Here is a 273,015-nt window from a genome sequence, read left to right as displayed (position 1 = left end):
ATTTACCAGTTTGTATTGGGATGAAACTGCTATATTTTTCCTCATACTGATATTATTTCATAACTGTTCACATGAAGTGCACTATGAGGTTGGTAGAACTTCCAAAATATTCTGAAGCCATGAGAGGTAAAAACTTATCAAAACCCCATCAAAGGTCATGGCCTTAGATATTTTCCTACTGTGAGTGAGAAAGAAAGAAAACTGTGACTCATAAACTGGATACAATGTCATCTACCTGACTTTTGGGAACTGGTAAATCCCATGTTTCTTAGAAGAATTGTCTAGCCCCTATTTCACAATAAAAACTTAAATTCACTAGGAATATATAAAAATTCTAGATTATATATACTTATCAAAATACATAAAAGAAAAATTATAAGAATTGAGAATTTAACAATTATCCTAGTTGAAGATTTTAACATATATCTTTCAATAAACTAGAAATGAAATAGTTACAGATATAAGAAATGTTTAACACAATTAACAAGCTTATGTTAATAAACATATGTAGAACACTGCAGAATATATATCCTCTTAAGCATGTATGAAACATTTACGGCCGGGCGCGGTGGCTCATGTCTGTAATCCCAGCACTTTGGGAGGCTGAGGCGGGTGGATCGCAAGGTCAGGAGATCGAGACCATCCTGGCTAATACGGTGAAACCCCGTCTCTATTAAAAATACAAAAAAAAAAAAAATTAGCCAGGTGTGGTGGCAGGCGCCTGTAGTCCCAGCTACTTGGGAGGCTGAGGCAGGAGAGTGGCGTGAACCTGGGAGGCAGAGCTTGCAGTGAGCCAAGATCACGCCACTGCACTCCAGCCTGGGCGACAGAGCAAGACTGTCTCAAAAAAAAAAAGAAAAGAAAAGAAACATTTACAAATATTGGTCATTGCTGAGACATAAATAAAATCTCAAAAAAATTCAAATGATTGGCATCATAAAAGAAGAAATTTTTATGACCTAATTTTAATTAGGATAAAATAAACATTTTTCTCTAAATAAAACCAAATTACCCATTTGTTTTGAAATCAGGTATGCTAATTCTAAATAATACAAGCGCTAACAAAAATTTCATGAATAAAAGTAAAACACATTTAGAACTGTGCAATAATGAAAACACTGCATATAAAACCTTATGAGTAGTAGCTATAGCAATGTGTAGTGAAAAACTGGTAGCCTTAAATCTTTATTTTATAGAAGAATGGCTGAACATTGAGTTAGGCCTTCAATTTTACAAATGAGGGATAAGCATAATGTATACAAAATACATATGAGGAAAGAAATAATATTGACAATTCAGAAATTAATAAAATTGAAAACAAATGTACAATAGTAGTAAAGGAATAGGGTCAAAAGTTTATAAACTTCACAAGAGAAAATTCCAGACCAAGACGGTTTTTACAGGCAATCTAACAAATACTGAAGATACAAATTACTCTAAGCTTATACAAACTATTCAAATGTATAGGGGGAAAACAAAACCAGGAGTACTTCCAACTCATTTCGTAAGAATATTATTAACTTGATTTCAAAACCTGACATGGATTGTATGAAAAAGTGAAATTAAAGAGTGATCTCTGTCATAAATATAGATGCAAAATTTCTTAACAAAATAATTGCAAATCAGTTGGGCAATGTATACAAAAGATAATATAGCATGATTAGGTTGGATGTTTCATAGCAATCCAAGTTGATTTGATCATAGGAAATAATGTAATTTGCTGCATTAAAAGACAACAATTTTGTGATGTATCTCAATAGCAACAAAAAATATATAGTAAATTTGAATATTCATACTTAAAAGAAGTAATTCTTAGAAATTTAGGAATCAGAAGAAACTTAATTAAACTAAGATCATCTCTTCCAAAAATCTACTGTAAGTATCTTATAAAACAATGAAAGCATTCCTATTAAAAAAATAAATAAAACAAGATGCCTGCCATCACAATTTCTATAAACATTGTACTGAAAGTTAGTAAAGCAAGAAAAATAAATAAAAAGACATAAAGATTAGAAAGAAAGCAGAAAAAAGCCATCATTCTGCCCAGATGATATGATTTTCTGTGTAAAAACTCAAACAAACCTATATAAGTTATGAGAGTCAGAGAATTTAGAGATTTCTAAGTACCAAAATGACAATCAAATATGAATTGTATTTTTAATGCATCAGCAGCAAACATAGAAACTTCAATTTTTTGTAGTTACACTTATAATTGCAAAAGATATGACATACCTAGGAAAAACTATTTAGTAATATTTCTTAAGCACCTTAATAGTGCACATCCATAGCACTATTCCACTATAGAAATCCATCAGCATATAAAAATGCAAAGATCCCTGCCTCTTTTAGCTAACATTTTAGTTAGAGGAGACAGAAATAATGATAAATATAATTAATTAATAGTAGGATATTTTGTAGGATAGTAATTTATACTGTAACGTAATAGCATAGTATTTTTTCTTAGCATGCTAAGAAAAAAAGTACTGAGCAGAGTAAGAGGAATCAAGAGTGTCAGGACGTAAGAGGCAGTTTGCAATTTTTAATAGGGTATTTGGGATACACATCATTGAGAAGGTGACATTTGAACAAAGACGGAAGGAGATGAAGTTCTTAGCCATGCCAATATTTCTGAGAGAAAAGCATTATGAGCAGAGGAAACAGCCAGTGTTAAGGCCTAAGACAGAAGCGTGTCTGGCATATTAAAAGTACAGCAAGGGGATCAATGTGGCTGAAGCAGAATGAGCAAAGCAGAGAGTAATAGGGGATGAGGGCAGAGGGGTAATGGAAAACTAAATCATGAAGAGCCCCTTTGGGTGTTACTCTGAGTAAAATAGGGAGACATTGCAGGAATTTGAGCAGAGATAAGATATCATTTTGCTAAGTAATAACCAACAAAAGAAGTGCTAGACTTCTATGGAAACTTTATTGAGATGTTAAGGTAAACTAAATAAATGCAGAGATACACCATAGCCTTGAATTAGAAGATTTAATATTACAAAAATGTCAGCTCTTCTGCAATCTATAGATTTAAGGCAAATTATAAACAAATTTTCAACATATTGTGTGTGTGTGTGCATGTGTGTGTGTGCGTGTGTGTGTGTGTGTATGTGTCGACTACATAACAAACTAAATTTAGAATATACATGGAAGATCAGGAGCCAGTTGGGAGACAGTTCTCCATGAGTTGTTGGTGCTTCTATACATCTTGTGAGTAGAAGCACTGACTGCCCTTTGTTCTTAACTAATTTTTGCAAAGATTTTTTGTATGGCAAATAGCTTTGGAAGATAGAGATAGTGTCTTCCTTTAGAAGAAAGAGCAAGCATGCTATTATAAAAGATTCGAGTTCCCAAAGCTCAGGGTTTCTCTCAGTAATGCAATCCACTGTGTGTGCAAGCATCAATCTTGGTCTACATCATCACTTCTATGAGACTTATAGGCAACGAGCACTGACACAAACATGCTCATGCTCATACTGCTTGCTGTGACACGAGTAATAAAGTCCTTTGTCTCTGATCCAGAAGTCTCATGTCTTCTGTTATCATCCATGAAACGATAGCTTTCAAGTAGGATAAAATTTCAGACCCTTCCTGAAAAGGCCAAAAATAGCCAAGTTACTGGTGCAGAACAATGAAGTGAGTGACTTGACCTATCATAATTATGATAGAGACATGATAATTAAGATGGTGTGATATGAGTATTAGGATACTCAAATTCATCAATGGAACAAAATGGAAAGCCTAGAAATAAATTCACACATCTATAGATGGCTGGAATAGGACACAGGTTGCACTCTAGGTTCAGTGGGTGAAACATGGGCTTTTTAATCAATGGTATTAAAACAATTAGGTAGCCAAATGAAATAAAAACAAACTAAAAAATGAAATAGACCTCTACCTCATACCTTATTAAAAAATTAATCCCAAGTATATTAAATCTCTAAATATAAAAGGCGAAAAAGTAGAAGGTAATATAAAATAATAACTACATGACTATTGAGAAAAGAAAGGATTTGCTAAACTTCACATAAAAAATCTTAGCCATAAAACAAAATATTAATAAATTTCTCTACATTAGAAATAAGAATGTCTGTTTACCCAAACACAACAAAAATCATGTGGAAAGACATAAACTAGTAGAGATATTTGCAACACATAAACTGGGTAAGAGATTTGTACAAAAGCGATGTTAAGAATTCTAACACATCAATGAGAAAAAGATGAGTAGAAAAACGGACATTAATAGGTTTCTAACATTAGAGGAGCCCTGAATGGTGAATCTGGATATGAAGAGATCTTAACTTCATTAGTAATAAGAAAAATGCAAATTTAAGCCATAGTGGGAAGATCATTGTATACCCATCCAAGTGGCAAATGAAAAAGTCTAATATCGGGTGTTGAAGAGAATGTTCAGTAACCAGAAAATGGCCAGAACAACTGTGAATTTATACAACTGCTTTGTAAAACAATTCGGCATTGTCTAATAAAGTTGAAGCTGTAAATATCCTGATCCAATAATTGCACTCTTCGGTATATATCCTAGAGAAACTCTTGCACATGGGCATCCAGAAACATGTACAAAAAAGTTCATAGCAACAGAGTTTGAAACAGCAAAAAACTGGAAATAATCCAAATATTTGCCAACAGTAGAACAGACAAATATATTTATTTAGTAGGAATACTAAACATCAAAAAAAAGAAAACTATATTAATCACAGCCACACACAACAACATGAATGACTCTCTGGAAAATAATTTGGGGCCCAAAAAGCAAATTGCACAAGAAAACATATAGCATTTATATAAAGTACAAAAACATGCAAAATAGACAATATGTATATTTTAGAAATGCATGCATTTGTGATAAGACTATGATGAAAAACAAGGGAATAATAACACAAAATTGGGTATAGATATTAACCCCTGAGATGGGGAGAAGTGTTCATGATGAGTACATGGAAGACTTCCAAGGTGGTAGTAATGGTCTCTCTCAAACTAGATGGAGGGGAGGGGTGTTCATGGGTGTGTATTGTAACATTATTCTTTACATCTTACATATATTTTAAAGTAGTCTTTGTACTTACTCAATACTTAATCACAATTTTAAAAAGTTGAAAGCACAAGTAAGATCATGTTATGAAGACAATAAGAGAGTAGACCTGTGCAGATGGAAAGAAACTGCTCTTTCATTCCAACATGAGGCAGAGGCCTCTCATTGCTGGCTCAACTCAATGTTTGTTGGTTCCAAACATTCAGCCTTTGACCCATATTCCCAGAAGAGTGGTGTAAGTGAAAATGAGTTCATTCAGCACCAGGATACAAGAGGACTGCAGAGAGAGCTCACTGTTCCTGGGCTATGCCAGGGCCAAGCCCTGCTCTCTGCAAGATTCTAAATCACCACTGAGAAGCCTGCTGTGCACAGCTTTCCATTTGCAGTTTTGTTTGGCCTTGGGGATGACCTGAGTAACTAACGCCAGGCCACGGTTCACCTTCCGCACTTGGCCTATTGGGACTGGGAGATGCAGCACGTACACAGAGCTGGCTGGCTTGCAGGGTCATCAGAAGTTTTCCTGACTTCATGACCCCAAGAGACACCAGAGAGGAGCAGATAATATCCTATTAGAGGCCTCTCAGAGAGCGAGGTTAACAAAAAATATTTTAGATAAGCCCTTGCCCATTATTACAGTATCTTTCTGGTCTCTGCGCATTTGTAGATACTGTAATAATGGGCAAGGCAAGGGCTTATCTAAGAGTTTATCTGACATAACTAGATCATTTAAGACAAACCTCCAGCAATTGGATCCTTCCAGAACATTCACGAATACATTTTAACCTATAAGTCAATTTTTCTAAGGAACTTTTATATTGATATACACATATATTCATTAACTGAGTTTTAATTTCCCAAATATTTGAAAGTTTAGAAATAATCAATCAAGAATATCAGCACAATCAAATTAAGGCACAAGAGGCCAGCCACAGTGGCTTCCGCCTGTAATCCCAGCACTTTGGGAGGCCAAAGCAGGTGGACCACTTGAGGTCGGGAGTTCAATACCAGGCTGACCAACGTGGCGAAACACTGTCTTTACTAAAAATACAAAAATTAGCTGGGTGTGGTGGTGGGCACCTGTAATCCCAGCTACTGGGGAGGCTGAGGCAGGAGAATCGCTTCAACCTGGGAAGCACAGGTTGCAGTGAGTAGAGATCGCACCACTGCACTCCAGCTTGGGAGATAGAGCAAGATTCCGTCTCAAAAAAAAAAAAAAAAAAGGTAAGGCATAAGAGAAAATATGCCAGACCTTACATTTAAATAATATCTACCCACATATTCAAACTAGGCTGAATTTGTAGCCAGCTGGTCAGAGGGGAGGGTGGCCTGGTGACTCTTGGACATGCGACTGGTTTCCAAAGTAAAGGTACTCTTGTGGAGATAATAATGCCTAGGAATTTGATCATGTATTTCTTTTTTACAGTATGTACTGTATATTATTTCTTTTTTCCTTTCTGTCTCTCCCTCCCTCCATTTCTCTCTTTTTCTTTCTTTCATTTTTTTCTCTTTCTCACTTTTTTTTTGGCCTAATTGAATTGGTTAAACCATTAAGTACAAAGAATATACAAAAGTGATAGCAGATATCCTCAACTTATATTTCTATTTTTTTCATCGCCATACAGAATTCCAACAGTTTGTCATAGATACATTGAAAGATTTATCTAATTTATCTAATATTTGTTAGATTACCTTAACTTGGGAAAATAAGAAAGAAATTAATGAGAAACTTTTAAATGTTTATATTTGAATGGATTATTTTAAATGAACTAGGAGGATAGAACTTCGCTCAGATTTTTTTAATGTCCTATGATTTGAACATTATTAAAAGGTCAGTTTCATAACGCAAGACAAAACATTTAGCTTAATCAGAAAATGGACTTCAGCTCCTAATAAATTATTTCTAGATAACTGGAGTATCCTGCCTTACCGTTGGGGTGCAAATAATAGCTCCCTGGCAATACGCTCAAAACTCATTTGCCAAGATTTGCCAGATTCTAGACTTTCTGTCTCCCTAGGGCTTTGCCTACCATGTCTGTATATTTGGGAGTATATTTGTGTCTGAAGGGCCTTCCTGGTCACTCTCAGTTCTACATGAAGCCAGAACCATACATGTCTCACTGAGCCTGGAAGACTCCTCAATGGCTGCCAGAATAAGCTGAATTGCAGCTGCTGCCGTCCCCTAAACAGAAGGTCTGGTTCTGATGCTGAAATCTGGATACTTGAAAGAGAGGTCTTTGCTTGCTCTTATGGCCCACAATTGAATCAGAACAAAGCTTCCCCTCCTGAAACTTGTGATTGTCAGACACGAGGTTGAGGTTGAACACTGCATTGCCAAGGTTTGGCTCCTGGTGCAGATTCCCGCCTAAGCTGCAATAGTTCAGCCAGATGACTTCTGCAACCAGGTGTGTGTCATCTTAACACTGGGCTCTGCTCCAAACCAAATACGTTGATCCAGGGTTTGCTTATCAATTCTCTCGTTTTTCTGTTTTATAATTCATCAGTGTATGTTTTCTTTAATATTACTTACTAATTTTTAAATTCTTACTCTCCTTAAGCTTATCATTCCTTTTATATTAAGCAATAAAACCATTTACCACCATTAATTTCTTCTGTGTATAACTGACTTCATTCCTTAATTTTCGACATGTATTCTTAACATCATTATTATTTATTTTAAAAGCCAATAGCTACATGTTTTATTACTTCAACTACAAAAAATACTGTAGGACCGTATTTTGAATTGTTTTGTCATTTGTTCTTTTATTGTTAATTTATAGCTTTATCTGTGGCATGTGAATCTCCAATTGGAATTTATAGAGCTTTTCTCAAGTCTAGATCAATTTTTGAAAACATTCCAGGGATATTTAAAAAGAAGATGTGTCAGCTCCAAGATTCAAAGTAGAATGTAAAATTAGAGAAGGTGGAGTTTAATTCTCTAGCTTTGAGCATAGGTTGGACTCAGTGACATGCTTCTAGCCAACAGAACATAGAAAGGAAAAAATAGTGAATTTCCAGTGGAGAAATCTGGCTGACACCACCTTAACCAAGTGATCAAGGTGAACATCATCAATATTAAACAGGTTGATATCTTGTGTCCTCTCATATGATGTGACCTTCACCTTGCTCATATTCTTCCTCCAAATCCATAACCCCAGTATAATCATGAGAAAACTTCAGACACATCCAGACCAAGGGACATTTTACAAAAGATCTGATAGAAATCTTCAAAGATGTCAAGGTTATTGTATTTGTTTCTCGGGGCTGCCATGCCAAATTACTACAAACTCAGTGGCTTAAAATAACAGAAATTTATTTTCTCCTAGTTCTGAAAGCCAGAAATTTGAAGTTGAGGTGTCAGCAGGGCTACAGGAGGAGAGTCCCTCCTTGCTTCTTCAGCTTCTGGTGGCGTCTGGTGTTCCTTGGTTTATGGCAGCACCCCTCCAATCTCTGCCTCCGTCTTCACACAGACTTCTCCCCTGCATGTCTCTCTGTCTCAAATCCTCTTCTCCTTTCTCTTATAAGTCATTAGATTTAAGGCGTACTCTAAATCCAAGATGATCTCATCCTGCAATCTTTAACTTAGTTATGTCCACAAAGACCCTATTTCCTAATAAGTTCTTCCAGGGGTATCAGAGGTTAGGGTTTGGACACATCTTACTGGAGAACCCAATTCAACTTGCTAAAGTCATGAAAGACAAGGAGACTGAGAAACTGTCATAAATTGGGGAAAACTAGGGAGCCCTGATGACTGAATGCAATCTGGGATCCTGTCTTGGATCCTAGAGCAGAAAGAAGGCATTAATGAAAAAACTGGTTTAAAAAATCCAAAGAAAATCAGTAGGTGAGTTAACAATATTATGACAATGGTAGTTTCATAATATTGCTTAACAATGTCTTAACATTAATTTCACAGTGTTGATCATTGTGTCATGGTTATTTAAAATGTTCAGATTGGGGGCCGGGCGCGGTGGCTCACGCCTGTAATCCTAGCACTTTGGGAGGCTGAGACAGGCAGATCACGAGGTCAGGAGATGGAGACCATCCTGGCTAACACGGTGAAACCCTGTCTCTACTAAAAATACAAAAAATTAGCCAGGTGTGGTGGCATGTGGCTGTGGTCCCAGCTGCTCAGGAAGCTGAGGCAGGAGAATCACTTGAACCCAGGAGGCAGAGGTTGCAGTGAGCTGAGATGGTGCCACTGCACTCCAGCCTAGGCAACAGAGTGAGACTCCATCTCAAAAAAAAAAAAAAAAAAAAAAAAAAAAAATATATATATATATATATATATATATATATGTTCAGATGTTCATCCATATTAGAGGAAGCTGGGAGCAGGGTACATAAAATCTCTGTCTTTATCACTTCTCTATAAATCTGAAATTGTTTCAAACTCACAAGTTTTTAAAGTGACTAGACTGAACTACTTTATTCAAAGATAAAGATTGAGATTTTGTTTAAAAGTCTAGATATTAGAAAAGACAAAACTAAAGAAACACTGATATGTGAAAAAAGAAATTGGAATGTATAGATACATTTTAAATAAATAATAAAATCAAGGGTGGTAATATTGTCAAAAAGAAGAATTTGTGGCAAAATTAGTGAATAAAATAATAGGAGGTCCTTTGGGATAACAAAACATTCAATCTACATTGAAGTCAACTTTAGAAACAAAATTACATAGATTGAAGATATATAACACCAAAAAAAATCTATTGGAAATGCTAAAAGAAACTAGCAAAGCTACAAAATGGGAAGAGATTTCTATCAGTTTCTGACAGTTCAAATTCACAAAAATAAAATATTAAAAACTTCAATATTTAGATGTTTGCACCAGGAAGTGGAAGCTCCATGAAATGCAGACTCATATAAGTATCTGCTGGCAACAGCTTAAGTGTCACAAGCTGTGTTGCACTGATGACATGATTTTTCCGAAACAGCAAACAATTCTTGATAGTGTTCTAAACAAAGGAAATATAGCCTTCCCTAAATTTACACGCATTCCTGAAAATTTTGGTGCCTACTAAAAAGTTACAAAGTCAATTTCTTTATGTTTGAAGCAAGTTCATATCTCATCTCAGAAAATTACAATCAGATGGAACACAGGACAAGTTTTCATGGCATGCAGCTGTAAACACAATCGAACAAAGTTAGCAGAACATCCCTTCAAACAACTTGGGTATGTAGTGTGTCCCCCACCTTCATTAATTTCGACAACTAAAATCCCCCTGAAATCTTCTGAATTTTTTACTTTGCTTGATACATATTATATGTGAGTAATATGCAGAAAGCCCCAAAACAGAGGCCCTTAGCATAGCAGGCATGTCCCAACTGAGCACAACTTTGGTTACTGCCTACACTTAACTTGGTCTTCTAATAGGATTCCCTAGTTAGGGGACCATTAAAGCAACTGACACCCCTGTTGTCTTCCCTACATCAGCATGCTTCTCTTGCTTGGAACAAATGTCAAAGCCCATCACACCCTGCATGCCTATTACTCTTGAAAATCCTGATGTCATGGGCAGAGTCAGACCTTGCCCAGGGGCAACTGCCTTCAATTCTGTCCTCTCCTTTTCTGAACACAGCAGTATTTGTGTCAGGGTAGAGGTCTCGCCAGAGGCACCCTCAATGTTGGAAACATTCCCACCGTGCCAAATGTTTTCTTTGACACGTTGTTGTTGGTGCTGCTGACGTTAGGCTTGGGCAATGGCCCCTTTCTTGCCTGCAATGACAATTCTCATCATAACCCTGTTGCTGAAATGACTTGCAGGTTACCGGAGTGAAATGGAAGCTGGGACTGTTGCTTCAATCACCTGCTCTCCTGCTGGCATGGACCACAAATCATTTGCAGATTAGAGGTTTGACTGCATCTAGACGCTCCTTGTTCTGCTTTCACATCCAGCCCCGTTGGGGCTTAGCTTTAAGTCCCATTAATGTACTGTGCAGGTACTGTTTTTTTTTTTTAATCATGAGCTCATTGGTACTTCCCTCAGACTGGTCCTACATTGTATTATAGTAACAAAAACTTTTTAGATTTTGGCTTTTCAATAGCATCCTTCATCTATTCTACTGCTAGGACAAATTTTTACTCTATTTTTGTATTATTTGTTCAATTCAACGGGAATATGGAAGAGAAGGGAGTTAATATACAGGCTTAAAATGTTGCCTTGGCCAGGGGCTAGAAAGGGAGATGAGTCAATGGCAGACACCACCCATGGCCTTGTCATGAGGCTTTGAGGGTCTGGCTGGTGGCCAGTGGGACTGGTACGTGTGATAGGCCTGTGGTGACCCTGAAGCTGAGGAACGGGAGGGGCAATTGTTGAGCTGCTGATGTCTCTGTCTTTGGTCTGGCTTGGCTGCAGTGAACAATGGCCATGTTTAGCAGTGACCTGGACAGACTGCGGCCAGATTCTAACAGAGGCAGGCCCCACATGCATTATTTTATTAAAAAGACAAAAAAAGATTAAAAATCAACTATCTAGGTCTTAGATATGAATTAATAATTTATTTTCCAGAAATATGCAGATTTGCTCATCTACCACCTGTTGGATGAAGGTGTGCATTTCTCCACCGTGGGGGTGTCATCTGCCTCTCATGGCATGAGGTGGTGCGGGCAGATGCCATGATGCCATGCAGAGACTGAGCTTTAGCCAGCCAAAGGGACTCACTCAGAACCACCCAGGCCAAACCAGGACCAGGTCTCAGGTTTGGCTCTCTCTCTGACTCCAGTATTTTCCTCTCAGACATTTATTCAAATATCATTCAGTGGGAAAGCAAACATAGCTTATGGAAAAAAAAAGCTTTAATTTATATCAACAACAAAAGCTAAGTCTTAGATGAATGCTAAATCCTTATTTCTCATTGTCAAGAGTATCAAGCGCCAGAGTTTTGGGGCGCACGCATACACACACACACACACACACACACACACACACACACACACACACAAGCTAATCTCAGTGAGACCGACGCCCTCCCAGGCCTTTTGAGTTCTTTAGCTAATTGCACAAGGCGGTCAAATCAACAATGCTCTCTTTCATGCTTGAGCAACGGAGATGGGTCTTCCCTACTCAGCTTTTCATCTCTTCAGTGGAAATTATTCAATAAACAGTGAAACACAGTGCAGCAACCTCCTTCCCAACCCACACACCCCCCAAGATCAAAATTGTCAGCAATCTCTAAGAACTTCCTAGGGGCTTGGCCACACCTGCCTATGATACCCGTGTGGCAGACAGTGTAGGGCAGTGGATTAGCCAGAGCTGGATTCAAAAACTGGTTCCTAGCTAAGTTAATTAACTTCCTAGGGCCTCAGGGGGGAAATGGAGTTAATAATGCCTACTGTTGTCAACTATTACGACCAACAACAAAATCTTAGTAGCATTCAATAACAAGCATTTTGCATCCATCTATGGGCAGCTAGCTGGAAACTAGCTGACTGAGGCTGGACTTGGCTGAGCATCTCTCCTTCAAGCTCTAAGTCCATCTGGCTCCAATGTGCGCCATGCCTCTCATTCTGGCTACAGGTGGAAGGGCAGCACCTCCAGGGAGAAGCCCTTCTCATGGAGCATGGTCTGCCACATAAATCCCTCTTTGCATCACATTTACTTTTATCCCTTGGGCCAAAATAAGTTTTACGATCAAGCCAAAAGTCAAGGTGCAGGTAAATAACCCCTTTGTGTACTTCTCATGTGAAAGGCACTCAACAGTTAGATGGCAAAAGAGGGTGGTGAAGAATTGGAGCTGAAAATTCAATCTGCCCCACTACTGCATAGGGTTGTGGAAAAGATAAAATGCAATGATGTGTGATACATATACATATTAAGCATTTAATAATCATTTGTGTCATTTCATTACATGCACTCCAGACCCATTGCTATAGTGCCCTGGCTGAAGTCTATTCAGGCTGTGGGAGGCAGTCAAATATGGCTTCCATCAATTTCTTCCTTTACTCTATTGGCATGCTTTTCCATGAATCAAAAAGTAGAGTATAATTCTCTTCTTTCAAATCTAAGTTAAACTTTGTGACTTCCCTTGACCAAGATAGAGAAGCAGAAGTGACAGTCTGAGATTCCTAAGGTTAACACATAAGAAGACTTGTCACTTCTGCCTGAGTCATTGGAATGCTCACTTTAGGACTGCTCCCTCTGAAGCCCAGTGGCCAAGCTGGAAGAAGCCCAAGCCACATGGGGAGGCCACAAGTACGTGCCAAAATTTACAACTCCAGCTGAGCTTCCAGCCAACAGCCAGCATCCGCTGTTAGCTATACCAGTGGGCCACTTGAACGTCCAGCCCAGTTGATCCTTCAGATGACCAGAGTCCAGCTGATATCTTGCTGCAGTCACATGGGAGACCCCAAATGAGAGCTTCCCAGCTGAGCCCCAGTCAGCCCTCAGAACCATGGGAAATAATAATTCATTGTTTTAAGTCATCATGTTTTAGGATGGTTTATTTTGCAGCAGTAGGGAGGCAGAAGGCTGGCCAATGCTAATATTTCCACTGGTCACTGAAGCCATGCAGAACCCTGGTGGCTAAAGAATCTTCTCATCCCCAAACTCACCAGAGTTCCCTCTTCGTGTTGGTCCTGTCTCCCCTTTCCAGGGCTGTCAGAGCCCTTTAAAAAGGCTTTTAGCATTAGCTTAGCTCCCTCTCCAACCCCTTTCACTTCAAAGTGGGGAAGGTGTCCATGGTGTGGGAGGTAAACGAATTAGTTTGGCAGCAACTCACTGAGACTGGACACATGCAAGTTCAAGCCTTTCGAGGGGCTGAAAGGGGATGGCTGTTCAGAGTTCTGATGCATGTATGTTTCCCTAACGCTCTTCATTCATGGGACTCAGAATGACTCAGACTTCAGATGAATTGAATTGACTCTTAGACTTTTGACTAGTAGATGATCTTTGCATTTGACCCTAAATGTACTTGATGCCATATTCAAGAGGCATCTGAGAATCTGATTCCCCAGAATTCTGCACTGACTTCTCCTATTTCACAAGCTCTGGGGAAGACAAGCCCATGGGCAGGCCCATGAAGCTCTACAGAGTGCCTGAGAGCCACTGAAAAGGCCCTGGTGGATCTCATGGGGCTCAGCTGCCCATAAGAACTCCACCCATCAGAGCATAGATGTCCACAGCAGCCCAACAACGTTCTTGGAAACCAAATGCAATTACAACACTTTCATTCAAGTGATTTCTTCCTGCTGACTTGCTTTATACATCTGCTCTGCAAAAGTAATTTTACAGTAAATAAAGCAGCAACCCCTTGTTGGAATTCAAGGACCTTCAGCCCTATGTAAGTCAAAGGAAGAATCCCCATCATCCGCTTATCTAAACATGAGAGTTACACAGTCATTTAAAGGATTCAAAGGAACTAGACAAATTGCAAGTTGGTGACACAAAAATCAACATCCTGCAGTAGAATAAAGAAATAACAAAGCCAAGCACCGTGTTATGAATGGGATTCAGAAAATCTAGTTCCTAGAAATTCCAGTCATGGAAAAAATTGCAGAAAAAAAAAGGATTATCAGGTTTAAACCTAAACTTTCAAAACTTGTTCAGCTCCTCACCTTCCCACTTACAGACGTTATCAGCAAGCTTTCCTTTGTCTCAATGGGTGACATGGGCGAAGGAGCATCCCAGCTCTATCCCTTACAGGCACATGTATTTTTAACAAAGATATTTGGCAACTGTCAGATTTTCATTCACAGAATGAGGAGCATAATATCAAAATCATAGTTGTGAGTCTTAATGGAACTATGGCATTCATGTAAGCCTTTAACAGAACTCTTGTCTTACAATAATTCATTTCTTTGGTCAATGCTAACCCCTAAATCCAACTCTCTCTAGCTCTCTCTGTCTTTCTTTCTCTCTCTCTCTCTCTCATTGCCAGCCTCTACATTTCCTTATTCTCTTTTCAGACAAGGATATCTACTTAACTCCCAACTTAAAAAAAAATCACACAAACAAGCAAACACAAAAGCTCCTTCAACCTTGTATTTCTTTCCTACCTCCAACTCTACCCCAACTATTGCCCATTTTATAGCTTCACAGTTAACTTTTTACACTCACTGTATCTACTGCCTCCCCTTCAATTTACTGTTTGTTTTTAACACTATGTGATTTGTAACATTTACTTTTGAGCTCTTATCCATATGAACATTTTTCATAGTTGCCAACATAAGCTGCATATATCGTACATTTATTTTTTGTAAGAATGCACAATGATATCACTTTCTCATGTTTTACAGGCTTCATGTGCTTTATTTGTGATGGCTACATAGATTTTATTACTGATCCAAAACTTATTAAATCGTTCTCATAATGTTGGGCATGATTTTACATTTTAATTATAACTGTTAAGTGGTGTATGTGTGTGTGTGATGTGGTGTTTATAAAACAAAGAACACACAGAGTAATTTATAAACATTGAAGGCAATGTATTATATATAATTTTTACTGTGTATGTATGCATGATTTATGTGTATATATATGATTTTTAGTGTTGCTTTCAATGTTTATAAGTTACTGTGTGCAGTGTTTTTTTTTCAACTCTTTCAGTTTTGTCAACATTATTTTATAAATATCTTCATGTATTGATATCTAGTTCATGTGACTGTCACTTTTAATGGCCTAGCATTTCATTGTGCTAATAGCTCATTAGGATGAAGCAATGTTAGCAGGATTCCTTAGCAGAACCATTAGAAAAATCTGAAGCATCTCATTTTTTTAAATACTGTAAATTTTTGACTAAGTACAGCAGCTCATGCCTGTAATCCCAGCACTTTGGGAGGCCAAGGAGAATCACTTGAGGCCAGGAGTTACAGACCAGCCTGGCCAACATGGTAAAACTCCATCTCTAGTAAAAATACACACACACACAAATAGCCAAGCATGGTGGCCAGCTACTCAGGAGACTGAGGCAGGAGAATTGCTTCAACCAAGGAGGCAGAGGTTGCAGTGAACCGAGATTGTGCCACTGCGCTCCAGCCTGGGTGACAGAGACTCCATTTCAAAAAAAAAAAAATTTTTTTTTAATGAAATAAAATGCTGTACATTTTTACTCCAAATAATAAATACACATAGTTTAAAAGTCAGATTGTCCAGGCCGGGTGCGGTGGCTCACGCCTGTAATCCCAGCACTTTGGGAGGCCGAGGCGGGCGGATCACGAGGTCAAGAGATCGAGACCATGCTGGCCAACATAGTGAAACCCCGTCTCTACTAAAAATACAAAAAAATAGCCGGGCATGGTGGCGGGCGCCTGTAGTCCCAGCTACTCAGGAGGCTGAGGCAGGAGAATGGCATGAACCCAGGAGGCGGCGCTTGCAGTGAGCCAAGATCACACCACTGCACTCCAGCCTGGGCAACAGAGCGAGACTCTGTCTCAAAAAAAAAAAAAAAAAAAAAAAAAGTCAAATTGTCTTTAAGTCACAAAACAAAATGCTCTCATTTTCTATCTCACCATTCTCCCTGTTCCTAGACCTTTTCAACTATTTTAACTAAATATTGTCATTTCTACATTGCCATGTTTCTCAATGATATGCATACACTGATATATTTTGATTCATCAATTTCAGACATTATCTATTGACTTTCTATTTTAGAAGTGATACTCAGCTCTCCAATGTCAATCACATCAAGGTAACTATTATTAATAATTTCTCTTTTCCCTGTTGGCAGTATCCTTTTAGGAACCTTCTTTCTGCTTCTCTCTGGACTGGCTCTTCTCCAGGCCACCTGCACAGCCATCCTCCTAGGGTGGCCCTTTGCTGTCATCCTAAGCATTCCCTTTGCCTTTCTCCTGAGTTGGTGTATTAGGCAGGGTTCTCCAGAGAAATAGAACCAATAGGATATGTGTGTTTGGAAAGAGAGAGAGAGACAGAGAGAGAGAGAGAGAGAGAGAGAGAGAGAGGAAGGTGGGGAAGGGAAAGAGGAAGAAAGAGATTTATTTTAAGGAATTGATTCATGTAATTGTGGGGACTGGCAAGTCAAAAATCTGTAGAGCAGGCTAGAGACCAAGGGAAGAGTTGAATTCTTACAGTCTTGAGTCCCAAGGTGCATTGGAGGCAGAATTCCTTCTTCTTCACGGACCTCAATCTTTTCTCTCAAGGCCTTAAACTGATTAGATGAAACCCACCACAAAGGACAGGTAATCTGCTTTACTCAAAGTCTACTGATTTAAATATTAACACCATCTAAAAAACACCTTCACAGCAAAGTCAAAACTGGTATTTGACCAAACAACTGGCCACCACAGCTTAGCCAAGCTGACACATAAAGTTAACTATCACAGATGGGTTCCCTGTTTTCTTGGTATCAAGTCTTCCTTTCTGGCTTTCCTCTTTCATTTTGGTGCATCTTGTCTAGCACCATCTTGAGAACATATGCATGGCAGGTAAATTTCTTGAGATCTCACATATTGGAACATGTCTTATTCTATCCCAGCATTTCACTGATAGTTTGACTATGCGTGGACATACAACCCAATTCTGGGTTGTAAATAATTTTCCTCTATTACCTGCTGGCTTCAAATGTTGCTGTTGAGGAACCCAAGGTCATTTTAATTCCTGATTCTCCTTACATGACCTGATTTTTCCCTCTAGAATCTTACAAAGCCTTCTGTCTGTCCCAAATATTCTGAAATGTAATAATGAGCTTGGAGTAGATCTATTTTTAGCTTTATTCAGGGAACTCAGAACATTTTTTCAAACTAGACACTCATGTCCTTCATTCTAAGAAATTTTCTTCATGATTTTTTTTTCTTTTTTAAATCAACTTTTATTTTAAACTCCAGGGTACATACGCAGGATTTCCAGATTTGTTACATAGGTAAATATATGCCAGGGTGGTTTGCTGCACAGATCAACCCATCACCCAGGTATTAAGCCCAGCATTTATTAGCTTTTCTTCCTGATGCTCTCCCTCCCCCCAAGCCCCTGATAGGCCCCAGAGTGTGTTGTTCCCCACCTCCCCATGTGTCCATGTGTTCTCATTGTTCAGCTCCCACTTATAAGTAAGAACATGCAGTGTTTGGTTTTCTGTTCCCATGCTAGTTTGCTGAGGACAACAGCTTCTAGCTCCATCTATGTCCCTGCAAACGGCATGATCTCAATCCTTTTTATGGCTGCATAGTATTCCGTGGTATATATGTACCACATTTTCTTTATCTAGTCTATCATTGATGGGTTTTGGGGTTGGTTCCATGTCTTTGCTATTGAAAATAGTGCTGCAGTGAATGTACGCATGCATGTATCTTTATAATAGAATGATTTATATTCCTTGGGTATATACCCAGTAATGGGATTGCTGGGTCAAATGGTATTTCTGCTTCTAGATCTTTGAGGAATCACCACACTACTTTCCACAATGGTTGAAATAATTTACATTCCCACTAACAATGTAAAAGCGTTCCTTTGTCTCTGCAACCTTGCCAGCATCTGTTGTTTCTTGACTTTTTAACAATTGCCATTCTGACTGGCATAAGACAGTATCTCATTGTGGTTTTGATTTGCATTTCTCTAATAATCAGTGATGAGCTTTTTTTCATATTTGTTGGCTGCATGACTGTCTTCTTTTGAGAAGTGTCTGTTCATGTTCTTTGCCAACTTTTTGATTGGGTTGTTTTTTTCTTGTAAATTTGTTTAAGTTCCTTGCAGGCTCTGGATATTAGACCTTTGTCAGATTGATAGATTGCAAAAATTTTCTCTTATTCTGTAGGTTGTCTGTACATGCTAATGACAGTTTCTTTTGCTACACAGAAGCTCTTTAGTTTAATTAGATCCCGTTTGTCAATTTTTGCTTTTATTGAAATTGCTTTTGTTGTTTTCGTCATGAAATCTTTGCCCATGCCCATGTCCTGAATGGTATTGCCTAGATTTTTTCCTATGGTTTTTATAGTTTTGGGTATTACGTTTAAGTCTTTAATCCATCTTGAGTCAATTTTTGTATAAGGTTTAAGGAAGTGGTCCAGTTTCAATTTTCTGTATATGGCTAGCCAGTTCTCCCAGCACCATTTATTAAATATGAAATTTGTTGTCCATTATTTGTTGTTGTCAGGTTTGTCAAAGATCACATGGTTGTGGGTGTGCAGTCTTATTTCTGAGTTCTCTATTCTGTTCCATTGGTCTATGTATCTGTTTTTATGCAGTACCATGGTATTCTGGTTATGGTAGCTTTGCTGTATAGTTTGAAGTCAGGTAGCGTGATACCTCCAGGTTTATTCTTTTTGCTTAGGATTATCTTGGCTATACGGGCTATTTTTTGGTTCCATATGAATTTTAAAATAGTTTTTTCTAATTCTGTGAAGAATGTCAATGGTAGTTTAATGGGAATAGCATTGAATCTATAAATTACTTTGTGCAGTATGGCCATATTTACAATATTGACTCTTTCTATCCATGAGCATGGAATGTCTTTCCATTTGTATGCTCCCTGATTTCCTTGAGCAGTGGTTTGTAGCCCTCCTTGAAGAGGTCCTTCACTTTCCTTGTTAGCTGTATTCCTAGGTATTTTATTCTCTTTGTAGCATTTGTGAATGGAAGTTCATTCATGATTTGGCTCTCTGCATGCCTATTATTGGTGTATAGAAATGCTAGCAAATTTTGCACATTGATTTTGTATCCTGAGACTTTGCTGAAGTTGCTTATCAGCTTAAGAAGCTTTTGGGCTGAGACAATGGGGTTTTCTAGATATAGGATCATGTCATTGGCAAACAAAGATAATCTGACTTCCTCTCTTCCTATGCGAATACCCCTTATTTCTTTCTCTTGCCTGATTGCCCTGGCCAAAAACTTCCAACTTTTATTTTAGGTCCAGAGGGTACATGTGCAGGTTTGTTACATGGGTAAATTGCATGTCTTGGGGGTTTGGTGTGCAGATTATTTTGTCACCAGATAATGAGCATAGTACCCAATAGGTTGTTTTTTGATCCTCACCCTCTTCCCCCGATCCACCCTTCAGTAGGCTCCAATGTCTACTATTTCCTTCTTTGTGTCCATGTGTACTTAATATTTAGTTCCCGCTTATAAGTGAGAACATGCAATATTTGGTTTTCTGTTTCTGCATTAATTCACTTAGGATAATGGCCTCTAGCTCCATTCATATTGCTGCAAAGGACATGATCTCATTCTCTTTTATGGCTGTGTAGTATTCCATGGTGTATATGTGTGCCACATTTTTTCCCTTTATTTTCCTTGTTCTCCCATTCTATGATTCTATTATTCAGATGTTGGACCTTCTGCACTTGTGCATTATTTTATTCACATTTTTTCTTCTCTTTTTCATTGCATTGTCTTTTTTGCTCTACTTCCTACAAAGAAGCCTTCAAGCTTATTTTTCTAATATTCTGTTGTGTTTTTTTCAATTATACTATTGTGTCATAATTTCTCAAAGTTCTTTTTTTATCTGAGTGTTCCTTTTTCTAGCACTTTTTTAATTTTATGGATGTAATATCTTCTCTCAAAGCTCTGAAAATAGCAATTTGGGAAAGAAGCTCTTCTTTCAACATGGTCTCTGTTACCTCTAAGTGCTTTTCTCTGTGTGTATGTGTGTGTTTGTCTCAATCTTTTATAACACAGTCTATATCAGTCCATTCTCACACTACTATAAAGACATACCTGAGACTGGGTAATTTATAAAGAAAAGAGGTTTAATCAGCTCACAGTTCTGTGGGCATACAGGCTTCTGCTTCTGGGGAGGCCTCAGGAAACTTACAATCATGGTGGAAAGCAAAAGGGAAGCAGACACATCTTACATGGTGGGAGCGGGAGGAAGAGAGAGAAAAGGGAGGTGCTACACACTTTTAAATAAACAGATCTCATGAGAACTCACTCACTATCACAAGAACAGCAAGGGTGAAGTAACACAATCATCTCCCATCAGGGCCCTCCTCCTACACTAGGGATTAAAATTGGACGTGAGATTTGGGTGGGGACACAGAGCCAAACCATTACACATCCTTTCTGTGAATGTGTGGTCATTATGGTTCATCTGTTCAAGTCTAAGTGTGGGAACTGATTAGAAGCTCAAAGTTTGTGAGTGGAGCTTGTCTTCTTTAGGCTTCTTTGCAGAGTGACTGGGCAGAGTCAGTCATTGAAAAAGCCCTGATGTTAGTATCTTTAGAGTTTTTTTCTTGGGATGACAAATTCCCAATAGAAAACATTTCATTCTCCTGCCGGTGCCACTGCACTCCAGCATGGGCAATAGAGTGAGACTCCATCTTAAAAATAAAATAAAATAAAATAAAATAAAATAAAATAAAATAAAATAAAATAAAATAAAATAAAATAAAATAAATTCCTGCCCGGAAGGTAATGGTCTGGCTGCCAGCACTCATGGAGATCAGTGAGGGAATAGAGCTGAAGGTCTGAGCCTTCAGCATTCAGTACATTCAGTACTCCTCTACTCCCACAACTCCCCTATTTTCAGTAGAGAACTGATGCCCTCAGCTATGCCTAGCATCCCCCAGTCCAAACCCTCTGTTTTATTTTCATCAGAGAACGACATTCCAATCTTCTGCTGAGGTTGAGGAAGACTGACTACCCAGAGAGCATCTGGGGATCTAGCTGCTTTTTAAAGAGCCTTCAATTACTTTCTTTATTTTAGCCCCATGCTGTATCCCTCAGTACCAGTGATTCTGCAGTACAGATAAGGAGGGTTCATCACTTTTCCCATTGTCAGGTTAGATGCAACTTTCCAGCTGTTAGATTTGTATTGACATTGTTCCCTCTTCCTTTTTCCCATCCTTGTGGGACTCGTTATTGTTGTTGTTGTTGATGACGATGATGATGTTTACTTCCCATACTTTGGTTTTAGTGAGATTCTGAGAGAGAGCAAACTTAGATGGGTGTGTTCCATCCACCATCTTCACCTTGATACTTCACACACTTTTCTGCTCACTGAAATATAAATTATTCTCCCAAATTTCCACAAAGCTTCTTGCATGAAGATAACTAAAGAACTCCTAACTGCCAAATCTAATGAACAGCTTTAAGTTCTTATCTTCTTGACCTCCCTACCCCAATTGATATTCATGACTATTCTCTTCTAGAAATGCCTGTTTCCCTTCTTGTTTCCTCTTTCTATGTCAAGCTCTGTAAAGATGTTGGTGCTCCCCTGGGCTCCATCGTTGCCCTCATTTCTTATTACTTTCTTCACTTAGCCCAAGGTGGGATTTAAGCACACTCATAGCTTCAACTCATACATTCATGACTTCAAAAGCTCTTTAGCCTAGGCACAGTTCCTGTGTATAAAATTCATATAAGTATCTTCAGGATTATAATTTTGCAATTAAATTTGAAGCAGCAGTATCAGTGAAGAGTGAAGGAGAATACACTGAAAATTTTGTAGAAAAGATATAAAGAGTACCAAAACAGAGACATAGATCAATGGAACAGAACAGAGCCCTCAGAAATAACGCCGCATATCTACAACTATCTGATCTTTGACAAACCTGAGAAAAACAAGCAATGGGGAAAGGATTCCCTATTTAATAAATGGTGCTGGGAAAACTGGCTAGCCATATGTAGAAAGCTGGAACTGGATCCCTTCCTTACACCTTATACAAAAATCAATTCAAGATGGATTAAAGACTTAAACATTAGACCTAAAACCATAAAAACCCTAGAAGAAAACCTAGGCATTACCATTCAGGACATAGGCATGGGCAAGGACTTCATGTCTAAAACACCAAAAGCAATGTCAACAAAAGCCAAAATTGACAAATGGGATCTCATTAAACTAAAGAGCTTCTGCACAGCAAAAGAAACTACCATCAAAGTGAACAGGCAACCTACAGAATGGGAGAAAATTTTCGCAACCTACTCATCTGACAAAGGGCTAATATCCAGAATCTACAGTGAACTCAAATAAATTTACAAGAAACAAACAAACAACCCCATCAAAAAGTGGCCAAAGGACATGAACAGACACTTCTGAAAAGAAGACATTTATGCAGCCAAAAAACAAATGAAAAAATGCTCACCATCACTGGCCATCAGAGAAATGCAAATCAAAACCACAATGAGATACCATTTCACACCAGTTAGAATGGCAATCATTAAAAAGTCAGGAAACAACAGGTGCTGGAGAGGATGTGGAGAAATAGGAACACTTTTACACTGTTGGTGGGACTGTAAACTAGTTCAACCATTGTGCAAGTCAGTGTGGCGATTCCTCGGGGATCTAGAACTAGAAATACCATTTGACCCAGCCATCCCATTACTGGGTATATACCCAAAGGACTATAAATCATGCTGTTATAAAGACACATGCACACGTATGTTTATTGCGGCATTATTCACAATAGCAAAGTCTTGGAACCCACCCAAATGTCCAACAATGATAGACTGGATTAAGAAAATGTGGCACATATACACCATGGAATACTAAGCAGCCATAAAAAATGATGAGTTCATGTCCTTTGTAGGGACATGGATGAAATCGGAAATCATCATTCTCAGTAAACTATCGCAAGAACAAAAAACCAAACACCGCATATTCTCACTCATAGGTGGGAATTGAACGATGAGAACACATGGACATAGGAAGGGGAACATCACACTCTGGGGACTGTTGTGGGGTGGGGGGAGGGGGGAAGGATAGCAGTGGGAGATATACCTAATGCTAGATGACGAGTTAGTGGGTGCAGCACACCAGCATGGCACATGTATACATATGTAACTAACCTGCACATTGTGCACATGTACCCTAAAACTTAAAGTATAATAATAATAATAATAAAAGATATAAAGAAACATCTCAGAGAGGGATAAAGTAATTCAACTGAAGATGCATAGTAGGATTGCAGTTTATAAATCTGAATTCTAGCTGCAATGAAGACTAGAGGGTGTAGTTGTTTTAACTGTTTCTTAGGAGGACATGATTTATGGGTAACTATCAAAATGTAGAAAAAATATTCCAAATATGTCTACTACATATGCATAGCATATTGCTATGTATAGGATTTGGATTTTTTTCCCTTGTTTTTCTCTTTTCCACAGTTCCTGAATTGACTATATGATTAAACACTGTGCTCTAAGCTGACACCATTACCTACCAAGGTTGTAATAATCTCCTGCCATACTTCTGTTTTATAATTTTCTGTTCAGACAGCAAATTAAAAAGCCTTCTGGTCTACCACCTGAGGTTTTTGCCTCTGCCTCTGAGCAAATTCGATTTTTAGAGGACAGTATTCTAGGGCTGGACCTTTACTTCCTCCTTATTGGTCCTTGGATTTGTAATAATCTCATTGAGTTTTTTCCTCTATTTCAAGCCAAGATAGTAATTCCCCTATGCTATAAAGTCCCTTGGTCTTCTTTATCTGTTAATTAATTGACCCCACTATTTCTTTGGGTTAAGCTCACAATTTAAGTACCTACATTTATGACTACAATTAAGATTGCATAGCAGGTGAGTCTTCAACACTTGATGAAAAATATAATGAAGAGGAAAACAAGACCTGTGGTAGCAACACCATTCATGCCTTTAGCTCTCCCTATTTTGAGAAGAGTCTGCCCTAGCTTCATGAATCAACCCCTATCTCAGGGACACAGAGACTCTCTTATAAGAATGGTATATGATCTCCCCACTGTTACTTTGGCCACAGAAAGAACAAATGCTTTTACATATGAGGTTCCAGGATAAGCCTACTTCTTAGACCCCCATCTTGGACATATTCATTTCAGCCTGAAAACCTGTGCCAGAAATCTAACCCAGGTCTGAGTGCTCCCAAGCACTTCCCTAAGGTGTCACTGCTCAGAGGCAAACCCATCAGGTAAATGCACACCTTGTCACTAGCTACAATTCTGCCCCAAGCCCTTCTGTGCCCTGGTAAGCCATGATGGATTATGAATAAGAGTAAGCACCCTAGAGATCCCTTTCACTCAGACTGGAAGTGGCTTAATTAGCCCAGATCTTGGCCTCATTGCCACAGGCTGCTCCCTGATCACTTTTGAATATTCTTAGTGAAAGAATGTCTCATTACTAGTAGGAAGAGACATTTGTCATGTTTTAATTCATTCATCTTCTGGCACGAGTTGCCCTCACGAGTTGTGATCCAACAGTGCCTCACTAAGGAGTCCACTGTATCAGAACTACTTGGGATTGGCACAGTGCAGTGATTGGAACATGCTCAGCTTCCTCTAAAAGACAGTCTAAACCACGTTATTGTACCAACACCTGTTTTATGTGTTTTGTCTCCTGACTAAACTCTGTTAAGGTCCAGGTTATATTTATTCTTTTATCTTCAAACACAAGGCCTGCCATATAATAATAGATATCCAAAAACTATTTTCAAATGAATGAATGAGTTAATGAGAATGAATAATAATGGCTCTTTCCTATGAATCCCTAGGTCTCAACACCCAATATCAGAAAGAAGCATCATGGGTTATTACAATGTACTCAAGACATTCCACTAAAGCTTAGCTATCCAGCATTTTTGGCTAGCAGAAACAGCAGGGCTGCCAATAGATAATTGATATCCCCAAAGCATGTTTTCTATTTGTTTTCTGCATGCATCCTAGGAAACCAACAACTCCCAGTAGTTCCTGGGTGAGCTAGAATATTTATCTTTGCATATTTCAAAGTTGATAATGTGAATGTCCACAGCAGAGAAATAGCTTTGGTTCACTGGTGAGCCACTCTGAATGTGGCTCTTCTAAAATTTTTTCTCATATCAAGAAGAAATTCATGAGCAATTTCCCAGAACCCTCCAATAACAATAAAAGCCAGCATTGACTGCATGCTTCCTGAGGGCCACACATAACATATTATCTCATGGAAACTGCATAACAACTCAATGAGGTACATAATATTATTATCCCCATCTTGCAGAAAGGAAGTTGTGGTATGGACAGGTCAAGTACCTTGCACAGTCATCCAGTTAAAACTGGTGGACTTGTGCTTTGCCCCAAATAGCCTGACTTGAGGTTACAGCATTAGTCAGTGTGTTGTCCTGCCTAGGCCTCAAACAGTATATGGGAATTATCATTCATTCTACCTATTTCAAAAGATCGCATCAGGAGGAAGAGGGTCTGAAGCAAGAAGGAAACAAAATGGGTCACTTTAAGACTATTTAAAAGTATATGTGTTCCTCAAACCCCACATTCATTATTGATATTCTTCAGATGAAGGTACCTTGATAAAGCTCCACTGGTTATTTCAGAGTGAGCAAATCTCTTTGTCCCCACCTTCACAGTACCCATTCCCCACATCAACCACAACACACACATACTCACGCATTTTGAGAACCACTAGTCCCTCTGGCTTGGGACTTGGATGGTGGCCATTAGCAAAATGATCAAAGGAGTGTTAGGCTTGATGGGTTGGGTAGATTTTTCCTGGCATCTTCAGTTGTAAATTGATCTGGTGTCTCCAAGTAAGACCCTAGTCTTAAATATGTTTAATTATGTCAGAATTGAGCAGAATTGGACAGGATTGGGCTGAATTGGTCTTGTGGCTAGATTTGTGTTGGCCTTCACTTGCTTAATACAGGTTTCCATTGGGCATTTGAACTCTCTGGGCTTGTCAGGACCCTGGACTGTACTGGTCCATTTCCACTGTCATCTGAGTTCTGAGTTGGATTGGCCTGGTCTCTGGTCTAAATGAAACGAACTTTTTGTTCAGCAAGTCTTTGGGTCCTTTTGAGCATCTGAAACGGACGTTTTAGGTTGTTATAAACTATGGATTACTCTTGACTGGATCCTTGGTAAGAATGTGCTCTTCAGAGGCTTGGCTGTGACTTAAGATGCACAGGGATGTTGTGTGGCCCTAGCTGAGCTGGGATGCAAACCAGATTAAACAGGATCTGCCTCTGGGCTGACAATGATATAGGAAATAGGCTGATTTTTTGCAGGGCTCTGAATTGGTCAGAGTTTGATTGGGCCTGTGTTGAATGGGTTTCATCACTGCATTGGAGTAGGTGTTAGCAGGGCTTTGGGATGGGTTTTGGAGTGTCCTTAAATGAATCAAGGGACTTATTGAACTGAATTTATTTTTAAGGTTGACTTGGTTGGGCTTTGGATAGGGTATCAATGGGATGCTGAGTTCAAAGAGGTTTTGACTGTTTCCAGGCTGAAGTTGTGGCTGGCTTGACCTATAAGATACCATCAGGACATCTTGCTCTAGCCTATGGTTCTGCCCCTGGGCTTAATTTTATTACTGTATCTTTGCTTTCCCTATCACCAAAAGTCAATACTCAGCTGATTCAGATTCTTAAGACACTTTGTTTTTCCAGATGATTAATTGCTTCTGGGAACACTCATTTCACTTTTTGCCTATGGTGGTCCCAGAGACTAGAGGATCCTCCAAGATCCTGGAAAACACTGGACCTACCTGACTGACATAAAACTTTATGGAGAGTATCAGATTTTTCCACATTGTGGCAAATATTTCTTCTCTAGGGAAAAAAAATGTTTTACTCAAATTTTTTTGGGGTAGTCTGGGTTACCTGGAACCTTTTCTAAAATGTTAAGAATGCAGACAAATGGCACTTAGTGCCCAGTGAGTTCTTGATAGATTATTAGGACAGTAAACTTTGTGTTTGACAACCGGGGAAAAGGGCTGGCTCACATGTGTTTGAAAGTAGAGGGCAAGTAAGAGACAGCAAGTTACTAAGAGGCTGATATTGTAGATAGGCAGGGCATATTTAATAATTACTGTCTCAAGGAAGGAAGCCTAGTAACTTCAGGTAGAACAGTGATCAGAGTGCAGGACTAAAGCCTTGAGACAATCAGTCTAGTCAGACAAACTCTCCAATCTTTTGGAAGGCAGGGACCTTGAAATTCCTGGTACCTTTGAATATCTTGGGATTCTTCCTTGCGGCAAATAAAACATTTGAACAATTACAAGTTACCCCTTATCCCCTTATCTTCTTGAAAGAGAGTTTTCTGCTTCCTGGTAACCCAGCACAGTCTAACATTGTTCGCATTACTTTACTGGAATGCTCCTTTGTGACACAGTGACACTTGTGCCAAATCACTGGAGTTTTCTTAGGGCTTATCCTCCTGACTTCCACAGCATATGGCTCTGTTGACTACTTCTTCCTGCAAGAAACTCTTCCCTGCCTAGGCTTCCAGGTTACCCTTCAAATGCTCCCACGTGCATGGTTAATTTTCTCCTGTACTTCTCCAACTCCAGAAATATCCATCCACAGGCTGAACATCACCATGTATATCGTTCTTCCACTGCCTTGAATTAAAGAAGCAGAAGAGTCCCTTCCAAACCTCATGTATCTATCTTTATAGGCCTTGAAAAGGCTGATCAACCTCTTCCAGAACACTGGAGGCCTTGGAAGGCATTAGGAACCAGGACACTCCCAATCAAGTCAGAACACTGAGAATTACCTCAAGAGGATGGTAACATTTGTGTAGGAAGATCTTGACATTTATATGTCTCTGAGTTGTAAAATCATTCTGGAAAATGCTAGCAGGAACCCACCAAGACTCTCCCCAAGCCGCCTTCTAGCCTGCAGTGACTGACCCACCTCTCCCATTTCTCTACAAGCACTAATTATGAGGCCACTACAGCCTAACAAACAAAGGCAAAAGTTGTTGCCAATTTTTGACACCTGACAACATCCCCCGCTGAGCGAACATGCTGGGATCACAGAAGAGGCTTCATTTACCACTGTTATAGACTATGGACATCTTTGTCGTATTTAAACTCTCCCTGCAAATAACCATATCTCTGCAGCTCAACTTCAAGCTCACTTCTCAAGAATGTTTGGAGAACACCTCCCTACAGTGAGTGAGGCTGGCACAAAGCCCTCTAGGTAGAAGAGGCAGCCTGGAATGTATTTCCTCAGGCTGGAGGGAGAGCAGGGTAGAGGCATTTTTAAGATCTAGAGATGGACTTCTTTCTAGAATCCTGGAAGAGAGGCAAAGGCACTGGGACACTCAAATATCTGAATTCCTCTCACTGCCTGTCTGCCCTGGAAAATACCATCTTTGTCCAGAGGTGCCTCTTGCTCTTTCTCCCCTTCCCCATAACCTTGTTTCCCATGGAATACCCTCTCTCCTCCCACCCCTGGAAGAACTATGCCCTCATCTATCTTGGATAATAGTGTCTGTAACTTTGAAGAGCTCTATCAGGACACCCTCTGCTTCCTTCCGGGGTAATTTCCTAAACTATTTTGCCTGTAAAGCTCTCAACACATTCCTCTGTCACCTAAACTCTTAACAACTTGAGACGGCCCTGGGGGCATGACGGTGAGAGAAGATATTCTTAATGCTTCCCTGATTCCTCTCACCCCTCCACCCGCTTTCCACATTCAAGCCCTTTCCTATTCCTTGCCAATCCCATAAACACTCTCTCCATCACATTGTCATATCCCTTTTCTTCTCTTACCAGCTCCCACCAGTGTTTCTGCTTTCCCTTACCCATCTGATTTCTATAGATTTCCTCACTGTCTTTCAAGTCATTGAGCTGCAGTGGGGTCAGCATGGGTTTTCAATCCTTTGAGGAGAAAGAAGACATGGAAGAGGAAGACTTGGATGGTTAGGGTATTTTAATCTCCCTCCAATTATTTTTTTCCTGAGAGCAATAATTCCCAAAGTATGGGTTTAATACATGTTATCTATGAAACAACAGTTTCATGGTCAAGTAAGTCTGGGAAACACAGTTCAGCAATTTTTTTCCTACAGAAATTCTCAAGGCTTTAATATGATACCAGGCATATATTAGTTATCTTTTATTATATTTAAAATTGCCCCCAAACTTAGAGACTTAAAACACTAATAAAAATTCGCTTATTTCTGTGGATCAGGAATCAGGGAATGGCTTAGCTGGGTAGTTCTTGTTTGGGGTCTCTCATGAGGTTGCAGTCAAGATGTCAGACAGGGCTGCAGTCAGCTGAAGGCTTCACAGGAGCTCAGGAACCTATGTCCAAGATGGGTCACTCACAACGTTGGCAAAGTGGTGTTGGCTGCCAGCAGGGGTCTCAGTTCCTTACCACACGGACCTCTCCCTGGGGCTGCTTGTGTGTTCTCACGACATGGCAGTGGGCTCTCCTACAGTGAGTGATCCAAGAGAGAAGGGAAAAACCACAACATCTCTCATGGCCTATCCTCAGAAGCCACACACCATCTTCTTAATTACTCACAGGTCAGTCTCACCCAAGGTGGAAGGGGTGTGAATTCCAGGAGGTGAGAAACACTGGGTTCATTTTGGAGGCAGGTCAGTGCTACGCATGACAAATCTTCAAAGCTGATTTGACAACATGATTACTGGTTAGTGGAGCATTCCAAGACACTAGGATTCCATGGTACACATGTTGGGGGAAACCACCATGGACTGCCACATTGGGGTATAAGGGTCTGGGAGGCACACAAGTGGAGGGGACTATGTGTGTCTGGAGGAAGAATCCTGGGAAAACAGTACATGCGTACGCACTGAGGGCTCCCAGAGTGGAAGACAATAGGAAGCTAGAACTGGGGTACCACTCGGAACTGGGGCTCAGAGGCTGATTCTCCAATTTAGAGAGGCTAGCACAGAACTTCCCTGCCAATTCCAAACTGCTTGGAGCGTCTCTACTCTTGTAAGCTGTTTACTTCCTCCATCCTAAATCAAAGATAGAGAGAAAATGTCAAAGTTCACAGGCTGAAAAGAAGAACTATTATCATAGAATCTCTAAAAGATGGAGATGGTGGCCATCTAGAAGGCTCAGCTGTTCCATGCCGGGAGCAGCCCTAAGTACCACACTCTGTGGGGCTGTTTGTGATGGTTTCAGACCGGACCCCAACAGTCTCTTTTATGGTCCAGACTAAGACCATGTAAGGTCACTCTGATGACTCAGACCACAAAGGTCCCGTTTTTCCCCTACTTCATCTGCACAATGGCTTGTTTGCAAAGGTCCTAGCCTGGGGAGCCGGAGTCACCGTGCTTGGAGGAAACAAGTTCTCATCCAATGTTTAGTGACCTTATCAAAAGATGCAGGATAGGGAAGGAAAAGAAGGGATAGAAGGACTACAGAGAATGGAGAGGCGGTCACGGAAAAAGAAAGGGAAAGTGCGTGGGAAGAAGGAAGGAGTAAGAAAACACGCACAGCTCACATGAGAATGGTAAGGACAAGGAAATTTATACGCGAAGCCTGGAAGCGCCCCCGCCCCCGACGCACTCCCGCGGGTCCCATGCGTGCTTTCGCCGCCTTTGTCCACAAGGTGGCAGCCTTTGAACTTTCTTCCCCGTAAGAACGCGAAAGGGGGGCAGAGAGGAAGGAGAGAAGGCAAAGCACTCCCCCCACCAAGAACAATTTGAAAACCCACCCCATCATATTTAAAATCTGGGACAAAGAACCGTCGGGACGGAACTCCTTCCATTGCAAAAGCTCGGCGCGGCCTCGGGAGCTGCCCGGCGGCCCCGGACCGAGGGAGCCCTCCCCTTTAAAAGAAGCGGAGGACACGATTGGGATCCTTGAAACCCGAAACCCAGAAACAGCATCGGAGCGGAAACCAGAGGGAAAACCTTGAACTCCTCCAGACAATTGCTTCCGGGGAGTTGCGAGGGAGCGAGGGGGAATAAAGGACCCGCGAGGAGGGGCCCGCGGATGGCGCGTCCCTGAGGGTCGTGGCGAGTTCGCGGAGCGTGGGAAGGAGCGGACCCTGCTCTCCCCGGGCTGCGGGCCATGGCCACGGCGGAGCGGAGAGCCCTCGGCATCGGCTTCCAGTGGCTCTCTTTGGCCACTCTGGTGCTCATCTGCGCCGGGCAAGGGGGACGCAGGGAGGATGGGGGTCCAGCCTGCTACGGCGGATTTGACCTGTACTTCATTTTGGACAAGTAAGTGCCGCGAGTTGTCCCCCCCACCCCAGGCTAAGCGGGCGAAAACGCTTTCGCCCCGGGCCGGGCTCGTTGGCAGGGTCGCCTGGGGACAGGAGCGCATCTCCAGGGGCACAGAGGGACCGCGCGGCAGGCGGCGGCGGAGTGCTGCGCCTTTGTTGGGGCGCGCTCCTCCCAGCCTCGGCTCCAGAGCCCGCAGCCGAGGCGACGCCGCTTGCTCGGAAGGGGACAGACTTCTTTTCTGTCTTGCTTTCTGTGTCCCAGGAGCATACAAGGGGCTTGGAGGATGCTATTGTCTTGCTGAGTTTCTGTGACTCCCTCCCGTGTTGGTGGTGGGAAAGGCTTGCTTACCAAAGGCAGAACTTGCAGGCACAGGTACTCCTAAAGTTAGAGGCTTGGGCATTTTAAAGCCAATCGTCGCATTTTGTTTTTGTTTTCGTTTTTTTGTTTTGTTTTGAAACGCTGTCCCACGGAAGGCGTTATCTTTGCTCCTAATCGTGTAATGCATACTTCTCACCGGGCACTGAGTGAGAATGAAAGGCAGGGTTTCTTAACCTTAGCACTTCTGAGATTGAAACCTGGTAATTCTTTGTGGTGGGGGCTGTCCTGCGCGTTGTAGGATGTTTAGCAGCATCCTTGGCCTCTGCCCACTGGATGCCAGTAACATCCCCCGCCCCCCACTCCTTCCTTATTAGTGGTGACAACTAAAAATGCCTCCAGACATTGCCCAATGTCCCTCCCCTTCGACTTGAGTACCCCAGATGTAGGTGAATTCAAGCTCTTGGCCATTTGACTGGTGGGCTACCAGGGAGGTGCAGGAGCCCTGGTTTCCTTGCAAAAAGTGGTTAGGCTTTAGGATTTGCTCAAGGGAGAGCTGAATTCTGACCAATGAAGCACTTCCCAAATCCGCATAAGTTTGCCAAGCCACAGTCACCCAAGGAAGCTTCATGCTGTCTGCTGAAAACCAGCTTCAACGATAAAAAGCCCCTCACAGAAGATCCGTGCTCATTAAAACTGAGTGAGCTCTCCAGTGCCAGGAGAGGCGCTTTGCTGTTACAGTGGTGGGGAGAGGATTTCACAGACTGGAAAGTATTTAGGAGTTGGAAAAAGAGTCCTGCAAAATAAGCTGGCTAGCTAGACACCAAATGTGCTTTGCAGTTGCCCCTGGAGTTTGATTTTTCCGTAAAGGCTGTTTTGAACTCCAGATTCTTTGGATGAAAAGTGAGATTTCTTTTCTGCAGATTTATGAGAAGGTGGATACTGAAAATATGCTCCAGTGCTAAGGAATGGAATTTCTTTTGTTACTTCTAGTGGCTGGAAGCATCAGCTCACAGACTCAGAGACAGTGCATGAAAACAGTCGGAGGTGCTCCTCCTCCGTGCTTTTTTAAAAAGCCAATTCAGAATGATATTCAGGAAAATCTAAAAAAAAAAAGGGGGGGGACAGAATCACCATGTCTCTGAATGGATGACTGTAGAGATACTATAGAGATATGGATACTGTAGAGATAACCAGTTTTCCCCAAATTAATTTAGAAATTGAATTCGACTTTTCAGTCAAAGTTCTGAAAGAGTTTGTTTTGATGATAAGAATTTAACAAAATGATTCTAGGCTTATCTTAGCAAAAAAAAAAAAAACAGGTAAAAAGAGCTGAAACATTTTTGGAAAAGAATAATGAAGCCATATTCTCTCTCCAAATATTAAAATGTATTATAATGTAAATTAATAAAAACAGGATGGTAAAGGCCAAAGAATAGGTGGATAGAGTAGAAAATCTAAAAAGACAAGTACATGTAGATCCAAACACATGTAAACGCTTAGTGGAATTTCCAATCAGTATATAATGATTCATTAATTTAAAAAAAAAATGGTTCCTGGACAAGTGATTGATAACATGGAGAATGAAAAAGGTTAGATTTATACTTTACAAACCATACACATAAATAAATTTCAGAAAGGTTGAAAATCTAAATATTTACAATGAAATGATCAAAGAACTAGAAGATAATTTAGATGAATATTACTGTAATCTTAGGTTTAGAGCTTTTAAAACATGACAAGGAAGAAACCATAAAGGAAAATAGAGATTTGAATATATTAAAATTTTACACTTCTATAAATGAAAAATAAGCCATGAAAAAACATAAGAAGTTACAATAACTATTGCCACATAAATCACTCTCTTAAGATTGATTTTCATATATAAAAAGCAGTAAAAGCAAAATCCCATAGGAAATCACCTAAGTGCATAATTCACAAGAGAAAAAAATATGAGTCAATAAATGAACCAAAAAGGTCGTTATTAATCAAAGAAATGAAAAAATCAAACAATGTAATTTTTATTAGGTTGGCAAAAACTTTTTAAAAAATTACAATATTCAGTATTGGCCAATTTGTGGGAGGTAGGCACTGTCATTTCTTACTAGGGAAAATGTAAATTGGTGCAGTCTTTCTAGACTTGCGCTGTCCAGTAGAACTTTCTAGGTCGGTAGAAAAGTTCTATATCTGTGCAGTTCAATACAGTAGCTACTAGCCATATGTGACTCGAGCACTTGAAATGTAGTTAGTGCGATTGAGGAAGTGAATTTTTAATTTTATATAAGTTTAACTAATTTGAACTTTAATAGCCACATGTGGCTACCATACTGGATAGGGCAGACAAGAAGATAATTTTGCGACACGTATCAAATGCTTTTAAAAAATGAGGGGTGTTCCTTTCCATCGAGCAATTTCATGTCCTAAAGAAAAAAAATCCAAATAGTCACAAAGAAGTACCTACATGTATGTTTATGGAGGTGCTGTTTATAATAAAAAGCTGAGGATTTCATGTGTCTAACAGCAGCGGATTTACTAAGGTATGATATATGCATAGTATTGAACCTGCATTGCATGTTATACAAGCTTGTAAGCTATTTTAGGAGAAATACATAATTCTTAATATACTATACACTTTTAGATGAAAATGCAATTACCAAACGTCATCTGCGTTATGATTCCACCTGTTTAAAAAGTTAAACACACACATGTGTATGTCTCTATTTACCAATATGGTACTACTATTTGTCTCTAGCAGGTAGAATTTTAAATTTTGTTTACATGTTTTTCTTAATTTTTCTGTACTGAACATACATTACTTTTATATTCAACAAAAATAAGTTATTTTGAATTTGTTTTAAAAATCATGTCAAGTGGGTCTCTAACCAGTGTGCTCACTTCCAAGCCCCTTGCTGTTGTAAAGGATGCTGCTGCTTTTATATTTAATCCTGGAGTAAATGTCTGAGTGCATCATAGGATTCTCTGAAGCACAATGGGGACCCAAAAATGCTCCAGGAAAAGAAATGGTGGGGAGACCTTTACAGACATTCAAGTGGATGCCTCTGACTTCCTTTAGCTGTTCTGTTGCTGGAAGAGAAGGATATTTTTGTGCTGAATGAAAAACTTGCTAGAACTTGGTGTGGTAGTGCACACTCCACCAGCTTACCACCTCGATCCAGGCTAATTTATGAGATTGATGAGTCCAGAGCTAGGGGATGGGCCAAAAGGCAGTGGTGGCAAACAGACCCCTGGGTGGTCGCTAAAGACATGATCTTCTGTCCTAGAGAGAACCTCCTCACACAGTGCTGTCCAGCACCCAACCACAGCCAGAGTGGAAAGTGAAAAAATGCTGACTCATTTTTTCCTTGGGCTTCTTAGATCCTTTGGCTGGCAAGTCACTGTCTACAGTCTGAAACCGAGGGATCATAGGGGACTGAATCCACCATTCTTCTCCCAATCCCTGCAACTCCCTTTTCCCCTGCAACTGGTTCTCTTTTCCATGACATTAAATCTCAGCTCATTTCAGCTTTAAGCAAGCTGCATCTCTGGCCTGGAGGGAACCCAGATTATACATTTAATGGAACGTCATATTTTCTCAACCAGGAGCAAAGACTTCATAATGATAACCTAGAAAATACCACAGTAACACAATAGGGCATTATTAGTGGCTTTGGCGACTGGGCTGGTGGACTGGGCTGCACAAGGCTTTATACTGATGGAATTTCATGTTCACTTAAACATGCTTTTCTGGTTATAGTCAGGAAAAATAGATTGCTGGGAATTCAGTCGGGGATTTGAAAAGTTAGATTTGGAAGGCTCTGTTCAACAAAAAGCAAAGAAACAGCTAGCCTCTTTTAAGTCTTCCAGGGGATCTTCCAAGATGAATGCACCCATTTGACCAACCCACAGACGTAACTACCTTCCCTCTCTCACAGCACCCCCCCACCCTCTCTTATTACGTATATGTTTATGTATTACATATTGGCCTATTTTACATGGAGCTATTAGTCACTTGAATGGAGAAAGTGGATTCTGCGTCGTGAATCTCAAGTGGCTGGCTATGTTATGTGTGCCCTGAAGACTTCAAAAATAGAATGTGGGAAAGAGAGCAGGAGGAGTGGAGATGGTGGGCTGGAGGGCAGGAGTAAATGCTGAGCAGCTTTATTTATAGGACTTTCCAAAGCCACAGCCTGTCATTCATTTTCTGCACCTAATAAATCCTTATATGTCTAAAGGCCCCCCACAGGCTCACCATGTGCTCCTTCCCCGTAAGACCTCCGACTCCCCCTGCCATTTCCCTTCTATTCGGCACCAATTTTCTTTTTCTTCCACTGTACAAAGGGATTCCATGTTACCACTCCCCCAGAGTTCCAACTACAGCACCCACACCTGGATGATGCCCTGCTGGTGCCGATTTGCAGGACCACTGTTATGTGTTGTACTCCAGGGACAGGATCATCAGACAGATTTTTGTAGCATTAGGCTGGAAATTTCACCATCAGGTATAGTACTGGCTTTTTTCTGGGAAAATATCTTCTGAGTTCCCAACTACTATCTCACAAAAGAAATACTGGATTGGGAACTTGTGTGAGTCTTGCAGACTCATGCTCTCTCACAAGGGTCCCAAAGACAACCTTGTTTGGTAGGTAGGGCGAAGCATGACTGTCCCTAATTTGAAGATAAGAAAACCTTTGTTCAGTCCACTGGGTTAAGTGACTTGCCCAAGGACCTAGGATTAGATCACGACAGAGCTAGGACAGTGTCTGCCCTTGACTCCCAGACCAGCTCTTTCCACTCATCTTCCCTGTAGAGTTGGGCCATAATGAGAAGCACATGGCAATACAACTAGAGGAACTGGGTAGATTCCAGGAATTCAAAATCCCCGCATCAGAGTTTCAGTAAATCATGGTGCATAAGGCGATTAAAGTTACTTCATTGAGGAGCTACTGCTCTGCTGTTAAATCAGCTGTAGTTGATGGAAAGTATCAGGAACTCCAACCCCCTGCAACCCAGAGAAATGCTCCAGAGATCTAGGGGGTTCATTGATGAGTCAGACTTTAAGGTGTGTTCAGGACATTTTATTATGATAAATTCGTAATTTGTTCAGACTGAATCTGATAGAAAAGGGAAACTGAAGTCTGTAAATGTGCTAAAACACACAGATGTAGCTTATTTTCAGAAATACATTGGAAGATGGCTTAGTGTCTGCAAAATTGGCTCTGAATAAGGAAAGCAAAGAGTTCAATAGAAGGCACCTTGAAGGTGCTACAATCAGATATTTTTTATATTTTTGGATTTTAATTCATATAAGTCTTGTATATTTACTGTTAATTTCATTCCTAAGTATTTGATCATTTTGGTTATTGTAATGGGAAATTTTCTTCCATTTTAACTTGTTTGCTCTTAGACATATAAAGAGTACAAGTATCTGTGTTGATTTTGTTGTGAATTATTTTACTGTTTCAAATAATTTCCTAGTTGATTCTCTTGGGTTTTCTGGATATATAATTATATAACCTGCAAATAACAATTTTATCTCCTCTTTTCTCATTTCATACTCTAATTTCTTTTTTTCAACTTTTAAGTTCAGGGGTACATACAAACCTGCACATCCTGCATATGTACCCCTGAACTTAAAATAAAAGATGTTAAAAAAAAAAGAAATTACATAAGAATGTGTCATGGAGTTTTGTTGTACAGATTATTTCATCACCGAGGTATTAAGCCTAGTACCCATTAGTTATTTTTCCTGATCCTCTCCCTCCTGTCACCTTCCACCCTCCGACAGGCCCCAGTGTCTGTTGTTCCCCTCTATGTGTCCATGTGTTCTCATTGTTTAGCACCCACTTACAAGTGAGAACATGCGGTATTTGGTTTTCTGTTTGTGCGTTAGTTTTCTAAGGATAACGGCCTCCAGCTCCACCCATGTTCCTGCAAAGGATATCATCTCCTTTTTTATAGCTACATAAAATGCCATGATGTATATATACCACATTTACTTTGTCTAATTTATCATTGATGTGCATTTAGGTTGATTTCATGTCTTTGCTACTGTGAATAGTGCTGCAGTGAACATATGCATGCATGTGTCTTTATAATAGAACAATTTATATTCCTTTGGGTATATTCTCAGTAATGGGATTGGTGGGTCGAATGGTATTTCTGTCTTTAGGTCTTTGAGGAATCGCCACACTATCTTTTACAATAATAATTTTAAAGGGCATCAGAAAAATAGTTATCAGGGGCCAGGAATTTCTTTTATTATTATTATTTTTGTATTGAGGTGGACTTAATGCTTGGTTTTAAATGCTCCTCCAATTAAGTTCCACATTTGGAGAAGCCCTTTGAAGCCAGGCAAGAGTTGGTAGAACTGCCTGCAAATTGGATGGTTTGGCATATGGGTCAAAAATAAAAATAAATAAGGCAAAACTGTTTTGTTTTGTTTTGTTTTGTGTTTCTGTCTGGGTCAGCCAAGTAACTACCTCTACTTTATTTAGCTGTGGAGACCTGGTTAAACTCAGTGTCAAGGAGTGTTGGAGGAAGGCACCTGTCCCAAGATAACCTGTAATTATGTCCAAATGCTAAAGGATTCCTAGTGGTCCAGAAACAAATTCTGGGATCAATTAGGGAGACTTGGCTGTCACATAAATGCAAATGGGATTTGCTCTATGCTAATTTAGAATGTGTGTCTATGTTTGGTATGCGGCCAAGAGACCGGATCTCGCCTCTCCCACTGATTACTCTGCAATAAAAGACAAAGAGAATATTTGAACATTTGTTGACATGTTTTTCAGACACGTCAGGTTCATACTGAAAAAGTAATTAGATTTCTCCAATATGACTCAGCAGATTCTTCCATTCATTTGGCATAGATGACATACTCAGTTTTGATCACAAGTGTGTACTCCAATACAGGCGTGGATGAAACAATGCCTATTGCAAGCAATGTCCTACTATGGGAGGTAAAAGGAATGCAAAATAAACAGGAAGAAGTCCCAGGCTGTCAGGTTTTTATGGAGAAAAGTGTTAGAAGGACTCTAGGCAGCCAAAGCAAAAGGCTTCAATGAGGATTTGGGAAAGGGGCCAAGTAAAGTCAATTTTAGATCAGTAAGAAATAAGAAGTAACATTTACTGAACCCTTGCTACCTGCCAGACACTATAGTAAACACTTTGCCTGTATGACCCTGTTTAGTGTTTACAACCCCCATAAGGTCTGTACAGTCATCATTACCATTTCACACATGAGGAGACCGAGGTTTAGAGAGGTTACCCAAGGTCACTCTGAATGGTGAAACTAAGCCTCAAACCCAAGCCCCTCTGACTCATAATCTATGCACAAAGTTAAAAAGAATCTAAATATGCAAAAGAACATTGAATCAATCAAGGTAGGTCAGGTTATGCTGTGATAACAAATAACCCCCGAATCTCAGTTACACAAAACAACAAAAGTTTTATTCTCTGCATATACTACATGTCTGATAGGAGTCAGCGGGGCTCTTCTTATGGTGATGGTTCTGGGAGCCAGGCTGGTGGAGACCCTTCCTGATACCTCCTGCCACCATCAAGGCTGCGAGGGAAGAGAATGCTAGATGATGTCTCGCTGGCCATGAAATGCTCCAGCCAGAAGTGACGTGCGTCCTTCTACTCACAGCCTGTTGGTCAGAACTGGTCAGATAGCCTCACTTTATGGAAAAAGACTTGAAGAATAATCCTCCATGTGCCTCGATGGAAGGGAAAGCCAGATATGGGTGGACAATAAAAGCTTCTACTGAAAACATATAATTATAGCTTGCTTTGGCTTGAATAAGCAAGAAAGAAGTAGCCATTGAGAGAGAATAAAGAGATAAGACTTCTGGAGAAAGGTCAGTTTTGAGCCAAGTCTTGGATATACAGCATTCATCAACCTAGAATTACTGTCAGACGTGATGTTTCAAATATGCCCAAGAGGCAATGATAGCTCCTTCTCTTTTCCTCCCGTCCCCATTCTCTGCATACTTTAGATGAAATATTCAGTGAGGTGGGCCGGGGATTAAATTAGATTAAATGGAAAGTAGAAATGGAGATTAGACATGCTCTCCTGCCACCTAAGTATTACATGAATATATTTGAAAGATAAAACTCTCTTTTTCCATAGTTTATGGAATATGAGGGAATTTGAAAGGCTGGGGAAAGACAGCAGCCCATGGAACACAGACCACTGCAGCAGCAGAGCTCAGAGGATGCCTGTACACTGCAGGGGCTGATTCTGAGTTTGAATCAAGAGTATCTGGGCTCCTACTAGTGCTTCTCAATGAGGGTGCTGTTAGCATTTTTGATGGGACGGTGTTTCATTGTGATGGACTGTGGGATGCTTTAGCATTCCTCATCCTTGCTTTCTAAATACCATTAGCCTTTCTGGTCATTGTGATGACCAATAAGTAACAGCCTCTATACTTATTTCTAAGGTTGGTACCACCTTGGTTGAGAACTCCTGACTAAAAGAAGGCAGGGCAGAGCAGGGTATGCCATTGATGTTGATTCCTAGCATCCAAGAACCACATCTGGGCATTTGTCTGAAGGAAGAAATTGGGAGGCTTCCATGATAAAAGCTCCAGTGGAAATTGTAGACCTTGGGAATGAATATGCTAAACTGAGGTTCTCAACCAAGGGCCAGATCACAACTTCAGAGGCCTGAGGCAGACGTGTATTTTGGAAAAGCTTCCCAGGTGATTCTGATTCAGGTCCCTCCCTCAGTGAGTCATAAGACTGAACAGGAAGACAAGAAAAGCTGCCCCATAATGATGGCTCATGCTTATGGCCTTATGATGAGGATATAGCTGAGGCAGCACACACCTTGGAGCTGGGCTACAGGCAGAGCTCTTATTTTAGATGGTGGCAGAAGAAACCACACACCATATGAAGGCAGAAGAGCAAAGGTCACTGAGAGGCCATGTTTTGCCCTTCAGTGTTGCCAGGTCCTGCTGTGTGTACATATACATTTAAGCCATGATGTTTACTAGCCAGGACACTCCTTTGCTTCCTTTCTCATAAGTCTCCCTACATGAAATGTGCCTCATGGGAATGCTTAACACAGGGCTTAAGAAGGCCACCTTTGGAATCAGGCATCTGCAGCTTCAAATATCAGCTCAACGCTTCAGCAAGCATCGTGACCTTGGGCAAATTATTTAGCCTCTCCGAACTTCAGTATTGTTAATAAAATAGGCATTAAAATGTCTGCCTCACAAAAGTGTTGTAAAGATTAAAACCTTTAATTCACCATTTGGCACATGAGTGCTGAGACGATAGATGGTGATGGTGATGGTTATGGTGGTGGAGGTGGACGTGATGATAAAGATGATGGTGATGGTAGTGGTGATGGTGACAGTGATAGTGGTGATTATGGCAATGTTGATAGTTGTGATGAAGATGATGATGGTGATAAGGATAATGGTGATGGTGGTGGTGGTGATAGTGATAGTGATGATGATAATGGTAGTAGTGATGATAGTGATGGTGGTGGTAGTGATGATGGTGATGGTGATATGGTGATGGTGGTGGAGGTGGAGATGATGATGATGATGATGATGATGATGATGATAGCAGTGGTCATGGTGGTGGTGGTGTTAGTGCAGAAACAGAATATGGTCCTCTAACAAAAGATACCTCCATAGATTCCAAGCAGTACTGCCTGGCTAGGATAAGGAATATATCAATTCAATATTTATCAAGCTGTGCTAGAGTTCTGGAATCAAAAAATGCCTAAAACAAGTGCCAAGTCTCAAGGAGCTCATAGTTTTGTAGAAGACATGGAGAAACAGTGAAATAATTTAATTTTGGTTGAGATGAGAGGGACTTAGGAGGCTTCATAGAGGAGGTGACTTTGGATCTGGAACTTGGAAGTTGATCAGGATTTTGTCAGGTGACAAAGTAAAGAAAAAGGCAACATTTGGGAAAGCAAACGAACACATACTCTTTGTAATATGAGTGTGACAGGGAAATAATCTGGAAAGAGTTTGGATTTTATTCCATCAGGAATAGGTTATGAGATTAAAGGTTTCTAAGGACAAAAGTGTCAAGCTTATGTATGTGTTTTAGAAATACATATCTATCATCTATGTTTGCAGTGAGGATGAAGGAAAAAAATAATAAATGAGACTGGGGGCTCTTTTGTATTAAGGATCAGCAGGATTGGATGAGCCACTGGCTGAGAGTGAATGGGAGAGGAAAGGGTTGCAACAGTAAGGAGCAGGCATCAGAAGGAAAGAGAAGTTGGTGTGGACATGCTGAGTCTGAACATGTAGGGCATGTGCATGGATATGTTGAGTAGGCAGTTAGCTTGATACCCTGGAGCTGAAAATAAAAACTTGAGTGTTGTAAGCCCAAGGGTAATAGTTGAAAATGCAGGTAGGGATAATAAATAATATCAAGATAATATCAGGATTTTTAAATGCCCAGAAGAGGTAGAGTTTGAAGAGGAAGATGGCCAAAGTCCAACCCAAAGGAATTGCTAACAGGAATTGTCTGGGCAAGAGAAGAAATTACACTAAACAGAGCTGAGAAGAAGCAGAACAGTCAGAGAACCAGCAAAGAATTGTATTAGTGAGGCAAGGAGGGACAGAATTTCAATGGGGGGAAGGGGTGATCATTCAGATGTTTTCTCCTGAAATCATCTCCTCCTCAATTTATGGTCTTGGTGAATGGTGGCACTGTAAGTCCAGCTACTTAAGCCAGAGATATGAGAGTAATCTCTTGTTCACACTCAAGTCTGATGATATCCACTGCCATATCTCTCCCAGGTTGACCTTGTTCTCTACCTTGTCATTGTCTTAGCTCAGGCATTCACCATTTTCACCCAGTTATTGGTCTCTTTGCTTCATTTCTTTACCCCTCTCCCCACCTTGTATTCTTGACAATCAATTCTAAAATTGATCTTTTTAGAACACAAATCTAATGTCGTTACTATCTTCCCTCTCACCTCTTACCCCTTAGACATTTCCGAAGCTCTTTCAGGATAAAGTGTAAACTCTTCAGCAAAGTATGCAAGACCCTTATTGCTCAGGTCACTATGCATTTCCAAAACTTCATATCTTACCATATCCCACATCTTTTTAATTTTCAAAAAACTGTACTGCATAGTTCCCCAAACTAACCCATGCCCTCTCTTGCCTTTGGCTCTAATGCCCTTCACCACCACACCCATCTTTACCTAGGTGATGCCTGTCCATTTATCCTTTGAGACGATTACTAGTACATGGTCCCCTTCTATTACTAGTTGCGGGCTCCCTGTGGTAAGAAAAAAAATAATAATAAGAACAACCACTTTTCTATGTTATTTCTTCATTCAAAGTTCCTTCCTTATTCAGAATCTCCTAAACCCATAACAACTCATATTGCATGACAAGCAGTGGAGTGGTCCCTTTTCAAGAGATGGAGAGGAGAAACCCTTAGTGTTTGTCCTATGAGGTTTCATCCAGTGACCTGACCTGTTTTTCCCCTGATGCTTAATGATATGCAGCCCTAATTAATAAATACCTGTAGAGACCTCCTGGAAGATGGCTTTCCCAACATCTTGATTGCAAAAGGATTATGATCAGAATCATAGTCAGCCTACCATCACTCTGGACGTTAAAAATAATGCAGATTCCAGGTTTGCAGAAATTATATAGCAAATAAGAATTCTATAGCAAATAAGAGAAAAGTGAAGACTCCTAACTGTAACTTTAGACCAGTCACAATAATAAACAATATAAGGTAAAATGAAACTTCAGATGCTATTAGACAACACTAAGCATAAATAAACGTTAAAGTTCATTGTTAACAGAGTGACCAAACATCCTAATTTGCCCAGGACAGGCCTGGTCTATGCTTGTTGTCCCAGCATAATTATGAATGTCTTCTTCTTTTACTCTCAAAAGTTTCTCAGTTTGGATTTTAAATTATATGGTCATCCTGATTATTAACTATTGTAAAAGGCAATATCAAAAGGAAAGGGGATTGAAGGTCAAACAGGTAAAGCAACTTGCACACTTTGTTCCATTAAAATGGGCAGCCATTTCAGCACTCCTGCTTCCATTTAAGTGCTCTAATTTTAAGTCTTTTCTGGAATCCTCACTCCCAAATTCCCGTAACAATTCGCGGAAGTTCTTTAATACCTCTCACTATCTTAGCACCTAACACTCTGAACTGTAATTGTACATTTCCTGACCCTTCCATGGGGAGGCAGTGTTGCCTAATGGTTAAGAGCACAGGGTTAAACCCAGAAAGACTTTATGAGCATAGCGTTTGGACAAGCATGGACTTCAACATGGACTCTAAGTCTAGACCACTTGGGTTCAAATCTCAGCCCTACCACATACTAGCTGTATGTCCTTGAGTAAGCTACTTAACCTCTCTATGAATTCAGTCTCCTCATCTGGAAAAAGGGAGATAATAATAGTATGTGTCACATAAGGTTGTGCTCAGAACAGCGTTGGCCACACTGGAAATGCTAGCTGTTATTATTAAGTGGCAATGAATGTAAAGTGCCCAGCACAATGCCTGCTGCTTAGTCAGTACTCAGTAAATGTCAAGTGTCATAATTATTCATCTTTATATAGACTACAAAGGACCAACCAGGCACTCAAATATCAGTTTGCTGATCAATATGTGGCATACTATAAGTAGGTCCAGCAAGATGAGAACTGAAAACAAGCCATATACTTTAGCAGAAATAAGGGCATTGGTGACTTTTGGAAGTGCTGTTTTGGGGCATCATAAGAGCAGAAACTAAAAATTAATGAGCTGAGGGGCTTAATGGGAGATGAGAAAGCAAGTTTATGACTTCAGAAAAAGATCTGGAGCATCTGGAGCATAAACAGTTAGCTTCTCCCTCATTCCTTTCCCCTCTATCATCTAAAACTGTCCCATCTCCCAAAAGAAAAAGCCTGAAGAAAGTGTCTAGGAGACGCTGCATCAGGTCCAGAGACTAAGGGCGTTGACACTGACATGCAACACATGCGTTAGAAATTCACTAGAAATAAAGCAGACGGACTGAGTATGAAAGAGGTCAAGCCAGGGTCTACTTTCAACTCTGTTGCCAAATTGTAAAAAAATATGGAGAGAAAGATCAGTGAGGAGCCCCTAGAATAATCCCAGATCTGGAAGTGAGTTTGCAGTCGAGTGGGGACCTGAGAGAGATGAGAACCATCCCCTTGGAGCCCTGTTGCTGTTGGGCATCAGCATCATGCAGTGGCAGCTGCTCTGTGGGGGTCAAAGGGGAAACCAAGCCACAAGAGATGCCTATGAAAACCAGGCACCTCCATGACTGTGATCCTGTCCAGCGCTGCTGAGTCCTCCCGCTAGATCGCGCGCCTCCAGGGAAACGGCAGAGTTTTGTGTTTAATTATGTGGATGTACTGGGGATCAAGATGAGGCCAGGTATAGCACAATGTGAACCTGAAGTAGAGGCCAGGCCAAAGCATCCCCTACATATGGCAAGCTGGAATGATGTAACTGTGTCCAAAACAAGCAAACAAACCTTGCAAAGGTGAAGTTCCTTTGTGGAAATGACTGGGGTTGATTCCATTCCCCACTCTCCCCTAACTGATGGAACAACAACATGATCTTACTTTAGCCATCAAGACTAACTCCTTTTCACCAGATTAATTCCTTAGAGAAGTTTATAAGTGTGAGATGATGCAAGTGTGTGTGTGTGTGTGTGTGTGTGTGTATGTGTGTGTGTGTGTGTGTGTAAGCTATTTTGGAAGCAAATGCCAAGCCAAGTTATACCTTTCCACATTCAAGGATGAAAATAGGGCCTACAAAAGTTTAGCACCTTAAGATAAGTGATTAAACAAAATTCCTGAGGTGGAAGAATAATATATTTATGGAAAGCATTTTCAGTAGCAAAAAAAAAAAAAAAAAAAAAAGGTCAATTGTGGCACCATATGACTTCAATTAAGTTAAATAAAACAGTAAATTTGTGAAACAGGAGAAAAAATATGAAGTGAGAAGATAAGGGACTTAGAACAGTTAAGGAAATATAAAATAATATGGAAAAATTTAAAGTCACCAAAGAAGCAGTAGAGAGCAGAACAGACAATGCAGAAAATGAAATAAATGTTGCAGGCATGTTTAAGGAATTCTCATAATTTGAGGAGGAAAACACAGCTAGAGGAAAGTGATGAATGATAAAATGATAAATAATGAATGAAAAAAATAGCTATTCAAAGGACCAAATAACTTTGCATTGCTAAAGTATAGTCTAGAAGAAACTTTCAATGCTTTAATAGAAGAAAACTCTTCTGACTTAAGAAAAATTTGAAAATGCAGATTAAGTAGGCTCACCAAGTGATAATCTCAATTATTCATTAAAAAACACTAATACTTAAACATTTCCTGGTGACAATCTTTAAAAGACAAAAGAAGAACTTTATAAGTGGGAAGAAAACACATGGTACCTGCGAAGGCTCTGAACATTAAACGGTGAATTTTGATTGACACAATTAATCTTTTATGATGGATAAAATTTTTGATGAAGAAATTCTGATGGATTTATGAACTAAAATGTTATACCTAGCCAAGATATCACTTACACATGAAAAAAAATAAAAAAGCATTTTCAGATACATATGGATTCTTTCTGAAAGGGGAATGGGATAATTTTCTTCAGGAAATTATCTGAAATGTGAATCAAAGTTTAAACATATAAAATACAATAGTTATTACACAAAAGAAGTGGAAATGACCATTGAATCAATTTTAGCAAATATATGTCTAAATAGTATTTTCAATAAATTTTGACATAATATTGCATCAACAGACAAAACCAGTCTGTCATGAGAAAGGAACAAGCTGAAAATAAGAAGCTTTGGGGGAAAAAATACACTGTTTCTGAATATTCAAATCCATTAGAAATAATGACCACCTCATTGAATATTACAAAAAAGTAGATTCAGTTCATCAGAGGACAGTTTTGAGAAAATTCCTCAGAACTTAAGCTGAAAGGATGCAGAGATTAAAATTATGAGAAAAGAGGCCAGGTGCGATGGCTCTCACCTGTAATCCCAGCACTTTGGAAGGCCAAGATGGGCAGATTACTTCAGGTCAGGAGTTCGAGACCAGCCTGGGCAACATGTTGAGACCCCCCCCCCCTCCATCTCTACTAAAAATACAAAAATAATTAGCCAGGCATGGTGGCGCGTGCCTGCTGTCCCAGCTACTCAGGAGGCCGAGGCACGAGAATTGCTTGAACCCAGGAGGCAGAGATTGCAGTGAGCCAAGTTCACACCACTACACTTCGGCCAGGGCAACAGAGCAAGACCCTGTCTCAAATAAAATAAAATAATGAGTAAAGAGAAAAGTAGGTCAAAGACTAGATCCAGGATATCTAATATCTAATATACATATATATTAGATATATATAGATATAGATATATACACAATAACAATTCTGGGGACAGAGAACACTTATAAGAGATACAATAAAAAATAATAATAAAGGAAGATAATTTTCCTGAGCTGCAGAAAGATTGGAGTCTTTAGATTTGGAAGATTTAGGTAAAATACTCAGCCTAATTAGTTTTTTTAAATGGTCTACAACTTGTACAATCTTCGATAATTTCTTAAAATATAAGAATAGAAAAGTCTACATTCTTCCAACAAAGAAAAAAAAATAGGCTCAACAAAAAGGAAAGTGAGATTCAGACTGGCGTTAGTTTTTTTACTCTACACATTAAATGTTCCAAAAAAGCTCAATAATTATAAGGTTTTGAGTGAAATGTGATTTTAAAATTCCTTAGTCAGGCTTTAAAATGATACACATTTTAAAATTGTATTACTTACTGAAAAAATTACCTAAAAATATTGACATCGGAATGGAAAATATATATGAAAAAATATATAAGAAAAAGACATGGCATAAAAGAAACAGAAGGAATGGCTCTAGAAAAGTTAAGAAGTCAATAATAAGGCCATCAGTGAGACTTTGTAGCAAAATATAAAACTGAAAGAATGGATTGTCAATAGAGAAAATGAAAAATGTAAAATTTTTATGCGAGGTAGCAAAAATCACTCATATTACATTTACATATGCAAGAAGATGCGGTTTATTCTTAGCTCCCAAACTCCTCTTTTCTTCCAAGTCCACCTTCTGGGTAGCAAGAGGGAGGGAAATCCATAAATTTTGAATCCAAGTTGTGATAATAGTCCATTGTGGTGATTTTTTAAAATCCCTTTAGGTAAAATGCTCAGTCTTTCAAATGTTGCCTTTCCCTCACCAATAGAATCTGGGTATTTGAAGGAGATGGATTTGTCTCTGTGAAGGAGTCCTTCGATTCTGGACCAGTTGGTTTCATGGAAAGTTCTGTCACATCTTCAAGGAACAGAAAATTTCAGTACTAGTGTTAAACGCATACAGACAGCAGGAAAAAATAGTTTCTCAATTCACTTTATGAAGCTAGCATATATCTAATAACCATATCTACCAAAGATAATACCTTCATACACAAAACTTCCCACCAACTTCTGAATAAAAACTTTAAATTTTAAATTAAATACATACTGTTAAAAAACTAACAGTATAGTAAAGGAATAATATCCTAAGACCAAGTAAAATTTATCCTAGGAATGCAACAGGGCTTCAATATTTGAGAAATGTGTAAGATAACTCCAATTTTTTTGACTGCTGAAGATAAAAACTGTATCTCAGCAGAATCTGAAAGACATCTCTGAATACTTAAGCATTCAAGGATATATTCAAAATATATTTTGAACCCTATACCCTACAGAGAATAAACTTTCCTTTCAAATGCCCATGAAATATTTATTAGGTCACAAAGAATGCCTCCATATATCTCCCAAGGCACAATTTTTCCAGTCTGCATTATCGGCAATAAATAACAGGAAATGAATAGCAAAGTACACCAAAACTTCAGCTATCAGGAAAAAAAATACAGATTTGTATATTATCTTGTCATGAGAAAGACATGACAGTGAATACAGAAATTTAGAAAAAAACAAGTCTGAAAGAAAGTGATTGTCTGGGACATAAGCTGGCAAACTATGGCCTGCAGCCTGTTTTTGTAAATAAAATTTTATTGTAGTACGGCCACATTCATTTTGTTCATGTACTATCAATAGCTGCTTTTGTGCTACAAAAAGCAGAGTTGAGTAGTTGCCATGGAGACCACATGGCCCCCAGAACCTGAAATATTTACTGTCTGGCCCTTCACAGAAAAAGCTTGCCCACCCCTGGACTAAGAAAATATTTGCAACCGAATATAAAATGGGCCAAAAATATTGAGACCAGGGTCAGCTTCATGGGCATGGGACCTGTGCAGTCAGTCACCCAGGGCCTCTCATTTCAAAGGGCCTGGCCCTTGGTTTAAGGGCCATCTTGCCATCTTGAATTTTGTTAAGTTTTGAACAAGAGACACTGCATTTTCATTTTACCCTAGGTTCTGCAAATTATGTAGCTTATCTTAATTGATACAAAGAAAAATGAACCATAAATGTGAAAAAATTATGGCTTATAGTTAAATACATCCAAATTAAAACAATAGTGAAATCAGTTTGTCCTTCCTCTGCCCACCCTCACTGCACAGTCTAATTACGTTGATGTGGGTACAGTCTATAGGGTAATTGGCTCCTAGAGAGCCAAACATGAACCCCTCATTCTTAGCATCTGTCCCTCCCTCTCTCTTTTCTTTTCATAATCCTCAGATAGCAAAGGGCTTTCTGTCCCTCTGCTGTACTGCCTACCCTAAGGCATGGATTTCTTCACCAAATGACACAAAAGGAAATTATGTCCTCCTTATATTGTGATCTTAATCCTCCAAGTTTTGTTCTTTAACTGCTAAAGGAATTTAGAAAATCTCTCTTTGACAAAGTCTTGCTTCCAAACCAGTTGTCTTGCTGCAAAAATCATATTTTGAATTTAAAATGTTAACTTTTTCCCCTTTTCTGCATCACTGCTGGAAAAACAGAATCCCCCACTGCTCCAGGGTGGCTCCTGCCAGATGGATGTCTCCGACTGACCAGGGTCACTTTCTGTGCAGTTGCTAAAGAGAAAAGCACAGTACAAAGTTCAAAATATTACCCCCATTATGTATGTAAAGATATTGTTAAAAAATATTCATCAGAATTCTTTTATAATAGTGAAAAAGTAGAAGCAACTCAATGTACAAAAAGGAATTATAGCTATTATAAAGTTATAATTATACAAGTTATAAAGTGGAGAAAATGGAGATGTTACAAGTGATGTTGGGAAGGATTAGTGAATGAAATAAAAATTTGTTCATAACCATAATGACATTAAGTGAAAAAAGCAGAGACCATAACCTGTAAATACACAAAGTGAAGATGCTTGGGAAAAAGTCTGAAAGTAAAATCATTGCAGTGAAGGCAGTGGTTCTATCTGAGCTGTGGGATGATGGGTGATTTTTATTTTCTTCCTTTTGTTTGTCTTTCCCTCCTCTCTACCCACCCCCCCAAAATTTCCAACAATGGACCTGCTGCTTTTGTGATACAATATTTGTAAACCCTCTCCCTTGGTGCCCTCATTCTGAGTCACTTCCTCCTAAGTGACATCATCCACAGCCACTCTCACCCTACGATGTTGACCCATCCCCCTTTGATCTTTCTGGGGGATGCAAAGTGGCTACTGTGGCTTCATCTCTGTGAATCTGGCGAGTGTGAGAAACGGAGCCGCAGCTGTGCATTTCAATTATGGGAAATACCTTTTGGGTTACTAACCCATTGTCTGTATTCTTAACAACAGTGCTTTTGTGTTGAATCTGCACCAAAAGTACCAATAGTTGATATCAGAAAATGTTTTTAGGTTTCTCCTGGTGTACATGTGTTGTGTGTGTGTGTGTGTGTGCACATGTGCCTGTCGAAAAAGGCAGAGTGGAGTTGAAAGGAGTGCATATTTTGCTGTAATACCTTTTTGATCATGATCCACAAGAAAAATACATTTTATATCTTGACACAGTACATATACAATACTTATGTGTAATTGAACAAAAGTTAACACATAACATTCTTTTTGTTACTGTATGCAGTATATTCTGGTATTTCTATTCTATTCTATTTTTTTAATGTTAGCAATGTCCCATGACATTGCTTTCCCAAATCACTAATAAATTCCATTCTGCAGCTTAAAAATCATTGTTTCCATAGGCATCAGTTAGATATACTAACAGGATATTTCATCACAAGTCAGTCGAGTGGGGCTGGGCACCCTGTCCTGGGGTCTCAGTGACACAGACAGGAGCAGGGCGGGTGGCCCCAACTCAAAGTACAGTGCTCAGTGACTAGGTTTGGGTCTGTATTGGTGTCTAAAGAAGTTGGAGTGGAGGCAAAAGTCAAGGTCAAGCTTTTTGAGCAAGAGGGAGGCATGGCTGTGACTTGAAACAGTACTAGGAGGACAAAGCCTGAAGGCCTGGGCCAGGTTTAAGACTCCAGGCAGTCAGAGGACAGGGCAAGGCTAGGAGGAAGCAGAGAAGGCATTGCCCTCAGATTATTGTTCAGTTACTTCCAAGGGTCTAATATGCAAAGAGTAGAAGCAAAATAAGAACTCCAAATCTCATTCTGACTTGTCTTCTAAAGGGCACTCTTTTCCTTGGAAGCAGCTGGGGAGGGAGCACAACAGCAAATGAATGCAGGGTCTTTGACAGCAGAACCAAGTGTGAGTCCCACTTACATGCGCCTGAAGCTGCTGAACATGTCTGTATCCTTCCAGGATTGGGACCCAAGTGGGTTGCTGAGGACATCAGTGACTTCAACTGGGTGGGGCTAAGGACAAGTAGAAATTGGCAGTTTTATAATTTCCATCCTTAGAGCTGCTCTGCTCTTCCAGGATTAAAAGACTCCTTGGTGATGGTTCCAACTGCAAACTTTCTTTTTCCCTTTTATTCTATTCTAATCTGTGTGCAAAAGAAGGGAGGATAATTTAAATTCAATTTGGCCAACTTGATTCTTTCTGACTCTGGTTGTATGTGTGGCTAATGGAAAGAGCCTGTGTTTTCTAAGGAGCTTAACCACAGGGAGGTTTGGAAACTCACATAAACAGAAAAGAATGCACTTCAGAAAACAAGTCAGAATGAGATTCGGAGTTCTTATTTTGCTTCTACTCTTTGCATATTAGACCCTTGGAAGTAATTAAACGATAATCAGAGGGCAGTGTCAGGTTCCATGCAGAATCCTGCACTGGGAACACACAGTGAGTGCAACGTCACAAAAATTTCTTGACTTCTTATCATGTTCCAAACACGAGAGAGAGCATAGAAAAACAAAAATAAGAAAGACACTCTGGAACTGCTTTCAGCAACAACCTTCTGGGTCTAGTAGTGAAGACTGGTGGCTTTCCCTCCCCATGGTCTAGTGAGTCCTTCTCCAAGGCCAAGTCAGATGATAGTGTGGGAGGGCATTGACTCTGGTTTTGAGTACCCAATACCCAAGAGTATTGAAAGAATCTTCAAGCACAGAACTCTGTAAGACTGTCTTCAAGCAGAATTCCTGGGAGGCTACTTGAATTCCAAATTCTGCTGAGATTTGTGCAGTGAAACACAGGCACAAAATCCCAAGAAGAGGTCTGGACCCTCTGTGCCATCCTGAGACCAAGTTGACCTATAATAGCCTTCAGGGGCTAGAACTGCATTTGAGTTAGGATTTAATGGAGTTGAAATTAGGGACCTTTTACATCCACTGATTTCTAGAACGTGGCACTGCAACTCTCTGTGACTACAGCTTGCCCAGCAGTTACGTGTTAAAGGCAGTTCTGGAAAAAAAATCTACAACAGAGTCCAATGAAACACTTTCTAGTACTATTTATATTTGGGCTTAGAAGGTTTTAATTTCCAACTGCAGCTTTGGTGATAATGACTGGATGGGCCATACTATCTGAAGATGGTATCAGGACTCCATAGCCAGAGTTTAAGGTCATTGACTTATAAAGAGACTGACATGATTAATGGCATATTCTATACATTGTAGGGTGGAAAGAAACTGGAATTGGATCCACTTTCTGCCATTTCCCCCAGCCAACACCTACCTGGTTGTGACCAGGAGTCCACTTAGGTCTTCAGGATTGAGAGGAAGCCCAGGGTCTGAACTACCCTGAGTCAGTTATTCTGGCAATAGCTACTAGGGCAGTTTCCACACCAGAAGATCAGTTACAAGGCCAAGTGCAGGTGAGACATACGTGTTTCAACAGAAAGTCTAAACTTAGTCATAGACCCAGCAAATTCATCCCTATGGAAGAAGGCAGCGGGGGGCGGGGTGGGGGTCTGGTTGAGGTCCCAGTGGTCATGGATAGGAAGTCAGCTGGGATTGGTGGGTGGTGGTGAGGCAGGGGAGAGGACTGTGGCATCAGACAGGTAAGCCTCCTGCCACTGGGGCTTTGGGTTAAAGAAGTATAAGCAGTACCCCCAACAAGTCTGCTGCCATGCTGAAACCATAAGCAGCGGACATAGGGCTCTTTGTTTCTCCAAGAGGTGGTTTGATCTTGCGCTAGGACAATGCCTGCATGTGTGGGTTAAGAAGTTTCAGAAATAAAGAGTAGAAGGAGTCCAAGGTGCAGATCGAGATAACCCTTTACTCTCTTTTTCCTTTAGTAGCTGAGGCCCCTTGGAATCCCAGGGTAACCCAGAGAAGACAAACCCAGTTTGGTTCCTAGAATCTTAGAAGTTTGTGGTTTTACCTTTGATGATTGAGGAGGCAGGCTATGTACATCTCCAGCATGGCTCAAAGGGTGTATATTTTGGTTAAGGCTTAAATAATTGTGTAAAGAATGATCACTTACATACATGAAGTGACAAACCCCAGCAGCGACAGGGCAGCTGTTAGCAGAGGAGCAAGCCTGTCATTGCCTTTTTGCCTCCAGTTTTGTCTTAAAGCTCTCATTTTATTTTCTTCTTCAGAAAATTCAGCTCTTGCCCATTAGCAAGAGTTTTGATGGATGTAGACTTTTGTCAACACCCAAGGATATATTTTGGATCTTTCCCTATATCTGGCATCAACAAATCAGGTGAACATCAAAACGGTATAAACTTTACATCAGTCAGATAGAAGTATAGTGAAAATGACATGTTTTAAGAAAGTTGGAAGTATGAATTATCATTGGGTGACACTTTTCAATAAGTAAAGGAATGCAAATTAATTTGTGGCTGTGAAATAGGGCCACTCCTTGAGAATGAGGAAATATTAACACAAAAAGGATTTACTTCAAACTCTTGCTCCTTAAACAGGGAGTCAATAATAGTTTCCCAATTCTAATTCGAGTTCCTATTTCACCAACACATTGTTTCTCCTCCTAGTATAATTTCCTGATTTTATTCTTTTATTTCTATGGGTACATAGTGGATGTATATATTTACAGGGTACATGAGATGTTTTGATACAGGCATGCAATGTGAAATAAGCACATCATGTAAAATTGGGTATTCATCCCCTCAAGCATTTATCCTTTGTGTAACAAACAATCCAATTATACTTTTTAAGTTACACTTAAATGTACAATTAAATTTTTATTATTATTGACTATAGCCACCCTCTTGTGCTATCAAATACTAGGTCTTATTCATTCTTTCTAATTTTTTTTTGTACCCATTAACCATCTTCCCAGTATAAATTCCTCCCGGCAGAAATTCTCTACCGATGAGGAAATTGGACATGGGATAAAGGAGGTTTGGAGATTCCTCCCTAATCATTAGATATCTCACCCTACCCCCTCAGTAACCAGAATTTCAAAGATTAATTTTTCTGGTTGTATGGACCAAAACACAGCATTGCATTTCAGAAGTGGCCACTAATGGCCAGTCTTTAAGGAAATCTCTTGATTCTAGTGGAAAAGGGTTGTAGAATTCTGGATTGGCAATGGCTTATAGGCAGTCATGTGGAATATCTTCTGAAGCACCTGGACAGCATTGGGCCATCTCTGCCAGATCACCACCCAGGACCCCCAGGGCCAGAGCATCCACCCTATGGCTGGAGGATGGCACCCTGGACCAGTCTATGTGACCTGAAGTATACAAGTGAACCCTGTCCAGGGGGATGGCCAGGTCTTTATGAAAGAAGATTTCTAAAGCTTTAAGCCCAGGGCTAGGATATGCAGTTCTGGTGAGCTCGTGGGAGACTCCAGATGCCATTCAGTTCAGAGATCTACTGATGATCATGTGGGCCCAGTCACCAAGCAGCTATGCCCTAGAATCAGTGGCCCATCTGGGAAGGCTTCTTACTTCACATAAGTCACGGGAATTGGCGAGAGCCATCTGAGTCCCAAACCCAGGCTGTTTATCCAAGCCAAGGCAGAATAGTTGAGGTTCAGTTGGCAAAAGATCAGGAAGCTTCCATGAGCAATGGAGGCTTTTCCTCTTCATGCTCTTCTTTCTTTCATTCAAAAAACAGGTAATGCTCGGGAGGGAAATTTCTTTAAGACCGATTGCCACCCAGTATCAGGGGATGCTGATAGAGAGGTGGACACGGTGGCCCTGAGAGCATAAGGCAGGGCCTTATGCATAAGGTAGTGATCCTGTCTGTGTTGGTTAAAAGCAACATGGAGAGACCAACCTGAGTTTGCTTGTTTTTTTGTTTTTTGAGATGGAGTTTCCCTCTTGTTGCCTAGGCTGGAGTGCAATGGTGCAATCTCAGCTCACTGCAACCTCAGCCTCCCGGGTTCAAGTGATTGTCCTGCCTCAGCCTCCTGAGTAGCTGGGATTACAGGCATGTGCCACCATGCCCGGCTAATTTTTGTATTTTTAGTAGAGACGGGGTTTCGCCATGTTAGCCAGGCTGGTCTCGAACTCCTGACCTCAGGCGATCCACCTGCCTTGGCCTCCCAAAGTGCTGGGATTACAGGCGTGAACCACTGCGTCCACTGACCTGAGTCTTGAATGAAGAGTTGCTTGCCACTGCGGACAATGAGTATCCCAAGCAGATGCAGTATGTATAAAGGCTGAGTGAGCAGAATAGACAAAGGGGTGCTTTTGACAGGAGGGGACCCTGGCACGCTCCTTCCAGATCCCTTCCCCATCTCCCCAGCTCCTCACCTCCCCTCTACAGGCTGCATGGTGCTGCACCATGAAACCACTTGCTCTTCCCCAACTTCCATGTTTTACACCAAGGATGATCTTTCTCCCCTTGTCTTCCTCACAAGTTTCTACCTGTCCTTCAAGAATGGGATTAAAAACCACCCCCCTTCACAGCCTGCACCAGCACAGAGAGCCATTCCCCTTTTCTTTTTTCCAAATGCACAGTCCTCAACTGCAGCACTTTTCATGACAGGTTACATATTAATTCTTCTGTCTTCCTCTCTCATCTCTGAGTTCTTGAGGGGAAAGCACCATTTCTTAGCCATCTCTGCACCTTAGGCAGCTAGAGTAGTGCTGGGTGATGTTATTTTTAATAGTTAATGAGAAATATTAAATCCCCAGTATAATCTTCCTGCCTCTGGTTATGCCAAATATCATCTCAAATTAGCCAAAGTGGGGTTCAAGATGAGCACACAAAAACATAATTATAATGAATATCTCCTGTATGAGGAGAAGAATCCAGGATTGAATCATTGCTTTTGACCCTTTTTACAGTGCCTATTATAAGATTCTAGACAATCTGTGTTGTTCAAAAAAGAACAAAGGATAATATAATGAACACCCATGCGTTCTCCACATAAAATGAGCAAATGTTAACTTATTTTCCCATTTTTTTAAAGAAATAAGAATGTGTATGTGAATATATTCATAGAAATTGTGTACTGGTGGATTTATAATTTTTTTCTCTAACAGTGGAACAATGACTATCTCTGTAAAAGATGCCTATGTACATTCTCCAGAATTGAAGTTCTAGATTAATTTGAGGAAAGTGAGACATCCTTATGACACAGAGTATCTAATGGTATGACCAGAGCATATTATACGACTTTTTCAGGTCAGACAGATATATCATTTCTGGATATGGGACAAAGAAAAATAAATTGTCCTCCTGGAAATGGAATACACCCGATCAGAATGAGAATTCTTGTGACTATCATTCCATTAAAAGGAAAGCAAAAAGTCCTCTTAAATCTCTGTAAAATAGTTTGAAACAAAGGAAAAACAGCAACAAATAGCTCTCTGGATGTTAAAATTGTAAACGAGTGCATAATAAATAAAAATCATCAGAAATCAGTGGAAAATGTTTGCAATACAAAATGTCAGAGTAGAAAGAGCAAACTCTAACCTCAACAGTTATTAGAATGGCAAGCAGAAATGCAGAGCTTGCCTGAAATTGATCCTTAGGTGAAAGGGAGGAGGCATCACAGCTACTAAAAACAGTGGGTTTGAATAGAAAAAACTAATCGGAGCCATTGCAACAAACTGAATATGAGCACTATGGAAAATATAAGCTGACTGAAGCAGTAGGAAATGGTACCAGTGAAACAGAAGTCAAACTTGGGAAATAAAGAAGCCCCTTTCCAAATCTAAAATCCCATGATTCCGTATGTCCTAGGGAAACAGTTTCCTTCTTTTGTCACTAAGAGGATTCCTTTTTCGTATAACAAAAAGCTGTGTCGTTTTTCTTCTTTTGTTTATTAATACGACTAAATTAGATTTCCTTAAATGTTCAGCTATCACTACCTTCCTGAAATAAACTTCACCAATTAATTAATTATTATTCTTTTGGATTCCTGCTGTGTTCATTTCATTAATATGATTTAGAGATTTTGCATCTATATTTACAAATGAAGTTGGACTCTTTGGGGAGGGGATGTGTTTATCGTGTGTGCTAATTTCATTTAAATGGATTAGAATAGTTTTTCTTCCCTAATCAGAGAAATAATTTAATAGCACAAAAATAGCTGTTCTCGAAGATGCAAAACTCACTTGTGAATCTCTTTGGGCCCAGCGTTTGTTGTTGCTGCTGTTGTTTTTCAGGGTTTGGGTGTGTGGATTTGGGGTGGGGGCAGTGCGAGATTGGGGGAGTTCTTTTACAACATCTTAAAGAACCCTAACAGAAAGTTGAAACAGCCTTTCAAATAATTTCCAAAGTTACAGAAGTTTCAAGTAATGAGTCCGGTTATTGGAGAGGTCAAATGTAAAATGACAGAATGTGAAGATAAATAATACAAGGTAAAGACAAATAAACACCTGAGTCACGCAACACCTGCTTTTGTTTTCCTAGATCAGGAAGTGTGCTGCACCACTGGAATGAAATCTATTACTTTGTGGAACAGTTGGCTCACAAATTCATCAGGTGAGAAACACTATGCATTTTGTTCACTTGTAGTTCTCTGTCATGAGTCAAACTAGTCCACGTTTGCTATTCTATTAATTACTACATACTTTGGGGATGTTTTTTGACTAAGTTGGGCTCTCAGATCTCGGACCAGAGACTGTTTGCTTTGTTTTCATCTTTGCCACATTTTAGAGTAACATTTGGCTTTATGTTTTTGGGAGGAGCCAAATCTGGTTACGAGACCAAAAATATTTAGCATTCTCCCTTCTCTGTTGAATAGCCTATTCTTATTACCTTTAACATTTTTCTTGCACACTGCATCATGCAGCAGCAATTGGCACATTTTAGCTGGACTCACGTGTAGGGTGTACAGTGTGTAGGATGAACAATTCATCCCAGTTTGCCCAGATCTTTCCCAGTTTTAGCACTGAAAGTCTCACATCCTAAGGGGAACCCTCCTTAGTCCTGAGCAAAATGTGACAATTGGTCACTCTCTAGCTGTGTGTACTATCAGGTAGAATCCTCTGAGCATTTTCAACACCACTTTCCCAGGCAAGGCAATGCAGTTTTGAACATAGTCACTGCAAATATCATGGGAGTCTTGGACTTAGTAGTAAGGAAATGAGGTCACTTCACCCCGCTGTGTACAGCCTCCAAGGGATAACACAACAGTAATAGCTTTCATAGAGTGCTTGAAGCAAGCTGTCAAAGTCTTTGGTAAAATTGGTCTGATCATCGTAAATTCTAACACAGCTCCACCTCATGCTGATGGCCTCCATAGAGTCTTCCAGTTGATAGGAGTGACCATAAAGTTCTTCTTTGAGTAAGGTTCTCTGTCTCAGAATACAGGTTATCCTCTAAGCCCTGGGTAGTGACAGACATGTTACCCTCAAATTTGGTTATTGACCTCAGCACATACCTACCTGCCTAATTGGAGGGAAAGGGTTAGGAGGTAGCTTGTCTGTTATGCCAAAAATTGGAAGCTGCAGCAGGAAGCATCTAAACCCAGATGATTAGGAAAAACAGATGCTGAGAGGACAGAAGGGAGAAAAAGTACAGGAAAAGGAGAGAAACAAATACATGGGTGGTGTTAGAAAATGTTTGAAAGGATCATAGAAACTAGGAATTAAAAGGAATGAGATTTCCCAGCCTATCCTAGGAGGCATTGTGTAACTCTCTACTTGAATAGCTCTGGTGAAAACTCACTGCCTTTGAGGCAAAAGTCCAATAGTTGGACAATTCCAGTTTTCATAAGTCTTTTTGTCATTAAGCCAAGACGTCCTTTCTTCACTCGCAGCCATTGGTCCTTTGGAGTGATATAAAACAAGTCTGCCTCCACACCCTTCACAGTAACTGCTCTGTGTCTCATTGGCTCTTCTGGGCTTCTGTTCTCTCTGAAGTGGAGGAGTCTAGTGGGATAGGCTTTGAAGTCAGGCAGATGTGAGTTTGGATCTAAGTTCCGTTGTGCAACCGTAGCAATTCACCAACCTTGGCTGAACCCTAGTTTATATATGAGGCTTATAAGAGAAAACATGTGCAAGCCCACCAGTCCAGCACCTGGCTTAGAGTGGGCACACAACATCTTTCTCAGTTCCCTCAGCAATCCCAGACTCTTCACTATCTTAGAACCTTAGAAAATTGTGGGCAGGGGCAAGGGAGGGGATTAAGAGAACCCTTAATCCAATTCCCTTGCTTTATAGATGAAGAAACCGAGGACCAGGGAGGTTGACATGGCTTAATCCAGACAAGGCACCCTTCTCTGGTTGTCTCCGCTAACCCTACTTGGCCATGGAGCCCCTCAAAGTGTGGAGCCAAGATCTTACCATCACCCAAACTCCACCAGGCAGAGGCTGGGCTGTCGTCTGTTGACAGTCACAGCCCAAGTGCCCATAACAGTGCCAGACACATAGTACATGCTCAGTCAGTATTTTTAAATAAGTGAATGAATGGGCAATTTTCATTTATTTATTCATTTTAATAAAAAGTCTAAGGCAGCTGGGACTACAGGGGGGAAATTCATTCAATAACAGTGGCTGATGCCAGTACAAGTACATCATTTCTAATCTCAGTGGGATTTTTGACATTTTGAGTCCTTTTATTTATCTTTATTCTGACCTTCTATCATTTTTCTAATAATGATTCTTATGCTTTGCTGTTTTCCTCAAGCCTTCAACCTACACCTCACACCCATTGCTGTCAGCAAATAACCTCACCTCCTACTTCACCAAGAATCCAGAGAGTAGTAGACACGAGTTCAAGTTCCAATCTACTCCTAAAAGATGCATATATGTCCTTCCCACTAGTCTCTGAGATCCAAGTATCCCTCCCATGTAAGGCCAACCTCTCCATTTTAGTCTGACTTTATCCCATTGTCTCCAGTTTCCTCCAGGTCTTTGTTTCTGTCTTGTATTTTTCTCTACCTTTCCCCTGGCTCCTTCCCCACAGTCTACAAACACAAACTAATCTCTCCTGCCCCTTGTCCCAAAAAAAGCAATGACAGTGAAACTCTTCATCTTGTCTTCCTATAGATGGGACCCTATTTCTCTACTAGTTTCTCACTCATTTGTCTTTAAAGACTGGCCATCTCCATATCCTTACTTCTCATTCATTCCTTAACCCACTGCTATCTGGCCCTCCTCCCCACCCTTCACCTGCTTGCCTGCCAAGGTCTCACCCAGGGATGACCCAGAGGAAAAATCCAGGAGCACTCTGCAGCCTTTAGTCCACTGGATGCAGAGGTTTCATTGGATCCAGACTTATCCTTCCTTGAAACTCTTTCCTCCACTGGCTCTCATTCTGCTTCCGTCTCACTGGCCTCAGCCAGCCCTTCCCACACTAGTGTTGGTTTTGTATTTGGCTCACTTCCCTCCTCACTGCTGACACTCTCTCTGAACAACTTTGCCCACATCAGTACACTGAGGACTTCCAAATTATGCCTCTAGCCTAGACTTATATGCCAGTTGCCTCTTGGAGACCTTTATTTTCCACATTTCAAATTTATTATTTCCAGAGCTGAACTTGACAGAAGGGGAGCAGTATATAATGTGGCAGTTAGGAGCCCAAGTTCTAGAATTAAAACACTTGACTTCAAGCCCCAGGTCTGCCACTCCCCCACTGTGTAACCTCAAGGAAATTGTTTCATCTTTCAGGGCCTCAATTTCCTTTTGTGGAAAATAGGAACTGTTAGTTTGATATGAACTATCAGGATTGGTACTATAGGTACCAGTCTCATACAGTTGTTCAAGTATAATGAGATCATACGTGCAAATCACTATGATCTCACACATGGTAAGAACTCAGTAAGGTTGGCCATTATTATATTATTATAATCATTATGATTGTTGTTATTATCATTTAGGACATGGTGTCCTGCTGCCCCAGTGCCGGGGAAGTAGTCCCAGGCAGCACGGGGTCATGGACAGAAAACTGAGATCTGTTTTAGGGACCAATATTCAATTCACCAGGTATTGCCTGAGCTCCTATCAAATATTAAACACCATGCCAAGGGCTTCCAAAGATGCATCAGGCACATGGTAATAAATGCAGACTTTATCCTGGAGACAGTAGGAGTCATTGGAAATTTTATAGCAGATAAGTGACAGGTTCTAATTTTTGTTTTAGGAAAATAATTCTGGGAGCAGTGTGAAGAGTGAATTGGAGCAAAGAATCTTCCTAGGCAAGACAGCAGCTAGGAAATTGTAGTGGTCAGACGATTGAGGCCAGGATCCTAAGCTAAGATACGGGAAGTGAGGCAGGTTTGAGAAACACTTGGGGAACTGGAACTGCAAGGTTCAGAGCCCGATCAGGTGTGGGAGGTTATTGCATTGTGAAGAAATAGATTGATGCTATGACGGAAGAACAAGTTGAACACACAGAACGGCATTGCATTGCTGAATCCACTGCAGTCTGATGGTCCATCTTGCAGACTGAGAAACAAGTTCGTCCTCAGGTGAGAGTGCTTCTGTCTCCAGAGTGTGACTCTTACATTGAGAATGCTCCTGAGCACTGCCATATAAAAACCATGCCAATTTATTCATTAATAATGAGAAGTATGACTACCAAATGGAATAGATATTCTTATGACCAGTCAGCACATTCTCTCCTTATAGGATAATCTCCTTGGGAAGCCAAGGAGAAATTAAAAGTTGATGGTGATCCTACTTTCAGATCAAAGGGAGTTTGTTATATAATGTTAATAGCTGATGGCATCAAGCTGCAACTCATCATTAGAGAATACACCAGGCTACCGTGGAAACATTATCAAATTTTACCTATCGGGATCCCCTTTTATAGACACCATACAGATTGGTCCCCTTGTTGGGACACACTTCAAACAGAACACAGGGCAACAATGAAGTTTATCATTCTTACTCGTAATCCACACTCACTAAGCAATGATATCAGGTCAGAAGCAGCCTCAGGAAGATCCAGTGTGTCTTCTCTTTGACCCACACTTCAAGTCCACTGCTGGCTAATCAACACCCGCAGCACCAGCCTAGGAGGCCCCCTGTGGGTTACGGGTCTTCAGCTATGGCAGCCGTGATAGAAAGGGAAGGACAGGGAGGGAGCCTGAAGGGAGTGGCATGCGCAGTCTTATTGTCTGTCCTAATAGAGCTTCTTTTCCTTTCCAGCCCACAGTTGAGAATGTCCTTTATTGTTTTCTCCACCCGAGGAACAACCTTAATGAAACTGACAGAAGACAGGTAAGGATACTTCTTATCTCTGTTGTTAAAAAGTCCATCACTTCCTGAGTAGCCCTGAGATTTGTGCTCTGGTGCCAGCCTTGACCTGTTGATCACTTTAATCTAATAGTTCCTTCTTTTACCCTAAGTTTTTAACCTTACGTATGGGCACGTGGGTCCTGCTGCTAGTTTACTCTTCAGTTACTTTTGATAGAATTTCCTGATATTGGTGAAATTTTATAAATGATGAAATTACATTAAGATAAATCTCACATTTGATTGTTGATTCCATCTGCTAACTTGGAGCGAAATGTTGGCAAACCATATTATTGGGGGTCTATATTTTCTTTTACTTAAATTAGACTTATTTTGGATTAAGGTTTCAGATACAAGTGCACTGTGAGACAGGTAAGAGCTTGAAATATTTACTGTTCATAATTACCCAGGAAGGGAGTAGAAAGGGAGGGCTTATGGTACCACAAAATAAAAGGAAATTTAAATAGTGTAAAAGAATGTTGTTGACACAAAGAAGTTAAACTAGGTAGATCTAGCTTAACAAAAGTATTTTAGGTTTTGCCACATTTTACTTGCAGATGAAAACTAGCAATAACAGAGTCATGTCATTTATTCATAGTTAGGATGGTATACTAGAGAGTGGAGAGGATAGTCTTCCCCCATTTATGAAATTGTACACTTTTTAAATAGTGAGATGGCCCACATGAGAGAAGCACCATGGGGAACACATGTGGGATTATTGGGAGACTCATATATGGATGTGTTGGAAAAAGAAAAGGAGGAAGGGCCAGTACAGGGGGGGCAGGGAGACTTTATTCTCTAACGTTCTTATAGAAATGAATATAGGACTAACAGGACAGAGTAAAATTTTCTAGCTGAAGTCAGCAAACTTGAGCTAGTCCCTATTTTTTTTCCCATGACTTTGTTAGGATTTGTAACAGAAAGAGTGCTCTGTACCATGTAGGAGTTTTCAAATCCTGTTACTCCTTCAACCTGATCTACTATATGCATGCATTTCATTAAAAAAAACAGGAGTTTCTGATCCCTTATTAACAGAAGGAGAAACTGAGGCCATGTCACCTTCCCAAGAATAGCAAACAGAACCCAGACCAGACCCAGGCTCCACATTCTTTTCAGTTTACCTTGCTGCCTTCTGTTCAACAGAGAATCATAAAATCCAAGACACTTGTGTGACTTGCCTTCAATACTGGCCAAGGATTTTAAGAAGCTCTGAGACGGTGTCTCTAGCCATCTCAAGACTCCTCATCTTGCTCAGTCTTTAGATGATGCCATCCCTTATGCAGAGATGTTTTTTGTTCCGCGATGGGGAGCTAAACACCCCTCTCACCTGTTCTTCACATCCTCCAACCCGAGGCTTCCTAGTGCAGCTTCATGCTGTCCATGCCCCATGCATAAGAGTTTGGCCAAGAGACCAGGTTCACACATCACTTGCAGGTGCTTTGTGTGCTAATGCTCACAGCTTCTGGGAAGTTGACAGGGTCAGAGGGGTCAGGGATTTATAAACACTATCAGAATGCCAAGTCTTCCAGACCCATTGTGGTTTGTTATGCTTGTTGGAATTAGTCATCCTCTGAATCTACTGGGAATCTAATTTTTGTGTACCTTAACGTCACTACTGCTAGTTTCCTGTTCTGAAGAGAAAACAGAGGGTAGAGTCCCTGGTTTGCTGGAAGCAGCATTTTGTATGGGTCAAATGTGCATCAAACAACAGCCAAAAATGCCTTGGTGAAGGCTGTGTGGATTTCGTGTGGTGACTGCTTGGCCTAGGTCAGCTGGGAAAGCACAGCATGGTTTATGGACACACCCCCAACCTCATCAGCCTATGGAAGAAATGTGGGCAAGATCTCTCTGAAACTCTTTCTCAGGAGACTGGCTAAAAGAATCAGGCTTTCAGATCTTCCAAGCTAGTACTGCTTCTGAAATATATGACTTGCAGTGTTTTAGTTGGGCACAGGAATTTGTATTTTTCTATCTCACTTGATTGTCACAATATCGCTATAAAACAGTAAAGGGTCCATTAAGATACCTGTATAATACTTGAGAGACCTTATAAAATTAAGAAAAACTTGTTCAAAAGCAAGACATGAATTGGCAAAAACTTTCATTTCAGCAAAAGTTTTGGGTAAATCAAAAGAAATGATATCAAAGATATACGGCTGATCCTTGAACAACATTTTGAACTGAATGGGTCCAATTATACACAGGTATTTTTCAACCAAATGCAGATCAAAAATACAGTATTCACAGGATGCAAAATCCACATATATGGAGGGCTGACTTCTAGTATATGCAGGTTCTGCAGGGCTGTCTGCAGGACTTGAGTGCATGGATTTGGTATACTCAGGGATCATGAACCAATCCTCTGCCTATACTGAGGAATGACTGTATTCGCATTCAGTTCTTGGGATCAAATACACGTAGGGTAAAGCTATGAGAAGATGAAAAAATAGAATGGAAAATAAATATAATGTGTTAAGATATAGTAAAGAAACTCCAATTAGAATAATAATGCCTACGATTTGTGTCTTTTATCTGCAAGCATTTTATATATCCTTTTTTATTTATCCTCATATAACCATTGTTACTCTATTTTCTAATGGGAAGGAACTATGCGGTCATTTGAATCATTGTTATATATGGAATGTGTCGTTTTTCTCTGTTTTCACAGTTTCTTCTTTTTTAGTTCTTAGCAGTTTGATTATTTGTGTGGGCATGGTTTTCTTTCAGGGTACCCTATTTTGACTTTGCAGAGCTTCTTGAATCTATAAACTTGTCTGTCACCATATTTGGGGAGTTTGCAGCTACTTGAGTTGGGGGGTAAATTCTGGACCTCATGGTAGTGTGGGTCATTTCTCTAGGTTTAAATTTTCCTCCCCAGTCCACCAGTTCTGTTTACCTTCCAGTCTACTTGGTTGCTTTTTCTGTTGTAATCAGCAGGTGATATAGGCAGTAGCAAGTATACTCTATCTTGGCTGCTGTTACTTCAATTTTACAGATAAGGACACTGAGGTTCAAAAAGTTTAGGTAACCCGCCGAGGTCAGATAGCTAGTAATCTGCCAAATTAGTATTCTGATTCTGGATTCTAAATTTGGTCCAACTCCTGTACTTTGTACTGTATCATGTTGCTCTTCCAAGATTTCCTGGCTTCATCAGTTTAAATAGTTGATAGATTGTAACAAAGTTTGCAGGTCACTTCCTTAGTATAATAGAGTATACAATGTCAATTTAAGTACTGTTAGAATAAAATGATGTTAACTACTGCATATGAGTCCCTGGATACTCCAAGGAGAGTCTTGTTCTTACATTAATTGAAATACTTCAAATGTGTCATCATTTAGAAATAAGACCATGTGAAGGAAGTTCAACTATTCATTTAAAAAAAAATAGATGCTCAATTTAATCAAATGCAATTTTGCCTTTTGTTAAGATGGTGATATTTTTCTTTTACCTACTAGTACAGTGAATGTCATAAAAAACATTTTTAAATATTGGATCATTCTAGTATTTCTGTATACATTTGGTTATGATGTATTGTTTTAATGTATATCTGAATTCTGTATTTTTAATATTATTCAGAAATTTAGCACCCCTATTTATAATTGTAATTGGGCTGCCATTGTCCTTTTTATTACTACCTTTCTTTATAGTACTTTTGATTCTTTTTTATTTAAATTAGTACTCCTTCTAGAATTTATTATGATGTAAGGTACAAGGTCAACATCCAGTGTTTCTTTCCCCGATTGATTAGCCAGTTCTTCCCACACCACTGTGTAATAATCTTTTACCAACAACTTGAACAGTTAAACTCTTTGGTAGGCTTGGGTTCATTACTGGATTTTCTATTCTGTTCTGTTTTTCTGTCTGTTTCTATACTTGGATCACATTGTTTTAATTAGTTTTAACATCTGGAGGACCAATCTATCCTCATTTCTAATCTTGGGTGAAAATCTCCTTGGTCTTTACTGGATTTTTCCAACCACATACAATTTAAATAATTTTTTATGTTCCCAGATATCCCTGGGATTTTCACTCGAACTGTGTGAAAAATACAGATTAACTCAGCAGCAATGGCGCTGCATTTTTTCTATACTTATTTTCTTATTTAGGGATATACCATGTCTCGTTTACGTCCCTCAGTACGGTTTTGTTTTTTCTTCAAATTAGTCTAATTGTCAACATTTTTTTCCCAGGCATTTTAAGTTGCCTCCATTGTGAAAGAAATGCTTTGCTGTTGTATTCTCCAAACTGTCATTCTTCACTCTCGACTGGTGAACCTATAGTTTGTGATCCATGGGCTTCTATTGAACTCCATAAAATGATTTACAAAAATGTGCATGTCAGTGGGTTTTCTGTAGAAAAGACCATGCATGCAGCCCCCATCCCCATCCCCTGCCAAAAAAAGAGCTTCAGAAATATTAGTTTTGGGGAAAACAATAGGTTTCTAACAGGTTTTTTGTTGATTTCTTTTACTTTTATTATTTTTATTTTTTTAAGAGGGAGTCTTGCTCTGTCACCCAGGTTGGAGTGCAGTGGTGCGAATTCAGCTCACTGCAACCTCCATCTCCCAAGTTCAAGCGATTCTCCTGCCTCAGCCTCCCTAGTAGCTGGGATTACAGGTGCACACCACCATGCCAGGCTAATTTTTGCATTTTAGTAGAGACGGGGTTTCACCATGTTGGTCAGGCTGGTCTCTAACTCCTGACCTCAAATAATCCACCCACCTCGGCCTTCCAAAGTGCTGGGATTACAGGTGTGAGCCACCACATCTGCCTTCTTATCCCACCACTTTAATGAAACATTTTATTAGTTCTAATAGTTTTCCAGTTAATTTTTAAGTAGTTTTCCAATAAGGTGATTGTAGTATCTGTGATTAATTCTGTCTTCTTTTCTAATATTTATAGCTAGTATATCTTCCTGTGTATCTTCTTACATTCTAAAATTTTCAGACTTTAATTCCCAATTGGGTTTTACAATTATGCATTTTATTGGATGCTAACTTCATACATTTTATCTACTTTGTTAAGGAAGGATTCTTCAAATGCGAGATTATTAAAACTTTTTATCTGAAATAGTTGTTATATTAAATACCCTTTTGCCATATCAAAATAGTTATATCTTTCTTCTATTGCCTTTGACCTGTCTGTAAAAATTTTAAATCAAAAGCTCTCCTAATGGGCCTGGCACAATGGCTCACACCTGTAATCTCAGCACTTTGGGAAGCTGAGGTGAGAGGATCGCTTGAGCCCAGGAGTTCAAGGCCAGCCTGAGCAACATAGGGAGACCCCATCTCTACAAAAAATAAAATTAAAAATTAGCCAAGCATGTTGTCACACCCCTGTGGTCCCAGCTACTCAGGAGAATGAGGTGACAGGATCGATTGAGGCATGGGAGGTAAAGGCTGCAGTGAGCCGTAATCATGCCAATACACTCCAGCCTGGGCAACAGAGTGTGCTGTATCAAAAATAAATAAATAAATAAATAAAAGATTTTCTAATGAAAAACTAACCTTACATTCCTACAATAAACTTTATCATGGTTTGCTATGTTTTTATTGTGTTTCTGGATTTGATTTAAGCTGAAAGATATTACTTATCAATATTTAATATTGAGAGTATTCTGGGGCTTTATTTCATACAATCTCTGTCAGTTTGGGAGTAAACGGATTACATGAGCTTGGAAAAATGAGTAGGCAATCTTGCTGTAAGCTGCAGAATTGCTTAATTAATATAGAGAGCAAACGTTTGTTCGAAGTTTGATATAACTCAGAGGAAAACCATCAAAGCCTAAATTATTATTGAAGAAGCTCTTTGACAGTTACCTCAGCTTTTTGTGTTATTGCTTTTATCGTGTTTTCTAACTTGAGAAACAGTAGAAATTACCAATATGTTGACATTTTAAATTTATCACGTATCTTTTTAATTTTCAAAAGCTCTTCTGTATCTTTGGTTATATCCCTTTCCTCCAATTGTATAAAGCTATTTTCTTTTCTCTTATTTGCCCCATTCAGATTACCTAATGGTTTGTTTCTTAAATGTATTCATCAGTTCTGTTTTATATATTGTTAGATTTTATGATTCGTTATTTTATTACTATTATTAGTTCCTTCCTTCTGCTTCTTATATTGCAAGTTTTTCTGGTTTCTCGAAATAAAAGATAATTGCCCGGTGTGGTGACTCACACCTATAATCCCAGGGCTTTGGGAGGCTGAGGCAGGCTGATCACTTGAGGCCAGGATTTTGAGACCAGCCTGGCCAACATGGTGAAACCCCATCTCCAGTAAAAATATAAAAGTTAGCTGGGCATGTTGGTGTGCACCTGTAATCCCACCTACTTGGGAGTCGAGAATTTCTTGAACCTGGGAGGCGGAGGTTGCAGTGAGCCGAGATCGCACCACTGCACTCCAGCCTGGGCAACAGAGCAAGACTCTGTCTCAAAAAAAAAAAGAAGATTATTCACTATACTTTCTTTCTTTCTAAATAATAAAAGCTTTAACAGTATAAATTGTACTTTAAATCTGATATGGTTGTTGAATTTTATACATTTTGACATGTCCTGTTCTTATTATTGTTAATTTTTTAATAGTTATATTTACTATTTTTGATTTAAGATGATTTAGGAAAAGTGTTTCATAATTTTCACATTTTTGTTTACCCTTTCCTCAATTTCTAGAGTCATTGAAGTTTTTAAAAATTCAATTTATATAATTTCTATTTTTTAGTTTATTAATTTTTGTTGGTGGACTACTACATGATCAAATTTTATTTAGTATCCATGGATGTTAGAAAATATGTATACTTTGATGATTAAAATTTTGTTATAAGAAACATTAATTCAATTTTTAAATATTTTATATTTTTGTTTACTTGATCTATGAAGATAGACATTTTGCATTTTCCACCATGACTGTTTTATTTGAATTTCCAACACATTGCTTTTTAATTTACATCATCTTACTTGGCTTATGTGTATTTTCATTATGGAGTGTGCATCTAATCAATATAAAATAATCTTTTTGTCACCTTTAGTGCTTTTGGCTTTATATCCTTTGTCCAAGATTAGTATTATTAAACTTGAATTTTGTTTGCACTTCCTGATATATCTTTTTCATTCATTTATTTTTTACTTTCGTTGATATTTTGTGTAATTTTTCAATGATTTGAAAAGAATAATTTCATTTGCATCCTAGTAACAGTTGCAAATTAATTTTGCTTGCCTCGATAGTGACAAGAATTGAATAAATATCTACTGATTCTTCTTGCTGAATTTCTTTTTAAGAAATATTTGCATTGTATTTTAGAAACATATCAACAATAATTATCTAAACTTACTGTAAGATTTACAGATTTCATTGAATATATATGAATACACGCACACATTCACACACATACTTCCTTTCCAGTACTTAAGTTTTAATTATATATTTTTAATTCCTCAGTTTGCTAAGTCTTTTTTTTAGGTAAGATTTTCCTGAAGAATATGTGACTATTAAGACTTATAAGTCACCATTTATATGAGAATTTTTTTGTATTCACCTCCAGGTAAATATTTCCATTGAATATAAAGCTCTTCTATCTTAACTATCTTTCCCCTTACATTTCTAAAGACATAGTCAACTTGCATTATTAGAAAGGAGAGATGCCAATTTAATATATCTCTCCTATGTGGGTAGCCTGTTTTCTCTTCCTGGCTGCTTATAGAACTTTTCTCTTTATCATACATATTTTTTTAAATATCAACAGAATATTTCCAGGTGTAGTCCTTTCATTAATTTTGTAAAGTACTTTGTGTAGTACTTGAGCCATTCTATCTGAAGACTTAATAAACTTTTTCAGCTTAAAACATTTCTCTTCTATGCCTTTTGTGATTAACATTTCTTCTGTCCATTCGATTCTTGAATCTATCCAATATCTCTTTATATTCTAAGTATAATTTTTTAATCTTTCTATTATTTTTTTGACATCTGAGAGAATGTTTCATTCAGATCCTGTAAATACCAGTCTAAGTTGTTTATTTTGTTTTTGCTTCTGTTTTCACAGTCACCCAGCTTACTTTTCACTGCTTCCACTGCATTTTTCAGTTGACAATATCTTTCATCCCTATGAATACTTTCCTGTTCCTAAATTTTTCCACATGTGTATGACCTTGCTGTTGAAGGTATGTCTTCAACATAAATATACATTAGAATGTCTTCAACATAAATATAAATTAGAATTGGTTATATGTGCTCCCTTGTTTTTTATATGACTTTATTTCAAAGGGGGATATTTTCTCAAATTCCTAAAATTGGTCCTCTTCTTCCCAACTGCTGAGACTTTTTCTGAGTATAGTGACTTAAAAATGGAACCACATGGGCTTTTCAGTACTGGGATTTGGGAAAAGTTCTGCAGCAGATCATGCAAGATCCTTGTTGAAAATGTTAAGAGCTCAGGCTAAGGAAAATGAGAACATGTGTATGTAGCATAATTTTATCTTAGGCAGAGTAGAGACCCAGCAGTCTTTCCAAGGCAAAGAGGAAGATGAAGCTAAAGGAAGATGGTCAGGTGTAGATGCTGGATTATTGTGTTAAGAACTAGTTTCCTTGACTTCCCCGCCATCCCTCATGCTTTTCTTCTTGTGCTCTAGGATCCCGGGGTGGTGGGTCCTTCCCTTACTCTGACCTCAGCAGCTCCACATCATGCAGAAATTCGAAGTTTCTGGCATCCTTGCCTATTTTTCAGCAGTGAAGAAACATTTTCTCTATTATATCAGTTAGCTATTTCTACAGTAATTTGGAAAAAGAAGCAAAAGTTAAAATATGCAGACCAAGATCATTATCTTTGACTGGAAATTTCACCTTTCTTCCAAACTTTGCAAGATTGAAAAACAAAGCATAACAGAACAACTATGAGTCAAAGAATTATTATATCTTATCCAACCCACTGACCTCATTTTACTGCTGAGGAAAATGATTCCCAGAGAGACAGAATTCTTTGCTCAAATTCATTCATATACTCACTGGCAACACCATCTTTTTAACTCACAAAATTAAAAAGTTTTAACTCAGTGATTTTTCTATTACATTACAAAGCTACCCAGTACATACTGCCTCTGCATGTATTATTTTGTTTCTTATCTATGTAATAGTCAAATGGAAGCCACCAATATGTGTATGTACATATTTATGCGTATGTACATATATATGCATATGTGTTTATATCTAAATATAATCTTTTATTAAGGGCTTATTATATACCTGTAGCCTAGTATACTTTCCTCATCTATAATCAGAGGAAATAGTAGTATCCCCCTAATTTGGTAGTTTTGAGAATTACATTTATTATATGTATTATCAAAGATGGGGATATCGAGGTGGAGAAAGCTCATGGCCACTGTAATGTGAAAGTGTAGGAACCTGAATTTGAACTCAAGAAGCGCTATCCCAGTGTTCATATTCTTAATTACTATACTGTAGGATTTCCCATGATTTTACTATTATGTACAGTTTTAAATTTAAAACAAATCTAAGCATACACAATTCACCACCCAAACCCTCTGACATCTTTAAGAAAACAGTTCCCCGAGGCAGCCTATGCGCGCTATACATTTCATCTTCATGGGCTTTTGGAAACCGGAACTTGGAAATACTCCTCACAAAGAGGTAAAGAGGTAGCATCAGCATTTCACAGATGGGGGTACGAGGTTAAGTATCTTGCTTATTGCTTAAGGAGGTAGAATGGAAGCCAAGAACACTTGGCTGCAACTGCTGAGTGAAAACCAAGAGACCACACGTCTCTCTCCTTCTCAGTCATCCTTTGGTTTGGTTGAAAGTGTGGTTTTGCTATTAGTGTCACAGGGGAAAATGACATACTCTGAAGACATCACTTGATTCCTGGAGCAGAATGATTACAGGCTGCCATTACCAAGAGACATAGTTCTAAAGGCCTTTTCTAAATTTAAAAGCAACAAGGAGAGAGAGTCTTAAGATATTTAGTGCTTGAAAGAACTTGGATTCATTTCATTTTGAGGTACTGTTCTTTTAGTTGTGTGAGGGCTTGATGGTGAAATTAAGACAAATGGTGAGGGAGTGGGGCATTTGTTTATTCTCTTGTCCTGTTGATTGGGAGATATTATGTGGTCTGAGTCCATAGGCAAGTGTCTTACCTCTCTGTGCCTCAGTTTTTTTTATCTATAAAGTGAATGCAATGATGACCCCACTTCACAGAACTGTTGGAAGGGTTAACAATGCAGGCACATAGTAAGTGCTCAATTAACATTAGTTGTTGTTACTACTGTGGTTGTTGTTAGGGGTTTTTATAAACAGCTAAGGAATGGCCCCAAATCCTCCTGGACAAATCCCACCTCAAATCATCACAGTAGGCCCAACAGTGATTCAAAGGGTGAGTCCCCAGCTCCCCTTGGCCCACATCCTTCTTGAAGTTTTAACATTTGGCCAGTCTATCCCTATATAGAGGGATGCAGGTAGAAAATATTGCCTCAACATGAGGCCAGATGAAAATTATTGTTTCTTTTGTGTAATAGTTGTAGGGAGACTTCTTCCAGATAAGGGCACACAGGGAATATCTCTACAGAAGGTTTGTTTAAGGGGTCTCCATGTTGGTCACAATGATGGTAAAAAGAAATCACCATGGAGCAATTTAGCAGGTCTGGGAACAGATTGATTTGTGAGAGTAGTGTAGTCCACTCAATCCCTTCCTCTGGAGTACCCTTGTTAGTAGAAGGAAGTAAAAGTGTACCCCCTGAGGCCTCACGGTATAGTATGAAGTGCCTTGTTAAAAGCAAGAACTTCTTTAAAGTTCTTTTATCTTAAAAATGTGCATGCATGTGTATTCTATCCATAATATAATTCCATAATTCCATTATATGTGATGTTACATAAAAATTCTGTTGAGTTCTTTCTCAAATTTTGGAGTACAATTTATGCTCCAGAAAAAAAAAATTATGTGTCTCCTGTGTCTTTGTATATAGTACACTGTTACATACCAAGTTTGGGCACCACAGATGTAACAGAGAAAACACAGACTTTGGACCAGGACCCATTATGGTTTCCAATTTGGGCTCCGCCACCATGTGCATGTAATTGCACTTCTCTGAGTCTGTTTTCTCATATGTGAAATGAAGATAGTAATGCCCACCATATGGAGTTGTTATGAGACTTTCATGAATTAACGTATGGAAAGCACCTAACAGAGACCCTAGCACATCACAGATACCACCCTTCACCTGCTACTACTCATGTGGCAAATACAAATTAAGAATAAAAACTGACAAAGCAGTGCCCAGAAACATTTCTGTTGTCTGGATGGAGACAGCAAGGTAAACTTTAGAAGTCGTCAACAGAACCAAAGAACAGTAGCGTTCTCATATCCAAAGCTAGCTAGCCAAAACCAACATATTTTTTATTGCCCAACAAAAGCAATCCCAGTACTGGTCCACATCCACATTTCTACCTCTGAAGCCACATGGCTGTCACCTGACTCAGCTCCTTTACCACCAATGTGGGTGACCTGTTGAGTCTTGTATTTAATGCTGATTCTGATAGCCTCTGAATGCCTCCTCATGAACTCCAGGTTCAGTCTTTGCTACTCACTTCAGTTTTTTAAGTGATTAAATATTTGAGGTATAACAAAAGTATAGAAAAAAAAAGGTTAATGAACACTCATTACCCACCAACCACGCTTGTGGAATAAGAGGTTACAGGCAGCATCTCCTATGTAGACTTACCATTTCTCTTTCCTCACCAGAGATAATTATTATCATGAATTAGGGATTTATCATTTCAATGGATATTGCATACTTTTATATGTGCATAAGCTATAATATATATTCATATTAAACTTTTTTTAAATTTTTATTTATTTTTGAGAGGGTTTTGCTCTGTTGCCCAGGCTGGAGTGCAGTGTGCGATCTTGGCTCACTACAACTTCCGCCTCCTGGGTTCAAGCAATTCTCATGCCTCAGCCTCCTGAGTAGCTGGGACTACAGGCAAGCAACACCATGCCCAGCTAAATTTTTTTATTTTATTTTAGTAGAGACGGGGTTTCACCATGTTGGCCAGGCTGGTCTCAAACTCCTGACCTCAAGTGATCTGGCCACCTAGGCCTCCCAAAGTGCTGGGATTATAGGCATGAGCCACCACAGCCAGCCTAAACTTTATTTTTTAAATGGTCATATTGTGTGTATTTTTCTTGAACTTGCTTTTTATACTTAATGTCATGTTTTTGAGATTTTTTGTGTGTAGATACATATAGCTGGTTGGCTCATTTTAACTACTGCATACTTTTCTATTTTGTCATATTTTATTGTAATAACATACCACCTGTACTTACCTGCTGTCTTATTCATAGACAATTTGTTTCTAACTTTTTGCTATTATAAACAAAGAGGAGATGAACGTACTTATACTTGCCTCCTGTTGAGGGTAGGGTGGGCAAAAGCAAGAATTTCTTTATGCACTTTGCTTTATTGCACTTTGCAGATACTGTGTTTTTTACAAATTGAAGGTTCATGGCAACCATGATTTGAGCAAGTCTGTTGGCACGATTTTTCCAAAAGCATATGCTCATTATATGTCTGTATGTCACATTTTGGTCATTCTCTCAATATTTCAACCTTCATTATTATTATTATATCTGTTATGGTGATCTGTGATCAGTCATCTTTGATGTTACTATATTGTCCTTGTTTTGGGGTGCCACAAACCACACACATGTAAGACAGCAAACTTAATTGACAAATGTGTGTATTCTTACTGCTCCATCAACCAGCTCTTCCTCCATCTGTTTCCCTCTCCCTCTACTTGGTCTTCCCTATTCCCTGAGACACAACAATATTGAAATTAGGTCAGTTAACAACACATCAATGGCCTCCAAGTGCTCTAGTGAAAGGAGTAGTTGCAAGTTCCTCACTTTAAATTCAAAGCTAGAAATGATTAAGCTTAGTGAGGAATGCAGGTTAAAAGCCAAGACAGGACAAGAGCAAGGCCTCTGGTGCCTGTTAGCTAAGTTGTGAATGCAAAGGAAACGTTTTTAAAGGAAATAAAAACTGCTACTCCAGTGAACACACAAATGATTAAAAAGCAAAACAGCCTTATTGCCGATTTTAGTGGTTTGGATGGAAGATCAAAACAGCCACAACATTCCCTAAGCCAAAGCCTAATGCAGAGTAAAGCTCTAACTCTATTTCTAGAAGGCTGAGAGAGGGGAGGAAGCTGCAGAAAAAAAGTTTGGAGTTAGCAGATGTGGGCTCATGAGGTTTAAGGAAAGACGCCATCTCCATGACATAAAAGGCAAAGTAGCAAGTGCTGATTGAGAAGCTGCAGCAAGTTACCCAGAAGATTTATTTAAGATCGTTGGTGAAGGTGGCTACACTAAACAACAGATTTTGAGTGGAGATGAAACAGCCTTCTATTGGAAGAAGATGCCATCTAGGACTTTGATAGATAGAAAGAAGTCAAAGCCTGGCTTCAAATCTTCAAAGGACAGGCTAGCTCTCTTATAAGGAGTGAAGGTAACTGGTGACTCTAAGTTGAAGCTAATGATCATTTACCATTCTGAAAATCCTAGGGCCCTTAAGAATGATGCTAAATCTACTCTGTCTGTCCTATCTAAAGGAAACAACAAAGCCCGGATGACAGCACATCTGTTTACTGCATGGTTTACTGAATATTTTAAGCCCACTCTTGAGACCTACTTCTTGAAAAAAAAATCATTCTTTTCAAAATATTACTACTCATTAGCAATGCACCTGGTCACCTAAGAGATCTGATAAAGATGTACAAGGAGATTAATGTTGTTTTCATGCCTGCTAACACAACATCCATTCTGTAGCCCATGGATCAAGGAGTAATTTAGATTTTCAAGTCTTATTATTTAAGAAATGCATATCTATAGCTGCCATACGTAGTGATTCCTCTGATGGATCTTGGCAAAGTAGATTGAAAACCTTTGGGAAAGGATTCACCATTGTAGATGCCAATAAGAACATTTGTGATTCATGCAGGAGTGGCCAAAATATCAACATTAACAGCAACTTAATGTTAGAATCAACTTAAAGTTAGAATCAAGAAGTTGATTCTAACTTTCACAACTGACTTTGAGGGGTTCAAGACTTTAGTGGAGGAAGTAACCACAGATGTGGTGGAAACAGCAACAGAACCAGAATTTGAAGTGGAGCCTGAAGATGTGGCTGAATTGTTGCAATCTCATGATAAAACTTGAACTCATGAGGACTTGATTCTTAAGGATGAGCAAAGAAAGTGGTTTCTTGAGATGGAACCTACTGCTGGTGAAGATGCTATGAACATTGTTGAAATTACAAGGAACTTAGAATATTCCATAAACTTAGTTGATAGAGCAGCAACAAGGTTTGAGAGGATTCGCTCCAATTTTGAAAGAAGTTCTATGGTGGGTAAAATGCTATCAAAGAGCATCACATACTACAGAGAAATCTTGTGTGAAAGGAAGAGTGAATTGATGGGTCAAACTTCATTGTTGTCTTATTTTTAAAAATTGCCACAGCCACCCCACCTTCAGCAACCATCACTCTGATCAGTCAGCAGCCGTCAGTATCGAGACAGAACCCTCCACCAGCAAAAGATTATGATTCACTGAAGGCTCAGATGATCATTAGCAATCTTTAGCAATCAAGTATTTTTCATCGAAGTGTGTACTTTTTTTTTTTTTTTTTTTTTTTGAGACCGAGTTTTGCTCTTGTTGCCCAGGCTGGAGTGCAATGGCACGATCTTGGCTCACTGCAACCTCCGTCTCCCTGTTTCAAGTGATTCTCCTGTCTCAGCGTCCTGAGTAGCTGGGATTACAGGCACCTGCCACTATGCCCGGCTAATTTGAAGTATGTACTTTTTAAAGACATACTACTATTACATGCTTAATAGACTACAATATAGTATAGCATAACTTTTATATGCACTGGGAGGCCAAAAATGTTGTGAGAGTCACTTTACTTCAATGTTTCAATATTCACTTTATTTTGGTGGTCTGGGACAGAACCCACAATATATCCAAAGTATGCCTGTGGATAACCAGGAGTTAAATTGCTAAGTCTTAAGGTATGTGAAGGTCTAACAGCATTTATTTCAAAAGCCAGATGGTGCCATAGAAAACCACATGGTGAAATTACTGCACAAATGTGTGACCAATGAAAATAGAGTTGTATAAAGAAGAGTTTGGACAAATTCATCTTGTCCTGTGATTAAACCATCCCTCTTGTCTTTTATGCCAGCTTATGCTGCAACCTTTAAAAATTCTTTGATGGGCTCCTCTTTGTCAGCTTCACTTCTGGCTCTGCACTGGATCCTGTGTTACATCATGGACTATTCCTGTCTGCCAAGTGTGGCCTCTCCAGTTCCCAGAAGATACCCAGGTTCTATTTCTGCTTGCTCTTTTGTTCCCAGTTCAAATCAGATGCAATATTCTAAGCTGGAAGAAATCTGGTAGGTCTTAGCATTCCACACCTTTGTTTTACTTTGAGAAAGCTAAAGTTCAGGGAGGTTAGCTGACATACCTAGCACATGGTAGAATCAGATTTCCATCCCGAGTCTGTCTTCCTCCAAAGCTCATGCTTCTTTGATGGAGTTTGGCTCTGAAGTCATGAAAGAATGAGGTGACCTTGTAAAACAGTGCTGATGTGAGGATGGGTGATCTTACTGAGTTCTGGAGCTGGAACTCCAATCTTTAGAGTTCTAGATGAGATGGAACAACTTACATAGAAATGTGAGAAAGAACAGGTGGTAAGGTAGAAGGAGAGAGTATGGTGTAATGGAAATCATGCCATAAAACACAAATCTACTCTCAAATCTTTCAGAGAAGAGAGCATTGCTTAAATGAAGGACATCAACTGTGTCTTATGCTGAAAGAGGTTGAGGAACATGAAGCCAGAGAGGTGACCATTGGATTGGTAACGTAGCGGGCCTTGCTAGAAGCAGTTTCAGCAGAGGCAGAGTTGTGGAGACAAAAGTCAGAGCAGAGTGGGTTAAAAAATGAGGACTTCCGACTTTAAAATGAGATTTTTAAATTAAAATAAATAAAAATATTTTAATAAGTTAAAATGTTTTCCCCTTTCTTTCAAAAAACCAACCCCAAACCAGGAAAACTTGAAACAAAAGCACAAAGACCATCTTTGAGGAAACTGAGAAATATTTAAACCATAAAAACACCACATATAAGAATAGAAGGGAAGAAAGAGTGGCAAATGATATGGCACTGTGGAGAAAAGTCAAATATAATCCTGTGGAAGGAAATACTGAAGATGAACAAACTATGTAGCCTTGTAGAATCCTAGAAAGCTCAAAACCTGGATATTGCAAAAGGCAAGGAAGGGTTAGAGAGTGAAAACTGGAATATTGATTGTTTAAAAGCTCTTCAACCTTCAGAACCATCCCTCCTTCCCACTAGAGTTTGAAAATTACCCCTTCTTTACCTCCACCAGAGAGGAGAAGCATATTTTCTGACAAAATTGCACAAGAATGGTTTCATAGTCAGGGACACCAGGCACAGAGAAATTATAGAGACATCTGCAAAACAAATGTTGCTACTTCCAGCCTTCTTCCTTGTCCAATTTCAGACTTAAAATCTAAGAAAAGAGTTTGAAAACTACTTCTCTGTAGAAATAAATGTCTTAGAGGGAAAAATACATACACATAAAATGATATTTGAGAGTCTTCAACAACAACAAAAAAACTGCTAAAAAAAAAAAAAGCTGGTCATTCATCAATTGGCATGCCCACCATGCATGCAGAGCTTCCAGCAAGGCTTTTAGTCTCATTCATTTGATATGGACAGACAGCCAAAGACCACTAAACATTTGAAGAAGGACTCCACCAGAAAAGACAAGGAGTGAGGAGACAAGTTTCAAGAAGCTGTGTCATATAGAGAGATGTGAATAAATAGGTCAGTAGCTAGAGGGAGATGTGGGATCAAAGAGGACTTTAAAAAAATTTTTTAAGATAAGAGATACTAGAGTGTATTTGTATGCTGGTAATCAGCATCTAGTATTTTTCTTTCTGATTTGAGACAAATGTGTAGTCACAAACATTTAGAAAAGAACTGTAAAGTATGTCTGCTTCTGTTTATGATATTCAGAGATGTGAAAAGCCTTCATTTCCATGGTCAACCAGAAAAGCCCAGACAAAATAAAATTCATATGTTTCCATGAGGCTAGTAGAGATTCAGGAAGCACTGATTAACTGAATTAGAGAGAAACAAACCCTTTATATAATAGCTAAGCAGAGAATCTTCTGCAGAAGCTTCCATACTTAAAGGTGGATGCGTGGTCTAGGTTTGGGTAATTGGAGGAGTGGGTCTGCCATAGACAGACACTCTGCAGGGATAAGGAAAAGTCAGCTGAGTCTTACATAAACATGTGTGCCAGAAGGAGGCTTTAGAATCTGAAATGAAAAAGAAATGTCTCAGCCTAAGTTATCCCCCCTCACCCACATTTCTGCATTTTTCAAAGAAAGCAGCAGTGGAGGAATTGCCTGCAGAGTAGAGATAAATCACATAATTAGGTGGATTCTCATTGTGCTTGGATTCTGGAGTCCTACCAGAGTGAAATACAAAGGTCAAGCAAAAATATCTGAAGCTGCACCTAGCCATCTACCAATTCAAATACTGAGAAGATCACAAAGGCAGGGCAGGGCAAAAGTCCAGGAGTTGGCCTAATAACAGGGAACATGAATCTAACAAAAGGTGCAGCCCAGCCCAAGCTCACCCTGACTCAAGGAGGAATCTAATGATCAGCCCCTCACCCTAGCTCACAAAGAATAAAAGCCTTATGCTCTGCAGTGAGTAAACAACACAAATCAATATTATACCGAAGTCTCCACTGCTTTTTTTATACTCAGTGACTGAAATGTAAACTGTTATGAAAAATGGGAAGAAGCAGAGGAATATTACTCACAATAAAGAAAAACATAGTTAATAGAAACAAACCACAGATGACTCAGTTATTTGAATTAATGGACAGGGACTTTTAAGCAACTATTATAAATAGGTTAAATAATTTACAGGAAAAGGTGAATATAATGGGGGGGAAGATATGGGTGATCAGAAATTAAAAAAAGAAAACTCAAAGAAAGAACCAAGTGAAAACTGTGGAACTGAAAGATACATTATTTGAAATAAAAAAATTATCAGATAGGTTTAAAACCAGATTGAACACCACAGAAAAGGGATTAATAAGTTTAAAAACAAGTGAATAGAAATTATCCAAACTGAAAGACAGAAAGGGAAAAGTTTGAGGGCTAGAGGGAGAAAATGAACCAGTCCTGTGACTTATGGGAGAATATCAAGTGATGTATACTACTTGATAACATGTATTTGTGTAATTGGAATACCAAACGTGATCCACACACAGATCCAAGAAGCTCAAAGAACCTCAAGCAGGACAAATGCAAAGAAAGCATCACCTAAGTGCATCATAGTCAAATTTCTGAAAAATCTAAAAAGCGGCCAGAGGGAAGGCAGGAAAGATATATTAAAGAGAAGCAACATTAAAAAAAAACTTACTTTTTATTAGGAAAAAAAAATGCAATCCAGAGAATGAAGGTCCAATATCTTTAAAGAGATAAAAGAAAAAAATCAACTTAGAATTCTATATCCAGTTAAAATATTTAAGGCAGAATTAGACATTTTCAGAAGGGGGAAAATGCCTAAGAGAATCATCAGCAGCAAATCTGCACTATGAAAAAAAAATGCTAAAGGAATTCTTTAGGGTGAAGGAAAATGATACCAGGTATAAACTAGATCCACAAAAACAAATTAAAAATAAAGAAGAAGAAGGAAGAGTACCAGAAATGATAAATATTTAGGTAAATATAAAAGGTTATTTTTTATCTTTTCATAATTTTGTAAAAAGACAATTGACTAAGAAATAACACTATTTTGGGATTTGTTACAAACAGAGAAATAAAATGTATGACAATAATAACACAAAGGATAAGAGGGAACTATATGGAAATATAATATTAAAAGGTTTTTCTATTATGTGAGAAGTAGCATAATATTGACTTATAGTAGCTTGTGATGAAATAAGGATGCATATTATAATTCGTAGAGCAACTGCTCTAAAAAAGACAAGACATACAGCTTTATGTTTTTAAAAGCTAATAGATGATACTAGATGAAATACCAAAAAGTACATGATCAATGCAAAAGAATATAGGAAAGGAGAAAGAAACAAAGAACAGAAGTGACCATTAGAAAGCAAATAGCAAGATAGCAAGATGGTAGACTCAAACCCAACCACTCAAAGACTTACATTAAATATAAAATGAACTAATGATTCCAGATAAAAGGCAGAGAATGTCACACTGGCTAAAGAAGCAAGATCCAGCATATCATTGATTTATTACTGCATAAAATATACCCCAAATATTATAGCTTGACACAATAATTTCTTATGCTGATTTCACCTGGACTTATTTATGCAGCTTATATATAGGATTCAGCTGGGGATTAGGCTCAGCTGGGAAATACAATGCTTCTGGAACAGCTGAAGATCTCTCTCTCAATATGGTCCTTCCTTCTCAAGTAGTTGAAAAGACCAGGTTTTCCCTCACAGTGGCTGCAACAGTCCAACAAAACAAACTCCAATATTCTTGTGCTAATGGAGCCTTAGTTTTTGTCATATTTACAGATGTCCTGTGGGCTAAAGCAAGTTACGTGGCCACATGCACAGCCAGTATGGGAGGGGACCATACAGGGACCATACAGTGGGAGGAGTGATCTTTGGGGACATTAGTATAACAGTCCACCACATACAATTATATATGGTTTACAAGAGACACTTTAAATATAAATATGGTGATAGATTAAAAGTGAAAGAATGGAAAAAGATATACTGTGCAAGCATCAATCATAAAAAGTTAGAACGGATATTAGACAAAGCTGACTTCAACATAAAAAGTATTTACTAGAGATAAAAAGTTATTGAAGAAAGTCTGTGTGTCAAAGACAATCCATGGGTTAAAGAAAAATCACAAGGGAAATTAGAAAATGTATCCAACAAAGAACGAAAACCCAGCATATCAACATTTGTGGGATGCAGCTAAAGTCACGTGCCTAGGGTAAATGTATAGCTTTAAGTGTTTTTCTTAGAAAAGAAGAAAAGTTTAAATGATTTAAAAGCAATGAAAAAGTAAAAAGAACTTATTAAGCTCAAAATAAGTAGGGAAAGGAAAATAATAACAAGTGAATCAATAAAATTGAAAATAGACATATAATAGAAGAAGACAAATAATACAGAAAATCACAAAGCTCAAAGTTGAGTATTTTAAAAGAATAAATTGATAAACCACTGGTAAGAGTGGTTTTTCTGGGCTGGGAGCAGTGGCTCACGCCTGTAATCCCAGCACTTTGGGAGGCCGAGGCGGGCGGATCACGAGGTCAGGAGATCGAGACCATCCTGGCTAACATGGTGAAAGCCCATCTCTACTAAAAATACAAAAAATTAGCCAGGTGTGGTGGCACGCACCTGTAGTCCCAGCTACTCAGGAGGCTGAGGCAGGAGAACTACGTGAACCTGGGAGGCAGAGGTTGCAGTGAGCTGAGATTGTGCCACTGCACTCCAGCCTGGGTGACAGAGCAAGACTCCATCTCAAAAAAAAAAAAAAAAAAAAAAGTGATTTTTCTAAAAGGAGAGAAAATATGACTTACAGATAATATCAGGAAAGGGAATATTACTATAGATCCTACAAATGTTAAAATATAATAAAGGAATATTATAAACAATTTTATAGAAATATATTCAACAATTATAAGGGAAATGAACAAATATCTGGGCGTGTTACTGTGTATAAATTGTATTTCACTAAAAAGTACACAAGAGGAGCTTTGGTTCAGCATGCATCTTGATATTATATTAATCATTTTGGCCTATGCTTAGGTAAAAGTCCCAAAGAGACTATGTTTTATATACATTGTAAACAAATTATTACAATTGGTTGTAGAACTTCATAACTCCTAAAATAACAGCAAAATGTCTTTAATTAATCTGTGTTCTTCTGTTCACTACACTGTTTTCTTATAGTCAACAATTGGAGCCATAAGGCCATCTGGGAATGTTCCAGGAGTGGCATTAGTGGTAATAAATAGTGATAGGTGTTTACTGTATAAGTTGAGAACCAAAGGCAACAACTGCAAAGCATTTGAGAAGAGTCCAATTCCACAGAAGGAAAATGATACCAGGTGTAAACTAGATCCACAAAAACAAATTCAGAATAAAGAAGAAGAAGGAAGAGTACCAGAGATGATAAAGCTCTTTTACAAGAAGACTAGGAAGTTGACAATGCAGAGCTGATATTGGGTTATTTTTGGATGGTGATGGAGGCTGTTTTTATAGAACCAAAATATGATAGCCATTGCAGAATCCTAAGGGAGATTTTGCAGTGGAAACCTCAGTAGAATACTTGGGATAAAGGCTTGTTGAAGCACTTCTTGACATTCTATGTGTGTCCATCTTTTTTTTTTTTTCTTTCTTTTATTTATTTTTTTAGAGACGGAGTTTTGCTCTTGTTGCCCAAGCTGGGGTGCAATGGCATGATCTTGGCTCACTCAACCTCTGCCTCCTGGGTTTAAGCGATTCTCCTGCCTCATCCTCCCTAGTAGATGGGATTACAGGCATACACCACCATGCCCAGCTATTTTTTTTAATTTAATTTTTTTCTTACGTGTTCATCTTTTAATGTTTTCATCAGCAATGTTATCAAACTGTCATAACACAACCAGAATCCCAGAAAGTAATCATGAAGAGTAGAGCAATTCCTAGAACAACAGAAAGCCCAGAAGACATTGTGACTGATTCTCCCCACCTTCTACCCCTACAAACCAGCAGAGTGCTGGGTGCATGGTGTATGCTCAACAAATAGCAGTGGCCATTAATGAATGATGGGTGAATGCACCCAAACTGGAATCATTCATTTGACAATCACCTGCTTGAGGCCAATCATTAAGTGTAGTGGGAGTTGCAAAAGGAACACAAAACAAGTGGCCTAAAACCCTTAGCTTCTAAGTAGGAACACTGGCAGACATGTGAAACCACCAAGGAAAACAGGGGCTCTGTAATAGCAGCCTCTCTTCATAGGATTCCCTGCCTCTTTCATTTCCCAGGAAGACAACATTTCACTTGAAATAACCAAGTCCTCAGAGAGGTTCTTATCATCCCCTAAAAGATCTTTCTCCCAATCTCCTTCAGTTTCCAAGAGAAAATAAGAATAGACCCTTATTAATAGTGCTGTTGTCCCAGAACTAAAACACACCCACAATTCCTATGAAACCATCCATTTTGTTTGCTTAGATGTTGTGGGTCCTTCAAGAAGGGCAGAGAGTAGGGAGATGGGGCCATGTGTTATTTGATCTTTTGAGCAGCAAGGGTGGTATAATGGGGAGGTTGTGATCACCACTCGCAACTAGTGAGTTCATATCTTGCCAGATACAAAGCATCAAGGATAAGGACATTTTCCAAAACAGCCTTTGATTGTTCTGGTACAAAAAAAAAAAAAAGTCAAGAAATAACTTGTAAAGAAAGGGCTTAGAGAAAATACCCCAGTTCCCAGACTTTATTTGGCAGGGAAAAAATACAGTGAAGCCAAGCAAATATTTCCACACCCCCAAGATGCCTTTTTTTTTTTTTTGCTCTCTTTTTAAATCTCAAGTCTTAACACAATATTCCACTTTTAATGTTACCCAAATGTCCCAGACTTCACTAGTCTGTGACCAAAGAATTAGATCATATTTACTTTTAATGCTCAAGCTTCTCCCACCTGTCAGAAATTATCCCTCTGCCCCATAGTGCCCCCCAGCTATTATGAGGGGTTCCATGGTGCCACCTCTGTGTGCTCACAAACAGACCCCAATTTTCCTATCCCAGCCTCCCCGTCATGTCCCCTTGCCACTAGCTCTGCTGCTCGGACCCTCATGAAACTGGCAACTCACAGGGCAGAGCTGCCCCCTGCCTGGGGATTGCTGGTGCCATGCACTGCCCCCAGCATGGCCTTGGTGGGGAACACTGCCCTCATCTTTATCCTCCAGGATATATGCCCTTTCTCATTACCAAACAACAGAGTTTGAAATTAAAGTATGCCTTTTGATGGGATTTATTGGAATATTAGAGGTAATATAAGAAATACAACCTAGAGAATGATTTTTAACCACCACATGGGCCCAGACTTGTCAATGACCAGATCTGGCTAATGTCCAGATCAGGTCCTGCTTGGCCTCCTTCCATATGGCCAAGGGAAGCTCATCCCTGCCCCAAAATGGTTTCTTCCCAGAATGAGTAACAGTGGAGACATCCATTCCCTCCACTCACCCCTTCAGTAAGTATTTGTTGAAAGTCTATTATGTTCCAGGCACTGTAGTAGGCACAGAAGATATAATGGGGACCAAAACAGCCATGGCCCAGTCCTCAAGGAATTTAAAGTCTAGAACTGAAACAAACAAAACCTAAACAAATAATTGCATAATGAAATGTTATTAGTTATAAAATATCTTAAGTGCTATAAAGCAAAATTGTGGGGTACCAGGAAAAAGTCTAATAGAGGAAGACAATTCAGATTAGGAAGGTCAAGTAAGACTACTCTGAGTAAGTGGCATTTAACTTGGGACTGAAGGCTGGATAAGAATTAGCCCCATGAAGAGCTGGTCAAATAGTGTTCCCAGGCGGCAGTGATTGCCGACGTGAAGTGCCTATTGGAGAAAGGGGCTTGGGAAGACCAGTATGGCTGAAGGCAAGAGAGTGGGGGCAGAATGATGTGAGATGAGGCTGGACAGGGAGGCAAGAGCCATCTACATAGGCACTGGAAGGTCATGAAAAGGATTTGGGATGTAATCCCAGAGTGTAATGGGTTGGTGTTGAAGGGCTTTGAGCCAGAGTGAATGCCATGATTTCATCTGTACTTTAAGGACATTCTTGCAGCCTTATGGAGAAAGAATGGAAAAGGGGGCAAGAGGCCATTCAAAAGATAGCAGGTGACTACCCCAGTGGCTAAGCAAGAGATGATGGTGGCTGGGACAGTGGTGTTGGCTGAAGAGATAGAGAAGTAGTCCATTTCAAGATATGTTTGAAGTAGAACTAACAGAATGTGATGATGGTGAGAGGAAGGAAAGTCAAGTTAGTGGATCAAGGAGGGCTTCCAGTTTCTGACTTGGGCGGCTGGGCATGTGATCTGATACACGGGTATTGAAAAGAGAATAGTCAGTTTCCAAAGTCTGAGTTACTTGGTATTAAATATTCCACCTATGAAGCACCAGCAGCCCAGGGACAGGTACAGGCAAACCCCTTTTCAGTTTGTCTTTTAAAATCTCCAGCAGTCTGGCAAGCCACCCTCACCCACGGTCTCCCAATCATATCAGTTTTAACAAAAGATTACTATTTTCTTTAGAATTCCCCCTCCAAGCAATGCCAGGATAAATATGAGAGAAAAAGAGAGTATTTATCATACTGATTAAGAACAGGGCCTCTGGGATTAAATCCCACCTCTGTCTTAGGTAAGAGTGGCCTTGGGTAAGTCCTGTAACCTCTCTGTGACTCAGTTTTCTTATCTGTGAAATGGCGGTAACAATAGTACTACTGCAAAGAGCTGTCATAAGGCTTAAGTGGATCGATTGTATTTCATGTATTTAGACAGAGCCTGGCACCATAAGTTATCAGAGCCATAGGTTCCCAGACAGTGTTAGGAACTGCCATTGCCTTTCACTGATGCAAGGTTCCCACTTCTCTAGCATTATTCCATGCTAGAGGCTGCTTTGCAGAGGAGAACGCCTTTTTTGAGTCAGGTAGATTTGACTTCAAGTCTCCACTCTCCTACTTAACCTCTCTGAGCCCAAGTTTTCTTACCTGTAATGTAAGAACAGTAATACTCACTTTCAGTGGTTATTATGAGGATGAAATCAGAAATCTTTGGTCACTACCTTGTATATAGCGGATGCTCAATAAATGTTAGATTTTTTGCTATTCAAAAGAGTTTCTCTTCCCAATTTAAATAGAGCATCTCCACCCTGTACCACTAAAAAGACCCCAGCAGGAGGAAGGCAAAATTTCAAACCCTTCATAGGGTTACAGTTTATGAATAAGGTATGTGAGTCAGAAATTTTACTTTACTGCCCTTTTTGGCACAATATGGAGCTATTTAAAAGACAGAAACATGAATGTAGACTTCTTACGTCCCAGAGAGAATGGTCCACAAAGATTCCATTTGGCCCCCAAGTCATTTATATTTCCCACTGCCATTTGGACTCTTCCTGCCCACACTGTCACCTTGAACAATCAGAGTAAGAAAACACAGGCACCGGCCCACAGAAAACACTCTTGGCTGTCCTGGAAAGCGGAGATTCCTTGGGTTTTTATTTTCCGTTTCCTTTGGCACACCCGTGCGGTGGCAGTTTGCTGTGGATGCCACCCTCTTCCACCTGCGTCCTTGTGGTGGCCTTTCCCTGGGTTCTTGGTTCTCACCTCTTATCTGGCTCACATGAGCCATTTGTATTGTTGCCTAAGTTGCTGTGTGTCCCATCAGGAGCAGCATTTAGAGACTCATTTCCAATGTAGAAGGAAAACATTGTCTATGTTAAGGGAAAGGAAAGTGTTTACAAGCAGATGGAGATTCCTGCAGAAGAGTCTTTCCCCTTAATCCTTGAAATCTCACTCATCCTGTGCTATGGTTGACCCTGAATGGATAATATAAAGGCCTTCCCTTTGATAGGCTTTTAGGGAATTACTGGGACTAGACAGCAGTATCCACAGAGGTAAGAAGAAGACTAGTACATATGACTACAACAGCAAAGTAAAAAATACTCAAATAAGACTAACAGAGTGTCTTTGGATTTCAGAGAACAAATCCGTCAAGGCCTAGAAGAACTCCAGAAAGTTCTGCCAGGAGGAGACACTTACATGCATGAAGGATTTGAAAGGGTAATTTTAAAACAGTTTGAAATCCAAATATAAAGCGTGATATTGAAATATCAACATGGGGTGACTGATGAGATAAGGCACTTATATTAAGAAGGCTGTGTAGCACCCAATAGCAAGAGAGTATATTTTCTTCCCATAAGCTTGTACACTGATAACTCTAGCCAAAAGAACTAAAGAAATGGATTCCCTTCCTCCTTCCCTGACCCTGATGAATGGTTTGTTAGCTAATGGTTGGCTGGCAGTCACAAATTCACGCCACACACAAGTCCTGCCACTCCAAAAATGTCCTTTGTTGGATGTCAGCTTCAGTGATTGAGGCAGAATTTCAGGGACTTCAGCTTTAAGGGAAACAAGACCATAAGGAATAAGACATCAATCCATGTTGACAACTACAGTCATCTGTCACTTAACAAGTACTAGGCCATAAGGAATAAGACATCAATCCATGTTGACAACTACAGTCATCTATCACTTAACAACAAGGATTTCAACGAAATGCCTTTTTAGCCAATTTTGTCATTGTGACATCATAGTGTGTACTTACACAAACCTAGGTGGTATAGCCTATTACACACCTAGGCTATATGGTATAGCCTATTGCTCCTAGGCTACAAACCTATACAGCATGTTACTGTACTATACATTGTAGGCAATTGTAACACTAATGATATTTGTTTCTAAACATAGAAATGGTAATGCATTGAACTACAGTGTTACCACAGCTACCATGTCACCAGGTGATTGGAATTTTTCAGCTCCATTATAACCTTAGGGGACCACTGTCATATTTGTAGTCTGTCCTTGACCAAAACATTGCTATGCAGCACATAACTGTATACTACTTAAATGAGAGGTAACTTTACATGGATATCAGCCACTGATAATTGAGCAAAGCCTGGGTGAATTACATAAGGAATCAAGACTGAATTGGCTGCATATTCAACAACAGAGCCCATTATCCACTATGGTTTTTGGAGTGACAAACAGTGGTTATAAGTCTAAGGGCTCTTTCATATGTTTTTCAGGCCAGTGAGCAGATTTATTATGAAAACAGACAAGGTAAGACTATAGTATGAACTACCATTATGAATTATTTAACTTTTTCCGTGTTTGTTGCTGAAAAAGTGCTTCAGTCATTTCATGTTTCAAAAGACATGTATGATATTATCTGTAATTCTTAGACACACATTTCATCACAAACAAGGAATGCATAGAAAGGTGGCATGTATTGGGTCAAATTCCACTGTCCTGTTGATGCCAAGAAAAGTTATATAAAAGTAATTAAGATCCCATTTTGGCCACAGTCTAATTCCCATGAAGAGTTTTGCATGTTGAATTCATTAAATTAGTAAATACTTGCATAGGTTAGTAAAGTCTTGGATTTTTATGTAAAATTTAATTTTCTTGTTCTTCTCTGAGCTCCAAGCCTCTTCATTACTGTGACTGAACATAACATTAAGATCAAAATACCAGTTTGATTTAAACTTTCCTATATTTAAATGAAAAAACTGCATAAAATATACTCAGTAGAGTGCCTAGCACATAGAAATTTTTTATTATTTTAGCTATTATTACTACAGTGTCTTTTGTGAGTAGCATTTCTGTATCTCAGTCAAATCTCTTAAAAAAGAGATTCAATATTACAGTAGAGATTTTCCTCCCAGGCCTATAGAGGTGTCCATTTCTTGTTTCATCCTAAACTGCAACAAACAGAACAGACTCAATATCAACACCAAATCTTGCTAATGTAAATCAACCATGAATGTTGATATGAGAAGCCTAAAAATCACTGAAATAATTCTAGTAGGTTTTGCCAACTGCTATAATTCTTCCAGTCAACTTGTAAATCATGATGACTATTACTTTCACCAAACTATCTTCAAGGGGTGGTGTATGTGGTCCATTACAGCAGGTGACAAGGACGTCTGAACAGTCCAGGTGGGAGTTTGCTCACAGCTTGGGCAACAGTTACGTGTCTGCTAATAGAAAATAATCACACTTGATTCACCGGTGCTACTCCCAAATGTTGGTTTAGTGACCATTTCATCAGGTTTGGCCATTTTTCGAGATGAGGCTGAAAAATGAGAAAGCAAAACCTATTCCCCCTAAAGTCTGTCCCCATGGGGGGTCCTTCTTCATGCTGGAGTTGCTTCCAGGCCCAAAAGAAAAGTTGGTGATTCTCACAATATTGACTTTGGGTGGTTGAACTCGTAAGAGGTTGAATCCTGGGACTGAGAGGGTGTTTCCTTGGGTGGAGCAGGTGGACTGAGCCAGTCTGTATTGTGTTAAACAGGGTACAGGACAGCCAGCGTCATCATTGCTTTGACTGATGGAGAACTCCATGAAGATCTCTTTTTCTATTCAGAGAGGGAGGTAAGCGACGGCCTGGCTGTGTCTAAACATATACGTGGAACGGGGCTTCTCCTTTCTAAAATGGGCCACACTCTCTCTATTCATGTGATAGGTGTTCTTTGCAAATCCCCTGAATGAAATAGAGTTTCATAAGTAGAAATAATAATAATAATTCGTGTTCTACAAGTGAATTTTCATGTCTTACACATGGTAAATGTTTTCCCCTTTCAAAATTTTTACATATTACTTGGTTTTGAAGGATTAAAAATTCTACCCTGCCTTTATTGATGGCATTATATTGCTCTAACAGTTTTTAAATACTGTATATCACTTGTAAACAAATAAACATTGATATAATTTTTCCTTATATTTTCTACTAAAACAGGAGGAAGGGAAAGAATTACTTGAAATATGTAAGAGCCAATCTTGTCAGAATGTATCAATCATTGAGATTTTCACTCTAAGAACCAAAGTTAAACAGCAGTTGGTAGCAAAGTTAAATTGTTATCTCTCTTTCAATAGTTCCTTTTTTTCCTTTTCTTTGTGTTCTCAAAAATTATTCCTCAAGGCAAGTGGAAAAATTCTCTCAATGAAGATTTTACCTTGTATAAATAGACTTAGAAAAAGAAGTTTGCTGATGAATTGAAAACTAATGTTTATGCTTACGAAATTCTTTTCTTTCAAGTTTCACATTTGAGCTATATATGCATAATTAGTATAAAAGGAAACAAGTTAACCATAGAAATGTACTGAAACCATAGCCTTATTAGTGACAAAGGGTCATTCAGGCCCAGGGTAGAAAGAAACAACATCCTAGAGATGCAAGCTGTAGAAGAGGAGTTAATGGTAGCATCACACTTTCCTCAAGCTCTTAACAACTATTTACTTTAAATTCAGCTCTTTCCACAAACACAAAATATATATTCATTCATTTATTCATTCAGTGTTAACTGAGAGCTTGGCATATACTTGACCATTTGCTAGAAACTGGAGGCACAGAGGTGAGTGAAACACAGCTGCTGCCCTCATGAGTCTTACCATGAAATAATGGTCAGCCTTTTGAAGCCTACACTGGTAGAGGACTTAGAGAAATTATGTAGGTAAACTCTCCTCCCACTAGTACAAAAAGTAACTCTAATGAAGAAATACACAGGGTAATATGACAGACACTCCCTGAGCATTTGGAAAATAATACATCTCTGTATTTGAAAATAGAAACTCACTGTGTGATGGGAATGCAAGATGGCTTGATTGGGTGCCAAATAACAGTCAAATAAAGTAAAAACCCTAATAAGGAAAGAATTGAAACTAAAATAAATGATGGGGTGTCAGAGGCTTAAGATAGGGATTAGTGGGAAGGAATTTTAGGTATGGCACATACAAACTTGGGAAAATATTCAGAGTGCCAGTAGAAGGAGACCTTCTGAAAAAGAAAGATAAAGCTCAAGATACAAAGAAATTGAACTTTTCCCTTCTTGACAATTCTATATAAAGTACAACTGGAGGAGAAGAATCACAGAGTTGTTGCAAATAAAGCTGGGGCTACACTGAGTCTAAAAGTTTATTTTATCCTAAAAGCAGCAGGGAAATTTCTAACATGAAGGAAAAAAAGACATATGTTTTTGTCCTTTCTAGAATTCAGTGTTAAACAGAAATGGATTTGAGTACTAAGAAAGGGAAAAAATAACACAATCAAAATCAATATGCATATATTGAGCACTCACTCTATGTTTGCTATCAGTTATTAAGCACCCACTGTAAGTGCCAAGGATTTCCAATTTTTTTTTCCATTCTGAAACACAGGAGAATCTGGAAATCAGATTATCAGAAACTTTAATAAATCAAATATTGAAATCAAGCCAAAATCTGGGTATTATTCATTATGTTGCCATCCCAATGCTTGATTGTAGAGATCATGGATTTACCTATTCAAATATGGACCACAATTTCCATACCATTAAACCACTTTATTCTGTAGGAATGAAAAGGGCTTTATTCACAAAACGTGCTGACGTTTATGAGTATCTACATGGTTCTAGCCTTGTGTGAGGAGCTCTGTAAATGTTCTCATTTAATCCCCAAAACACGATACAGAGTAAAGCCAGAGGTCAAACTCAACTATATCAAGTTCCAAAGGCCCCATTCTTTTGTGATATCACGCCCCCATTAAAAAGAAACGTATGTCAGTAAAAATCCATCAAAGGAATAGAAAAGGTAATCATTTCCCCAGAATATTTAACTTAGCCTGCAGTTTTCCCTTCCTCCCCTCATCTTTCAAAGCCCTTCATCAAGACTCTACTTCAGTGTGTCTTTTCAAGTCCACCATGTGTTATGTTAGAATGTGATGTCCACTGAAGTCTGAGCTTCCTAGGGACAGGGATTGCCTTCTCCAGTATGGCACCAGGCACGTGGTAGGTGCTCATTAAATACCTCATCATTGAAGTTAGTCAGGTAGCTCCAAGAGGAGTTCATTTGTCACTGCTTCTCTTTCTAATGTCCTTTCTTCCCTTTTCCCAGGCTAATAGGTCTCGAGATCTTGGTGCAATTGTTTACTGTGTTGGTGTGAAAGATTTCAATGAGACACAGGTATGGTCATGGATTTCCTCAGGTTTGGAGCATACTGAGCTTGTGAATGATGAAGAACATGTTCAGTCAGTACAGAGGGCAGATCAACAGAATAAATGCCCCTGAAATAGGTTATTTTTCTAGAAATGCTAAACAGGAAGGAATTACTGGTTGTGTAAGGAATATGAAGTCATTTGCTGATGCTCTTGAGGTCTTCAACACAGACAATCAAGGCAGCATCTTTCTTGGCAAACATTAAATTGCCAGGATGTCAAAAGATATCTGAATTAACTTGGAAAATGGGTTCTTTCTGTTTGTTTGTGTTTTGAGACAGAGTCTCACTCTGTCACCCAGGCTGGGGTACAGTGAGCTGTCTCAGCCCACTGCAGCCTCTGCCTCCCAGGCTTAAGTGATCCTCCCGCCTCAGCCTCCTGATTAGCTCGGTATACAGGTGCACATCCTGAGTAGCTGGGACTACAGACGCACACCACCACACTTGGCTATTTTTTTTTTTTAATTTTTTGTAAAGATAAAGCCTCACTGTATTGCCCAGGCTGGTCTCTAACTCCTGGGCTCAAGTGATCCTCCCAACGTGGCCTCCTAAAGTGTTGAGATTATAGGCATGAGCCACCACACCCAGGCCAAATTTAATTTGACAAGTATGATTTTCTTATTCAAATAACAAATGTTCCTTTTCACTCATGAAAAACGCAATGCATTTTCAACACAAAAATATGGAAATAATTGGACAAGTGGGCAAAAAAGTGTGTATAGGTGCATATACTAAGCAAGTTGTAAAAGCTTACTGGCAATCTAAATACATGTTCCTCAATGTAGTTCGTTTCTTTTTGTTTTAATGGCATAGGAAAATGCTCATGATATATCATTAAGTGAATAAAACAAAATTACAAAGCAGTGAGAATAGTATGTGCTCACTTCTAAAATAGACATTTGCATGTTCACATAGAAAAAGTATGAACAGTATCTATCAAATGGCTAATAAAGATAGATAGATGATAGATGAACAGAGAGAAGGATTATGAGTAACGTTTGTTTTCTTTTTGTTTTAACTCTCCTGGATTTTCCTAAGTTTTTACAATGAGTAAGTATTACTTTTGCAATCAGTAAAAACAATAAAACATTTTTTTTTAGAAGCCATACACAACAACTGACACTGACTCTGTGGCAATCACAGAACCACACAGAGATCTGGGGGCAGACAAGCCCTACATCGGCTTCTTCTGGCCCTCAGTTTCCTGCTACATAAAGCAGGAGCAGCCAAACCAACTGCAAGGGCCCTTTCCTTAATGGGCAGTTTGGGTGAAAGGTGAAGGTGGCCTCACCCAACACCAAAGCTTGAATTTAAATTTGCTCTGAAAGGGAACTTGAATCTGCTTGATTCAGATAAAGTTGCCAACAGGAATTTGGGTGAATGGGAGAAAAATGAGCCCATGGCCTGTGCCCAAATTTATAAACATATCAACCCAGGCCAAGCGTTCATCAAGCTGGGCACTCTTACCTCTGCTCCCAAGGAGAAAAGTATTAAAACAAATGTAAAAGCTGGAGCCAACCCTTGGCCTGCTCCAGAGAGGCCACTGGTGAGCTTGTTATTACTGATGGCTTTTCAGGGCAGCCCCTGAGCCCAGTGAAGGCCTCATATTCCCCTGGGTTCTGAATATAACTAGAGCCCCTTAGCCCCAACAGCTTTCCTAAATTTTCCACATCCAAGCCTAACAGTCTCCCCATGGGTTTGTGTATTTGCTGTGTTCTCAGCTGGCCCGGATTGCGGACAGTAAGGATCATGTGTTTCCTGTGAATGACGGCTTTCAGGCTCTGCAAGGCATCATCCACTCAGTAAGTAGAGCTCTTCCTCTGAGACTGGACATTCAGGCACCTTCCGTCTCTGATCTGCTATTAATACCCCAATTCCATCTCTCCAAGCCTGGTGTTTTTCTGCTTAAGAGAACATCATTTCTTCCTATATCTTTGTGTCTGCCACGTCCCATCTCTCCCTTCTGCCTTTTACACGTCTTTTCTCAATTGTACCCTGCAGTGGAAAATTAACAATTGAAAGGGGTGCTGCTCTGGCAGTGAGCCAAGCTTCAGGAGGCCCTTTCCGTTCTCCTAACTGGGCAGACTGTGGCTGGTGGTTTACACTTGACCACCTCAGCTTTCCCACTGTGACTGAATGCAAGCTGCCTTCAGAGCACTTGTAGGCTTGAACTTATATCACTTGGCCATTGGATGCACTTTAGACCAGGCTGTCCATTGAAGTCATCTGCAGAGATTTAAAAAGCACTGCTGCCTAGGCATCTGGTCTGGGGTGCAGCCTGGACCTCAAGAGTTTCTTTAAATCTCCCCAGGTGATTTTAATGTTGAGACCCACTGCTTTCGACCTATAATCCCCAAATACATGGGCTCCAGCGTTGTCCAGGGTTTGCACAGTCACCAGTCCTCCTTCACACATAGGTGATTTTCTTCACATCTTTTCCTGAATGGTAAACAGGACACTGGCTTCCAGGACCTCTATTCTCCACCTCCCACACACAGGCAAGGCCCTTGGTCCAGATAGAATATTGGATGCTGCTGTCTTAAAGCCTCAGCCAGCAGGTCAGTATGTGTGCTGCACCTGCAATGATGTTCAGATGCTCTGCAGCCTCCACCGTTAGGTTTTGTGATCAGGCAGGCATCTGTGATCTTCATTGGAAGCTTACCAGGCTACAGACTTGGGGTCCAGGATGCAAACTCAGAGCTCAGGGGATCACTTTCCTCTTAAGACGTCAAGGGGGTCTTGATCCAGGGGTTACCGGCCAAGGGCTCAGCATCTGCCAGCCCTCCCAGACCAACCCAGGAAAATTCCAGCTTGGCTGTGCCTCCATGCTGCTCTCCCTTCAGGGTTTGCTAGGAGCTCCAGCAGAGTGGAATGCAGAGTGGGAAGTAAGAAGCTCAGAGCCCGGCAACCCAGAGTTTCACTGGCCCATGTACTTAACACTTAGAGATCCTTGGACATTTCTTGTTTGGCAACAGAGACTGATGATGACTTATATCATAGGCTTGTTTGAGGATTACAAGGATTACTGGTGAAAATTCCTAATATTTTTCCAGACATACAATAGGCACTCAAGGCATATGAATTATTGCCTCTTCCACTTCCCTTCCCTATCATATGAGGGATATTAATGTCAGCTTCCCTTGATCCCCTAAATATGCATAAAAATCACTTGAGAATTACGTTTGCCATACCTATTCCCAAGAGATTCTATTGCATTGAGTTTCAGATGGATCCAAGGGATCCATATATTTCAAATCTGCTTTTTTTTTTTTTTTTAAAGTGCCACAGGTATGCTTTTAGAACATTGACATATCTGACCTTAAGAATACAGAATTGCAAAAATTCATCCCACCTCAGGTTGGGAATTTCTATCTTAATTATGTTCCAATGACAGTTGTTTTATTCAAGAAGTGCTTGTTTGCAAAGAATATATGCCTCCTCAAGCTACCTTAACCAGAAAGTGGAAATTATTGATAGCATAGAGAATTATCAGACCCAGTTGTCAGTCCACAGGTGAAGGACTCCTACTCTAAATTATTTCTGGGGTCACTGTGGCATACTTGACAGTGTAAGCAATAAGAACTACAATAACCATGTAAAACAACAACCCAAGGGATGCAAAACATGATTAATAGCAGGACTGGGGGCCGATCATGGATCCTTAAGAAGCTCAGAGGTGGATTATTCTGGGCAGGAGTCCTCATGAGAAGGCAGGGCAGACCTGAATCATTGAAAGACCAGGGAAAGGTGATGGGTACCACCAAAGGAGAGATATTATGACCTCAACCTAGAGGCTGGAAGACAGAAAAGCATACTCAGGGGTCAATAATAATAATAATACCTATCTATCTAGTGGGACAGTTTGGGTAAAGGAGTCAGGAGTAATGGAAAATAAGCCTAGACATTGGGTTGACACCAGATTAACATGAGCCTTGAAGGGGTTTTGCCTCTAACCTATAGGCAGTGGGTGTAGTTACTGAAACAAGTTAAGAAAATAATCTGATGGCAGTGCTTGCATACATAGGAGGGAGACTGGGGATACCCAGAGACTGTAGGCCAATTAGGAGGCAATAGTCCTGCCTTAAGATGGCTAGATTCTGAAAAGGGACAACTCTTATCTGTTCAGACGTTCTTATGAGCCGTGTGCCTAACTCTAAGTGTTGTTTCCCACATAGATGACTGGACTCTTTTTGTATGCATAAATCAGTGTTGTCCTTGAATACATCAGCCTTAGCAACTCACCCAAGCTCAACATGAGCCCAGATGTTTGTAAAACTTCCTCCATCCCCAAATGGAAAGAACTGCAAAGATCTTTAAGAGATTTTAGCAAAACCATCATTCAAAATAGAAAGAAAACTAATTTGAGACTTTAGTCTCCAAACTTTTAGCTGAATGATAACATTCCTGTGAGCTTTTATCTGTGAGTTATGCTAGTGGTTTTGATCCTTCCAGTACTCGAAACCCATGTTTATGGCAGTTGTTCATTCGTTTGCTTGGACAGAGAAACAGGGACAAGTAGAGCGAGCTCATCTTTCTCAAATCAGACAGAAATAATTATGGCCCAAAAGTTGGCTAACTATTTTTAAGAAGTAGATTCATTTCCCCTTTTGGATACTGAAAAGAAAACTCTCAATTTCCCCCCTCCCCATCTGAAGCCTCTATCCCAGCTTGTTCCCATGAATGTTGTTTTGTGGCTGGTTGTTTTCTCATAATAAAATAGGACTGGGCTTAATTATCCAAAATAAGATGCAGAGCAGCTTCTGATAAGCTCAAATTCTTCACAAAGTTTTCTGCCCATAATGCCCATATTTTTAAACCTTAAATTAATATGCAGGAGCTAGTATTTATTCATACATAAAATACTTATTGAAAATCTTTTATGGCAGGCTCTGACCATTCAGTAATAACTAAAGCAGGTAGAGGCTCTGTCCTGGTAGAGCTTACAATCCAGTGGGAGAGACACATTAAAAACAAGTAAATAAATAATCATGTGGAATTAAAATTGTGATAACAGGAATAAAAGAAATAACATGGCCATGAGATCAAGAATAAAAGGGTTGACAAAGAACCCAGGTTCCTTTGAAGAGATGAACTGAAGGACATAATGGAGCCATCCATTGGAAAGGCATGGATAGAATGTTCTTGGCAGAGCACGGCCCAGGACAGTGCATAGGAGAATGAAAAACCAATGCTTAAAGTGAAGAATGGCAGAAGATGAAATGAAGAAGCAGGCAGAAGCTAAATCCAAGGACAACAGGAAACTATAGCTAGATACAGAGTCTGACAATAGAGCAATCAGGCTTGAAATCAAGACTCAGGAAATCTAGACATCATGGCACTCAGAATCAACAGCATTTCGGCCTTTGAAGAAGAAAACCCACTATGACTTGAACATGTTCTATTAGCTCCTCTGCCAGGCACTTGACCACCACTCTCTGAAGAAGGATTTATTATCCCCATTTTATAGATGAGGAAACTGAGGTGCAAGAAGGTTGGAGAAACTGCCCTCAGGTCTGCCCTCTTATAATGGTGGAGTGGGGAATTTGAACTCAGCTCTGGTTCCAAAGATTCTGCTCTTTCCATGACATTTGGCTATGAATGTCTGAGGAAATGGAAAATCACCACTGGATTACCAGAAGCCAGTTGCCCAGGGCTTGGATTCATCAAATCCCCAGATGCTCTGCTTCCTCAATCTGATGCTCATGTTTTGATCTTTCCACTGTTCTTCAATCCTCTCTCCTTCAAGAGGAAGTACTTATGTGTCAGATTTTTTCAAAACGTTCCCACTTGTTTTCCATTTTAGTTTCTTAACTGAGAGGGATAGGAAAAGGGCAGAAGGAAATTAACAGCTGTAGAGAACTTACTTTGGAACCAGACATTATCCCTTTTTCCCATATAATATTATCTCATTTAAAAATCATAACAATGCTGCAAAATAAATATTCCTATTCCAATGTTACAGATGAAGAAACTGAAGCTCAGATAACCTGCCCAAGACCACACAGCCCTAAAGGGGAAAGCAGGGTTAGAACCTGCTTTTTCCTTGACTCTAGAGCCCATGATTTTTCCTACCTCTATTTTCTTAGGAAGCTAAAAATAATCAAAACCACCATTCAGTGAGTTCTTACTATGTGCCAGGTACTGTGCAAATCATTTCACATAATCATCTCCTTGAATCCTCACAGGTGCCATTTGATGTAGAAATCATTACCCCTTTTATTGAAGTAGATACTAAAAGTTCAGAGAGATTCACCAACTTGTCCAAGGCCACACAGCACAGTGAGTAGTGATCCCGAATAGACTCAAGTCTTTCTAATGCCCACGATGTGAATGCCCACTGTGTTCTACTAAACAATGCAGGCAGGCCAGGAAGTAGCTCCATTTCAGAGAGGAAGACACTGAGGACTGAAAACGTGAACTGGCTTGACAGAGGCAAGACCAGAATCCATGTGGCCTGATCTGAATACACCGTGGATGGGCAGGGGAGCACTTTGCCTCTTACTACCGGGTGGAGACCACCTCCAGAAATCATTACTGCCCAACAGATGAAGTACCATTGTCCTGAGAAGCTGGAGAATTGACACAGGCTGAAAGGAACATCTCCCCTTCCACACTTGCACAGGACTCTACCTCTGAGCACCATGACAGTTTTCCCACTCGCTTCTGCAGAATATGGTGATAAAATTACAAGAAGAAGTCTGGATGGTTGGAAGATTGTAGCCCTTGAAGCCAGTAACACTGTAAAGGAAGAAACTATTCCTGTGCCTTCTCATATTGTGGCTTCTTCAGGGAATTTCCACTGACCACAACTGGTGAATTTAGCACCAGCCCTCGAGCAATAATATGAAGCAAAGGTCCAGCAAGGCTCCTGGGTCTTTGCTTGCCTTTTCAAAAGTGTTTCAGGCAGTGAAACAGGAACCTGCATAAAAGCTGGGTTCAGATAACACCGAAATGGGTCAGCAGCTTTGAATCCCAACACTTGGCCTGGTTACCGCGATGCCAGCTCCTCCTCCCAGCTATCCCCACTTGGTGTGCAATTGAGGGTGGTGCCTGAAACCAAGGACACGGTCGGAAAAGGAGAGCCCATAGTTGCTGGCACCAAGCCATCTCCATCTAGGAGAATTTCCCTAGAATAAATATTTAAGCCAACATCAGGCTTCCTATTAAGGAGAGTGAGTCAGCACATAGAGCTTTCTGCATGTTTGATCAACAATAAACAACAAGCATTGAGCAAACACAACTATGTTTGCAAGCATTTCTCGCAAGCTGTGGCATGACCATCCTTGTTATCAGGGAAACTGTGAGATCAACGGAACCGAGGAATCAATCTATTCCATGGTATATATATAAATTTATTTTATTTATGAAAACCAGATCCTGTGCTGATTTGTCCCTTCCACTCATGGGAAGCAATGTAACCCCCTAATCTGGCCCAGGCCCTAACAAAGCTGTGATAAAAGGTGAAATCTGTCTTCCAGGCTTGCCTCCCAGCTACTCTTCCAAGACCCCAACAGGAACTGCAAAGGGTTTTCCTGTGATCAGAATTCATGTCACATTCCCAAAGTCCTGGAAAGTGTCTGCCTTATTGAACTAATCCCTTTTCCAGGGCTAGCAGATGGGGAGGCACATTTCAGCAGCAGCAGCTCTTCTCATAAATCAGGCTTGTTGGTCACTGGAGGCAACCTCCTTCCCTTCCTTCGCCCCATCTGAATCCTGTCCAAAGGCACCCTTCAGTCTTCCCATCTCTACAAAGCCTGCCCTGCTCTCTCCTCCTCCATGAGCTCTCCCTGCCTTGGACTCCAGTGGCACCAATTTTTTGAAGCTCTTGCTTGGCATGTGGATCTGTTCCATGCCTCTGCCATTCCTCCTGGTCACATGCTAAGTTGTGCAATCCCAAAGACTGCCCTATGTGTCATATTTCCCATGATATGCAGCCCTATGCTTTGCATATTTATTAATTATAAAGCAACCCAGAGTACCATAGAGCTTTTGTGACCCAGGGAAGACCTACACTGCACAACAAGAGGGCAGTCTGTGGCTCCGTTTCTTGTAAAATCCCCTCAGCCTCTCCCCTCCCCTCTCTTCCAAGATTGCATCTGTAAAACATGGCATTCTGGGCACCATTCACATTAGCAGGCTTGGATACGAAACATAAATAGAATCAATTGTAATTTCTGTAGTGGGCAGAAAATCTTTTTTCAAAAAAATCTTTTGCCTCAGCAGTCATTAATTAGACTCAGATTTTGCAGACACTCAGACCAGGCATTTCTCCTACACTATTATTTCTATTCAGCTTATTAAAAAGTCCAAATTGAACAAGAATTCCCAGAGCTTGAACAGGCTACAAAGATTGCAGAGGGGCATGTTCAGTTGATCCTCAGATCATTCCCATTCTTCCTGCAGCCCCTCCTCCTATATTGAGGAATCTGCTGAGACCCACTATAAAAGCAACAGCAGAATTTTAGAACGAAATCAGCTCCCAAGAAAGGCCACTCACTTTTCCAGTCTGCTCATCTTACTAAATAAACCACATTTTGAAGTTCCCAGCTCTCTGAGCTTTTCTCCTGCAGACATGAGAAGAAAGTGGTTTAGTGGGGAAACAAATGAATTTCCTACTTTTAGAACCTTGTTTATCCTACACTCCTTTGGATCGGATTCTCATCGAGTGTGAAACTAACAGAGTAGCATCTATTTAAGTGAGTGGGATGCCCTCCCTCAGACAAAAACTTTGGCATGTTTTAAGAATAAGCTTTATTGTTTAAGATACACAAACTGCTTCAAAATGTGTTTTGTTGCATGTAAGAGTGGTATAATGTATTTGGTATAGTGTATTAGTGTACATAAAATCATATATGAATCCCAGAAATACGTGTGTATAATATTCCATATTTGTATTTGTAAAGTTTTTTTTTTTTTTTTTAGAGATGGGGTCTTGCTATGCTGCCCAGGCTGGTCTCAAACTCCTGGCCCCAAGCAATTCTCTCACCTTCACCTCCCAAAATGCTGGACTTACAGGCGTGAGCCACTGCACGTGGCCATATTCCATTTTTATTTAAAGTCAGATTCTATAGAACTGACATGGATTTGGGGTAATGTCCATGGTTAACAATATGTGTGCCTATTAAAGTGTGGAGAATTTAGTTAGAAAAGGCAACTTTTTTTTTTTTTTTTTTTTTTTTTGAGGCAGAGTCTCGCTCTGTTGCCCAGGCTGGAGTGCAGTGGCGCTATCTCGGCTCACTGCAAGCTCTGCCTCCCAGGTTCACACCATTCTCCTGCCCCAGCCTCCTGAGTAGCTGGGACTACAGGCGCCTGCCACCACACCTGGCTAATTTTTTGTATTTTTAGTAGAGACGGGGCAACTTTTTAAACATTTTATTAATTAGAGATTAAATCATTTCAAAATTCATGGGGACAACATTGACAGTCCTGAAGATGTGTTTGAGCCAGTTGTGTGTCCCAAGCTGCCTGGCTATCCCCAGGCTTATCCAATGTGCTTTCTGCCATCAGCTGTAATAACGTTTGTGGCGCTTCTGTGGGAGGCTGAGCCCCACCTGCCAACTACAGTTTTCTATGTTTTTCCCAAGGAAAGGGGTTGAGGCCTTTACAAAGCGGCCGACCTAATACAGGGGATTATGATATGCCTACAACATTTTTTTTTAAGGTAAGCAATTTTTAAAAAATGAGGTGTTGAAATTGGCCTCTTGGGAAGGCAGCAAGTCCCCAAAGATGGTGGTACTTAATCAGATGAGGGGAGTATTACAAGATGCAGCATATGGACTTGTATTCAGAAGACCCTAAGGTTACACTTATAGGGGGAAAGGGAGATTAATACATAATATGCTACAATGCCAGTTTATTAAGACGTGCAGGAAGTGTGTCATTTATTCATTTATTTATCCAATATTTATTTAATGCCTACTATGTGCCAGGCTAATCATTGTGAATATAATAAGTAAAAACAAACCCAGTCCTTCTCCTTGTAGAGTTTATAATCTAAGAAGACAGTGACCAAACAATAAAAAAAAACACTGTAAATTATAAACTAGGATAAGTTATCTAAAGGATGGCAGTTTACATTAAAATGTGCATGGATATAGAGATATTTCATTGGTCAAATCACCAGCACTTAGGTGGCAGAACTCATATTGGATTTGGAGAGTGACAGAGAGAGCAAGGCTAACTTAAACGTTCAGGTTTTTGTCTTAGACAACTGAACAGCTGTAAATGGTCAGTAGATACTTAACCATCCTTGACACCAGCATACTTCAAACCCCATACATCTTTAAACCAGAATTTGCCCTTTACAACAAATAAGACACCAAGGAACATGCTCTGAAAGACTTTCTGAAATATGTGTGAAAGCAAAAGACACCTATACCATCAATGGATAAAAGAGATTGGTCCATTATAAACACACAAAAAAGTTCTCCAACAGGAAATGGCCAAGTAAATAAAGATTGGTTGTTTATTAAAGCAAGAAGCAGAGCAAGTAGAAAAAAAAAATGCTGTGCCTATGATAAGGGAGGGATTCCTTGTAACTCTGTGCAGATATTCACAATTCTATAAAGATTCTTGAGAAATCTCTGCATAAACTGAGAACTTCATGACAAAGGACATTAGATTTTTAGAATTTGAAAAAATAAACTCTTCTATACAACCCGGACTGGTCCACAATGGATTTCACTTTAAATATATCAGACAGCTCCTGTAACTTGGCAAAGTTCTTGTACATCTGCTGCCTCTCTTACTCGTCCTCCCACCAATAATCCAATGAGATGTACAAAAGTCAACTTACCAGAAACAACACATTACAATTATTTAGCTCTTTATGGATTTCAAACATACTTTTCCATCTATTTTCTCTTTGAAATCTGTCCAAAAGTTGGCAGGAAAATAGCATTAACCTTGGTTCAGTTTTTGTCAGCAAATATGATTAAGCAGAAGGCCAGTGGTGGGCGATGGGGCTTAAGCACATGTGAACCACGGTCCATGCCCAAAAGTAGCAGCAGTAGCAATAGTAATGACAAAGGAATAGTTAACAGCCACTGTTGTTTGAATACATGCCAGACATTCTCTTAAGTGCTTTACTGCCAAGGTCATTTTGACCACTCTTCTTGGTGCCTTATTTTCATAAGGTGCTCATGCTGGCTGGTGACCCAAGGGTTATTAACTTTCTGTGGATCAATCACATCTGTCTAGTTCTGTCTATAAGACAAAAACCTTGTCAGTTTTCCTTGATCTCATGCTCTCCCTCACTGTCCAATCCAATATGAATTTTATTACCTAAATCTGATTGATTTTACAAACAAAATATCTCTGCGTTCATGACTGTTATTTTATTTAACCATCATACAGCCCTTTGAAGTTGGTGTTTTTCTTATCCCATTTTACAGCAGAGGAAACTGAGATTTGGAGGTTTGATAACTTGTCCGAGTCCACATGGCCAGTAAGTGATGGGACTCGGATTTGAATATAAACCCATTCAGAGTCCAAGTCTATCTTCTCAGTCTCCAGAGCTTAAGTTCTTGATAGTAATAGCTACCATTAGTTGATTACTTATCAGGTTTTAGGCACTGTGCTATGGGCTCTGCCTGTATGATCTCCTTTAATCTTCCCACACAACAACTTTATGCTAGTACTTCAGGTAGATACTATTGTTATCCCACTTTTATAGAGAGGAAACAGGGACTCAGAGAGGTTATGGAACCTGCCCAAGGTCACACTGCTCATGAGTGAGTTGACCTCAGCTATTTGATTCCAGATTCCAAGCAATTACTCAGGATACTGAACTGCTTTCCAAAATTGGGGTTCAGAAAAGTTAAGGGATTTGTAAAGGAGCATAGGTCAGGTAAATACGGACCAGGGCCAAGACCCAACTCTTCACGTGGGATTATACTTGAGGCGTGCAGTTATCTTATCCCTCTCTCCTCTGCAGATCAATCATACCCTCACCTCAAAGCCTCTTCCCTCTAACATCAGCCTTACCCTGTGTAAGTCTCTTCCACTGCATCTAGTGATTTCCCATCAGCGATTCCCCAGTGCTGTGTCTACACCTCTGCCATGGCTACCACTGGCCAGGCCTCCCTACCCCTACACAGTCTCCAGTCCCTGAGCTGATCTGCTGTCTGCTACAGTTCAGACAGGCTGATTACCATACAGTCTTGGCTGCTAAGAACCACGAGAACCCTTCAAATCCACCAACTGCCATTGTGACTTCCTACCTTTTGAAACCAGACATTTCAAATGAGTAGGAGCCCCAGTCCCAGACAAATCCTGCCCATCCCCCTCACTGATAAATTTTACTCTATTGGCTGTATTGCATCCTTCCAGATGTTTTAAGTTAAGATTGGGAAAGCTGTGTTTTTACTGGATTGAATCACAGTGCTTGGCTGACATTTTTTGGCCCTCCATACACCCCTTAGATTTATCAGCTAATTGCAGACACTTTGAGAGAATAATACAGCATGTGTTTATTATGACAACCCCTGTTAGTGTGCCTTTGTGGTTAAAGATCCACGGATGGTTCCTTTACCAATCCCTGGTTAAGGATCAGAGTTGGTTCAAAAAGGTTGGTTGAAACTCAGGTTGGGTAAAAATTTCATGTGTGTGTTTGGGGAATGGGAACAGGACTAGTCCAAAAGCTCTTTTTAAATTCTTGGACTGTTTTGAAGTCTTTAGTTTTGGATGATAAAATGATTTATTAGGAGATGTCAAATGCCTGAGGAATTTTATTTAAAACATCAAAAAAACAGCTTTGTGTTGTTCTAATATCACTGTTTAATAAGTTTCTCCCTGTGGGCTACCTCTATTTCTCAAATGTGGGCTGTCTGGAGACTTGTGCCTGAGGACAAGTCAAAGGGGGTGGCTTCCTCCCTTGGTCATGGCAACCACTGGCTGAAGTACCCCATCAAACAGGAAGAGCCCAAGAGCAGCAAGTTCAGGGATTGGCAAATGGACAATCTTCACAATTCAGGCAGGGCTGTCTGGGATGAATCACTGTGCACCAGGATGCTAGCAAGTCCCAGTCCTAGTACGGTGCTATATGCACAAGAGACCAAAAAGACTAGATCAACCATAAGACACTGGGGAAGCCAGCAGGGAAACACAGGTGCCCAGGATATATCCTTGGGGTCCTTGTTCCCAAGTTAGACTGACAATGAGTGGAAAACAGGAGCTCAGTGTTTTCCCCAGGTGCCCAGAGCAGGTGTGTGAGGACCGCTGACTCTAACAGAGATGGGCAAGGGACATGGGAGTCCGGAGCATTCCCTTCATGCTACAGTCAGGATAGACTTAGGGACCAGGGAGGAACTGAGGCTGCACCTGTGTCTGGGGTGGGTGGAGGTGGCTAGGTAAGCCAGAGGCTGAGGAAATGAGGCAGAAGCTGGAGGAACTAATTACTTCCAACTGCGGAGTCAGAAGGATGCTGCAAACAAATAGGGGAATCGAAGTACAAAAATGCCATGAAGCTCTACAGAGTGAAGGAAAAGTAGTCAGAAAATCTGAATTTTACAATTGTCAAGAAGAAATGTTGCTTTTGGTGACATTCAGGTACATAGAGTTACCTAAAATACATGGTTGGGAGATAACCTATTTCAATGAATGCATCTTAATATTTTCTTAAGCATGTTTGTTCATTTTCTTTCACAATGCTTCTCTATAAGGATGCCCAGATTTCTCTCTGGAATGGGTAAATATTACCCCTTCTGAGAAACTGATTTGTTTTCATTCCACAGATTGAGAAAGCTCATAAATATTGGCTGTCCTTTTCGTTTGCTACTAGAAAGCTTGGAACTAAATCCACTCTAGCAAGGAAATAAGCTCCTCACAGCATATTTTTTCTATGCTATTCTCACTTCTTGCGTCATCTTCCCTTTATTTTCCCTTTAGTCAGCCCCACATTTTCATTTATTCTCTTTCATTTGTGTCTTGTGATATATCATTTAAGCTGGAACAAAGAAGCATATGTAAATAAATACAACGATGCAAATAAATGGGCGTTTCCCAATGCTAAAAGATGCTTTCTTCTTTCACAGACTTTAAATTTTATAATCATATCGTCAGTTGTTTTAACAAATGCCCTTTTCAAGGATAGAGAAAGGGTTTCCTTCAGCCCTCTAAACCATCTCAAATTCCAAATTAAGTAAAGATACTGCATTTGGTTGGTAAATTAACTCAATGTCTTATACTTGTTTAAAATACTTGATTCAAATTCTAGAATCAATATTCTCAAGGTAGGATTTATAAATGGTGGAGAGAAACTTAGGTGCTACCAGTGAGAAACCCCACTCTAGCCAGCAAAAGTCTTCATTATTAACTCCTGTGAAGTCACAGTGCTCTGCTGACTCTCCACTCAACCCTATAAGACTCATTTGTGGACAAGTGTACATTTCCATTTAACTAAGTCTCAGGAGGTCTTCCTGAAGAGTGAGGCACAAATGCCCCCTTTGAAGCTCACATTTTCCAGACTTTTCAAGCAAAAAAGGAACTCTTGGTCATCTGACTATGCAGCTTCTGTGGAGAGTTGACCATTTCCATCCTATCTCTCCAGCTCTATCTAGTATCACTCTCTTATTTCTGCTTTTCAAGCTGCCTTTGCTCCAGTTCAAGAAGTCTATGTACTTTTTCCTTCTCACCTTTGCTCATACCATTCCCTGCCTGGACCCTAACCCTCCCCTAACCCACTCCCTTTCATTTGAGTCCCACCCTCAGCTCCCAGCTCTTCCATGAAGCCTTTCCTAGCATACCTGCCCCAGCATCTCCTCCATGAATTCTGCAGCTCCTACTGTCTACTCTTTCACCCTTGCACCTACCAATAGGAGTGGCCATTGGCATTTATCATTTCCAGAGTTAAGTCCCATTTCCGCAACCCTATGTTAAACCTCTGCAAAAACTAGGACTGGCATAGCATAGGCTCAGTAAATACCTGCCAAAAGAGCAAATGAATGAATAATTCTTAGGGCTTTTAGGATACCCAACAGCATCTAGCACAATCTGGCTTAATAAATGTTTGGTATTGGTACTAGTCAAGATGTTAGACTCCTCCCGCCACCACCGCAACCAAATGTCCTTGAACCTTCCTATCTCTATCTCAGTAGCTAAAAGCAAAACCCTGATTCTGTCTTTGAACAAAATAAGCTGTGCATTGACTCTTTTATTTCCTCTCCTCCTAGATTTTGAAGAAGTCCTGCATCGAAATTCTAGCAGCTGAACCATCCACCATATGTGCAGGAGGTAAATTGAAATGAAATGCTAATTGCTTTCATACAATTGATGATATTTTGAGTTCAAGTCACATATGTACTTCATTGGTGGTGGGGTGGGAAAGAGGAACAGGAAGGGGGAGGGTGAAAAGAGGAGTTGAAATTGCTAACCAGATTTGCTCCAAGGAGAAAAGGAAAGAAAGAAGCCACATGTCAGTTGTTTGAAAGTTAAAAAAAAAAAAAAAATCTGTCCAAATTCTCTTCTTTCACTGGGCGCGGCGCCTCATGCCTGTAATCCAAGCACTTTGGGAGGCCAAGGCAGGCAGAGCCCTTGAGGTCAGGAGTTTGAGACCAGCCTGGCCAACATGGTTAAACCCCATCCCTACTAAAAATACAAAAAATTAGCCAGGTGTGATGGCGCTTGCCTGTAATCCCAGCTACTCGGGAGGCTGAGGAAGGAGAATCTCTTGAACCCGGGAGGCAGAGGTTGGGTTGCAGTGAGCCGAGATCGCACCACTGCACTCCAGCCTGGGTGACACAGCAAGACACCATTTCAAAAAAAAAAAAATTATCTTCTTTCATGGGACATAATTAGAAGGGAATTGTAGAAATACTGGATTCTTACACTGAATACTCAGTGACTACCAACACCCTACCTCTGGATAGAAATGGAATCACCCCTCTTTTTCATGAGGCCCTGCAGATACCAGACAATCATAGTGGTCATAGGCCATACTGGAAATACTGCTAGACTAAAGTTTTTAGTTGGATGCTGGCCTTCTCACACAGTTAATATATTTATCTTAATTGTTTAATCTGCCAGTCCTCACACAATGGTAGTGGACGGCTCTGGTTGTCCCTGTAGAGGGCCATATAGTTTTGTCATTAATAAGGAAGTCTCTATGTAAAGAATTAGCCTTCTTCGAGTCACAAGATTTTCTCTAACTGATCAAAATCAGGGTCATGCTCTTGTTTCATATTTAATGGACCGCTTAAAACTTCAACCACATTGGCGCTTCTCGTATAATTCTTGACAGGTTCCCCATCACTCTTCTTTCATTCATTTGAAAAGTATTCTTAAGTGCCTGCTGCATGCCAGGCACTATGCTAGGTGCTGGAGATAAGGAAGGAAAAACTCTCTGTGTGAGTTCCTGTCCCCCAGAAACTTGCATCTTTCACCATTGAGAGTTTATTGTTGATATCACCTTTTCAGCCTCCCAGAATACAGTGCCAGTTATTAATTTACCAACGGAAAATATGTCATACAACCTGATAAGGTAGGAAGCATTAAAGGAAGAACTTTCAGGCCTCTTCAAACACTACACACATCAATGTTTATGGCATATTTTACTGGTATAAATGAGGGAACTCCTTAAGGATTTTATTCCAGTTTCTGGGCTATAGTTTAGAACAACTGAAAGACTTTAAGGGAGTTAGATGCACTAAAAAATTGGTGCCAGAAGCAAAACATCAAGTATATATGTAAAGATATAAAGTTGTTATCAATACTTGGTAACTAGTTATGTACATACATAAATATACAGCATGCATACATAAATACATATGTACATACATAAATGCATACCTACATAAAGTTGTTAGCAAAATACTTGGTAACTGACTATTCAGAAATATGTGCTAATTTCCCAAAGAAAGGCAATCCCAAAAGATTACCTACTGACCTTTAAATAAATTGCTACCTGACCACACAGATGGCAGGGGTAAATGTGATTGCCACAGAGGTAGATCGGTGAGAATCTCTTTAAGAATTCAGAAATCTTACCTAGGCAAATTTGACAAAAACATATGACCACATGAATGCAGTGCCAGGGCTTCATAAGGGGCCTGTGCAGTGAGGAGCCTCAGTTAGGCTTCATGAATTTACCTTGAAGATAAATTCACCTCTGGGCTTTGTGTGCTTCAGGTAGAGGAATTGAGTAGGATATTTGATTAATTAAATCTCATGTAGTGTGTGTGAATTGTTTTATAAACACACATTTTATAGTTCTGTAATTTTAAAACAATTAGAAAATAAGGGAGTTCCTTGACTGCAATTATTGCTTTCATAAAGAAAACCCAGACTTTGAGTTTAGCAGTCTAATTGGCTGTGTTGTGCAACCTTGGAATGAATCAGAAAGTCTAAAGACAATGAACACAATTTCTGTTAATTCACTAGTATAATGAATTCCCTTCCTGTAGGCTCCTTGAAGACAGAGAAGGAAACTTATTTCTCTCTACTTCCCACTGCCTAGCAGGGTACCCAGCACTCACTAGGTGGCCAATAAATGTTGACTAAATGTCTTGATTCATGTATTCATTAAAAAAAAATGCCACTGATATTTGCCTATTTGACCGTTATTAATTCCTTTCACCAACCATAAGAAGTTAATATACCTTTGAACTGCAACTAAAATGAAGCAAAATCTAAAATTAATAGACAAAGATAGAGTAAGACCAAAGTAAAAGGAAAAATCTCCACCACTTAGACAATGGAAAATTGCCTTTGTAAGTAATTTTAACCTCAAAAAGTAAACAATATCCCTTACCAATACCAGGGTCCACAGGATCTGATCATATCAAATTCATAGATTTCAATGTTTCTCATCAAGTGAAAAAGAAAAATAAATGAATTAAGAATTAAAAGATAATTTTGGAAAAGGTAAGGAAAATACAAGAAACAAATACACAATCCACTAATAAATTTAAACAAATTAAAGCAATTCAACAGATAAATTATTCTAAGGTTATTTGGTAGAACCAATAAAATAGACAAATCTGGTAAATCCAATCTAAGGAATCTTTCTTTAGATTTTCTTAAAATCTCTGGCTTATGTGCAATATTACATATTTTATAAGCAAACAACAGTTATCTGTATCAGAGTAAACTATCCAATCGTATTATCTTTATTTCTTATAGAGAAAAAATTAAAACAAGACACAATGATGAAAGCTAGAACTAGGTTTTGTAAAAGGCAAGCTCCCGCCTCTCAAATTCAAGTCGTAAGGGTTTAAACATGCTGATTACAGAATAACATTTCTAAGAAGAGAATGAAACTCCCAAAAGATATCCTTACATCAAAATTTCTTCCATAGATTTCCTTGAAGATTTCTTGTTGACCATTCTCTGGAGTAAACATAGTTTTCAGGAAGCCTGGGAGCCCATTTCATTGTCCGGATGCCTGTCAGATACAGCGAGGCGTAGCCCCTCTGTGACTTTCATTAAGCTAGTTCAAAGATATAAATATTTACGTGAAAGTGCTTTGAAAAGTATAAATTGTTATGCAGAACAAGATGGCTTGTTATCAGCATCATCTTAATAAGGATTAAAGGCCAGTGTTAGAATCATGATGTTGATAATGTCATACCTAGATGAGAAAAGCATTCCTGTATGTTTCTCCGCTGAAAGAAAATTGGGGAAGAGTATCTGCAAAATGATTAATTAACTCAACATGTATTGGGGGAGAGAGTAAAAAGGAAATAACTGATTGTTCACATTTCTAACATATAATGGTGGGACCAATCCCTAGACAGATATATAAAGAAGGTAAACTTTGCCTTCATCGAAAACCTTTCCTCTTAGCCTTCTCCCTTCACTCTGTGAATTCCTTCTTTTCCTTAGCCCCTAGAACAGCCCCTGCTGTGGAGTCCTACCCAGGTCTGTCCTGCTCAAGACACTCTATGCTGATGATTGCATTCCCCTAAGACAGTGATCTCAGCTGGCTTTCAACCCCAGCTCAACACCAGCAATGGTTCTGACAGCAAACTGAGCTCTGGGCGAGGCAGCGAGATAATGACAACAAAGCCAAAATCTAGCACAGGCCTTTATATGTTGGGCTGCACATAACAAGGTGTAATTTAATGGGACAAATATAAAGCGTTGAACTTGGGTTCAAATATCCAGTTTCACATACAGGCAGGTTTAGGGAATCCTGACTTAGTAACAATTAACGGTAAGATAGGAGAAAAGACAAGAATGATCATAGTTGTCTTGCTCCCCAACAAGAATGCCTCTGACTGAGAAAAGCTGACACAACCTTAGGGTGCATCAATAACCATCCAGTGTCCAGGTCAGGAGAACTAACAGTCCTATTCCATGTTCAGACCATGGTTTCAAGTCCCACATTTTAAGAATGGTATTGACAAAGGCATGTCCATAGGCGAAGAGGTAATGGATCTGGAAATCACATTATAATTAATTCATGGATTCATTCTTTCTTTCATTTCCTTCTTTCCTTGCTTTTTTCTTTCCTTTTCTTTCTTCTTTCCCTCTTTTTCTTCCTGTTTTCCTTTCTTCCTCCTTTCATCGATTCTTAGTGTCTTTTATGCACCAACCCACATGAAAATGTATCAATACAAAAATGCATAAGACTTAGTCCCAAATCCACCCACACCCCTATGAAACTCACAGTTCACTCTGGGAGATAGTCATATGTTCAAATAAATTACAAAACCACGCAGTAAGCACTGTAGCAGAAGTCTGCTTACAGAGTAGTGAGAGCACTACTGAGATGCCTGTGCGATGAGGAAAAACTGAAGTCATCACAGAGACTGAGGCCAGGAATTGAGATACTCACAAGAGCATCTTTAGATATTTGGAGGATTCCCATGCAGAAAGAAATTATTAGGCTTATAATGTATAGCTCCAGGAGACCACCATGGAGGGGTTGGGGAGGAATTCAGTGAGGCAGATTTTGGCTTACCACATGCAACTTGTACAACTAAAGCTTTCCAACAACGGAGTGGATGGTCTGAGCTCTCCCCCCATAGAATCATGTGAGCAGTGGCAGAATGGCCATCTGTAAGCAGATGCTATCTGGAGAAAACCTCCTCCGGGTCTCCTTTACAGCTTCAGATTTCTAAAGATTTAATTCAGTTTCCACTAAGATATTAATGGATGATTATTTCTCAATAACTGAGGAAACCAGTATTCCTGGAACTGTTTCACATTTTTAACTGGAACTCTTATTGGGGAGAGGGAATGGAGAGAATATGTAATCTGCTGCCATCAAAAAGAATTCCAGCCGGGCACGGTGGTTCACGCCTGTAATCCCAGCACTTTGGGAGGCCAAGGCAGGCAGATCACGAGATCAGGAGATCGAGACCATCCTGGCTAACACGGTGAAACCCCGTCTCTACTAAAAATACAAAAAATGAGCCAGGCATGGTGGCGGGCGCCTGTAGTCCCAGCTACTCGGGAGGCTGAGGCAGGAGAATGGCATGAACCCGGGAGGCAGAGCTTGCAGTGAGCCGAGATCATGCCACTGCACTCCAGCCTGGGCAACAGAGCGAGACTCCGTCAAAAGGAAGGAAGGAAGGAAGAAAGGAAGGAAGGAAGGAAGGAAGGAAGGAAGGAAGGAAGGAAGGAAGGAAGGAAGGAAGGAAATCAAAAAGAATTCCAATCACTGCATTGGTAAACAGAGTGACACTCCATCAGGAAAGAAAGAAAGAGAGAGAGAAAGAGGGAGGGAGGGAGGGAGGGAGGGAGGAAGGGAGAGAGGAAGGAAGGAATCCAATCACTGCATTGGTGAACATATATAGGGAGAGAGAACCTTCCCAGAACTCCTCCACTCTCAGAGGTTATAAACTGGCAGCCTACAAGTCCTATCTGATCTGCATATATATTCTTCTTGATTCATACTGCATTTTTTAACTTAAATTTATTGCTAACATTTAGAAAATCGGATTTCACCTAAAAATACAGATTTTCATCTTGACTTGAAAAATCAGAACTGACAACACTGAACCTGTATTTATTACAAGTTAATGATTATTGAGGACTGAATAACTTCCTTTAAAAGAAGCGTATACACTTTCCAGTTCACCATACTCCTCACCACTCTCCATTGTCACCCCAGTACCCAGGCCAAGCATGTGGCTGCCATTTAGCATGGTGCTTATGTCACTGTATTTACGGTCCCTGTTCCAAAACATGCAGGAAGTCTACCTGCTATGTGGAAACCCTTTGTAGCAACTTTGACATTACTTGTATTTCAGTAATTCTGCTCCCAATATAGACTCTTTTTTAAAGTTTCTAATTAAATATTTTTGCAGATTAGCCTCTGTTTAATTAAGAATATGGACCCATTTGGCCCTGTCTAATTTAGCTCCTCTCTGGAAAATGCACCCTGTGCCTGAGCACAGTCTTTCTGTGGTCCCACTCAGTTGGCCTCCAACTTCCACAGTTCACAATGTGCTATGTAAGCAAGGATGCCAGGAAGGAACCAATTGGAATCAAGTGTGCAACTTGCCAACTGCTCTACACTTGAAGTTCTTGTACTCCAGAACTGGAAGCAAGTTATAATTAGCTCCTCACACTGTCATTTCAGCGGCAGTTGTATTCCTACTGTGTTTCCCACTGTTTCTGATAAAACTGGGTGAGTTGGCACAAAAGGAAGGTCAGTTAAGGTGTCATGTTTACCATTTGGAAATTTCGATGTTTAAAACAGACACATTCAAGCAACATCAGATAGTGGTGTATTCCTCTCACTTTTCATTGTTTTTCGAAGCATTCATTTCTGACCTTTGGCCACCTCTTCTAAATGGATTGCTTCATTCTCTGCTCAATCTTTCCTTTCATTTAAAGACATTTCTATGTGGAGGAAGGACTCTCATTTACAAATACAAAACAGCACAACACTTTGGAAGAGTTTTGGTAGTTTCTTACAAAATTAAATATACACCTACCATATGGCCCAGCCATTCCACTCCGAGGTTTTACCTAAGAGAAAAGGAAATCTATGTCCAAACAAAGAAAGGCTTGTGTACAAATGTTCATAGCAGCTCCATTTTTAATAGCCAAAAACAACTAAAATGTTCATCCACAGGTAGGTGGATAAACAAATTACAGTTTACCTGTAGAATGCACTAATTAATACTCAGCAATAAAAAGCAATAAACTATGTATAAATCTCAACATAATTATGACTGTGTCCTAAAATAATTATGTTGAGTAAAAGAAGCCAGACAAGAAAATTACTTACTGCATGATCCTATTTACATAAAATTCCAGAAAATGCAAACTAATATACAGTTCCAGAGAGCAGACCAGTGGTTGTGTGGGAGTGGAGGTATGGAGGGCTGGGAGGAGAGATTACAAAGCAACACTAGGAAAGTTCTGGGGGTGACAGCTACGTTCACTGTCTTGACTGTGGTATTATGATTGTGTACATATGTCAAAATTTATCAAATCATACACTTTATGTGCAAGTTATTGTATATCAATTATGCCTCACTCAAGTTGTTATAAATTAAAAGCTATAACTGAAAAAAGTTCTAGAACAATTCAGGCCTCAGAAAGCACCCATTATATGTCAGTCCCTACATTTTATTTTTGATGTTCCATACCACATTAAGCATCTAAGAGGAGAGCAAATTCAAACTGACTCACAAGATGAAATATCACTGACAATAATTTGGCACAAAAATCTTGGGTGACCAGAACAAGTGGAGAATATACAGATGTCTCATTTTCAGACACAGTGAATGACATGCAATCTTTATTGAGGTCATCTCAAAGCTATGTGTTCCACATTTCCAAAAAGAGAAAAGGAAACCAAAGAAATAAAAGGAGAGAACAGAATGGAATAAATCTATCGAACTACTTACTGACCTTATTTTTTCTTTTTTTAAATTGAGCTATATTTTACATGCTATAAAAATCACCCTTTTAAAAGGTACAATTCAGGCCAGGCGTGGTGGCTCACACCTGTAATCCCAGCATTTTGGGAGTCTGAGGCAGGTGGATCACTTGAGGTCAGGAGTTTGAAACCAGCCTGGCCAACAGGGTGAAACCCCGTGTCTACTAAAAATACAAAAATTAGCCCGGTGTACTGGCACATGCCTATAATCCCAGCTACTCCAGAGGCTGAGGCAGGAGAATAGCTTTAACTTAGGAGGCGGAGGTTGCAGTGAGCCAAGATCACGTCACTGCACTCCAGCCTAGGTGATAGACTGAGACTGCGTCTAAATAAATAAATAAATAAATAAATAAATAAAGTACAATTCAGTGGTTTTTAATGTATCACAAAGTTGTACAACTATAATAACTATCTAATTCCAGAATATTTTCATCACTCCAAGAAGAAACCCTATACCCATTAAGCAGTTATTCCCCCATTTCTCCCTCCCTCCAGTCCTGGCAGCCACCGATCTACTTTCTGTCTCTGTAGATTTGCGAATCTGGACATACTTTATAAAGGGAGTCATGCAATATGTGGCTTTTGTGTCTTGCTTCTTTTATTTAGCATAATGTTTTCAAGGTTCATCCATGTCATAGCATGTATGAGAATTTGATTTCTTTTGATGGCTCAATAATATTCCATTGTATAGAAATACCATACTTATCAGTTGATGAACATTTAGGTTATTTCCATTTTTTGGCTGCTTTTAATAATGCCACTGTGACCATTAATATATAAGTTTTTGTGTGGCTATAACTTTCAATTCTCTTGGGTATATGTCTAGGAATGGAATTTGGGGGTCATAAGGTAACTGTGTTTAACTTTGTAGAACTGCTAAACTATTTTTCAAAGAGGCCACAGCATTTTACATTTCCACCAGAAATGTATGTGGGTTATAATTTCTTCACCAGCAGATGCCATTGTCCATCTCTTTCTTTTCAGCAATCATAGTGAGTATGAAGTGATATCTCCATATGGTTGTGGTTTGTACTTCCATGTGACTAATGATGTTGAACATCTTTTCATTCATGGACCTTATTAAGCCTCAGAAAATAAACAGGATTAGACCTGGTTGGGACCTGAATAAATGATCACCTTATCCTTCCCCTTTATTCTCTTTCTATGCCAAGATATGTTATTTATTCAATCACTCAATGAGCTCATCCTGAGACTGACTCAGTCCCGGGTTAAGGCACAACCCAGCATTCAGAAGAAATAGAAATCTTGGCCTCTGCCGTCAGGAAGCTTTCAATGTAATTGGGAATAACAGTGACAAAAGAATATAGATCTTAAGGAAACCTTAAAGGATAGATAACTTAAAAGATTAAATCAAAGACCATTTTCAGGTGGAAAATTCCTCCCTAAAGCCCTGCAATCTTGAGGTACTTCTTATAGGAGCCGTAAGCCAACATACAAGTTGCCTGAAAACACAGCTGTACATATTTTGAAAGGTGGGTTCAGGGCTTTGTAGATTAGTGGAGTTAAATCACTATGTCCTGGTTCTAGTGTGTCCTGGTTTTCACTTACTGGCAGATTCATTTGAAAGGGTTTTGTTACATAACGTCTATGTGTGAAGAGCTGACATTCTAGTCAGGCTGCTGGGCCAGATGTTTGAGCTCTTCTGGTAACCAAATGTGTGCACTAACACAGAAACCCTATCAGGCAGGATGGGAGCTCACCTCTGCCCTGGTGCACTCCCCAGAGCATCATTTCCTCCATCGTCTCCCCTGGCCTAGGGGGTTAAATTGTTTGGTTTCCACCATTGCCACATCATGGATTCCTGCTGTCTTTCTTCCTAAACTCCCTGAGGTTGGGCCAAGCAGACATGCAGGCAGCCTCTTTTATAGAGGATTTAGCAACTCAACTGGTAATGTTAGAACATGGTGTTAGAGAATAGAGTTTGGCATGTGGCCTGCATTTCCACAGTCTTCTCTTCCTGTGCTGATCTTTGAGGAAACAAGAGAAGTAGGCACAGCAGTGAGGCAGAAAACATTTGGAATCAGCAAAAACATCAAACAACAGATGTCTGTATGTCTGGCATTCAAAATGGACACAGAAATAGGTTTCTATAGGCTTAACTGAGCAAATAAGAGAAGATAAGATTCTTCTACAAATGCTTGACACGTACTAAATTGCTTATTGAGCCAACCAAGGAATCTGTCAGATGCCTGACAGACATCTAGAGAAAACTACTAAGCCCATCTTTCTAAACGTAGCAATTGTGCATTTGCATCAACGTGTATGTATAAATCCTTCATAGTCATAGGACTTATGCTCCTGAAAAAACCATAGGCCCATCACCTTAGCTTTTGGATATGAGTCCCAGTTTTTCTACTTTACTAATGACATGACTCTGAGCAAGTCATTCAAAATGTCACAGTCTCCATTTCCTTATTGTGAAGGCCTCTTATACTTCTAAAAAGCATTCTTTTCTAACTTATACTCCTTGTGGCACATGTAGTGTCTCTGTATTCTTTTACTTAAATTTCAGTTTCTTGCTTCACATCCAGGCCTGTTCCACTTTTCTGCAAAATGAGCAAACCTGCCTAAAATTAAAATAAAATAAGCTTTAAAAAAATCACAACTTCAACTCCTAAATGACTCATCTGTCAGAAGGCAGTGAGTCCCCCTTTTCGCATGGTGGTTCAGAAGCTAATGGCTGAGTTCTAAGGGCATGGCATTTGGTGCCTAACAGACCTCGATTCCAGTTCTGATTCTGACAAGTTACCAGCTGTGTGATCTTGGACACATTACTTAACTTCACTAAGATCAGTTTTCTCATCTGTACCTCCCCAGGCTGTGGTGAGGTTTAAATGACATCAGACATGTACAATATTTCACAGAGGGCCTGGCTCACATTGAGGGAGCAATTAGCATTAGTTATTATTGTCTTGGCAAACATGACCTCTAAATTAGTTTCCTGGGACTGAAGGTGGCATATACTCATGACATTTATTAAACTTCGAGAGTCCCATATACTAATTCTCTAATTTCATTATTCCTCCAACAAAAAGTCTACATTTAGATGGCAATGTACTGTATAAGATCCATATTCACAAACATTGCATTTTTTCCTCTGACCTTCAGTCTATTTCTCTTGTGATATGCCACATAGCATTATCCCGAGCCCCAGTTTTTAGATACAAAAGGATGATAAAAGTGAAATAAAGTGAACACTGACCATTAGATACCAACAAACTTAAGCAAATATTCCCAAACATTTAGCCAACTAATTATTGGGTTTTTTCCATGGTAGGAGTATGGTAAAGGAGAGTTGTTTTTACTTAATAATGATTTTATTCATGTGCATTAATTAAACATACATTATGCCAATGAGAAATTAATATGCAGGCCAGCAAGATATATGATCTCTTCTATGCAGAGACAAATGAGTACTACACTGAGGGGCTGATATCAATTCAAGTAGGTAGTGCTTGGCAACTGACCACTGCTAGGAAAGACTTTGATCCATTCCTAAGTACAATTATTCCTACCTAGCCTATGTACTGCTACTGTGTGCCCAGTAGAGATAGGAGTGCCATAGTGGTATCAAACAACTCCTGACCTAAAGGAATGTTTCTCCAGCTGGGGGAGAAAAGACAAGAAAACAACACCAGACCATACATAATGACAGTCCTACATTGTTCAGGACTAGCTGTGAATGCCCTAAGGCAGTGACTTTCTAAAATGTAGGCACCTTGGGCTCTTAAGAAATCCTTTCAGGGGAGTACAATGTGCAAAACAGACACAGAGGAGGTGAGTTGATTAAAGAGGAAGTGGAGGACCCCTCCCCTGTGGCTCCCTCTGGCTACTGAGATCACAGATTTTCAAACTGCCTGGATTTGAAAACTGGCTAAGATTTGAATGGACAGAGAGGAGGGAGGAAGGTGTTCTGCGTTAGGACCAGTAAGCCCAAAGGTAAAAGGGTGGGAATTCAAATAAGAAGTGATAGGCCCTTCTTGGGACACCTGGTGAGGATGCACTGGTAAGTAGTGAAAGGAACCCACTCGGTTGCTTTTGGTGTTCAACCTAAATTAATTTTTGAATATTTTAAGCCTGGTGAAATAGTGAACAAATGCTCTAAATCAGGGCAGATGTGAAGCTTAAGGTTATTGGCCAAGTAACGAGTCTTGTCATTATTCTTTATTTCAGAGTCATTTCAAGTTGTCGTGAGAGGAAACGGCTTCCGACATGCCCGCAACGTGGACAGGGTCCTCTGCAGCTTCAAGATCAATGACTCGGTCACACTCAGTAAGTCCTTGCAGAGTCCATGGGTTTCTTCGACAACTGACTTCAGGGAAGGGAATTCCCACCCTTGTCTTCCAGCAAGGCCACACACATGAAACCAGCAGAAAAGAGTCTTATTTGCTGGAAAGACCCCCAGCAAGGGCATAGTGAGCCCTTACAGTGGTTCCAGTCAGAAAAGGCACCACTTGGGTGGGCACAGCCCCATGGGTGTCCAGCTTGGTAAGCAGAGCAAGGCTGGACTTGAGTCCCCGTCCTCCACAAAACACAGAGCCACAAGCCCCAGCCCTGCAGCAGCCCTCTGGAAGCAGCGGGGCACTGGTTTCCTTGTCCCCTGCCATCTACCGAGTGGCTCACTCTCAGGTGGGAGTGCTGGTGATGGTTAATTAGGGCTGCGGAAACATGAGCCTCCTTAACAAAGTATTGGGACTCTTAAGGGTAAGTGTGAAAAAGGAATGGTCTAAATGCATTAATCTTGAATAAACCGAAAACCAAACCATTAGGCTTGCACATGTAGATTCTGCAGCTTTTTTCAATCTGGATGATTCTTGCGTGGAGTAGCCAAGAAACTCTCATCGTGGTGAATATCTTACATGAAATACAGGAATATGGAGTAAAACTAAGTGCATTTCATGAGAAAAAATGAATTATCATAACATTGGCTTCTTCACAAGACATTTGTAGCAGTCAAGTTCCTAATTTAAAGATGTACGTGATTCATGTGGTTGACCAGGAGAGATGGGGAAGATGATTATATGAGGAACAGATGCCAGAAGCACTGGTTATGATTTGCATCTGGCATCCGTCACACAGATAATTATTTATTCCACGTCTGCAGTGTTAACTGTCATAATATACTGCATTTTCTGTAATGCTATGTACCTTCTAAATGCTTCACATCTTTTTGCTACAACAGCCCTGAGAGGTAAAGAGAGCAAGGAGGACAGGAGGACACACATTTGTTGACTAATCACTCACACTAGTTTTCTCCTCCTGATAGCCTATTTTTTTTTTTTTTTTTTGAGACTGAGTTTTGCTTCTGTTGTCCAGGCTGGAGTGCAATGGCACGATCTAGGCTCACTGCAACCTCCACCTCCCAAGTTGAAGCGATTCTCCTGCCTCAGCCTCCTGAGTAACTAGGATTACAAGTGTGCATCACTACGCCCAGCTAATTTTTTGTATTTTTAGTAGAGATGGGTTTCATCATGTTGGCCAGGCTGGTCTCGAACTCCTGACCTCAGGTGATCCACCCGCCTCGGCCTCCCAGAGTGCTGGGATTACAGGTGTGAGCCACCACACCCAGCTCCTGATAGCCTTTTGAAGGAGGTTATCTTGTTTTTAAAGAAGAAGAATTGAAGGGCTATGGATATTTCCTTCTTGACATCATAAAACCCACTTTAGTAGTTAAACAGACACATGCTGTGGCTTCCTCACAAACATCTGGAATTCCTGGCCTTGGAGTAATTCCAAACATTAGAAACATTCAGTTAGTTTTCTTAATATTTGGAAATGCTCTCACAGATCCAAAAAGTACGTGCTATTTGAAAACATTCTGAAATATCCCTGAGTAGTCACAGTGTGAAAGTTGGACGTGTTCCCCCAGCAGAGTTCTTTCTTTTTTCTCCCCTTCAATTGTGATGTCGCTTAAGTCCCCCTTTTCTCTTTAACCAAAATCCCAAGTCTAACATCAGAAACTCCTGAAGGTTTAACTCAAAGACATCAATACCTTCCAAAGAAGACTTCCCAGACAAGCAGGCTTTCAGGCCCAAGCTCTCTGAAGATACATGGAAGTGGGCTGGGGAGAGAGAGAATCTACCCTATGTGCCGTTGCTCAAAGGTTACACAAGATGCTGTATTAAATAAGACGAGGCCAGGCACGGTGGCTCACGCCTGTAATCCCAGCACTTTGGGAGGCTGAGGTGGGTGTATGGCCTGAGCTCAGGAGTTCGAGACCAGCCTGGGCAACATGGTGAAACCTTGTCTCTACCAAAAATACAAAAAATTAACTGGGTGTGGTTGTGCACACCTGTGGTCCCCAGCTACTCTGGAGCCTGAGGCTGGAGGATCACTTGAGGCCAGGAGGCAGGGGTTGCAGTGAACTGAGATCATGCCACTTCACTCCAGCCTGGGTGACAGAGTGAGACCCCATCCAAATAATAATAGGAAGAAGATGAAATGCAAACTCACTATGGATTTGTAAAGTGAGTACTCGAAGGCCTATTTTCCAACTTCTTTTGGAAATTTTATTTCTTTCTTGGGAAACCAGTCCATCCCTCTCTCTCCTTTCTTCCTTTCCTAATATATAGTTGCAAACATATGCACAGGCTTGTCACCTCATTCATATTCAAAAAGAAATGGAGGTTGTTGGGGTAGGGATTTGGCTTAAATCACAAACCCGTGCCTTTAGCACAATACTAACAGTTTGGAGAAGATGAAGGCAGTGATTTGATCATATTCTATGCTGCAAGCAACACCCCAAAACTCAAGCATACAGCTATTAAAAATATTCTAAGGGGAAAAATAGCGTTTGAGGAAAACACTTGGCCTTTAGTTAGTAATTCACCTGTTCATTTCCATGCAGAAAATAATATGAACAAGAACCTGTGGAGGTAGAAAAGATGAACAAATTCTAAAATGCAGCACGTTTAGATCTACATTTTTCTGTCAACTTTATAAATGTCATAATTTCTACTGATTCCTCCCTGTAAAATAAAATACACTTAGATTCCTTTACCTTTCCCATTTTCCTTCCCCACCTCGATACCCCAAGTTTTAAAATGTTATCTGTTTTTATTTTTATATCACATATTTCTTTTTTCAAGATTTTTTTTCCTAAGTGCTGCATTGGATTTTGTGACAAAAAGAGAACATAAGTGCCATTATTAATGAGAAAGACTTAATTGAAGGCCCAATAATGAAGCTAAGGCTGTGTGGCTCTAGCCCCTTCAAACATGAGGCAGACCTCAGGACCTTCAGCAAATAATGCAATAGCAAGCTATATGAAGCAAAATCTGTCAAAAGAACAAATTAAAAATGATATGGATAGTGGGAGATATTAATATGATTTTTCAAGTCTTAAAACTTAATTTAAAAATTAGAGATATAGAGCATATATCTTTATGCTCTAAAGATATAGGTAGGGCATATAATACGTTTTTAAATGACTGTGAACAACTTTGCAAGTTGATCATGCTAAGACATGGATAAAATGCCAATATATTAATGCCAAAAGTAGAAATTGTTTAGACACATTCTTAGATGATAAGCATAACCAGAGGATAGGTTAATACATGCTTCTCTCCCAATTTCCTTGCATTTGCTTAAAAAATCAACCACTTAGAAATCCAAGACAGTTTCTAGATTTGTGGTCAACAAAATAGATCCAAAAATCTGGATAAAATATGATTTTTTAAATTACATTGTGTGGCCTCACTCAAAGGAAAGAAGTGGGAATCTCCAAGTATAGGAAACAAAATGGGAATAAAAACCTAAGTAAGAAACAAAGTCACAGGGGCTCCAGGCCAGGCTGCAGGCTGTGACCCCGATGCTGATGCAGATACAGGACACCAGATCTCAGGTCTGTGCCAAGGCATCACACAAAAGCAGAGCCCCCTGCAGAAATCAGGCTCCAGCAGGCTACACCAAGCATTTAATTGGGCAAGGAAGCAGGCAGGGGATGAAAATCCACAGGTGTAATGATGTTACACCACCCATGTGATACAGAAGCACCAAGTCAAGAAACTAGCCCCAAAATGTGTCCGTGATCTTCCTGATCTCTGTGGCCCTACAGAGGCCATGCACCTTCACCCTGTGGGAGTCTTCCACATAGCCCAGCCCCACAGCATGCCTGCAGCAAACAACCCCCTAAAGGTGGGCTGATGGCACAAAATGACAAACCATGTCAAGATGAATGAAACAAACAGAACAAGCAAGAAGAGAGGATCAGAGAGCCAATCTGAAAGAGAATGGAAAATAAACGTGTTTAAAATGTGTGAAGAGATCAAACAGATCATAGGGGAAAGAATACTCATCAAAAGCAGATTTGCAGAAGAACTGAGTATAAATTCTAGATTTGAAAAAGTTTATTCACTGAAATAAAACTTCATGGATGGATTAAACAGTGTGATTAGACACAGATGAACAGGAAATATATGAACGAGAAGGGAATTTGAGGAAATTTCATCCCCCCTGCCGAACGAAAGCACCACATCCAGATTTTTTTCACCCAAGTTTTACCAAGTTTTAAGGGACAAATGACCCATATCAGATATGTACTGTTCCAGAGGAAAGATGTAAAGAAAATGTTTTGTTTTGTTTTGTGTGTTTTTTTTTGAGACAGGGTCTGGTTCTGTTGCCCAGGCTGGAGTGCAGTGGCACAATCTCTGCTCACTGTAACCTCTGCCTCCCAGGCTCAAGCGATCCTCCCACCTTAGCTTCCTGAGTAGCTAGGACCACAGATGTGAGCCACCACACCTGGCTAATTTTTGTATTTTTTGTAGAGACAAGGTTTCACCACGTTGCCCAAGCTGGTCTCAAACTCCTGGGCTCAAGCTATCTACCCACCTCAGCCTCCCAAAATGCTGGAATTACAGGTGTGGGCCGCCACACCCAGCCAAGAAAAAGCATATAAATTCATTCTATGATAATAACATAATCTTGGTTTAAAAAAAAAAACTGGACAAAGGCACTAAAAGTAGACAATATTTGAGATCAAGCTCACTGATGACAAACATCTAAATCAAATATTGGCAAACAAAATCCAGCAATGTATTTAAAAAGGACCAAGATAGCTAAGACAATTTTGAAGACAGAGGGGGAATTTGTTCCTCATATAGCAAAAGTTACTGATGCCAAGAAGATATTAAAATTCATTATCTGTTCCTAATTTTAAAAATATATTTCTAGTAAACTAGGAATAGGATAAGACTTCTTTAACATAAAAATGTATCTACATATTTGAATTCAAAACTCAACATCATTCTAATAATAAATCACTATGTAGAGGAATTCACTTTAAAGTTCAGAAGAAAAAAAGCAGGACAATCCATTTCACCACTATTATCTAATATTGATCTGAAAGTTCTAGCAGCACTGTCCAATAGAACTTTCTGTAATGATGGAAGTGTTCTAAGATGGTAGCTGCAAGCCACATGTGGCTGCTGGGCATTTGAAATGTGGCTAGTGCAATTGAGGAACTGAATTAGTAATTTCATTTAATTTTTATTAACTTAAATGTAAATAGCCACATATGGCTAGTGACTACCATATTAGACAATGCCATGAACATTATAATAACACCAGAAATCTGATAATAGATATAAATACAGGAAAAGCAGCCAAACGTCATTGCTCTAAAATAATGCTTGTGTCTTCCTGGAAAACTAGAGAGTGAATAGAACTACTAGGCTACCAAGAGGGTAATTAAGTTGGAAGACTTCAAAATAAATCCCTTGCTTATAATAATTGGTAGCTTTGCCAGTGTTCAGCAATGACCATTAGAAAATATCACAAGAAAAATATAGCAACAACAAATAAAGTTTTTTATTTAACTTCCATTTTAAGTTCAGCGGGACAAGTGCAGGTTTCTTACATAAGTAAACTTGTGTCATGGGGATTTGTTGTACAGGTTGTTTCATCACCCAGGTATTAAGCCTAGTACCCATTAGTTATTTTTCCTGATCTTCTCTCTCCTCTCACCCTCCACCCTCTAGTAGGCCCCAGTGTGTGTTATTCCCTTCTGTGTCCATGTGTTCTCATCATTTAGCTCCCACTTACAAGTGAGAGCATGCAGTATTTGGTTTTCTCTTCCTGCATTAGTTTGCTAAGGATAATGGCCCCTAGCTCCAACCATGTTCCTGCAAAGGACATGATCTCGTTCTTTTCTATAGCTGCACAGTATTCCATGGTGTATATATACATTTTCTTTATCCAGTCTATCACTGATGGGCAGACAAATAAAATGTAACAAGAACTAATTTAATCAAATTTGTAAAGACATATATGATGAAAGTCACAAAACTTTCTGAGGGATATAAAGCAAGTGTGAAGAGTTAGAAAGCCATAGACTCATGGCATAGTTACAAGCTCTGGAGCCAGACCACCAGGGAAAAAGAGTTCTGGCTCTGTCGTATCTAGCTGTGCGACTGTGACGTCTTATTTAACATCTCCATGCCTCAGTTTCTCTCTCTGTAAAATGAGTATGGCAATAATAGCCATACTAGGTCTTGGATTATTATGAGGTTTAAATGTGGCAGGCAGGGCTTAAAATGGGGCCTGATGCACAGTTAAGAGTCAGTCAGTGTTGGCTGCTGGTACTACCATATTATCGTCACTGTTATTAAATGGAGCAGTAACTGAGTATTGTAAAGATATCAATTGTCTTCATATTAATATCTACTTTTATTACAATCCAAATGAAAATTCCAAGGGGACTTTTTAAGTTAACAAAATAATCTGAAGTTTGTATGGAAGAATAAACACACAAGAATAGCCAAGAAAAATGTGGAAACTCACCCTGGCCGATTTTAAGATGTATAAAAAAGCTGCAGTAATTGGAACAATGTATGATCACACCACAATAGGCGAACTGAGCTTTGGAACAAAGCCCATAAACAGAACCAAACACTTAGGTGAATTTAGTATAAAATAAGGCAGCCTTTTGAATCTATAAGGAAAGAGTGGGTTATTCAAAAAATGATGTAGAGACAACTGGCTAACCACTTGGAAAAACAGTTAAGTTCATTTTTAATCTCACACCTTTCATCCAAACAAATTCCAGATGAAGGAAAACTTTTAATGGGACATGAAGCTGTAAAAATTCTAGAGGGAAACAAAAAAATTTATATAATCTTCCAGGTGGGAAGGATGTTTTAAACATGAAGGAGCATACCATGAAAGAAAAATTTGAATGTTTGAGCGCATATTTTTAAATTCTCATGTTAAACCCTACTACAATAAAACAAACAAGAAATAAAACTGGAAAAATAGGATATATAACAAACATAGGGTCAATAAACTTAGTATAAAGACAATTCCTAAAATCAGTTAAAAAAAGATGAATATATCGGTGAGTAAAAGATATGCAAAGGAAATTTTTAAGAAAATAATGATTAATAAGCATATAGAAAATGTTTCATATAACCAAGAAAATGCAAATTGAAATAATCAATTGCCATTTTTACTTTGTCAGACTGACAAAGATTAACAAAACTACAACATGCAGTCTTGGAAAACCTGTAGGAAAACAGGTGTTTTCATTCATCATCAGTGAGAGACCATTAAATCGTTAGGAAGGAAATTTTTTAAATGAGTCAACTGCTTTTATACATTTTGACCCAGAATTTCAATTTCAGCTTCATCAAAAGAAGGTGACTGGGAATGTTTACAAAGACTTGGCCACAAGGATATTCATCACAGTGTTGTTTATAATAGCAAAAGAAAAAATGGAAAGAACAAAGGGAATGAGGGAGAGAGGGAAAAGAAAAACATCTAAATGGTAACAACCTAAATGTCTGACAATAGGTAATCTGTTAGATAAGTTATACTTCACCCCTAAATAATTAAACAATGTTGTAGAAGAATAATTACTGATGTGGGGAGTGGGGAATGTTAATAATATGGCAAAAATAAATAAATAAATAAGTTACAAAACAGGCCGGGCGCAGTGGCTCACGCCTGTAAATCCCAGCACTTTGGGAGGCCAATACGGGCGGATCACAAGGTCTCCGGAGATGGAGACCATCCTGGCTAACACGGTGAAACCCCGTCTCCACTAAAAATAGAAAAAAATTAGCCAGGCACGGTGGTGCGCACCTGTAGTCCCAGCTACTCGGGAGGCTGAGGCAGGAGAATGGCGTGAACCTGGGAGGCAGAGCTTGCAGTGAGCCAAGATAGCACCACTGCATTCCAGCCCGAGCGACAGAGCGAGACTCCGTCTCAAAAAAAAAGTTACAAAACAATACACTGATACTATTTTTGTTTTTTAAACACACATATTTATATGCAGACAGAGACTGGAAAGATATTCATCAAAATGTTAACAGCCATCACCTCTGAATGAAACCACTATTAATTTTTACATTCTTCTTTCCATCTATCTGTGTTTTCTAAGTTCTCTGGGATCATATGTCCCTGACGTAATCAGAAAAGAACCCACAAAATTGATTTAAAACTTAATTTTTAAATTCTTGCTAACTATTGAGGTCTAGAATACATCTTAAGTTTAACATTTGGTTAGCTCCTCAGTCACCAGGCTGAACTCTGCTGGCCAAGAAAATATCTTGGAAATCTTCACAGAAACTGTATTTACTCTGGCCGCACTTTTTCCTCCTTTAGTATTCAGTGTACTGTGCCAAGAAAAGATCCACTTTCAACTGGAGATCCACCTTCAGAGAGATTCAAATGCTAAAAAGGAGACACTGGAGTATGAGCTGAGAAGTGATCCATTTTATGCACTGTAAATTAAAAATGGACGTTTTACTAATGCAATAATGAAAAACATGCTAGACTATCCTAGTGTTGCATGGAGATGCATGAGGTATGACTACAAACAAAAGAAACTGATTTTTAACAAACTCACTAAAATTGAGTTTATAGGCCATGTGAGAAATCAGATTCATTATATTATAGGCACACTATTTTTTGATGCAAAATTTTATTTCTCAACTTGATTTTCAATCCAATTCACCAGGCATGGCTCTGGTTTACTTTTGCACACGCTCAAAGGATAAAGCTTTGTCCCATTTGAACATATTTCCCCAAACTGAACATCGGTCAGGAAGGCAGTTCTAGGAGTTCTGAGGAGGGGGCTCAACTTCCTAGGGGGAAGAGAGACAACACTCATTCGAATGTAGATGTTCCAGAGGGTGTTGTTTTCAAAAACATGCCCAATTTTCTAGAAACTAAACTTCATCTTAGAAAACACCTGGGCTCCAGGGCTGCTGTGGGCACCCTAAGGAGATCATTAAAGTGCAGATGGGGAGGGAGGATTGAGGGCAGGAGAACATAAACTTCCCAAAAAAAAGCCTATTGTTTCCTTTGTTATGGGTTAGAGTCTTGCCATATGTTGGTCAAAGGTACTTAACACAATCTCGATACATCCCTAGGGATTTTATATCATGTGAAGGTGATGAAATGCCATTTCGTGTAACTCAGAATGAAGAGACATAAAGGAGCATATAGTCTCATGTTCTTCATGGGGATGCCCATCAGAATCACCAGGGAGCTTCCGCCAAGTGATAGCAGCTACTGATTGTTGAGTACCTACTCTGCACCTGGTGCTGGGCCAAGCACCCTCCTGTATTATCTCATTTCATCATCACCGCAGCCCAAAGAGGGAGGAGTTATTTGAATCCCCATTTTGCTGATGAACTCAGAGAGATGAAGTGCCCAAGTTCGCGCAGTTGGCAGGGGTGGAAAGGACTTGAACCTGGGCAGTCGGACTCCTTCAAAGGCTTTAGACTGCTTCCCTACATTGCCTCCAAGACACAGATCCCCAAAGATCCCTGGGACCACTGACTCCAAATGCCCAGGTGACAGATGTGTGCCTGATTCAGAGATGCTGATTTCAATAGATCCCCCTCATTTTGCAGAAAGATAATCGCAGCTCAGAGAGATTTAACTCCTTGACTAAGGTCACAGGACACATTAGTAGAGAAGTCAAGACTTGAGCCTAAGATCAAGAGAAAAAGCCCCCGACCAGGGTAGGAAGAACCCCAGGCATTAGGGTGTCAGTGTCTGCAGCTGGCTGTGTGACCACAGTTAAGGCACCTCTCCTCATTCCCCGAGTGGCCCTTTTTCTTGAACTTCAGGAGCATTTTATGTATCTGGTGGTGTTTCCCCTTTGGCCCTCTTTCAGACAGAACTCTGGTCTTTGCCCACTGATTTTTGAAGTGGCTCCTGCAGAGACTGTGTTAGTGGATGTTCCCATCTTTCAGTTCTAGAAAAATACAGATACGTTGAAATTTACTGCCATAATCTAGAATGGTTGGGGGACAAAAGGGAAGTCACCACCAGAGGTAACTAGGTGGCAAGGTTTTCAGTTGGGAGTAAAAGAGTTTATTCTGGGGGTGAGTTGACACAGTCCAAAGTTAGCTGCACCAGTCCCTGGTGGACAGTCATCCTTGATGTTTCCCCTGCTCTACCAAGTTTGAAATTGACTCCACGTGAAACTCGTGAGCTCCACGAGGACTCCAGGCATGTGCTGCATTTGTTTTATGCACGGCTGGGAGAGATTTGCTTGTGAACTTCTCTGAAACCCACCTTCCCCCTAGTCCTGCTGTCCTGCGGGGGTAAGTTGGCATCCCCCTCTATTTCTGCACCCCATGGCTCAGCTTTCATGTAAGGTGACCAGCGGGTGGATGCTGCCCTTCCCCATGCAATACTGCTCCTCTGCCATTTCAGTAGGATGATGGAAGAGAAGGTGATTAACTCAGAGACAGGCCATACTCCTGGAACCCCAGGCAGGCTAATAGTCTGTGTCCCTTCAAACTGACATTCTTTAAATATTTGTTCAACATCCATTGAGAGAAGTTGGGTACTACTGAGGGAAAGGAAGAAAGTGCTCCTGGTGGCTCTGTCCCCCATGCCATTCAGCTCTGGCAGCCAGCAAGCATCCCACAGCACTTTAGTGGCCCAAGTGTGTGCCCAAGGTCTCCTTCCCACCTCTCCTCTGAGTTTCTCTGTCAATTTGTGTCCTTTAAGAGCAGTCAGCATTTGCCATAACCCGTGGCCTTGAGTGTGTGGAAGGCTTTAGCCATTTTGGTAGACTTGCCACTCAGTTCCAATTCCAAAGGTAAAATTATTCCAAATTTGTATACTGCCACAAGGGTTTGTGTGTCAGGAGACACGTACCTTGTGCATGAATCCTGAATTATCCTCTACCAAGTGAAAACAAAGCTTTGCAAATATTTGTATTCTTAGCAAGTTATAGCTGTTTTAAGTGCTGCAGTTATTCTGACCTCAGGATTACAAAATCTTAAAAAGCTGATGCTTTACTTAGAAGATAATTTGTAAGTTCTATAAATGTCAACAGTCAAGAATTGTTTTGGGTGTGGATTTATTGAGAGGAGAAAATACTTTGCAAGAACGCTGAACCCCATTAGCTTCATTTCATTTCCTTGTACTGCCTAAAACTACCCTATTAACTTCAGATAAATGCCAAATGCCACAGAATTATATGTAATCTCAATTATGTTAAAAGTAATATGCATGGAAAAATTCTGAAATAGTATTTCCCAAGACATTAATTTTACCACTGGAAGTTGAGATTATCAAGGATTTTAATTTCTTTTTTATATACTTCTCTGTATTTCCCAGGCTTTTATACTAATATGTATTACTTTGTGATTAATACAAATAACAACACATATGGGTAGATAATAATTTACATCCTGAGAAGGCAGACCAGCTGTGCTGACAAACAGTTCTCAATGCTGGTGTGCCCAGAGCTGTGAGGTCACAACCTTGTGCAGAACTTGGGGTGTGTAGCCCAACAGACAATCCAGATATCTGCAGGGCTGCTAGACCCTGGGCCTGCACTCCTCTGGGAATGGACTCATGGTCCCTCACCTTTTACTTCCTCTCCATCTGGGGCCATAATGTAATCTTGATCCTCATGAACACAGTAACAATAATAACCCACTTCATTTCCTTCCAAGACTGCCCACAGCTCTGAGTCCTGTATTGGTATTTGTATGTAAGGTGTCCTGACTCTACAGCCTTCCCATCCATGTCATGTCAGAGCCTTGGCGGCAATATAAGGCCCATTGCTGGAGTGCCCCATTTACATTATAAAGCTCCACCAGGCAGAGTGGCTCTGATGCATTTCCATCTACCCCTAAGAAAACCTGGACCCATTCAAGCCTGCAAGGAGGGCTTTATCAGGAGACATTCTCTTACTCCAACCAGGACTGGTCTTTCAATGCCTCTCTAGCTGTTACCTCCTCCCTTTTCTACCCATCACCTCTAAACTTTTCTGGGCATTACACCAGTACCCTGCAGGCATGAACTACAGAGTTATATCTGTAGGCCCCTCTACACTGGGCTAAAGAAGCATATAAAGCCATGGTAGACATTACGCCAGGTTTTCTAACCTCAACGCTACTGACATTTTGGGCTGGATAATTTATAGCTGGGGAGTGGGGAGGGGCCTGTCCTGTGCATTGGAGGATGTTCAGCACCATCCCTGGTCTCTACCCACTAGATGCCAATAGCATTCCTCCCCCAGTTGCAGTAACCAAAACTGCTCAGGCATTGCTAGTTGCCCCTTGAGGGGCAAAATCAACCCCCATTTGAGAACACTGCACTATATTCATGTCCAAAGATCCTATTTAGATAAGTAACTTGCTTCTTATCACACCAATATTGTAAAGCCCTGATACAACCTAACAGACAGGTTGCAAGACTCACTCAGTTTGTGCACACATCCACAACTTGTGTTTTGCAGGTGCCTCAGTCGATGACTCCAACAGTGCCCCACCTTAGTAATGACAGTTATATGTTGAGTGCTTATTAAGTGCTAAGCATTAAATGATATCTTCTCATTAAAATTTACAACAGCCTATGAAGTATTACTCCCATATTATAGATGACAATTTTGAGTTATGAATAGAGTGAAAAACCTTGCCCATGGTGACAGCCAGTTAGTGGCAAGGCTGTGTTGGGTCTCCAGAGTCCAGGCTCTTAGTGTTCTCCATTCTACTCCAGCCTTCCTCAGAGAACAGAATGGGAAATCAAAAGACATGTCCTGGGTATCTATAGAATATAGGAACTGGTAAAATAGCTACAGACCCAGGAAACTTACCTGGAATGTGTTGGCCAAGCCCATCCCCTGATCTCATGGCAACTAGCCAGGGAGGGCTTCCCAGGAAACCCTGTAACAATACCAGGTCAGGGAAAAGGTGAGTTGTGAGCGAGGGTATGGGCCATGTCTAAGGAAAAGGATGGTGGCCAGCTTGGTTCTGCCACTTTAAAGGCATCCCTCTGGCTTTAGCCCAAGATAAGAGGACATTACAGTGGGTATACTCACTCTGAGGATGTTTCCCAAATTGGCCCAACCAACCTACATTTCACTGCCATCCATTCCCATTCGGTTTTGAATCTTCTCATTTCTCCTTGACTTCTCAACCACTGTTCAGCCTGTCCAAGTAAAAGCCATTCTCTCCACTTTCAAAATCTCTTTTTCTAGAGTTTAATGTCTTCTATCAAAAGCTTGTTATCTCACTCATCTCTGAAAACCTTCTAGCCCAGGGCCTGACACATAATACATCCCTTTCTACTCTCAGCAATGGCTCCCATTTTGCTTTGTAATAAGACCCCCCCAACACACATTTGTGAATTATCAATGAGGCAGCCCCAGTTGGGCAATCAGTCATCTCCATTCTCTTTGGAGCTCCAGAAAGCTCAGCCCGGATTCTTTGAATTTCACCAACTTGGAGTCCTGCTGAATATAATTTTATTTCAGATTTTTCCACAGTATTTTACAAGTCTAACTTTTTTCAGGCTGGTTACTTTTGGAGGCAGTGAGGAGGTAGAAATATTCAGCCTAACTCCGGCCTGTCTGTTGTTCCATCATTTGGAGACACATTCCCAAACCAGCTGATAATTTGGTGCTGAACAGTTATATTTGGCTCTGGAATGCCCTGAAAATGCTCCCTAGACCCAAGGGACACTAGGAGAAACAGCAAGGCGAGCTCATTTCAGTCCCTAACCTCCACTGTTTTTCCCACTACCTAATGTGAATGTCACTATGGGAATGTAAGCTCTGCTTCGGGCTTACATCAGCTTTGGAGGGTTTTAACACACCCTCCCGCTGCCTCCATAAGACTAGGGATTATTTTTCTCTTCCTATTTGCCAGAAATAAATATTTATAACAAGAAAAGATTGCCAAGACTTGAAAAGTATTTGAATTATTTAATCCACCCTTATAAAAAGGATTTTCTCTGATTGGTGTTTGAATTGGCTAATGAATTTCAACCCTGGTTTTATCCCAGATCCATTAGCCACTAAACTGCAGGGAAGAATTCTGGGAACTTTCTTCTTTGCCAGTCTGAAAAGGATTACATTGTCCCAAGGTCTAAACCTGTAAATATACACTTATGAGTGTATGGTTCCAGAGCATGGCTTCATTCTAGTTGGCATGACCAGGGCCTCTCAAAAGACACCTGAACCTTTTTCTTCAAGCTCTTCATCCCTAGCCCCCTCTCCTGGAAGGCAAACTCCTGTTGGTATCCAGCCTTGCCCATTGAAGATCTTGGCCATGTGCCTCCAGAGCTGTCAATATGAAGAGCCTCAGCTCCTGGTGTGCTTCCAGCTACATTATAAGACTAGCTGGGCTTACCTTGGGCAAGCTATTTCAACAAAACTTGGGTTTGAATTCTGGCTCTGACACTCACAAGTGGTGCAGCACTAACTCAATTAACTAACCCTTCTGACTCTCGGTTTCTCAAAATGTAAATAATATCTCTCTCAGAGGGCTGTAGAAGCATCAAATGAGATCATGAGTATATGATGTTAGAAAAAATCAACATGCATGCACGTGTGTGTATAGATATGCATATGTGTATATGTGTGTGTATCTATACACACACACAAATTCACTAAAGCTTTTCATTTCCTTATTAATTCCTGATGTCTACAAAGATGTTAATTTGGTAAAATGATATCATTAAGCAATCAGGCATTTTGAACATTTTAATGTTTAATCCCTCTGATTTTAAACCATACATCCATGTAGTCTATTTTAAAGGTGTGGAGGCCCATGTAATAAAGAAGAATAACATCTACTGAATGCTCAAGTGCTAAGTATCATGCTTTGTGCTTGAATACGATATTATTGACTCCCCACACAATGTCATCACCACTGTTTATAGATGGAGAATGTGTGTCCCTAGTCACACGCTAGTAAGAAAAGGGCTCAGATTTGACTCGGTGTGATCTGAAATATCCTCTGCCCTTCTCTGTCCCCTCGGTGTGCAGCTTGAGGGATGCCTAGCTCCCAAGTCTGGGGCGTTTAGCACTCTGAGATAATGATACTCATTGGTCCCCAAATCCTGATAAATCCCCAAATCCTTATCAAGCTTGTCAGACTCCTATAGACAGATGCCTTGGGTAAACCTATGTCATAGGTACACACAGAATTCTAAAATATCTTTGGTAATGGACAAAAGAAATTTGTATTTCAAGATTATCTAAGAATTACATTTGGCTAGGCCCAGTGGCTCACACCTGTAATACCAGCATTTTGGGAGGCTGAAGCAGGCAGATAGTTTGAGCCCAGGAGTTCCAGAGCTGCCTGGGCAACATAGGGGACCTTGTCTCTACAAAAAAAAAAAAAAAAATTTAATTAGCCAGGTGTGGCACTGCACTCCTGTGATGCAGTGACTAGGGTGGGGTGGGTGAGGGGGACAAGGTGGGAGGATCACTGAAGCACAGAAGATTGAGGCTGCAGTGAGCCATGATTGCACCACTGCACGGCAGCCTGAGCAGCAGAGGGAGACCCTGTCTCAAAAGAAAATCACAAAAATTTAAACATAAAAATAAAATTTTCATTGAATGTCTGATTTCAAACTCCCACCCCTCCCTAATTTTCTCCCCAGTTGCAAACAAAAGCCAAGTGGGCCAGTCCGAGCTCCTGGCCTTCATTTCCCCTGCCCACCCGGTGCTAGTGAGCAGCGAAATGGCCACCTAGAGGGTGGACCAGCAGGGGCCTCGGCTGTCCTAGGAGTGGATCACGGCCCCACATATGTCACGACACCACTGGCTTTGGCACATGCTGCAGCGAGGCTGGCACGGCCCTGGGGCCAAACGTGGCACGGCCGAGGTGCGGCAAGGAAGGCTTTGTGCCCTGCCTCCCAAATGGAGTTCCAGGAAGGAGTCAGATGACCTGAGTTATGGAAACCAAATGGCCCTCCTTTGTTTAGAGAGAGAGAGAAAAAAGTCACTCATTTTTGTGGTATAATGAAAACAGGCTCCAAACCAAACAATCCTCTCGGAGCAGAAAATGCCAGCTCCACAGAGCAGGCCCACAGCCTGGAAGGCTGATACACTCGGATGGAGGAAGGTCTTCCACAGCCTCAGCGAAGCCTTTGCAGGCCTCCCAGTGAGATTTTCCTCTGTTTTGCTCCAGAAATATTTGGTCTCCCAAGCAGAAAAGGAAAAGGAAAGGAGGGGGAAAGTGAGAAATGTCTGCCTGGCCTGGGCCACACTCATCCTCTCACTCCTTTCCAGTTGGGATGGAGGAAGGAGAGAGGAGTTGTCCAGAGGCAGCCGGAAGTGAGGCCAGGCGCTAACCCAGGAGCAGGGCATGCCAGCCTGGAGTCTCCCTGGCTGTGGCGCTGCAGTGCGCTGCCTCGGATGCTCTCCTCGGTGTGACCCAGCTCTTCCCACAGAAGGCAGCCAGAGTCACAAGGCCTCCTGTGGCTGCTCTGTGGCTGCCCCGTGGCTCTGTGGGCTGGCTCTGTGGGCAGGAATCTGTACTCCCAGGTACTGCTGGTGCATGTGCAACAGGATAAGCCATGGCCACGAGGAAATAAATATAGGTTCGAGTCAGCCACGCCTGTCCCCAGTTCAGTTTATTCTCTAATACAAGCCCTTCCTGGAATGGAGAATCTCTTAGTGAGAAAAGAGTAATGCAGAGTTCATTTCTAGTCTTGGCTTTGCCTCTGGCTTGCGGTGCAACCTTAGATCACTGTCATCCCGCTCAGCCTCCATTTTGCATCTGAAATATGAGCCTAATGATCCCTGCCTTGCCTTAACTCACGAGGTTGTCATTACAAGGAAACAAAGCACAGCTTCTATCAAGGCTGGTGCTTATAGCCTATTAGATAATCATGCAGACTCTGCAGCCAGGCTGCCTGGGTGCAGATCCAAGCTCCCATGTGTAACCTTGGGCAAGCTACTTAATCTCTCTATGTCTGTTCCTCACCTTTAAAATGAAAGGAATAATACACCATCCTGATAGCTCTGCTAGAAGTTTAAATTTGACTAAGTGACATACAGGAAGTGCTTAGAGATTGCCTGCATGCAACATGCCCTGGCAAGTCTGGCTGTCATTGTAGATGCTCCTTGACTTAAGATGGGGTTATGTCCTGATAAATCCATCATAAGTTGAAAATACCATAACTCAAAAATGCATTTAATACACCTAACTTCCCAAACATCATCGCTTAGCCTCGCCTACCTTAAACATGTTCGAAACACTGACATTACCCTATGGTTGGGCAAAATCATCTAACGCAAAGCCTATTTTATAATAAAATGTCGAATAGCTCATGTAATTTATCTAATATTGTACTGAAAGTGAAAAACAGAATAGTTGTATGGGTACTCACCATTAATATACACAACTGAAAGCACCTTTATAAAGTCACAGTATTGTTTAAGTCGAACCATTGTTAAGTTGAGGACTGCCTGTATTATCATCACAGATGGAAGGACATCTTGAAAATAATAATGCTTGGGCCGGGTGCGGTGGCTCACGCCTGTAATCCCAGCACTTTGGGAGGCCGAGGCAGGCAGAGCACAAGGTCAGGAGTTTGAGACCAGCTGGCCAATATGGTGAAACCCCGTCTGTACTAAAAAAAAAATACAGAAATTAGGCGGGCATGGTGGCAGGTGCCTATAATCCCAGCTACTTGGGAGGCTAAGGCAGGACAATCGCTTGAACCCGGGAGGCAGAGGTTGCAGTGAGCTGAGATTGTGCCACTGCACTCCAGCCTGGGTGACAGAGTGAGACTCTCAGAAAAAAAAAAAAAAATAATAATAATAATAATGCTCAATTTAGGTACTGCATGATCCTACACTGTCATCATAAGCTTTATAATTTTACTCAATACAGCGTCACCATTCCTGCAACATTCCATCATCTGCCAACAGCTGATTCCAAATATGAGGATAACCTCCAGTAGTTCCCTGTTGCGCTTAGAAAAAATTTCAAAAGCTTCATCATGACCTATGTGGCCGTGGTCATCTGGCCCTGCTGCCTTTTCTAGCCTCATTTGGAGCCATTGTCTGTCTCACTTAGATTCAACAGCCTCACTGGCCCTCTTTTAGCTCTCAAAAGATCTGGGGTCCTTCTTGCCCCGGGATCTTTGCAGTGCCTCCCCCTCTCCCACTCCATCCCATCACCCAACCTCAGGTTTCAGCTTAAATAGCCTTTCCTCGGGGAAGCATTTCCTGACCTCCCAGATGAGGGCCAGCCCCCTCCTCCTTTTGTGTGCTCATCACAATTATAATTACATAACAATTTATGTAATTACTAGCATGTTGGCTCCTTGGACAAGGTACTTTATCTGTTTTGTTCATTGCAAGCCTTAGCACATTGCTTGGCACATGGTACACACTCAAAGAATTTATTTTTTAATAATGTTAAATAACTGTCTCTCCTGCTTCCTATAAAATCCATGAAAGCAGAGACTGTGTTTCTCTTCTCAAAGCCTGCATCTCTAGTATATAGTAGGTCTTCAATAAATATTTGTTGAATGAATGAATAAACAAATGACCTGGAATAACCTCCCTAACTTTTCACCACTTGAAGATTTTCCTGTACATCTTCTTCCTCCTCTTGCCAATGGGGACGTTGTGCTTAGCACTCAGATGTGTCCTCTATCTTCCATCCCAGGCAGCTTCCTAACCTTCACTCAGGCAAGAGTTTAATGTCAGCTATATTCTGCAGTCATGACTTGCAGATATCATAAGCGACATCAGTGTCACAACAAAAGCAGAATATTATCCTTTAATAATATATGTATTCCTTTGTATCTTCTAGTTATAGGAACTTGTAGTCACAGCCTGATTAATGACACAGATCTTATTCATCTTCATTTCACCTATAGGCCCTACCACAGCCTTTTTGTACAGCACATGTACCCAATAAAAGCTGAGGCTTGAAGGGATGACTATTATATACTTAGTATAATAACTTCTCAGCCCTGTCTCTGGCCCCAGAAACTGGGATACAATGAAGTTCTTAGTGAGTTTGAATTGAAGCCACTTTAAGCTTTTTCCTGGTCATCCGTTAGAAGAAGCACAAGAACTTCCCTACTCCAAGAGTCCCCGACTCTGATTCACCTTCTACAGCTACATCTGCTATGACCTCCAAAATCATCACTTCAGTTTTACTCAAAAACCCACCAAAGTTCTTTCTATAACTTACAGAACTTTGTCCAAATCCCTCAGGCTAACTCAAAGAACTTGACCAAACTTTCTATACTGATCTTTTCAAATTCTTCTTATATCCTACCTTGGAACATGCCTTTAGTGTGCCCTGTCTTTGCTCATGCCATTCCTCCAACCAAGAATGTCTCTTCCCCATGTCTGCACAAAAGCATAGCTCATGTTTTGTGCTTTCCTAAGACCTGACTATGGCAGCCATGTAAAGGAAGCTTCCTGTCTTATGAAGCCCGATGATACTTTGGTGAAGTCATTTGTCAGCAAACTTTTTCCACAAATATGGCTTATCTCTCAAACTAGCCTTAGACGTGGAACTCCTTAGGACCAGTCTAATATTTTCTTGTTTCCCCTCAGTGATTCCTGCTCTATCTAGGAGTTCACTCACTATTTTCTCACCAGTTGACTCAACTGCACATACCACAGGAAGCTATGATTCAGGCAGGAGCACTTGAGTTCACTGCTAATGGGTTTTACAGCTCAAGAGTTTTGTTTTTGTTTTTGTTTTTGTTTTTTTATTATTATTATACGTTAAGTTCTAGGGTACATGTGCACAACGTGCAGGTTTGTTACATATGTATACATGTGCCATGTTGGTGAGCTGCACCCATTAACTCGTCATTTACATTAGGCATATCTCCTAATGCTATCCCTCCCCGCTCCTCCCACCCCACAACAGGCCCCAGTGTGTGATGTTCCCCTTCCTGTGTCCAAGTGTTCTCATTGTTCAGTTCCCACCTGTGAGTGAGAACATGCGGTGTTTGGTTTTCTGTCCTTGCGATAGTTTGCTGTACAGCTTAAGTTTTTAAGCTCAAAAAGATTTTTGTTTTTCTGGTATCTCCCTGGACTTGGTTGATGTTCTCTAGAAGTCATTGAATTTGAAATTATAAACTCACCTCCCTCTTCTTAATCCAGTGATTTCCTTTTTGCAGATGAGAAGCCCTTTTCTGTGGAAGATACTTATTTACTGTGTCCAGCGCCTATCTTAAAAGAAGTTGGCATGTAAGTTTTCACCAGCAACTGAACCTCCCAGCCAGGGAAGAGAGAGAGGAGGTGTACGAGGACAGGGGAAAAGAAAGCATCTAGAGAAAGTGGAGCCTTTCTCTAGGTTCCTCCAGCTTATGATGGAGCCAGTGTTTACAGTGACCCAGACGCCAGGATAAGTGTTTTACAAAGTATCTCACTTCATTCTCCCAGGTTCCCCATTAACTAGGTATTCCCACTATCCCAGTTTTACAGACATAGAGACTGTGGCTGCAAGACTTTAAATAGCTTGCCTAAGGTCACACAGCAGTGAGTGGAAGAGTCTGGGCTCAATCCAAGGTCTGTCTGGCTTAATCACACCTACACTTCTAGAAAGTTCTCACACACTTGACCTCGCTCTGTCATCACCATTGCCCTGCTAGATAATTGTTATCTCCTCCTTAGAGAAAGGGAGGCTCAGAAAGGCCAAGTAGGGCCATGGCTGGTTCATGGCGAGCCAAGACCCCAGACTCATGCCTTCTGATGTCCCACACGGTGCTCCTTCCTCGACTCTGCACAGCATCGGATGTTCACCCAGACCAGAAGAAGTTCCCTGAACTAATTTATAGGGGAAAATCTCATGGTGATGCAATTATAATAAGCACTAGTGAGATGAGATCAAAACCATCAACAGAAGAAAGAGAATGGGCACCCTGAGCAAGAAAAGAAATACATGGGAAATGAGGCAATGCTGGTGCAGAGAACAACAACAACAAAAATAACCTCTCCAAAACCATGTCTATAATAGGCTAGACAAAGAATGGAGGCTTTAAGGGAAAAAAGTTGAACTTGTTCATCTGAATTTTGCCTTCAATCGTGTGTTCATTTTGTAAAACCTCCAACTCTGGTTGCCCAGCATCAATCTGTGATGCCACTGATTTCACAAATTAGCTCAGTGTCCATGCTGCGAAATGCAACAAAACAAGAGGTCAGTTTCCAGCGAGTGTCTTAGAGTGGGAAGAGATGGAAGACAAATGCATCTTCTGCTTTACTTCTGTGAGTCTGTTGAATGGTAACAAAGCCACCCCCATCAAATCACTGAGAGTCCAGATAACAGCAGAATATTGCATTTATAGTTAGCCCAGTCTACCCCCATTGACTTGGACTATTTTTGAAGAATACTTTGTCCAACTACAATGTGACAAGCAAGTTAAATGAAAGTAAGCTTTGCCCATTCAATGCCACTCACTGCAATGCCAGAACGTCTGAATGCACTGCCTTAATATACCAGCCAAGCATATCCTGACACTTCTCTAAACTTTAAAGGAGGATGGGCTATACAGACTATCCCCCACATTTTACAAAAGAGGAAACTCAGACCCCTCCTCCCCTGGAGAAGAGACTCCAGTCTCAAGGGTAGTTAAGAGCCGAGCCCAAAGGAGACCTGTGTGTCTGGCTCTCAGCCTGTTGCTCATTGCACACCATGCTGAGAGTCTGCTTCCCTTGTTGTCATTGCAGGAAAGCTGCACTCCAGGTCAGCATGAACGATGGCCTCTCTTTTATCTCCAGTTCTGTCATCATCACCACCACACACTGTGTAAGTCATAACCTTTCCCTTTACTAAAGATCTCATTATCATTGTCACTATCAACGTTTCTTAAGCAGTAATCTTCTCCAAAGGTACCCTGGAAAGTTTTTTGGTTCTTCGTTCTGCTTGCTGAACTTTGATCCCAGCACTGCTCCACCAGCCCCAGGCTGGATTGGGGTGTGCTGTACCCCAGAGTGTATCAGGCATGTCTGTGTTAAGTTCTCCAGCTTCCCCATTTCTGCTGAAGGGGAGATCTAAAGTCACTGGCCTGACCAGATGGTAAGATGGGCTATGTCTGTGCAGTAAGGAGGGTGGAGTCCCAGATAGAGTGGGTTTAGGAGAGAATGGACAGAAGGGAATTGGACAGCATATGCAGAAAGAACGTCTTAGGGAGTTCATCTCTAAAGGGATGCAGGAAAATGGGTATGAGCTGAAGGAAAATGTGGAGTTTGGGGAGGTCATTTTATTTAGGATGGGAGAATTTGCAACTTGCTTATTATTGTGGAAATAATCCAGGAGAAAATGGAAAACTGATGAAGCAGGAGAGAGAGTGGGGAAGGAGCCCTTACAATAGGGATTGTGAGGCAAGAGTGGGGACTGCATTCTCTCCCCCAGCTCCTCAGATAGCCCTTCTCTGGAGCCTTCGCATCAAGTAGTTTTCATTCCTGGCTATATATAAAATCACCTGGAGAGCTTTTTAAAAAGATTGGTGCCCTGACCTCATGCAAGACTGACTGAACCTAAGCCTCTGGCATGAGCCCTAGCTTTGGTGGTTCCACGGCATCCCCAGGAGGTTGTCATGTGCAGCTGTGACTGAGAACCCATCAGCCTCTGGAGTTGGTCCTGCCCACTGTCAATGTCTCAGAGCTCAGCCTGTCAGGGGGCAGTCAGGGCTTAGTTAGCTCATGTCAAGACCTCGAACTTGTCTGGGCACAGTGGCACAGGCCTGTAATCCCAGCACTTAGGGAGGCCGAGGTGCGTGGATCACTTGAGCCCAGGAGTTCAAGACCAGCCTGGGCAACATGGTGAAACCCCATCTCTACAAAAAATACAAAAATTAGCTGGACATGATGGCGCACACCTGTAGTCCTAGCTACTCAGGAGGCTGAGGTGGGAGGATGGCTTAAGCCCGAGAGGTGGAGGTTGCAGTGAGCTGAGATTGCACCACTGCACTCCGGCCTGGGTGACAGTAAGACCCTGTCTCAAAAAAAAATTAAAAAAAGACATCAGCCCCTAACATGAGCATTTCCAAAATAACCTTTGTTGGCGTATTCAGTTTCTTTAACTGAATACATTTCTGCATTAGCTCGTTCTAGAAACTAATGTTTGGCCTGATGGTCAGCTTAGGTAGTTATTATACTATAGTCACTTCCTCGTTGGCCTTTGGAAGCTGTGTTGATAGAACCTCTCAGTAACTGGAGTTGTGTCCTTAATACCATCACAGTTGGACAAGAAAGAGCAGGCATGCACTGAATGTAGATAATATAGAAATGGGTTATCATAAAAGAACAGGAAGCCAGTCCTCATGATGGACAACAGTCTCCCTCCTAATGCCCCCAACACCAATTTTCATCTTGTGTTAGGAGCAAACCAATTTTCTTGAAAGCAGGGTAACCCATTGTAAATGGTACAGATGATGGGAAAGTTTTACTTGACCAAAGCAAGAAACTAGGATTGTGTCAGAGAAGTGTTACCACTGAGAAATGTCCATGTCTCGGACATCTGGTCAACCCTCAGTCTGTAGGCCTCAGCAGGACACCACCAAATTTTAAAAGCTGTATGCAGAAGTGTTGAAATTTCTTCAAGTGTATCCTGCCTGATCCTGTTGAAAATTGACCCTTCTGGGACCTGCCAACCTGCAGGAAATGATTAAAATACTCTAAATCAAATAACTCCATTTCAGATTCCTCCCACCTTTTGAGTGATCCAACAGTTGGATCTGTATTTCTCATTATGTCTGACCATACCACCAAGAAACAGCCACTGCCCTTGAGACCACAGAGCAGAGGAAGTGGGAAGGGAAGACATCTCAGGACTAAACTTGTGGTATGGCAAATACAGGGCTACAACTTTAAATCATGGGCCTCTAATTAAGAAGAAAAGATGTCCTTGCCAATGCATTGCAAAATTAGAAGAATTCCCATTGAGTCCCACTACACCTTCCCAACCCACGCCAGCCTCCAGTTACATCTTACATCTCCCTCATCTGAGCACATGCCACTAAATCTTCTCTTCACTTGACCCTTGATCAAGACCACCTCATAATATATTCTGCATTATTCCATTTTCATGTGAGAATGCTGTATTCATTTACAACAAAATTATAACCACTCTAAGATTTGTGATCCAAGTTCTTTCAATCATGTATTCAACACATATTTATTGATCACAATGTGCTAGGTACCACTCTGGGTGCCTGGGATATATCAGAGAACGCAACAGATAAAAATACCTGTGTGATGGGGGAAGGGAAGACAATGAGTTATAAACATAGTAAACAAACTACATGCTATGGTAAAAGGTAATAGATGCTATAGGATAATTAGAGGAGAGTGAGAGGATTTCCTACTACCTAAGCGAGTAGGTTCCAACTGTAAATAGAGTAATGGATACATTGAAAAGGTGGTATTTGAGTAGCAACCTGGATAGTGAGGAAGTTAACCATGAGACTATGGGAGCATGGGGAAGGGTGGGATATCCCAAACCAAGAGCCCTCATGCTAAGACCCTGTGGCCAGCGATCCTTGGTGTTCACAGAAGAGCAGGCAGGGAGGTGCCATCCCCAGGCATCTCCACGCCTGCTGCTGTCCTCATTCCCTCTCAGGATAGCAGCAGGCAGTGAGGTGCCTGGGGATAGGATGTGCAGGGTTGTGGAAGGACTTTGGCTTTTGAGCAAAGGAGCAACATGGTCTGACTTATATTTAGAAGATTACTCGGCTGAAGGCAGACAGAGACAAAGATGGAAGCAGTGTGACTTGTTAGGAGGGTTATGGCAATATTTCAGGCAAAAGGTGATGATGGGTTGAATCAGGGGAGGGCAATGGAGGTGGAGATAAGTTGTCAGAGTTGGATTTATTTTGAAAGCAGAGCTAATGAATTTTCCAAAGCATTGAATAAAGGGTTTAGAGAGAGAGAGAAGAATCAAGAATGTCCCAAGGGTTTTGGCCTAAGAAACTGAAAGGATGGAGCTGCCATCAGCTGCCAGACAGGAGGAAGACAGAGGGAGAAGAAGACTTAGGGAGGAGGGGGAACAATCAGGGAATCAGTTTTGCTGTGTACTGGTTATGTGACCTTAATAAGTTGTTTAGCCCCTAGCGAGGTGCCATGGCTCATGTCTGTTATCCCAACACTTTAGGAGATATAGGTGGGTGGATCACTTGAGGGCCAGTTTAAGACCAGCCTGCCCAACATGACAAAACTCTGCCTCTACTAAAATACAAAAATTAGCCTGGCATGGTGGCACATGCCTGTAGTCCCAGCTACTTTGGAGGCTGAGGCAGGAGAATCAGCCTGAACATGGGAGGTGGAGGTTGCAGTGAGCTGAGATCATGCCACTGCACTCCAACCTGAGTGACAGAGCGAGACTCCATCTCCGGAAAAAAAAAAAAAAAATTGTTTAGCCTTTTTGTGCTTTAGTTTCCCAATCGATAAAACTAAGATAATAAAAAATTTATATCAGTATTGTGAACATTAAATGAAATAATATTTATAAAGTATTTGGCAGAAGACCTAGCAGGTAGTAAGTGCTCAGTAACTATTAGCTGTTTTATAGTGGAAGCTTAATGAAAAAAGTTTTAACTAATTTGAGATTCTTCCTAGAGAGCTGGCTCTTTAATTCAGAGTCTCGTTATAACCAAAGGGCTCCACTGAGACAACATGTATCCGGGGGTACATGTTTATCACTCGACCAAGCCCAGGTGATTGAAAGGGGGAAGAAGAGATGGCCAAATTCATCCAGAAAAGGGGCCTTATATTCAAACATAAAACTCCAGTCCCCAACCAGGTCCTACACAGCAGCTCAAATTAAAGGCTGAAACTATGATTGGGCAAAATAGAGATGCAGGTGGAACGTGTGGGTATCCAAAATATGAAGTAAGGTCTTGGACTTGCGTTTGTTTCTTGGGAAGCTGGTTTGGAGGACAAGGTTTTTCAATCAAAAGTGATCCTCTGGGTCTGAGTAAACGGATATTGTCAATGCCAGTCACAGCCTGCCCAGTTCATCACCTGGAACCAAAAATATTTTTAAAATATGTAGTTGAGACTTTTCTTTTCTCACTTTATTTGGTGCCCATTTGGACACCTGTGTCACAAGTTTTCAAGGTCTGCAATGAATAACTGTTGCCTGAGCCAGAAGCAGAAATTCCATGGAGTTTTACAGGAAAGAGATTTTTCCGTCCAAGAGCTAAAACATTCCTATACAAATGGTAAACTTTGGTGAGCTCCATGACTATAGAAAATGGTCAAACATCCAGAGTCCTCTCTCACCAGATATTTAAATACACCCATCTCTGTAGTCTTAACTGCCTCACTTTTCTTCACCAAACTCCAGCCAGAAGTTGAGAAAATTACTAATATAGTGCTGCTTTCAGTAAAGTATTGAAAACAGATTTGTCCTTTTGAACAAAGCAAGCAAATTTTAGAAACATAAAGAACTTTTCATGAAGATTGTTTTCTTTTAGATACTTAAAAATTCTATTATTTCCCACCCAAAGTGTCCAAAAATCAAGAAATCAATCAAATATGTCTTGAACTCCTACTGTGTCTCCTAGTCACTGTCCTTAAGGAGCTTAAAATCCAGTTGGAGAAAGAGCCCAACAAGCATATAAAAGAGTGTATAATAGGCCGGGCGTGGTGTCTCACGCCTGTAATCCCAGCACTTTCGGAGATTGAGGCAGGCAGTTCACAAGATCAAGAGATCGAAACCATCCTGGCCAACATGGTGAAACCCTGTCTCTACTAAAAATACAAAAATTAGCTGGTGTGGTGGCGTGCACCTGTAATCCCAGCTACTCAGGAGGCTGAGGCAGGAGAATCGCTTGAACCCGGGAGGCAGAGGTTACAGTGAGCTGAGATTGCACCACTGCACTCCAGCCTGGTAACAGAGCAAGACTCCATCTCAAAAAAAAAAAAAAAAAAAAGAGTGTATAAATGTATAATAAAGAACAAGATTGTATGAGTCAGGTGTAAATGCCATAGGATTTCAGAGCAGGGAAGGATAAGTGAAGGCAAGAAGAGTCAGGAGAGCTTCATGGAGAGATAACACCTGAGTGATTTGAAAAATTACAGGTGAAGAAGTGGGACGACGCCATGCCCTAAAGGGACACCAACCCGAACCAGGGATGGATATATCTCTGAGCATAGTTTGTTCATGGGCTCTCCCAGACCATGACTTTGTTGTTGTTTTTCCTTCTTGTTTTGCATCCATTTCTGGAGCCTTTCGATTTGGGGACATTTCTCAAGTTGGCAACTATCCTTGTAGGATGTACGCTCTACACCCTTGATCTTGAACACCCAGGATGTGACAGTGCGGCCCAGTTGATGCTCATCCCTGTTAACCCTGATCAGGATTTGCTTTGTACTGGCTGCTGGGTTGGAAAGTCACAATCTTTGAAGAAAAGAAAATGACCTAAAGTTAGACACAAGGTTCCAAATTCAACATTAAATAAATGAAGACCCCTGTTTTTTTCTCCTGATTTATATGAAAAACAGCCTGACTGCAGTAGCAACAAGGTTCAATAACTTTGAGCGGATCCATGTCATATCACTGTTTAGAGAAATGCCATTTGAATGAAACCTGAAATTCAACAAACTGAGACCTGAAACATCAAAGCGAAAACAACTGCTCTATAATTGCAGGGTAATGGAGGAATTAAGAATATAAGATATTGAGTCGAATATCTTTATTTCACATCACAGCCCCTTGACTTTCCAGGGTGATCCTGGACAGGTTTACCTGGAGTCTGTTTCAGAACCTGTCTCGCATTTTTATAGTAAAGATTAAGTATATAAGGGGCTTGAGGTACATAATAGTGTGTCAAAAAATGACAGCTGTGTATTAGGTTATTGACCTAACTTTCCTTGCCAAGTAAAAGTCTAATGCCCTGCCCCATTAGATTCACTGTACATGTCCTGTGGCTTATAAACAGGCTATCTCCCCCTGATTAAGAAGCATGCTCCTTTTGAGTCTCTACGATAAGCCTGTATTTTAGGAGCAGGCTGGAAAAAAACTTTGAAGATGTTGCCCACAAGATAACTAGGAAGAAAAACACCAGTAAATCAGATGTGGTGATAAGTCAAACAAGACTGGGTGGCAGGCTGACTCTTTGCTACTTTTGAAGAGTTTTCCTCAATAAATGAATCAAGTAAATAGTAAATATACTATAAGTAAATAGTAAATAGGGAAATATTTAGACAAATTAAACACATGAATTAAAGCAAATAAAGTTGATACATTATTACCACATGCAAAATTTCTGTTGCCACAAAAAAAAATCTATCATGCATTCAGAATCTTGGGATTCTTAAATGTTCTTTTGTTCTATTCTATATGTACTTTCTTTGGGGCCCCTTTTTCTGATATAAAGATAGGAATTTGCCTAAAAAAATAATTTTAGCTCAAGATGACAAGCCTAGGGACCTTCTCACTTATATGTTGCCAGACAAAGACTCCAAAATTTTGTCTCCAAATTCCTCTTTTCCATATTCCAAGTCGTGCCTTCACTTCCTCCTCTCACGCAAAGGCCTGGAGAGCCACAGACTTGTTCATTATTTCAGGAAGAAAGACCCTCTTAACATCCGGGTTATTTTCAACACTTCATGACTACCAATGTTTCACAGGAAGGCGGGCCTCCAGCTGCCATATAGAGGTAGTTTATAGCTTTGGAAACAACTGGAGAGTTGTCATAAAGCAAACGCAGACATTGGAAAGAGCGGTTGTCTCTCAGGCATAGTATTGCCCCTATGTTTCTTGAGGCAAAACAGACCATCTTGTTCACCGTCACAACCCAGCACCTGGCACAATGTCTGCACATACTCATTACTCAGCAAATAATGATGGTTGAGTGAATAAATGAATGAACCCAATCAAGGGTCATACTGGTACCATGATGGCACCTACTGGCAGGAAAGAAAAGGAGCCAGAAGGAGGTAGAATCAGAACAGGGGGCTCTGAGTTGGTTGGGAGGTAGACTTCAGAAAAGGATGGCCAGCAATTCTATCTTCATATCCAAGGAGCTTGAGCATAATTTAACAGGGGAAAAAATCTGCCAGGTAAGAAACTATAACCAGCGTTCCCAGGAAGGGCAATAGTCAAAGATATCATCATAAAAGCACCAGCTCCAGTAGGAGCAGACCCCTGCCTGGGGTGCAGACTTGGTAGAAGGGTGTAGAAATAGCCCACTAACTGGATCAAGATTCTGGGCAGGCCTCTAGTCTGTGAGGGTCTGCAGCACAAGGTTGGAAGCCAAGCAGAACCATAGAGACTGATAGACTCAAGATCACTCCAGAAAAGCTGTGACCCAGGGAACATTGGCATGGCCTGAGCTCACCCTGGAATAACAGAAACGTAGATTACAGCAGTTCAGCTAATCTGGATGCTGCCAGCTGGGGCTGAGGATGCACAGTCTGCTTTGGTGAGGACTGGCTCAGAAGGGGATGTGCTGGAGCCCAGAGATAGCGGCCACAGTGACTGCAGGTAAAAGACAGCAGAGGAGGGCAGTGACCATCCCCTGCACAGTCTTTGGAGGAAATTTCCAGGGGTCTGTTTTCTAAGTCAGTTCATTTCCATTACCAGTTACTCCAGAAAAGCTATGACCCAGGGAACATTGGCATGGCCTGAGCTCACCCTGGAATACCAGAAACGTAGATTACAGCAGTTCAGCTAATCTGGATCCTGCCAGCTGGGGCTGAGGATGCACAGTCTGCTTTAGTGAGTACTGGCTCAGAAGGGGATGTGCTGGAGCCCAGAGATAGCGGCCACAGTGACTGCAGGTAAAAGACAGCAGAGGAGGGCAGTGACCATCCTCCGCACAGTCTTTGGAGGAAATTTCCAGGGGTCTGTTTTCTAAGTCAGTTCATTTCCATTACCAGTTGCTTTAAAGCGATGAGAGAATACAAATCCAGCCTGGTTTTGTAGTCATTATGACTCTTTAGGTAAACAGACAGCTGGCATGGCTGCCCTTGCCAAAATCTCTTGAATTTCACCAGCCTGGTAGGGAGTGAATCCAGTAGCCTGTGCTGAGTGGCAATCTCACCTTCCAACATAATAAAAAATTATTGCGTACTCTTCAGAGAAAGTAGAAATCAGAGACATTTTTGTCTTCTATTTCTTTTCCAAGGTCAGCAAACAGTCCATCAATCAAGTGGGTAGCTGTCTTTGGGACAGACAATTCATTCCAGTGCTTTATGCACGTGGGCCTCTTTACTAAGGAAAGAAGGATGGGGAGGAGGCTGCTGGTAGCAAATGGAGCCAATGATATCATAACAATCAGGACCAACGTGTTTTAAATCTATACTCTGGGCAAAGTGTTAGGGACTCGAAGAATAGCCAGTCCTTGCCCTCCAGAGGCTTACAATACAGTTGCCAAGGCAGGATATATTACTTAAAGAGGTAAATATTATACAATTTGGGGTATAAAAGCAAATATCACACAGGTACCCTAAAATTCCCCACCTGTTCCAAAGACTCGTGAACCTTTAGATAAGTCAATGGACACAAACATGGCACGCTCTGAGGAGTGTCCACTTCATGGGCCTGGTGAGTTACTTCCCAGTTACCTAAGAAGGATTTTCACCCCTTCTGCAAAGCGAAGCTGGACAGATTATTCCAGAAATTCAGGTATAACAAGTAGGCAGCTCATGATTAGCTCAGTCCCAAAACTCTATCCCATGAGTGTATTTTCCCCAACAAGGATCTCCCCAAACTGTTTCTCAATACCAGGAAACAACCTCTGAAGAAAAGAAGACCCTTCCACACAACCAGTTGCAGAGAACAGAATCAGGACTCACTAACTGACTTTCCCCTGTAGGTTCCTCCGCCCCAACAATATTATTCCACTTCCTGTCCAACTTTCCCACACCCACTGCTTCTTACATTCAGTGTCACATAACCTGGAAGAATGAGGCAAAACTGAACTGGAAGGGAGATTGGAGACTCACCTTGAAGAGGGTTTGAATGACAGAATATGGAGTTTGGGCAATGGGAAGCCATTTGAGGGAAGCACAATGCATTATTTTAGGAGGCTTAATTTAGCATGTGTATGCTTTAAGTATATTAGTAACAAAATGGCATTAATTTGGATGCCACTGATTTGTGAATTTGGTCATCTGGAAAAGGAGTAGGCTCTAGTTTACTTTTCCATTATTTGAGCTAAAGGAACTTAGTACCAAGAGTGACCAATCCACAGCATTGGGGCTACAAGTGAATCATTAGAGCCTCATACTCAGCCCTTGAAAAAGCATAGCCACTGACGCACTTTGTTATTGCTGTAATTATAGGTGATAGGTCCTTTGAAATATGTGGCTTAGCAAAACACAGAGGAAAGACTTGAGAGGAAAAGTGGGCTTTGGGATCAGATCAATGTGGCTAAAATCATGGTTCTGCTGCTTACAGGGTGTATGACTTTAGACTGAAATAATGTACTTAGAAGAGCTGACATGGGGCCTGGCACACAGTAGATGCCCAATCTTAGTTTTCTTGTACTGATGTTGTGGTCTCTATATGAATTTGTGCAGTGAGATGGTTTCCAAAGACTCTGACTTCTGGTTGAATTAGCAGAAGTATAGTATCTGAAACTAAGGAGGTGATGGGACCTCTCAACTTGGTGAAGTTAAAATCTCCGTTCGAATATTGTGTTCAGTACCAAGGACACTCCAAGGGAGAACATAGAGAAACTGAGTGTATGAGAAATACTACCAAATACGGTATGTTATGTAGAATATAGAATTGGGGCTCTTTAGCCTGGGGCATACTTAGCATAGAGACAATATTCAAAAGGCTGTGCTGAAACACATGCAGCTATACCTTTAGAGCCCTAATTCTACAGATTATTTGTTGTATAGATCCAAGGGGTAGAATAGGCTCAAAGGAACAGTTTCTGGCTTCGTTTTTAAAAAGGCCTTTTTAATTAGCTGCATTGGGTGGGAATGAGCTCGCTATTATAGTTGCAGTCAAGCACAGGCAGCAGGACAACTTGGCAGAATTATGTAATCACCATTCATGCCTCAGAGTGGGGATTGGAATAGAAAAGCTTTCAGACTCCTTATGCTGCTGAGAGGCTGTGACTGTAGACCTAAAAGTATGTTAGGAAAGGAGTAAACTAAATACTACCAGTCCTATACAGTATCACAAATAAGTTTGGTTCTTACATCTTGAAAATGAATCTAAGAGAGCTCTGTTGGTGATACTGGAGACAACTTCTCTTAGTGCAGTTCAGATTGGCCAACCTCCACCTAATACAAGTGGGATCATATTTCAGACCAGAGTACTTCAAACTCCTGAGAATAATCTGTTTTCAAGTAATCTCAAAACACACCCTGTAATTTACAAACAACACATTAGTCACAAATCAGTCTCCTCTATTTATTAGCCAGTCTCCATAGAGCCATACATAATTCAAGGTATTTTTTTACAATGTCCCAGTATTTTTATTATTATGATTACTATTATTATTATTTTAACAAGATGGCTTGTGGTTTTACATACAATCATTAGAGATGGTAAAAGACCACAGGAATATCAGAGTGCGGAACTCAGATCTCAAATATTGTTTATGAACTGAAATAAAAGTAGTTTGCCAACATCTCTGTTTTGACAACCCTTGTAACCCTTGTATGTATAAAAATATCTTTTAAAAGATGTTTTGGATGATTTGTGCTGATTTGTTTTTCTTGGATGTTTGAGCAATTGACTTTCAATATGTTTATATCTAAGTATTTTAAAGAATGTTTTCCCTAAGTTTGAAATTTCCTTGTTTTGAGAGTAAATTGAGAAAAAAAATATTTTTCTGAATCTATACTTTAGAAAACACTGAGATAAGCAAATAGTAAGATGGTAGAACTAGAAGTTAAATCAAAATAATCCACAAGCAAAATAAATATAATGGACCAAACTCAGCAGTTTAAAAACACAGATTGACAGATTGTGTTTTTAAAATATCCAGCTACGTATGATTTACAATAAAACATATATTCAATAAAACATAAGGACACAGAAAGATTGAAAATAAAAGCATGTGAAAAGTTTTATCAGGCAAATACCAAAAGAAAGTTAGTATAGCTATATTAATATTTGATAACAAACTTATTGGCAAAAAATTATCGGTCTAAAGAGGACCATTACATAATGTTAAAAGGAACAGTTAACCTAGAAGTTATAATAATTCTGATCTGCACTTAATGACATATCCTCAGCATATATAAAGCAAAAATTGATAGAATTGCAAAGAGAAATTGATAAATCCACCATCACAGAGGAGGTTTCTGTACAATTCTCTCAGTAATTAATAGATCAAGCAGCCAAAAGAATTAATAAAATATAAATGAAGAATTTAATTAAATATAATCTAGTGGACACGTGATAAAGCCCCAGCATAACATTCAAAATAGGGTCGAAAGTTTTTTGGTTGCATAAAATGAAGACTTATGCAACTATAAGACTAATGACAAAAATATCATACTTCATCAAATCTAAGACACACTTTTCTTTCCACATTTTAACATCTCTAAAATTGATATGTTTCAGATCATAATAATATATCATGATATAATGGGCAGTGTTTTCCCTAATAGCTCATAAAATAGTGAGACATCCTACCACAGATACATCTGAAATGCAATGAAATATTTTCTATCAGTCTGTACTGTACCAAAAGTAAAGATAATGAAATATATCCTGAATGAAACTGATCAGTCACTTATTTTCCACTGCCCACCCCCATTCACAGTGGAAAATAAGAACTCTAGGCCTTTCCCCTTTGGGGAATGGCTTACTGTATATAGGAAATCTGCATCCAACAGAGAACATCTATTCTTTTTTAAGTACACTTTCACACTTTAAAAAAAGCAGTCATGTACTGTAAGCCAAGTCTCAACAAATTTATAAAAATGACATATAGATCATATTCTGGTACCAAATAAAAAACAATTGAAATCAATAGCCAATCAAGTTACCAATCAATTTTGAAAATCTCATGTTTTGAAATTTCAAACACACACCCAAAGCATTTATGAGTCAAAGTAATATCATAATGTAAATTAGAAAATACTTAGAACTGACCAATTATGAAGATGCCAAAACCAAAACTTGGAATGCAGCTAAGTGGTCCTTACAGGGAAATTTGTCATCCTGAGGGTTTATGTTAGAAAAGAATAAAAGTTTAAGACAATTAGCCAAGCATAGAACACAGGAGATTAGAGAAGAATGACAGAGTAAACCCTTTCAAAAAAGAGAAGGCCAAGACCAAGAAAGAACAGAATAGAAAACAAGATAAATGGAGAGGTAACAAAGAAAACTATTAGTTGGGCATAGAAGAGGTGAAAAGAGAAATAGACATGTATAGAAAGAACTGTGTACTTGCTTGTCAATCTGGATGGGAAGATAAGCTGAAGTCAATGCTGTCATGGGGTCTGGGTAGTACTGGAGAGTAATCATTAATCAAGAGAACCAAGAAAGCACACGCAAACTGAGTTCATCCATCACCTACCCCTTTCCTTCCTAGAAAGCCTTTGTACACAAAATGGTTGCTATAAAATATTGTAAAATGTGTACATTTTATTCTCCCCCATTTTTATCACCAACTAAAATTTGGCGGATTACTATGAAACTCTCAATTTGCAAAGCTGTTTGTCCCTACAGCAGTCTTTGATCACTATGTTCTGTTTTTTTTAAGTTTATGGTTCTACTTTTTCTGGTCTCTCGCTTCTTGATATCATACCTGTGTTTTCTAATCTAGATACTCCCCTCTGCACTTCTAATTTGACAGTCTAAGCTTCTGGGTACCTGAATATCAGAAAACCAAGCTTATATAAATTGCATATGAAATAAGGATTCCTAGTCTCTAAGAACTTGAGAGAAGGTGTATGGCCTAAGAACCCAAGCTTTAGTGAATGACCAATGTGTCCATTTATGCCACCTCCTGGGTTATTGAGGCTATTCCAGATAGTCTTTTGGGTTGAGCACCCTGGTTCAGTGAATCCATTTGAGAGAAGCACAATTATAGGAAGAAGTGCAAAATTGAAAAAGGATCTGAAAAGTCATTGGGAGCCTGGGCAACAGGCTCTACAACAGGGTCTTTTGTAGAGACCCTATCTCTACAAAAAATAGAAAAATTAGCTGGGCATGGTGGCTTGTGTGCACGTAGTCTCAGCTACTCCGGAGGCTGTGGTGGGAGGATCACTTGAATCCAGGAATCCAAGTCTGCAGTGGGTCATGATTGCGCCACCCTATGCTGTGCAAGAGAGCAAGACCCTGTCTCAAAAAAAAAAAAAAAAAAAAACAGTGGGCGCGGTGGCTCTGCCTATAATCCCAGCACTTTGGGAGGCCAAGGCATGTGGATCACCTGAGGTCAGGAGTTCGAGATCAGCCTGGCAAACATGGTGAAACCCCAAATCTACTAAAAATACAAAAATTAGCCAGGTGTGGTAGCGGACACCTGTAATCTCAGCTACTCAAGAGGCTGAGGCAGGAGAATTGCTAGAATCCGGGAGGCGGAGATTGCAATGAGCCAAGATTGCACCATTGCACTCCAGCCGAGGCGACAACAGCAAGACTCCATCTCAAAAAAAAAGAAAAAAAAAAAAAAAGAAAGAAAAAAGAAAAAAAAATTGGTAGAGGGGGGAAGGAGTTGTCAGTGGGAAAGAGAAATGGGAGGAGGAGGAAAAGGAGAGATTTAATAGTTTGGGGAAAAGGACCAAAAAGCAGAGAAAATCTGAGAGGATCTCCTTTCTACCAATGCTAAAATAATTGTCAACTCTTTAAATAGTCCAACATTGGCAAAATCAGTGAGCTAAGTTATCTGAGAATGGGAGATGACCCACCAGGATCATATTGTCCTAGTTGGCAGCTTACAGTCATACTGCACTAAATTACAAGTCACCCCAGAGTCATTACGTGTATTTTCTAATCAGGATAGTATTTGGGACTGACAGGATTTATATTGTTTGCATTCCCAGAAGGCAGTCAAACTCCTCCCTCTGTTCCCTACAGAATGACAAGGTCCCATGAGGGTATATAAACACCTTCCCTTTTTGCAAAGCAGCCATCTTCTCACCTATTCATTAAGGCACCAAGGAAATGCGAAAGGCAGGGAGTTAATTTATTTCTCCTCGAAAGAAGAGTCAGCCACAAACGATACATAACTAGCATTCCTTTGCCATCACTGTGGCTACTGGAACAGACGTTAGTTTAGTCAGTGCCCAAAGCAGTGGGCTTCATGTTTTGTTTCATTTTTTAAAAAAATAAAAAGCACTTGAATAAGTGACAACTGAAATATTACTGAGTTTCTTTTCAACACAACCCAGCATCAGGAAAACTGTTTCATTTGCAGGCTGAGGAAATATGAAAGAGCAATTTTATTTTACCTGCATTGCCCAAATTTATGGACTTAGAATACTTTATAGGTATCTATAAAGCTCAAGATTCTTGAGATTGTATATAAAAGGTGCAAACTCAGCCAAAGTACATACCTACAAAATGCTCCTTATGATGGAGCTTGACCTGGCAGCCCCAGTTAGCTCCTACCTACTGGCCTTAAAATTTGTGAATGTACTGATCCCTAACAGATAAAAATGTTGAATGGCAATTTTGTATTTCATACATCCTCACTCTAAATAAAATTATGTCCATTTCTACTCTGTGCCTTTGATCACATTTCATTTTCCTTCTGGAAAGCCCTCTCTTCTTTCACCTATCCAATTTCACTGTGGCCTTAAGGCCTAGCCCAGGGCTTTCTGGACCTGCCCCAGGATGACTCAGTGGCCTCTGCAAGCCTCCTAACTCCCTCTGCTCTGAGCTCAGGCACTGCACATTGCAGCACCTTTGAGAGTTTAACTGCATTTCACCAGTACGGCTCTCCAGGCAAGCCCTGAGAATCAGTCCTGACTTTGTAATTGGACTCTGACAACCTCTTTCAGGGTTAGAAGTTGATGTCTATCTTTCTATGCCTCCTACTGTTGAGCATGCATTAGAAACTCAATGGGAAATAATTTCTTGGTTTATTGACACCCTATTACACAGTTTAATGACATTGCTTTAAGGAATTGATCATCATGGTTACCTCTGGTTGATCATAGATGATAGATTCATGGTTGATCATAGATGATAGATGCTCGGGTAGAGCATCTATCTTTTTGAGGCACCACCCAAATTCACCTTTCCAAGTTCGTAATCTAAAGCAACAGCCCATGGTATATTGTAGGTGGTGTTTACTTACCAATAATAGGTAACGGTGATGCCAACTAATACATGAGGGATGATCAATCAGACCAATTGAGCATATACATTAAATAAATGGCTACATTAACGGTAAGTAAACGAATCACTATATTTAGTAAAACAAAAAATGAAAATGAAACACCAGCCTTTCTCTTCCAGTGTCATAATATTTGAGCACTACTAAGTACCTTCTCTGTAATCCTATTTCAACACCCCACTTCCAAGAACTAAAGTACTCCAAGTACTAACAAGCTACATCTTGTCTGGATTATTCTCTGAAAACTGGTTTTGATTAACAAGCTCCATGCATTTTATGGAGAGAAAGGGAAGTGCTGAATGAATCCAAAATTTACTTTAATCACCTTCACCATCATAAGTAACATGAAATGTCATGACTGGGTCAGGGTGACAAGAGTACCACAAGAGTACTTATCACCTTCTGTGATAAGAGCCTCAAAGCTTGAGTTTGTGGGAGTATGTCATCAATCTTCCCCTTAACTGCATATTAATGATGGCTTATCTCAGTCCTTCTGGTATTATTCATATAAGGCATAAAGTAATAAGATTTATAGCAAACTAGGATTTATACATCCATATGATTTCTGCTCCTTCAAAGGATTTGCTTTGGAAAACCATATGCTTTCTCCAACAACGCTGTCACTATTCCAAATATATTCTGCACTCTTGCTTTGAAATGGTCATAACTTTAAAGCCACAATATTTGAACATCCTCAGTAGGGGATTAGGGGAATATCGTCATCATTTGATTTCTAAAACCCCAAAAGCTGTAGGAACCAGTTCTGGTGAATGATGGATTATCAAGCTCAGAACTTTCATGAATGCTTTCATGAAAAGCAAAGCATGACTAAGAGATTATAAGATTTTCTTTTGGGGGCCTATAAACTGACTTTAGAAAGAGTCCCAAGGGAGGTGTTTCAGAATTGCTTTGGGCAATGGCTGTATCACTGGAGGTAGTCTCCAATCTCCAAAGCCACTAGTTTGGAGATAATTAGATTCATTTGGATGTGGGAGTTCAGTTATGTTCACTACATGAACAGCCTCATTGCTTTATAGCCATGCTTTTTAGAAAGAGTTCCACAAAGGTTTAGGTACCTAATACTTTTTCTATACTGCCCCACTTTGGGTTAAGGAATCTACTATCTTCAGTGTCTTATCAATTTAATTGCCATCTCTAGCCCAAATTACCTCTCAGGTGGCCAGAATGAATCACAGTGTTTCATTATGTTACCCTCATTTATGGTTGATCAACTTTGATCAAGGATATTAAATTTACCATTGGAAACTCCACTTGGGTTTCCCTTTTCTTGACACATGGATGGCAATCTTAAGGGCCTGAATTTCTCAAATGTGTAATCTGGGACCACCCACTAACACCATAGCTCTAGTCAGAGTTTGTACAGGGTTGTTCAAGAAATCAACTTCATTTACGTTGGCCAAGCATGGGCACATCACCAGGAACTTGGCTTGGACGTAGAAGGAAAGGGAGGATGGAAAGGGAAGTGCCATTTTTTGAAGGCTGGCCATGTGCCAGGATCTCTGCACACCTTGTCTCATGTCATCACAGAACCAATCTGGGAAGCAGGAATTATCTCAATTTCACATACATAAAGAAAAAGAAGTCTTACATTCATCTGTCCATCACTGGAAAGATTTACAATGATTCTGAAGGACAGGCAGTGGAGTTTTAGGTTTCAGGGGCAAGAGCAGTTTTCAAAAGTCTTTGAGTCCAGTGTGCACAAGTCAACAAGCAGTACCTGGTGTGCAGGAGCACTCGTGAGTGAGTCTGTCTCGGGTCTCGACAATTAGCAATTGTGTGACAGTCATTCTGTTTCCTTCTGCCTGACCCTGGGAGACATACCAGTAATGGATGTGCAAAAGCAGGTCTGTTTTATGTCTTAATATAAGATTAACTGTATTGAAAAAATGCTGAAGAATGAATGTGTCAAAATGGGTTAACTGTGTACATTGACTTTCATGTCATCATCCATCTGTCATGAATGAGTGATACTTTGCAATGGGCTGGTGTATGACAGTGAGGACCTTAGGGCATGAAGGCTTTTTGCCTGGTCCCAGCAGCATCTGCCCCATGAAGTTTGTTTTCTCTCACTGCCTCCAGGCCCCACTGATACCCCCAAATAGATGCTGGGTTATGAGAACCAGTGAAGTCCCCCATGTCGTCAGTCTTAAAAATAATTTTACAAGTCCACATATTTGTCCCATTCTTGGAGTAGTTTTAGTGTATGTCTTTAAATTAACTACTAACAGTATAAATAACTTGACATCATAAAAAGAAAAGGAAGGCTTAAAGAGGTTGTGCAACTTACTCAAAGCCCACATATTAGTAAGTAGAAGTTTAGGATTTGGATCATCTTTTCCTGCCTCCAAAGCCCAAGCTCTTTGCCATGAGGTTGATGCAGCCATTAACAGGAATGAGACCATGGAGGGGAATTGAGCAGCCACAGGAAACGTAGGCTCCAACGCCATTCCTGCTACCCACTAGCTATAGGCGGCATCAGCCTGCTAAATCCTTATTCCCCTCATTCTATTAAACACTTGAAGGGCATTTAGTGGCAATTTGTGTTTGAAACACTGTACTATGTCTCACAGGTACAAATATGAGTAAAGCAGATATGTGTCTTCTAGGGGCTTCTAGTTCAGTGGCAGAGACAAAAACATAATAATATAATTTCTATAAAATAAAGTAGATAAGACAGAGCTATGATTGTGATAAAATAAGAGCACAAATGCAGAGTTCAGTGGTGGTATTTACTGGTCTCTGTTTCCCACTCAATGACAAGGGCCATGATTGGCAAAACCGTGTCCATTTTATGCTCTTGTTCTCCAGTACTTGGAGAGGGCCTAGCACATGGGAGGTGTTCAATAAATATGTTAGGTATGAATAAATCAGGTGGTACCTGAGCAAAGACTTGAAAGATGAAAAACAGCTAGCCACGCAACGATAGTTAGAAAGAGTGTCTCAGGGAGAAGAAGACCGTGACAGAAGAGCGAGGTATGTATGGGGAGCTAATGCCATTTAGTTCTGTCAAAGCACAAAGTGTGAGGAGGGAGGGGGAGGTGCTGGAGAGATAAGAGAGGGCTTGTATGGGCTAAAGACTCAAAGCCTTGTACCTAGCAGTCCACAAATAGATTCCAGGGATTTCATGGACCCCCTGAAATGGTAATAAAAAACGTGTGAGCCTCTGCATAAATGTGAATGTGTACTTTCATTAGGAAAGGGATGTGTCACTTCCATAAAATTCTCAAATGTTAAGAACTCTGTGGGCAATGAAGAGCTATTAAAAAGTTCATGGGCAGGCAAATCGATCAGAATATCATTTTAGGGTTTAGAGCCATAAGTGGCTCCAACTGCAGTGTAGAAGATGGAATTCCTGGCAGTAATACTGGTGGTGGAGAAACCAATAAAGAGATCATTGCAATAATCCAGGAAAGAAAGAATGAGATCCTAAGTCTGTTCAATGGTATTAGAGATGAAGTAGACAGGGGCAGATTTGAGAAGTATTTAGATCAGAGGATCAGGATATACTGATGGCAGGTGTCATATTGGGGAAGGAAGAGAGGGAGGAAAAGGCATCTGAGGTTGACTTCCAAGTTTTCAACTTGGGCTGATAAGTAGTGCCATCAAATGAGAGGAGGAAATCACGCAGCTTTGAAAAGGAAAACAGTGAGTTCAGTGTGAAAGGTTGAGTTTGACGTATCAATAGGACCTACTGGACAATTGAATGGTCCTGAATACAACCCTGAAGCATGGGGAGAGATCTAGGCTAGAGATGAAGACTTAACTCATCCATATCTAGATGAGAGTTTAAACTATGGGAGGAAATGAGACAACCCATCGAGAGTTTTAGAAAGAAAACCGGCCATGGACAAGAATGGATCCATCAGTCGCACAATATCATAAATGTACTTAATGCCACTGAATTGTACATTTAAAAATAACAAAATGGTGTATATATCTCCACAATTTTTAAAGAGGAGGAAAAAGATGACCTCCTAGGGCATGCTGACATTTAAAGGTCGGGTACAAGAAGAAGCCCATGAGGAAAGTGGAAGGGAATGGTCAGAGATAAGAGGGAGATTGGGAGAGTCACAGATGCCAGAGGAATAGAATTTCAAAAACATGCAGGGCAGAGTGGGCGGATGAGTTAGATCATCCCTAAGGTGCCTACCAGAAATAACAGAATATATAAACTCTCTGGGAGAGAGAGAATTTAGATCTCTAGGCTTGCCCATCTAGAACTGCTCAGCAGTAATAAAATGGCTTAAATTTCATCTTTCAAAATAAAAATTGCCCATGCTTTGCCAGTTTTGTCTGGGCAGGAAACAGCTCAGACCAGCTGCTTGGGATGGTTCTAAATTCCACTCAGAGCCCTGGAATGTGATGCCTCCAAGGCGCCAGTCCTGTGAACCCCTTCCTGGTGCTCACAGAGGGACAGCGGCAGGTGTGCAGAGGCCTCCAGCCTCCAGCCTCCCTCTGCCCAGTGGCTGATGCACCTCTCCCTCTGCCCTCAGGGTCTCTCCTTGGAGCAGAGTGAAGTGGACATAGTTCCTTGATCTCTGCTGTTTCTCTCTCACCAGGATTGAGTCTTTGTAATTAGAACAAGCAGATTGCTACTGAAGTCACCAGGTTAGTGGAACAGAGCTGCCCCCGCTAAAGGTCTCTTTCCCTTGAAGGCACTCCAAAGTGCTTCATAGGCACCCTCACTCTGTACCAGAGAAAGGGGGAGAGGGAGTGGATGGCGGGCCTCTGGGGAGCCTCACATCATCAGCTGCGTCCCCAGGTGCCCCGTGGAGGGGAGAATCCAGAGAAAGACCTTTGCCAGCTCTCAAGAAGCTCTAATGGATCCTCAGCAATTTTCCTGTCCTATTTCTGGCAGAGATCAGCTAATATCTCTTCATTGTGGCAGAATCAACCTACTAATTCATTCTTTCATGTTAAATGCTTACAAGATAGTCTAACCGTGTCAAAGCATCCAAGTATCTTCAGTGGCCTCAGTGATTCAGTGTTGCTACTCAGAATCTGCACAACCTAGCAAAGACTGTAGAACTACAGCAAACCCACCAGCCACCAGAGAGACTTCTGATAACCTCTTCCTTCAGAAATTGACCATACTGTTGTTGTAGAAATATAATTGTTGTAGTTACTCGGACCTATCCTGGGGTTAGTTAAAATAGAGATATTGGGGTCACTGTCGTGGGGGCAATAAAGCATGCCTCTTTCCTGCCTTGATTGTGAATAAACTGAAAAATGAGGCCAAAAAATGATACATGAAAACCTCAGCATTGCCTTTATTACTGTGAGTTGGAGATTTTGGCTGAGTGTGGCAGCAAACAGGCTGGAAACGGAAGCCCAGAGTTAAATAGATTTACCAGTCTGATGGCAGGCAGGGGGCCTGTCCAGGGAAGATGCACAGCCAGAGGCAGAGTTACGGGGGGCTGATTCACTTAAACTTTAGGGACCCTCACTTGCATGGGTCCCTGCTAGGCCCTTCTAAGGCCAGGGGAGTAGCCCTTATAATTTTGCATTTGTATTTTTATGTTCTCTTTCTTAAAGAGCCTCCACAAAATTGCATCAGGCCCCACAACAGCTGCTTGCATGGAATAGCAGAGAATACCGCCTGCTCCCTCCGGACAGCACACTCCTGAAAACGGGGAGAGAGAAGCCAAACATGCTCAGTTTACACTTTCCTTATTTACTGAATGAGTGGAGGGCAGAGACAGGCCTGGAGTTACGCACACTGAGTGCCCCAACATGGAAAGAAACGTCAGGAGGGACAGGAAACATTCCCTCCTTAACCAACACAGTTTTCAAGACCTTACTGGAGGCACTTTATTGGCTACATAATCACTCCATGCGGTGGGCATCAGGCAGAATCCTGGTGCAGACCCAACTTTGAGGTGGAGGATTTCACAGTTTCTTTATTTTGAACTTCCCCCAGGCTCCCACTAATTCCTCTCCATTCTATCCTCCTCCCTTTCCCACAAAAGAAAACAGAAAGGAGCAGCAGTGTTTGATACTGTATCATCCAGAGGCCTGGTTCTCTCCCATTATAGGGCAAACAAGCCCTGGCAAGATATTTCACTCCCGCCCCATGCCATGCATTAAAAATCCAAAATTGCCTCTATTCCACCTGCCAAGCAAGAGATGCTTTCATTATTGAAGTTCCAAATGTATACCTTTGAGAACAGTGCCTTCTCGTCTTAAAAGAGAGGTCCTCATTTTGTGAGTTGGGAGCAGAGGGAATTAAAGAAAGCCATGATGCAGGGATTTGGCCATTCAAGCCGGGCAGCCTTCAGAGAATGTCATCCCTAATGACACATGCCCGAATGAAGGAGCGGGGCTGAGCTTGTCCTGCCTTCGTATTTAATGTTGCCTGTCTGCCTCCTTAATAGCGGGCCTCTGTGTGAGCATTTGACAAGACTTAAAACTATTCATTGAAGAAAATGGATGATCCCCCAACAGGAAGATGCAACCCCATGGGCTGCCTGCTTGACCACAGAAGTGCTTCCAGCTCCAGTTGCTCATCTGAGAACTCCCCCCACCACTTGCTGTTAAAATTGTTAAAATTAAAGGCCATGTTGATTGATTTTTTAAACTTTATTTCCATTTTTTTTTAATAAAATAAGAATTGGACTTGGGTTGATACTTAGGCTACTGAGAAAATAACATTGGTAAGACTCCATGTGTGGCTGTTTGCTGTTTCTCCCCCTCTGGAATCTTTTTCAAAGGTTTGTGGTGAACTACATGCAGGGGCTACCTGGTAAGGGCAGGTGGCACTGCCAAGGGCAGCAAACACTGAGAGTCTGCTGGGCTGGACAGGTCAGCTTCCGCTGTCATCTGCGTCATAAAGTCAGGTCCATGCAGGTCCCCACTCCAGATTCCCCCTGCCCAATGCGGACTCTCAGATGGATCATGGAGAATGAGTCTGAACTTGTGAGTCAGGGAGCACCCATTCTCAGAAGCTACCTTGCACCCTGCCAGCTCTCATCTGAGATGAGGCCTGGGCAGGCACAACTCCGCGAGGGGGACCTCTGGCCCAGATGGTCCCACTTAGTTCCAGAGTGGTATCTATGTGGCCCTATGGTCTCACCTGTCCTGGCCACCCCTTCCCCTGGTGAAGAGGGAGGACAGAGGCCAAGCTCACACACCAGTCCTGAGTTAGGCTGTGAGCAGCAGTCCCGACCCTCCTGGGGTGCAATCTGGGAAGGAGATCTTGGGAGCAGGTGGCAGTTAGCAGGGAGTATGCCAACAGACAGTGAATCAGGGGCACAGGAGGGCAGCATGGAGGCCAGAGCCCAAGGAGTCGAGGCAGTCTGCCCCAGAGCAAAACAGTGCAGAGCGGAGCCAGGCTCTGTGGGGGTCAGGCTATGCCATGTGAGCTCTGCTGCATTCTACATGCCTCCCAACCACTGGCAAAGCCTGCTCCTTAGCACCTGAGTGTCTTCATCTTGGAACGTGGTAAAGATGGAAAAGGACTGATTTAGCATAACCAAACTATTTTGTGAATGAAGCAAATACTATTTACTAAACAATGCAGATGTGCATCTATTTCTATTCTAATATTGATATATATTCAACAGGTAACTAGAGCCTTTCTCACATTAGCTGTTAATCCCCCTTCACAAGGTAGTTGATTAAGACTCCAAGCCAAGAATCTAAAGGGAAGACAGCCTCTGCCATGGTCCCCCTCCCTCTCTGACTTTCCTCTGAAGTCCACGTTCACCCATGCTATGTGCACATCCACACTGGGCCACGTAAGTGAACTGCTTCTGTCAGAGTGGAAGGAGCAACTGCAAACATGGTCTCAACTTCTGTTGCATCTGCTTAGTCTTTAAAGTATAGATATTTCTTAACTAAATTGTTATAAATCTGAAGTTATAGTGTAATGGTTAAGTGTGTATGTGGGGGGGGGTCAAGGTTCTAAAATTAGACCACACGGATTCAAATCCCAGTTTTGTAACATTAACATTGTGAACATATAAAAATAAATTTGTCTATGGGTGGTGTGTGGAGGTCTTGAGTGAGTTACATATCTTCACTGAGTCTCAGTTTTCCTTACCTGCAAAAGGGGGTAACAGTTCCTACAAGGCTGTTTTACCGAGGCTCACTGAATTAAATGAGAGAATGCATAGATAGCACTGAGCACGGTGGTTAGCTGTTGTTAAGTAAGTTAGCATTGGACACAGCCGTAAAAATGCAGGCGTTTCAAGAGTGACCTCGGGAAATGACACTGCCCAGAAGAATTGGGCAGAATTGCAGCTGTCCTCCACCTGGGTCTTCTATTCTGAATCTTTCCCTCCTCCAGTCCATACTCTCCAGTGTCAACAGCATTTGCTTTCCAAGAAGCAAATCTGATCACGATGCCCCAGTGTCACTGGGTTAAAGTCACTAAGGGTTCCCCTGGGCTCAGGATAGAAGCCACACTCCTCAGCCTGGCTTGTGTGTCCTCCCACAGTGGGGACCCCACCTCCTTTCCACCCGCACTCATGCTGTGCTCCCAGCATGTGGACCTCCACTGCCCCTGCCCTACCCCAGGGATTTGTGCTTGCCTTTTTGTGCGGGAATGCTGACGCCTCCTTGGCCCTGCTCTGCAGAGGGTCACCTCCTCGGTGAAGTGCTAGTTCCCAGACACTCGGCTCTTCAGCACTTGGCTACTTGCTAAGAACAAGTATGCTGGTCTGCTGGGAGCTATGGAACCAAACTGCCCACGTTTCAATTCTGGCTTCTCCACGTGGCTGTCAGCAAGTTTGTCCATCTCTCCTTGCCTTGGTATTTTTAGTGAGATGAGAAAGAGAATATTATTGAATTCACAAGATTGTTAATGAGAATTAAATGAGTTAGCGTAAGGAAAGCATGTTAGTACATAGAACACTGCTTGGCACACAGTAAATGCTCAGTGAATGTCCACTGTGCTAACAACAATGTTATTATCATCATTGTCATTATTCTTATTCCACCAAAATGTAAGCTCTTTAAGAATAAAGACTGCCTATTTTGTTCACTACCTGACACAAAAGGTGCAGGATGTACAGCTGTTGAGTAACACGCAGACCACTGCATGTGGTTAATTGTTTATACGAATGCCCAAGCCCCATCAGCCAGCAGAACACAAGCATCTTGACTAGCCAATCAATCCTGTATTTCCTGGTTCTGCTCAATGGGGAAATAATAGACCCTCAATAAACGTTTGCTGAATGAATAAATGAATGAACCTCTGAGGTTGCACGTACACGTTATCTCCTTCTAAAACGTCAGCTTTAGCTCTAAGTTTATCAAAAACTCATGCCCTTCATTCTTTTAAACTGGATATCCAGTGGCTTCTGGAAGATCTCAAAAAACAGACAGTGCATTCGGGGGCTTTATCCCAGAGCAGTCTTCAGAGGAGGATAAAGTTCCTCAAGAAGTGTCTGCCCCTCTGCATTTCCACCCACCAGGACCCCCTTTCCTGCACCTCTCCCCTTCCTGAGCCCCCCGGCTGTCCTCCTCCACCACAGCCAGAGGGAACTGGGCCTCATTAGGGGGACGGTTTGTTCCTCATTAGGGGCACCAAGCTTGGCTGGAGAAAAGCCAGCTATCACTTTATCCAAAGCCAGGAAATCTCCCAGTGTCGAAGCCCCCTCTCTCCCATTCTGCACCAAGTCCTTCATTCTTGCTACTTCACGGAAAACCTTCCTCTAGAAGGAAGTGAAAAAATTCCCCCAAAATATATCAGCCCTTCTGCTTTAGTTCATCTACCTAAAGTGAAAAAATAAAACCAGGGAGAGGGGAAATTGTGTATAATGTGAATAAACGTAGTCTGTAGACTTTATTGAAGTACTGCTGTTTTGTAAGCCTCTTACTGACCAGAACCACTTATTATTCCAAATGCACATAGATTTATGATCTGAAATGCTCACCATGTTTTTTACCCTGGAGAACTAGAGGGAGAGCGAGTTCCAGCTCAGTGTTTGACAAGATAGCTTACATCATTTTATCCCCACGTCAATGCAGTGAGGCAAGTGAGGTTTATTATCTTCCTGTTATGAATGTGGGCTGTAGAGACTGAGAGATTAAGAGGGTTGTCCTTGGCCAGCCCTAAGTTTGGAGAAAACATGTAATTTCATTCTGTCATTACTGAGCCCATCGCTCTCTGCCATCACCCATGTATAAATGTTGCAGCCCAGAGCATCCCGTCAGCCATGGCATGTCCGTCGTCTGGCCCCTGTGCTCTCTTCCCTCCCCCAACTACCCCTGGGCTGCCCAGCCCTGCACCTGCACTTGTGAGGCTGCAGCTCCCCTGGGGGCAGTCTGGCATTCCCAAGCTCTGGCTAGGGACCAGAGGTGTTTAGCTCCCTGGCTTTTTGGTCAGAGACATTCCAGGGAGTTTCAGCAAGTAAGAGCTGCCTTTAAACAGCTTCCAGAAGCCCCTGCTGAGCACTCAGAGTGGGAGTGAGCCACATCCCAGCTCTGCTATTCACCTGCTGTGTTACCCTCAACAGACCACCCAGCCTCCCTTCCCTGTAATGGAGGAGAGGGAGCAGCTTTGAGAATCTGATAGTGCTGTGAACAGTCTCCCCTGAAGACACTTGCACTAAACATCACAGGTGTCATTTCAGGAGGGTCACAGTGTCCATCCATTGAGCCCACCTGGGTACCCCATAGATCCCCTGCCCCTGGATAAGAATCCCTGGGCCCAGTGAGCTCTAACACCAAAGTGGGAAGCCCCCAAATACAGATTTTTTTAAAGGAAACTTCAGTAGTTTATTTTCTCACTATGAAAGAAACAAGATAGATTTTAAAAGGAAAATTACCATAAAACCACTACCAGTAAAATTACTATTAATAATTTAGTAAATATAAATTTAAAAATTTAGTAAATGTCAGACAGTCTTTATGTCTCTCTCACTCTTGACATACATATACATAAATCTACTCATTATACCAGGAGTGTTTTGTCATCTTATTTAAATATCACTTAAATATTATTTGACAATATGGCCGGGCACAATGGCTCACACCTATAGTCCCAGCAGAGTGGGAGGCCAAGGCAGAAGAATCACATGAGCCCAGGAGTTCAAGACAAGCCTGGACAACAAAGTGAGACTCCATCTCTACAAAAAACAAAAAAAATAATTAGCCAGGCGTGGTCACATGCACCTGCAGTCTCAGCTACCCAGGAGGCTGAGATGGGTGGATCCCTTGAGCCCAGGAGTTCAAGGCTGCAGTGAGCTATGATCACACCACTACACTCCAACCCAAGTGACAGAGTGAGACCCTGTCACAAAAAATATGAATAAATAAAATTATTTGACAATGTAATGTCTACATAGTAACCGATTGCATAGTAATTCTGTAATGCATTATTTAACTTTCCCTAATCGTTAACCATTTATGTTTTCATTATTATTATCTGTACAAACATATCTGATTATTGTCTTAGACTAAAAGTGGAATAGCCATTTCTATGCAGAAGGAAGCTTTTGATACCTATCACAATTTGCCCCCTCTCTCCTAGAAAGTTTTGCTGATTTGCACTCCCAGTAGCTGTAGGGAGGCAGGGTGGAGGGGACTTAGACCTGTGTTCCTAAGCAGCTTCCTTGAACCAGCAACTCAGAATGTTGATACCAAGTGGGGTCCCTGTTTGCTAAAAGTTAGACATCTCAGTCCACAGAAACTGTATCTAGGACTGGCCTCACCACATTTTTAAGTGGGTAAAACTGGTCTTCAGTGCCTTCCTCCCTCCCTCATTCCCATGTAGCCACTTGATCTGACTGTAGCCCCTTGCCTCCCAGGTTCAGCAGCAGTTGCTCTGCCCCCACCCCTTGGATTCACAGACCCTACAAGGCATCCCATCAGCAGGCTCTAGACTTTCCATCCACAGCTTTATGAATCTGTTACATGCACCTGTGTGAATGGGTTCAGGGGAGCAGGCTGAATTCAGAGTACAATGGTCCTGAGTCAGCCCAGGCAGAGACTGGGACATCGGACCCAGTGAGGAGGCTGTCACCAGGCAGGGGATGGTGTTCCAGGGCCAGATGAGCAGTGGAAGTCCATGTTCATGCCTGCTCTGTCTCTTATACAGTTGGTCCTTCAAAATGTTCCTCAAAGGGAAGAACAGGGCCTCTCTGAAAAGATAAATTCATTTCCCTTGAAAATTGGCTAAACAGAGTGTGTTGCAGGGCCATGAGCCCCAGAATGATGGGCAGAGTTTCAACCATTTGCTTGGCAAACTGTGCTGCTCTCTGAGGCTTAAATCTGCATATCAGTGATGGGAGTTTGGGGAGGGAAGATCACACATGGTCCCGTCCCGCTGCTGACCGCCTCTCTCTTGGCCCTGCAGTCTGACGGCTCCATCCTGGCCATCGCCCTGCTGATCCTGTTCCTGCTCCTAGCCCTGGCTCTCCTCTGGTGGTTCTGGCCCCTCTGCTGCACCGTGGTAAGTGCCCCAAACCTCAGGCCATGCAAGGTGAAGGATGTCATAAAGTTCACAGACCATGAGTAGAGAGAAAGGGATTTTTAAAAAACTAAAGATGGGAGACAAATCTTGCATTTTTTATACAATTTATACAAAATTGATGTGAACTGACATTGATCAATGGAACCATGAGTCATCAGCAGTCAGTATGAGTTAGGGTGTGAGATTGCCAATGGCCATGCCCCTTGGGTGGGGCAACTGGGGTGGCCGCTTTAGTTCTGGTGCTTAGGGAAGATCCACAGGACACCACAAATGATGAGTGTTATTCGACATGTAATGAACATATATGCCTCTGTGTACGGTACACACACATACACACATACACATTTGTTGAGTTGCCCAACCTATACTCTTCTAAGGCCACCCTGGTCTTAGTAACTAGTCTACCTATCTGAGAAAGTGTCTCTGGCCTGACCTCTTTATTTTCAACAATGAAGAATGGCACTTACCTTTATTCATTGATTTTGGCAACTTTTGTAGGACACACCTACTGTGTGACCAGCACTGGGCTAAGCACTTTGGCTACAAGATCAATAAAAACCTGCCTCCTCCCCATCAGTGTCCTATGGAGTCACCACATGACAATGTCTCCCCAGAATAGCTTAGGGCCTGGAATAATCCACCCTGACGATAATCCCAAATGGTAAATGTCTGGCTGTCAATTTCTGTTCCCTGGCCCTTAGACTGGGAGAAGTCCAAACAAAGTAATAGCCAAATAAAGAAAAAAAAAATTCCCTGTGACATGTCTATTTCTAGCCTGTGCCCTGCCTTTCAACAAATCAGTGTGTGCTGTGAAGCCCATGAGTGTGAAGTGGCCACTGCTCCACTGCCACGGCATCTTCATTTCCTGTATTTTAGTTCTTCCATGGAAGGGCCGGCAAGACACAATAGACAGTGAGCCTCTCCAGGACAGGGACTCATCTTCATTTTCCCTCTGAAACTTTAGCATTTAGCACACAGTGTGAGGGAGTTCACATCTGTGTGTACAGCTCAACTGAACCAAGACCACAGAGAGACAGAGCACTGGACTTGAAAAGCAAGGGGAAATGGCTTCGGATGACATGTTAAAGAGGTGGCAAATGAGTGAGATGGGAAGCTCAACCAGGATGTGGACCATATGGCAGGGACTTCTGAAAAGGGTTGACTTGCAGCAGACAAGTATGGAAGGAGAGACCCAGGACAGGCACAAGTCTTGGGTTAATTAGGACCCTGCAGGCTGGGCTGGACTTCACCAAGATTTTAAACAGATTCTTACCAGAGCAGCTCCAAGAGTTAAATGTTGTTTTAAACACTTAAGGCTGCAAAACCATTTTATTTTGAGGGTAAAAAATCCTCATGAGTCAGCACAAGTGCTTTCTATGGAGATTCAAAAACAAGCACATTTTCAAGTCTAGAAAAAGAAAAGAAAAACCTCACAGTGGGTTCTTAAAGAAGAGTCGGCAGGCCTGGTAGCAGCAGGCAGTGAACACTATTATAGTCCCTTTGATTATTTACAGTTACCTCTGGGTGAGGACAGCTAGGAACATTAGAACAGCCAAGCAGTGCTCCACCAAATACTGGCTGTGTGACCTTGGGCAAGTTTCTTCACCTCTCTCTCAGTTTCCTCATTGCTATAATGAGGACAATAAGAGCTCCCACCTCATCGTTAGATGGTGAAGACTATAAAGGAGTGTATATATATGTGCTTAGAAAGCACCTAACACATAGTAACTGCTGTATGTTATTATTATTTAAAAGTATTTTACTGTAATAGGAATCTATTATGATACTGGATGGCATTCAGTTTATATTCTTTGGAAATGTTTCTCAAAATAAACCTTTTGTTATTGGAAGCAATGTCACCCAAGGCCAAATTGAGTTTTGCAATATTCAAAATATTTTTCAATGAATTTATCTGGTTAAGTCCCTGTTGCTTTGGAAGGCAGCCAAAATGTCTTAATGTGGTCTGACTTTGTAAGTCGTGAAGGATTTCTTTATGAGGGTTGATCTTCGGGATTCATTTTCCTGTTTATGATGTCTATTTAAGCCGCCTCCTCTCACTCTTTCTGAAAGCTGGCTTGGGCTCCAGTGCTTGGTCTGCCCCCTAAAACTACTTGCTGATCACTTGCTTCCTTGACGAGGGGTGATGCTCCGGAGCAGGGCAGATTAAGGTCATATGTTTCCTAAACAGTATACTCAGGAATGAAGGCAAACATGGGCCTCCCATCAGAGTTTCATTCAGAGGACACAGGGAAGTTTCTCTCCCGAGATACAGCACCCCTCACCACAGTCCCCAGATTAATAGAGGGCATTCTTGTAAACAATGGTCCTCAAACCTTCCTCTGTCACTCTTCCTGCATCTACCCCAAGGGTGGGGAATGCCCCTCAACCTACTAGCAGAGCCGCATCTCCGTGCTGGAGGAAAAGCCAGAAAGCAGAAAAGACCTAAAAAACGTGGGGTACGTGTCTGCCGTGTGCCTTCTCCTTCCTGCTGCAATCTTTTCTTTAGGAGTGATACTCAAAATATTTAACAACCTGCAAGGCCCCCACCCCCGCTGAGCCACACATTAACCCACAGTGGCTGGGTATGTGAAGGGGTGGGGGATGAAGTCCTGCAGGGTGGCTGGGTAGGAGAGCAGGCCCAGTTACTAGCTACAAAGGCCAGTTTTAGATGTACTGGCCAGGATGAGCAGACCAGGCACAGGGGCTGCTATCAGGCCTGCCTCTGCTCAGCATCCTCCTGCTTCCTGCTGGTCCTGTCTGGAAGAAGAAACCTGATGGGTGAGGGTGACAGATGATGCCTACCCACTGCACTTGGCCTTTCCCTAAGGACCCCACTCCCCTATTTGGGCTCTTAACTTCCAGCCAAATGGAACCTGAATTAACTTGTTGCCAGCCTGCCAGATGTAATCTACCAGTAATGACTGATGGGGAGAGAGAAAACTGACCATATCCTGAATCAAACCTTTAGTGTTTCCCAGCTTGTTCCTCAGTATCGCCAGGCGGACCTCTGGCTTTTAAGATTCCTATACCTATTCATTGGCACAAAACACCCACCTTGAAGGGGAGAGAGGTATTGGACTATGCACACTGGGCTTATTCGCATTTTCAAATAGGTAATTCAAGGGGTTAATATTTTCCCAAATAATAATAATAATAAAGTCCTGCCTCAGTTCCACAAGGGACATTTCCAGAACCCTTCAAGTCACACCATGCCCACTCCAGCTACTCATAAGTTTGGTCCGATATTATTGAAATCTCAAAATTGAACTTTAAAAAGAGGAAGACTAGGAAATCTAAAACAGAAAAGGATCATTTTTTAAAAAAAAGTTGCAATGTATTAGACGAGTAAATGTTATGAATGGCTTGAATGTGTAGGGGGGAAAAGTCATCAATGAATCAGTGACATTAGGGCACTAAAAAGTTGTAGAAAATGCAGGTATCCCTGAGAGTCTCCCCTCACCCCAGCCAAAAGCCAATGCCCTGATGGGAGCCTGCAGCCCAGGTAGGGGGTAGCTTTATGTATACAGAGAAAGGCCATCGTATCCTGCCTAAATTTCAGCAGGTAGCAAGACACTGGAGGATTCCGATTAGCAATGGGGACTGGCTGCCCCAAATGAGAAATCTGGAGTATCGAAGAAATCCCTGTTGGGGCTCTCAGTTTCATGACTCCATGTTGACACTCTGATAAACACCCCAATTCCCGATCTCCCCTCTGTCCCTATACCTACACCTTCCCTGTGGTGTGTGTTCTCCTCTCCCGCTCCCAAGATATCAGTCACCTCAGAAGATAGCAGCCCAGCTTGCTGATGGGGCCACTGCACATTTATGAGGGCTTCAGCACTCATACTTTAGCAAACCGCCAACTTACCTCTATGGATAAGAACTCCTCCCAAACTGCAACCGTTTCCCTGAAGTTCCCTGTACTACCTCTGGCTGTCTCATATTCAGTAGACAACCTGCTGTTCTATCTCCGTGAGAAAACAGAAGCTGTGCTGTGAGAAATCCTTGCACTCCAGCACCCTCATATGTGCATCCTCCTCCAGCATCCCTCTCCCTCCCTTTCCACAGATGTTCTTCATTTCTTCCTTTCTCACTCAGCATCTTCCTCCTTTCCTTTCCACTGGCTTCCTCCCTCTGCCTACAAACATACGCCAGCCACCTTCATCCTTTAAAAAATGGGTCTATGTTAATCTGTCCTCACACTACTACAAAGACATATACCTGAGACTAGGTAATTTATAAAGAAAAGAGGTTCAGTTGGCTCACAGTTCTGCAGGCTGTACAGGAAGCATAGTAGCTTCTGCCTCTGGGGAGGCCTCAGGAAGGTTCCAGTCATGGCTGATGGCAAAGGGGGAGCAAGGCATCTCACATGGTGGAAGCAGGAGGAAGAGAAGAACGAGGTGGGAGGTGCTACACACTTTTCAACAACCAGATCTCAGGAAAACTCACTATCACAAGAACAGCACCAAAGGGATGATGCTAAGCCATTCATGAGAAACCCCACCGCCATGATCCAATCACTTGATGGATCAGGTGATGACTGATGGCTGCAATCAGCCAATCACCTCCCACTAGGCCCCTCCTCCAACATTGGGGATTACAACTCGACGTGAGATTTGCGTGGGAACACAGATCCAACCCATGTTAATCTCATGCCTTATTTCTCCTTCATGCTACTCTCTTCTCCTTCCCTTCCTTTCACCCACACACTCCTTTGCAGAGCATCCACTGTCCACAATTCCTCTCCTTCCCTCTTCCTCCCACTGCACCCTGAGCACCATTGCCATTATTTCTCCAATCCTTCGCTTGCAAAACTGAATTTCCCAGCCACTGGTCTCCATTCACTTCTCATTCTTCTTTACCTCTTTCAGCAATAGGCACTGTCGACCTCTCTCTCCTTTAAACTGTCTCCTCCACTGGTGTCTGCTGGCTCTTCTCCTACGTCTCTGTGCAGTTTCTCCCTGTCTCCCTCATGGGCTCTCTTTCCTCTGCTTGCCAATTGTTCTCCAGGGTTGCCTTCCACCCTCTTATCTAACACATTGTTCCTGGTCAGTGTCACCAGCTCCCACAACTTCAACTACTTAATGTGTTTACCCATCACTGGCCTTGGCTCCAGAGGACCAGCCCACATTAAAGGGACCAATGGACATCTCAAATGCAGGCATCTCACCCTCAACATACCCCCCACTGAACTCTTCACGTTACCCCCTAAACCTGCTCTTCATCAGTGGATGTGCCATTGTCCTCCAGGCTGCCCCAACTAGGGACTGCAGAGCAACCGCTGATGTCTTCTTCTGTCCCTCCTTGTCTTATCTCACTTTGGAGCTGCCTACAGCACATCCTTTCCCACACCTCATCTTATCTCACATCTGTCCACACCTTCTACTCCAGCACAGTCACAGTGCCTGTCACTCAGTAGTTGCTTAAGAAATATTTGTGGAATGAATGAATGAATACCATTGTCTTACTCTAGGATTCCGCATCTCCCACCTGAATTATTTCAGCAATTTCCTAACTGCTCTTTTAGTCTTTCTCACCTTCATTAAAGAGACTTTTCATTTTTAAAAAAGGCAGCCAGGTGATGAGCCTACTCACTACCCTGCCTAGAATTCTCTTGAGTGTTCAGAGGCTGTAAAACAGAGTTCCCGTCCCTTGAGATGGCATGAGTAGGGCTTTTCCATCCTGGCCCCACTTCTCCAGCCTCACCTCTTACCTTCCCCTCCTGTACAGGGTCTCCCTTAGCACCTGTACCTGCTTCTTTCATAGCACTGATCATGCTGTGAAAATTGCCTGTTTGCTTGTCTGTCTTCCTCTGTTAAGCTGAAGCTGTTGGAAGCCAAGGCTGTAGGTCCCCAGAGCATAATACAGTGCCTGGCTCAAAGCTGCTGCTCAGTGTATCTCAAAGTTCATTAGCAGCCAAGTGGATGGAGGACCAACTGTGGGCACACTCTACTCTTTGGGGCTCCTTAAACATATCAGGTACTTCCTTATCATGATCTTTTTGCTCATATTATTTCCTCTTGCTGAAATAGTTTCACCTTCTTTATGTTCTCTATACAATTCTTCCTTCAAAGTCCAGCTTGCTGTTCAGTCCATTTCAGTAGCATCCTGCGCACCTTTTCCTCACCTGGGAAGGATCAGCTGCTATCTCACTTGGTTTCCATGGCATTTTTCTCACACCTCTTTTAGAGCATTTGCTCATTCTATCACATGTATTTATGTATATATCTCTCACTGTACAGACAGTCCCCAACTTATGGTGGTTCAACTCAGAATTTTTCGACTTTGTAATGGTATGAAAGCTGTGTGCATTCAATAGAAAGCATACTTCAAGTACCCATACAACCATTCTGTTTTTCACTTTCAGTATAGTATTCAATAAATTACATGAGATAATCAATACTTGATTATAAAATAGGCTTTGTGTTATCTATTTTGCCCAAGTTTAGACTGATGTCAGTGTTCTGTGAGCACATTTAAGGTTGGCTAGGCTAAGCCATGACGTTCACTAGGTTAGCTATATTAAATGCATGTTCAACTTATGACATGTTCAACTTACAATGGGTTTAGTCTGGACATAGTCCCATCATACATTGAGGAGAATCTGTACCATGAACTCCTCCATGGCAAGGAGAAACTAGTCACAGAAACTAATCCCAAAATATGGTACAGTGCCTAGTACATATTATAATTTGTGTATTTTCCAAATCAAACTAAAAAGCTAAGTCTTCCTAGGGGAAGAGTGTTCGATGCAGAAGGAGCCCACAGACCTATGGAACTGTAATGAGTGGTTGTGTCATGGGGGTTTGTATTATCCTATTTCATGACTTACATGTATGTTATATGCAATATTTTATATGTATCTAATATTATATAACAAGGACATTCAAATCAGTTTCTTAAATAAAATCCTAGAAATATGCCCATTTTATTGAGAGGTTAATGGTATATGAGAAACCCCAAGTGAAAAGATCTTAGCATATTTTGCAGAATGAAAAAGTTCTGGGCAGGGCACAGTGACTCACACCTATAATCCCAACACTGTGGAAGAGCCGAGGCAGGAGGATCACTTGAGCCCTAGAGTCTGAGACTAGCCTAGGCAACATGGTGAGACAGCATCACTATTTAAAAAAAAAAATTAAAGTTCTGGAAATTAGTTGCATAATTATGTGAATATATGTAACACTACTAAACTGTACACTTAAAAATAATTAAGATAATAAGTTTTTTATTAAGTGCTTTTAACCATAATTAAAAAGAAAAAAAATCCTGCTTTTAAAGCTGCAATTTTTCTGCAATCCACCTAGTTAAAACATCACACTATTTAGGTCAAATCAAATCACTGTATTTCTGTTCAAATAACAGCAATTTTTTTTCAGTATTTTGGGAGAGGCTCATGTCCATGCATTCAGAATTTTTTCCTATATAAACAAAATTGTTCTCCCTGTCTTGTTTTCAGTGGCCTTATAGGTATCTTATGAACAGCTTTTAAAGAATTACGTAACAGATCACGTTTAATTCATTTAATTGAATTTCAAGGATAGTTCAACAAATATGCCCACCGGACATCTCCAATGATAAATTGCAAAGGGCAAAAATTAATCAAAAACTTGATATACCTTAAATGGAAATAAAAATAAAGCATTAAAATAATGTTCTTCACACCGTTAAGAATAACATTTAATTTGTAGGGCCAGACAACCCAAGCTTAACATCACCAAAAGGATTTACTGACAGTTTAATAAAAACACGACTGGGACAGGCAACTTCTGATGCAGGCATCTTGGGCCTAATACCGATTGTGCCTTCTTGATCCTGTTCCAGCCTCCACCCATTCCCATCTGGACACGCCTCACGCTACAGCTGACAAGATTATTTCTCGTTAGCACACAGAGCTCTGCCATGACCTGCCCTCACCTCTGGAGGGCAGGTACACCACACACCTCACACACCCATTTTTTCCTCATCTCTGGCTTCCCTCATCCTTTGTGGGCTGCCTGATAACCCCCAACCCCCATGGCTTATGCCTGCCGGTGAAATGGAAAGAGGCGAGTTATTGTCAAAGTCGACTGGGTTTCAATGCCGCATCTTCCTCTTCTGGTTAAAGGATTAGTCCAATCCTTTAACCTTAATTTCCCCTGTGTGAAAAACTAGAAAATTGGAACCATATTGTCTCTAAGGCTGCTTCCTCATATTCGTACCTTCTTTGAGTGAATCTGCTTCTCCCTTTCAAGATTCCCTGGTCTGTGGTTTTCAAACCTGGTTACATACTGAAACCATCTGAAGACTTTTTATATGATACAAGTACTCAGGGGCAGCATTTCCAAACTATGTCAGGACAATCATACCCTGCAAGTATGAATAGGGGCACTTCAGAACAAGAGGTATTTAGACAGTGAGTTTTAAAGACATCCTTAAACTAAGTTGAATCACTGTCTTTACTGCAGGACTTCTCAGAGTCATTAATAGGATAATTTGCATGTGACTCTTCAAATTTATTTTGACCCTAGAACTCTTCCTTGGCCTGTCACTACCTGTACTCTCCCAAACACCTATTAACATACTGACATCTGGAAGGACACCAGTATTCTGCCAAATACTATTTGGGAAACACAGTCCTAGAGAACGCTGAAGCAGCTAAAAGAGCAGGTTCCTGGATCCTCAGATGCAGCCTCTTTTGTACCCTCCCTGAAGGCTGTATCAATATCAACAAGCTTGAACATCTTGTGAACATCATCAACTCACCCTTGTTCCTTCTGTGCCCTGCTCAGATCCCACTGACACTACTAGTGTCTAAAATCAGCTTTCCCGTAACCCAGGCAGAGGCCAGAGGCTGCTCCTTCAAGCCTCAGGGAATCTGAAATCATGGATTTATTTTGCTCTTTCACTTCACAGACTTTTGCAGTGACACTGGCATACCATCTGATGGAGAACATGCACAGCCATTCTCTCACATTACCATGTGAGTCCCTTAGGCCCTGTGGACTAATGGTAAAGTTCCTGCTGCAACTCTCACTTTAGACAGTGATGAATTGGGCCTTTTAAATAGTCTCAGTCTTAAGGGAGATGAGATGAGAGACCAAAAATCATTTGAATTCTGAGTTCCAAATTGGAGGGAAAAAAAGTTGACCTCATTTCTTTGAAAATTTCTGGTACCACATTCCAAATTAACACCCTTGGTACCATCCTTTGCTAAACTTCTACAGTGTAAAATTACTGGATTCAGGCAGTCCTTGGCCAGCATTAACCCACCCCAATCAGTCATGAGGTCTCTATTCAATTGATGCTGTCTATACAGTGGAAAGATTCCTTTATCCTCCATCAACTAGCATCTCATCTCTCCTGGATGTTTTCCATATCAAGTTGCCTACTTTCCCTTGATTTCTTGACTTCAATTAAAAGAATACTTACAAGGTTTGGGAGCCAGAATGGAAGGCTAGAATGTAAAAAGGGTCAGAGCAAGCATCTCCTTCTAGCTGTGATATTAAAGCCCTTATTAGATGGCTTTTCAGATCTGGATTGGCATTTCTTCTATACATAACTCTGTTCTGGTGGCTTCTCATGCAGAATTTAAAAGGCCAGGGGGGCAGCAGTTGAGCTGGCTTTAAGAGATCAACCCAGAAGTCCCCCAGGACATACAGTGCTTTAAATCAAAGGCTTCAAAAAAGACCTTTGTCATCTAAATACAGGCACATTTATTTGAGCTAACCTCTGAGCATGCAGGAAGTCATCATTTGTGGGGAAAAAAAAAATCCATTACTATTGACTGACAATGCAGCAGACTCCACAGCAAAAGAAAAACAAAAATTCCTGGAAAAAATAGAATAGAAGTTGCCTTAAATGCATAGCCAGGCTCATGAGAAAATAGGAGATGTTTCCAGGGCCCAAATAAAGCAGGATCTGGAAATCAGATGGTCAGCTGACCCTAAAGCAGTGGCTTCCTGCCTGAGATTTTCTTATCTCAGTAACCTAGATGTTTGGCTTAATAGCCTTTCATGGGCCCATAAAAGTTTGGGAGTTGAAATTGAGTCTTCTGCCTAAAGCTGCCTAAAGCCTTGAGTGAAAGATGGGCTATGGGTTTGATGTGGGTGTGTATGTTTGTGTCCCTAAGAATTCATAACCTCTGAGAGGTCTAGAGTTCAAACTTACACTACTTGAGGTTTTGTAAATTGGAAGCTGAGAAAAAGTTTGGAAATGCTTAGGGATCTGCAAGAGGAAACCTGAAACCTCTGGCAGGTTCGTCCCTCAACCCAGGCCTCATAGAATTTCCATAGGTAAATGCCTACTACACATGAGCTCACAATCCCAAATTACCAAAAACCCAAGGAATATTATTTATTACTTGGGCCCTTGGGATTTTATGATACACATGGAAAGCACAAAAGACCAGAAAAAGGATGAGGAAGTCAGTCCCTGTCAGCACTATTCCCTTTGCTCTGTCCAAAGTTAACAATAATTGTTAAATAGCAGATACACTGAAAATTCTCTGTGTATCACCATTTCTCCTGTAACATGAAATGTGTTCCTGAAGATATGACTGCATTATGGAATTTTGGCCCATGAAAATAATAGGACTAATGGGGGAAATGGGTTCAGAGCAGAACATTCAAAACTGTGCGATCTTACAAAATAATATATTAGGTTGGCGCAAAAGTAATTGCGGTTTTTGCCATTGAAAGGAATGACAAAACTGCAATTACTTTTGTGCCAACCTAACGCTAAAAAATAATAAACTCAATAAAAATGCCACCGTTTTAAACACCTTAAATTCTTAATAAAACATACTTCAGTAAATATGGCTCTTTACCTTGATTTTTTTTAAATAAACAGGTGAAGTTTCTTAGTTGACGTGAGTCTGATGCAGCACTGTGGCTTTGAGCTACAGAAACAAGACGGAAGGAAGGACATTCTTAGGGCAAAGTGTCACAACACAAGGGGAGATGGCTATGACTCAGTGTCTTGTTATTCCTTCTGCACTGGCTTAAAATAGAATTTCAGCTTTTGTTGTGTTGCCAGGTTCCTCTTTTCATGTAAAAAAAAAAAAGCAATTTGCGTGGTTCCAAATAAGACTGAAAACCATGAAAGTACTATTCTGCTGCTCTCGGCATTACCTCCTTTTCTTCGCTCCATCACACATGCCTCTAATCCCCCTAAAGCAACTGGTGGCTCCTGTGAGTTCCATTCTCCTTTCTTTGGTTTTTCAGCATGGTCTCTGAGGAAGCTCATTTGGGTTTCTTTATGCCCATTGCTCTCACAGTATCTCATCTTCTCTTATATCTTTACAAACATCTCCTGCACAGGCTGAAGGCTTTCCTCCCTCATTCAACCCCTGCATTTGTTGAACCAGGACACACGCTCCTATTGACAGTGCTATGTAAAAGGTTTTTAATGAGGAAAAGAACACGCATTCAGGAGCGCCATACATGCTGGACTTGCACAAGGACACACCTAAGTGAGAAAGCAAATGAGGTATGCCTGGTTTCTGCATATTCCTCCCCAGGTCACTACTGGTGGCTGGGCAGCATTTTCACATTCACCTGATGTTACTCAGTGGCGCCAAATACTGTCACCTCACACTTTTAAATGTGTAATGGTTAATGTTATATGAAGTTGACTATGAAGAACAAAAGACGAAAAATGTACATTACCTTCTCCTTTACCTTGCGAAAATCATATTTTGAGCTGGCACAGTTTTGCAGTTTAGTGATTTTAATGCCCTGTTTAACTACCACATATGAACAGTCACAAGTTACATATCTGTGTTGGAACAAAACAGACTGTGCACGTAGTTTTCAAATTTTCAGAAAGCCTTCTTAGAAATGAATTTCGGATACAAAACTGGAAAATGGAGTCTATAATCACAGGGCAAGTGAATTTACATGGAAGCCTGGGTTAGGGGATGAAAGGGGGTATAGGTGGTATCTAATAAGATGGCATAATTAACCGTAAGGCCAACCCGTGACTCTGATTAGATTCCCATGATGCAATGCATCCAAGCATCACAACCCGCTCTTGGCAGTTGGGACTTTCAGCATCTTAACTACTGAAGAAACATTTATATGGAGGGTTAGGAGACCAGAATTGAATCTTGTAACATGTATTAAGTGCTTATTTGCGAGGCAAGGAAGTTTATTATAATCAGAAATGCTTCCTTTATCCCTCCCTTTTCAGGAACACACACTCATTTATTCCAGAAATAGTGGCCGAGTAACACACACTGAGCTGTGTGTCAGGAGATAAGTATGCCCATGTCTTCAAGAGCTTACAGTCCAGTGCAGAAGACAGAGGAACAAACACAGTTCAGTGAGTTTATTGCTAACAGTGCAGACAGAGAGAGATAAGATCCATGTCCCTAATTCCCAGGGAGCCATCTGGCTGGGACCGTTTCAGGGCTGGATCTAGAAATCCAGGCCATGCCAGCCTTGTATGCAGATGACCACAAATTCACATCAGTGGAAGCCAAGGAGTACCTGCATGCAGAGCTGAAAATTTACTCCAGAAATAGTTCTATGTCTTCCCCCACACAGGACGGGAGGCATTGGAGAGCCCAGAGTTTCTGACAATGGAGCGCGGACACCAAAATTTTTAGAATGAAACAGCTTCAGAGCTGGTCTTTCTAATCAGCTATAAGCAAGTCTCAACAGAACACTCATGGGAATGTCTGACTTGAAGCTAAACATAGCCCCTGCATATCTAACAGAGGTATGGGGCTCCAAGAAATAAGCTAATTCACAGTTCTCAAAGTGTGGTCCCTAGACCAGCAGGTACTTTGTCAGAAATGCAAGTGCCCCTCCCCAAACCCACTAATGAGGAACTCAGGGGTGTACCCCGGAAAGCTGTGTTTTAAGAAGCCCTCCAGGTGATTCTGATACTCAATAAAGTTTGAAACCACTGAGCTAATTAAAATTAGAGGACAAATGCTTCATTTTGTTAATAAAGGAGTTATCTGAAGCAGCTCTCTTGGACTTTGTCTAAACAGCAGAGATGCCTGTGTGTCAAGGAAGTATCTCCTTTGCAGCAAGAGACCAGCCCTTCGGCAGAGAGGGCTTGCAGGAAGTGCCCTGCATTCAGCTCATGCAAAAAGGACACGGAGACACAAAAATACAACTTAAGAAGAAAGGGGCCAAAAATGAGTCCCCTGTTTTGTTCCATTTCTCATGCCATGAGATGAGCATTTGTCAACAATGAGCCTGTCTATACAGCTTACCCTATTAACCAGTCCCAATCACAGTGTGAGGAGACAAGAAAGATGAGGAGGAGAGATGTGAAGTTGTGGTGGAGGATTTCTCAACAAGGTGACAGAGGCAAAACAGGGGGCCACAAGGAATCACTAGGCCTGGCATTCTTTTGCTGCTAAAGCAGCATGTGGGCCTGACTCACGGCTTCAAACGGAATGTCTAGTGAGCCTGCGCAGCCATCATCTGGTAGGTGGGAAAGGTGCCCATGTTCAGAACTAGAATGATAGCATCCTTTCTTCCGCTGCACAAGACTGTAACGGTAGAGTTAGCAAGTGACAAACACAGCGGCAAGGATCAAAGCCTACACATTAAGAATCAAACTTCAATACTGCTAGAGAAAAAAGAAAAGCAAAATAAACTCATCAGGTGTTTTATCTCACTTTAACAATTTATAAAATCAATTTATAAAGCCATTTATAAAAAATAAAATGAATTATTAGAGAGCGCTTTATAGAGACCCAGATGGTTGAACTTAATTCATAAAACCAAAATAGTTCAACTTCCCAGGCGTGAAACAGGCCCTGAGCACACGTGATCTTTCTACTCTATTCGTACTATGCTGATTGCATCTCCACATCTTCCGTCATTACTATTTCCAACAGCCAAACTCAGGGGTGCACATAAAAACTGGAATTTGTTTGACTCAGTGAGAAGTTGTCAGTAACATTTCAATTTGATCAGATTCTACCTGGTCTTTTCTGACTTTCCTTTATCTATGCAATGATCGTCATCAAATCTGACCCTACCTCATGTCGGCCTGAACAGAGACGGATAAAGTCAGAATTAAAGTCACTGGTAAGAGAGGGGAGGAGATGCATCTCCCAACACACAGCAGTTTCAAGAAATTCTCAGGTATCAGAGAAACACCAATAGAATTCAGGAGTTTCATATTCCATCTCATTTTTCCCGTCCCCTTTACCTCACCAGTCCATCTCTTAGTGCAAAAGGGACTCTAGGGCAGCTATCCCAAGGAGGCAAATGGTCACTTTCTGCTTCTCTAAAATACCCAGTCTAAAGGTGGTAGTAAGTGGGGAAGTGGTACTAGCCTGCAGAGTAGAAATATGAAAAATGTTCTCAGATTTACTCCCATACTACCATCCAGTACTTCCATGTTATGCTTATGTTTATTATTTTCCTTTAAAATATTTTATTAACGACCCTTCAACCCTATCCATCTTCTTTGTTCTTCCTAATGAGGAAGGCGCAAAAGAGCCCACCCATAACCAGGAGGATGCTCACATAACCTGAGAAAAAGGAGAGTGGGCCAAACCAAGCCTGAGCTTGGAAGCTGATTCTAGCTTGCATTCTAGTTGGAAACAGAATATTTCTAGTCATGCTGGTTGGAAACAAATAATTATGCAATTTGCCTTTCAATTACAATTCAAAGTGCTACAGAAAACAAACATGATGGGAGCCCACAAAGAGGACCCTGTCCTTTCTGTGAGATTCCCAGGGGAGGTGCATTTACTGGAGATCTGTTTGATAAGTAGGTGTTCACTGGGGAACGTGCAGGGCTGTGGACTGAGCGTGGAGGAGGTAGCGAGCATTTGGGCAGAAGATACTGCACTTGAGAAGCAGCAGAGCATGTGGAAGGAACAGGAAGGTGCCCAGGAGACTGGAGTGCAGAAAGTGAAGGAGAGAGACACAGTGGGAGGGAAGTGAGGCCACATCATGTGGGACCTGTAGGACATGGGGGCAGTTTGCATTATATCCTATAAGCCATGGGAAGCCATTAGCAGGGGTGCACTTGTTTTAAGTACTGACGCAACCATGGAGATATCTGTTTTTAAGGCTACTCTGTGTGTGGCTGTGTTGCCATGGTGCCGCAGGCTACAGAGCAATGCAGGCTTTTGCCCAAGCTGCTCCTCCAGGCAACACAGACTCTGGCCCTGAGGGGAGTAGGGTGGGCTGAGAGAGCTGACATGTCCCTGTGCTCAGAGCACTCCTTTGGGTGGCCCATGTACTGGTCTTGGCACAAGGATTTGGCCCACTCACAGACAGCTTATCCAACTTTACTGCTTGGAATTCTCATCCCTGACTCCAGGCTTAGCCTGTCTAGATCATACTTTTAAAAGCTGTCCTGCCATCCTGTGGTGAGCTGCACCCTGCTCCCCAGGGGCAAGCTTTCGGTGCATGGGCTTGAAGCAATGAGAAGACTTCCTGCCCATTCCTGCTGAACATAACCAGAAGCCCAACCAGTGAGACCAGGTTGGAGGTGCTTAATTCCTGTTTACCTGAACAGAGTGGCATTTTTTCCAGAAGCTCAGGTGCCCAACTTACAGTGTGTCAATGTGAAATTTGGATCATAAACCAGCCCCTCTTTATCAATATTTAATAAATCATGGATTTTAGCATTGTGTTTTGGGTTCCTTAGGGTCTGGCACATTGCAGGATGTAGAATAGATATTCAATTAATACTTAATACATTAAATTAAATAGCAACCGCATTGATGGGTTGGTCTGAGTGTTGGGCCACCTAGAACTGCATTCCCCAGCCAGTGTCATATGCTGACACACATGTGGCCAGGCATACTGCTACTGACTCCCCCAAAACCCTTGGCCACTGTCAGAACACCAGCCTCCTGTCTCACTCAGTTCATGAAATGCTGGCCCCTTGGCATCTGTCTGGAAGCCACCATGCAAAGGCATTTAGTATATGCAGGGTGGGTATGAAAGATGTAATCAAGGTAAGAGACAAATACAACAAGAAAGGGAAAGGAGAGTACTAATAGCATGCAGCGTCTATTGAGCACCTACTCACTACCAGATGCTTAACACACGTGATCGCTCATGATGACTCAGTTTCTGCAAGGTTCATGTTATTACTTCATTTAACAAATGAGGACAGTGGAGATCAGATAGGTTAAGGGACTCATCAAATCCTGACAGTCAGGTGAAGGCAGGTCTGGAATTCACATATAACATCTATGCTGTGCTTAGCTCATAGCACCGTGGAGACAAAAGCCCTCTGCTCAGCACCAAACCTCTTCACACCCAGGGGCCTTGCCACATATGCTGCCCTCTCAACATCTGTCTCTTCCCAAACATCCTGTTCCCCCTCTCACTCCCTTCCCTACCCCTGCCCCAGGAGAACAGATGCATTCTAGATCTTGGTCCCCAGATCCTCACCCCTCCCTCCAGTTTCCAGACATTTCCTGCTGTAAAGTAATTTACTGCTTCTGGGATGATGGGAAATCAGTCCTGGACAGGAGCGATCCTCCCCAGAGATTTCCTTAAGGAACTCTGAGCCAGGGTTGAGTGGGTGAGCACAATCATGGCTTTGCATTTTCCAGAGACTTTCACCAGGCGTCTCACAGCAGCCAGGAAGTGGAGGCAGATGAAATGAGAGTTTGAAACCCCTGGAGGCCTTCACTTCTGCCTCTTCAATTAATGGAATACCATACTTTCAGAGGACTGGAGTCTTGGGCCATTGGCTAAGGTTAACAGAACCTGCAGTGGGAAGCCTGCCTCCTCATGCAGAGATGACATTATCGATAATGGTAGGGTGGGTAACAGCGTGGGGATTGGAGCCCTAACAAGGTCCCAGAATAATCATCAAACCAGAGGAGACATGTGCTGAGTAGGGAGAGCTGAAGAGGTGCTTGCTGCCAGCTAAGCAGCCTGGCCTGCAGCCAGAGCCCGGCTCCCCAACTGGAAGAAGAAAAAATGGGTCCTGTGGGCTGTGCCCGAGCACCCATCTACAAAGGCAGCACCTGATGTTAAGGCATCAAGAGATAGGGAATGAGCTTTGGATTTGCCAGAAGTGCTCTAAGTAAAAGAACTGAGTAGGGGACCCAAAATTCTGATAATAAGTTTGGGGTGAGAGGAGGAAGCCCTCCAAGGGACAGAGTGGAATTATAGTAGATAATTGCCAAATGCCATGTAAGAGACTCTAAATCCATTTAACGGTGAGGGCTTTCCTTTTATGACAGAGGGGTACAAGTTGGGGTCAAGAGGGAGGAGGGGCTGCTCACTGGCCCCAGCTGTCCCTGCCCTGTCCTTATCCCATGTGTCATCATTCTCTCGTGGGTTAGACTGTCTCCCAATTACTTGCCCATCCAGAGTTTCCACATGGCTCTCTTCAGCCCCAAAGATGGGACAGTCAGAATCTTATAACACTGTTAGTTAAAGCTTTGTGCCCCTAAGTGTCAGTGCCCTGAAAGAAATCCCTGGACACTCCTTTGCTGCCTCTGTTGGGACTCGGTCTGCCTGGGCAGCACATCCACCCTGCAAAGACACCCGTGGGGACCAGTGACAGCTGAAGGACTGCCAGCAGCCTGCGTGGGGTCCACACTTGACGCATCCCTAAAGCACCATGTTAACTTCCATTGTGTGACAATTCTTTGTTAAATGTGTAGACAATTGGATAGATGGATGAATAATCTGATATGTGAATGACTCGGTGAATAAATGAGTGAATACATTTGCATGATAGTTATCTGGGGTAGGAAATGAAACTGTGACCTGTGGAACATTTATTTCTCTATACAAAACCAGAAAAGACGCAATTGAGACTGGAACCCTCAGCCTGAGTCATACGCTAACTAGCAGAGCTACTCTGTCCAGCAAAGACACCTCTCATAGCAGTGATTAAGCCCGACTTGCTGGGGCCATTGCCATGGTAATTATGGCAGCACCACCACGGTACCTCCTGACAGCAGGCCTCTTAGGAGGCAGGTAGCCAGAGATTTTTCACTGACCTGTTCTCTGTTTTCTTTTCAGATTATCAAGGAGGTCCCTCCACCCCCTGCCGAGGAGAGTGAGGTAAGTGACCACAGCAGGATGGCAGTGGGTGGGCAGGGTGGCAGAGTAGGGTGGAGAGCTGGCTGGGCAGCTGGACACTTAGCCCCCCTGCAGAGCAGAGCTAAGTCAAGCTCAAAGGACTTAATGTACCTGCCTGTGAAGCAGAAGGGAGGAAAGTGTCTGGCCTTTCCTAACCAGGGATGAACAAGAAACTGAACTAAACTGCCAGAAAAGACAATGGGTTTTGGAGGTTTTTCTCCCTGCAGAGATAAAATTTGAGATGGAAATAAATGTTTTTATTAGTACAGTTATTTGGAGCTTTGAGATACTGACTTTTCCTCTCAAACAAACCCTAAGATTCTCTTCTCCTGCAGAGACTTAATGCTTTATGTGTGTAGATCAGGCACGGCTTGCTACATTCTCCAATCATTGGTTCTAGGAATAACCTGATGCCAAATTCTTCATTTTTCTTTCATTTAAAAACAATATTACCTAAAGATGTGCCAGGCAGTAATGAAAATAGGCTGGAGAGGGATATGTTAATATCCTGGCCTTCCTCTCAAATTCTCGTCATCTAAAGAAAAAAATTCTTGGACTCTACCACTGAATTGGCCAGTAAACTGTTCTGATGCAAGGGTGGCCTGGAGTAGAATACAGTGGAGGCATTAAAAGCTAATCATGAGAAAGGCAAGAGTGCCTAGCAAGTGGCTTTGCTAATCTGATCACTCTTAGTACAGCTGGAGTCTCTAGAAGTAACATCCACCAATTCAGAAGCCAGGGTTACATATCTAAACACTCGATGAGACCAAAAGATATATTGATAAGGTTTCAAGTTCTTGTCCTCAATCCCTAAGGTCTGTTGTGTGCAAATCAAGTGCCAGTTCCTCACCCTTCCCCTTCCAATGCATTTGTCAAGTTTCCTACATACAGAAAGAGTAATGATTAAATTAAAAATTCCATGTGGCTCTTATATCCTGAACCATATGCATGTAAGCCAAGGGATTTAATAGCTGCAATCAATTAAAGCGCATCTTGTTGGAATGCTAACTTTCTGCCCAGAAATCAAGGGAGGAAATTACATTGCTGTGCAAAGAAGAAGAAAAAAACCTTCTTTACATACATTAAAACCTTTCCTTAATCCTTCAAGAGAAAGTACTGTGGCTAGTTCCACGACTGCAATTGGCTTTGTTTCTGTTACGTGCAGCTATCTCTTAGACTTCCAAAACATAAAAAATAAAATAGAGCAAGGAGCTCCCTTATTAGGACTTTGTTTGCCTGGAGGCAAAGAACATTCCCTCCCTTGTTGTGTTCAATTAGAAGGGTTGTGGCTTTTTCTTTTGGCTCTTGCTCTGTATTTGCCTTTAGAAGGTGACGTGGCAGCCATAGTGGCCAAAGTGCACCTGGGGATATAGGTTAAGACTGGGCTCTGACTTACCCCAGATCCAACATCTAGCCTAGGGTTTCACACACAGTACAAGCTCAGCAGGGACTTTTAGGATGAAGGACCCAGCAACACAATTTTGGAGCCAAGTAAAAAAGCCCAAACTAGAAAACCATCTAGGAAGGATAGCTAAAAGCAAGGAAGAGAAGTAGTTGAGTTTTTTCTGTTTCATAAAAGTTGTAGTTACACCCAAAGAAAGCTGACTTCATTTCCCAAACAGAATGACAACCTCAGAATGCTTGAATCTAAAGGGTTATGTTAGGCTTAAAGGAGTTTTTGGGCTGAAGCTTCCTCACCTGTCCCCTGTCACTCTATCAAAGGGATAACTCACGTGAACACCTGCAGTTGATTATACTTGGTCAGACCTGAGCTGGACAGATGACTACTACATTTCATTGGCTGATGAAAAACAAAACATTCCCTTCCTGGAGTCTAGATCCCCTCCCCTCCATTTCCCTTTGAAACCCTCTGACTTAATCAACTAAATATGACGTCAGAAATAAATCAAGAAACTACCCAAACTGGAGACCTAGGCAATAAAAATTTAAACATCGTACTTTTTAGCATCAGGCACTTTTTGGCATGTGCTGATTGCCTTAGCGTGTGTGTTGGCCCTGTGAGTTAGGCCACCTAATCTCCTTCCTAATGTATTTTGGCAGGAAAATAAAATAAAATAACAAGAAGAAGAAAGAAAGAAATCCCACAGAAACAGATAACCTAACACAGCCCGTGCAACATATTTTATACAATGCTCTGAAAATCATAGTCTCAATCTAGACAGTCTTTTCCTCTGGTTCCCTGTATTCAAATCCCAGTGTCTAACATTCAATAAATAGCTATATGAAATCAAACACTCTCTGCCATATATATAAAGACCTTCAGTATTATTTATCCCAACTTTCATCAGCTCTATAAGCATCATATTCTGAGAGAGGCATGTCTACTATTTAAATAACTAAACTTAGAGAATGAAGATAACTTTATAATAAGCTCTCAGTGACCTTTTTAATAGAAAATATAAAAATTCATAATGGAAAAAGGAACTGTATTCTGAGATTCTATGTAACCAACGGTGACACACTTGTATGAAGAGGGTACAAAGAGAAATTACTTGAAACTTGAAGAGCTCAATAGAAGCAAGGAAGCTCAGTTTTAACAACTAAGAGGGACATTTCCTTGGTTAAGAATCTTCTCAAGTGGCACCAGTGGGGATCCTTCCCTAACTCTCCAGTTACTCCAAATAACTGGCAGTTCGTGGGAGAATGCAGTAATGGAGCACTTCATGTGACGGTTTTGTTCTGCATGTAATCACCTTCCATGGATTTTATGACCATATTTGAGTTTTTATCAGCCTCATTCGCCTGCAAAAAACAGAGACCAGTTCAAGCTACTCCAAGATGAAAGAACTCAGGTAGACTGTGGCTGGGGAAAGAACTGAGGCAGCTCTAGACACCACCCTCATGGGCTTTCGATTTCACTGCTAGCAGCTCTGCTTCTCTCTGGGAATTTATTCCCTTCTACCTTCTCTTACTGGCCGCCTCTCTGCCCTTGTAACTCTGGTTTGTACAGAGCCCTCTCTCCTGACTCTATCTGATATTTCTAGTCTTCATTTCACCATCTGCCCCCAGTGCTTATAGCTGAGTCTCTCAGTTTCCATCTTTCAGTTCCCAATAGGGGAAAATACTTGGTCCAGCTCATCTTTTCACTCCAGACCATAGATCATCAGTCACAGCTCACAGCCAACCAACAGACTGGTGCTCTTGGGTCACATCTGGCCAAAGAGAAGCTTCCTAGTAAGCCCCGTGGCCATGGTGAGAATATCTCCCCTCAGAAGGAGGAATGGACCTGGTGCAGGCCCTGTGGCCTCTCTGAAATAGTATTGTTTCAGAAACTAAACTTCGGTCTCATTAAATACTATCAAAATAAAAGCTACACCCAGGAATCCATACCATATTCTTCCAACATCTGCCACTTTTACAGGCTCTCAAAGATCCTATCGTTCCCAATATCAAGCATATTTGAAAGGCAATAGATAGCAGGAAGCCCCATGACTGAATGGAAAGTGGGTTATGGCTTAGCCCCAAGCAGCTCCATGTGTCAGACACACACAGACCTACATATGAAGTAAATGTGCTGGAAAGAGAAGATGCTTCCTTTTCCATGTCCTGTCTCACTCTATCAAAGGCATAGCTCTGGAAACACCTGCCATTTTCTTCCTTAATCACACTGCCTTGGCCAGACCTGGGCTGGACAGATGACTAGTACATTTTATTTGCAATGAAAAACAAAACATTCCTTTCCTGGAGCCTAGAGCGCCTCCCCTTGTTCATTTCCCTTTGAAACCCTCTGGCTTAATCAACTAAATATTATGTCAGAAATAAATCAAGAAACTACCCAAACTGGAGATGTAGGCAATAATAGTTAAAACATTGTACTTTTTAGCATCAAGCAAATCAAGGTCTTAGAATCTGACTTGAGGGACATTAGAGAAGTCAAATAAGGCAGAGGTAAAAGGTATGTAAGTAGCCCCAATGTTTTTTGATATTTAAAAATCGTATTTATTCAACAACTCTAGAATGAGTGCCTCCTGTGCGCTGATAGCAAGTGTGAGATTCTATGCCAGAGTTGCCTTAGGAGAGTGTATAACTGGGCCAGGTACAGTGGCTCATGCCTGTAATTCCAGCACTTTGGGAGGCCGAGGTGGGCAGAGTACTTGAGACCAGCCTGGCCAACATGGCAAAACACTGTCTCTACTAAAAATACAAAAAATTGCCTGGGCATGGTGGCACATTCCTGTAATCCTAGCTGATCAGGAGGCTAAGGCAGAAGAATTGCTTAAACCTGGGAGGTGGAAGTTGCAGTGAGCCAAGATCACACCACTGCATTCCAGACTGGGCGACAGAGCAAGACTCTATCTCAAAAAAAAAAAGAGAGAGAGAGAGTGTAACTGGACATTTATAAAGTTGGTGACCTAATCAGTCCTAATCAGGAAGAAAGGCAGAGATTCCTGGTGGATATTGCATGTGAATGTATGAAAATTAATAATAATAGTGGTTAATTACTGAAGATGACATTTATTGAGCATTTATAACTATCCAGGCAATTATGTGAAGCACTTTTTGTGGTACATTTCATTTTATCATTCAGCAGCCCTGAAACAAAAGTGTGCTATTATGAACCCCTATCTTATAGATGCAAAACTGAGGTATAATGAGATTAAAATACCAGTGGCCCCAATATTTCAGTTATTAAGTGATGGGACTGGGATTCAAACTTGTACCTGAAAAAGAAGCATAGAGCAGTCTTTCCTCACTCGTCCCTGAAGACAATGTAGCTCCTGCAACCAAGAGCAAGTCCTCCTGATGCTCATTGTTGGGAGCATCAGGTGCTCCTTTCTTGAGTGGCAGTGTCACCTGTCTCTGACCCGTGTCACTCACACAGGGCACACAGCCCCTTTTAAGACTGATGTAAAGATGGCTACTTATTTTCTGTGCTCTGTCCATGGCCCTAGTGTGTAGCTATTCTCGTTAGCTCTCTTATCCCTATGTTTCCCGCCTGTCTTCTCTTTCATGCTCCCATGTCACCATGTCTCATCATGAAGCTTTAGAATGTATCTGGGAGCTTGGTATGGTGACTCACTCCTGTAACCCCAGCACCTTGGGAGGCTGAAGCAGGATTGCTTGGGGCCAGGAGTTCGAGACCAGCCTGGGTAACATAGGGAGACCCCCCCCCCTCCCCGCTCCCGCCGCCGATCTCTACAAAAATAAAAATTAGCTTGGCATGGTGGCTGTCACACATGTGGTCCCAGCTACTGGGGAGGCTGAGGCTGGAGGGTCACTTAAGCCCAGAAGCTGGAAACTGCAGTGAACCATGTTCGTGCCACTGCACTCTAGCCTGGGCAACAGAGCAAGACCCCAACTCTTCCAAAAAAAGAAGAATGTGTCTTCTTGTTTTAATCATGGGTTAGTATATATGCACTGGGGGGCGGGTGAGAGTGGGAAAGGATGTGAATATGTGGACATCTATAGGTTGGTATTTTGTATCTGAAGGGAGAGGGGTGCCTATTGAAAGCATTGATGCCCATCCAGTGAACAATAGGCACCTGGCTTTGAAGGATGAGCTTATTTTCAGATTTATTATTATGCTCACTGATCCTAAAAATTTCTCTGTGGCAAGAAATGTTTAGATAGGAAAACTGAGCTATGGAAAATTATACAGGGCCAGATAAGTTGAACTCCTAATAGCAACAGGTCTGGCATCCTTCCAGCCATGTCTACACAGACACCCAGAGTAGCCTCCACCCTGGAGGGATGAAGGGCCAAGCTACTGTCAGGCATCTTCTTGCCAGTGACCATTAAATACGCATATACAGACACCCCCCACACACACATACACACACACATTCACACACACATACACTCCAAACAGAAGTCCTAGAGAAGGCCCAAAATTCAGTATTCTATGTTTTAATACTTAAAAAAAAAAAAAAGAACATTGCTGCTAGGAAAATAAACACCTTATTCTTTATTGAAGAATACAGGACAATCCTTGTGTTGTCTTTAATCACTTTGTTTACGTAAACAGATATAATGGTGCCATGACATGTGAAATGCGGCTCAGAATGGTGAAATCTTAAATCCTTTGGAGTGTTGTATTTACAAACAGAAGTATTGCTGGATCTTTCTGACTTGCCAATTCACTCCTAGGAGTTTACCTCCAAGACTGACATTGAGGGGATCTCCCTGACTTCTCCCCAAAGACCAAATGAGACAGTCCTGCCAGTTCTACTTTAAGTTCTGCCCTTCGGAGCCTCCCAGACCTGGGAGTTTCTGTAGCCTTAGTCCTTTAATTCATGTCGTCATTCTCACAAAACTCACTCCTCTATAAATGTAAACAATATTGTCGACAGCTGAGTTCTCTTTATTTTCTCAAAATATAACACTGTGCTGGCAGGTGATGGGGACTCAATGATAGTTGCTTGAGTTAGTGAAATAATTGACAAATAAAAGTCTCTTGTTGAGCTTATACATTTAAGATGTGCTCCAGTTCAATGACATTTAAAATTAATTTAAAAGCTGATTTAAAGCTACTGCCTTGGGTTTGATTCTCTTTCAGTTATGTGCTCCTTTTCATTGATAGTTCCTATTGAAACCTGCAGTGAACTGGGAGTTGTAAGCCTTCTTGAGTCAAACCGGCCATGTGGCTCTTCTAGTAAATGGATACCAGAGAAGCAGGAAAGTTAAAGAACTTATCAATTGAGTCTGAGAGGGCCACCCTTTGCACAACTCCAGGGGACGCTATTCACATCAAGTCTGTGGAGTTGTCCCATGCACAGTCTACATGCAGGAGTGAGGCAGTCCCAGAATCTGGAAAATTCATCCATTCTACCCTCTGGTTTGCTTAATAACTAACAGTTAAACGTGTTGAGTGAGTGGAAGGTGGAGTTGTGGAAACTCATGAGGCGAGAGCATTGCATTCTCTGGGGAACCCGGGAGTTCTTGGCAGAATAGGTTACGCTTAAACAACATTAAGGGATGGGTAGAAGCAATGGGAGAAGGGCTTTCCAGGCATGTGGAGCCCTGCATGTTGAAGCGTGGAGCTGCACAAAAGCCTGGCATGATTGGGAAAGATGGGAAAAGTTCAGGGTCTGAGGACAGCACAGGGCTAATCCAATTACAGGCTAACCAAGTGAGTTCACAGACTTCATCCTCTACAGCTGTTTCTTCCTCGAGCAGCACTGTGCCTGCAGGCACACCCAGGTCTGCCTGAGGACACGCAGGTCAGAAGGGGCCTCTACCATCTGAGGAATGTGCTGCCATTTGTGTTACCCAAGCTCCAGCCAGCTGGACGTCTGGAGCCACCACATCCTTTCAGCTTTAAACACAACTTCCCTTGATGGGAAACCGGCCTCCCTCCCCAATCCCTGCGGTTTCTCCCAGGCACCACTGACTCCTACTCCTCGCTTCTTCCGCGTTATCTCATCTTCTCGGTTTGCTAGACACGATCTAGCAGCTCTGGCACAAATCCAACTGCGCAGCAAATTTTACTGAAGGTTTAAAAGTATAGTGCAGCCCACAACCCCTGACGGAATATTAAAGGGCCTCTTATTTACCACCGGCCACCCCCACCACTCGGGGGGATGGGGGGTCGTAGCTGTTCGCTGGTAGCTCGGCCCCACTCTGTTCTGCTCATCTTCTCATTCCCCACAAGCCCCTGATTTCTCATTCAAAGCAATTGGGCTCATCCAGCCCCATCCTCCAATAACCATAGAGGACAGCAAGGTTTTTGTTTTGTTTACTAAAGGAAAGCCAGCTCACACTGAGGATTTCTATACTGGTGTTTTCTCCCTCCCTGCTACCATCCTTGAAGGGCAGTGTAGGAGGAAGATCTCAAGAGCCTTTATGATTTAATGAGATGTAAAAATCCACCCTCCAGTGCTGCCGAGTTTCTTAGTGGCCTTGCTGAGGGGCTGGGATTCTACTCCATCCATTTTTGGCCAAATGGAAAGACACATCAAAGATTCCCTTCTCTTCCTGGGGATTGCAAAACCCTTCTGTCTCCAGAATGTGTAAACAGACCCATGCTAACTGCAGGGGAAACTCTGACTCTCCCGTCCATCAGCCCCTGGGCCTTTGTGCTGCCTGGTGCTGTTGTCTGAGCTTGGCAGGCCAGCTCCGGTCAGGGGATTAAGCGACGGGCTCGGTGGCGCGGCAGCGTGTGGAGATTGCCCAAGCCCTAGGCATTTCCTGTTGCGAGAAGGCCAGGCCCTGCCCTTGAGCACGAGGGCGGCGCCTCCTTCCCCAGGCCAGGGACAAGAGGGAGGAGCCAGGGACTAGAGGGAGGGGCCAGGGGCAAGAGGGAGGGGCCAGGGACTAGAGGGAGGGCTGCCCCCGTGTGCAAGTGGAACCTGGAAAGCGGGGAAACCGGCTTCATGCATCTTAGTATATCCTGAGCACTCAGCGGGGTTGCGAATTAGAGAAAGCCAGTTGTAAATCCTTCTTTAAGTTCTTTTCGTAAAATATAGGGGGAGAAAAATCCCTGGACAAGGCATCAGAAAACCACACCAGAACTTCACCTTTAGGAGTCACTTCATTTCTCTAGATCTGACTCCTCTTCTGTGCAGTGAAAAGACTTAATTAGATGAGCTCCTAAAAAATTAAGAGGCTCATGAACCTAGTTGAGTCCCCTGTGGAATAAAGCGGCTTTATTCTTGGAGTTTCTTAACGTTCGTGGTGCTGCTGTGTTCAGCTTTAGGGGATAGAATTTCTGTTATCTCCTTTGGAAAACTGCCCCAGACTGGGAATGCCCAGGCTTTCAGAGCCATATTTTGTATATCTGTGTTCACAGCCACTTACACAGAAACATACATCCACCTCCAATGTAAAGTTTAACCACATATAGGACATATAAGATTCCTGCTTTCACATCATAAGGTGAAAGAAACCTCGGAAATTCTAAGGTAAAGTAATATGAACTATAATATTTTATTGTGTTGGGGACTTTATTTTGTTATATTTTGCAGTTATAAATTATCAAAATTAAGTCCATGTGCGGTGGCTCACACCTGTAATCCCAGCACATTGGGAGGCTGAGGTGAGAGGATCACTTGAGCCCAGGAGTTTGTGACCGGCCTGGGCAATATGGCAAAACCCCATCTTTACAAAAAATAGAAAAATTAGCTGGGTGCATTGATATGTGTCTGTAGTCCCAGCTACTCAGGCAGGCTGAGGTGAGAGAATTGCTTGAGCTGTGGTAGTTGAGGCTGCACTCCAGCCTGGGTGACAGAGTGAGACCCTGTCTCCAAAAAAAAAAAAAAAAATTATCAAAATTAGTACAAGAAGTCAAAAATGAGCATGTATTTGTTGCCATCAAATGATTGGAAAAGCAAACCACAAAAGAACAAAATCCAGACTGGCCAATGCTGAGAAACAATCAAACGAGAATGAGGTTGCATGAGTTCAAATCCAGCTCTGTCACATACAAGCTGGGTGACCTAAGTCATTTAACGTCTCTATTCTCATTCTCTAAAATAGGAATAATAACACCATGTACCTTCCTGGGTGGTTGCAAGATTAAAGGATTAATAATACATTTAAAGCGCTCAAAAGAGTGACTGGCACATAACATGGGAAAGGCTGCATAAATTCAATGGTGTGTTATCATGAATGCAATATGTGTTTATTGAGCACCTACTTTGCACTTAGAATACAAGGGTCAGCAGAATCTGAGAGCGAGCAACCAAGTAAGAGAGAGAGAGACATCCAAGTGTCAGCTGTCAGAATGTTGTACGTCCTAGTCTGCTGTGACCTCTCTGTCCTTTAAGATGTATTAAATTTTTTAAAAATCATTTTAAAGAAGACTGCCCATCCCAAGCACAACATGTAACTCAGGGAGTCTTAATGTGCCAACATGTTTCTGCTTTGCTTTGTCACCTTTTGTCTTGACCTCTCCTGCCTTTGCTTTTTTGCACCTTGCCTCCTGCATGGGGTGCCCCATCCCACGCAGTGGTGCCCTGCATAGGACTTCACCCAAATGCCACCAAAACAAGGCTGTGAGAAGCAGGCTTCAGCATTGTGAGCAATTTCTCCCTCTTTTGTTCATTCCTCTGCTTTATCAACCCCTTTTCCAGCTTCCTTTCTCTACCCAGGAGAGAAATCATGCCACTTCCTTATAATCCATCCATGACTGTAAATGGTGATATTTTTCTCCCCACAACAAGAGTAATTACAGTGCCAAGATGAAGAGCAGTTGCTACATCTCCTCCCTTTTTCCATCCATAGTTACAAGTTCCTCGTCTTCTTTCTTCATCTTAAAAAATATAAACACTAACTTCTTGTCACTGAACTAAGTTGCAGACACTGAATTAACTGCTTTATTTGAGTCATCTTATTTAACTGATTTGTAAATTCAACAGATAATTCTTGGGCACCCACCACATACAACATAGTGCTATTCTAAAAACTGGGAATACAATTGTAAGCATGACAAACAAAAGCCTCTGTGGAACGTACGTTCTAGTGTGGAGAGACAGATATTAAGTAAATATCAAGCCATGATGAGATCCTTAACTAAAAATAAAACAGATTGATGGGATGAAGAGACCGCGGCTACTTTAGAAGAAATTTCCAGGGGAGGTTTCTCTGAGGAGTAATATGAAAATCCATCCGTCAGAAGATGGGGTGGGGAAAGTGCTTTCCTAGACAAGGGGACAAGGGGACACTGTGCACAGGCCCCAAGATAGGAATTTGCCCAGAGTATTTGAGAGAGGGCAGGCAGGCTGGAGCTCAGGAGGAGGGGGGCACATGATAAGGAAGAAGGCCAGAAAGGTGAGCAAAGGCCAGAACACACAGGGCAGAGCTGGCGTTTGCACTTACTCTGCTGCTTTGTGGAGAACAGATAATAGGTGAGTCTTAGGGCAGCAGGAGGCCAGTTGGGAAGCTACCACAGTGTCCATGAGCAAGTGCATGGGGGCTTGGGCCCAGGATAGTGGTGGTGGGGGTGGAGAAGTCAACAGATTTTAGATCTTTAAGTAGTAGCAACAGAACTAGCTGGCAAGTTGGGACAAGGCAGAGAGGCAGTAAAGAAGAGAGAGGCAGTGGGGAAGACTACAGGAGGGGCATGTTTAGGGTAGGGAAATCAGGACATCTCTGCTGTGGTATTGTTGAGATGTTTTTTAGCCCCCAAATAATGTGAATGTCAAGTGAGCAGTTGGAGTTCAGAGGCATCAGGGCTGAAGATGTAAAGTCACAAGTCATTAGCATGTAGGTGGGGTTAGATGCGATTCCCACAAAGGAGTAGAGCTGTAGAAGAGAACAAGAGAACAGGACTGTACCACAAACTTACCAGGTAGCACTGCTTACATTCCCACTCTACAGATAAGGAAAACAAGCTTAGGTGGTTTCAGTGATTGGCCCAAGGTTCTAGGAAACAGTAGCACTGGGATTGCACCCAGGCAGTCTGACTCTATAAGCTCTACTCCTAATCACTTGGCTGTAGTAGGCAGGTCCACACAGCAGTGCTGTTTTGCTTCCTTCATGTGCCACAATTTCTCTGCAGGAAGAAGATGATGATGGTCTGCCTAAGAAAAAGTGGCCAACGGTAGACGCCTCTTATTATGGTGGGAGAGGCGTTGGAGGCATTAAAAGAATGGAGGTAAGAGGACAGCTTAATATACATTTATCTATGTGCTGACTACTCCCATCCAGGTACTAGCTGGGCCTGACCCTGCTTAGCCTCTAGATATCAGGCATGCCCAGGGCAGTATGGCCGTAGACCACACTGATGACTCAATGTCAGAAACCCAAAGCAAACTGCTGAAAACCTCCTTGAGGTCTGGTGGGGATATGGATTGTAAGGCAGACGGATGGAGAGATAGGAGGGACAGCCTTTCACTGTGCGTTTCCATGTCTTGCCCACCGTGAGTCAGAGCAGGTCACACATCGGCTCAAACGTCCTCGTGATTTCTTTTCTCACTGGAATAAAATCCAAAGTTCGTACCTGAACCTGCAAGATCTTTGCATGTGCTGTCCCCGCTGCCTGGACAATTCCTCCCTAAATATCCACCCATGTGGCTCAGCTCTCTGCTCCTTCGGTCCTCCCCTTTTCTCTTTTTCCACAGTTTCCCTCTTCCCTGGCCCTCAAAACCCAAAGGAATCCAGGGTTGGGTAGCATTCACATTGCAACTCATGCATGTATTTGTCATTCTCATTCTCGAGGGGCAGCATATTTTGTCATTTCATTTCATTGTATTTTGTTTATTTTAGGTTCGTTGGGGAGAAAAGGGCTCCACAGAAGAAGGTGCTAAGTTGGAAAAGGCAAAGAATGCAAGAGTCAAGATGCCGGAGCAGGAATATGAATTCCCTGAGCCGCGAAATCTCAACAACAATATGCGTCGGCCTTCTTCCCCCCGGAAGTGGTATTCTCCAATCAAGGTGTGTCTCTTTACTCAAAAAATCTATCATCAGTCCTGATAAAACACTTACATAGTGAAGAATCAAAATCTTTCCACATGATAAAATCCCAACCTAAAACCCAGCTTATCACAGGGGAACAATTATCTAAAATTATGGACTTGAAAGTACAAGTAATTACTTTGTCAATTTCCACATAATCTGGGTTGAAAACTAGGCTTTTTAAAAATCACCGTGGTGCTCACTTCTGCAGCACATATAGTAAAAGTGGAACAATATAGAGAAGATTAGCATGACCCCTGGGCAAGGATGACATGCAAATTCATGAAGTGTTCCATATTAAAAAAAAAAAAAAAAAAAATCACCATGGCAAGGTACTGGAAAAAGCATGGACTATGAGTCAAGTAACTTGGGTAGTAACCCCAGAGAGTGACTATAAATTTCCATAGCATCTCATAACTTCACTTAGCAGACAATCTACTATCTAAGAAAAATGGCAGCATTTTCCTTAATGCTAATCTCTACTCCTTTTGCCATAATATAAGCCCATTCTCTTTTATTTGAGCCTCCTGCCAGTGTATCAGGGCCCACCAGCAAATCTCATTGGCCATGGATCTAGGACTCACTCTTTCTGGTTGTAAGCAAATCTTTTTTCTCCACCATCTCTCTTTCCCCCACACCTCCAGAGCTTAAAATCCTCTTTGGTTTATTGGGAAGTGTAAGCCATTGGAGGCAGTTAATGTTTCCTAAAGGCCTCTTTTTTATTTTCTATTTATTTATTTTTTGAGACACATTCTCACTCTGTCACCCAGGCTGGAGTGCAGTTGTGTGATCTCTGCTCACTGCAACCTCGACCTCCCAGGCTCAAGCCATCCTCCCACCTCAACCCCCAAGTAGCTGGGACTATGGGCACGCACCACCACACCCAGCTAATTTTTTTTTTTTTTTTTTTTTTTTTTTTGAGGGACGGATTTCACCATGTTGCCCAGGCCTGTCTTGCACTCCTGAGCTAAAGCAGTCTGCCCACCTCGGCCTCCCAAAGTGCTAAGATTACAGGCATGGGCCACCATGCCCAGCCTGAAGGCCTCTTTTCTATTCTTCTTGGTCCGAATGGCTTTGAATTCACATGATTCAGTTAACACCTTCAATCTTTAGCCATGCCCATAAACATCTGCACTATGCCACTTGTCAGAGAGCACTGGAAAATTACAGCCGAAAAGACTCTAGACATAATCTGTCCCCACTCTCTGATTTCATACTGAGATAGGCAAAGTCCTTGTTCTGCTGAGGTCTGGAACCCAAGGCCCCCAACTCAGGGCTACAGACTCCAGTTTCAAGCTGCAAACTGAACCGAACTAACTCCAAAGCCTCAAGTCAAAGACTCAATAGAGCCAGCTCCCATCACCATCCATACACACACACACACACACTCACACACACACACACACAGCCTTACCCCCCTTCCAATAGCAACAAAGATTATTTTCATCATTCGCTGAGTTAATTTGCTAATTTTGGATCAGGCCTTCTCCAACAAATCAAAAGAAGTATCATTTCAGGCAGTGTAGCGAAACATTATTGGTGGTTACCTTTCCTCAGCTGAGGTAGCTCAAGCTCACCTGAATTGCCACGCATTTCTATTTTGGTTTGCCATGTTTGAAGCAGGGAGATTCTTTTTTTAGGATAAGCCTGCCCTCTGGGGTAATGGATTGAACTCTGGAAAGATGTGGGCAAAATGCAGCTTGCTTGACTAACAGCTGTTTGCTTCTAATTATTTTCTAATGAAGAACATGCAGTGGCGTGCATGCATGTGCAGACAGGAAGGAGCCAAGCAGATTCTCAGCCATGAAGAAGAAAGGGGATTTTCTGTTATGCCGTTCTCAGGAATCTGTACCTTGTGACTAACACCACATCTTTGGTTACAGCCAGGTTTTTGTTTCTGTAATCTTGGACACTGAGAGAACATTAATTCTGTTTGAAAACTCCGGTTTCTACTTGAGAGCATATTATTCCTCTATTGACTGGCGGTTTAGGACTGAATTTGATGAGATAAATAAGTATATGGGCCAATACATTTAGAAATCTAAAAACATTCCCAACACCCACTTGGAATTAGTATCAATTCAGTGAGTATTCATTGTGCAGCTACTGTGTGCCAGGCACTGTAGGATGTTGAATATACAGAGGCTTTCAAACCCGGCTGAGTGTCAGAATCACCTGAGAGTGCTTTAAAAAATACAGATTCCCAGGCACAGTGACTCAGAATCTCACAAAAGTCCTCCAAAAGCACACTGGCTCTCAGCACTCGCCCATCTTTTCCTATCAAGTGAAACTCCTTCTGTTCATAGTGCCTCCCTTCTCTAATTTCACTTCCAGACTCCCTGAGTGATAGGCCTCTGTTGCCCCAATTATCACTTCATCAGTCCTGACTCTTGAGCTTCTTTTTAGTCTCTGTAGTAAAGCACTGGCTCTCAAAGGTGGTCCCTGGACCAGCAGCATCAGCATCTCCCAAGAACTTGTTAGAAATGGACATTCTTAGGCCCCACCTAAGATCTACTAAATCAAAAACTCTGGAAGTGGGGCCCAGCCATCTGGGTTTTAACAAGCTGAGTTAAGAAGTTGTCACCAGCTGGGCACAGTGGCTCATGCCTGTAATCCCAGCACTTTGGGAGGCTGAGGAGGGTGGATCACAAGGTCAGGAGTTCGAGACCAGCCCTGGCCAACATGGTGAAACCCTGTCTCTACTAAAAATACAAAAATTAGCTGGGCGTGGTGGTGGGTGCCTGTAATCCCAGCTACTCAGGAGGCTGAGGCAGGAGAATCGTTTGAACCCAGGAGGCAGAGGTTGCAGTGAGCTGAGACTGTGCCATTGCACTCCAGCCTGGGCAACAGGGCAAGACTCTATCTCAAATAAAAAAAGAAAAAAAAAAAAAAAAAAGAAGAAGTTGTCACCAAAGGTCCCAGCCAGCATTCCATAGGAAGTCCTTGGAGGGCAGGAACTGTGGTGCCTGGATTGTTAAAATAGGCAAAGAGGCCATGATTGCACTGCGGTGATTTTTCAGGCATCTCAGCAAGGAGAGCCACGTTAATGTTCACACTGGGTCCATTTTTACCACAAACACAACTGCTGAATTAATGTTAAGTGGTTGGGAATCTGAGTGTCTTAGGAGTCAACTAAAACGCCAGATGGAAATGACCTAGGATGCCGGTGGACTTGAAGAGCTCCTCGGCAGGACTCCCTCGTTAGGACGTGCAGAGCATGAATCCTCCTTTTGCCTGGTGGAACAGCCAATGCCAATGCTTACTCAGCTCCTTCTACTGTAGAAGAAATGCATACATAGCCGTTGGTGTGATTACTCATGTTTATGAGCCTTCTCTCCACTAGATTTGACCCCCTGCAGGCACCAGCTATGCTTTGAATCCCCAGTAAACAGTGTTGTACCTGGCTCATCTCTTATTAAAGAGCTGAGGCATGAACGGCAATTATGAAACCACTCCCCAGAGCATCCTGCCAGTCAAACCACACAGACCATTTTGGCATACTCTATCCAGAAAACTGACATTCTTCATGCCATCTCTCTGAGGAGAGAAGAGAAAAAGAGATTGTTTTAGGTGCAACAAGAAGGATAGAAGCACAGGAAGAAATTCAAAAGTAATCATGTGTGCTCTCTGTCCAGAAGTAAGGCAGGCTTGCTTCCAGAATCTCAGGGTTCATCCTATTTTACATGATGTTCGATCCACAATGAGTCCCGTGCTAGCCACAATGCCTAAGGACATTTGCTCAGCCTTGGACAAAACATTTAGCCTTATGTGGTACCATAAACTCTGCTTCCCTTTCCCGAACTCACTGTGGTCCTAATAGGAAACAGAAAGCACACTGAAAAGAGTTGAACTAACAGAGATGTGGGCAAAGTGAAGGGAATCCCCAGGGATGATCGGGCAACCAGGGGCTGGCAACAGCGAGAGCTGTTACACCTGAAGGGCATGTGGGGAAATGGTGTTACTGGGTTCCAGAAAGAGCTGTAGCCCTGCAAAGAGACTACTCGACAGGAACTGTTTCTTTAGTTGACAATCTAAATCCACCTGTTTTTATATGATCTGCAAACAAAGAATGGTTTTTACATTTTTAAAAGGTTATATAAGTACCTGTATAATGTTGCCTCTTGCCCTGCAAATCCTTGGCTCTTTACAGACCAAGACCAAAGGGCAGCTAGGTGATCCAGAGGCAGGCTTCCAAGGCATGGAGAAGGCAGGCAGAGAATGGATGGGGGCCAGCAGGTCAGGGAGAGTGACCCATCCACTCGCTGCCTGCCTTCTACCTCTGCTATAAGCAAGGAGAACAACAGCTCCACCTCACACAAAACTGTCAGCAGGTATTGGAAAGACTCATGGCTCCCCAGTGAAAGGAGCCAGAATCGTATACTTACTGAATTGCATTGCATTAGACCCATTGCTTTACATGAAATGGGGTTTTTGAGAAGCAGGTGAGCACATTTGCCAAGCAAACCCAGAGAGAACACACGGAGGGAAGAAGTCCACAGTGGGCTCTTCTCCACCCACCATCTCCCCATCTAATTTAAGGCACCAACCACACCAACCACACCTCCCCCCTTCCTCATTCCAGACTCATGATCGGGAAATTTTCCCTGATATTTAGCCTGCATTTTCCTTTGCTTGGTTTTCACCCCCGGATTTACAATACCCCGTGCTTCTCATTAAATTGGAGCTGACCATTTCAGACAAGTGAAGTCATGCCCAGCTATATGGGCAAATTTTCGTAAAAACCAAAAGAAGAAAAAAAAAAGCGCAACAAAAATTACCCTGTGCATGGCATGCACACACTCATGAGTGCATGTGTGTCTGTGTGTAGGGAAAGTTTCTGACGTTATCCGTTAAATCCATTAATTTATTTCCTTTGGGGGAAAGCTGGGTCACACTATTTATCATGTATTTCTTTTTTTGTTTTTTGTTGTTTTTTTTTTTTTTTGAGACAGAGTCTCACTCTGTCACCAGGCTGGAGTGCAGTGGCGCAATCTCGGCTCACTACAACCTCCACCTCCCAGGTTCAAGTGATTCTCCTGCCTCAGCCTCCCAAGTAGCTGGGACTACAGGCGCGTGCCACCACATCCAGCTAATTTTTGTATTTTTTTTGGTACAGACGGGGTTTCACCATGTTGGCCAGGACGGTCTCAATCTCTTAACCTCTTGATCTGACTGCCTCGGCCGCCCATAGTGCTAGGATTACAGGCATAAGCCACTGCACCTGGCCTACCATGTATTTCAAAGTGTAAAAAGTCAGGTGTCAGTTTATAGTGGCCTTATAAGTTGAACTACTCTCAGAATTCTCAATCTCTGACTGTCTTCCAGCTGGCTAAGGCAGACAAACCAGTAGAAAGATACAACTGCTGCCTGGCAAAAAAAAAAAAAAAAAAAAAAAAAAGAGGAAACCCCACCACAAAAGCTGATGACCCAGGGTGCTTTGGGTTTTTTGTTTGTTTGATTTAAAAATAGGGTCTTGTTCTGTCGCCCAGGCTGTAGTGCAGTGGTGCGATCATATAGCTCACTGTAGCATCAAACTAGGTTCAAGGGATTCTCCTACCTCAGTCTCCCAAGTAGCTGGGACTACAGGTATAAGCCATCACAACCAGATAATTTTTTTAATTTTTTGTAAACATGGGGGTCTCACTGTGTTGTCCAAGCTGCTCTCAAGTGATCCTCCTGCCTCAGCCTCTCAGAGTGTTGGGATTATAGGCATGTGCCACCGTGCCCGGCTCCCTACCTCCAGAATGCTATGAATGCTGGCTGCATAATCATTCCCAGCACAGTCTTATTGCTTAGAAAGAAACCAAAGCTAGAGTTTACATAGAACTTCCACTTTGCCTTTGTGAATTGGCAGGTATTTTCTGTGGCTAAGATACAGTTTGGGAGCATGGAATTGGTAAATTTCTCATTTTATAGTCAAAATTTGTCAACTTCAAATGAAAGAAAGCTATTTATAAATGTCAGCTAATACAATCTGCCAGAGGGCTTGAGGCTTGTGGATAAATCTTTGTCCTAGCTTCACAGAAGCAGTTGGGCATTTTGCCAGGGAGGAAGGACCAGTGTCTTAAGTGCATGCTGTGGAGAGGTTTGTGCATGACAGACATCCAAGTCTGAGATAGATAAAGCGGAGGCAACTCAGAAGGATCCTCTAAGACTTTAGGTGAAGCCCAGAGACTGTTTAGAAGACTCTTCTATGGCACATCTAGTAGCCCCAAAGGGTTGTTATTAACGAGCCCACTACTACCGTCTTTAAATGACAGACTTCTGCCTACATTCAGAAAAATCAAGGTTCCAAGAGCCTTTGTCATGCAGTGCTCATTGAATTTTGAGAGTTATTTTTTATTCTCATTTTGGTTGTAAACACTGTTTTTTCTAAAGCTTACTTCTTGGTTGCAAACACTGTTTTTCTAAAGCTCTTGCATAAAAACTACCTGTTGTAGGAGTAGAAAGAGGTTATAGGTTGTATTGATTGCCTGGATTGTTTTCTATGCCACAGACTGGAGAGTTTAGGTTCATTTGTGGGACAATCAGAACTCAGAATGCTAAGGATACACCTGGAACTAGCTAATCTCGCCTTGGCCAGAAGAGCCCAATGACAACAGCTCACCTGGATCAAGCATGCCCAGCAAGTCGGGCAGCGCTTTCTATGCACGAATGCCTTTATTATTGATAACAGCCCTTGAAAGTAGAAAGTACTTATCCATCGGTAAATAGATACCCAGATCAGTAGAAACTACAAATGCAAAACCAGAGCACAGAGGGGTTAGGTAACTTACCCAAATTCACACTGGCCAGTAAGATGTTTCATGGTTCATTTTATTGACTGCAGTGCATCCATTTGGGCTCACAATAAAATTCTTTATTAATCAATAGGAGAGAGGACAGGAACCCTGGAGATGAAAGGCCAATCAGGAAACTATTCCCAGAATGAGTGACAGATGATGAGGGCCTGGGCCCAGGCAGGAGCTGTGGAGGTGGTGGGTCAGGGGTGGATGGGAAGAGGCGGCAGCAGAGCTGCTACAGAGAGAACATTAACGAGACACGGTTGATGTTGGACATGAGCAGGTGGCAGAGAGAAGGGAGGTTAGAATGATTCCTGGTACCCAGTATGCCCATCTGGATAGACTGGTGGTGCCATGAATCAAGGCAGGGTGTGCAAAAGGAGGAGCAGGTTTGGGGAGAAGAGTTAGTTCAGTTTATAATGTTTGACTTTTTGATACCTGTGATGTGATGTGATACATCCACATTACAATTAAGATTTAATAGGTAAATAGATACCCAGATCTGGAGCTCAAGAGAGGACTGGGCTGAGTATAGAATTTTTGAGTTGCCGGCAGATAGGTGGAAGTTGGACCCATGAGACTAGATGAGAGCACTCAGCTGAGAGATGAGAATAGAGGTGCCAAATGAAGGCCACCATGTCAGGTGTAGGCAGAGGGGGAGGAGCAGAAGAAGCTGAAAAGGACTTGGCAGAGAGGTCGGAGGGAGCAGGTAGAAGCTCGTGGCACAGAGACTGAGGGAGAGTGTGCAGGGGAGAGGCCCAGCACAGCGGATCTACCCAAAGAACCAAGCGAAATGAGTGTCAAGGCATTTGGCAGTTGGGATGCCGTGGGTGGCCTTAGCAAGAGCAATTTGGGTGGAGTGATTGGGGCAGAAGGAATAAAAACTGTGGCTTGGGGGTAAGAGGAAAATAGGCTTGGAGGAGCACAGAATAGAAGATGGACAGATGCATGCTTACAAAGTTCAAATTGCTGGATTCCTACACTCTGTATTACATTCTTTTCCATCTCTCTACAGAGCCTCCCAAATGATCATTTTAATGACTTTACTATGATCATAGGTAACATTTAATGAATACCTTTTATGAGACAAGTACCTAACTTCAATATTTAATTTTAAGTCTTATAGCAAGTCTGCAGAGTAGACAGTATTATTATCTCCACTTTAAATATGAGAAAAGTAAGGCTTAGGGAGATGAAACTACTCATCTAACCCATAGAGCTGGTGAAAAGGAGACCCACAGTGCAAACTGGGGCAGGCTGGCTTCAGTCACTTTGTGCTTAAACACTACACTGTAGGGTGATCGGTTGCCACAAAGAAACATCATTTTCTACTCATTCTCCTGGTATTATACATCTAGGTGGTTTCTGGTCTTTTGCTATGCATGTAACTTTAAATTTCTGCTGAGTTAATTAATGTGTTCCTTCAACAGCCCAGTGTTCTTCTTTCTGCCCCATCTCATTGCCCATTTGTCACAGAGTTGGGTGATTAGCACACACAGCTCTGTGGGTGGGCTGATTTACAAACCCAAATGCTGGGAGTCCTCTCCTTCTGAAAATGAAGGGGAAAGAAAAAAGAGGCATTCATCCAGGAAACCCACCTGGTTACAACCTGAAATATAAATGCTTATCCAAAAGAACCTTAAAGGAAAACATTTAGCTGGTGATTGAAACGGCTTAATACAGAAAACCATGCAGCACACAGCAGCAGTTCCATCCAGCATTCTAAAATCATTTCAAAATATTTTTCAAGGCGTTTGTAAATTCCTTGCCAAAATAGATGAGAAACACTACACTTGGCAAGACAAAGTTTAACCCACAAGACAAAGTTAAACCTACAAGAACTCAAACAACAGTTTATAAAGATTAAAGAACACAATTTTATATGTGTATATAATCCACCAGAAAATCATTTCAGAACATGAAATATTTGAGATGCTTCTTAACACTGCCTCTATATAAATGCTTTGTGTCCAGGAACTTAAACTCTTTAGACTCCTCCAGCCTTCCCAGCACTGTCATTCAAAGACCCCTGCAAGATCAGGATTTTCAAACGTTCCTAAGGCTTGGGTAGGAAATACATTTTACATTTTGGCCCAGTTTATGCCCACACATGTGTGCACACACAGTCATACACACACCCATACACATTTAACTGAGATAAATTTTTCACAAAATAATGCTTATCCTCACCATGTGCAATTACTATTTTCTCTTCTATTCTATTTCTTAAAAGTTCTGGTCCCATACAAAATTGATTTCATGAGGGCTTAAAGGGTTGCAACCCACAGCTGAGAAACCCTATGTTCTAAAGGATCTAAATTAAAGCGCTCTCACCAGAAGATCTGCATGAGGAAGAATCTGCAATTGGTGTAATAGAAAGCATATGTGATTTGGAATTAGACAGACATGGATTCCAATCTCAACTCTGGTTTATAAACCATCTGCCTTTGGGCAAGTTACTTGATCTCTCTTTGACCCTCCATTTCCTCTCCACAGCCCTCTGGGACTGCTGGGACAATTCAATTAGAGAACACTCATGGAAGCACCTACCACTTAGTTACATTCATTCCTCCAACAAATATATATTGAGCACCAGATGTTGTCCTAAGGGATAGGCAGACAGAAGTGAACAAAACCATCAATACCCCTGCTTTCATGGAGCTGGCATTCCAGGGGGCACAGACAATCAGCAAATTAACATAGAATATATCAGGGAGTGAGAAGGACTGTATTAATTTCCTCTTGTCGCTGTAATGAATTACCACAAACTTAAAGGTTTAATCAACACGAATCTATTATCTTACAGTTCCAGATGTCATAAGCCCCAAACAGGTCTCACAAGACTAAAATCAAGGTGTTGGCAGAGCTGTTTTCCTTTTGGAGACTCTAGAGGAGAATTTATTTCCTTGTCTTTTATAGATGCTAGAGGCTGCCCACACCCACTGGTTTATGGCCGCCCTCCATTTCCAAAGTCGGCAACATTGGGTTGAGTCCGTCTCACACCTAATCACTGTGACTCTGCTTCTATCCGCACATCTCCTTCTCTGGATTTGACCCTCCTGCCAAAACCCACCATGGGTCTTCTAGGAAGGACCCATGCAGTTAGACTGAGCCCACCGGATAGTCCAGGATACTCTCCCCATCTCAACATTCTTACCTTAATCACATTTGCAAAGTCCTTTCTGCCATGTCAGGTAACATATTCACAGGTTCCCGGGAATACAAATAAAAGTCACCTGTAGGGGCGTTCTTGGTCATCAGTTGTGAAAGCCTTTGTGCTGACATAGTCACTCTTCTCCGTTTCAGCCAATTACATACAACCTCAAAGGGGTTGTGGTTTTTGGTCATCTGTAATGCTTGGTAATTTGTCTCTCAAGCCCAGGCTTCAGAGCAAGTTATAGCTACTGAGCGAGCCTAGAAGACAGCCAGGGATGTGCATTCCAGGGGCCTTTAATTGGTCTTGCCCTGTCAACACTTAACGTTTAGTAATTTTCCAGAATTTGTCATTAGTGTCTTTACTAATGAGCTCTGGGCACCAAGTGGGAAGAAAAAACTTTAGTGAAATTTGGAAAGATTGACTTGTGGTCTGAGGATATGCCCAGAAATGTGATAAAGACAAAAGCCCAAAGCTTGAATCAAGTTATGTTTGCAAACTTGGGGGGCACTCAGACCTCAGGGTGCATCCTTCACAAGCATCAGAGTCTCCTGTGTGTCTCTTCTTCTCCTCCATTCATGAAGCTCCAGTTTTGAATTAAGGGACTGCAGAGTCACTAATCCCATCATGACCATATTGACAGTGTTGTGTTGTTCACATGACTGAAGAAGCACGGAAAGTTCTGTGAGCCTACGGCGGCTAGCCACAGGTCTGGTTTCATATGTAATCTTGGTGCATTTGTTTTATTTCAGGGAAAACTCGATGCCTTGTGGGTCCTACTGAGGAAAGGATATGATCGTGTGTCTGTGATGCGTCCACAGCCAGGAGACACGGTAGGACTCGTTAATTCATTAATGGTGTCTCTCTCTCTCTCTCTCACACACACACACACACACACACACACACACACACACACACATTCTTTTTCTCTCTCCATCTTTGTAGAGCTAAAATAATTTTGGATTCTAAAACAGAGCTAGAATAACTCCAGATTTACAAATCCAGCTATTATTTCATGTTGCAACAAATCAGACATCGATTTTCAAAATGTTGGTTATTACAAGATCTTGAGTTTTGATTTGCTTTTCTGAAAAGGATTTTGACAGTAATATGTTGGGTTTAACTTCCTAGAATTTGAGCTTCTCAATGTATAGGCACAGTGAGAGAATAAAGCAGGACTGGCCCCTACTTGGGGCAGTTTCAGGAGGGAGCTCTGCTGGCCACTGGCCATACAAGCCAGTGGTGCACCACAGAGTACCAGCACTGCAAGGATGGGGTGAGGGCAAGGAAGGCGCCACAGAAAACACCTACCATCTTCCCAGCAGGTGTGGGGCCCAGCTAGCCCAGGACCACAGAGGGATCTTTCACCCCAGGTGAGGATTTGTCTTGGCATTGTCAAGGCTAAGCTTGGAATATCTCTAGTCAAGAGCAGTCCTGAAAGATAGAGCCAGGGGAGACCTTAGAAACCATCCAGCCCATGGCTTCATTTTGTAAATGAAGAAAGAAAAACAAACAAAAACAAAAATCACCTAATTGCATTCTCCGAAAAACAATAGAAGTTGAATAGCTTGTTCTGTTTCAAATAGTAAGTAACAAGTAACTTTCACTGGAAACAACCTCAGTTCTGCTGAAACAACACTATCACTATTTCTTCATGTAAGAGCTAGTCTCTCTTCCTCAAGTTTTACAGATCAAAACTCAGGACCAAGTTTTCCCTCAACTACCAGCAACCTGCATCTTCCATCCATTTCTTTGGGAATCAGGCACATTAATCCAAAAACAAAATAAAAGTATCTCATTTAGAACTCCTTTCAAATCAAGCAGACTTGGGTTTGAACCGCCTTTCCTTCCTGGCTGGAAAGCTCCAGGCAAATCACCTGACCTCTCTGAACTTCATCCTTATAAAGTAGATGGCACGGACTTCTTCCTACTGTGGCTGGTTGGAGAAGTAATGTTTGTAAAGCATTTGGCCCACTGTTGAACACATGGAAATGCTCAATCAGGATGGGCACGGTGGCTCATACCTGTAATCCCAGCACTTTGGGAGGCAAAGGCAGGTAGATCACTTGAGGTCAGGAGTTCAAGACCAGCCTGGCCAATATGGTTAAACCCCATCTCTACTAAAAATACAAAAATTAGCTAGGTATGGTGGCACATGCCTGTAATCCCAGCTACTCAGGAGACTGAAGCAGGAGAATTGCTTGAACCCAGGAGGTGGAGGTTGCAGTGAGCCGAGATCGCACCACTGCTCCAGCCTGGGTGACAGAATGAGACTCCGTCTCAAAAAATAAAAATTTTTTGTTAAGAAAGAAATGCTCGGGCCGGGCGTGGTGTCTCACACCGGTAATCCCAGCACTTTGGGAGGCCAAGGCGGGTGGATCACAAGGGCAAGAGATCGAGACCATCCTGGCCAACATAGTGAAATCCTGTCTCTACTAAAAATACAAAAATTAGCTGGGTGTGGTGGTGGGCACCTGTAATCCCAGCTACTTGGGAGGTTGAGGCAGGAGAATCACTTGAACCCAGGAGGCGGAGGTTGCAGTGAGTGGAAATTGCACCACTGCACTCCAGCCTGGCAACAGAGCAAGACTCTGTCTCAAAAAAAAAAAAAAAGAAAAAGAAAAAGAAAAAGAAAAAAAAATGCTCAATCAATGACAGATATCCTTATGGTCATTTACTCTGTGCTGTTCTGCTGTCTGGGGATGGTTGATACAGAACTTCAAGCCATATTGCAGTTGGTGTGTATGGTCTCCTGACTGTCCAGCATGACACAGCTAACACTAGAGAACACTAGAGCAGAGCCCGATAGACAGGCCCTGCTACCCCCTCCCCTTGCACCTGGTGACAGTGGGTGGTTTGTAGCTGAGAAGATTTGGTCTAAAGTTTCATAGTTTATGTGAGCCACTGCCCAATTAGCTGTTCTTGCTGTGACTAGGACGGCAGGCAAGTAAAAACGTGAAACCAGCTCATATAAATGCTGGGTTGACTTGGCCCTCATCACATATGGAATTTGAGCTTTTGTCTGTGACAGTCAACAAGACCAAATTTCTACATGAAATTTTAACTACAAACTCTACAGTTAGGAGAAACAAGCATAGGCCATAAAGTTAGTACTCTGGGAGGTGTTTGGTCTTATAAAGTATACATTTGCTTTCTATGGGAAATGAAGAAATTTTTTTAGCATGCATGAGACTCCTCTGACAGATTGAGAAAAACTAATAATAAGATCCCTAAACTAAGGTTCAGTAGTACTATTTTTTTGTGACAAGATGCTGATACAGTGTATGACCCCTTTTTTTTTTCACAGCAATTGAAAAACATCTCCACTAAAATATGTTAACATTCCATTTTCCACTGACCAGTTTGGCAGAAACCAATTCATAAACTGGGTCAACCTAAGAAGTGGGAGGGTTATAGGAAAGAGGCTGGATAGAAAGAAATATTATCATTTATAAGACAGAAGAATCAATGCTGTTTGGGAGCAAAAGGCTGGTTATATAAATCCAAGAACAATGGAATGAAAATAAATGGAACTTCCTCTAATGAATCACACTTAAATTGAATCTCTTATTTACCAATTCTGAATGAAAGTTTGTATTAACAGCTGAAGATGTTCCATCTGTTTTTGAGAGACATAATACCACCTTGAACTTTTATTCTCCAGCCATGCAAAATAATAGATTTGAGATATAAGAAGCTTAAGAATTTGGATACATTTGAACACACTCTCAACACTGTTACAAATTATGATTATCCAGTTTACTTTTAAGTGCCCTTTCTTTATGGAAGTCTTGCTAAAATAAGATACATGAGAGAAATCGATACAGAAAACTGTGTCCTTGTTGCCGTGGCAACAGCCACACGATGTACACATGGAGTTACACATGAAAGGTCACAGATGAGGTAAGAACCAGAATTCATAGCTGCCTATGGCTACTCAGGAAAGAATTCCAGGGGAGGCAGGGGGGGCAATATTGTAGCTCTGTCTATATGCTGCTTCTGTTTTGTTTTGCATAACCTTAGGAGACTCACTAGAGAGGCCTGCCTTGCTTGCATGGTGGTGAGTCTGTAAGAATTCTTCAGCACTGATTTATGGAGCTGACCACATTTTCCATAAACTCAAAATGACTCCATCCAGGCATGTGCTCATGAACAAGAGTCACAGGTTCTGAATTTTTTCTTTACAACAAAACAAAAACAAAAATCACCTAATTGCATTCTCGGTTACATGCTAAGTTGCTTCAGACACATGTTGACCTCACAGAAACCTGGCACATTTTCCTCCTCAGCTCCTGTCTCCCTCATCCTCCCCCCAGCTACTCCACCCCAGCCCTCCAGATGCAGACACAAGCCCACCAACAGAGCCTCTGAGGCTGCTGAAAGGCCTCCAGCTCAGCACAGAGCAGGGGCTCAGGGAGCCAGAGCCTAGAGCCACCGCCCTTCCCTGGGATTGGCACCCACCTCCTCAGAACCATCCAAGCCCCAGGCCAGGGGTGGCAGCAGGGAACACGAATGTTTTCCATCTGCCATCACCCATCTCCCTCTTTTTGCCTGCGGTGGGCTCATGGTCCCATTGTTCCTTGGAGCCCACCAGGAAATGCTTGGGCCAACTTAAAAGGGAAAGTGCCAAAGGAAACCACCTAAATAGCAAACCAGTAGCACATCTGATTCTAAGATTGTTAAAATTTACTAAGCACATGGTGTCCCCTGCTCCCAGTATGTAGCCACCACAGTGCTCCTTGTAAAACCAAACCTCAACACACCATGCCTCCACTTCAGACTTGCAAAAACTGTGGGAAAACCCAGAATCCTTAGCTTGATTTAGAAAGGCAAGCCTTTCCATTTCATACGCTACTTACCCCAGATTCCTTCATCACCTCCAAATCGGCTCTGAGCACGTGCAATTAATTGCTGGTCATGCCCTGAACATGCCAGGACATTTTGTGTCTCTGTACCTTTGCTAGGTTTCTCTGCTTGGAATGCCTTTCCCATCCTCTCTACCGAGTGAACCTAGCTTGGTAATATTGTTCATTGTTCCCACAGTTTCCTGTAAATACAAAAAGTTGCTGGCCAGACTCATGCTTGAAAGGGGGCATTGCCCAAGCAGAACACATTTGACAGAGCCTAGGTGAGAAGGCTTGGAAGTTAGAACCTCTGTCCCAGGATGGTCCAGGATGGTCCCCAAGGCTTCCTACACAGCTTGGCCACTCTTTGAGTTCAGAAAATTTGCTCATCTTTCAAGGGCAAATGGTTGAAGGAATTTAGAATGTTCTGAGAAAGAACGCTTCAAGGGGTCATGAGAGCTTTTTAACTTACTTGGTCCATGATGATATGGTGTGTCATTCCACTTTGCAAGCTGTTTCTTATCACGTCACCATTGTCAAGGAATAATCTTTCCATGTCACTACATATCCTTGAATAATATCATTTTAATGACCATGTCATATTACATTGCATATCTTCCCTTTTTGGAGATTGATTTTCAAGTATCTATTATTATAAATGAAGCTGCAGTCAGTATCCTTATTGCCAAATCATTGTGCACATTCACAAATGTTTCCTTAGAATAAAAGGTCCAGCTTTCTACTGGATCAAATAGTGTGCAAATTTTTAAAGCTTTGATACAAATGGCCAAATAATTGCCCTTCAAAAGATTATACAAATTAACCCTCACATTAGCCCCCTATGAAACGCCCATCTCCCCAGATGCTCCTCAATATTATTAACGTACCTATTTGATTGATAGGTGCTAATTTGTATTTTTTATTATTACTGAGGTAGAACGATTTTTTTAATGTTTATTTTCTCGTTTGTCAATTGGTTTGACTTGGCTCATTTTTCCACTGGATATTTTAGTGTTGGTTTCCTGTGATCATTTTCTTAACCCATCTTCATTCATATATTAATCAAATGTTTTGAAAGCCTACTATGTATCAGATCCTGTGCTTGCATTAAGTATGTGGTACTTAATCCTTATGACATTTAAAGTCTAACCATGTAATATATGTCCAAAGTTTTTTCTAGTTTGCCATTTACCTTTTAACTTTTTAGAAATATATTCAAGTTTTCTACAATTTTACAGTCAAATCTATAAATATTTATGATTCCTGCCTTTTGTTTCAAATTTAGAGAAGCCTCCCCTACTTCAAGAGAACATACATTTTCACAAAAATTTTCTTCCACACTTCTACCCCCTTCGTCTGCTTTTGATGGTAATGCGAATTGTCACCTTTTCTGCATCTTCCTGAGTATTTTAGTGTAGATTTGGGAAAGGCTCCTTTGGAAGCTATGGGCCATATGTTATATTAAATGAGAAGTCCTAGAAAATTATCTTGAATGCCTTGAAGTGGATGTATTAATAGAAAGTGACTTGGATTTACTCTGGGCCATCCCATTGAACAGAGCTAGCCCCATAGGTAGAAACAATGGTGAAACAAATTTCATCAGAAAGAATTGAAGGATGCAAGTTTCAACAACACAACGGGCTGCCCCAGAGACTAATGTTCCAGGTAACTAATGTTACCAAACACGGATAAGACAAATTAACCACTAGGCCAGGACATAGCGGATTCCTGTAGCAGATCAATGGTTCTCAAACTTGAGCATCAGAATCACCTAGAAGGTTTGTTAAAGCACAGCTTGCTGAACCCATGCTCGGAGTTTCTGATTCAGAAGTTCTGGGGTGGAGCCTGGGAATTAGCATTTCTAACAAACTCCCATGTGATGCTGATGCTGCTGGTCTGGGGATTACACTTTGAAAACCAGTAAGATAAGGAACCAAACAAACTTCAGAGTACCTCTCACCCTGAGAGTCTGGGGTCCTAAGCAATATTTCTATACTGCTTTGGCCACCAAGCCACCCCTTTTCTATATTTCTCCATAGAGCACCTATTGACACAACTGGGGAATAACTAGTCTACCTTAAATCTAAATATTAAGCCTCAGTGAGTTGTGAAGAAATCCTTCCCATCTTCACATATTCTGTTCCTAGATTACTAATTTCAAACACAGAAACATAAGGGAATTCAGAGATCAGAGCGTGGACTCCAGTGGTTTTCAATGTGTTTGCACATTGTTATCACCTAGAGAGCTTTCAAGGTCCCCCCCTAAAGGTTCTGTTTAATTGTTCTGCGATGAGGTCTGGGCACTTATAGGATCACCTGGGAATCACAAAGCCTCCCCGGGTGATTCTAACGGGCATCTAAGGTTGAGAAGCAGTGAGGTGGTCCAATTCCCCCTTTTTCACTCAGGGCAGCATCTTCTCTTTCCTTTTTGAAACAATTTAAAGGCAACTCTCCATGTTCCTTCAGAAACCCCAAGAGTAAGATAGGCTGATCACACTCTTCATGGGCTTTTAACAGTCCCTTTCCTATCAGGAAGATGGTTAATCTAGACTGAGGCTGCCATGTCATTGCTACTGCTTGAGTAAAGAAGATGGAAAAGAGAAAATAGAACTCAGCCTCATATGTCTTTTCTGGATGGAATTCAATCATCTACCAACCAGCCTGAGCCCTCCCCAGTCACTTTTACTCCAGATCGAACTCCATCCCACTTCACGTGCTCCCAGAGAACCCACTGGGTTTGGATGTCATCTGTTTTCAGATCTGGCATCAGGAGGCTGGTACATTCCATTACTATCTGCAAGAACAAAATACTAAAGCTCACTCAGGGCTTGTTTTGCAAGCCTGGATCTCCTTGCAACCAGAAGAGACCCAGGGAAACACACACGTAAATGTACATAAACAATGTTTGAAACTCATCTGAAGCCTCAGAGGTTGTGAAATCCTCCCCAGCTGTTTCCAATAAGGGCGTGAGGCCAGTCACATGGGCACCATGTCTCCCTACTGTCGCAGAGACGAGAATAGCCTGGGCAGGTTATCCTCCAGGAGAGAGGTTATCCTCTGCCCGGTCCTTCTAAAGCAGATAAGCCTCCTGTAGCAGGCCTCAGAGAAAGTGTCTGCACTCTTGCATTCTCTCTCCTCTCTTCTCTCTCCTTCACATTTCCTGCATTCCCTCTTCCTTCAAACCCCTTTCCTTTTTTTTTTCCCCCTGTTCACTGCCAATTTCTAAGGCCTGCCATGGCTGCTTTCCCTCAACAAAAACCAATTGCACTCCCACTAAGAATCCATTTCTGGGCTGAGCACTAGGGATATCCATTAGCAGAGGACTAAACTCTGGCTTCCAGGAGTTCATGTATGTATGTATGTATGGTGTGCAAGAGAAGAGAGTGTCATGCACTGTATGAACTGCAAATGTTTACAGAAGCATAAACCCATTCACAGTAACTTGGGGTAATGATGATCTCCATTTTAAAGAACAGAAATTGAGGCTCAGGAAAAATTACTAACTTTTCCAAGGACACACAGCTGGTAAGGAGGTCTGGGGCTTGAATTTAGGACTTTCAGACTTGAAAGTCAACACTAGGGATTCCTGAACTCCTTCATGCATTCAACCCATAGTTGTTAGACGTCTTCTAAGAGCCAATGAGCACTGTATTAGTGCTTGATATTCAAGATTAATGAATGAGCCCTGTCCCTGCCCTCGAGGAACAGGGACGAACAGGAAGCTCCCAAACACTGCCTGCTGTGAAAGGCTCTGTGATGGAGCTGAGCACATGAGGTGTGGGAGCTATACCCAGGAAAGGCATCTCACCAGCCTCGGAGTCCAAATGCCTTCTTGAATGGACATTTAAGCTAAGACAAGAAGGGGGAATGGAGTTGGGGGGGTAGAATATTCTAGTGACAGGGAAGCTTGTGTACAGATCTGCAGGTGAGACTGTGGCTCCTTCAGGGAAACACAAGGAGCAGGGTACAGAGGAGGACAGAGTGGGAGGCACTGAGAGGAGGGACTGTGGTGAAGAGGAACCTGAGTTGCCGGCCGTGGGAGCCTGCTCTGCCAGCCTGACGAGGCTGGACTCCATCCTGAGGACAGTAGAGACTTACTGCAAGAGTTTTAAGCAGAGGCGCAATCGGATGTGCATTTTAGAAAGGTCGCACTGGCTGCAGTGTGGACATAGCGGCAGTGAGAGAGGCTGGCACCCTGAAGTGCAGAGTGGTGGGCAAGGAAGACAGCTTGCATTCACAAGATATTGAGCAAATAATCACAGATTTGGTAACTGCCTGGGTGTGGAGGATGAGAGGGTAGAAGGTGTGAAGGAGGACCTCCAGGATTTGGCCCAAGCGACATCGCTGACTGTGCTGCCTGCCATTCACCAGGATGAGGACAGCTTTGCGAGGGAAGATGAGGATGTCGCTTTTTAACTTGTGGAGTTCGCAGTGCCTGTGGGACATCCAAACAAAAAGGACCTGCAGCAGGTCAGGACTAGGGGGAAGCATGAAGGCATCTAGGGCAGGAACTCTCTGGGTTGCTCACTGTCAGGGTTGTGTGAAAGTAGGGACCTGCGAGTACCTGCCTCCTTAAATTTTGTGCCCTAGACACCTCGCATGCCTCACCCTAGTCAGGGGGCAGTTTTGCTCCAGTGAGAGTTTTGGGCTGTGGGCAAAGATCTGAGAGTCATTGGCCATGGCAGTTGAGACCAATGTGACTAGAGGGGAAACCAGGGAGAGGGGTAGAGAGAAGAAGTTAAGCACTGAACCCTGAGGGTCACATCCTTTAAGTCAGGGTGGAGAAAAGAAATAGAGCAAGAAGACGACTAAGAAGGACCAGCCAAGAGAAAGAGAAGTTGTAAGAGGAAAGTCTGGGGTCATGGAAGCCAAGGGAAAATAATACATTATGGAGGAGGGTGGAGTGTCAAGTGATGGGAAATTAAGATGCAAACTGAGAGCAATCATCTAATAAGATTAGCAGTAAGGAGGTTATGGTGCCCTTAGTGACCCGAGCTCTGTGGGATGATGGGGTTGGGAGCAAAGCTTAACAAACAATGGGAGGGAGAGCCAAGGCAGTAGCTGGAGGAGATCTAGAATTGGAAAGAGTTCTTTGTCTTAGAAAGACTTGAGCATGATTAAGTGCATGTGGCAGAGATCCAGTAGAGGAAGGGGTTGAAGACAAGAACTCACTGTTAGACTGCAGGAACTCTTAGGAGAAGGGGTTGGAGGGCTTAGGAGGAAGTGCCAGTCCTCCTTAGTGACATGGGTTGTAGATCCCAGGTATGAGTGAGAGGGCAGGAAGTGAGGACATCCCTGTGGGAAGTGATGGGCTCTGTTCTCCCTGTGATGTGGCTGGAGGAGTGGAGGAGCTGGAACTGGAGCTCCTGGAAACAGCCACACCTTGGGAACCCCATTGCTCCTGTGCTGGCAGCACTTCTCCACATTCCAGAGTGAATGTCTCAGGATTAAATAAAATGGTAGGTATAAATAATTTGAAAAGATGGGAGCTTATTTTCTTCCCTTCCTTCCCCCTGAAAACTACCATTGATTTCAGAGAATTTTAATTACCTCTTAACCTGTAGGAAAAACTTTTTCTCAGAATTATTTTATGTTCAAACCAGCAATGACCAAAAGAACCAAGTTATCTACATATTGAAGTCTTACATGAAAGTCGTTTTTCTTGCACAATAAACAATTAAGTTTACATTAGCTCTTTATGTTGCGTAAATGGACATCTTCAGAATTCCTATCTGACACCAGGTATAAGGTCCCAACAGATCTGGAGGGAAAGTCTCCTGACCTTTTATAAATTTTTGTAAGAAATGGATCATTTTAAGAAAAAAGAAGAAAAAAGAGCAAATTATAGGAAATGTTCCTAGAGGGTGTGATTTATTCTGGCACAGCCATCTTCCCTGGATGTTTGAATTCTCTGTAGTATTCATTCAGTTCTCACCCTTGGAAGCCTCTCCTTTGCTGTCTCATTGGAGGGGGACATGAGTACTTAGAATTTTTGGCTGAGTTAGCTGAATTTAAGGAATAAAAAGTTCAAAACACAATCTGTCCACAGCAAAAACCAACTGTACCCAAAACCTGCAAAGTTAACTTTTTTCAGAGATGTTAAACCCAAAGTTGATGCTGCAAAATATACCATCTTGGGATTTTTTTGGCACCAACTTCCTTCTCCCATGGTAGGAACTGTCTCTGAGTAAATACGTATGAAAGCAATTGCTATGGTTGAGCAATCTTCCTCTCCCTCTCTCTTTCCCCCTCCCTCTCCCTCCCTTCCAATCCTCACAATCTGATCCCCCTTTTTCCACAAGCATTACACACTCACATTCACACACATTCCTCCTCCTCCTTATTATCACCATCATCATCATCATCATCATCATTTTGTAGCTTCTTTCAATTTCAACTTGTAGGACTTTCAACTTCAGATTGTCTCATCTCCCAAACAGCTGCAACAACAGAAGGTCAAGTCCTGGAATCAGGTTGCAAATAGCAAACAGAGAAGTAAATGCTAAGGCTAAACCAGACAGGGATGGGAATAAAGCAACCCTGTTCAAATTCTCCGACCTCATTTTTTCCCTTCCAAACAACATCAGGATTGAGGGAGGTAGGGATTAGCTCTAGGGTCAGAATTTTACCCAAGTGTATAATATTTTAGGAGGTTTGCTACTTTGTCTAAGCATGATGATCATGTCTAGCCACTTGGCTTCTGCGGGCCTGCTCCTCCAGCTGATGGCACCAGAAAAGATCATCTCGAGGGACATTCAGCATCTCTGTGATGGGCCTCAATTAAGAATCATCAGAATCCATGCTGGTGGGAAGTTCTGTTCTGGCCAGAAAGTATTGGGTTAGATTATAGATGGCAAAATCTGACCTAGGAAATAGGCTTTTGAACAGTGTGGGGAAGAGCCAGCCTGCTATAAAACATCCACACACACCCATCTTCGTTCAGCATCTCCATGACCACCCCAACTCAACCTGACCCTCAGTCTCGGAGTTGGACTGGCAGTTCCTCAAGATCCCAGACCCTTCATTTTAGAGGCACCAAAGCTGAAGTCTGGAAAGGTGGTCTGGAGAGATTCCCGAGCCCTCCCAGGTCCATTATCTTATCTGTTCCCCATCACCTTCTTACTTTATCCTCTTTTTAATATAGGAAAGATGAGGCTCAGATAAGGTCTCTGCTCTTTTCAAGGTCACAAAGAGTGTTGGTGGAAATGGCAAGACTGGAAACCCACCAGCTCGACACTGCCTGGCTCTCCTTGAGTCCTCACCCCAGGCCATGAGAGGAGGATAAGCATCCAGACTCAGCCTTATCTCTTGAGGAGAAGGCAGAGTTAGTCCTTGCCCTTCCCTTCCTGTCCTCCTACCTCTTCCCACCTCCCAGTACCTTTCCATTTTTATATCCTGCCCAAGATGACATACCCACTGATATCCTCCCACACGGGCCTGCTCTCCTGCATAGGATGCTGTGCTCCCAGATCACCTCATGCTCTCCCTGATTCCACCTCTCGCTGCCTCCCACTTTACCACCAACACTGTGTCTAGGACAGAAATTCCATTCATCCAGTTAATACATCCTGAGCTCCCACTCTCCAGCAGGCACCAAGCTAGGCAGTGGGGATTTAGCATGAACAAGGCGAGATCCCTGCCCTTGTGGAGTGTACACTGGAGTGGTCAGAAAAGATCACTAAATTACAGCTCCACATGGTAGATAGTATGAGGGGGAGTTTGGAGTTCTCTGGGAGCATAGAGCCAGAAGATTTAACCCAGGCTAGGGCATCAGGGCATATTTCCAAAGAGAAGAGACCATTTGGGCTGAGATCCGAAGGACAAACTCTCCCAGTGCAGGGAGAGAAGGGCCTTCTAGTTGGAGGAACAGCATGTGTAAAAGGCCAGAAGGGAGAAGAACTGAGAGAGGACACACAGACCCGCAACCAGGGAGGGTAGGGAGTGCAGCAGCCCCCACCTGCAAGCTCCACCTTCTCCAGTCTTTATCCACCCAAATCCTTCAGGCACTCAGTACTCAGCCAAAGCCCAAGACCTTCTCCCAGTCAAGGCTCATTGTCTGGCCCTTCCTTCCTCCTCCGCTTACAGCCACAAAGTTTAGCACCAAGTTAATTTTAACCAATACTGACTTTTCACTCCCTGAATAAGTTGTAAGCAATTTGAGGGAATGAACCATGGCTTTTTTTTTTTTTTAACTTTCCCTCACAGTACTGAGGACCTAGCTCAATTTGTTTCCTTGTCCCAGGGAGTATGGTTTTTTTCTGCAACCTCCAGGCCACAGCTGTTTGCAAACTTCATAGGAAACTGCATTTGAGTCACAGGCAAAGGGACATCTGAATGAATCCTCCATCTCTTAATAAGGAGAGAGAATTCACAAGGTCTTCTAGGGACATGTCCAGATAAAATGAGGCTGATTAAAACTTTAAAACACTAAACTTTTATTATAATTGCTATTCATACTTTTGTCATTGCCATTTATTAATAACTTTTCTTTAAGTTTGTTTGAAAATAGAAAATTCATTTTTAAAAAACTCTCCAAGGCTTTACCAGTCTCACTTTACAAATTCGTTCCTATAACATTTGTTTAATATTAGTGTTTTTCCATTTTTTTTCTTTTTGGCTAATACCATTGAGAGCAGTGTCACGCTGAGAATCCACAGTGATGACAGAGCTAGTTGTGAGGGTGCTCATTCCATTCCTGTAGCATTCAGCACCTCTGTCCATTTCTGTGTTTGCCCCCAGTGTCTGAATTTGGTTGCTTCACTGAATGGTGTGGCCCCACCAGCTGACACCCAGGCATTGACTGGCCTCAATTACTGCAACACCTATGTTTCAAGGACTCTGTGGCCCTGACCTAAGTACAAGCTTTAAATGGGAATAAATCTTATATAAGCCTTTCCATTTACTTTCCTGCTTATTAAAGGTGAATTGTAATGGAAAACCCTAAATGTCACAGAGTCTGGAAAATTGAAATAATAATGGGCAGCATTCTCCTTAGTGGTATAACTAGTAAAAGTGGGCCTAATGGAAAGTCCACTGTGGAATCATCTGTGTTTCTATGCAACAAAATTATTTTCCTTCTTTCTCTAACAAGGGAAGTAGTTCTGACCAACAAGGTTGGCTGTCTTAGGCATTGTGGTGGAGAGCAATGGAAAGATGAGTGTGTAGTGGGAGCAGGCTTAGCAGAGTTCCTGAAGCCATTGCTTTAGTGTCCCACCACATCTGTAGGCCTAGGGGATGCCATGCAGTCCTCCAGAGATAGCCAAGGAAGCTGCAGAGCTGAGGCCACCCTCTGTGCTTGTAAACAATAAGCACACCCCCCAAAATCAGGAATAAGCCCATGAGAACTGCCCATATCCCATGGTCCCACAGCACCTCATCAGCTGCACTAGTGTGTTCTGCAGTAGATCCACTGCTGGTGGGCCTCAGGTTGCAAATATATTTAGTAATGGATCAAAATAGAATCTCTTAGCAAAAACTGGACCTTACAAGCAATTTGCATCAAGTCAGAAACCCATACATCTGTGTCCCACAGCAGGCCACCCTTAAGCAACATGAAGGCTTCCAAAAAGGTTACCCTGCCCATATGAAAATGCCAATTTTATCCAGCAACATTGCTGTGTTTTCAAATTTCTGTAGACGCCAATGCTGTAATGAATGTTCTGACCCTCAGGGTGTCATCCACAGCCAGGCTTTGTGCCTGTCTTTTGCAAAACTTACCCAATTTCTGTCCAAAAAAAAAGTCCAAGACTAGGTTGATAGTAGATTTATGTGTCAAAGGAGAACACATAGACTTTGGATAACTTTACTCCAAAAGAATTCTCTTGCTCTCTCAAGCCTATTCTGTTAATAACATGTTTAGTTCTATTTCTAAGTTTGATTTTTTTATGGCAACAGTTTGACTATTGAAATTCTTTAGCTTTGTAAACCATGGCACAAACTGTTCCCCGATGAAAAAACGCAGCTTTCCATAAGGCTTCCCCAGAAATACCAACGTTAGAATGGGGGATGTGATTTGACTTTTTGTGAGTAATCTTCCTAGCACTGCCCGAAGAGAGAGAAAAAGAGAGAGATGCAGTTTCACGTACAGTTTTACATGTAGTAAAGCATCTGTGGAGATCAGAGGATAAAAATATTTCCATGACAGGAACTTAAAATTTTAAGAGAATTTTCTTTTAAGCTCTTCACTGGCCAGTGGAAGAGTTGACCATGGCTTTTTCCTTCATGTGTAGAAAAACACTAGGCAACTTGGTAGTGAAGCAGGATTTTTCTCGGCCAATTTGCCAACTGGGACCTCCGCTGGCAACACCCCCCCACACCCCACCCTGTGTTATAGCTTGTACCCACATTCAGCGGTTCCCAAGCTCTTGTCCCACATCCAAGAAGAGTAAAGATATGCTGACAATTTGAAGGTGGAGAAGAATTTTATTGAGCGACGGAACAGATCTTAGTGGAGACATAGTCAGGTGGTTTCTCTCTCCCCCAGTGTGGCTGAGTCTGGGGCTTTTTATGAACTCAGAATGGGAAGTGCATGCTGATTGGTTTGTGAGTATGCAAAAATGGTTAAAGCAAAGACATTCAAAGGTAGGCACAACAGTGTAGAAAACCAATTAGGAAAGGGTAGGTATATGTAAAATAGATAAAGGGTGGGATCCATCAGAGGAAATTGTGTCAAAAAGGAAGAGGGGTTCTCAATCCGGTCTGTGGATTTGACTTGTAGCTTGGCTTTCAGGCTTTAAATTCTTTTCGACTTGGAGGTGGGGTTTTGCTGGGGACCCACCCCTGTTTGCCTAGGCATTTGTCTGCCCCCTGCTGCTGTCAGTGGGATTACAAATTGACTCACATTTTTAAAAATTGTGGCCTCCCTTCTTACCCCCACAAGTAGCAAAAGATGTTTTTAGATCCTGAACATCTCAAAAGTAAAATCTAGAGCTGACTATCCAAAAAGGCAGCCACTAGTCACATGTGGCTATTGAGCACCTGAATGTGGCTAGTGAGAAATGACATGTGCTATAAATGCAAAATATACTCTGGATTTTCAGGGAAGTAATATGAAAAAAAGAATAGGAAATATTTCTTTAGTGATTTTTATATTAAGTTGAAATAACATTCTACATATATTGGGTTAAATAAGATATATTAGTAAAGTTAATTTCACCTGTCTCTTTTTATGTTTTATAAATGTGGTTACTAGAAAACTTAAAAGGCCCATGTGGTTTATGTTATGTGTCTGTTGGACACGCTGGTCCAGAGGACTGGTCTGGAAGACACTTGTGAGAAGGGGGAATGACATGATTTCCATACAGGCCCTGAGTTCTTCAACTATTTTGGTTTTTATTCACAGTAAGAATTTCAGAAATTATGGATCTCTGCCCTTTCTGGTTTTCTATTAGGTCAGCTGTGACTTTGCCTTTCTGGGCCAATTCCTATCCCAAACTTCTTATTTTTAGGCAGAAGTCCTGCATGCTCTAAGCCAGCATGTTAGGTGTTTGGGGTGTTTTCTTTTGAGATGGCATCCCATTCTCTTAACCCAGGCTGGAGTGCAGTGGCACTATCACAGCTCACTGCAGCCCCGACCTCTCAGGCTCCAGTGATCCTCCTGCCTCAGCCTCCCAAGTAGCTGAGATTACAGGTGCCTGCTACCACGTTGAGTGTTTTATTAAAGCAAACAAGCATTCAAGGTCTCTCTACTGCTTCTTCCCTGCAACATCATCACAGAGAAGAACTTGCATCCTTTAAAACCTTGTTCTAAGTATCTGTACATTTATTGGATTATCTGCTCTACTTTATCTTTGAAAAATTCCTGAGAAGCAAATATTATCCTCACTTTACAAAAAGGAACCTGAGTTGACTAGAGCAATAATGATGGTTCATGTTTGACGAGAGCCATATAATTTACAATTATTTTCTAATATATTTATTCTGACCCTGTGACACAGTTGTTCCTATTCCTGTTTTACATACTGGGAAATTATCTTTACAGAGGGCTCGAGTGCCTGTGCCCCACAGCTGATAAACGGAGGAACCAGCATTTATTCTTTCAACACATGTTTATTTGTTGTGCTAAACACTAGTAAACAAGGATATGGTCCTTTCATGGAGTTTGTATCCTAGGATTCACAGCACCCAAGTGTTAAGTGCTCTACTAAGAATCAAAACAGTGTGATGAGTGGAAAGACAATAGATATCTAGGCTGCATGGTGGGAAAAGCCCTCTCTAAAGAGGCGACATTGAAGATGAGATCTGAATGACAAGAGGGAGCTGCTACGTTAAGATCAGGGGACAGCAGCAGGCACAAAGCCTGCAAGGCTGGAAAGAGCTTGGCATGTTGGAGGAACTCAGAGGCCAGCGGTGATGGGTGGGCAGTAAGGTCAGAGACGGCAGGGGAGATGGCCATGCAGGCAGGCTTGTAACCTGAGGAAAGACATTTGGATTTTACTCTGGATGTAACATGGAGGGGAGGGCTTAGCAGGGGGGAGACAAGTGCCCTAGCATCCTCCACACTTGAATACTGCCTGCCTCTAATTAACATTCTACAAAGATGACCAGGGATGAAGTGGGAAGAATCAGTTATACAGAGACCAGAGTGAAGCCGGGAGATCAGTGACAAGGTTGGAGTGCCGGATGAGAGGCAATGGTGGTAGATGAGTGTGGACCCAGTAGAAATGGTGAGAAGTGGATGGAGTCTGAAGTTTTTTTGGAGATAAAGCCAATGAGACTGGCTGATGGATGGCTTATCCCTCTTTACACCTGACTGTCCCTCCAGCTCTCTTTACTCCTGCAGTGTCCATCCAAAAACACTCTGCCCAGGGAAATCTAATTTCTGTTCACCCCGTAATAATGCCCAGAAGGCAAAATGAAACACTGACAGATTGTCATTATTTATCACCCCTTTGTTTTGCTTTGTTAATTCATTGTCCTGCCTAGCTGTTAGCGTCTTGATTGTTCATGTTGACCTTTAGAAATACATTCGAGGTGAATAAGGAGGCCTTGCTATATTCCAAAATCATGTCAGTGGGAATAACCAAAATGATTTTATTCTTTCACTCTCCTTTTGGCTGGCAGGAAGATGAGCTGTTCACATATTCATATGACACACTACCATTTGAAAACCAAAAAACCAGAAGCATGCAATGTCATATATGCAGTCATCGGCAAATGTACAAAGCACCCTGCAGCACAGCATAGTTACACACTCCTTAGTAGGGAATGGGGGAGGAAAATTGTACGTAAGAACCAGATGTTGGCTGGGTATGCTGGCTCGGGCCTGTAATCCCAGCACTTTCAGAGGCCGACAGGGGTGGATCACTTGAGGTCAGGAGTTTGAGACCAGCCTGGCCAACATGGCGAAACCCCGTCTCTAACAAAAATACAAAAATTAGCCGGGTATGGTGGCACAGGCCTATAGTCCCAGCTACTTGGCAGGCTGTGGCACAAGAATCACTTGAACATGGGAGGTGGAGGTTGCAGTGAGCTGAGATCGTGCCACTGCACTCCAGCCTGGGTGACAGAGTGAGACTCCATCTCAAAAAAAAAAAAAAAAAAAGAACCAAATGGTTGTCACAAAGTGATAATTTGTTTGCCACTGGCAGTAAGATAAAGGAGAGAGAGATCTTGGGTGGAAGTGACAAGCCAGAGGCAAGGGCTGGTCTGAAAAGGCTACAGAGAGGAGGTGTTACCTAAGATTTTCCTTAGAGGATACCCTCAGGCTCTGGTTAAACAAGGAGAAACAGGGAGGGTATGAGATCAAAACGGGTTGCCAGTCAGCAAAAGTTTACACATGCATGCATATGTATATGCAACTTCTTCTCCAGCCAGTGAAAACATTTTCTTGGCATATAGGCTGAACTTCATTAATTCCCAAGGGCAATACATGCTGTCAGTGCTAAGGAATGCAAACCCACCCTTCTTCACTTACCAGCACAACTACTCTCTTCCCCAGAACACAGAGCGGGATCAACTGTGGCAGCAGGTGTTGGGCACATCTGTGTAGACTCCACATGCATCTCTCTCTGACATAAGGGAATTTTTACTCCTACACACCAAAGAACTACACTCCCTTAAACACCTTCACTGGTTCCCACTGCCTGCCCACACAAGGTGTGTTTTGTGGAATAATTATTCTGCAGCTGTTCATAGGTGTCAAATACATTTGGAAATTGTTGCACTTAGTGTTAAAGAGGGCTTTTTCTCTCCAGGACTTCAAAGATGCTTTAATAAGCCAACATGCATTGGGAATCTCCAAAGGGGGAACATATACAGCATTTCCCAAACTTGTAAATTACTGATCTGTTTTCATAGAGCATCACTTGGGACTAACGGTCTGTGAAAGGCACTTTGGGAAATGCGGGACTGACTAAGAAGGGCTTCCCTTAGTGCCCTTCACAGTCAGACGCTGCCTGCTTCTCAGGAGTCCTGCACAAGGCAGACTGCCCCCAAGACGCTGTTTCAGCCTACTCACCATATGTATTCCCACCTGTGGACCTCTGCTCACACCATCCCCGGCCCAAATTATGCTGTTCCTTCTCTTCTCATTGTAAGTCAACCCACTCCTCTCGTTGTAAGTCAACCCAAGTCCTTTCTTCTCTGGAAAGCTTTGCTCATCCCTACCAGGACTGGAGATGCCTTGTGCCTCAGACCATCTTAATATTGCTTTATGTCACACTCATTTAGCTTTTGATAGCTGGCTTCTACCTCTATCTCTAATACCTTGCATATGGTAGAATTAGTAAATTCTTTATTAAAGAAGAAGAAAAACAGGAAGGAGATAAAAGAGGAGAATCACAAAGAAAGAAGTAGGGGAGGGGAGGAGGAGGATGGGAGGAGTAGAGAAAGAGAGGAGAAAACCAGGGAGGTGACAGTGGGAAAGAGAATTTCACAGGACCTTGGACGTGGTACTTTGATTGAGTATAGGTAAGAGGCAAAGCCCAGGGAGCGCAGCCTTGAGTACTTAGTGGAAAAGAAGATCCATGAGGTTCTGCATATATGACCATCCAAGGCAGCTCCCAGGAGGTGTTCCTGGCACCATGCCACACTTGGGCAGTGCCCATTCATAAGGTGTCAGCTCTAACCAGTGAGTGCAATACCTAAGAGCAGGCACAGACTGTGACCCCTTAACCTAACCTATGCTTTATGATAAAATAGATACATATTTATATTTGTACTATTCAGAAAACAGCATATGTATCCATTTCTTGGGGGTTTTTTTGTAAACAACATAATACAATATCCAGTTAGTACTGAGGTGTTTTTGAGACAAGGTCTTGCTCCATCACTCAGGCTGGAGTGCAGTAGAGTGATCACAGCTCACTCTAGCCTTGACCTCTGGGACTCAAGTGATCCTCCTACCTCTGCCTCCCAAGTTGCTGGGATCACAGGTGCATGCCACCAAGCCTAGCTAACTTTTTTTAACATGGGGTCTCACTATATTGCCCAGGCCAGAGTGCAGTGGTGAACATAGCTCACTGCAGCCTCAAATTCCTGAGCTCAAGTGACCCTCTCACCTCAGCCTCCTAAGTAGCTAAGACTACATGTGCACATCACCTTTTTTTTTTTTTTTTTGGTAGAGAGAGGGTCTCACTATGGTGTCCAGTCTGGTCTCAAACTCCTGGCCTCAAGCAACCCTCCTGCCTCAGCTTCTCAGAATGCTGGTATGACAGACATGAGCCACCACCACACCTGGCTATTACTGTTAAACAAAATTAATAACATACAAAGTGCAAATTATATAACCCTAAAGCAATCACTGTCAAGAGACCTACCACTAAAGCCAGTGCCTTCGTTTCACAGAGGAGGGGCCTAAAAGCCACAGAGCAGATTGAGCTGTGACTAGAACCTCAAATCTATGGCCTAGTGCACTCACTACATGGACCATCTGAAGCGCTGCTTCTCATGGCTGGGCAGCCTATAATCTCTTTGTCAGCCAGATGGCCAGTTGCCTGAGATGGGAGACACAAGAAACATTCCCACATCTGCTTCCTGCTTTTAACTCACATAAAAATGGCCAGTCAGTTTAACAAAGCTATTTTCCTAAAGGGACCAGAGCTTCTATTTTTTCTGTACATTTAAAACCTGCCAAACAAAATGACACATGTTGTCAACAAGATGCAACAGATATCTTCCCAAAAAGCCTCTTCTTTGTAAGCTGTCACGCCAGTTCTGTTGATGTAGTTACCTTCTGCAAAGACCAGCGGTCTTGCCAGAGCTCCACCCTGGAAAAGCTCATCCTGTGGAAGCACAGCTTGGTGGGGTCGCCAGACTCCTGTCTCTAACACACTGTTAAATGCCTAGATGTATTTCTTTCATGCTTGTGCAGAAATTCCATTTCAGAGTGTCGGGGCAACACCTAAGTCAGTCTCCCACATGTGGGTCATGGAAAGAGCCAGGGCCTGGACGCCAGGAGGCCTGGGTTCCAGTCAACATTCCCTGTGACTTTTACAAGTCGCAAGTGGATGACCATGCCCCCATTGCCAGCAGCCTTGGGACGTATGTGGGGGCACTAAGCATAATGGGCCAGTGTGGGGCATGGGAGGGGGTCAGCCCAGCTGCTGTGGTCCCTCTGCCAGCCCCCAGGGCAACCCACAGCCAGGCAGTCTCAGCCAGGGCAGGACAGGGGCCAGGGCCAGAGCAGCGCCTCCACACTGAGTCACAGCCAGCCCTGTAGGAGAAAAACAGCTGAATGTGGGTGAGAACCTGAACATCCATAACAGCCTGGTCCAGGAGAGCATTTCTGGGTCCTGTGAAGAGGAAGAAGAGAAAATGATGTTGGAATCCCCAGGTTAAGGAAAACCAAGCCATTCCCTGGCCTGCAAGTTGTATCACTTCCTCTGTAACTGTTTCTCTCCTTCTGAGCACTGGTACCTGGTTTGTGGGACAAGAAGACAAGTGACATGATCAAAACAAAGCTTTGGTTTGTATTTCCTTCTACTCCTTGTAAATTTTATTCATTGAGAGAGATTTTTCTCCTGCCACCAGATACAGCCATGGCAGGCCCTGTAACTGTTCAGTGTATTCTTAGGCTATAAGCAGGTCCACCCTCAAAAACAAACTCCAAATTCAGTCATAGAAAGTACAATCCGAGAGATTAATCAAAACCTCCAACTTGAGCCAGGGTAAACCTTCCTTCCTCCCCCAGCTAGGCTAAACTCCAACCCCACCCTGTGAAAAGGCAGGATGAGGTTGTCTCTCCCCTGTTTCTCCATTTTGCTCTTCTCCTCCTAGTCCCCACCCAAGTCTGTTAGCCAATTTCTTACCCCTCCTTGGTAGGGGCAGGTGAGCAGAGGTAGGAGAAAAAGTAGACCTTCCTTGAACTGGTCCCATTATAAGCTGGTCTGTGCTCTGTGGGCCCAGCCTGTGTTTAACACTGACTCTCTTTTTTCCCCTGGGGTGCTCCTTGGAGCTCTTTTGGGATCTTCCTTCCAGTAGTTTCCTTGACACAGGCAGATGTTTCTTTATTCCCAGTGTTCGCTTGTGGTGCTTTCATAGCCTCTGGGTCTAGCAGTCACCTCCAGCTTCTTACTGCCGAAGTCCCTCTGTCCTATTACATAGCCTCTTGGACAGCATCCAAGATGACTCTGCTCTGCACTTCCTCTGCACGACCCACATCTGGTCCACAAGAGAGACTTACAGGACGCATGGATGGGCGAACCCAATTGCAGCCCCTCCATCCTGCTGCACAGGCTGCCTCCACTTTCTCAGACATGAGAACTCTGTATTCGCCATCTTCAGGGAACCCATTCCAAGCTCTCCAAGTAGCCCCATGGGGACAGCCTCACTGCACTGGAGGGGAAGCCCAGGGAAGCCCTGATGAAATCTCTACTGGAAGGGTCTCTGGAGACTCACAGCACAGCAACTTTTCTCTCCAAGAAATCCCTTCATACATCCTTCGCCCTACCCAGGCCCCTTTTATAGCCTTCATCTGGCTGAAGAGTCCAAGCATCATGAAGCCAGTTTACAGATGTTTCCCTATTAGGCAACTTATTAGAATATCTTACAGCTCAGAGCATAGTCAAAACTTCCATTTTAACATTCATTACATGCTTATCTCAGATTTTAATTATCCACCCATTTAAAGATATGCCCCATGGGGCATAGACATCATCTGGTTTATTCACTACTACATCCCAGCTATGATAGGCACTCAGTGAATAATTATTGAATTAACAAATTAACGTTTAAGTAAAGTAGCGTCCCCTCCTCAGCCTGCAAGCCATATGGGAGTGGGAACTGAGATTATTTGTACTCAATATTTGCCCCCAGTAGAGTCTAGTAGAATGCTGGCCCATAGTAGGTACTTTAAAAGTGGCTTTGAAAAAAATTAATGAACCTGGGCAAAAGGCCACATTTCTCTAGGTAAGATTAATGGAGGCTCTACTGACCCAGAGCCTCTCTCCCATTCTTCTTCAAATTCTTCACTTGGCTACACTGCTTAAAACTCTGCTAATCAGATATTCTATCAGTTCAAAGCTTTTTTAACAACAAAGATATCACCACTGAGAAAATGGAAGCCAGTCATTTACACTTAAGAAGACAATTTGATACAAGGAATGTACAGGAACACTGTCAGGGGCCTGAAGAGTGCTAGGAGGCACTTAAGAGATAGGAGATGGCAGGCCCAGAGGTGGGAGCTCTTTTAGAGGCTTGCCAGGGAGACCGTGTGTGCCAGGAGGTGAAAAGGAAGTGGCAGACAAAACCAGTATTTTTTAGAGTTTGCCTTTAGCAAGCTTCCTTCTACACAATTTTTAAGAACCAATTAATTTTTAGAGCTAGAAGGAACCTTTGATATCATCAGATTCCATGGCTTCCAAACATTTTTAAGCCAAAAAACTTCTTCTTTCAATGAAATCTTACCAGAAAGCCAATATGAAAAACAGGTAAGCGGAGATAATCTGGTTCTAGATGGGTGGTTTTAGGTGGGTTCTAGATGTTTGGGCTGGGAAACCAAACATGCACATACACATACATATCTATTAATACATACATACACACATGCATATACATACATATACACACATACATATATGTATATACACACACATATACATGCATGCACATATATACACACATGTACACGCACACACACGATTTTCTCAGAGTAGTCTTCAAACCTCCCCCTCAGAATCACTAAGTGCTCCTGAAACACAGTGTGTCCAGATACAATGAAAGACCCACAGTCATCCTCACCCATCACCATGTCCCAGAGACTGGGCTCCAGAGGTCAAAAGAAAATGAAAGACACTAGACCCTACTGCTTCCTCCTCTTGATCAAGGAGCAAGACCTTGTCCCCTCCACTTCCCAAACTCTTTGTCTATTCTGTAAATGTTTGCAAATCAAAGAAAGAGCCCTTTCACGGGACCACTGAAGACTTCCCCCATGAGTTTAATACTACCAACAAATATTTACTCAGTTCTTCCTACATTCTTGACCCGTGTTTGGCACTCAGAACAAGTGACCATTGTCATTGCTAAGTTAACCAGCACTCTCTGGGTGCTGCCTGTTCAACCTTCTCTGAGCCATCTCAATTGCAGTTAAATATCCCACATCTTTCCCCTAAATGTGCTTTGAGACACTGTGTGAACTGATCTGCTGAAATGCAGATAAACTACATCTGTCAGCCCCCATCTATGAATCTAGTGAGACTTGCAAAAAAAATGAGGTTTGGCACAATTCGCTTTCGGCAAACCTTTGCTCCCAGGGATGACCACTGTTTCCTGTCTTTGGAACTTATAAGCCATCTGTTTAATAATCTGTCCTAGCTTCCTGCCAAGGACTGACATGCATCTCACCAGTCAGCAGTTCCCACCAAAAGTGCTTAGGGCCTCAGGGCCTCCCATCCCTGCTGCTGGCCAGTGTCCAGCTCACACAAGTGGCCCCCTCATCCCTAATGAGGCCTTACTGGAGAGGATGGGCCACTCGCCTATTGCAAGTGCACAATGTGAATCTGAGAGTTCAGTTTTGTGTAATTATTTCTGTATCAACAACATCAACTCAGGGCTCAAGATCACCTAGGTGAGTGTAAGAATAGAGACTTTCCAATTAGCAGAGCTAGGTTTGAAACCTAAGCCCACCACTCACTGTGTGGTTTTGACTAATGACCCACTCTGAACTTGTAAAATGAGCCCATGGGAGCTCATGGTTGTGATTACTAAATGCAATATAGTGCATTTAGTATATGCAATATTGTGCATGAAATGCTCAGCACAGTGGCTGGTGCATATCAGCATTGTTATTATTAAAAGAAAATACCCTTATTAATTAACTACTGCAAGTCAGGGGTGGGAATGGGACAAGGAGCAGGCCTGGGTGGAGGGCCTGTGTGTGAGGGGACTATTCATAGGTATCCAGTTCAATTCTTTTTCTAGGCACTAGGCGGTATATGGAAAAGATCCTCTTCCCTGTAGAGCTCGAATTTCATGGAGAAGAAATTAAGAGAGAATGCCTGTCTCCTTTCAGTCACCTGGCTTGTGGATTTGCTATCCCCAGGTGAAACCAAGGCCCTACTGGACTGGCCCCAGGCTGATTCCTGGAGGAAGCTACTAACCCCCAGAGATCTGAGGACAAGGGATTCCTATCATCTCCTTGAGCAACTGTTAAGGAGGCAGAGAGGAGCCGGGTGGAAGGTCCTCAAATGAACAAGGTCAACCAAGTGGCAAAGGTTCTAACAGTTCATTCTCCTGGCCCTCGTGTGAAAACTGCAGAAAAGTCACCCCATGCCTTTGTAGATTAAAATTAAGCTGGCAAGATTCAGCTGTAGTGGGCTTTAGATGGTCTGGGTCACTTTCTGAAGCCAATTTCTTTTAAAAGCTCTCAAGCTGAAGGCAATAGTACTAAATGACAGCTGAGAATTTTAAGTTTTATTTTCAGTTCTGGAAAAAAGGGGGGGGATGGGTATCCCTTTATATTTTTATACTGAGGACAAGTCAGTAGGGAGATTTCATTGTGTTGTCGGTGTAAAAGTAATCAACTCAGTGTGCCATAGCCAGGAATTCAAACTGCTTGGAAAATGCAGGTGTAGTTAGCCCTTTTCACTGGAAAATACACTGGACAGTGACGTGGGTAGGTTAAGAGCAGAGAGCTGCTGGGAAGATCTGCAGAAAGGGCAAGGTTGTCTGCCACATTCCTTCTTCCTAAAGCACTTATGCCATCTAGGTGAAACTGGGCTGTTCTAGAAGGGGTAGTACTTCCTGCTTTAACACTAACCAACTTGAAAATCACACTGGGAACAAAACCATGACAGCCAGGAACACAGCACCAGAAGGTGAAACCCAGCCCAGAGTATGTAGCCGCTGTAACTTACAGCATTAATAAAAGGCTTACAGAAAACCAAAGGCCTATTAAATATCCCTGCCCCACCTAGACTCACTACTTAATTGGGGTGGGAACCCTCAAGGCAGAAGGAGTATAAATGGTTCCAAAGGCCGGAGCGACTTTGGTCTGAAAGGCCCAGGTCCAATTAAAACAAACCAGGAGCCTTAATAACTGCTCCGTTTTGACATCGGGAAACCCACTCTAAATTCTGTCAATGGCTATGATGTAGAGATTTTATTATGATTATTATTTCATGGACTTAATGAATGCTTAAAAGAATTAAGCCACGATAAGACCCAAGGTCATAACCTCCTCATCCACCACAAAAGGGCAGCTTGCCCCAGAGCCAGCCTCTTCTTGGGAGGCAGTCCCCAGGTCCCTGGGTTCTGGTGGTCCTACTATTTGATTTGGGGTTGATTTAGAGCATGCACAAGCAAAATGGGCTGTAGGCCCTTGCCGTGACTGTAAAGGCTTCTGTGTGCATAGTCATCTCCTCAACCTGCCAGAAATTCCCCCAAAAGGAGAAAGGTTAATCCCTCTAACTTAAGGAATTTTAGCGTAGGTAACATCACAGTGTCCACCAGAAGGAGGACACACACACACACACACACACACACACACACACACACACACACACACACACACCCTACTGATGAAAATTAGGTTATCTATCTCCCTTAACCAACTGGCTATGAGTACATCTTGTTCTTTTATGCATTCACCATTTTTTTGTATTGCTAATAAGCCACAATAAGCAATATTGAGTATTTCTCATCGAGTTGTATTGAGTCCTTCACCATGAGCCAGGCACTATATTATATGCTAAACAAGTTCATTATCTTTGTGTATCACAAACCTTTCTGATTATAAGCAGTACTTATTAAGTGTTATGTTATCAACGTATATTAAAATGACAAATTCTCTTGGTAATCATGATTCAGTAGATACAGGGTGGGGTTTTGTCCTCTGTTTTTAACAAGCGGCCCAAGGGATGCTTATGATCAAGTCATTGTCCTAGAAAGCTTCCCAGCTTGTCCGAAACCTCTTGACTGAAGTGCCCACAGACTCCTCCACCATCAGAAGGGTCCCCTTTCCCACTGTGTTGAGCCCTCCCACAAGCATCTCCATCCTTCCTGATTTTTTTTTTGAACAGGCTTTTAGCTGCTGAAAAGCAAAATAATACCCTCAAAGGAAAGTTTTATTGGAGGGAAACTGTCTCAAACTGCAGACAGTATCTTTTTGCATTTTATTAAACCTGCAGAGCTAGAGCCATGATTTAAAGCAATGGGTGGCCAAGTAACTTGAAGTCTATTTTAGTTACCATTTTTGTTACTGATGATTCCACCTACTCAAAAGAAAAAATAGTGAATAGAAATATTAATATAGGAAGTCAAGGCAGTCTCATGGCTGCAAAGAAACATTGGTTCTGTGCCCTGACCTTCCTCTTTGTGGCTCAGATTTTCCACCTAGGGGAGGGTGATTTTTGCTCTCTCCTCATCATACAGAGCTGCTGAAGGGATCCTTAAGAGAAGGCTCTTCTAGACTTTGAGTTTCCTGACCAAAATTAAACCGTTGCAGTTGTAGTATCTTTCTCTTAAAGTGGGTTTCCTCATTCACCAGACATTACCATTAGAGCCTGGAGTGATGAGAAATGTCTAAATGTAGGTAAATAGACAAAGACTTCCAGAGTTTTCCCATGTATTGTCAATGGGGCAACAAGGCATTGCCCTGAAATCTCTGGGTGTGTGACACTAAGATTACAGCTTGTATGTAGAACATAAAAGGCCTCTTTATACTCTATGATTATGAATTATGATAATCTTTCTTAAAGCAAGTATGTATATATTGTTATTTATTCTTTAAAACAACTTTTCAAAACATATATTCTCTATCTCAGCTTAAGTTGAATGTACTTCTTAGAATGAATTTATGTAGCAAGTCAACTCTGCTCTGTGCAGACAGGGTCAGTTGTCTTCTCTCTGAGCAGATTGTTGGGGGCCAATCCTAGCTAACTATGAAACTAAAGGATGGAACAGTTGACCCCTGGAAGTCCCTATGCTCCAGTGATCTCTCTCCGTGTATCAGATGGTCTTGAAACTCTTAAAAAGATTGTTATTACCTCAAATATAAAGGGTGATTTTATTTGATATATCCTGGGAACACTGCTCATATGCACCATCTTAATAAAATGAAAGCCTATTAAATAAAACATCATTTAAGGAATAGAGGAGATGGATGGAATGCCACAGAAAAATGTAATGAATATTCATTTATAGATTGAGAAGTGGAAACGTATGGGAAGGCTTGTTTGGGGTTTTTATTTTTTGCAACAATATGGGGCTCTTAAATGACACTACACATTTATAACAGCTACCTGTTGACCAAGAGCTGTAAAGGGACTCTCCAATTACAGAGGAGCAGAGCCCAGTGGATGCTGTTCCTCAAAATAGTCATCTCCCATTGAGATCTGTTTAAGAATACCTTTCAAAGAGTATCTTTACAGTTTTATGCACCTAAAATACAGTAAAATCTCACATAAGGAGATATCAGAGTTGGGGGGCTTATTAGCTCATATACTGATACAAAAGTTTATTTCTTTTCAGTTCTCCAGATTAAGCCCCATTTTGTCCCTATATCATAATTCAGCTTTCATTTGAGTGAGAGTAAAAGGGGATCTAAGAATAAAGTAAAAATAAAAGAGACTCAGTAGCATCTTAGTTCTGAGACCCAGAGACCATTTAGGAGGCTACTGTAATGTCAGGCAGAATAACAGAACAGAAGGGGGCTGGGGGTGACCCTGGAGTCACTGGATGGTGAAGAAGGGGTGGAGTTCTGATCACAGAACAACCAAAGAGAGACTCTCAGTGAGTCAATTAAATTTTGCCTAAACTTAGTTTTCCCCACTACAAAAAAAAAAAAAAATTCCTGTTGCATCACCTCAAAATAGGAGATCCATTGAAATGTGAAAATGATGAAATGTGGAAATAAATATGTACTTTGCAAATAATAACAATGGCTGTGTGGAGTTAGTGAGCCCAGGATTTTCTCTTCTCTTTTTTCCATAGAGTTTTTAGTGCCTTTAATTGCTTTTATTTAATAAAAGAAATGGTAATTTAAGAGAAGAGAGAGAGAAGCAGATGTGAGCTTTAAGGGATGACTATAGAACCAGATCTATGATGTCTGAGCTAGACTCCTTAGCGGGTTTCGGAAAAATGTTCCAGCCCATTAATTCAAAGCCTGAGTGAGGAGGTGTGAGTGACTGGTCACACCAGGACACAGTGGTTCTCTGCAGTGGCCACTTCCGCTGACATTACATCCAACACCACCATCACTTCTGTGGCCCAGGTCTCCCAGGACACTCATTTGCAAGTTCACCATTGTTAAAAATCACTCTCCTGTCTTCTTGTCATTCTCCTTGTCTAGTGATCCCCAAGGTTTCTGGACTCAGAGCTTTGGTATGAAATTCAATCTTCACTTAGTTTACAATTTTTTTCTTCACCCAGTGACAGTGTGATGAGGTAATGTTTTCTAGCAGACCGGCTCAAGATTTGAACTTTTAAAAGTGAAAAACATTGAGAGCTTAAAAGGCCAGTGTTCAATATTCCTTCAGTGATTTTAAGTGGACAGTAATGTCTTCCCAGATATTAATTCCAGAGTGACAGAACTATCATTGTCTCCATCTGCCCCCACAGCAAACTTGTAGTTAGTCATTCTCTGTAACAGTAGTAATGAACTCTCTAGTTATAAACAAGCAACCCAAGAAAAATTTCATTTCCCCAGAGACCATTTAGGAGGCTACTGTAATATCAGGCAGAATAACAGCAGACCGGAAGGGGGCTGGGGGTGACCCTGGAGTCACTGGATGGTGAAGAAGGGGTGGAGAGCGAAAAGATGCTGGAGGAGGAGGCATCCTTATCCAGATTGCCTCAGACTCCTGCAGAAGGGACCCAGCCCCAGCCCTTGCATATCAAGAAGAGAAACTCAGAGGACTCTTCTCATTCACAAGGAAATGTTCTGAAGCTGTGAGACTCTGACATTTGTGGTGTATAAACCACTTTTGCATGGCCCAGAACCTTCTGTGAGGTTCCATTCTGCATAAATTACAGTTTTGTAATCACTTTTTCTAACTGATGCTTTTTGTGCTCTTTAATGTGCGTTCAGATATGAGGGGAGGTGGCATCCTTTTATTTATTTAAAGAATGCATGTCTTTATGATTTGCCTTCAGAAAGAGGCTCTTTACTATCAGCATGTCCCACCTTTTGGGGACCCTGAGGTCCAGTGTGGAGAAGCAAGGAGCTGGCTCTCCTCCAGCCTGGAGTAGCTGTGATCAGCCTCAAGTCACCTCTACTCAGAAGGTCCCCAGAGGCCTGTGCAGGCTGGCAGATGGCCCAGGACTTGAGATCACTTCAAGTGTGCATGGATAGGGAGGAAAGCTATACAGACTCATGTGACCTATAACTTGGACATTAACAGACCAAAGGAAATGCCATGCCTTACTCAGAGCCAATTTCTCTTTAGAAGAGAATTCTAAATTCTAAATTCTCTAATTCCTGTGTCACTCTCCAAGTCCCCTGCAGTCTTCCTCCCATTGTCTTTTCTCTTTTGTTTGGTAACTTTTCTTTCCTACGAATTTACCAGCCTGAAGAGATGAAAGTCCTGAGTTTTCCTACTTCCTTATTACACAAATGGAGGAATAAGGAAAGCTATTGTTGGAAGGATAGCACTCAGTAGATGAGCAAAGCAACTCAAGATTGTCTCCTTTAGCTCCAGTAAGTTTGATCCAAACTGGGAGGTCACCGATGAAGCTTAGATCAAACAAGGGCCAACATCATTGTCATCAACACCATCACTGTCATCATCATAATGACAAAAATAACCCAAAAATGTTCTAATTTTTGAGGAGGTTTGCTTAAAGTGAAGAAGGTTTTAATATCTTCATTGTGTGCTAGATTCTTTAAATCAGAATAATCAAACTGAGGTGTTAAGAGAAAGAATATCAGAAAATCAGGCAAGACCTTGCTTGCTTAAGGAAATATGAATTGCCTAAAGGAGGAAACGGCTAAAAATTACAGATGATTTGCTTGATCTCGAATGTAGGTGTATACCCAATTTCAGTTAACCTTTGGGTATGTGATGAGCAAAAACCACACCTCCACCCTTCCCTTAGAGTTTTCAACTCTGGCACATAAACTGTGTTCTCATCTCCTCCTGGTCCTGCCAATGACAAGTTGAATGCTGTCTACTATAACTGCATGGCCAGGGCCCCTGAGTAGCATTTAAGGTAATAGAAAAAGCCAGCTAGTGTGCCAATAGCCTTTGAGAGATGACCTGTACTGATACAGATTCCAGTTTATCTTTGGCATAAGCCAGCCAAAAACACAAATAGGATCTCCTCAGAAGCACTTTCAAGGCTTACAGACTGGGAATTTTCCTTTTGATACCATCCTCATCAATCGTCAGATTGTGTATGATCATTATTTCAGAGACTCAAATCAGAAGTAATGTTCATGTAACTACCAACCTTCTGAAACAGAAGGTTGAGATCACTGTTGGTTTTTGTTGACAGAAGATTGTGGCAACACACTTTGAAAGTAGGCGAAAGGTAATCCAGAAGGTAATCAGCCGTAAAATTGTTCTGTTTATGGGAAGAATGAAGTACCATGTCCTGCTGCTGCTCTTCACTTTAGTTTTATCACCCTTTTTCCTCCCTATTCCCTTTCCCTGCCCTCAAATCTCTACCTCCCTGCAAGTGCCCTACTTCCAAGTTTCGGAACATGGGCTTGCATTCCATTCCATCCCTAGGGAGAGAGCCTGCAGGGCCCCACCGTTGTTCAGGCCCTCTCTTGACCGGAGCATAAAGGATTGGCAGACACTCTGGCAGGATCCTGCACAGCAGTCTTCAGATACAGCTGCTCTTCCATCCCCAAACATGAAAATCTGTGGCTCCTGGCAGCTTGGAAAATGTCATTTTCCCATGAAAATGACGTAAGAGGCAGAAGAGTCTCAACTCCACTCTGTTACAAAAGTATTCCTCCTAAAATATTAATATTTGCACTTAGTCCATATTATACCATGTGACTAACATATGAAAAGAAATCTTCTTGGAGATTAAACAAGTCTCTCTTGGGCTCATTGCACAGTTTGGGGAGGTAAGCTCCAGGTCAGAAGCTGCCTGGAGACATCTAGAGTGTCACCCTCCCTCCGTTTTCTGTGGTGTTCCCAGCCTGTGTGAATGAGCTCATGTGCTAACCTCCTGGCCAGCCCCTCTCTTCCCTTCTCTGTAGTGCTCTGCACACTTTGGTCCTTTTGCCTCCCCCCATTCCCTCAAAATTTGACATTCCTGTGTCCCTTTCTCCCGATCACCACCACTCAAATTTCACAGTCCCGAGCACCCTTTCCCTGGCCTCAAAAGAATAGATCTTTATGCTGGCTAACCCACATGTTACTGGATGCCAGTGTCCAGGGAATTTCTCTCCTGGGTAACACTCTGGCATTTTAAAAGGAGTCTCCATGAGATGCCCACAGGGGATCCCTAATGTTGAAAATATCAGACTGAGCCGGGGACAGTGGCATATGCCTGTAGTCCCAGCTACTCGGGAGGCCAAAGTGGGAGGATCGCTTGAGCCCAGTAGGTTGAGGCTGCAGTGAGCCATGATCATGACACCGCACTCTAGCCTGGGCGACAAAGTGAATTTAAAAATTTATTTTTTATTTTATTAAATAATTTAAAAATACATATATCAGACCAATTGGTAGTCTGGACATGTCCGGGGTGCAGAGAGTAGGAAGAAGACACCTCAAGGCAGGGAAATTTTGGTGTTCTGCTCAGCTCCCTACCAGAGGCACTCATTAACCTCATGGGTAGGGGAGAAGCAAGGGAGATAGGATGCAGGAGAGAGGCGAGCTGAGAAAAAGCAACAAGTTTAGAGAAACTGATGATGCAAACCCCCAAACTCCCTCTCCAGCTTCACAATGTAGTTCTTTAGCCTCTTCAGGGAGCTTATGGATTGAACACTAGCAAATGTTGGGTGCTATTCCAGAGCTTCTTTTAGGCCAAAACCAAATAATATGACAAAGTCCCTGCCTTCAAAGAAAGAAGGCTGAAAGGCAAGAAAGGACCAGGTGGGAATTGTGATGGCCGGAAAGAGGACAAGGAGTATTGCTGTTACTATTGGGCTTTTTGCTTATTCATAATTTCAACCACTGCATAGCTAAGACTCCCAGAAAATCAGAGTGAGCTGTTCAGAACTGCAGTGTGTCCCCACACTGCCTCTCCATTGCATTCCTCTGCCTCAGTCCCAGCCACATCTCTCAGCCTCAAGAATCCTGTTCCTCAATGAGGGGGTTGGTAGCCATAGCTCGGGGGAGTGGGCCAAACCACGAGCACCCCCACTCATTGCAGGGTCTTTGGAGACTGAACAGAGATTGTTCTTACTAAGCATGAGGTCACCTTTCTTTTCCTGGACTGTCTGGATTCACAGAGTTTCTTTGGGTTCTCTGGCTGAATTCACTCCAGGGCTGATCTCTGTGAGCAGGCCCTGGGATCTAGCTCAGAGAGACTCCTCCAGGGCCCAGTCCTCATCCCCTGTGGAATGGGACCTAGTGAAAGACCAGTCAATTGGGGAAGGATGTGGAGCAGGTCATGAGGCCGGAGGAAGGCAAAGGTCAAGCTAGTTCCAAAGGCCTCATCAAGCGGTAGGAAATGGGAGAGCCTAGGAGCCAAAATGGTGGTTGAGAAGTAAGAAATGCTGCAAGCCAGGAGCAGCAACATAAGCAGTGAGAGGAGGCTGGGAAGAATTCGGGAGTCAGAGGCCCATCCAGGTACTTGGGGTGACCTTGTTATCCTGGTAAGGGTTTGTGCAACTAGGAGGAACCATTGAAATAGAAGAAATGAAGTAGAGGTCACACCGTTTGTCATCTCTCCAAGTGGAGCTTTCTGCTGAGTCCACTTTTAATGAACAAATAAAATTCGTTGGTAATTAGCAACATTCTTTATTTATAATCCAGGTGCTGAAATCCCCCCAAAGCTTTACCCTGCCTCTTTCCAAAAGATTTAACATATATATTTTTTTTCCTCTTAAAGATTCCTCTTACAGTCTCAATATGAGTCCAACAACCATTTCTTCCCAGATCATACAGAACACGAGCTCAGCCCAGCCTGGGGAGAAGTATCACAGACATTTAATTAGTGCAGGCTGGATTCGTGAAGCATTTCGTGCACCATGAAAATGGGGCATTTTGATACTGGCTCATGGTCTTATTTCAGATCCAACTTCTACATGGTCTTGCAATTAGGAAGAGTACTGGGGCCCAGTGGAAGCCTGAAAACAGTTTTGAGGTTGGATAACTTCATGCTTTTTTTTACTCCTAAATGAATCCCAGATTTTGAGTGCTGTAAATTTTCTGTTTCTCTGTCTGACATCAGCCGGAATACTTCAGGGTTTTGACTACTGTCTTCCTTTAGTTTTATCTGAGAGGCACTCTGGCAGGATCATGGCAGCCCTTACCTAAAAAGCAGATAAGTCCAGGAAACAGTCCAGAGGCTTCTGGGAGCCAGCTGGGCAGGTCTCACCTCTTCAAAGGTGGGCATCCAACTCCATGGTCAAAAAGTAAGAGGCTGCCCAAAGCCCAGCCTAATCCCAGAAGATCACCACAAGAGCCTACCACAGCACCCCAAATGCCCAGCACTGGGGCCGCTCCTTTAGAATAAAATACTGTCATCAGAAGGTTCCTTTCTTGAATTATATTATTTAGGTTAGAAGTTCAGCTGACCTACCAAAAGCCCAGAATAATACAAGCTTCAACTATCAAACTTTTTTTTCCCCTCTCACATATAACTCTCCGGGAATAAACTGTCCAGGATCAACATGGCAGCTCCATGCTGTCAGGTGCCCAGGCTCCTTCCATCTTGTTTCTCCACCACCCCAAGAGTGTGGTTCTTGTCAGCATAGTCCAAGAATGAAAAGGGTTAGGGTGTGCCCTTTAAGGCACAGCTTAGAATTTGGACATATAATTTCTGCTCACATTCAGCTGGCCAGAGCATAGATTACATGGCCACACCTTGATGCAAAGGAAGCCACACCCACCTGCAATCCTTTCACCACACTAGGTCAAGCTCAGCATCATTTACTGCCTCTTGAAGCAGCTTTTGCAAGGAAGGCTGGGAAATGTAGTCATTGCTGGCTGGTCATGTGGCCAGTGAAACTCAGGGGTTCTACTACTAAAGGAAGAAAGTGAAAATGCATATGAGAGACAGTTATCAATCTCTGTCATAGTATATTTTTGTGTCTATGGAAAGATAGAGCCTATTAAGAAATAAACCACTATAGTGGACCCAGCTTGTGGATCTGATTAGAGGTTTGTCCCTTAGAAAGCACAGAGGATTATAAGGGGAGAGGCACATAGGACAAGTAAATTATGATTGGAAAAAGGGATAGGGATACACAAGGCACTTCTCCAGGAAGGGTTGCTGCAGGGCACTGAAATCCTAAAGAAGGAAGAAATAGAGACATGGAAAGCTGGAACAGAACAACAGAGGCTGGGTAAGTGTTGGGACCCGTGGAAACTTCTCAAATGGGTAATATTACTGGTGGCCAACTCTTTTCATGGCTATGCTTCTTGATTCATTCTGCCCTAGATTCATTCCAATCTAAAAGCACATGTTGCTCAAAAGAAAGAGCATAGAGTCTAAACAGACCTCGATTTATATCTTCACTCGGTCACTTACTTACAGAGATAGCCTGGGAAAATTACGCAGCCCCTGAGCCATTTCTACATTTTTGAATCAGGATAATGGGGATATTAACCAATGGTGCTTTTAGGAGAACAAAATGAGTTGATGAATATAAAGCAGCTAGTACCAAGCCTGGCATAGGGTAAGCACTCAGTGAGTGGCATTTGGGATTAGTATGAAACTTTTCACTCCATAACAAACAACTTGTCCCTCAAATGAATACATATGAGTAGGGGGCTTGGCCAGTGTGACAATGTTGTGGGATAGGAAAAAGGTGCATGTGTGAAGTGCTGAGAACCTAGCAGACACCTACCCATTTAGGATGCTTCTCTTAGTGTGCTCAGGCTGCCATAACAAAATACTGTGGACTGTGGGCCTTAAACAACAGAAATTTATTTTCTCACAGTACTGGAGACTGGAGGTCTGAGATCAGGGTGCCAGTGTGATCAGGTTCTGGTGAGGCCCCTCTTCCAGGCTGTGTGCTCACATAGCCATTTCTTGGTGCATGTGTGAGTAGAATGAAAACAAGCCCTGTGGGAACTCTTCTTCTAAGGGGACCAACCCCATCATGAGGGAGGCACCCTCATGACCTCATCCAACCCTAAGTTCCTCCCAAAGACCCCACCCTCAAATACTATCCCATTGGAGGCTGAGGCTTCAACACATGGATTTGGGGAGACACACACATTCGGTCCATAACAGTGCCACTCACTGGCAACAATACAGGAAGCACAGAAGCAAACTTGTTCTTTTTTAAAAAAATTAATATTCCATTTTGGGGAAAAGGTGTTGACAGCTACTAGCATAGGAAAAGAACTCATCCTGAAGATGGCATTCCTCGATTGGTGCAAAAGAAGAAAACAAACCTTCATCCATGAGCTTGTATATATGGAGCAGGATGATATTCGCGCTGTGCACCAGATGAATCAGTAATTTTTACATTTTCACATCCAAGCTAAATAGTGCTCTTGACCAAAAAATCTTAGTCGGTTTATCTTCTGGCACCAATATTTAAAGCAAATACCTCAACATAAATAAAATAATACATTGAAAGACTATACTAATTGTCATTCTAAGTAGTTAGAGTCATTTAACTGGGGACAGGAAAAATATCCTCAAGATTCTTAACAGGTGAGACAGAAAGGGCAAGAAGGAAGACTCTAAATAATATTAGTTCATCCTGGGTCAGACTTTCACTCACTCAGCATGACCATGCCATGGTGGTTTTTTTTTTTTTTTAATCTTAGAAAAGTGCATTAAATCTAAAGTATTAGTGAGACCCATCCAAAATGCTGATTAAAACCAGGCTCTTTGGAGAAGTAATTGCTACACTGCTTGGCAGGACCCAAGAGTGTACACTGGACTTGATGCCATTGATGAAGAGAAGATGGTCAGTACCAATGGCTGGTTTTAAGAAGAGCAAAGTTAAGAAACAATATTTAGGATGTGCCACACTGGGTCACCACTCAGCATGATTTGCTTCCTCTTAATGTTTTCAACTTTCTCTACCACCTCTAAAGTATACTACCCAGGGTATCTCTGCATAATTCTTTGTCTTGCCCCTTTGAAAGGTTTGAATTCTCAGAGCCAGTCCCTGTTTAGTGACAGCACTTTGGCCACCTGATCACTTTTCCTAAATCTCCTTTCTCCAACCCTATTTTGTCTTTATTTTTTGAAATTTGTCAGAACTAAACAGGTGCAAACATAACATGCCATGATTTTATATAGTGCTATGAGATTTAAAGAAGGGATTTAAGCATCAGACAAGGAGGTTTTATTTCCTTATGTCATCTAGTATATTTTTGCCTTTTTTAGCTACAATGGTTTATCGACCTTCCTCAGGGGCCATCAGAGTGAGTCCTTCACCACTTGGCCTTACAGTTTCATTCATTTGTATGGCAAGTAGTTGTAACTTTACGCATAGGGTAGACATGGAGAGTTAGCATTTCATATAGCCTTAGGACAGAGTTTGTTCATCCCTATTTTGATGGCAAGGCTACTTTATCTTACTGTGTTTCCTCTGTGTCCAAGTATTTATTAATATTTTTTAAGATTTTCAAGTCAAAATGGCAATTTGAGTATATGTATGTAGCCTGACTTCAGAATCGGGAGAGACTTTTCAACCTTGAGCTACCCACTGGCAGCGTGAGAGAAGATGATAGGATGTCATAGGCTCAGCTTACACAAGTAAGCATGCACAAGTGTGTAAATAGGCAAAAACCCCTTTCCAGATTGCAACATTTTTCCCAGTCCTGAGTTCAGCCCTTTCTCACCAACATAACAACCTATATTTCTTTTAACTTTTATTTTAGGTTTGGGGGTACATGTGAAGGTTTGTTACATAGGTAAACATGTGTCATGGGGGCTTGTTGTACAGATTATTTCATCACCCAGGTATTAAGCCCAGTACCCAATAGTTATCTCTTTTGCTCCTCTCTCTCCTCCTACCTTCCCCACTCACGTAGACTCCAGTGTCTGTTGTTTCTGTCTTTGTGTTCATAAGTTCTTATTATTTAGCTCCCACTTATAAGTGAGAACATGCAGTATTTGGTTTTCTGTTCCTGCTTTAGTTTGCTAAGGATAATGGCCTCCAGCTCCATCCATGTTCCTGCAAAAGACATGATCTCATTCTTTTTTATGGCTGCATAGTATTCCATGGTGTATATGTACCACATTTTCTTTATCTAATCTATAACCTACATTTCAAAATGAACACTGCAGGATAATATCCAGAGGACAGAAAAGGAAATGTGTGATGGTTACCTTTGGGGTTATATCTTTCTGTCATCCAGTTATCCCATCTTTCTCCTGGGGACCTTGGGTTCCAGTGGCATAAAGTCCTAGTCCATCAGGCAATGACTAAAGCACAGATCGGGATCCTTCGCAGCAACTTTAGGAAGGGTGCCAAGTTCAGAGTCCAGAAAAAAAAAAGGGAAACCTACAACTCATACTCAGCTTCCACACACCATGAATGACCCCACTAGGCAAAGAGATGAGTTGCTTCTTGTTTCAGTATTGTTCCATAACAAACCATCCAAAAACCTAATGACTTAAACTATAATTTGCTATTTTTCCTCACATTTTTTGGGTCGATTGGGCTCAGTTGGATAGTTCTCATTTAGAGTCTCTCATGAAGCTGCAGTCAGATGGCGGCTGGGGCTGGAATCACTGGAAGGTTGATTGGACATCCCAGAGGGCTTCTTCACTCCTTTGACCACCTTCATTGTACCTCAACAGGCCTCCCTGCAGTAGGCCAGCCAGGATTTCTTACATGGAGGCTCAGGGCACCAAAAACAGGAAGCAGAAACTGTCAGGCCTCAGAGGCAGGCTCAAAGCTAGCACATCACTTTCATTATATTCAAAACAATCACAGCCAACCGAGATTCAAGGGAGTAGAGGCATAGACCCCTCCTCGCCACAGCACATGTGTACTACAGGGGGAAAAGATGGCAGCCACCTTTGCAGATAAGCTACCACCACCACAAACAGGAAGCAAGAATTATTTAGGATGGAAGATTTTCCTTCTGCCCAGAGAGCCCTGAAAGAGCACCCTCCGTGCTACTCTTGGGTGGCCCAGTGATTAAAGAGCAAAGTTTGTGCAAATATAATTGTGTAAAACATTGGAGAAAAGTAACTTAATAAACTCACAACCACCCTTGGACTTCAATAAAGCAAGGAGATGAAAAAGTAAATAAAAGATATAGAGGCTTTAATTAAATCAAATCAAAAAATGATTAATGGATATTTAACAGCACCCTTCAAATAAATAATTCATATTATTTTCTTAACTTGTAAAAATCAACTATAACTTAGGCCACAAAGAAAACCTGAAAAAAGAGAGAACATATAATTTTTAGAGTCCACATATACCACCAAAAATAAAAATAAAAATCTACAATTTAGCAATAAGGGATTAAACTCTTGCTTTAAAAAAGCACTTAGACACCGCTGCACTCCAGCCTAGGCGACAGACCGAGAGCTTGTCTCAAAAAAAAAAAAAAAAAAAAAGCACTTTGAAGTTTTAAAAGCAGTCTTATAAATTACTATTCAGTCCAAGAGGAAATCAAAACTGCAATTAACTGGGATCCTAGAAAATAATGACAATTGGAACATCTCAATAAAAACTTGTGGGATTTGGAAACATCATAGCCTTAAATTCTTTCATTATTAAACAAGAAAAAATGAAAACAAATGAGGTAAGAATTAGTTAAAACTTAGAAAATAATATGAAACAAATCTACAGACAGCAGAAACATGGAATCTATGAATAAAAAACAAATTAATGAAAACAAAGCAAAATCAGTAGAACCAAGAAATAAGTCTTTAAGAATTTCTTTGGAACTATCAGTATCATCGATGAATCTTTGAAAGACAAATCCAAAAAAGAAGGTTAGAACATGAAAATATGTAATTATTAAGAAAGACAAAAGGGCTATCACAACAAAGAAGGAGATTTGTTTACCTGTAAGAATGCCCTGTGAACAAAGTACAAGTCTATGCAAATGCTTCTAAAATCTTGATGAATGATTTTCTAAGAAAGGATAAATTACAGAAATTGACTCAAAAAAAGTACAAAACCTGAATAAATCAATATCTGTGGCAAAAATTTTTAAAGGCATGAAAGAACTATACTTTTAAATAACAGCATGTCTAGAAAATTTTTGAGAGAATTATCTCATGCTTGTATACTTGTTATACGACAAGTAATTCTTATGCTATTTCAGAAATACAGAACATATAAAAAGATGAAAATCCTCCCAAATTGTTTTGTGAAGTTAACATAATCTTGATGAAAAGTAGCTCACAACAAAAGAAACATGGCCAAATTCACCTGTGAATTTGGGTGCAAAAATCCTAAATCAAAGAGAATTAATTTCAGAACTTTTCAAAAGTTTGTTTCAGAAATGTGCAGATAATTTTTATTAGAAAAAAATTTATAAAATATATATCAGTAGGTGAAAATATAGGAACAATATAATGATCTTGATATCAAAAAGATTCTGATAGAATTTAAAATATTACTTTCTGAAACTATCAACTGTGAATAGGAAATTATTTCCTTAACATTAATAAAAATATCTATCAATAGGGTTATCTTACTTTATATCAAAAAGGTATTTGATAGTTGCTTACATTTTTTAAACACTTAAACTGGAATTAAAGTATATTTTTAACAGAAGCAAGGATATCTAAACTATTATGAAATACTGAAGGTATTCCCACTAAAGACAAGAATAAGATAAGGGCACCTGACATCACTTCTAATCAATGCAATAAAACAAGAAAATGTAATAATAGGTAAATATTAGAAATGGAAAATATTAAATTATATCAACAGAAATACTGTAAGAGAATTCAGTAAAATATTTAAATACAAAATAAATATACTAAGAGTAGGATGCTAAAATAGAGAAAAGTTAAACTTTACAATAGCAACAATAAAATAAATCTAGGAATAAATGTTTAAAAGAAGGCTGGAACTTACATTCGAAAATCACAAATTTGGAATGTGCTATTGATGGATGAGAAAACATAAAAATATAAAAGGCCATTTTCTCCAACTTAATTTATGAATTACATTATTCTAAGTTACTGTTTGGAAGAACAATCAGATGAGAATAGTGCAGATAATTTTGAAAAATAATAAAGATAGACTTATAAGATCAATATTACAATATGTTGTGAAACTATAACAGTGGAAACTGCTGCTACAGATATAGAGAGACACATCAGAGAAGTGGAACAGAGATCTGAAAACACAAATGAAAGAACAAGTGAGAATCTGCCATACAAGGTTGGCATTAAATTAGTTGGAAGGTGGTAGATTATTTAACAAATGGTATTTCTAAGTTAGCACAATTGGCTGATTTAGAAAAAGATGAAATAAATTTGAACTTGCACCTCACACCTCATAGCAAAATATATTCCAGATGATAATAGTTAACATTTACTGGGTAATTTTATATGTCAGGCACCATTCAAAGTTATTTATAGTCTGGGCACAGTGACTCATGCCTATAATCCCAGCACTTTGGGAGGCCAAAGCCTCCCAAAGGTCAGGAGTTCCTTTGGGAGGCCAAGGACTCCTGAGGTCAGGAGTTCGAGACCAGCCTGACCAACGTGGTGAAAACCCATCTCTACTAAAAATACAAAATTGGCCAGGTGGTGCACTCCTGTAATCCCAGCTACTTGGGAGGCTGAGGCAGGAGAATCGCTTGAACCTGGGAGACAGAGATTACAGTGAGCTGAGATTGCACCATTGCACTCCAGCCTGGGCAACAAGAGCAAAACTCCGTCTCAAAAATTTAAAAAAGTTATTTAGTATTTTCATTAATCCTTACAATAATCTCATGAGCTAGGATCAATTATTTAACCCATTTTACAGAAAAGAAAACAGAAGTTAATTAATTTGTCTAAGATAACACAGTAAGTTGCAGAACCAGATCTCTTGAATCCTAGTAGTTTGGCTCTTTAGTCCACATTCTATAAACATAGAAAAGTGAAACTATAACATAACTAAAAAAAAAAAAAAAAAAAAAAAGAATGATGAAAGCTTTTTTTTTTTTTTTTTTTGAGACGGAGTTTCACTCTTGTTGCCCAGGCTGGAGTGCAATGGCACAATCTTGGCTCACCGCAACCTCCACCTCCTGGGTTCAAGCGATTCTCCTGCCTCAGCCTCCTAAGTAGTTGGGATTACAGGCATGTGCCACCACGCCCAGCTAATTTTGTATTTTTAGTAGAGACAGGGTTTCTCCATGTGGGTCAGGCTGGTCTCAAACTCCCGACCTCAGGTAATCTGCCCGTCTTGGCCTCCCAAAGTGCTGGGATTACAGGTATGAGCCACCATGCCCAGCCCTGATGAAGGCCTTTCTAAGGGATATGAAAAAATAGACTCTATGGGCCAGGGGCAGTGGCTCACACCTGTAATCCCAGCACTTTGGGAGACCAAGGCTGGTGGACCATCTGAGCTCAGGAGTTTGAGACCAGCCTGGGCAACATGGTGAAACCCTGTCTCTACCAAATATACAAAACAATTAGCCAGGTGTGGTGGTGCATTCCTGTAGTCCCAGCTACTTGGGAGGCTGAAGTGGGAGGATCACTTGAACGCAGGAGGCAGAGGTTGCAGTGAGCTGAGATCACACCACTGCACTCCAACCTGGGTCACAGAGTGAAACCCCGTCTCAAAAAAAAAAAAAAAAAAAGAATAGACTCTATGGATTGATATAATTGGCTACCCACATAGACTTATTTAACTTCTGTACATCAAAAAATACCATCAGTAAAATTTTTAAAATCACAAACCAAAAAAAAAAAATAGCTTACATAACCAGTGTAGTAGTCTGCTCTCATACTGCTATAAAGAACTACCCAAGACCGGGTAATTTATAAAGAAAAGAGGTTTAATTGACCTACAGTTCTGTATGGCTGGGGAGGCCTCAGGAAATTTACAATCATGGCAGAAGGGGAAGCAAATATATCTTACATGGCGACAGGTGAGAAAGCATGTGAGCGAGCACAGGGGAACTGCCCTTTATAAAACCATCAGCTCTCATGAAACATCTTCACTATCATGAGAACAGCATGGGGAAAATTGCACCCATAACCCAATCACTTCTCTTTCTCGACACGTGGGGATTACAATTCAAGATGAGATTTGGGTGGGGACACAAAACCTAACCCTATCAACCAGTTTCATCATTACTCTATAAAGAGCTCTTACAAATCAATAAAAATGATCAATAAAAAAAATCAAAACCTCAGCAAAAATGGGCAAAGTATATGAGCGGACAAATCATATGTAGTGTGTGTGTGTATATATATGTGGGTGTGTGTATATATATATGTGTGTATGTGTGAGTGTATATATGTATATGTATACACACATATCTTTACATATATACACACACATTTTAAAAACTTTCATCTCACAAATAATAAGACAGTGAACAGGGAAACAATAATACAATTCCTTCAGATAGTCAAATTGGCAAAAATTTTTAATTCTAAAACTCTGTAATTGAAAGTGTAGGGAAATAGAAATTCTCATAAAATAGTATTGGAACTATAAATGAATATCACTTTTTCTAGAAGACAGTTTGACAATATATTATCAAAAACTGTTAAAATGTGCATAAACTTTGACCCAGAAATTCTACCTCAAACAATTTGTTCTAAAACAATTGACAGATGTATGAAAATATTTATGGATAAATAGTTTTATCACAGCATTGTTTATAATAGAGACAAATTAGATACACTCTTACTACCCAACAACAAAGAAATTCTTAACTGCATTTGGTGCTTCCATGTAATAGAAGATTATGCAACCATTGAAAATGACGGGAGAAATGGTCACAGTAAACTACTTTAAAACTTTCATACAGGATGATCCCATTTTTGTAAATAAATCCACCACTGGGTGTGTGTCTGTGTTCTGTAAAGATAAGCACAAAATATTAATTCTGAATGCTATAATTTAACATTCCCTTCTCCCTTCCTTTTCTTTTTTCATTGTGTATTTTTCAAATTTTCAACAAAGAACTGTGTAATCAGATGGAAAAAGGGGATTTTATTGTTAAATAAGTCATATCTCAACATTAATTCTTGACAAACCTTGTATTTACACATGTCCCACTAAAGAGCTGCCATGTTTATTTCTACCCTTTCCTTCATTTTTCTAGTTTCCTCGTGTTACCAAATATTTCCTGTGTGCTTTCATCTTACCCTCAGTTCTGGCATCCAAAGACATTATTATGGAGAACGTGCCAGTATGTGTGTCAGCAAAATGAATCAAATAACTAAAAGAGTTGACCTTGTATCCCTTTCCATGAACAGCACATAAAAGGCAGGCTATTATGAGATTTATAGGCAGGGCAAGTTTGAAGTGGAGAAAAGGGAGCCGAGAAGGATCAGAGCATCACCACTCACGACACACCCTTCTCTTTGCCTGTGGCTCCAGCTTTGGGGAAGGGGAAGGAGCAAGACAGGGTCTCACTCTGTTGCCCAGGCTGGAATGCACTGCAGCAGTGCCATGATAGCCCACTGCAGCCTCAAACTCTTGGGCATCCTTCTGCCTCAGCCTCCCAAGTAGCTAGGGCTAAAGGCACACACACATCAGGCTAATTTTTTTTATTTTTTGTAGACACGGGGTCTCACTGTGTTGCCAGGCTGGTCTCTAACTCCTGGGCTAAAGTGATCCACCTGCGTTGGCCTCCTAAAGTGCTGAGATTACAGGCATGAGCCACCTCACCTGGCCAGAAAGATAACTTTGAATGCATCTGTGTATCTACACATTTTTATATATACAGGTATACATACATTTTATACATACCTCTATCTATACATATGTAGACATACATATATATGTATGTATATGCACATTTTTATTTATATATATGTGTGTGTGTGCACATGTGTATGAATTTTACATGGAAAACCAAAATATCAAAGTGAAAGGGAAAGGCTGAAAGCAGGAAGACTGGTTTACTTGGTGGCCAAGTGTTAGAAGATGAGCAACAATGAGGGCAGGACAGAATGAATGAGTATGAAGGATCTTTATGAAACAGAATCAGAGCTTTCTCTGCTTCTCCCTGACTGTGGCAGAAGATGGCTGCTCCCTCATCCCCAGGTTCCCACTTTACATTCCCTCTATTCAAATGATCAGTCCTGACTAACTAACTACCTGTCACTCAGTGGTCATTCCAAATTCACAGGAGAGAGAATCTGATTGGTCTAGCTCAGCATAGTTGTCCAATCAACTGGTCCAATCAACTGTGGCCAAGCTCAGGGTCACAGATCACAAATGTGGTTGCTGGGGTCCATTTAACTACTATCTGTCTTCACCTCTAGACTATATTCTTCATGAGGACAGGGACCTCAACATTTGCTCAATACTGTCTGCAGCACCTTTGAGGACATAGCCGGCACTTAAAAACCATTTGTCAAAAGGATAAATGCATAAATAAATTAACAAATGAAGAGAATCATAGGGTAGAAGGCTAACTATTAAGTCATCCAATCCAGCCATCCATTCATTGTTCATGTGTTTAATTCATCAGTAGAGCACCACCTTCGGCAGGATTATGTCAATTGCCTTCAATATGTCGATGAGGTTTTGTGGTCTAGCCTGAGTTTACAAGAATGATTTAAGTTAGAAACTATGCTCATAATTCCAAACAACTGACTTGGGAAACCTAATTCATTAGTAACTTGAGAAATACCTACAGCCCTCCAAACAAGGTAATCAATGGGAGAACTAGGCCAGAGAGAAAAGGTATTTGTCAGAGGAAACTTGGCATGTATGTTATACTTTTACAATCTAATTATTTTAGTGTTCTTCCTGTGAAATCCAATTTCCTTAGATGACCTCTGTTCATAGGAAACTATTTGGTTTAATCTGTGGAAGCCATAGCATATTTTTAACCATCTCCAAAGTCCAGCTCCCTCTCCACGGAGCGTGCCTGATGCCCAAACAGATGTCTCGTAACACTCAGCACACATGAGCTCACCACTGGCAAGTCTTTTGCACACAATCGGCCCACACCTCTTCTCACGTCTCCCTGTCATCCCACAAGCCCAAATTCAGCAGTTGCAGGCAAGCTCCAACTCTTACCACAATAATAGAAAAGCAGAAGGCAGACCTCCAATTTTGAAGTTTCAATTTATTAATATTTTTAAAAATCTAACGACCAACCAGAAAAATATGCAATACAAAGCATTAGCCAAACTAATTAGTATAAAGAAATGTGCAAACTGGCTGCCCCAAAAGCATTCAGATTAAATTATCCAAGGAAAAGGTTTCAAAGGAATTCAAATTTTGATGGAGGCCAGGTGCGGTGGCTCACACCTATAATCCCAGCACTTTGGGAGGCCAAGGCTGGCGGATCACCTGAGGTCAGGTGTTCGAGACCAGCCTGGCCAACATGACGAAACCCCGTCTCTACTAAAAATACAAAAAAATTAGCCAGGTGTGGTGGCACACGCCTGTAATTCCAGCTACTTCGGAGGCTGAGGCAGAAGAATCGCTTGAACCCGGGAGGCAGAGGTAGTAGTGAGCCGAGATCACTCTCACAGAGTGAAACTTCATCTCAAAAAAAAAAATGTTGATGGAATTATAGACTATTAGGGCTGAAAGGCCCTTGAACGTCATCTAGCCGGTACAACTTTATTGGACAGATGAAGAAACCGAAGCCCATAGAGAGAAAGTGACTTGCCCCAGGTTTCACAGTGAGTATGTTAGTGGCAGAACTAGAGGTAGAACTCTGCCTCCTGACTGCAACCCACAAGGCAGACCACAGCCCCCAGTACCAGTGTCCTGTCTCTAAATGCCTCAGACCATCAATGCCTGGAGTTCAAACCCGAGGAAATCCAGAACCTGATCAACAAGATCTTTCATCCTGACCATTTCATCATAACCATTTCAGAATATGTCACCTCCAATTTAGGCAAAGCTTTTTGTTGAGGAACAATTTCCTTTAATAAAACAATCAAAGGTAACCCAAAAAGTATTTTTAGAGGTAACATTAACCTTTCAAGTGTGGAAGCCAAGGGAAGTACGTAGGATTCTTGCCATCCTTTCTCCAAGAACCTAGGAGATGTCCAAGGAGACCATGGGGAGGTGACTGAGAAGCCCTAAACTCATAGCTGTGTTCCTGGATCCTTGACCTTTGGAGAGCCTAAACCTGCAGGGAAAAATCAGAGCTTTCTAAGACACCTTGCTGCACCTCGGAGCTCCAGTGTGTGAGCAGTACTTGTTGAGTGCCAACTTGAACTTGAACATTGGGCTCTTTAGAGCAACACTAGGCTCCAGAGGAGAAGCCCTTGAGGGTGCCTCAGAGGTGCTCACCAACCAGTTAAGGAGCAGTGTTTCTAATGGGAAACATTTAGAGTAGAGTTCCACATGGCAAATTATATTCCTCATTGAACAAATATTTGTGGAGGGCATAGGGTGGACCAAGCTGGACATCTTGCAAGAAAAGAGTAAGACATCAATTGAAAGACATAAGCACGCACCAGATCCCAAAGGGCTGTGTATGCCAGTGGAGGTGTTTGGCTTTTATTTTAAAGGTGATAGGGAATCACTGAAGAATTTTGAGCTGGAGAGTGAATTGACCGATTTAGGTTCGGGAAGAATCACTTGACTGTCTCAAGAGCTGCTGGATTGTGGTCAAGTGCTACACTGTGTGATGCTATCTACAAGTCTTTCAAGAAATCATTTGCACTTTTAGTCTATATTCAGGAATACAGTATAAAGAGGATGAGTTCCTGAGGCAAACAGAGCTGGGTTTTAATCCCACTCTGCCACTTACTGGCTGTGTAGTCTTGAGCAAGTTATTTAAATAGGTGTGAGACTTTAGTTTTTTTTCTGTGCAATGAAAATACTGATACATAACTGACAGAGTTTTGATGATAAGTAAAGACACTAATGTACCTGGACGTTTCAAATAGTCCTCCCACCACCATTAGATACAGCCAAATCAAAATGGCACTTTCAAGCCTAGAAGGAAAGCCAGCTGGCATCCTAAGCCTTCATTTAGCTGGAGATATTGTTGCATTTTCTTCTTAGAATTTAATCTGAGAAATTTTTGCTAATGTGTGAAAATAATTGGCATTCATTCCTGTAAATGAGGATGCTGAGGTAAACTGAGGTCAAAGCCAAATCTTGGATTGGAATCAAACCACCCAAAACCAATACTGTAGAAAATAAAACTGGGTCACAAAGACCAGTGTTATGAAGCGAGAGTTCCAATCGTCCTAGCAACCTTTTAACCAAACACTGGTGCAGATTTGCTGGCCTACATGACGCTGAGAACATCTGGCCTTTCTATTATCCTCTTGCAAGCAAAAAACGATGTTGTGTAAACTGATCTTTAGGCCAATTATATGGTCTAAATGTTACCGTGTTTATGCTGGCACCTCTGACTCCGGGTTTTAAGAACTTATTGTAACCACACCCCTCTTACAAAGACTGTGGGTCTTACTGTATATTACCCCAGGGATTTATTGATGCCGAGTCTGCACCTTTTTTCAGGAAGATAAATTCAACATCAGTCAAATTGTGTGCAGTGCACTGTGGGAGGTCCTATAAGAAATAAGTTACAGGACTTAGTGGCAACAGGAGGAGAGAACAAACATAAGAGAGCAGGCTCTAGGGGCTGCTTTGTTTTTCCCTACATTTTTGCTGCATTTTTTCCTATTTACCAGTTGTATTATAGAAGCCAGGTGTGGAGGATAGAAGCTCTAGTCTGCAGCTCACTCAGAAGACACTAAACTAGGAGTTGGAACACCTGATACCACCTCCAACTGGCCTTTCCACCACAGACAGGGTCTGATTGTGTCTGCGCATCCCCACCTGCAGAGAGACAGCATTAGACTCCATTTACTAAACACAACGCGCCAGGCACTGTTCCAAGCCCTTCATAACACTGATTAAGGGAGTCCTCCTAGTACCTGTAAGTGACAGGCGGTATGATTACCCCCACCTCACATCACACTGTGGGGTGTCCCACAGTGGGGGCCACGCAGAAGCTCTGAGCTTGCCCCTCCCCTCTGGCTGCTCGATGAGAGCTCTGGGCTTTTGTGCTCAGCTCTAAAGGACCAGGTGGTGGGGAGTGGGGAGAGGGTCTATAATGAACCACAGCACAATGCTCTGGAGTAGGTGACCCATGGGCGTACCCCTAGGGTGTTACTGACCAGAGGAAGGAGGACTCTTTGCCTCCACCATCACCATTTTACCCCACCCCATCTCCATCCCTCTGCTGCTCTGGCCAAGACACCACGGCAGGAGCTGGAAGTGCTGACCTCAGGTCTTCCTCCCCACCTCACTCCCCCACAGCCCCCACTGCCCTCTTTCATCCCATCTTCAGGGGACAGATGTGAGAGACCATCTTTTAGTCTGTGGATGCTTTCAACTTTTTTGAAAACCCCTGGGAATCCTAACATGGATTATGAACAGAGATATTGGCAGAAGAAGGCTGGGAGCTCCCGATTTTGTCTCTGGACAAAACAGCCTCTGGTAAAAACAGTAGAGTGACTTATTTCAATTGAAGAGAATAAGTACATGAGCTTCTGGATTCATTAATTAATTAGCCTCCCCTCTCGGCCAGCCTGGTGGCCAGCTCTAGAAGACATCTGAAGCCAGATGAGCACTCGACCCCAGGCACCAGCAGCTCCTTCCCCAGGATGAGGGTTTCCCTTCATCTTTCAAGGACATGAATCTCTTGAGCCTCTCTGTCTGACTTAGCATGTCTAGGAACGAAGGGCAGAACAGATAGCACAGTAAATCCCAGCTCTAAATTGTCGTCACGGGAATTCATCACAGATGGTAATCATTAGGGCCCTCACATCTTAAAGGAAAGCTTTATCCAGAATCATAAATAAACTGTAACCAAGGCTTAGATTTATAAAGCTATAAAAGAGGGTAGCTTGAACAGCCGGGAATGTACAGTACTGGCTTACAAAATCGGCATCATGCCTGAAAGGCTGGACATAAACCCGGGAGCTCTGGGCAGTGCAGTGAGGAGGGGGTAAATTCCTTCTGCAGTGAGTGGAACCCCAGTCACAGCCTCCCCCGCTTAGCACCTGGTTTAATCACATGAAATGCAAGCTCAGAGAAACAGGGGTGCTGGCATCTAAACATAGCACTGCAACTCCTAAACCAATTGCAGTCCCATCAAGTTTGGCCCTTCCTCACCAAGATGCCCTCTGACTAATGCTATGTCCTAGGAATTAATTTTCACTTTATTGCTAAGGTTTCCCACCCCCTACTTTTCCTGAGTGGCTCAAACAACTCCGTTTTTACCAAAAGTCCCTGTACCATGCAGAACACCCTGTGAGGCTGTGAGTTGTGGAGCGGCAAAGCACAAAACAAGGCTGCAGCCTTCCAGAAGTTTCTTGTCTGGCCAGGGAGGCAAGGCATTTACAGATGAAATAACTGTAGTATGCAGGCTGCAATGTGTGGTGTAGGCTGTAACTAGAGCACTCAAGGAAGCAAAGGGTAAGTGGAGGCTGGAGTCACTGTGGGGGAAATGTTTGGGGGAAAAGGGACATGATTTATGACTTGAAGGATGCACAGGGCTGTGCACAAGGAGGGAAGGTTTGCTCAGCATGTGGCTTGTCCCTTCTGTGGCCCATCCTGAGCCAAGTCTCTAATAGCACACTCTCATTTTCCTCTTGTCCTAGAGCTAATTTAAGCAGCAATTGTTCCCCAAATTCCACACCTCACCCTCTTCATTCTCGTTCAAGCTCATCCCTAAAAGGCCTGGAAAGGGAAACTCTGTGCTCTCTGGACATATCTCGTTCAGGCTGGACACCACAGGATAACTTCCATCCTGGAGCATGTGGCCAGGAACAATTCCACACCCCAGCTCCAGGCCCAGCATAGAGGGCAGCCTCAGAGAGGAGCAACCCCACCCCAGCCGCTGTGGGGAGCAATTCTGTAGGCATCCAGACATGCCAGAGAGAGAACAATAAGATACCCCACAGGCATGGGAAGTGAGGGAGGCCAGGAGCCCTCAGAGGGGTGGGTACCCACCCAGGCAAGTGGCCAAGCGAAGAGAGCTCACGCCAGCATGGAACATGGTGAGCAGGAGAACCCCTGTCTCCCCTCCATTGCAGAGCTGAGTGTTGCACAGAAGTTCCTGAGTACCAGATGAGACTAGTGGGTATCTACTGGGGGACAGAGAAAGCATGCCTGTGACTCTGGAGAGCAGAGCAGATACTATAGGGGAGACAGGGCTACTTAAGGCTGGCTTTGGACGCTGACTTTCAGGAGGCTGCTTTAAGGGGTTCCAGGGTCTTCTCTGCATTGTTCAGTTGAGTACCCAAGAAGGGTAGGAGAAAAGCAGAATTCAGGGCAGATGCCTGCTTGGCAATAGAATGTCCCCAGGTTGTATTTCTTAAGGTACACAGGTTGTCAGTTCCTGTGACAACAACTAAGGCTACCTGCACAGGTGCAGCCGCGTGTAGAAGAGGGATTCCCACAGCCAGAACAAGGGCAGGACAAACTGTTTATTATTTACTAGCACTTTGGAGAAGGCAAGGCGTGGATGAGGAAGCTGTATTGATCACATCAGTAGAGATAGCTGCCTCCTTCATTCATTACCGGAAACAAGTGTTTGAGGGGGCACAGGCGAGGTAAATGCATCAGGGCCTCCATGACAACTCCAATCACAGAATCTAGATACATCCTTGAATTACAATATAGGAGAAGCTCGTGGTGTTAACCTTCTGCCATTTCCAGGCATGTAACCGAACTAATCAAAATAAATTACTTTTGTTTATGAAATATGAGGATCCCTTCCAGAAGGCAAAGTAGCAGCAGGAAGAATAATTCTGGAGTCTATTTTGGGTTAGAATCACCAACCCCATCTCTTCCTAGTTGTGTGGCCTTGAAAAAGTAACTCCGCTTTTCTGAACCTCTGCTTCCTCATCTGTGCAGTGGAACAGCTAATAATACCCGGTTAGCAGGGCTGTTGAGGAGATTCAGTTTAATGACCTCTGTACATAGCACCCAGTTAAGGTCAGTCTCATTCCCTTTCTCCCACTTGAGAGAGTTAGACTCCAGGAAAAGATGAATTTTAACAGTTTTGCAACACAGTCCAGGAAAAGGAAGTGGGGAGCTCACTTGTCCTCAAGTTCTACTATGTGCCACTAGAGAGTTGTCACCAACAGGGGCCAGCTTTCCACATATTGCTTGCAAGCCGCCCACCACAGCACCACAGGCCCTGATGTGAGGCCGTCCGCTCACGTTTCCTTCTCTCCAATTCTTTTCTAGGGGCGCTGCATCAACTTCACCAGGGTCAAGAACAACCAGCCAGCCAAGTACCCGCTCAACAACGCCTACCACACCTCCTCGCCGCCTCCTGCCCCCATCTACACCCCCCCACCTCCTGCGCCCCACTGCCCTCCCCCGCCCCCCAGCGCCCCTACCCCTCCCATCCCGTCCCCACCTTCCACCCTTCCCCCTCCTCCCCAGGCTCCACCTCCCAACAGGGCACCTCCTCCCTCCCGCCCTCCTCCAAGGCCTTCTGTCTAGAGCCCAAAGTTCCTGCTCTGGGCTCTCTCAGAAACTTCAGGAGATGTTAGAACAAGTCTTTCCAGTTAGAGAAGAGGAGTGGTGATAAAGCCCACTGACCTTCACACATTCTAAAAATTGGTTGGCAATGCCAGTATACCAACAATCATGATCAGCGGAAAGAAACAGATATTTTAAATTGCCAGAAAACAAATGATGAGGCAACTACAGTCAGATTTGTAGCCAGCCATCTATCACCTCTAGAAGGTTCCAGAGACAGTGAAACTGCAAGATGCTCTCAACAGGATTATGTCTCATGGAGACCAGTAAGAAAATCATTTATCTGAGGGTGAAATGCAGAGTTGGATAAGAAATACATTGCTGGGTTTCTAAAATGCTGCCTTCCTGCCTCTACTCCACCTCCATCCCTGGACTTTGGACCCTTGGCCTAGGAGCCTAAGGACCTTCACCCCTGTGCACCACCCAAGAAAGAGGAAAACTTTGCCTACAACTTTGGAAATGCTGGGGTCCCTGGTGTGGTAAGAAACTCAACATCAGACGGGTATGCAGAAGGATGTTCTTCTGGGATTTGCAGGTACATAAAAAATGTATGGCATCTTTTCCTTGCAAATTCTTCCAGTTTCCAAGTGAGAAGGGGAGCAGGTGTTTACTGATGGAAAAGGTATGTTGCTATGTTGATGTGTAAGTGAAATCAGTTGTGTGCAATAGACAGGGGCGTATTCATGGGAGCATCAGCCAGTTTCTAAAACCCACAGGCCATCAGCAGCTAGAGGTGGCTGGCTTTGGCCAGACATGGACCCTAAATCAACAGACAATGGCATGTCGAAGAGCAACCTGTTAATGAATCATGTTAAAAATCAAGGTTTGGCTTCAGTTTAAATCACTTGAGGTATGAAGTTTATCCTGTTTTCCAGAGATAAACATAAGTTGATCTTCCCAAAATACCATCATTAGGACCTATCACACAATATCACTAGTTTTTTTTGTTTGTTTGTTTTTTGTTTTTTTTCTTGGTAAAGCCATGCACCACAGACTTCTGGGTAGAGCTGAGAGACAATGGTCCTGACATAATAAGGATCTTTGATTAACCCCCATAAGGCATGTGTGTGTATACAAATATACTTCTCTTTGGCTTTTCGACATAGAACCTCAGCTGTTAACCAAGGGGAAATACATCAGATCTGCAACACAGAAATGATCTGCCTGAAATTTCCACCATGCCTAGGACTCACCCCATTTATCCAGGTCTTTCTGGATCTGTTTAATCAATAAGCCCTATAATCACTTGCTAAACACTGGGCTTCATCACCCAGGGGTAAAAACAGAGATCATTGTCTTGGACCTCCTGCATCAGCCTATTCAAAATTCTCTCTCTCTCTAGCTTTCCACAAATCCTAAAATTCCTGTCCCAAGCCACCCAAATTCTCAGATCTTTTCTGGAACAAAGCAGAATATAAAATAAATATACATTTAGTGGCTTGGGCTATGGTCTCCAAAGATCCTTCAAAAATACATCAAGCCAGCTTCATTCACTCACTTTACTTAGAACAGAGATATAAGGGCCTGGGATGCATTTATTTTATCAATACCAATTTTTGTGGCCATGGCAGACATTGCTAATCAATCACAGCACTATTTCCTATTAAGCCCACTGATTTCTTCACAATCCTTCTCAAATTACAATTCCAAAGAGCCGCCACTCAACAGTCAGATGAACCCAACAGTCAGATGAGAGAAATGAACCCTACTTGCTATCTCTATCTTAGAAAGCAAAAACAAACAGGAGTTTCCAGGGAGAATGGGAAAGCCAGGGGGCATAAAAGGTACAGTCAGGGGAAAATAGATCTAGGCAGAGTGCCTTAGTCAGGGACCACGGGCGCTGAATCTGCAGTGCCAACGCCAAACTGACACATCTCCAGGTGTACCTCCAACCCTAGCCTTCTCCCACAGCTGCCTACAACAGAGTCTCCCAGCCTTCTCAGAGAGCTAAAACCAGAGATTTCCAGACTCATGAAAGCAACCCCCCAGCCTCTCCCTAACCCTGCCGCATTGTCTAATTTTTAGAACACTAGGCTTCTTCTTTCATGTAGTTCCTCATAAGCAGGGGCCAGAATATCTCAGCCACCTGCAGTGACATTGCTGGACCCCTGAAAACCATTCCATAGGAGAATGGGTTCCCCAGGCTCACAGTGTAGAGACATTGAGCCCATCACAACTGTTTTGACTGCTGGCAGTCTAAAACAGTCCACCCACCCCATGGCACTGCCGCGTGATTCCCGCGGCCATTCAGAAGTTCAAGCCGAGATGCTGACGTTGCTGAGCAACGAGATGGTGAGCATCAGTGCAAATGCACCATTCAGCACATCAGTCATACGCCCAGTGCAGTTACAAGATGTTGTTTCGGCAAAGCATTTTGATGGAATAGGGAACTGCAAATGTATGATGATTTTGAAAAGGCTCAGCAGGATTTGTTCTTAAAACCGACTCAGTGTGTCATCCCTGGTTATTTAGAATTACAGTTAAGAAGGAGAAACTTCTATAAGACTGTATGAACAAGGTGATATCTTCATAGTGGGCTATTACAGGCAGGAAAATGTTTTAACTGGTTTACAAAATCCATCAATACTTGTGTCATTCCCTGTAAAAGGCAGGAGACATGTGATTATGATCAGGAAACTGCACAAAATTATTGTTTTCAGCCCCCGTGTTATTGTCCTTTTGAACTGTTTTTTTTTTATTAAAGCCAAATTTGTGTTGTATATATTCGTATTCCATGTGTTAGATGGAAGCATTTCCTATCCAGTGTGAATAAAAAGAACAGTTGTAGTAAATTATTATAAAGCCGATGATATTTCATGGCAGGTTATTCTACCAAGCTGTGCTTGTTGGTTTTTCCCATGACTGTATTGCTTTTATAAATGTACAAATAGTTACTGAAATGACGAGACCCTTGTTTGCACAGCATTAATAAGAACCTTGATAAGAACCATATTCTGTTGACAGCCAGCTCACAGTTTCTTGCCTGAAGCTTGGTGCACCCTCCAGTGAGACACAAGATCTCTCTTTTACCAAAGTTGAGAACAGAGCTGGTGGATTAATTAATAGTCTTCGATATCTGGCCATGGGTAACCTCATTGTAACTATCAACAGAATGGGCAGAGATGATCTTGAAGTGTCACATACACTAAAGTCCAAACACTATGTCAGATGGGGGTAAAATCCATTAAAGAACAGGAAAAAATAATTATAAGATGATAAGCAAATGTTTCAGCCCAATGTCAACCCAGTTAAAAAAAAATTAATGCTGTGTAAAACGGTTGAATTAGTTTGCAAACTATATAAAGATATATGCAGTAAAAAGTCTGTTAATGCACATCCTGTGGGAATGGAGTGTTCTAACCAATTGCCTTTTCTTGTTATCTGAGCTCTCCTATATTATCATACTCAGATAACCAAATTAAAAGAATTAGAATATGATTTTTAATACACTTAACATTAAACTCTTCTAACTTTCTTCTTTCTGTGATAATTCAGAAGATAGTTATGGATCTTCAATGCCTCTGAGTCATTGTTATAAAAAATCAGTTATCACTATACCATGCTATAGGAGACTGGGCAAAACCTGTACAATGACAACCCTGGAAGTTGCTTTTTTAAAAAAAATAATAAATTTCTTAAATCAACTCTTTTTTCTGGTTATTTGTCTGTTTGTTATAAAAGTAAAGTGCAACATATTCAAGTCCTCAATATCCTGATCATAATACCATGCTATAGGAGACTGGGCAAAACCTGTACAATGACAACCCTGGAAGTTGCTTTTTTAAAAAAAGTAATAAATTTCTTAAATCAACTCTTTTTTCTGGTTATTTGTCTGTTTGTTATAAAGTGCAACGTATTCAAGTCCTCAATATCCTGATCATAATACAGTGGTTGCTGTGCTATACATTAAATTACATTTCTCAAATGATTTCATGCCTTCCACTAATTTCTCTACTGTCTGGATTACTGTCATTTCTTCCTTAGCTGTCAGACATTCAAAATATTTTTTATTTCTCATAACAAATTTCAAATTAAAAATGTAATCCATGCTAAGAGAAAATAAGTAAAAAGTGAAAACAGAACACACAGGAAAAATATACTGCATCAGTTAGGATTGTGTTTGGCTAACGTAGCAGAAAGGCAACTAGGATTGATTTTACAAGGAGTCCAGAGATTTGCAGCAACCCAAGAACCAGACAGTGTTGTGGACAGTGCTGCAATAAATACCTTTCTATGTACATCTCAAAATCTTTGTATTGCTTCTGCATTTCTGATACAACTCACTTTATCCCTCCTAGCAGTTTTAATTCAGCTCCTCCATTTAAATATTTTGTAGGTAGAAGAGCATCTCCTTCTAGTTCCTGAATTTCTTTGTAAGATCTCATTGAGCCTTGAATACATCTTAATTGGAATAAAACCATCCACAAACAGAAAGTCATGCCACAAGTCTTTTCTAAGTTTTCATTAGTATTTGCTTTTTAATAGGTATGGGTATGAACACATTTTAAAATTATATCTTTAATAAATGTGTTTTGGGGGTTATTTTGAGACAGGATCTTACTCTGTCACCCAGGCTAGAGTGCAGTGATGCAATCATGGCTTACTGCAGCCTCAAACCCCTGGGCTCAAGCAATTCTCCCGCTTCACCTTCCCAAGTAGCTGGGACTATGGGCATATGCCACCACACCTGGCTAGTGTGTGTCTGTGTGTGTGTGTGTGTGGATTTTTTGTTTGTTTGTTTTTAGAGATAGGGTCTCACTGTGTTGCCCAGGCTGGTCTCAAACTCCTGGCCTCAAGTGATCCTCCTGCCTCAGACTCCCAATAGTAAATGGTTTTGAGATAATGGGTTAGAAATTTGAAAAGAAACAGGAAAAGCTGGAGCCCTACCTCACTCCTTACACCAAAATAAATTCTAACTGAATTTAAGTGTAACAAATAAAGCTAGAAAAGTACTAGAATTGTGAAAAAAGTTTTCTGTGTGGTATGAAGAATGTTAAAATCCTACATATTGTTTGCATGATCAATCAACTTTGTCATGAAATTGCTTGAAATAACCCTGAGTAATGATCCAATGCATTAAGTTGAACAAAGGAACCATTAATAACGGGAATAAGATCATTTATCAGGTGCTAACTGTGAACATGAATTTGAGATCCACCGTTTTTCACTAATCTGTCTTCAGATAAATCTGTTTTGTGGAGTATCACTTAGATACAAAACAATCAGAATAATACTTTGTCCATCTAAATACATTATAAACCAGGTGTCACTTAACAGTTACTATATATTTGGTATAAGGTTATAGAGTTGGCGTATGCCAAACATGATTTTTATTCTCTTTACAACTGTATTGTAATTTTTATGCTGACAATTGTATTGTGTTCTTTTGAATCACCACACCCCATCCCAAGTTATCATATCTAAACAAATTAGAAGCCTTATGATTCCACCACTGTAATCTTTTATTCCTTTCTCTTTTTTTCCTCAAAATTCAAGTAGTCACTAAGTTATAAAGATTCTTCCTTCTCTACTTAAGTTGGGACATTTTAGTTTTTGGAGTTTGAAAGTATGCATCTCCTTTACTTGGTTTTAAGTGCCATTTCGCAGTGTACTTATAAAGCAATTGCTGAGCTAACACAATTTTCTCTGAGTCACTTGAGAGCTGAAAGCAAGATTCTGTTAAAAGATATTCAGTTAATTGTGCACATTCAGTACTTTAGCCAGCATCTTTAGTTGGGACTTCTTTGTAAACATTAAAATAGATGCAACTCATAAAATACATTTTCCTTTGGGTAGTTAAGTAGTTTACATTCTTACAAAGGATTTTTAAAGTACAAGAAATGCTGGTTGTGAGGGCTGAGTGCAGAAAACATTTCACTTTTTTCTGAAAAAGAAGTTGTAAGACAAGAGAACTGTCAACCACCTATGATGAGTCCCTTCCAAAAATGTGCACCCCCAAGAGTAGCCAGGAATCCCTATACAGCCCTAACTTCACATTTTTTTAAAATACAAGCACTGTGTGACATTCGCTTCCCTGTGAATCCCACCCCAACTTTGCAGGATACAGAGTCCATGTCTTTTTGCTTAGTTTTACTCTTAACATTATTTACAGGACACCTGTAAATGTAAAAGACTTGTGTGAAATTAATGATAATCTGCGTTTCCAGCCAAGCTCCTGTGGAGATAAATATTCCATGCAAACCCAAAGTGTGGTTCATAAATAAGATGAGGCAGAAGCATCCACATTCATCTGACATTGCAGGAAGGGGCTTCTCCTGGCTGGGGTGGACTCTGTTCAATTCCTCTTCTTCTAAATGGTGGCCAAGATGGTGGGTCTCAAACCTCAGGTGAATAAACCCATCCCTAAGGGGAGTAATGTAGGTCCCCAGTCATCTCTCCAGGAAGAGAAATACTTTTTCCTACTTCAAATGGGCATTGTAAGCATTTGCCACAAATAATCCTTTCTGATGCCATACACTAGATTGCCTTCCCCACTCTGGGCAGAATTGGGTGTTTATGAGCATTTCTGGCCATTGTCAGTGCCTGTGTTATATTTGACCCCAGTGATGTAATCACTCCAAGAAATAAGACTGCAAAGCTCCAGGAGATTTTGATTCCACCTCCAATACTTGTCAGACACTTTCACTTGCCCCATGAAAGCTACCTCAGCAAATGCTCACTCTCAACAGGCCCTGGCCACTCTACATGTTACTTCTGTGACTGTTGGTTTTCAGTGCATTCTAATGTTTAGATCGGCGTTTTTATAGGCTCCTTCAATATTTGCTTTTATGAGATCCTTAAAAGAGAATTATCTCTGTTTAATCTTGGACTATTAGTAAAAACAAAAAGTGATCCTATCACTATGTCTTAGTGTGATTAGTTTTTTAAAAAAATTTAACTTCCTTAGCAATTTAGCAATAGGGAGGAAAAAAGCAACATCATTAACCTGATAAAGTGTATCTACCACGAACCTACAGGAAATATACTTAACATAAAATATTTTTAAATATTACCTTTACAATCAAAAAGAAAAAGATTCCAACCATCAGTGTTATTGTCCACCTTTGGTCCTAGCCAGTGCAATAAAACAAATGAAAGGAAAATGTAATTATAATTATCAGGAAGAAAAAAACTGATTTGAATATAATTTACTACCTAAAAATTCCATGGAATCAACTTAAAAATTATTAGAACTAATAAGAGTTGTCCAGGTACATGGTAAACACTATCAATGATCAGTTAGGAAACAAGAAAAAGTTATTCATTCATTCATAATAGAAAAAATTATATATATATATATGTGTGTGTGCATGTGTGTGTATAAATTAACCAGAAATTAACTATAAATAAACCTAACAAAAAATGTGCAAAACTTATGGAAAGACAACTATAAAACTTTAATGAAATATTCTTAATGGAGAACTATACTACATTCTTGAATGGAAAGAGTTAATATTGAAAAGAAGTCAGTTCTCTCTCAATCTACAAACTCAACTCGTGCCAATTAAAAAAAAAAACTAGTAAGATGTCTACTTCCAAATGCTGATTCTAAGTTTTAATTAGAAAAGAAAATGGACAACTATAGTTAATATATGATGATAGAACAGTTTTCAGAAACAGACCTGTAAATAAATGGAAGTTTAGTTTATCATAATAGCATTTCCAAAACTAATTCTTTAATAAACGACTAAGTAGTTGGGAAAAACAAGATGAAATTCCTATCTCTGCTACATACAAAAATAAATTCCAAATGGATTAAATAAAAGCAAATGCATGCCAAGTTTTCTTGCTTCTAATTAACAGTGACAGTATCCCTTAGTAACACTGCCTTATGAATGGAAGTTTCTTATAATCTTGCCAGTCAGACAGATCTCATCTCCCAGAAAAGAGTGGAGAGAGAAATGGAAGGGCTGAAAGAAGCTGTCTTCTCTCTAATTAAGGCAGGAATAAGGAGAAAAAAAGAAAAAGGGTCCTTCCGCTGCCCATACTCTGATACTACAGTAGAACGTATATTATTGTAACCTCTCCACTAACAATCTCATGCATAGGGTGCCTCTCACATAGTAATCAGTGAAAAAACTATTAATAGTTGTAAGTAGTTAATGAGTAAATAAACTTATAAATGAAGAATCTCAATGTTTCTAAATGCTTAAGCAAATCAACAATAGACATGGAAGCTATGTATGGGACAATGTTTTCTTTCAGGAGCCAAAGGTAATAAACAAATTCCCATTTTCCTATTGCCTTTGTGGAAATATTCAAAGTGCTGACTCTCACTGGGTGGTATTGAATGAATTCCTCTGAAAATTCATTAACTCTGTCAATTTACTGGATTACTTTTCAACGCATGCACATTCTTCCACAATCTATGTCTGTTGAGGTTAAGTCCTTTTTGCATTTGGCTTGAGAGGAAAAATAAGAATCGATGCCAAGAACTTGGGGTAGGTGCCAGAAGAAAAAACAGTGCCAGCCCTGGCAGTCGTCAGAAGACTGAACTCCAGTTTGTCTCATCCGTTTATCAAGTGTCCTGTCACAGGACCGGATCCCCTGCCATTCTTTGAATCCGTAGAGCAAGACTCAATGGTTGGGTCATGGCTCACTGAGGAAACAGTAAGATTCCAGAATCAAGAGTCAGGCTGTTGTGATACCTATTAATGCGTCATAAACAAGGCAGCTGTTGATCTGTAGATTTATGTTCTGATATTTCACAACTGCCAGAAAGGGCTTTGTTCAGTCTATGAGGAGGAGGTCTCCTCTCTTCTGCCCGCTAAGCATGTGATCTGTTAATTCAGTCACAACTACTGCTGGCATTACTAGTAGATTATAGAAACTGATGCTCACTTTCTTTTTTCTTTCTTTTTTAATTAGTGCTTTATTTTTTGGAACAGTTTTAGGTTTACAGAAAAATTGAGGACATAATGCAGAGTTCTTACATCCCCTCTTCCCTGCACACAGTTTTTCCTGTTGCTAACATCTTCCATTGGTGTGGTACATTTGTTACAACTGATGAATCAAAACTGACACATTATTATTTACTTTTTTCTTTTTGAGACAGGGTCTTGCTCTGTCACCCATGCTGGAGTGCAGTGGCACAATCATGGC

General features: G+C 41.5%; 1 protein-coding gene and 1 non-coding gene across 8 annotated transcripts; both read left to right on the top strand.

The window, feature by feature from the left end:
* The first annotated feature begins 31,149 nt into the window (after positions 1–31,149).
* On the top strand, positions 31,150–267,724 carry ANTXR1 (ANTXR cell adhesion molecule 1). Of its 7 annotated transcripts, XM_003830925.6 has the most exons (18): positions 31,150–31,807; positions 58,238–58,309; positions 62,923–62,994; positions 88,849–88,930; positions 89,956–89,989; positions 91,224–91,303; positions 93,800–93,868; positions 95,621–95,701; positions 109,070–109,130; positions 120,931–121,029; positions 141,124–141,193; positions 142,673–142,751; positions 170,531–170,626; positions 188,608–188,649; positions 200,126–200,221; positions 200,833–201,000; positions 211,710–211,790; positions 263,614–267,724. In XM_003830925.6, the coding sequence occupies exons 1-18, from the start codon at positions 31,656–31,658 to the stop codon at positions 263,872–263,874; spliced, it is 1,695 nt and encodes a 564-aa protein (XP_003830973.1). In that variant the 5' UTR covers positions 31,150–31,655; the 3' UTR covers positions 263,875–267,724. The 7 variants fall into 7 exon arrangements, with proteins under 7 accessions (XP_003830973.1, XP_063450963.1, XP_063450962.1 ...); XM_063594893.1 differs by lacking the exons at positions 170,531–170,626; positions 188,608–188,649; positions 200,126–200,221; ... (1 more) ...; positions 211,710–211,790; positions 263,614–267,724 and adding exons at positions 162,789–162,837; positions 164,604–164,806 and having other exon boundaries at positions 31,194–31,807; XM_063594892.1 differs by lacking the exons at positions 170,531–170,626; positions 188,608–188,649; positions 200,126–200,221; ... (1 more) ...; positions 211,710–211,790; positions 263,614–267,724 and adding exons at positions 162,789–162,837; positions 162,992–164,806 and having other exon boundaries at positions 31,194–31,807.
* On the top strand, positions 201,217–201,323 carry LOC112439041 (U6 spliceosomal RNA). Its single transcript, XR_003027338.1, has one exon. It is a non-coding gene; the product is annotated as a U6 spliceosomal RNA (small nuclear RNA).
* Positions 267,725–273,015: the final 5,291 nt, after the last annotated feature.

The sequence above is a fragment of the Pan paniscus genome, chromosome 12, assembly GCF_029289425.2.
Source record: "Pan paniscus chromosome 12, NHGRI_mPanPan1-v2.0_pri, whole genome shotgun sequence".
NCBI classification, from domain to species: Eukaryota; Metazoa; Chordata; class Mammalia; order Primates; family Hominidae; genus Pan; species Pan paniscus.
The sequence above is the reverse complement of the archived record's forward strand: the minus strand, read 5'-3'. Positions and strand labels throughout refer to the sequence as shown.

Excerpts from the sequence above, each read along its gene's own strand:
- ANTXR1 (XM_003830925.6), top strand. The coding sequence starts at position 31,656 with ATGGCCACGGCGGAGCGGAGAGCCCTCGGCATCGGCTTCCAGTGGCTC. Across the intron at positions 88,931-89,955 it reads TGCATGAAGGATTTGAAAGG|GCCAGTGAGCAGATTTATTA; the intron begins GTAATTTTAAAA and ends TATGTTTTTCAG. Across the intron at positions 93,869-95,620 it reads AAGATTTCAATGAGACACAG|CTGGCCCGGATTGCGGACAG; the intron begins GTATGGTCATGG and ends CTGTGTTCTCAG.